The sequence below is a fragment of the Muscardinus avellanarius genome (genome assembly GCF_963383645.1).
Source record: "Muscardinus avellanarius genome assembly, chromosome: 3".
Classification (NCBI taxonomy): domain Eukaryota; kingdom Metazoa; phylum Chordata; class Mammalia; order Rodentia; family Gliridae; genus Muscardinus; species Muscardinus avellanarius.
In genome coordinates this window covers 10,271,200-10,559,557 of record NC_137788.1, presented here as the reverse complement: position 1 = coordinate 10,559,557, position 288,358 = coordinate 10,271,200, and the positions used below count along the sequence as shown (strand labels likewise).

The 288,358-nt window shown below is 46.2% G+C and overlaps 1 protein-coding gene and 1 pseudogene across 2 annotated transcripts; both read right to left on the bottom strand.

Moving 5' to 3' along the window:
• Positions 1-65,057: 65,057 nt before the first annotated feature.
• On the bottom strand, positions 65,058-263,681 carry PRDM2 (PR/SET domain 2; the record flags this gene model as incomplete). The annotated part of the gene is given in 10 exon segments (XM_080691308.1): positions 65,058-65,178; positions 98,998-103,381; positions 108,241-108,351; positions 141,070-141,196; positions 148,184-148,336; positions 154,729-154,832; positions 156,593-156,710; positions 172,917-172,979; positions 172,983-172,999; positions 263,585-263,681. Coding segments are annotated over 10 exon segments (5,295 nt in total).
• On the bottom strand, positions 113,031-114,061 carry LOC308260637 (glyceraldehyde-3-phosphate dehydrogenase-like; annotated as a pseudogene). Its single transcript has one exon. The product of its transcript is annotated as a glyceraldehyde-3-phosphate dehydrogenase-like (transcript).
• Positions 263,682-288,358: the final 24,677 nt, after the last annotated feature.

The window sequence follows — 288,358 nt, the reverse complement described above, 5'->3', positions numbered from 1 at the left end:
CGAAGCCGGCTTCTCCAGGAGAATTAAGTGGCATCCACATGTATTGACGCATCACTCTGGATCTCACTATGATGTGCCTGAAAGGTTCAGGAGAAAGGAGATGGGAGACGGCTCTAGAGCAGACCAGGATTTACAGGGATAGGACCTGCGGAGGGGTGTCTCCAGGAAAGGATGGAGCCTGTATCCACTTACAGCCTAGAAGCTTATGTAGCTTAAGGGGAGATTCTACGGGGCAGGGGGAGCGGTGGTTCGCCATTGCTAGGGGAGCTGTTAAGGGGAGCTAGTTGGGTTGTTAGAGCTGGGTTGAGCAGGACAACGGGACTCTCCCCTAAGCAGAGGGACGCTGAGCAAGGGGCTGGCCAGGCACGTCTGAGGCAAGACATTGGGAACATCTCACCAAGCAGGGGCAGTTGAGTGCATTGGGGTAAGACTCTGGAGTTTCTGGTCGGCAAAGAGGCTTGAAAGATGGCACATCTTCACAAGTTGGGTTGCTTTCATTTGAGACTCTTACAGTAGTAATAAAAATATTAAAATAGGGGAACTATCATAGCCCTTGAGATCAGCGATGACCCCTTTGGCATCAGACAGGAGCAGCTCACCGCTCTGGAGCCAGCCCTGAAGGTCTCTAACCTCTTCTACATATCCCCCTTCTTACTATGGAAAGGCCTAGAAATTGGGTGGGTGATAGGCCCAAAGTTTATTTTATTCATTTATTTTTGTGTGTGTGATACTGGGGATGGAACCCATGGGCATTCGACCTCTAAGCTACACCCCCCCGCACCCTATTTTTTTAATTATTATTATTATTTTGAAACAGGGTCTCACTAAGGTGCAGAGGGCCTAAGTAGCTGAGGCTGCCCATGGACCGCGGTCCTCCGGTCTCAGCCTCCCGAATGCTGGGATCACAAGCGTGCGCCACCACGCCCGGCCAGGCCCAAATTTTAAAGCGGGCAGTCCAAATGTCCGCTTCGGGGGCTAGCATCAGGCCCTCCCTTATCAGCCTTCCCATCCACAGGGATGAGATTGAGGGCTACCACTTGGGTTTAACAAGGGCTCTGAGCACCCCAATATTTGTAGCGTATTCCATGAAGCCAGCCCAGAAAATAGGGGCACGGGGCCCAGAGTACCTTTTGTCTCCTTTCTGCGTTTCCACCCTGCAAACTTCTCCTCACCACTTTTAACTCCGTACAAATCCTCCGTGAAGGCCGACAGAAGTATCCGCCCCCCTTTTTAAATGCTTAATTCGTCCACTTACATTTCAGTCCTTAATCAGAAGAAGCTAAGAAAGACATTTTACCCTAAATAAGCCCAAGGGCTGAGTATTGATTTGTGATTCTCGGTATAGAAACCAGTGGGCAGCTGAGCAGGGTTCAAGGAGACTGGGGCGTGGAGGGGGGACTGACAGAGATAGAGCTGATCCAGACAGAGTCCCTTATTCAGGGCCTCTCCATCCTCCAGGGCTAGACTGGGCTCTCCTCCAACCACGCAGGGAGGAGAAAGCTCTACCAGGCCCCCAGCCCCCAGCCCGCCCAGGCCACTCCCAACCTCCCACCCTAAAAGCAACCCCCCACTGCCTACTATGATGGTTAAATTTTTTGCTGGGTCTTATTGTCAGGCAGAGAGAGAGACAGACAGACAGACAGACAGACAGTCATTATCCCCATGCCGGACGTGGTGGCACATGCTTGTAATCCCAGCACTTGGGAGGCTGAGACAGGAGGTTCGAAGCCAGTCTCAGCTGGTTTAAGAGACCTTGTTTCCAAATAAAATATAAAATAGGTCTGGGAGTATAGCCCGGAAGTACAAGGCCCCTGGGTTCCATTCCCAGTATCTCCAAAAAAAAAAAAAAAAAAGGAGTCATTATCCCCTGATTGAAAACATCCCTGAATTGGCCCATAAGACTGTGGGCACACACTGTATGGTTGCTTAAGAAGCAGAGTGATTAAATAGCACCAGCCAATCCCAGGGTACAAGGCTGGCTATTAGAATTATCAGGATGCCAGCATTAGGACCTTGCGTGTCCATATAAAGTTTTACACCTAAAGGACACATCTGGCGGAAATAGGAGAACATCAATCTGCTTGCCCTGAGTCGTGGACTTCATTTGACTATAGGATGCAGGACAAGCAAGAAGCAGCAAATTGCAAGCTCAACCCTCTTTGCAGAAGAAAGCATCCCAGGGGTGGCCTAGTACTGGCTCTCTGGTCCCCACAACCACCCATCGATTTTCTCCTCCAGCCCCGAGAAGCCCTTTGCAGATCTCTCACAACTGATGCACACACAAGGTATGCAGCTCAGCATCCCAGGCCCTGACACCACTGGGACCCTTCCCAGTGACGCTCGGGCTCCATTGATTCTCGAGTTGCCCAAGGGACCATACGGTAGCAACCCATTATTCTGGCGCCACATGGGACCCATTTATCAGTGATGAGCATTTTATCAAGAAAAGTGGCAAAGGCCCCATGGCCGCCTCCCGGCCTCATCACGGCTCCACAGTTCTATTCCCGAGTGCCAGCGGCCACAAAGGAACTTCTGTTGAAATCGGGGACAACCAGGCTGGTACCACCTGACACTGGATTTTGGATGAACGCTTAGCCCTCAGGGGAGTGAGCTTTTTAGCTGGAGCTTTCTTAGCCAAAGAGTCACCGAGGCCACCGAGCAAACGTCAGCCACAGAAACAAGCTTTGTGCAAGACAGGGCGTGCTTCTCCAAACCCCCTAACTCTCGTGACCTTTGTCATCCCCGGGGGACAATGGCTGGTCCTTCACGCTGGACAGCAAGAGAGCCTTTCTAGGCTACGAGGTGACATGCTGAAGTGGCCTTTCACGGGCAGGCGGCTTTGTGAATCACCCCCTTTAAAGGCTCCCTGATGCGTCTGAAAATAAACTGTATCTTCAGCGAGAGGCAAAGTCCGGGAATTCTGTGGCCAGCCGAAAAAATTGACCTCATGCTCAAACGTGGCTGGAGCTTTCTTTACATTATTAAACTGCGGGCCAGCTGCAAAGAAAAGCTTTCTACTTTGCCTTCTATTTCTTCCACCATGGCCGACCCTGGTTATAAATCCGTGGACTGGTATCACTGTCTCCAGCTCCCCGTGATTGGCACAGGGAATCAACTGCGGCTTAGCATGGGCACATACCTCTTTCTCCATGAAGGACACAATCTTATAACCTTGCCCAGGGCTGGCACTAGAATCACCATCCAAGCCAAAAAAACCAATATCACAGAGAAGCTGTTCCGGAAGCCATGGAGAAACTTCCCACTGGGCGATGGAGCTTTCACCAGCGTGAGGATTTCCAGATTCGTGAAGCTTTGCAGTTACCAAAAACCATTTTGAAATTGGGAAGGAGAGTGAACGTTTGGGTTGTCTGTGGAAGGACTGTTGGGGCAGGAGATAGCACCGATACCTCCAGGGGGTGAGTGGCTGCCTCTAGTGTCTCCTCCTGGACATCCAGGCCTATGAATGACCCTGGCCTAGGTCTGTAAGATGCCCCCACACATATCCCAGGGCATCCCTCAGAGGCCTCACCCCGAGTCCTGACACTCATTCCACCAGTTCTCAACCTGGAGTCCTAGGTAGGGCTCTTGCTCTGCCAGCCACAGCTGGTTTAACGTCCCTGGGAATTCAGGTCCTCTACAGCACACCCCGCCAGGCTCCTGGGGGCCCCAGAAGCCACTGAGCTTCGCTGTGGAGAGACATCCGCCTCTGATCCCTAACACTGCTTGGAGAGACGCCATGCATGTGTCTGGCCTTCCGTGGGACTCTGGGCCTGGAGGGAGGTTCCCTAAGGTCCTAGAAAGTTCCATGTCATGGTGGAGATGACCTGTCAGGGAGCTTCAGCTATTAAAACGCTTACCATCAAGGTTTTAGCCACTAAGGTCAGGAACACCGCATCGAAGGAGGCAGGAACATGCAGGCATGGTGGTGTGTGGCCGTAATCCCAGTACTTGGGAGGCTGAGACGGGAGGATCGCAGGTTTGAGAACAGTCCCAGAAACTTGGCAAGACCCTGTTTCAACATACCAAAGGGGCTGAGAGTATATTTCAGAAGCAGAATGCCTGTGGGTTCAACCCCCCAGGAGAGAGAGAGAGAGAGAGAGAGAGAGAGAGAGAGAGAGAGAGAGAGAGAGAGAAAAAGAAAAAGAAGAAGAAGAAGAAGAAGAAGAAGAAGAGGAGGAGGAGGAGGAGGAGGAGGAGGAGGAGGAGGAGGAGGTGGTGGTGGTGGTGGTGGTGGTGGTGGTGGTGGTGGTGGTGGTGGTGGTGGTGGTGGTGGTGGTGGGAAGGGGGAGAGAGAAAGAGGGAAGAGGAGAGGAGAGAGACACAAAACTCATCCAAATATGGTATTTCCCCCTCTGAGTTGTTAGAGACAAGAAGCCTACATAAACACACACACACACACACACACACACACACACACACACTCACACACACTGCCTGAGGGCCCCAGGTGTTGCACTTTGCAATAGCCTTCACACACACCAGAAGGGCTAAGTTTCCAAAGACCCACATGAAACACGGCATGGTCCCTGGGTCTATGCCTGACTGTCTCCAGGGACAAAGGTCCACAGAGGACAGCACGTAGCTCTCTCCCGTGGCTGCAGGGGACGCTCACTCAACAACCACGGTCAGCGCTGGCCCTGGCCCTGGTCCTGCTCAGGTTCCATGAAGCCCGACTGGCTCCAGTAAGTTTCTGAGAGATTCCCAGGTATCCAGTGTCTGGAGCGAAGGGGACAACACGGAACAGACTCAAGGTCTGTTCCTAGATGTGCAAACAGAAGGTGGGGACAGAAGCCAGGATCAACTGCACACACACAGAAGCCACGAAACAAATCCTGGAATGAGAAGGAGCTAGCAGAGGTGGGGGGCGCTCCACACAGAAGAAGGGATGTGGGACAGAGGTGGTTTGGCCATGAGCCAAGCAATACCAGCAGCCACTAGAAGCTGGAAGAGGTAGGAACAGATCCTCCCTAGAGCCATGCAGGGGCGCAGGGGGAGACAGCCTGCTGCCATTTTGATTTCAGACTTCTGGCCTCTGGAACAGTAAGTGAATATATCTGTTGTCTTAAGCAGCTAATGCCATAAACATTGTTATCCCAGCTACAGGAAAACTACATTCACAAAACAAACGAATGAAAACATTAAAAAATTGAAAGCAAGGGCGATGGCATATGCATACACGTTCGCTCGGAGGCATTTTCTGATCTGGTAAAATGATGCTGGGGTTTCACTGCCCACGCACAGAGGTAACAAGGCCTTCAGTTTGCTGGGACAGAGGAGGTAGGACCACCACATACATACATACACACACACACACACACACACACACACACACACACACACACACACCAGCTATCTTGGAGGGCTTCATCATTAGAGATGGGGGAACTTGAACAGAATCATTCACACAGCAAAAAGCTAGAAGAAAGCTTGGCTGGCTTAGGCTGGAGGATGGGCGTATTGGAGGAGAGATCTCCTTAAATAATTCATCATCCGTAGTCTGCCTTTTAATGAGTTTGGGTTCCAATTTATAACCCCCTGGGAACTAAAGGGGACTCCCAACCCAAGAATTAATATCACCTATAGCAAGGAAGGTATCTCGAGATAAAGTCTCAAAACATGAATTCAAAATTCAAACTTACAAAGCACAAGGAATAATAAGCTATCTTGGATAGGAGTCAAAGAGGGAAAAAAATGGAAGAATTAGACCCAAGAATGCCATAAATCGATTATAAATATTCTTTATCAGATAAATATGGTTTTAAATCATTACATGAATTAAAGATAAAATCAAGAGAAAAAGAGACAAGAGGTTAGTTCAGAATAAAAAGAAGCATACCCGGGAAATTTGAAAGCCAGTCGCAGAGAACTTTTAAAGGTTAAAAAAAAAAGTCATTAAACGAAAAATGGATTGCCCAAGTTTAGCCAAAGATTAGATACAGCCAGAAAGAAAATTAATGAAGCAGAAGATAATGTTTAAGTCATTATACAGAACATAGCTGAGAGACAAAGATGGAAAATATGAAAAAGAGTTTAGACTGAGAAGCCTGACGTAGATCACACAAAGGAATTTCTAAGCGGGAAAAAAAGAATGGCAGAAAATTAGTGTTCAAAGAAATACACAGCTGAGCCGGTTACAGTGGTGCAAGGAGGACCACAGGATCGAGGTCAGCCTCGGCAATTTAGTGAGGCCCTGTTTCAAAATAAACTCAGAGGTAGAGTGCACCTGGGTTTAATCCATACTGCTGCTAAGAATAATAATACTACTAATAATAAATAAAATAAATAATAACAAAGGGAGAGAAAAGAAAAAGCAGCTGAAATGATCAAATGATATTAGGTACATATTTGAATATGCCACAATGAAATCCACTATCTCGTATAATTAATATGCACCAATTAATAGGAGATAAGTACCTGAAGATGTTCTAGGGTGGACATAAATCCTCAGATATGAGAAGTGCAAACCCAGACAGAATAAAATTATTTTAAAATAAAATAATTTACTTTAAATTACTTTTAAATAAGTTGGAATAAATAAAATAGAATTAAATAATCCCTAGATGTGCTGTAGTAAAGCACAGTGCTTCAAGATCAAGAATTTTAAAGCAAATTCATAGAAAAACAGATGGCCCCCAGAACCTCAGGTCAGAAGAGTCCAACGACCTTCATAGAACGCAAGAGGCAGAGGAATATTAGATCCAACATGTTGAGAGAAAATAACTCAGTATAGAAATCAGTATCCATACTTGAGAGGCTGAAACAGGAAGATTGCAGGTTTGCGACCAGCCTCAACTACTTAGTGAGAGCCTCCGCAACTTAATGTGACCCTATTTCAAAATAAAAGAATAAAAACAGGGCTGGGGGTATAGCTCGGAGGTAGAATGCCCGTGTTCAATCCCCCCAAAACAAATCAGTATCCAGCTGATCTCACAAAAACAACAGCCAATAAAAGATGAAAAATACCATAGATCCAGCTGGCCAGTGCTTTCTGAGGCTCGCCCTGGCCTCATGGTCACTTGGTCCCAGCCATCTGTGGTCACCTCAGCTAAGACTATCCTGGTCCTAGAACCCAACTTTTCAAATCTGTGTGTTCTGCTCCAGCATTCCCCATCTTCCTGCATGTCCGCCTTTGTTTCCCTGTCTCCAGAAATGGTGCCTGGCTTCCAGCAACCCGGAACACATGGAAGCTCCAATTCAGCCTCTCCTAAGCCTCTGCTCCTCTGGCCATGCCCCTTCTCCTCCCCCACCCGCCCATCTGATGATGGCTGCCGGGCAAGCCTGGATTGGGTTGTCACCCCTGCCACTCAGAGACTCACAGGGACCCGCCACAAAAATTCCACCTGAGATGCATTTCTCACGGTGGGCTGGAGACTTCTGGCCGTTCCAAGTACCCAGAAGCACTTCCCTCTCAGAGCACCTTAAAATCCCTTTAAGTCTCTCCCAAGAAGTGGGTGTCTGCCACCTGCCACACATCCTGTGTCCCAAAGATCTGGGGGGATGGAAGCAACCTCTGCCTGCCTCCGTGGATGTCTGTCCCTGAGCTGGTCCCCTCTACAAATGTCCTAATTGCCCTTCACCTGCCCCTTCTGGACCAGTAGAATCTCATGTTGAAAACTGGAATGTCTCGGAGCCCCGAGACTATTTGTTTCTGCTCCCCATCCCTATCCTGCCTTCTCCAAGTGCCCATCATAAAGGGAGAAAAACACAATTGGCTAAGTGATGCCCATGTATCACGACCCATCTGCACAGAAGGGCCACCAGCAGGCAGACAGCCTGAGAAGCCGACCTCACAGCCGGAGAGACATGTGAGCTCACGTGTGTGAGAACCCGCGTGTGTGCCAAATGGTGGGGTGTCCCACTCAGGGTGGAGCAAAAGCGAAAAATGGGGACATTGCTGGTGCTAGAACAGTCTGAAAACTGGAACCAGGACATGGCAGTCCAGAGTTTGACCCTCTGAACCAGATGTGGTGGCACACGCTTATAATCCCAGTACTTGAGAGGCGGAGACAGGAGGATCGGAGGTTCTCAGCCAGCCTCTTAGTGAGACCCTCTGCGACTTTAGTGAGACCCTGTTTCCAAATAAAGAATAAAAAATAAGACCGGGGGTATAGCTCAGAAAGAGAATGCCTCTAGGCTCAATCACCAGTACCACACACACAAAAAAAGGGTTTGACCCTCTGGAATTTAAAATATTTTATTTGGTAACGCACATCCCCAAAGTGAGAGGTTTCGTGGGGCTGTGGTTTCGATACGGGATATCCCCCAGAAAAGCTCGTGTGTTGGCCATGAAACAATATTCAGAAGCAAAGTAATTGAATCGGGGCTCTAATCTCACCAGTGGGTAAATCCAGGGTAGATTTACTGGGTGGCAACTATAGGCAGACGGGACACTGCTGGAAGAGCTAGGTCACTGCAGGTATGGCCATGGGGGCCGGATCCATCCCTGCTCTCATCCTTTATCTCTCTGTCTCTGTCTCTGCTTCCCAGCTTCCATGAACTAAGCATCCATCCCCCACCATGCCCTGCCACCATGTCTGCCTTGGAGCCAGCCAACTATGGACTGAGCCTCTGAAACAAGAAGCCAAATAAACCCTTCTTTCTGTAAGCTTGTCGGGTATTTTGACCATAGCTGACTAGCATGCATGGGAAAATCTGCTTTTCTTAGAGATAAAGACGTGGCAACATCAGTAGCCCTCCCTGCACTGCTGAGATACAGCCCCCACTAAGACCTAACATCGCTGAGATACAGCTCCCTCTGTGACCTAACTGGCCCCTTTTTCTCGGCCAAATATTTGCTTCTTCCGTTGACTGCCTTTTTAACCTTAAACCACTTCCTCCTAGATCAGATGCTCCACGTTGAAGCAATATGTGAATTTTATTTATTCAGCTGTCCCTTATTGAAAGTGACCCTGTAATTTAACATGCAAACAAGAACAGGCTTGAGAGCAATCTTAGAATCCACCAATTACACCAGGAAGAGAAACAGAGACTGGGCCTCCCCAGGCCATTGGGGTCCAAAGAGGACCTTTTTTAAACATCCTTTAGTGGCTGGTGGGTGGAAATTTATTTTCATAACCCTGCTGATTCCTGGGGGGAGTCAAGAAAGGAACAAATGTGGAGTTTTACTTTAAAAAAAAAAAAACTGCAATGATTGGCCAAGGGAAAATGGTAATATTTTACTGTTCAGCAAGACATGCCCACAGGGAATGTTTTCATTCCCAGTGTTACCAAACTTTGTCTCACTAAAGAAGACAGAGCAGTAAAGCAGAAGTAGTAATAGTACATCAAATGTTTACGTGTAAACATTCTGTGCTGGGAACCGTCATGAACACTTCACACGTAATAACTCAGTGTCACGTTCGCTGCCACCGGATGAAGGAGGAGACTCTTATCCAAGTGTTATCAATGGATGAGCAAACGGTGGCACAGAGAAGCCTAGGTACCTGGCCAAGGTCACAGAGCTAGTGAATAGCCAGACTGAGACTTGAGCCCAAGCCATGAGCTGATCAGTCCATGCCTCAACCTGTGCCTATCCCTGCCTCTGACAAGCTGGTCCCTGGAGAACTCTACCTACTCCTGATGTGAGGACATGCCAAAAGCCCGCTACTGCGCGGCGTTCACCCCAGCACCTTATGGTGGGGTTATTCAGGCACACTGTCTTGCCGCTATAATCCAAAACAACTGACCACACATTTAAGAGGTGGAATATTTATTTACTCACAGGACATCTAGAGGTTCAGTCCGTGTCAGGCCGGGTCTGCAGAGCTCAGGGATGGTGGCGGGAAGGGGAAAGTGGGAGAGAGCAAGGGCTCTGCTCTCACATCACAGAGGCCGACGCAGAGAGCAAGCAAGGGGAGGAGAGACCTTATTTCACCCTCAGGGCCACACCCCCGGGGGCCCCTCCTTAGCAACCAAGCCCTGCTTCCACCATCACTACCCTTGTTTCCATGAGTAGGGCGATGTTCTCAATCCAGACACACACAAGCACCATTGTTGGGAACTTCTGGAGGTCAGGCTCTGGTCCAATGGGCATCATTGACCTTGTACATCCAAAAGGGAATCCCTGCAAATGGGTAGAGAATTCCCTCTCCTTGGAGTTCAGTGTGGGAGATAGGACACGGAGAAGCCGCTGGAGGTGGCCATTAGACCTAACATGGGCCTCGTTTCCTTTAAGGGCCTGGAGTTAAGAATACTCAATTTGATCAGCCCAAGGGACTATTGAAACAAACTCTTTTCCCCGCTGCCCTCAATCCCTCAAGCTAACTTGAGAGCCGTAAAGAAATAATTGGCCTTGAGAAAAAGTGTGACGGTAACCGCAGCGCACATTGCTGGGTTCCACGCACACCACTCAATCCTGCTAACAGTTCCTCGTAAGGATGGCGCCAACCCAAGGAAGGTCAAGGCCTTTGGTTTAAAACAGAACTGGCAGTTAGGCATGGAGATGTGTGCTTGGAATCTCAGTACTTAGGAGGCTGAGAAGGGAGGACTGCAGGTTCATGGCCAGCCTCAGCTACTTAGTGAGGCCCTTTGCAACTAAGTTAGACCCTGTTTCAAAATAAAGAATAAAAAATAGGGCTGGGGGTATAGCTCAGAGGTAGAATGACCCTGGGTTCCATCCCCAGTACCACAAAAAAATAAAAAATTGTTTAAATAAAAATAAAATAGGGCTGGGGGTGTATCTTAGAGGTAGAATGCCCCTGGGCTCAACCCCCAGTACAACAAAAATAAATTAATTACTTAAAACAGACACAGCCTCACCTTCCTGCAGAGAACTGCTATGTTGCTGACATTGTGTGAGCTTTGGAAGACCCAGAGATGATCGCCACCGCAGGTCTGGACTTCAGGAAGCTCAAAGTCTGATACAAAAGACGTGGAGACAGACAGAAACCACACAGGCGGGGTGCGAAGAGCCACCGAAGACCAGGGACAGTGGACTCCACCTCCGTGCGGCCAATGTGCATCTGCTGGCACAGGTGTCCGGCCAGCACGTCTGGGGCTGAATTTCGGGGGAAGAGTCTGGGAGGAAGGCCGGGAGTTAACAGAGGCCTCATATGCAGACGGCTTCAGCCTGAAGCCTGGTTCAACCACTGACTATTTAAGAGAAATATTACTTTCCATGGGCTTCGGTTTCCTCATCTACAAAATGGGGTGATCTTATCTGCCTTATGGAACACGACAAGGATCAAGGAAGGCGGCAAGGAAGGTGTTTAGTACAGTGGGCACCCCGGAGGGAGCTCTGCCTGGGAGCCATCCGGCAGCCGGCCGCCATGGCTATCCACCTGTGAAGGCGTGCTGCTCCCAGTGCAGAGGCAGCTGAGGATTCGCAGGTTCTATCCCCCACCTCTTGGGGGTCTACGGGGAAGTAAAGCCCAGTGGACGGAGAGACAGAAAATTCTCTTCCTTCTTTTCCCTCTTCATCTGTGTAACATTTGCAAAAACACTCAATGTAACCAGACATGGTGGTGCACACTTATAATCCCAGCATTCGGGAGGCTGAGACGGGAGGATCTCGGTTCACGGCCAGCCTCAGCTACTTAGTGAGGCCCTCTGCAACTCAGTGAGACCCTGTTCCAAAATAAAGGATAAAAAAAATAGGGCTGGGGGTGTAGCTCAGAAGTAGAATGCCCTTGGGTTCCATCCCCAGTACCAATAAAATAAATAAATAAATAAATAAATAAATAGGATTTAGCTGCAGCCTTTAGAAGAAACATGAGAAAGTTTAAAGATGACCAGACCCCGGCCTGAGAGACGAACGAGGCCGACAGTCAGGCAGACGCACGTGTTTGGCTGTGCGCATGTTGTGGGGCAGGAGACCCCTCCCTGACCGGCCGTGCAAATGAGGGACCCAGGACCAGCGCAGAGCCACTGCAGACCAGGCACGACAGGCTGCCACCTTCCCCTTCTCTTCTCTTCCGCCCCCCCCCCCCCGAGCTGGGCCTGGCTCCCTGCGGCGTCAGCAGGACACGCTGGACAGAATGACTTTCGTCTTTCTGGCCAAGCGAGGTAGCCCTGCAGAAATGCTGTCTGTGCAAATCAGCTCACGTGGCACCGGGCCTGGCACGAGAGACCAAGGCCACCCCACCAACAGAATCCCAGGCCAAGGGATGAGTCAGGAGCCCTCGGCACAGAGGCAGCCGGATGCCAAGTCAGGAGGGTGCCAGACGTCCTGGGAGCCATAGAGGAGCTGGACAAAAGGGATGATTCAGCAACATGGTGGCTCAGAGTCCACGGCCTGAGTCTCTGCTGCCCCCTCCCCAGGGCGCTCCTCCCAACAGCCTCACAATGGCGCTGGAAACAGGCAGACACCAGAGTGGGGCCAGAGCATGCGCTGACAGGCGATGCCCAGCCTGGGAGCATGGCCTTTGCCTCCCACCTGACGGAGGCCAGGTGAGAAGGCTGGGGCACGGCAGCCTCCGTGGGCCATGCCTGCATGGCAGGGCTGAGGCCCACCTCCCACTTGCAGCTATGACAGGGGAAAAAATGAGGGTTGGGGGTTAGAAACAGAAGAGGACTTGTGTCGGTGTAGGTGCAGGATGGAATGAAAGCCACAGAGAGAGCCGAGGGGCAACGGCAATGCAGCCACCAAAAGACAGACCTAGAACGCTGCTCCCTCCCCCAGCCCTTGAGCGGAACAGGACGTAGTTTGGGGTAATTTTTGTGTTTAAAGGTATGCGTGTGTGTGTTTATTTATTTTTTTTTTTTGCTACTGAGAGTTGAACCCAGGGGCATTCTGCCTCTGAGCTACACCCCCAGCCTTATTTTATATTTTTATTCTGAAACAGGGTCTCATTAAATTGTAGAGGCTGGCTTCAAACCTGGGATCCTCCTGTCTCAGCCTCCCAAGTACTAGAATGACAGGCATGCACTATTACACCCAGCAGAACACAGTCTTAAAAACCCTTCACTGGATTTTTGCAGTACTAGGGATGGAACCCAGGGGCATTCTACCTCCAAGCTACACCTCCAGTCCTAGTTTTTATTTATTATTTTGAAACAGAGTCTCACTAAGTTGCAGAGGGCCTAAGTAGCTGAGGCTGGCCACAAACCTGCAATCCTCCTGGCTCAGCCTCTCAAGTACTGGGAGTAAAAGTGTGCGCCACCACGCCTGGCTTAAAGCCTTTGACGAGTACAGGCTTTGGGGCTGGGGTGACTAAGGTTTAAATCCCAACTCCGCCAACATCAAAACCTCACCTGTGAGGTAAAAGGTGCTCCTCCACCCTGCTGCAGGCCGTGAAGACGGGGCTAATGTGATCCTGTCTGGCTCGGATGTCGCGGATCTAAGTCTTTTAGAGCCACTTCTTCTGTATATGTGTGAGGTACAGCGGGGTGGCCGGGAGAAAATGAGAAAACCAGAGCACTATGGGACATGGAGGGGAGCATCAGTAGAAGCCAAGTTCTCAGGCCTGAGCCCCGGTCCACTGTCCCACACAGATCCCATCTGCCCCCATCCTGCGCCATGTATGCCATTCTAAGGCAGAGCTGGCAAAGTTTCTAGGCAAAGATTCTGACTATATATTTTTAGCTATATAAGTCACCCGGTCCCCTTTATACCTACCTGATTCTAAGGCTGCAGCACAAAAGCCGCCATGGACAAAGTGAACATGAGCAGGCATGGCCGTGTGCCAATAAAACTTTATTAACAAAAGCAAGTAGAGGGCCAGATACACCCTTCTCCCTGGGACTGTGGTTGAACAAGCTCTGGTCTGGGAATTAAGAGTTTATAAAGTTTAACTGGGCATGGTGTTGTATACTTATAATTTCAGTACTTGGGAGGCTGAGATAAGAGGATCAAAGGTTCAAAAGGTTTAAGGCCAGTGTCAGCAACTTAGTGAGACCCTGCTTAAAACAAACAAAAAAATAAAATAAAATAAAATTGGGCTGGGCATATAATTCAGAAGTTGAATGCCCCTGGGTTCAATTCCCAGACCACAAAAATAAATAGGATTTTTTTTTTTTCCAGTACTGGGGATGGAACCCAGGGGTATTCTACCTCTGAGCTATATACCAGCACTTTTTTTTTTTTTTTTTTTTTTTTTTTTGCGGGTCTGGGGATGGAACTCAGAGGCATTTGACCTCTGAGCTATATCCCCTAGTTTTTTATTCTTTATTTTGAAACAGGGTCTAAGTTGTGGAGGGCCTCACTAAGTAGCTTAGATTGTCCGCAAACCACGATCCTCCAGTCTCAGCCTCCCAAATGCTGGGATTATAAGCGTGTGCCACCATGCCTGGCTCTATTTTTTATTCTTTATTTTGAAACAGGGTCTCACTGAGTTGCAAAGGGCCTCACTAAGTAGCTGAGGCTGTCCATGAACCTCGATTCTCCTGTCTCAGCCACCCAAATGCTGGGATTACAAGCCTGTGCCACCATGTCTGGCTATAAATAAGAATTTATGAGCATGCACAGCCAGCAACGGCTGAACTGAGACTGAATAAGAAAGAATGCCACACTCTTTCCACGGCCCCACCATACCTGCAGGCTCCCGCAACTCGCCTGCGCCTGCGGGGTCAGAGTTCTACACCCAATTTCACTGCTGCCACCAGGAATATCCGCTTGCCTCCTAGACCCTGGGTGCCCTTAAGGTTCCTCCCCACCCGGATAAACATAATTGCAGCTCCATTCTCAAAATTGCTTCCCCTAAGCTGTGTGATGCTTATGGAGAGGAAAAAGTAATTCAGGTCATCACCGGGAGACTGAGCTCCAGAGATTAAAGTCACAGGTCTTAGCATCAGCCCAAGGTTTGCCTTCCTGCGTGGTGTGAAAAGGGACCGTCAGGCAAACCCAGAGCATTTCCTTGGCTGGTGGGAATTTTAAAAATTAGGGCTTTTAACTGGATGTGGTGGTGCACGCCTGTAATCCCAGTCCTTAGGAGGCTGAGACAAGAAGATCACAGGTTTGCCATCAGCTCCAGCAAGTAGTGAGACTCTCATCAACTTAGGGAGATTCTGTTTCAAAAATAAAAATAACCAGCCGGGCGTGGTGGTGCACGCTTGTAATCCCCGCACTTGGGAGGCGGAGACAGGAGGATCGCGCAGGTTCGGAGCCAGCCACGCTGGCTTAAGAGACCCTGTTTCCAAATAAAAAGTATAAAATAGGTCTGGGAGTATAGGAGGTAGAAGGGTTTCCAGGAACCCCAGTACCACCAAAATTTAAAAAATTTAAAAAATTAAAAAATAAAAATTACCAGACATGGTGGTGCATGCTTGTAATCTTAGTACTTGGGAGGCTGAGACAGGTTCGAAGCCAGCCTCGGCTACTTAGTGAGGCTCTTGGCAACTTAGTGAGACTCTGTTACCAAATAAAACATGAAATAGGTCTGGGAGTGTATAGCCCAGAAGTAGAAAGCCCCTGGGTTCCATCCTTAGTACAAAAATAAATAAATAAATAAATAAATAAATAAATAAATAAATAAATCTTAGGCTCTTAGCAACTTAGTGAGACCCTGCTTCCAAATAAAGCATAAAATAGGTCTGAGAGTATAGCCCAGAGGTAGTAAGCCCCTGGGTTCTATCCCCAGTGCCACAAGAAAAAAAATTAGGATTTTTAAATATCACAAGATAGTTTATGTACAACACAGAGGAAGAGTCATTTTAAAAAAAAACCACTGGGCGTGGTAGCACACGCTTGTAATCCCAGTGCTTGGGAGGCGGAGACAGGAGGATCGTGCAGATTCGAAGCCAGCCTCGCTGGCTTAAGAGACCCTGTTTCCAAATAAAAATAGGTCTGGGAGTGTAGCCTGGAGGTAGAAGGGTTTCCAGGAACCCCAGTACCACCAAAAAATAAATAAATAAAAAATAAAATAATAATAATAAAAATTTAAAAAAACCAGCACTGTTAAAATGTCATATTGTGTCTAATTTTCTCGACATGATTTACAGTTGCCACCAACTAGACCACTGTCCCCCTAAGTAGAGGCGTCGCCTACACTGCAGACCAGGCTGTGGCCCCTGACACTCTGCAGAGCAGCCGTGGGGCGCTGTGAATTCTGTCCCCACCAGGGCCCAGACCAGAGGCCAGATGCCGTGAACCCCGCCGACAGCCCCCAGAGTCTGCAAATCATTTGCACACGCTGGCAATCTCACTTCAGTCCTAACCAGACCCTAAGCAGCCGGCTGGAGACAGAGGGGCACCTGCTCTCCGTCCCTGCGCATCCTGGGTGAGCGCACTCCTCTGCCTTGGAGATTAATAATTCCTCCTCGCGTTTCTCCAGGGAGGGTGTTCTCCCCGGAGACCGCCGGTTATTATTACGGTTATTGTTACTGCGTGGCGTGTTGCTCTCGACCTAAAGGATTCCTTTATAAAGAAGGAGATGGAGAATTTCATGGCCTGATTCAGGCCGGGGTACTTCCAAAAGAAAGGAATTAAGCCACAAGGAAGGCATTTTAGCGAGCCAAGCTGCCTTGCATGGTGACCTCAGGGGAGTAGAGGGGCGCAGGGACGCATCCCGGCAAGCCCCGGGGCCCACCTTGCACGTGGGAGTGGATGCACCGCAGCCATTCCAGAGAAAACGTCGTCAGATAAATGGAGTCAGGATTCTCCACCTTCTAGACAAACCAGAATCGAGTTGGGGCTGCAGAGGGAGTGTTCAGCACTTCAATCTCCCATTATAAACACAGACGTGCCCGTCCCTGCAGACCCAGAAACCTCGACTATGGTCCCATGAAGTAATACTCAGCATCTGTATTCTTCAGAGGAGGAAACTGGCACAGAGAGACCAAGTCACTTGCCCGAGGTCACACAGCTTATAACAAGTGAAACTGAGACTTAAACCCTGGCAGGTCAGCTCTGAGCCATCAAACAACCACTCCTTGAGCCGCTGGAGACAGACACCCCAGGAGAAACGGTGGAGCTTGCAGTTTCCGAAGTCATGTAGCCACACTAACTCAGGCCCCCAGACTCCTAATAGAGTGTTGTTCTTACCACCTTCCTAAGACTTAAGGCAAAAAATGCACAATTAACACTTAACACTCAAGACGCCATTGGAGAAACACGTGGTCGTCCTTCCAACGGGACCAAACTCTGAAAGAGCCAGAAAACAGGCGCTTCATTCTTATGCGGCCCCCACAACATCATAAACAAACCCTCCATCATCCGTGGGCTTTGTCAATGACCATTTGTATCACGCCATCCACTCTCACCCCTTTTTTTTTTCTTTTGGTGCTGAGATGGAACCCAGGGGCATTCTACCTCCGAGCTACACCCCAGCCCCATTTTATTTTCTATTTGGGAACAGAGCCTCTAACTAAGTTGCTGACGCTCTCAAGTATATGAGGCTGGTCTCGAACCTGCAATCCTTCTGTCTCAGTCTCCTAAGTACAGGTGTGCGCCACCATGCCTGGCATCGCCCGTTTTCTGTGTGACCAAATGCATACCCTAGAAAGACAGCTGGCATGGGGTGAGGCTGCAGCCCAGCCTAACTTTTCCCTTCTGGATAAAACATGAGACTTCTTGAAGACAGACCCGGGAGCAAAGGCTGGAACCGAGGGATCGCACACACACAGGTCAAGGGCTGCTGCTCAGAGCAAACACCGTCAAGAGCATTTAAGCGACTCCAACTGCAGCCTTGTGCGGGGCAGAAAGGCAAGCTGGCACCCAGATGCCCACTCCCCAAGAGATGGCCACAGACCCCCCAGGGGGCACCCTCCCCTATCCCCCAGCTTGCCAGAGAAAACTGATAACAAAAGTCCAGCGGGGACCCCCATTCGCTTGTGATGCCCAAGTGGCACATTAGCCTCACGGCCAGTCCTAAAAACTTTCTCTTTAAAATGACAAATGAACCGGGCGTGGTGGCACACGCTTGTGATCCCAGCATTCAAGAGGCTGAGACCGGAGGATCGAGGTTCCTGGCCAGCCTCAGCTACTTAGCGAGGCCCTTTCCAAGTCAATGAGAACCTGTTTCAAAAATGAAAAGACTAGGCCGGGCGTGGTGGCACATGCTTGTAATCCCAGCGCTTGGGAGGCTGAGACAGGAGGATCACGCAGGTTCGAAGCCAGCCTCAGCTACTTAGGCTCTCAGCAACTTAGTGAGACCCTGTTTCCAAATAAAGTATAAAATAGGTCTGGGAGTATAGCCAGGAGGTAGAAAAGCCCCTGGGTTCCACCCCCAGTACCACACATACACAAAAAAAAAGACTAAAAAATAGGGCTGGGGGTTGTAGCTGGGAAGTAGAATGTCCCTGGGTTCCATCCCCAGTACCACATATAATAATAATAATAATAATAATAATAATAATAATAATAATAAAGTGACAGGTGCTAGGCAATTGTGTCACTGGCTAGTTAAGTTCCAGATGGCATCAGGAAAGAGACGAGGCTGGTGCACGCGGGCATGCACAGACACAGACCCCTCCAGGGCTGTGAGACTCGCTGGCCCCCCTCTCCTGGCGGATCACTCACAGCCTGTGCCGCCCTTACCTGCTTCCATTAGCTGGCACTGCTGGCCGAAGACGTGGGAGAAGGTGACAGGGCCTGTGGCAGGGCTGGCTGCTGCTGGCGTGGGCTCCATGGCTCTTTGGGGGTCTCTGGTGTTGGTCATGTGGCGGCGTCCAGGCCCTAAGAGTGTCTCCCCATCGCTGGCGTCACTGTAGATCTGAGGCTACTTATCACCTCCAAGAGAAAAACGTCCCCGCCCCCCGAAGTTTCTAAAGCCTCTGCCTCCTCTGTCCACCGCGGCTTGCAGCTTTTTGTCAAACCCCGGGTCAGGTGAGAAATGCAAGCTCATAGGGCTTACACGGCGGATCTAAGTTTCTCCCAACAGGAGGGGCCTGGGGTCGGCCTCCTCGGCCACCGTGGGAGAGGCAGCGCCCGCGGGGAGCCGGCTGCTCCGCCCCGGCCGCCCAGGCTGCGTCCAGCGCCCCTGCAGGCAAGGCTGCGGCTCGGCGGGGCTCCGGGCAGCTGGCCTCGCGGGTGCCTGGGTGCTGGTGGGCGCTGGAGCACTGGGCCCCGAGTCCAGCGCGCCCCGGGGTTGCAGCCGCAGCCGAGAGGGAGCCGGAGGCGCGCGCAGCTCGGACGCTCCGCCGCGGTGTCCGCCCGGGGACCCCAGCGCATCCTTCGCGGCTGCGGCGCCTCTGCCTTCTCGCCACCCCTCCCCGTGGGCAGCCGGAGGAGACAGAGCCCCGCTGCACCTACTGCGGCGGGGCCCCCGGCCCGCACCGCCACCCCTCTTCCATGCTGCAGAAGGGCAGGTGCTTGGAGAGGTCCTGGACGCCCCGGGAAGAGCGCACTCAGCCCAGCAGGCTCCAGGGCTGCTGTGACCTCTTCATGCCCACAGCCGGGAAGTGCCAGGCTCGGGAGCCCAGGCCGCTTGCTGGCCACGAAGCCAAAGCTCAGGAGACGCGGAGAAAAGCGCCGTGCACCCACCCCCGCGGCTCTGCGCGGCGGAACCAAAGCGCAGGTGCTTCGCCTCTGCCATCCCAGCCCGATTCTGCTTGTCGGATCATCAGTCTCCCGCTCTGAACCTGAAAGGGGAAAAGGGGGAGGAGGGGAAATACCTTTCACGGGATTGCCACAGCTGTTTCTATGGGTACTGTCGAGCTATCCCATCTGCTAATCAGTCACACACACACACACACACACACACACACACACACACACACACGACACTGTGAAACCTGGAGACAGTATTTGGGGAGCTTTTCTGAGGATTTCGCTTCAACATTGGCAGGATGCAGCCAATCACCTCATTAGACCGACCCCCGGGTACCCAGAGCGAGGGCACAGAGGGTGGGCACGCAATAAATCAGCACAGCTGTTAAAACCCGAGCCCCGTGTCTGTGTCCTCGGGGGAGTTTGTTTTGAAGCCTATTCTGTATTTAAGAGATGAGAGGTTAAGTTTCAGCTGATTTGTGGGCCAAAGAGGGCTCCCAGGCAGAAACCTTTTCCACCAGAGCCCTTAGCCCACAAAGATACAGCTTCGTGGCATTTGGAGGGTTACCTGAGATGGTTACCCAAGCAAAAGGAAGCCTTAAAATACTTTCAAGAGTTCAGAGGAAGTCTGACCCCACGTTCATGGCTTAAGGGAGCTTAAAAGATTGAGCACAGAAGACTCTCTTCTTCAGGTTATACAATTGGAGAACATCAGAGACCATTCTCTCTGACATCAGGGGTCTAAAATGATCAGGAGCTGAGGTCAGGAGAAGCCCAGGTTCTTGCTGACTGCAGAAGGCCCCGTGCAGGAGGGGAAATAGATCAGTTGTGCAGGGCGGAGTGGCTTTATAAGTTATAATGACCCCCAACCATTGGATGGCTCTTTGTTCAAAAAAATCCAAGATAAACCAGGTATGGTAACCCCCGCTTGTAATCCTAGTACTTGGGAGGCTGAGACAGGAGAATCGCAGGTTGGAGGACAGCATCAGTAACTTAGGCCCTCTACCATTTAGTGAGACTCTTTCATAATTTAGAAAAATAAAGCTGGGGATTTCTCTCAGAGATAGAATGCCCTAGGTTCTATCCCAGTACAAAAAAAAAAAAATTCCAAGGTAAGCCACATGTGGTTTGTACACCTAAACTCACAGCACTTGGGAGGCTGAGGCAGGAGGATCACAGGCTCAAGGACAGTGTGGAGTGACCTAGGATCCTGTTTCAAAATTTAAAATATTAGTCAGGGGGTGTGGTGCACACTTGTAACAGCACTTGGGAGGCTGAGACAGGAGGATCACAGGTTTGTGGCCAGCCTCAGCTACTTAGGCCCTCTGCAAATCAGTGAGACCCTGTTTCAAAATAAAGAATAAAGAGCCGGGCATGGTGCCGCACTCTTGTAATCCCAGAGCTTGGGAGGCTGAGATATGAGGATCACACAGGTTCGAAGCCAGCCTCAGGTACTTAGTGAGGCTCTCGGCAACTTAGTGAGACCCTGTTTCCAAATAAAGTATTTTTAAAAGGTCCGGGAGTGTAGCCTGGAGGTAGAAAAGCCCCTGGGTTCCACCCCAGTACCACCAAAAATAAATAAAAATAAGTAAAAAAAAATAAAGAATAAAAAATAGGACTGTGGGTATCGTTCAGAGATAGAATGCCCCTGGGTTCAACCCCCACTACCAGAAAAATAAAAATTTAAATAGGATAGGGCTGGGGATATATGCAGCTTGGAGGGAGAACACACCTGGGTTCAATCTTCAGTACTGGAAAAGAAAATTCCAAGGTACCCTTTACCTGCTGATCCAGCAGGTGTCCTTTGTTTAGCAAACCATGCTTTTCCTCCCTTCTCTGCGGCCCAGTCCCTTGCAGATCACTGCTCCGCGGTGGATCCCATGTTAAACTTGGTGAAGGTGCTCTGTTTGCTCTCACAGTGCCAGGCACCTGGGTCCCCTCCTGTCCTCTGCTGCTGTACACAGCACAGGGGTGGTGCTACCCGATGCCCAGGGTCACCCAGCTACACGCCATCCACGTCACGACCCTGGGAGAGCAGACAGAGGCACGAGGAATAATTACCCCAGGACAAGTGGAGGGCTGGGTGTGTCCAGCATTCGCCCTGACAGCATGCCCAGGAGCAGAGCTACAGTACTCCAAGACACACACCAAGCGCTTGTTGACCGCTTCCAAGGACAATTCTAAAATGGCTGTGCTAGTGTATTGCCCTGCTACTACTGCCCAGGACACTAGTCTACTAGGACTCGTACTAATACAGCGTGTAATATTACCCCCACATGCTGATGTGGTAGGGTCTTCCAGGACTCCCACGTCCCCGCATCTTTTCCAGGAAGTGTTGTTGGCAAAATTTAGGAAGCTGAGAGGTGAAAGGGGTCATTCAGAATCATCCGATGCTTTGATTTGCCTTTCCTTGATGACTGCTAGGCTAAGCACTTATTGAAAAGCTCATTGGCCACTGAGTCTCCTCTTTGGGAAAGTCTCCGTCCACAGCCTCGGCCCACACTGCCATTCATCTTTCTGTTTACCGGTTTATTAATTTTCAAGAGTTCCTCGATTTCTTTAGATATTAACAACTTACTCTTTTTCTTTTCTTTTTTTTTTTGCTGTTGTTTTTTTTTTTTTTTTTTTTTTTTTTTTTTTGCGGGTCTGGGGATGGAACCCAGGGGCATTTAACCTCCGAGCTACACCCCCTGCCCTATTTTTTATTCTTTATTTTGAAACTGGGTCTCACTGAGTTGCAAAAGGCCTCACTAAATAGCTGAGTCTGTCCGCGAACCGCGATCCTCCAGTCTCAGCCTCCCAAATGCTGGGGTTATAAGCATGCGTCACCACGCCCGGCTTTCTTTTTTTTTTAGTATCAGGGTTTGAACCCAGGGACAGTCTATGTTGCACCTTCGGCCCTATTCTACTTGTTATTTCTCTGTATGTGTGTGTGTGTATCTGTGTCTCTGTGTGTGTGTGTGTGTGTGTGTGTGTGTGTGTGTGTGATGGAACCCAGGGACATTCTATTTCTGGGCTACAACCCTAGCCCTATCTTATATTTTTATTTCTGTGGGGGCAGCATACTCAGGATGGGAACTGAGGATCATTCTACCTCTGAGCTATACCCCTAGCCTTATTTTATTTTGGTGGTACTGGGGTTCCTGGAAGCCCTTCTACCTCCAGGCTACACTCCCAGACCTATTTTATACATTTCTTATTTGGAAACAGGGTCTCTTAAGCCAGCGAGGCTGGCTCCAAACCAGCGCAATCCTCCTGTCTCCGTCTCCCAAGCACAAGGGTTACAAGTGTGCGCCACCACACCCAGCTTTATTTTTTATTTTGAAACAGGGTCTCACTAAGTTGCAAAGGGCCTAAGTAGCTGAGGCTGGCCGTGAACCTGGGGTCCTCCTGTCTCAGCCTCCTGAATACTAAGATTACAAGTGTGTGCCACCATGCCCAGCTTATTATGTTTTATTTTTTGAAAAAGAGTCTCACTGGCCGGGCGTGGTGGCGCACGCTTGTAATCCCCGCGCTTGAGAGGCAGAGACAGGAGGATCGCGCAGGTTCGAAGCCAGATGCGCTGGCGTTAAGAGACCCTGTTTCAAAAATATAAAATAGGTCTGGGAGTGTAGCCCGGAGGTAGGAGGGCTTCCAGGAACCCCAGTACCAGCCAGAAGAAGAAGAAGAAGAAGAAGAAGAAGAAGAAGAAGAAGAAGAAGAAGAAGAAGAAGAAGAAGAAGAAGAAGAAGAGGAGGAGGAGGAGGAGGAGGAGGAGGAGGAGGAGGAGGGGGAGGAGGAGGAAAGTAAAAGGGTCTCACTAAATTGTTGAGGGTCTCACTAAATTGCTCAGACTGGCCTCGAACCTACGGCCCTCCAGTCTCAGCCTACCACGTACTGGGATTGCAGGCATGGGCATTGGCACCCAGCTCCAGAGAGTTCTCATGCTCTTTGTACCATATGAAGACAGAGTGAGAAGCCAGCAACCTGAAACCTGGAAGAAAGACCACTAGAACCAGACCCTGCGGGGGCAATCTCAGGCCTCTCGCTTCCAGAACTACCTTGAGCAACAAAGGACTGTTGTGGAAGCCACCTTGTCCCTGGCCATTTGTCATAGCACCGCACACTGACCAGGACACCCTCCTGACCTTTCCCCGTGGCAGCGCCATTAGCATCTATTCAGTTTTTGTAGATAATGGCTCCATTTCTGAACTCCTCTGTTCTGGTTATGGAATCCTCCCTGCTGTGCTATCCATGTTAATGTTGTAAGGTCAAGGGCCAACATTTTTAAAAGTCTGGATTTTAAAGTTTTCAAGACAGGTCAGATTTGAGAGTACTGAGTCTGCCTGACTCGTGCTACGGTCGGCTGTGGCTGCAGGCCCCTCCCTTCCCCCTGTTAGTGGTACATGCCGTCCATTGCACCCAGCTAGCCTGCTTGCTTTCATTTACCATACAAGCCTAGTCCTCCTACAGGTGTGTTCAGGTACTAGAAACTTGGAGAGCTCTTGTGACATCTGCCCCCAGATCATTTATTAAATATCTATTTGAGCTGGGCCTGGTGGTGAATACCTGTAATCCCAGGACCTGGGAGGCTGAGACAGGGGGATCACAGGTTCAAGGATAGTTTCAGCAATGTAGTGAGACTCAGCAATCTAGCAAGACCCTGTTTCAAAACTAAACATAAAAAGGGCTAGGGGTATCACTCAGAGGTAGAATGCCCCTGGGTTCAATCTTCAGTACCAAAAAATAAAATCTAATGGATACCGAACCCTCTGCTAGCCACAGGTGCATGGATTCAGGAGTAGGGCAGAGAAAGCGATGGAGAGGAGGAATGGGGAGACCAGGGGGACCTAACGCATTACCTGTCCAGCTAGGATAATGATTGCCACAAATGCCTGTGAATCACGGATCAGGAAAGTTCTTGTCATTCCAATATTGTCTTTTTCCACGGGAAGCTTAAAAGCAGGATGTTTTTGAGCTGAGTGTAAGAAGGAAAGTGGGGTTTGCAGCAGTAGACAGAAGAGGGACTCAGGTTGGGAGAGGGGATTTAGGGCCCAAGAAAGTCTGTTGGCCAAGGCTAATGTAAATGCCACGTTAATCCAGGCCTGGTGATACATGCCTATAATCTCAGTACCTGGGAGGCTGAGACAGGAGGGTCACAGGTTCAAGGACAGCTTCAGCAAGTAGTGAGACTCTCATCAACATAGGGAGATCCTGTTTCAAAATAAAAATAGAAAATATGACTAGGGGTATATCTCAGAGGCAGAATGCCCCTGGGTTCAATCCCCAGTAAAACACACACACACACACACACACACACACACACACACACACATAAATAAACAAATAAATAATAAATACATACTTGCAATTTTATACTGAAAGGGTTTTTAAAAGTTTTCTTGGGGCTCTTACACACACACACACAATATATATATATATAAACAAACAAATAATAAATACATACCTGCAATTTTATACTGAAAGGGTTTTTAAAAGTTTTCTTGGGGCTCTGAGACTAGGAAGGCTATAAATGTACTCTGGCTCAAATCAGTGATCACACCCATATTCTGAATATCTCTCCTGGTACTTTTTCTGTTCTATAGACTTTAAACTGACTTGTCCCAAAGAGCTGTCATGACTTGCTCAGGTTTGTATTTCCAGGGGCATAAAGAAGAGATTTCACGGTGGAGTCAGGAGGGGCGCACTGGCTCCCGGGAGGTGCAGAGCCAGCTGCACAGCCAGATGGCGTGGACAGAGGCCAGGGGAAGGGCCACCGGGAAGCAGGACCTGAGCTCAGAGCACCTAGTTTTACCACGCTTTGTTTCCCACAGCAAAAGACTACCATGTGCATCCATGTTCTGTCGCTAACAACACCACACCACAGATCAGGTAAGCTTAAAAAAAAAAAAAGGAGTTTTATTCTGTTTCACAGTCCTAGAGATCCGAGATCAAGGATTCAAGGTCAAGGGGCTGCAGCTCGTGGTGACCTTCTTACCTGCAGAGTCCAAGGTGGCGCAGGGCATCCCATGACAAGAGGCAGGGAACGGGTATCATGGGGCTCCATCTGACCATCTTTTTTTTTTTTTTTTTTTTTTTTTTTTTTTGGTGGTACTAGGGTGGAACCCAGGGGCTTTCTACCTCTGGGCTATATGCTCAAAGCTATTTTATATTTTATTTGGAAACAGGGTCTCACTAAGTTGCTGAGAGCCTCACCAAGTAGCTGAGGCTGGCTTCGAACCCGTGCGATCCTCCTGTCTCAGCCTCCCAAGCGCTGGGATTACGAGCATGAGCCACCGCGCCTGACTCCATCTGACAATCTTATCTAATCCGAATTGCCTCCCCAAGGTCTCCTCCGAACACTGTAGTCAGCTTGAGTTTCCATCTTCTCCACGCCACACAAGGGGGATTAAGCTCCATGATTCTGGGAAACACAAAGCATATTCAAACCATAGCAACCACTAAGCAGAGGCTGCCCTGCGCCAGGCACTGTTGTAAGAACTCCACAGGCATCCTGTTTGTTTTGTTTTGTTTCTGATACTGAGAACTGAACGCAGGGGCATTCTACCTATGAGCTACACCCCAAGCACCACACCCCCACTCTTTTTATTTTATTTTGATACAGGGCCTCTGGAAGTTCCTGAGGGTTTCACTAAGTTGCTGAGGCTGGCCTCACTGTCGGAAGCCTTCTTAATCATTAGCTCTGAAGTCACCTCTGATGAATAGGAAATTGTTTGCACCCAGACAAATCTCTAAGGACCAAATGGGACCCACAAACAAGGACCCTGACAACTTTCTTTTTTTTTTTTTTTTTTTTTTTTTTGGTGGTACTGAGGATGGAAACATTCTACCTCTGAGCTACACTCCCAGAACTATTTATATTTTATTTGGAAACAGGGTCTCTTAAGCCAGCCGAGGCTGGCTTCGAACCTACGCTATCGTCCTGTGAGACTTGCCTCACCGTGGTTAATTTTACGCGTCCGGTGGACAGGGGTGGGGACGCTCAGAGAGTTAGGTATTTTAGGGTACGTCTTGAAGGGGTTTCTGGAAGAGATTAGCCACTGAATCAGTAAACCCAGTAAAGAAGATTTACCTTCACCCAAGTGGGCCGATGTCATCCCACTCTCCGTGAAGGACTGAAGCCCCCACCTCCCATTCTCTGGCCTGGAACTGGGATTTCCAACAGGCCCCCTCTACACACGGTTCTCAGGCCTTTAGGCTCGGGCTCAGCTACCCCTCTGGCTGCCCTGGTCTTCACTCTACAGATAAGTACCGTGGGACCTCTCGGGCTTCCTACTCACGTGACCACCTCCCATGATGCATCTCCTCTTGGTTCCTTTTCTCTGAAGATATCTAATGAAGCTTTGAAAACTGACCGAATTAAGATGTAAGAGGCCCATTAAACTCTAAACAAGATAAATAAAAGGAAAACCACCCAGGGTTATTGCACCGAGAAAGTCTTAAAAGCTGCTGTGGAGGTGGGGGTGAGAGGGACAGGTAACCTTCAGATGACCTTCAGGGGACGTGGAAATCTGACTTGAGCACAATCCAGGGGAAGCAGAAGTTGGTTAGAGATCTTGCAAGTGCTGAAAGAAAGCAATTGTCACCTAGAATTGTATGCTCGTGGAAAATACCCTACAAAAATGAGGGTGAAATCGAGTCATTTTCAGACCAAAGAGATCTAGGGGGGAAAAAAATGAATTGCCAGCAGACCAGGTCAAGAAAACACTGGAGGGTGATTCTTCATAGAGGAGAAAAATGACCTTGGATAGAAGCTCAGAGCCGTAGGAAGAAAGGAAGAGCGGTGAAAACACTGTCGCCAAATCTAAATTAAATTAATATTAATGTACAATGCCATGTGTTGATATTTATATATAATACACACGTAAAGTTATTAACAGTGAACATTATTTTGTGTCAATACGTCAATATTATACCATGGGGTTTAAAGCACATACAGAAACAAAATACAGAGCAAAAATAGCTTAAAAGTTAGAAGAGGGTAAGTGGAACTGAAATGTTTTCAGGTCCTTGCACTGTTTAGGAAAAATAAAAGAGGAGGAGCATTCATTTATATTAGGCCTTGATAAGTCGTGGATGCATATGGTAACCTCTTGTGTAACTACTGAGGTTTGTAAAACAGTGTTTAACGTCGCCAGACTAACAGGGAAAACGAGAATAAAAATTATTCAAAGGCCGCCAGGAAAGGGGAGGAAAAGAAGTTGTAAGGAAAGCTGGTGCCGCTCGCTCTTACCACGGGGCTAAGTAGACAGAAAGATCAAAGGTAGTTCTAAAGTGGTGGCGCACGCTTGGAATCCCAGCATTCGGGAGGCTGAGACCGGAGGATCGCGGTTCACGGACAGCCTCGGCTACTTAGTGAGGCCCTCTGCAACTCGGTGAGACCCGGTTTCAAAATAAAGAATAAAAAATAGGGCAGGGGGAGTAGCTCGGAGGTAGAATGCCCCTGGGTTCCATCCCCAGACCCGCAAAAAAAAAAAAAAAAAGCAGTTCTAGCCCCTCATATTGAGATTTCCGATTCCACAAGCTTCAAAACATGAGACGAAAGACTAATGCTCTACAAAGCGAAAGAAATCCACAGGTGAAAATGCGTAAAATATAGAAATTTTTTTTCAAACTTAATTTTTAAATCTCTTTTATTGATGAGGTTTTATTATATTTGCCAGAGTAAGATTGTTCTTGATTTTGTTGTTGTTGTTGTTGTTTTTTTTTTTTTTTTTTTTTTTTTTTTTTTTTTTGCAGTACCAGGGATGAAACCCAGGGGCATTCTACCTCTGAGCTACTCACCCAGCCCTATTTTTTATTCTTTATTTTGAAGCAGGGTCACACTGAGTTGTCAAGCTACTAAGTGGCTGAGGCTGGCGGCAAACTACGATCCTCCCGTCTCAGCCTCCCAAATGCTGGGATTACAAGCATGCGCCACCACGCCCAGCTTGTTCTTGAGATTTTTTTTTTTAACATTTCATGTAATTCATCGTTAAGCCTTTGCTGTTGGGAAGGAAAATGTTTAACTCCCAAAGAGTTTTATGATAAGGGGGGTATGGGACTTCAAGGCACTTCCTTTTTTTTTTGAAACCGATTTTCTTGTACTTTCTTTTTTTAAATTTTTTTTATTGGTGCATTGTAGTCATACATCTTAATGGAGTACAAGATGGTGGAGGCAGACATCACACATCACCCAGTCAGCACTTACCTAATTCCTGCTCCATTCTCTCCCCCCTCTCCTTCTCACGTTTGACTTAGCGATTTATGACTAAGATATAGAAATATTGAGTATTACTAACATATCAACTAATGGACATAGACAGACCACTTGTGCTCAACAACTATAAACTATGTATTTTTTTTTTAAAAAAATGAAGACCATTGAAGCTGACATGATGGTGCATGCCTGTAATCCTAGTATTTGGGAGGCTGAGACAGGAGGATTGCCGGTTGAGGCCAGCCTCAGCAACTTAGCAAGATCCTGCTTCAAACTAAACAATAACAATAAAGTTAAAAGGGGGTAGGGATGTAGTTTGGAGGAAGAAAGCCCCTGAGTTCAATTTCCAGTACCAGAAAAACAAATCAAAACAAATTTCCCTTAATTCAAGTCTCAAAAAAAAAATCAAAGAAATAAAAAAAAACTTTTCTTAATCTGATAGAGAATTTCTATTAAGAAGCCTCTAATAAATATCAATCATGATAGTAAAATATCCCCCTAAGAGCAAGATAGAGGTAAGAGCGACCACTGTGGTCACTTGTACTCATAATTATGCTACTGAAAGAAAAAAATACGATATGAGGTTTGAAGTAGAAAAATAAAATCATTGCTATCTGAACTTGTCATAATTGCTGTAGAAAATCGAAAAAGTATAGCGATAAATTCTTAGCCTCAAGGCTGCTAGACATATGGTATATAAAAAGATAATTGGATTTCTATACATGAAACATAAAATAACAATTTAAAAGTATCCTAATAGCATCAAATCATATCAAAAACAATAGGAGTAGATCTAATGAAAAACATCCCAACAGCAGCCAGGGATGGCAGCGCGCTCTTGTAATCCCAGTACGTGGGAGGCTGAGACAGGAGGATGGCGGGTCCAAGACCAGCGCACAGCGACTTAGCAAGTGTCGCACGCAGTGACGACTCTTACACGATCTTCCTCAAGCAGTTTTATTACCCCAGGTTCTTATACAGTTACCATTCCTCTTTAATGCTCTCTCAAAGCCCTCTCAGGTAAAAACAACATCAGTCTTCTATCTCCTCCCTCATCACTCCACCAACCCTCCTCTGTGGCACTCTACGTCTCTGCTGCAGCACACACCGGTCACAATGGTGGCTTTGTGAACATGTCCGTCCCAGCTCGGAGCCCGGAGCAGTCCGCCAAGGAACTGCTCTTCCTGTCCACCAACCCTCTTAGCTCCTTCTCCTTTCTCCCGCTAGGGCATGCGCGCTTTTTAACCTTCTCCTGGGCGGGCAGGTGGTAGCACGAGGCGTTGCGTCACTAATTATCCGTAAGGCGCCTGATAGGGCTCACTGCGCAGGCTCAGGGCACCGCCAGCCTCGTGAGCCTCGTGACTTGGCTGCAAGCCCAGGCGCCATCTTGAGTCCACGCTGGCAACAAGCCTGGGTGCCACCTCGGTCCTGCCGAGTGGGCCCCGACATATCTCCCTTTTTGTTTTATTAAAATAAGGCTCGGGATCGTGCCTGTCTTAGGTTGCCGACCCTCAAGGACCATTCTTACCCGTCATTGGGAGAACAATAGCATGATTGTTTCCCTGTCTTAGGTTGAAAGGTCCCTGGGACGATCTTACCCGTCACTGACTACCGATCCAGCATACTGAGCCGTACATGGGGAGATAAGCCAGCTTCAAGGGCTGCCATAGCTTGCACCAATATGCGCTGTTGTTGCAGTGTGCGTTGTCGAGTTCGCCTGATATATCCAACCATGAAACATCATGCTACCACCAGCAAGAATGCCCAGAACGCCATGCCACCCCAGTCTTTTAAAAAACCCAATGTTCCGTGTATTAAGTCCATTCATTGTTGTACTGCGGCGACTTCCACGCGGGTAGAATTAATTGCAGCGATGGATGCTCATAGCTCAATCATGGTGTGTTCAAATTCACGGCTCCAAGTTCCTAGAAGCGTCTTGCTTAATTGACGAAACAAATTGCCTGCATGGGAGAAATTCTGATACTGCACATACGTTATACATATAGTCCAGATAATTGAGCTTGCTGAGCCATGCCAGCAGCCACATGTGAGGATAGAGCATTCATAGTGGCTGCAATAACTGCCACGGCCACAGAGGCCACAATTACAGCAATAAGAGCAGAAATTCCAAAGTCTCCAAGGGTGCATAGAAGCATAGCAGAAAGTCAGAAAACAGGTATCAATAAAACAACCTAAACCATCATTAACCAAGGTAAAGGAAGAGGGAAAGTAGAAATAATTCCCCAAAGATCTTAAAGAAAACAACTCATCTCTACAGTACCAAGCAGCAGTTTACAACTCTTACGTTAGGAACTAATCTTCTGACCTATCCTTTACACATTAGGCGCCTTTTCCAACTAACCTCAGGTGTCTTCCATCTATGGTGGCGGATTAGGAGAGGGAGTCGAATCAGGACCAGCCCGATTCTCTAACTTGCTTACACTAAAAAATATCCTCCTTAATGGAGCCCCCTTTGATCGGGGAAAATATCCTCCTTAATGGAGCCCCCTTTGATCGGGGAAATAACTTGCTTACACTAAAAAATATCCTCCTTAATGGAGCCCCCTTTGATCGGGGAAAATACAGCGCTGTCCCTCGCTTTTCCGCGAGCCTCGCTTATCCGCGAGCCTTATTTACTAAATATCCTCCTTAATGGAGCCCCCTTTGATCGGGGAAAATACCCTCCTTAATGGAGCCCCCTTTGATCGGGGAAAACACTAAAAAATATCCTCCTTAATGGAGCCTCCTCCTCCCTTTTCGGAGTCAAAGGAGTACTTACCAGCCGGCTGCCCGGGACTGCCGAGGTTCTGATCAAAGCGAAGTTCCCCGTACGGGCCACCATTTGTCGTGCGCAGTGACGACTCTTACACGATCTTCCTCAAGCAGTTTTATTACCCCAGGTTCAATGCTCTCCTGGGCGGGCAGGTGGTAGCACGAGGCGTTGCGTCACTAATTATCCGTAAGGCGCCTGATAGGGCTCACTGCGCAGGCTCAGGGCACCGCCAGCCTCGTGAGCCTTGTGACTTGGCTGCAAGCCCAGGCGCCATCTTGAGTCCACGCTGGCAACAAGCCTGGGTGCCACCTCGGTCCTGCCGAGTGGGCCCCGACAAGCAAGACCTTATCTCAAAATTTAAAAATATTAGCAAGACCCTGTTTCAAAGTTTTAAAAAGGGTTGGGGTGTAGCTCAGTAGTAGAGTACTCTTGAGGTCAGTCCCCAATACCACACACACACACACACACAATTAAGAAAGGGAAGGAAGGATGAAAGAGAGGACAGAACACCATTCTGCAGACATCTAAAAAATGAAACAAAATCAACGCAACCTAAACAAATGAAAAAAATGAACCACTGAGACAGGAGCCAATGATTCAGTGTTCTAAATTTTCATTTCTCCCCAAATCGATCAATAGCTTTTAATCTCATCAAAATCTGCAAAGATTGTGAGAATTGACAAAATGATTTTAATTGGGAGAGGCACGGGGCCCAAAGCTCTTAAAGACTGAAAGACATAAGGGTCTGCCCCACTGGGTCGCTCAGCATCCGCAGTCGAGAGTGTGGTAGCCGCCCAAGGACACACAGGTGGATCACAGATGAGAGCCGGGAGTCCAGACTCACTTACGGCATGGTGACAAAGGTGTCACTACACGGCTGTAGAAACACACGGTGGTGCTCGATTGGAAATCCACGTGGGAAAAAGTGACACTCGATCCCCTCCTCTCCCCAGTGACCAAAGTCCACCCCAGCATTAAAGTTGAGTATCCCCTACCACAGGACCTGGCAAGTCCATTCCTAGGTAGGTATGGATGGAATAACAGTCACGTGGTGCACATGCCCTGTGAGTGTTCGCAGGAGCATCCAGTCTTCCGAACAGCCCCAAACTGCAAGCAACCCAGACTCTCACCAACCACAGAACCCAATGGGTGGATCTCTGCCCGCAGAGGAATATACCCGAGACCGAGAGCGAGCAAACTACATTCCACGTGGATGCTTCTCCAGGCCGAGGGAGAGAGTGGACACAAAATATACAATGACCCCTTTCCTTCCAGCTTTGTCTTTTTGGAATTCACGGAATCACTGGCACGGAGGGTCGGACAAGTGGCCACCTTTAATGAACAGCGGATGTAACTGGGAGGATTCCAGAGGGCTTGCTGGGGCTGCCCTTGTGCTCTGGACACGGGTGCTCCTTCTTATATTCTTTGCTTTTGCTCTCATTCTTCTTGCTACTTGTCACTAAAATTTGCTTGGGGAAGGGGCATGGTGGCACTCACTTGTAATCCCAGTACTTGGGAGGCTGCTGAGACAAGAAGATTGAAGGTTCAAGAACAGCCTCAGCAACTTAGTGAGACCCTATTTAAAAAAAAAAAATTAAGATGCCGGGCGTGGTGACGCACACTTGTAATCCCCGCACTTGGGAGGCAGAGATGGGAGGATCACGCTGGTTCGGAGCTAGCCTCGCTGGCTTAAGAGACCCTGTTTCCAAATAAAAAGTATAAAATAGGTCCGGGAGTGTAGCCCGGAGGTAGAAGGGCTTCCAGGAACCCCAGTACCACCAAAAAATAATTAATTAATTAATTAAAAAGGGTTGAAGGTGTAAGTCAGAGGTAGAATGCATCTGAGTTCAATCCCCAGTACCAAAAATAATAATAATAATAAAATAAAATAAAATAGCCAAGTATGGTGACACAAACCTGTAATCCCAGTACCTGGGAGACTGAGACAGGAGGATATCAGGTTTGAGGCTCGCCACAGCAACTTAGTGAGGTCCTATTTCCAAATAAGCAATGAAATAGGGCTAGGGGTGTAACTCGAGAGGGAGAATGCCCCTGGAGTCAATCTCCAGGACCACACACACAAAAATTAATTAAATAATTTTCTTTGGAAGGTCTGAGTAGATACACACCAGCCTTAACAACCCTCGCTCTGAAACAGGAGGACAGCCAAGGGAACTGTGGTTTTTCCTCTAAATTGCACCATTGCAATGTTTTAAATAATTTAACACTGAATTGGGGCGATCTGTTATCCTTCATGGAGGAAACTTCCTATTCCCTGAGCAATGTTCTGGCTTCACGGCTGATCGCACTATTAAGTGGAAGTGAGTGCCCTTTATCTTGTCAATGTCTTCGCTTCCTTTCGTTCTACTTAAGCTTTTTCCTGGGTTCAATTAAAAGCCTAACATCAATGCCGGGCGTGGTGGCGCACGCTTGTAATCCCCGCGCTTGGGAGGCAGAGACAGGAGGATCGCGCAGGTTCGAAGCCAGCCACGCGCGCCGGCTTAGGAGACCCTGTTTCTAAATAAAAATATAAAAATAGGTCTGGGAGTGTAGCCCAGAGGTAGAAGGGCTTCCAGGAACCCCAGTACCACCAAAAAAAAAAAAAAAAAAGCCTAACATCAGCTGGGGGCTTGGTGGCGCACGCTTGTAATCCCAGTATTTGGGAGGCTGAGACAGAAGGACTGAGTTTCTCGGACAGCCTCAGCTTCTTAGTGAGGTCCTTTGCAACTCAGTGAGATCTTGTTTCAAAAAAATAAAGAAAAAAATAAGGCTGGGGGTGTAGCTCAGAGGTAGAATGTCCCTGAGTTCCATCCCCCGTACCACACACACAAACACACACACACACACACACACACACGCGCGCGCGTCTAACATCAGATCCTAGAAAGTCTTTTTGCCTGGTTTTGTAGAGCTGTGCCTGGCATAGAAGGGCCCTCAAACACTAACGGATGGTGATTTTTTTTATTTTTTATTTTCTTTTTTTTCTGAACTAGAGATTGAACCCAGGGGCATTCTACCTCCTAGCTACACCCCCAACCCTATTTCCTATTCTTTATTTGGAAACAGGGTCTCACTCATTGCAGAAGGTCTCACCAAGTAGCTGAGGCTGGCCACAAACCTACGATCCTCCTGTCTCAGCCTCCCAAGTACTGAGTGGATCGCAAGCCTGCGCCGCCATGCCTGGCTACAGAGGAGGGTTTCTTTTGCTAGGGTTGGGTTTCCCTCGGGGGCTGGTGAGGAGCAAGGATGGGTTGGTTCTCTGAGTCCTGTGTCATGAGGGTGACGGCACCATTTATTTGGAAGGCACACACCATTTGTTCTGATAATTATGTGGGTGCACTGGCCATCAGCCAAGACCATTCTAAGCAAACCGAGAGGCAAGGTTGCAAGGTGGCCAGGGACCAGGACCTCGCTCACTGCAGAAACGCCCCCAGATGTCAACAACCCACGACCCTCCAGGATCCGAGCCACGCCGTCAACCGTGTTATTAAAACAGAGTCATTGTGCCTCCTCCTTCCCGGATCGCCACTGACGCCATCAGCTCTGAGATGGAAACCTGTGTAAACGCATCTTGGATGAGAACGCAGCCTTGTGGGCTTTCTGTACCTGACTTGTGGAATACCAAGTCTGGCGGGAGGCGCCTGGGGCATGCTTTGCCCGAGTGGAGGTGGTGAGACCTACGCCGCCTAACCTCCCTCCCGCCGCCTAACCTCTGTCCCACTCGCTTCTCTTTATCTCTTCCCAGCCCATACGTGAGCTGAAATTCCAGGTCATTAAAGGCAGGAGCCCAGGGCACGCTGTAGGAGTGTAATAAATACATGTTAAAGGAATCCGGCTGCACTGGGGTCTTTCCTGGACCCTCCTATTTGCTGAGCCCCCAGGAAAACTGCTAGCTTTTGCACCTGCTAGATCTCTGCCTGGAAGCCCCTCCCACTTCCTCACCAAGTTAACTCCTTCCTGCCCTCAGCTCCCAGCTCTGATAGCATGTCCTCATGGAAGACATCCCTCGTGACCACCCCTCCTGCCCCCCGAGCGTGTCATGTGTCTCTGTCACTACCTAGACTTCCCTGAGAACTCAGGTTTTGAAACCAGTGGCTGCTGTGCCACTGAGCTGCAACTCCAGCCAATTTTTATTTTATTTGGAGACAGAATCTGGCTAAGTTGCCAAAGCCAGCCCTGAACTTGCAATCTCCCTGCCTCAGCTTCTGAGTAGCTGGGATTACAGGATGCTCACTGCACCCAGCCGAGGACTCAGATTTGGATCTGAGATTTGGTGATCTGTATTTCCTAAATACACTTTGGGCATTTGTCTGCCCAAAGTGCAAAAGTGAAGAAGAAGCCAGGCACGGTGGTACATGCCTGTGATCTCGGTACTTGGGAAGATGAGACAAGAGGATCGCAGGATCAAGGATAGCCTCAGCCACTTAGTAGGACCCTGATTCAAAATAAAAAAATAAAACAGGGCTGGGGGTGTACCTCAGAGGTGGAATGCCCCTGGGTTCAATCCCCAGTACCACAAATACAGACATACATACATACACACACAGCAAAGAAAGCACCGGGCGGTGACTGTCCAGCTCAGTCACCGGGACAAGTACCATGTTGACGGAAAAGAGTTTGCAAAGAACGCAATATCAAATTTTAAACAAGCTAGGTATGGTGGCACACAGCTCTAATTCCAGCACTTAGAAAGCTGAGACGGGAGAATCGCAGGTTCGAGGCCAGCCTCGGCAATGTAGTGAGCCCCTGTTCCAAAATTAAAACTTATATACAAAGGGCTGGAAGTATAGCTCGGAGAGAGAATGCCTCTGAGTTCAATCTCTACTACGACACACACTCACACACACACACACACACACACACACACACAAATACATACATACATACATACATACATACATACATACGAAGGCAGGACCCTGTGGTAGGACTTATCTAAGTGTGGGTTGCTAAGCTCCAGCCTGAATTCCCCCTGATTCAGGAGGTCTGGAGCAGGGCCTGAGAATTAGCACAACCAACAGGTTCCCCGGTGATGCTGCTGCCGGTCTGGGACCCCACTTTGAGAACCATTCACCCCACTCTCCACCCAACTCCACGTCAAGATATAGAGAAATACTACCTTTGGGGGGGTGCTAGGGATAGAACCCAGGGGCATTCTACCTCCGAGCTACACCCCCAGCCCTGTTTTTTATACGTTATTTTGAAACAGGGTCTCACCGAGTTGCAAAAGGTGAGTAGCTGAGGCCGGCCTTGAACCCAGATTCTCCAGTCTCAGCCTCCCGAATGCTGGGATTGCAAGCCTGTGCCCCCACGCCTGGCTGAGAAATACTTCTATGCCATCCACTTGTGTGTGTGTGTGTGTGTGTGTGTGTGTGTGTGTGTGTGTTTGTGTGTGTACAGTGCTGGGGATGGAACCCAGGAACATTCTAACTCTGAGCTAAACCCCAACCCAATTTTACTTTTAGTTTGAAACAGGGTCTCGCTAGGCTCCCAAGAGTCTCACTACTTGCCGAGGCTGTCCTTGAACCTGCCATCCTCCTGTCTCGGCCTCTCAAGTAGTGGGATTACAAGTGTGTGCCCCCATGCCCGGCTGTGCCGTCCACTTCTAACAGCCCTTGCACTACACAATAGACAGTCTCATCCCCTGTGGTTAGCAGGCTGAAGACGATCCTCACAGATCCCCAGGTCCCAATTCCCAGAACTCTGTAGACCAAGTTAGGGATTCGGAGATGGGAGATTATCATGGGCCATCCGGTCGAGCCTGATGAGATCACCGGGGTCTCGGTAAGAGTAAAGGTGATGTGCCCACGGAAACAGGGACTGGGGTGATTGCTGGGAAACAGACGAGAGCCGGGCACGGGCCCAGAATCTCAGGACTGGGGAAGCTGAGACTGGAGGCCAGCCTCGGTGATTTAAGAGAAACTCTCAGAACCTTATCAAGACCCTGTTTCTAAGTGAAAGATAAAATTGAGCTGGGGTGTAGCTCAGAGGTAGAATTTTCCCAAGTTCATCCCCAGTACTCTTCCTTTTTTTGTGCCCCCCCCAAAAAAAAGATGGAGGAGGGGGCCACAAGCCAAGGCGCAAGGGCGGCCCCCATACGGTGGAAAAGCTGAGGGTGACGGTGTTATTTCACTTCTGCTGTTTCTTCAGACACCCTGGGCTCTTGCTCAGGCCTCTGCAAGCCGCGGCCCTCAGCGGCAGTGTCTGTGTGGCGATGCGGCTCATGGACCCCCACACACGTCTCCAAGAGCAAGAGGAGGAGATGGTCGGCAGCCTCGTGGGACCTGCTGGTAGGAAGAGACAGCCACGGCGCCAGAAGTTGGAGCAGGCGGCCCTGTTGAGACGTCTGTCTGCAGTTCAGCCAGAGTGAGTACCAAACACCCACTCAGGAGGTCGGCTGTCACAAAACTGGTCCCAAGCTAGGAGTCATGGATTGTACCCCGACCCCCAAATACTAGAGGATGTCAAGTTAGCAGAGCTCACTGGGGAGTTCTTAGGTTTTCTTTTTTTTTTGTTAGTTTTGCTTTTGTTTTTGGTACTGGGGATTGAGCCAGGGGCATTCTACCTCCTAACTACATCCCTAGCCCTAATTCTTTTTTTTTTTTTTTTTTTTTTTAATTTGGAGATAGAGCCTCACTAAGTTGCTGAGGTGGGCCTTCAAACCTGCGATCCTCCTGTCTCAGCCTCTCAAGTACTGAGATTACAGGCATGCACTGCCACACCCGGCCAGGGGGGTGTTAAAACAATATGGCCGAAGTGCTTACTGAGAAGGGAGCTCTGTGGGGACAGAGGCAGATACTGGTGATGCTTCTCCAGGTCCGGGCCTACCAAAGAGTGTCAGAAACCCACCAGCAACCAGGTGAGACGCCTGGAGCAGTCTCCTTCCTTCACACTCCTCAGGAAAATCCAACCCTGCTGGTGCCTACATCCTCAGCCATCAGGCAAACCTATCCGCTGCTTACGCCATTTACATAGTGTCCTTCCTCATGCCTCCCTCAGAGACTGAGGCAGTGGGGCAGCTTCAGTGTCGTCGACGCCATGGCTCAGCGACATGTCTGGGACCCAGGTCTCTTCCAGTCTTCTGGTCTACCGCCTCATGACCTCAGAATGGCCGCTGAGGAACTGCATGAGAAGTTCCAGGAGAGGAAGGGTATCAGTCCCTCATGCATCTCATTAAAGGGAAAGAAGCCCTTTCTAGGAAGTTTCCCCCAGGGAACTTGCCCCGACGACAGGCTAGACCGCATGCTATGGCTAAGCCAGATAACCAGCGACAGTCATGGCTTGACTTCAAAGCAGGGTGGAAGGGCAGCCTCCCCTGCAGAAGGCGGTTTATCCACTGAGCAGAGGAGGCATCCTTGAGAAAAAAGGAAGAGACGCCAGGGTTCTCTGGGCACAGAGAAGGGGCTGGGAGAGGACACAGGGAGAAGGCAGCCATCGACAAGCCAACAAGAGAATCCTCGGGACTTGTGTAATCTCAGTACTTGGGAGGCTGAGACAGGAGCGCTGGTTCGCAGCCAGCCTCAGCTACTTAGCGAGGCTCTCGGCAACTTAGACCCAGTTTCAAAATAAAAATGAAGCCAGGCAAGGTGGCACATGTCTGTAGTCCCAGGACTTGGGAGGCTGAGGCAGAAAGATCTCAGGTTAGAGGCCAGCCTCAGAAAATAATGAGGCCCTTCGCAACTCAGAGAGACCCTGTTTTAAAAATAAAAATGACAGCCGGGCGTGGTGGCGCATGCTTGTAATCCCAGCATTTGGGAGGCTGAGACTAGAGGATCCCGGTTCGCAGACAGCTTCAGCTACTTAGGCCCTTCACAACTCAGTGAGACCCTGTTTCAAAATAAAGAATAAAAAATTGGGCAGGGGGTATAGCTCGGAGGTCAAATGCCCCTGGGTTCCATCCCCAGAGCCACAAATATAAATAAATAAATAAGTAAGTAAGTAAATAAGTAAATAAATAAATAAATATAAAAAAGACTAAAAATAGGAGTGTAGCTCAGAAGTAGAATGCCCCCCTGCCGGGCGTGGTGGCGCACACTTGTAATCCCCGCGCTTGGGAGGTGGAGACAGGAGGATCGCGCAGGTTCAAAGCCAGCCTTGCTGGCTTAAGAGACCCTGTTTCCAAAATATATATGTAAAATAGGTCTGGGAGTGTATCCCAGAGGTAGAAGGGTTTCCAGGAACCCCAGTACCACCAAAAAAAAAAAAAAGTAGAATGCCCTCTGGGTTCCATCCCTAGTACCACAAAATAAATAAATAAATAAAAATTTAAAAATAAAATAAAATCAGGCAGGGGGTGTAGATCAGAGGTAGAATGCTTCTGGGTTGAATCCCCAGCACCATCAAAAAGTAAATAAGCTGGGCGTGGTGGCGCACGCTTGTAATCCCTGCGCTTGGGAGGTGGAGACAGGAGGACCTCACTGGTTCGGAGACAGCCTCGCTGGTTTAAGAGACCCTGTTTCCAAATAAAAATATAAAAACAGGTCTGGGAGAGTAGCCCGGACGTAGAAGGGCTTCCAGGAACCCCAGTACCACCAAAAAAAAAAAAAAAAAAAAAAAAGAGTAAACAATAAATAAAGCAGAGCTGGGCCTCAAATCCCATCCAACCCGGGGCCTGTCTGCTTCCCAGGAGCCGCCGGCATAGGCCCCAGGGGCAGCTTCCTAACCCCCCCCCCCCTCAACTCATAGCGGGGATTGGCTTTTCTCTCTGGATGGCTGCATCTGAATTTGGACTTTAATGAAACCGCTAAGTGCTCTTTAAGAGCAGAGGCGGTCCACGCCTGCACCGGCTCCCACAGTCATTAGCAGGGAGCGCACAGCCTCTCATGACTCTGCCTCGCAGGAGGGGACAAGCTCATCCGCTCCATCAGAGACACGGAGCTTGCAGGAGGAGCCCTAAGCCATCAAAGGCGGCCAGCTCCACCCGGCTCCCCTTTCATTAGCCCCATGATGCAACACAACAGAGACTGAATGAGCCCAAGGGGAGGAGAGCAATAATTCCTCCCTGGGAGCTCCCAGGTGTCTGTGGATTTTCACATGAATCAAAGCCTCAAAGCCAGGGAGTAAGAGTGGGCCTTGCTCTCAAGACCTTCACTGGACGGCGCTGGCTCCCCTTCCCAGCTCCAGCCCTCTCTCTGGTCAGGATGAAATGCAACCAGGGCAGGTTTTTAACAAGGTGGGGGCCTAGCCATCCCAGCTTCCTTTTTCCTGAATAATCGATAATGCGGGATCGGATCGCGGCTGCTATAAATGTCAAGCTGCAATTTGTGTCCCGCACCAGTGCGGATGGGTTCAGGCAGCTCCCGAGACTGGAGGCCCCTCCCCCGCCACCAGAGCAGAGAGAAACGGCACAAACGCTGGGGCCCGCAGTGGCATTTTCCTTCCCATCAGCTCTCCAGGCAGGAGATTCATGATTTTATTTCATCCTGAAGACGCCCTGGGAGACAGGGAGGGAGGTAGGGAGGGAGGGAGTCACAGCCCAGACTTTCAGGTGCTCAGTTGACCTTAAAATATTCAAGGACAGCTGGGCATGGGGATGCACGCTTATAATCCCAACACTTGGGAGGCTGAGACAGGAGGATCACAGGTTCGAGGCCAGCCTCAGCAATTTAGTGAGACCCTATTTCCCAGGTGCTTAGTTGACCTGCACTGCTTAATTTTTTTGATGGTTAAATAGTACCATCTTGCCCCTTGGAAGCCTCTGTGTGTGGGGAGGAGGTATAATGGGGGTTGAACCTGGGATCCGAGCTACACCCCCAGTCCTTTTTATTTTTAATTACTCTGTGTGTGTGTGTGTGTGTGTGTGTGTGTGTGTGTGTGTGTGTTTGGAAACAGGGTCTGGCTAGGTTGCTGAGTCTTGCTAATTTGCTGAGGCTGACCCCAAACCCGCGATCCTCCTGTCTCAGCCTCCCAAGAAGGACATCACCACACCCAGTTTTCAGTTTTCAGATTGCTGTTTCTTCTTCCAGAAGGCTTCTCTGACCTCCCAGGCTGGGCTGGGCTGGACATTTTTCTCTGTTCCCATAGTTCCTAGTGAGATAGGACACCCAGTCAGAGCCTTAGAAATATTGTTAGGAGTTTAAACCTAAGATGGGAAAAAGTAAGAGTTCCCCGACCCCTTCCCCTAGTTTCCCACAAGCAAGCGAACAGACACTTCCAAAAGATAAGGGGGGGCTGTTCCTCAGGCAACCCAGAGTCACGATCCCGGAGCTCTTCCTAAGGTAAACAAGGGGGAGCTAGTTTAAAGACTGGAGAGAGCTGGGGGGGTGGTATGTAACTTAAGCGCCTTGCTAGGTATAATAAATCTCAAGCTTACTCCTTCCCTCTCTAAAGTGAGAGGACGAGAGCAGAAGAATCACGTAAGCCCTTTGTTTGTAAGTTTGTCGACTGAGCCATTTAATGGTAAATTAAGAAAACTGTCTCTGATTTAGTGTTTTTGTTTTTGTTTTTGAGGTACTGGGGATGGAACCCAGGGGCACTCTACCTCCGAGCTACACCGCTAGACCAGTTTTTTATTCTTTATTTGGAAACAGGGTCTCATTGAGCTGCAGAGGGCCTCCCTAAGTATCTAAGGCTGTCCTCTAACCACGATCCCCCGTCTCGGCTTCCCAAATGCTGGCATCACAAGTGTGCACCACCACGCCCAACTTTCTGATTTTGGCCTCTGGAAATCCTATTTCAAGAATCAGGGGGAGCCGGGCGTGGCGGCGCACGCTTGTCATCCCTGCGCTTGGGAGGCGGAGACAGGAGGATCGCGCAGGGTCGAAGCCAGCTGCGCGCGCTGGCTTAGGAGACCCTGTTTCTAAATAAAAATATAAAATAGGTCTGGGAGTGTAGCCTGGAGGTAGAAGGGCTTCCAGGAACCCCAGTACCACCAAAAAAAAAAAAGAAGAAGAAGAAGAATCAGGGGGAAACTGAAAAGGGAGAGACTGAGTCTCCTGAAACACTAGGACCTGCAGACCCTCCCCCCCAGGAGCCCTCACCAGTTTTCTCAAAAGCAGAACTTCTGTGTCTTCGAAGAGTCCCTCTCCCACTGCACACAACATGGGTGAGCTGTCAACCAAGAGGTCTGCTTCAAGCTAAAGCCGGATGCAGGGCTGAACTCAAGTCCTCATGCTGAATGAATTTGTCCTAAAGGCACACAGATTCCAGGAGATTATCTGTATTTCATGCCCATTCCGGTCCTTTTTTTTTTTTTTTTTCTTTTTGGCACTAGGGATCAAACCCAGGGGCATTCTACCTCTGACCTATACCTCCAGCCCTTTTTATTTTTGATTTTGAAACAGGATCTTGCTAAATTCCTAAGAGTCTTCCTAAGTTGCCAAAGCTGGTCTTGAACCTGCCATCCTCCTGTCTCAGCCTCTCAAGTCCTGGGATTACAGGCATGCGCCATGATGCCCGGTTCATCCCTGTCCTTTCTGAGCCCGGCTATTCAGCTTCCTCAATCCTGTGGGCCATTCTCCAGCCTCCCTCTGTAGATGAGAAGTGGCTCCTGTTGCTTACAAGGGAGAATCCTGGGGTCCTCCAGCACTCCACCCCCCATCACTCTACATAGGGCTGACTAGAAACAGTGGCTGTCACCCGTCTAGGCTTGGCCTCTGGCAGGGGACGGCCTCACTGGTCTATTGAGTGGGGAACTCCTTGTGCTGGTCAGTGAGGCTGCCTCGATGTGCTGGAGTCAAGAGCTGTCAAACTGACGAGCACTGGGCACAGACTGCACTGCTTGGGGCTCAGAGTCTTGGGAGATAGATGAGACTCAGCAAAACATGTGGGGCTTCCAGGTAGGAGTGGGCAGGAAACGTGCTAACTCACCAAAGCCCAGAAGACACAGAGGCACGCGCCTGGCTGCAGTCAGCCCACAGGCAGATCTGAATTTGGATGCCAACCCGGAATTCCTTAGCTGTCACTCGAGGGCTGAGGGAGGTTGGGCGTCCTCTGTACCTGGGCACCTGGGCAGGTGGGAGGGCGGGCTGAACTGTGCATCACCTGAAGCCCGATTCTCAGCTTGAGCACTGCAGAACCCTTACAGGAAGATGACAAGGTCATGGCCCGCTCCAGGACGTAAAGGCTCAGGCGAAATACCATGTAAAATAGGTAACGTGGAGTTGGCACCACAGCCAGTGTTCCATGGCTATTAACTCTCCTTCAGTACTCACAGGCCATGTCTAACCTTCTTCTTTTTCCTAAGGCATAGGGTAATAACCTTAGTTTAGAGCTACTCGCCACCCCAGCCCACCTCCTCCAGCTGTCAGCCAGTCTAGAGTCTACAGAGAGGACAGAGTTCTCCCCCCTTCAGTCTCTTAGGTTCTGCAAATTAAACTGACATAAAACTTACAAGCAAGAATAAAACAGAAGTTTAACACGTGCCTTGTGCACATGTGGATGTGGAAGAAATTCAGTGATAAATAGCTCAAAGGAGGAGTGAGAACGGGGGACTTATAAGCCAAGCGTGGTGGCACATGCCTGTCATCCCAGTATCTGGGAGGCTGAGCCAGAAGAGTTGCAGGTTCAAGGCCAGCCCCGGCATCTTAGTGAGACTCTCAACAACTTAACACGATCCTGCTTTAAATATATAAAGATAAAGAGAGGGCTGGTTGGAGAATTTACAGAACCCACGTGAAGACACAGAAACGTGGAATGGAAATCGGCAGGAGGGTAAGCGTGACCCCCTTTTGGGCGAATCCAATTTCCTTTCTCATTCGGGCATTTCCCATCATGTGTCAAACTAGCCTTTAGCTATGGAAGCCAAAGAGAAGGTGGATTAGTTAGTTTTTCCTCACTGTGAACAAAGAGCTGCGAAGAGTAACTTAAGAGGACGGAAGGCCCATGTGGGCTCATGGTGCGGGGGCTCAGTCCATGGTCAGCTGGCTGCAAGGCAGAAACATCATGGCGGCAGATGGTGGAGGAGAGCTGCTCCGCTCATGGTGGTCGGGAAGCAGAGAGAGAGAGAGGGAAAGGAAGGGACCAGGAACACATGCAGACCCAGGGCCACGCTCTCGGTGACCTACCTCCTCTAGCCATGCCCCATCTGCTTGCAGTAACCACCTGGCAAATCCATTCAACATATTAATCCACCAAATGGATTTCTCCACTGCCGAGGCTAGGGTCCTCGTGATTCAATTCTTTGACCTCTGAATATCACTTCTTTGCCAACAGGTGAGACTTTCTGGAGAACAGTCCATGTGTAAACCCTAACAGGGTGCTTCTTCTTCCCCTCCAGCCCACGGCGATTAGGTGAGTATGTGACCCAAGCACGGCAAATCTCACCATTCCTACGTGAGGCTTTGAATCTGGACAGAACAGTGGAGACAAAAAGACACTGAGCGATAACTCCAGGGCAGCCAGAGGGGCAACACGCTTTAGCAGCTGCAGATTTGCTCTGGTAGACGGTTTCCACTAAAATACCATCTCCGTGCCTTCCATTTCATAACCCCTCTATGCCCGTGTTCAAAGTCTGTTCCAATTGCCTCCCACCAACTTCTAGTTTCTGTATCCTTTCAATAAATTTCTTGTTCTTCTTCGAAGCCACGATTGGCATTGCAGCTTGCAACCAAATCTCTAACTGATACAAGACTGTGTTAAGACATCTGCAGAGATCTGAAGCAAGAGCTTTAGAAGCCATGGTGTCTGGTTGGGGAGCAACGCCTGAGATGCGTGACTGTCGACCCCCTTTCCCCTGTGTCCGTCACTCCCTCCCACTTCAGAGTCTCAGACAAGGGATCTTACCACACGGCTTGGGTCCCTGCCCACTCCTGGGATAAACTAGGATGGCAGAGGAGGGACAGGCCCCGTCAGCAACCACAGACAGTGCCAACAACTGGCTTGACTTCGCCTGGCTAAATTATGCACACGGCGGAAGAAGCGATCCCTAAAAACATTAGGATGTCGTTAGGAAGAAGTGGGTGCTGAGCTGAAAAAATAATAAAAAGCTGTGCGGCTCCTCCTCTCCCCACGGTCTCCAAGCCCAGACAGGGGCAATGTGCTCCAGGGGCAATGCGCTAAACCAAAATCTTATCTCAGTAACTACAACACGTGAAACTGACCTGGCGTGAGAACAGGACTCCTAACATCTACGGCAGCCTTTGCCAGAAAAAAGGTTCCCAGGGACCTGGATGGAAAATGGAAAACCTGGACATGGGATTTCATAATCTACATTTATCTTGCCCTTGGTTTCTCCCATATTAGAGTCATTCTTTTTCATTTACTATTTTCTACAATGGAGTGGCACCTTCTGCACAGAGGAAACATATGACTTAGTATCATGTACCAGGCGTCATGCAAAGCTACCCTCCTCCTCCTCCCCTCCTTCTCCTCCCCTCCTCCTTCTCCTCCTCCTCCTCCCCCTCTTCCTCCTTCTTCTTCCTGGGATTTAACCCAGAAGCATTCTACCTCCAAGCTATACCCCCAGTCCTATTTTATTTTATTTTTTATATTTATTTATTTATTTATTTATTTATTTATTTATTTATTTGGTGGTACTGGGGTTCCTGGAAGCCCTTCTATCTCCGGACTACACTCCCAGACTTATTTTTACATTTTTATTTGGAAACAGGGTCTCCTAAGCCAGCACGTGCGGCTGGCTTCGAACCTGCGCGATCCTCCTGTCTGTGCCTCCCAAGCGCGGGGATGACAAGCGTGCGCCACCACGCCCGGCGTCCTATTTTATTTTGAAACAGGGTCTCACTAAGCTACTGAGGGTCTCACTAAGTGCTGAGGTTGGCCTCAACCCTGTGATCCTCCTGTCTCAGTCTTCCAAGTACTGGGATTACAGGTGTGCACCACCATGCCCAGCAAAGCTACCATCCTTAAAAGCCTCATGCCTTCTACTGCAAGAAGTCTTCACCTATAGCCTCAGGTTGGAATTGTAAGGATGAAGTATTTTCTTTTAAAACTAGATCAAACAGGCCAGGCATGATGGTGCACGCCTGTGATCTGTCACTTGGGAGGCTGATACAGGAGGATCGCAGGTTCGACACCAGCCTCAGCAACGTAGCGAGACACCCCCCCCCAGTAACTTAGCAAAATTCTGTTTCAAAATAAAAGCTATAATAGGGCTGAGGGGGTAGTTCAGTGGTAAAATGCCCTTGGGTTCAATCACCCCAGAACCAAAAAAAAAAAAAATGAAGAAAGGACATGGTAAGCAAAATTACGCATATTATTCTAGACTTTCCTTTTCCTCTTGAATTTTCTAAATGATGTCTGATGGTTGAAACAATTTTATAACACCATCCAATTTGGCTTAAGTGTATATGGGGAAATATTTAATGCAGTTAAATTATAAATGGGGGAAGCCTAAAAGAGCATAATGAAGGTAAGATTTCTATGCTTCATTTAAACTGGTGAAATGATGTCACCAGTAGATGCTGAGAGTCGTGTATATATACTCGCAATTGTTAGAGAAACTACTAAAAAGCTTATACAAAGAGACACACTAAAAATCACTACCAGTAGAGCAGTCATGATGGCTCACACCTAAAATCTCAGCTACATAGGGGGCTGAGGCAAGAGAACTGTCGCTTCAAGGCCAACCTAAAAACAAAACAAAACAAAAAAAAAACAGTGAGACCCTGTCTCTAAAACAAAACAGAAACTAACAAAATCTATTAGCGATAAACAAAAATGGAAAAATTTAAAAAGTGTTCCATTAGCCTAAGGAAAAAAAAAACCCATGAAATTTAAAAAACAAAAATAGGTATATAAAAATTTAGGTTTAGAACTACTGTCTGGTTTTTTCCCCTCTCTTTTTTTTTCATATTTATTTTTAATTGGTGCACTGTATTCATACATCATAGTGGGATACATACTTTTGTAGACATACATGCACACATCACCCAGTCAGCCCCCATCTGATCCCCACCCCATTCTCTCCCTATCCCCCCCTCCTATGCTTGGTTTAGTAGTTGACATCTAGTATTATAGCAATTTATCCAAAATTAAAAATGATAATATCACATAACAGTTTCATTTGTCTGATACCAAGCTTTTGATGACTTAAAGATAACATTTCAATATTTCTTTTTGCTTTCTTTCTTACCAGAGAATCTATTTTTTTCTATTTTTTAGGTGAAACGATCATATATTTATATATTTATTTTTCAGAAAAAAAATCTATCCTAATATGGAATATGGACTCTAGGTACCCACAACGATCTTGAAAAAGAACAAAGCTAGAAGATATATATTTTCTGATTTCAAACCATATAAAGCTACAATAATTGAAACAGTGTAGTACTATTCTAAAGGCAGATATATAAACCATTGGAGTTAAATAAAAGCCTAGACCTAAATTCTTCCCTATATTGTCAAGTTATTTTTGACAAGGTTTCCACGAACATTTGGTGGTAGAAATAATAATCTTTTAACTAAATATTGTTGAAAAATAATAATTACATGGAAAAGAATAAAATTGGACCCTTACCTAATCCCATATACAAATATTAACTCAAAATAGATAAAAGACCTAAATATAAATCTTAAGACTATAAACTTTTAGGAGAAAATCTGGGTCATAAAACCTCACAACATTGAAATTGGCAGTGATTTCTTGGTTATGATTTCAATGGCACAGGCAACAGAAGAGTATACAAACTCCCTAAAAAATAAAAAACATATTGTATATCCAAAGACAATGTAAACAGAGTTAACAGTTACTAATAGAATGGAATAAAATATTTCCAAATGCTATATCTGAAGGTATATTAATATTCCAACTAGAAATCCTAAAACTTAACAATAAAGGCAAACAATACCCTTTAGATATAGGTAACAGACTAACATAAATAATGAATCTCCACAGATAACCAATCTTAGTTGTCTGTTGGATGGAAAATCTTGTTTCTCTAGTTCTGATGTGTGTTACCTATTTCTTCTTTGTAGTTAATCTCTTTGAGTATTTTCTCTAGTGCTGGTTTTGAAGACATAAATTCCTTCAGTTTCTGTTTGTCATGGAAGCTTCTTATTTCTCCATCTAATTTGATAGAAAGTTTTGCTGGGTAGGAAATTTTTGGCTGGAAGTTGTTTTCTTTCAAAATTGGGAATATGTTACTCCAAGCCCTTCTGGCTCTCATAACTTGGTTTGGGAAGTCTGGAGTGATTCTAATTGGTTTGCCTCTGAATGTCACTTGGCCCTTTGCTTTTGTTGCCTTTAAGATTCTCTGCTTGGCTTCCACATTGGTCATTTTGACAATTATGTGGCGTGGGGATCCTCTTCTCCGATCCTGTCTAAAGGGAGTTCTATAAATTTCCTGGACCTGCGTATCGACCTCTTGCTCTATGTCTGGAAAATTTTCTGCTATTACTTCCTTGAAGAGATTGTTGATCCCTTTGGTTTCACTTTCTTTTCCCTCCCCTATTCCAATTATTCTTAGGTTAGCTCTCTTAAAATGGGCCCATATTTCTTCAATGTCAGATTCCTGCTGTTGGATATTTTTTCCTAGATTAGAAACTATGTGTTCATTTTTGGAATGATCATCTTCTAAGAGCGAGATTCTGTTCCCCATGTGGTCTAATCGGTTGTTCGTGCTTTGAATTGAGGCCTTTACTTCATTAATTGCATCCTTTATCTCTTTTTGGCTCTCTCTGAGTTCTTTTCGAAGCACCTCTATTATTTCTACAGTTATTTTCCTGATTTGATCTTCTAGAAATCTCTGAATTTCTGTTTTATCGGGTTCTGATGTTGTGGGGTTGTGAGCATTCATTGCTCCAGTATTATTCCTCTTCCCCATGATTTCGGAAGTTTGTGCCTTCTCTGGGTTCTTCCCTTGGGTCACTATGACTTCACTTAAGGTGCTCTGGATCTCGAGTCTGTAGTATCTCAGACCCCACTACTCCTTTACTGGGTTGTATCACAGAGTCTCCGACCCAGAGAGTCGATAGAGGCTGCTTTAGACTGTGGGGGGTGCCAGGTTGCACGTTCTCCCATGGCGTGATATCTCTGCCACCGCCCCTCTCCCACTGGGTCAAGTCCCAGTGAGTACAGTACTGGGATTTCTCCGCTGTGGCCCGCAATTTGACTCACTGTTCTTGAGTACGCAGATGTAGCTGTAGTGAATTCGGTGCTGCTGCCGCCGGTGGCAATATGGCGCCGCTGCTACACCCTCGGCTGTTGGGCTGGCGTTTTTTTTTTTTTCTTGGTTTTGATTTCCACTCTGAATCCCTGCAGCGTGTGCTGAGCTCAGACACTGGGAGCTTTAGATGTCCTCTGCGCCGAGAAATCCCGCCTGGCTGTTCTGCAGCGGCTCCCCTCGGCTTGCTGTGGCCGTCCCGTGAATTCGCCAGTGCCTCCGGCAGTATGGCGCTGCTGCCGCGTCTGCCGCATCCTTGGGCGTGAGGATCTCCTCTGTGGCTCTGTTCTCAGTCCGCTTTCTCTCTGGAGCCTGGTGATTTTTTTTGTTTCTCTGGTGATGTTGTTTTCTGGCTTTGAAAGGCGCTGATTTTGTGGTAATGGAGATTTGTTGTTAGCGGGGCTCTTAAGCCCCGCTTTTCTCGGTCGCCATCTTCCCGGAAGTCCTTCCCCTCTCTTTTAAGTGAAGAGAAGCTCTGCTTAAGGGTTGCATAGTTTTATTGGAGTGTATCTGAATGATCCTGCTCCTTTGGGGGAAAATTAGTACTTACCAGTTTCCAATCGTATTTAGCTTCTGGTTGGAATTTGAAAAAAATAAAAAGGTCTGGGGGTGTAGCTTAGTGGTAGAGCACGCCTGGGTTCAATCCCCACTACCACACACACACACACACACACACACACACACACACACACATTCTTTAGAGTAACCGAGCCTTCCCAGCAGGCAAATTTGCCGCCCTGTGTCTTTCATGCTTTTATTAGTGTAATACAATTATACATCATAATGAAATTCAAAGTAATACAGATGTGTGTGGTGTAGCTGCCCCTGCATTGCCCTCTCCCCCCACTCCCGGCCCCTTCCTGGCGCTCACTAGACTGTCAGTGAACCTCGCACGGATGTGGCCTCATCTGCTCCTTTGTGTTACCGATGCCACAGGTGCCAGCTCTTCTCCAAGGCCACGCACGGAGACCCGCTGTTCCAGTCAGCATGCTCGCCGCCGTGACAAAGCACCTGACCACCGTCATGTAGAGGGAGGGAGATTCAATTGCTCACAGCTGTGGAGCTTTGAGGGTTTCAGTCCACGTCACATCTGTGAGTGCAGGGCGTGGCGGTGGAAACAGAGACCATGGCAGAGGGACTCTGCTCTCAAATCATGAAGGCGGGAAAGTAGGGGGAGAAGGAGAGGAGGCAAGAGGGGAGAGGAGAAGGAGAGAGAGAGAAGTGTCCATGGACATACATATAGTCCCCAAGAACACACTCCAATAACCCACCTCCTTCACTTACACCCTACCTGCCTACCTTATGGGAGAAATGCATTAATCTATTCATGGGTTTATCTACTGATGAGATTAGAACCCACTGATGAGATCCGACCGCCTTGCCTCTAGAATCCCCGTAATCCGATCACTTTGCCTCTAGCATTTTTGCATGAACACATGAGCTTTTCCAGGAGACATTCTATATCCAAACGATAATACCTGTACTGGGAGAAAGCATCTTGAGCATCTGGGGGCAACGAAGGCCTTTGTACCAGCCTGAACATCGCCTCCCTTCCTGCGCACACCGCCTCACACTCCCCCCATTAAAACAGGACTGTTCTTCTATGGAGGACAAGGTCTCCACCTGCCGCGGCTGCTCCCATGAGGACTGGCGCCATCCCCTGGGAACCTCTGGGAGACAGTGTTCACAAGAGAGAGAGTAGGCCTCGTGTCAAGCAGAGGAGCCAGAGCCTTGAGCTGCTGGCACAGCCTGGGGCCCATCTTCTTGGCAGGAAAGATGCTGTGAGGCTCCCAACCACTGGTCCAGCAGGTGCCTGTAGCCCAGAGCACACAGGGTCCAGCTGGCTACTGCATGGAAAAGGTTCTACCAGGGACTGTGAGAGTGTATTGACACATGTGTGTGCATACATGTGCACGCATGTGTGCATGCATGATAGCGCCTTCCTTTCCAGGTAGCCCTGCCTGCCAGGCAGTCTGCACCCCTGTGGCCACCTCCACAGGGACGCTGTGCCTCATGCTTAGCAGACTTTCAGGAGAGCAGGGGCCCCACGAGGAGTGGATGTGCACAGTGCCGGTGGCAGGCAAGCCCTGCAGCTGGAGCGGTCCCTTTTGCCCAAGAATGCTGCTATTTTGCAACGTTCGGCTAGTTGATGCCCAAACCCGTCCTCTTCCGGTCAGTTTTTTGCATCAGATGGGCAAAAGAGAAACTGCTATGTATTTATTTATTCATTAATTGTGGTCCCGGGAAATGAAGCCAGGGGCATTCTACCTCCAAGCTACACTCTCAACCCTATTTTATTTTCTGAAATGGGGTTTCCCTAAGTTGCTGACAGCTTCCCTTGTTGCTGCTGCTGGCTTCGAACAAGGGATCCTCCCGTCTCAGCCTCTCAAGTACTGGGATTATAGACATGTGTCTGACTGAAGGCTGAGGGAGGAAGGAGGGAGAGAGGAAGAGAGGTAAGGAGGGAGGGAGGGAGGGAAGGAAGGAAGGGAGGGAGGGAGGGAGGGAGGGAGGGAGGGATAAAGAAATCTTACACAGCAAGTGAAGGTCAGAGCCAAGATCTCAAAATGTAGTCCGGCATAAGGAGACACTTGAACACTTGAGAGTCCTCAGGACCCCACTTGACACTTGGCGACCTTCCCCTCTAAGGCACAAGCCGCTCTTAAGAGCAGGGGAGCCGCTGGCTGCCGGCAGCGGGCCAGAGCTGGCTGACAGCGCTCACAAAACCCAGCAGGAGCCCTTGTGAGTCAACCCAGGAGCAGTGGAGGGGTTTAGCCCCAACACAGAGCTGCCAGACTGACCAAAGAAAACAGGATGCCCCATTATGTTTGAATTTCAAATACACAACAATTATTTTAGTATAAGTATCCCCCATGCAATATTCGGGACATACTTCTACTTAAAAAATTATTCAGTGGTTATTTGAAATTCAAATGTAGCTGGGTGTCCTGTTTCTTACCTGGCAACCCTACAGAGGAAGCAGTGACATTTGAAATAAAATCCTCCTTATCCTTCCTGCCCCGTCCCAAAGATGGTCACTGAGGCAAGTCCATATTTGAGAACTGGGCAGAGCGTCCCGCCCGGCTTAGAAGCTGCAAAGTGGCCGTCTTCACACAACTGCATTTGATTTCCAACGCACTCCAGGCTCCTCCCAGGTCAAATTCCCCCGGGGAGGCCTCTGACGTATCCCACTGGCAGTAGAATATTGCAGTGAACCGGATGGTTCTGGTCCCCCCACCCTCGCCCAAGCTCTGATGGGCCTGGCGTCCTAGAGAACAGACTAGACTGCCACAGCAGGTAGGAGTGTAAGAATAAGGCACCACGCCCCAGTGGCAGAGGTGCCGTGGACGGTCCTGTGGATGGGTGAATGGAGTGTCAGGGGAGGGTGCTGAGGAGATGTCATGTCAGCTGAGAACCAGGTGGCTGCTGGGAGAGGAATTAGTTCCTGCAAAGGCCCTGTGATAGGAGACAGCTTCTATAGCCCACGAGCAGAGAGGCAGTTGTTATGGCTGGGACCAAGATGGCAATGTGGGCGGGGGGGCTGTGTGTGTGTGTGTGTGTGTGTGTGTGTGTGTGTGTGCACGTGCATGTGTCTACTACAATCTCCACCATTTTTTTTTTGTACTAGGGATGGAACCCAGGGGCATTGTACCTCCAAGCTACATCCCTGGCCCTATTATTTTTAGTCTTTCTATTTTTTGGAAACAGGGTCTCACCGAGTTGCCGAGGGCCTCACTAAGTAGCTGAGGCTGACCGCGAACCGCGATCCTCTGGTCTCAGCCTCCCGAATGCTGGGATTACAAACATGCGCCACCACGCCGGCTGCCCACCACCTTCTCACATGCTCCAGGGACGCGAAAGCACAGAGGTCTAGAGGGCGGAAGGTCCCCCGAAACCTCCTCTTGTTATTTCACTGGAGACAGCGGGCCAGTCCAGCAGCTTCCTGGGGATTGAACCCCAAATAGTGGCAGACAAATCAGGCATTCAGGGTGCAACGTGGGAGACCCTTGGCCTCAGATTCCTGCACGTGCTGACTCTTGGGGACCCCAGCCCCAGCATATAAGACAAGGGACTGCGGTCACTGTATGTGGCCAAGCATGGCCTTCCCCTCCCTCCTTATCTCACCTGCTGCTGCTGGAGCGGGAGAGCCGATCAGGAAGAATGAGACAGAGGCGCGCTCTGTGCTCCGTCCACTGCGGACGAGCTGTTAAGTTCCAGTTCCCACCGGGCTGGGCACTCTTGCCGCAACCTCCTGAGCTCTGTCCTCTCCCCACCGGCCTGTGTCAAAGGGACAGATTCTGGGCCAGGCTTTGCCACAGCAGTTCCGTCTTCTCCACTATGGGTGCCCAGTAAAGCCATTGGGCCTGTTGAGCCCTGCCCCGGGGACCCTGTGTATCAAAGGGCGTTCTATCCCAAGTGGCCCTCTCTGGAGCAGGGAGCGCAGCTGTGCACCCCTGAATGGGAGGCTGGCAAGCATGGGCTCGAGGGGAGGACCCCCATCTGCTGGCAAGAGGCAGCATCACAGCCTCAGGTGAGCGCTCTGTGGTGCCCAACAAACCCACCAGCTTCCAGGGCACAGTCACGACGGTGTCTGTCAGCGCGCAGTGCGCACCGGGGCCTCTGCTGTGCACAAGTCTAGACTCAGCCACTCAGTGTTTTGTTAAACCTCACCAAAGTCCTAGACTCTGCAATCTCCACCGTCTCCTAACTCACCCCAGAGACCGCAAGGCCGTTTTTATCCCGTCCACAGAGGCCTAGGAGGCGCGGGGTCCCCTCGGCGCCCCTTCGGCCACTTCTCTAGAGACAGGTGGTCAGTTCAGGGGGCTCTGCACGTGCGGCACCTCGAAGCGTGTCTCTTAGAGCCTGCCTCCTGCCTCCTAGTGACTGGCCTCATACTCAGAACAAGATGCTGTTGGATGCAAATTCCAGAGCTGCCTGTGGCAACCTCCTGCCTGTGGTCTGGCAGAGGCCTGGAATACTTTTTGATGTTTTTTTGTTTTGTTTTGTTTTCTGTGTGTGTAGTACTGGAGATGGAATCCAGGGGCATTCTACCTCTAAGCCATACACACACACACACACACACACACACACACACACACACTGTCCTTTATATTTTGTGTTTTGAAACAGGGTCTTGCTAGGTTGCTGACAGTCTCACTCCGTTTTGGAGGCTGTTCTCCAAACTGTGATTCTCCTGTCACGACCTCTCAGGCACTGGAATTACAGGAATGCGCCACCATGCCTGGCTGGAACGCTGATTGTTTGTTTGTTTGTTTGTTTGGTGGCACTGTGGTTCCTGGAAACCCTTCTACCTCCGGGCTACACTCCCAGACCTATTTTATATTTTTATTTGGAAACAGATTCTCTTAAGCCAGCGCGGCTGGCTTCAAACCTGCACGATCCTCCTGTCTCCGCCTCCCAAGCGCGGGGATTACAAGCGTGTGCCACCACGCCTGGCCTGGAGTGCTGATTTATAATGGTTGCCACAGCCATAATTCTCAGACTTACTGGGCACCTGCTGGGACACACACAGCTTGCTGACCTATAGGTGGTCCAGACACACACACCCCAATTCAGGTACATGGGTGGGGCCAATAATTGGTTTTAACAATACAACCAGGAGATCCCAAGAACAGAGGAGGTCACTGGCTAACGTCCTCCTAGAACACAGAAACAGATATGACTGTCAGCCCCTTGCATAAACAAGGAACAAAGCGGAGATCCGTGGCCAGCCCAAGGTCACACGGCCAGAAAAGAACAGGGCTGTATGTCTCTGATCAGGTCCAACTGATCGCCACACTGGGCCTTAGATTCCCAGAGGACAAGAGTTTTCTTACTGCAGCGACCAGGCTGGGACTAAAATGAAGATAGGGTCTGTTTATAGACTCCCTGCCAGCTCGGCCAGGTGCTCACACACCATCTGTCTAAGCCCAACAAGTTTGCAGGTGGCAGGGCAGCCCCCACACCTCTCCTGCAGGGATGGAGCTCAGCCAGCAGGTGGCGCAGTGAGGCCACGCCCACTCAGCCTCTGTAGGGCCAGCTGGTCTCTGAGCTCAGAGGCCTCTGTGCCTCTCCCCCAAATCTCCCGACAGCTGGCCCATCCGCGTGGTGTTTGTCTTGTTCTGTGGTACTGGGAGTAAAATTCAAGGGCTTTCTGCCTCCAAGATACACCCCACCCCTATTCATTTATTTATTTTATTGTGATAATGGGGATTGAACTCAGGATTGAACCTCTGAGCTATACCCCCAGCCCTATTCATTTATTTATGTATTTTATTGTGATACTGGGAATTGAATTCAGGGGCATTCTACCTCTGAGATATATCCCCAGCCCCATTTTTTAATTTTTATTTTGAAAAAGGGTCTCTCACTAGGTTGATGTCTCACTACTTGCTGAGGCTGTCTTTGAACCTGTGATCCTCCTTTCTCAGCCTCCCAAGTGATGGGATTACAAGCACGTGCCACCATGCCCCTTTTTTTTTTAATTTTTGAAATAGGGTCTTGCTAGCTTACTGAGAGTCCCACTATATTGCTGAGGCTGGTCTTGAACCCATGATCCTCCTCTCTCAGCCTCCCAAGTACTGTTATTACAGGCATGTGCCACTGTGCCTGGCCAGGGTCTGTCTTGATAGTCACTTCACAGAAGAAAAATCCCAGGTTCAGAGATGCTACACAATAATGAATCTCCTTTGTAGATATGCATATATAAATATACTATTGGTTCTGTTTCTCTGGAGAACCCTGATTAATAGATTATATCTTCTTTTTAGAGAAAGTGTTTAGGTAAAAAGACAGAACTTTGAGCTGTTCTTCCTGCCCATGTGTGATATTTGGACATGAGCCCAGACCATTTGGAGCCTTGTGCTATCTAACCTGATTTTCTTGGGGGGAAGGGTGTCTGCTTGTATGTTTTTATTTTTTGTGTGCGGTACTAGGGATTGAACCCAGTGCTCCTAGGTCTTTTTTTAATTTTATTATTATTATTATTATATTTTGCATTACTGAGGACTGAACCCAGGGGTATTCTACCTCCGAGCTACACCCCCAGCCCTATTTTTTATTTTTGAAACAGGGTCTCACTGAGTTGCAAAGGGCCTTGCTAATTAGCTGAGGCTGTCCGTGAACTATGATCCTCTGGTCTCAGCTTCGGGAATGAATGCTGGGATTACAAGCCTGTGCCACCACGCCCGGCTTTTGTTTTATTTTTCATTTAGAAACGGGGTCTCAGTAAGTTGCCGAAGCTCTCATCAAGTTGCTGAGACTGTCCTCAAAACGGTGATTCCCCCTGTCTCAGCCTCCCAAGTACTGGGATTACAGGAGTGGTGGCCACCACGCCCGGCCACCTATTCTGTTATTGGTCCTGCTCACTTCAGTCACAATTCAACTGTCTTCTTTCCATCCTCTTCAGGAATGGATACCTGACTCCTCTAGGATGCAGGATCAGATGGATGTTTAAGCCCTTCTAAAGAATCTATTTACATTCATGCCCACTAGCATGGCTAAAATTAAAAAAAAAAAAAAGAAAATGACAGGTGCTGACATTTTCTTTGTGAGAAATCATAATCCTCGCATATCACTGTGGAAGGGTGAAACAGTGGTGGCCACTTTGGAAAACAGTTCAAGAGCTCCTCAAAATGTTAAATACAAAGTGACCCCTATGCCCCATCATTTCCCTTCTTGCTATACACCCAAGAAAATCTACGTCTGCACAAAAACCTTCACATGAATGTTCATAGCAGCATTAGCTTTAAGAGTCAAATAGTGAAAACAATCCCCGAATTTATCAACTGAAAAATGCATAGAAACCCAGTACTATTTAGTCAATGGAAACTTTTACTGTAAAATGGAATATCAACTGGAAACAGTGTGCTAAGTAAAAGAAGGCAGATACAAGAGAAGACTGCATGTTATATGGTTCTACGTATGTGAACTGTCTCCAGCACATGGAATCTCTAGGGTCAGAGCGGACCTCTAGCTGGGTGTTTGGGGGAGAAGGTGGAGGGTGACTGCTAACAGGTACGGCGCTTCCTTTGAGGCAACTGATTGCAGGGATGGCTGCACAACTCTGAATATACTAAAAAGCACTGATTTGTACACTTAAGAGAGTGGGTTGTGGCCAGGCCTATAATCCCAGTGCTTAGAAGACCGAGACAGGAGGATCGCGGCTTCGCAACCAGCCTCAGCAACTTAGCAAGGCCTCCTACAACTTAGTGAGACCCTATTTCCAAAGAAAAAGTTAAAAACCAGGCTGGAGGGAGGTGGAGCTCAGAGGTAGAATGCCCTTGAATTCAATCCTCAATACCACAAGAGAGAGAACGAGCGAGTGCTGTGTGACTTGTTATTACATCTCAATGTGTGGCTTGTTATTACATCTCAATAAAGCTATTTAAAGAGAAGGCATTTAAGATCACAGGAGGCCCTTCCTGGTCCTGGCAGAATGGCTGCACTTACTGCCTGGCAGGTGGGCGAGCATCCACGCTCCTCAGGTAGGAGGGCTCTGCAGCAGGCCTCTCCCCACATGCCCTGGTTCCTCGCGTTGCTGGAAGGGAGCCTACCCACTCTGGCCCCGCAGCCCAAATCTCACCAACCCGGAAGCCACACCCGGAAACGGAAATGACCACGCCCACGCTCCTTCCTAGCAATCGCTCTCCACGCTTTTATTAGTTTCCTTCACATGGCAGGTACAGAACCATCTTCTCTCACGATCCAGGCCCACGTTGGAAGACCGCCGCTGGCCAGACACGCCTCTTGGTACAAAACCATCCATGCTCTTTCAAGATGGGAACAACCCCCCCCCCCAACAGTCTGGGCGAGTCCACGGAGACCAGCTCATTTACATATGCAAATCAGGAGGCGCCCCCAGACCCCGGTAACACTATGCAGAGTTCGCTGCTGGGTTCCAGGCTTTGGGTCCCCGAGCTCTCTCCTTGCAGAAAGGGGAGCTCCGGAGCCAGAGGCAGAGGCCCAGCTGTTTGGGGCAAAACTGGTTCATTGGGCTAAAGGAGCAGCCACGATTTTTCATGCTTGTGAGAGCTGATTGTAGGAGGGTGGAGAAGGATTCCGGTTTATGAAAATTAAAAACAAAACAACGGATTTTAGTTCAGCGGGAAGAGGAAAACTGACCTCGGCTAGTGATCAGTGCTTTTTGCTGTCCATGTGAGGATCTCTGGAGGATCCCGCTCCTGGACCATTATCAGACCCCATACCGCAGCCGGTCAACTGGTTAATTAAATAACACGTGTTATAAAACTTTAAAAATGGGCCATTTACAGTCAGGGACATAAATACGTGCTTTTTAAAAACTGTGTACATACATATTTACAGAGTTGCAAGATCAACCATAGTAGCCCTGAAAAAAATCCCTTGATAGCGTGGCAGCTCCCCCAGGTTCCCTTCTGCTTTGGGACTGATTCATCACTACTGGAACGGAGCTGGAGAAAACAGCAAAGTGGCCTCAGGCCTCCTTGTCTGGGGTCTGCCCCAAAGGCACAAAACCCAAGAACCTTGCCGAACGGGGTCCAAACTCCGAGCTCAGGCGCCCATTTTCCCCAAGACAAGGACTGTCTCACATGAGAGGGGTCAGGCCCCACCACTCTCTGGCAGGCAACATGTGGCCCCTGGGCATCTTTTTCCTGTGCTTTTGAATCCTTCCTGATTTTGTTTCTGTTTTCTTGTCTTCTTTCTCTCTTTCTTTCTTTTTGTTTGCTTTCCTTTGCAGCTGTTTTGAGAAGCTCGGAGAGAATACTGAAGGTGGAGACAGTCCCACGGAGGCAAGCAATAAAGGACTCACAGGGGACCCCCTCCTCGCACTCCATCCCCTTTCGCCACTACAAACAGGGATGGGCTCTTCCTCCCGGACACGCCTATTGTAGGAGCTCTCTGGGAACTCAGGAGCAATGGACCAACTGGACTTTCAAGCCTAGAAAAGACTCAGGAGTCAGCAGCTCGGGTTTCTTGGGCAGGAAAGGGGGTTTTCCAAGTGCTGGGGTCAAGGGTTCGGGCCTGACCCTGGTGGGTTTCTGCTGTGGATTCCCAGGGATGCTGGGGGGAGAGGGAGCGGGAGGAACAGGGAGTTTATGGAGGGGAAACTGACCTGCCCGGAAGGCCTTCCTCAGGCAGGCTGAAGCCGACCTCCGGGACAGGCCAAAGTCCCCGCGCTGGCAAGAGACAATATAAGAAGCAAAAGGAGGGTCAAGGAGCTCTTGAAAAATTGCATAGTAAGAGAGGCCCCGGCCCCCCAGGAAAGCTGAGCTGCAGAGTCCGTCTGGGCCGCTGCCTCCGAGGATGGAGGATCATCCCGGAAGACAGGGAGGAGTCGGTGCTGTCCTGCCTCCCGGGGGCCAGGCCCCGCGTTTGAAGACCAAGTGCATCTGCGCACACAGACGTGAACGCACGCACACGCATTTCCTTTCTCTAACAGGAGGCTCTCACTGGGCCAGGTCAGGGCTCCATGCAGGGTGGGCTGCCAGAACCGTTGACTTCAATGATTCAGGGCACTTCAGGTGCTGGGGAGGAAAAGAAAAGAAAAATAACCAGTGGCCACAAATCCACAGCGCATACTGAGGACTGAGCATGCATTACCCCACACAACTGTTTTTATGGTGTGTGTGTGTGTGTGTGTGTGTGTGTGTGTGTGTGTGTGTGTGTGTTACAGAAGATTGAACTCAGGGCCATTCTACCTCTGAGCCACCCTATTTTACTTTTTATTTTGAAACAGAATCTCACTAAGTTGCTAAGGGTCTCACTAAGTTGCTGAGACTGACCTTCAACCTGCGACCCTCCTGTCTCAGCCTCCCAAGTCCTGGGATTGCAGGTGTGCGCCCCCAGGACCCTCTCCCTTCATTTCGCTTGAATGACCGCAGCAGCCCTTGAGCTCGAGGCGTGGACGGGCAGCTCAGAGAGGAGAGAGCTTTTACAAGGTCAGAGCGTCCACGAGGCCTGAGCCCCTGTCAAGCGCACTCCAGCGCCTGGTCTCGCATCTAGAGGACCTGGTCACCATCGCTATTACTAACGATCACTACTGCTATCACTACTGCTAATAATATTACAGCAATTAAATCACAGTAATTGCAGTTCAGGCTTAAAGAAACCAGAACCTTCCTAAGTGCTTTTCCTATATACCCTCAGATTTTATTTTTTTATGGAACCCAGGGTCATTCTACCTCCCAGCGACACCTCCAGCCTTGTATTTTATTCTTTATTTTGAAGTAGGGTCTCACGGAGTTGCAAAGGGCCTCATGAAGTAGCTGAGGCTGTCCTTGAACTGCAATCGTCCTGTATCAGCCTCCCAATGCTGGGATGACAAGGGTGCGCCACCACGCCCGGCTTTACACTCAGATTTTCATATGTACTTTATATATAGATATATTCATATTTATTATATATTATACATGTGAAAACATATATTTTATTTATCTCATATTCATTTATATTTTCATATGCATACACATGGGAGGCATTATGATTCACCCATTTGCAAAATAGTGAGGTACCCACTCCAAGTGCCCAGAAGTGAAATGATCCGCTTCAGCTATGTGGGCTGGAGGAGCTGCCCGTGGTGGAGCAGGTGCCCTCCAGAGGGAGCCTCCTGCCTCCCTCTCGCAGGCTGTGTGCGCAGCAGACTGGCTTGTCTGCTGGCCCTACCTGGAGCAGAGATAGAGGAAAGATTGCAGAGATGGGGAGTGGCCTGCATTCCCTTGGCCTGGGATGGCCCGTGAGCATGGGTTTCCTATGGGCCAGGCATTACCCATAAAAAGAAGCCATCTTGCCAGTCCCCCATCCAAGAGGGCCGCCCTCTGGAGGGACCTCAGCTGCAGCACCTGGGGATGGAGGCTGGCGGTTGGAAAAGGCTGCCCCAGAGGGAGCTCTCGTATCAGCGAGTCAGGCAGCAACTTCTCACCCCGCTCCTGGGAAGAGGGGCAGCAACAAGAAGCTGCCCCATGGAGGGCCCAAGGCTACTGCTGGCCTTAGCGACGGAGCAGCAGCTTGTGACCACGGCCAGACAAGTGAGGGGCGCTGTCCCTTCCTGGCCACCATGAGATGACCGCAGCTCTTCCTCTGCCCCGCCCTGCTGCTGAGCTGATTCTGCCTTGGAGTCAGCCATCCATGGACTGACCCCTGAAACCGTGAGCCCCACATAAATTTTTCCTCCTCTGAGTTGTGCTTATCAGGCATTTTGGTCGCGGTGATGAAAAATCTCACTAAGACAGCTATGCCTGAGACACAGCAAAGGGAGGCAGAGCAGAGGCCACTGGAAGGCAGGGCTGGGGCAGAAATAAACTCTGCCATGCCATGCACACCTCGATGAGATCAGACTGCCCCGTGACCTGGTCTGAGCCTGGCATCTCACATGGCACGGGTCCTTTGAGAACACCCTGTTCTCTCGCAGGCATCAAGGGGCACAGCCCACCTGACGTCCGCCGTCTACTCTAGGAGTCAGAGGAACAGAGTTTTGACACTAGCTCTGCCCCCTTGCACCTTATTTTCCTTTTTTTTTAAATAAAATATGACTATTGGCCTGCACATACATACCTTCCTGTGCTAAAATTCTTTGCAGCATCATTAAAAAAATTTCTGCAACTGTGTCAAACGGTTCTGTGAAGTGGACTGTACCCCTCTAAAATTTGTATGTTGAAGCCAAACCCCCAGTGCAACGGTATCAGGAGATGAGGCGTTGGGCAGTGGTTAGGGCTAGATGGGGTCGGGGGAATCTGGGGTCAGGATGGGATTAGGGCACTTCTGAGCATCACACAAGAGCCCTGCTCTCCGCCTGCCCCTTACCATGTAGAACACCCTACGGCAGACGCCCGCTAGGCAGAAGGAGGGACCTCATCCTGAGCTGATGTAGGCAAACAGCATAAGATATTTTTTTTAAATATTCTAAAATATATAAGTAATTATAAAATATATAAATAATATGTGCTTGCTATAAATACAGGTTTTTTGTTTGGGGAGTTTTTGTTTTATTTTGTATTGTTTTTTGTTTTGCATGGTACTAGGGATTGAACCCAGGGGCATTCTACCTCTGGGCTGCACCCCCAGCCCAATTTTTTTTTTTTATTATTCTTTATTTTGAAACAGGGTCTCATTAAGTCAAAGAGGTTCTCGCTAAGTAGCTGAGGCTGGCCATGAACCTACGATCCTGCTGTCTCAGCCTCCCATGTACTGGGAATGCAAGTATGAGCCACCATGCCGGGCTTTAAGTATAGGTTTTAAAAATAGGAAAAAGTTAGCCAGGCATGGTGACACATACCTGTAATCCTAGTACTTGGGAGGCTGAGACAGGAGTATTACAGGTTCAAAGCCAGCCTCCGCAACTTAGGCCCTTAGCAACTTAGGACCCTGTTTCAGCATAAAAAATAAAACAGGTCTGGGGGTGTAGCTCAGAGGAAGAATGTCTCTTCTTCCTCTGAACCCCAGTAATTAACACACTTCCCTTCAAGCCCCGGTCACACACACACACACACAGACACACACACACACAGACACACACACACACACACACACACACACACACACAATTAAAGTTTCAAGGATCAAGTTTGAAGCACTTGACAAGTGCCGGGCCCTGGCCTGAGAGAGCCTGAGTTCCCAAGGCTTGGCAAATACCATGTTGCCACGGTAGTGAAGCCCGCCGCTGGCTGCAGTAGCCCAGTCTGTCTGCACGCCAGTCCGGCTACACCAGGCTCTCTCTCGGATTGCAAGGGACACGTGCGTCAGGGCAGAAGCCACGCTCCGCTCTGGGTGCCCTCAATGCAGAGGCTCCCGCAGCAGCCACCTGGGGAGAGGGGCTCCTCCCTCACCGGGTACTGCCACCAGCTTCCCAGAAGGCCCTGCGCCCACCTCCCTCTCAGGGCCTCGACCTTTCTGTCTGAAAATGGGAGGAGGAGCGGGTTCACCTCTGGATCCCCACCCACTTAGGCCATTTCGAGTGCATTTCAACTTTGCTCCACAGGACTCCGGTTCAGGGCTGGGTCCCTTTCCAGGGGCATCTTGTGCCAGAGAGACAGGCTCAGTTCTGGGGAAGGGGAATTGTATTTTTATTCCCTCCCTAACCCCCAGAAGAATAAGGCCCAGCCCAGACACCAACTGCTCAGAGCAGAAAGCCACTCTGGGAGAGGAGGGCGGGCCTTTGCCACCGGGTATAACACAGAAGACCCCAGAGTTTCAGAATTGAGCCTGTTTTTCCCTTAAACAGTTATATTCTCATTCCACACGGCCCTGGCTGGCGGTCTAACCCCTGCCTGTGTTAGGCAGCACCTCCAAAATCCAGTGAGACCTGGAACCAGATCCACTTCTGTAAGCCTGGAGTGGGATCCCGCACCTGCATTGATAACTGCACCCCGGTTTAGATACTTGGGGTCCCCTGATTGTGTGCTGGGTGCTGACTTCAAGGACACAATGAATACAGTTGTGCTGTGTCACCAACAGAGAGGTCCAAGCCTGACTGTAGTGCTGGCGAAGCCCAGACACCCTCCCCCAAATCTACCTTCCATATTGTTATCAGAAAACTTATGACTCCAGGTTTTCACCATCAGAAAACCTACAGAAGCTGGGCATGGTGGCGCACGCATGTAATCCCAGTACTTGGGAGGCTGAGACGAGGGTCGCAGGCCAGCCTCAGCTACTTAGTGAGGCCCTCTGCAACTCAATGAGACCCTGTTTCAAAATAAAGAATAAAAAATAGGGCTGGGGTGTAGCTCAGAGGTAGAATGCCTTTGGGTTCCATCTCCAGTACTGTAAGAAATAAAAATAAAATAAGAAAGGAAAAAGCCGGGCGTGGTGGCGTACACTTGTAATCCCCACGCTTGGGAGGCGGAGACAGGAGGATCGTGCTGGTTCGAAGCCAGCCTCGCTGGCATAAGAGACCCTGTTTCCAAAAAAAAAAAAAAAAAAAAAAATAGGTCTGGGAGTATAACCTGGAGGTAGAAGGGCTTCCAGGAACCCCCGTACCACCAAAAAAAAAAAAAAAAAAAAAAAAAGAAAGAAAGAAAAAAAAAGAACACCTACAGGGACTATTTTGGTTCAGTGGCAATCTAAACTTTATATTTTATGAGTTAGGACTATTTTTACTTTCAAATACCATGTGGGACTAGGGACTCCATAATCTTATGTTAAAGCCTCTGAAGGTTTCGGTGGAGTACTAAGTATAAGTACTCAACATCATCGTTATTGTTGTTAATGTCAGGATAGCTCAGACCTAAAAAGTGCTGACTGTGAGCTAAGTGTTCTGTAAAATTTTGACGCTTATAATTCTCAGGATCATCCTCTTGAGTCATTTCTATTGTCGCCCTCGTTTTACAGATGTGGACCCCGAGGCTCGGGGAGAGTAGGTCACTGGTGGTCCTTCTGCCAAGCGTGTGGCTGAGCTGGGGTCTGAACCTGGGTGGTCCAGGGTCGGTGCTCTTGGATGCCGAGCATCGTCCTGGATGCCGGCCTCGCAGGTGCTTGACGAGCATCGTCCTGGATGCCGGCCTCGCAGGTGCTTGACGAGCATCGTCCTGGATGCCGGCCTCGCAGGTGCTTGACGAGCTGTCCCTCCCACGTGACCCTGTCTCTCTCCTTCCCACCCACCCACACCCATGCCCAGACCCTGATTTCTCAGAGCCACCATGATGGTGCCTGGGCCTCTGCCACCTACCTGTCAGGGGGTGGGTGAAGCGTCTACTCTTTGAAGAAGGGTCCTTGGAACTGGGCCGCGGCGGACGCCTTGACCTTCCTGCACTGCCGGGTGATGTACGGGGCCGTGGGAGGGGGGCACCGGGATGCCAGGCGGAGGCTGTAGCTGCAGGGGAAGAGGAACAACGGGCACGGTTACCAGGAGTCCGGCCGGCGGGTGGTGTCCTGAGCGCTCCCACCACCTCCCGGGCCCAAGTAGAACGGTGCTTCCTGGACACCTAGAGGCCAGGGGCCTGGCTTCAGCCCGCGGGACGTGGGTTTGACCTTCGGTGTGCACCTTGCCACGTCTGATTCATCACTCTCTTTCCCCCAGAGAACTGATCACAGAAGCTGGGACAAGAAAAAGTGCCCATCAGCTCAGTTGAGAGGCCACAATGAGATGACAGGTCTTTGCAACCCCGGTGGACATGCAGGTGCGCCGTGAGGAACTCTGGCTGTGTCAAGACGACAGACAGCTTTACTCCTCTCTGACTCAGTTTCCCCCACCCAGGTGTGCGCAAGGAGCTCTTGCTGTGTCAAGATGACAGCTTTACTCCTCTCTGACTCCGTTTCCCCACCTGGCTCCCTCTTCTTCGCTCATGCCGGGCCCAGCACCCTTAAGACAGAAAGTGTCCAAGAGGTCATTGTTGACAAGGTGCGCGGACAGCTGCATGGGGCCAGGAGGGACAGGCCCCGCCACGCCGTGAGCCTGCACACTCAACACCTGTTATCACTGGGATCTGGACAGTCCCCAAAGGCTCATGTGTTGAGGTTTAGTCCCAATGCAGCCATGTTCAGAGGTGGAGTTTGGAGAAGCGATTGGCTGGATCACCACGAAGGCTCTAATCTCATCAGATTAATTCATTCACGGGATTAGTCTTTTTGTCTTTTTTTTCTTTTGGTGGGTGGGTGCTGAGGAATGAACCTAGGGAGGGTAAGCTACCTCTGAGCCATACTCCTGGGTCTTTATTTTTTATTTTGAAACAGAGTCTCTCTAAGTTCCCAAGGATCTCACTAAGCTGCTGAGACCGGCCTTGAGTCAATTATCCTCCCGTCTGAGCCTCCCAAGTACTGGGATTACAGGTGTGTGAATTAACAATTTGAGTTACTTGCAGGTGGTGGAAACTATAGGCAAGCAGGTCAGGGCTAGAGAAAGCAGGTTGCTAGGGGCACAGCTGGGGACCGCATCTGCCCCTGGTCCCTTCCTGTCTCTCTCCCTGAGAGGGCAGGTCTGCTCAAACATGCTCTGCCGCCGTGATGTCTGCCTCCCCGCAGGCCCAGAGCAAGGGGGCCAGGCAACGTGGACCGCGGCCTCTGAAACTGGGTCAGATGAGTCTTTCCTCGTTTACGTTGTTTGTGTCGGGAATTTTGGGCAAAGCAAAGAAAAGCTGACGAGCACGACGTCTGTCTCAGACCTCGTGTGTGCCAAGCACTTCCCTGTTGGGATCTGGAGGGAGGATATGACTTCCCCACAGAGATGTGGACCCAGGACCCTGGAAACATTTTGGCTGCTTTATCTATCTATCTATCTATCTATCTATCTATTTATTTTTGGTGGTCCTGGGGTTCCTGGAAGCCCTTCTACCTCTGGGCTACACTCCCAGACCTATTTTATACTTTTTTATTTGGAAACAGGGTCTCTTAAGCCAGCGCGGCTGACTTCGAACCTGCGCGATCCTCCTGTCTCCGCCTCCCAAGCGCGGGGATGACAAGCGTGCGCCGCCACGCCCGGCTGGCTGCTTTTTATGATAGCCCATTCTGTATGATTTGTCTTTTCAGAAAAGTTTTTAAAACTTTATTTGAAATTTAGATAAGAGCTGGGCATGGTGGCCTATACCTATAATCCCAGTATGTGGGAGGCTACGAAAGGAGGGTCACGGTTCAAAAACAGCCTTAGTAATTTTGTAAGACTTTCAGAAAACCCAAAGACCCTGTTTCCAAATAAAAAATAAAACAGGACTTGGGGTGTAGCTTGGAGGTAGAATGCTCCTGAGTTCAATCCTCAGAACCACATATAATAATAATAAATAATAATAATAATAATAAGGAGAAGAAGAAGAAGAAGAAGAAGAAGAAGAAGAAGAAGAAGAAGAAGAAGAAGAAGAAGAAGAAGAAGAAGCTGGGCGTGGTGGCACACACTTATAATCCCAGCATTTGAGAGGCTGAGACAGGAGGACGGCAATTCATGGCCAGCCTCAGCTATATAGATCCTTTGCAACTCAGTGAGACCCTGTTTCAAATTAAAGAATAAAAAAGAAGGCTGGTGGTGTAGCTCAGAGGTAGAATGCCCCTGGGTTCCATCCCTAGTATCACAAAATAAATTATAATAATAATGACAACCCAGACTCTGTCCCTCCCTCCCCTCCCTTCACGTAGCTAACTCATACACATCTTTTGGGTCCCAGCTATGGCACCCCCTCCTCCAGGAAGCCTTCCTTCTTTAATTCCAGGGAGAGATGCCCCCCTGGAGGATTCCACTGCCCCCTTTTACCTCCTCATCCCGGCCCCTGTTACACTGAATTGCAGTTGCAGAATAAAGCCCCTGCCTTCCCCAGGAGCTCTGAGATCCCAAGGTCAGGGCCTGTGCCTTAGTTGCTGCCATGACCACAGCCTAGCACAGCCCCAAAATTAAGTATTGGTCGAGTCTGGGCACTCACTACGTGCCCAAAACGGTGCTAAGCCTTTCACATGCACCTGCCGTCTTCAGACACCCTCTCCCCGCGGGCACTGTTACTGTCTGTGCCTTCAGATGGGGAAGCGGAGGCATGAGCGGCCCATTTGATGTCACTGTCCGGCTCTCTAGACACAGCGTGGGGGGGAGCAGGGCTCTGGGCCGAGCAGCCAGGTCAGGAGAGGCAAGAGGCCGGGCAAATATCTCCAGGAGCCTCTTCTGCACTAGGTGTTGGCCAGAGCCAGCTCCGCGGCGGGAGCAAGAGATGGGAATGGGGTCAGACCAAAAGAAAGTGCATCTCAGCTGGGGCGACGGCCGACACATTGGGAAGTATTTTTGGTTGTCACCGCGGAGGAGAGGGGTGTTGATTCAGACATAACGTGCGCAGGGCAGGGTTAGGGAAGCTACTAAAAATCCTGCAGTGCCCGAGAGGGACCCCAACAACAGAAAGCCACGCAGCCCAAGGTGCCACTGGGTCGACCTCCCTCAGCCACGGCGGCCATGTTCTGAGCACCCCCACCCCGGGGGGTGTTGCAAGCCCCAGAGAGTTTGGAATTCCACATAAACTATGTTTTTCCTATACAAACGTACTTATGACAAAGTATAATTTATAAGTTAGGTACGGCAAGAGCTTACAATGACAAATAATATGCCTCAATAATTATGACACTCTGCGGTATATTTTTGACAATATATGGTAAAAAAAAAAGTTATGGAAATGTGGTCCCTCTCTTTTTCTAAATATCTTAGGAATCTTTGCGCCTTTCATAGCCTCTTTTCAGATCTGAATTCCCTGCATCACTACTCTTATCCATTAGGGCCATTATTAATAAAATAAAGGTCAGCCGGGCGTGGTGGCACACGCCTGTAATCCCAGTATTCAGGAGGCTGAGACAGGAGGATCGCTGTTTGCAGACAGCCTCGGCTACTTAGGCCCTCCGCGACTGAGTGAGACCCTGTTTCAAAATAAAGAATAAAAAGTAGGGCAGGGGGTGTAGCCCAGAGGTAGAATACCCCTGGGCTCCATCCCCAGCACCACAAAATAAATAAATAAATATAAAATAAAGGTCCCTTGAGCACACGCACTGAGCCGCCATGACAGCTGTCCAGGTGTCATGGGGTAAGTCACTCCAGGCCTCTCGGCCTCCAAACCTGTTTCCTCCTTTGTAAACCGGAGGCGATGGCCCACCCAGAGCAGGGCTGGGAAGGCCTGGGCGCGCTCTGCCTGCTGGGAAGAGTGTACACGTGACAGAGGGTCTGTGTGTGAGGCCATGTGGAGCTTGGTGTTGGGTGCAGGCGCCGAGCCCGGGCCCTGGCTGTTCCACCAGGGCTGAGCATCCAGGGGGCTTCTGAGCTGCAGTGTTGGGTCGGACTTTTGGGCCAAGCCCCATGTGGGGCCCGAGACACACCAGGTCTTCTCAACTTGAACACAGCCGAGCGGCCCAGCGTGGCCCAGCGTCCTCCACCCACCAGCTCACGCGGGATGCCCACTCCACATCTAGCAGATGTCTCCACAAACGTAGTAGTCACGACCAGATCCTAACAGCCTTATCTTTTTGTGTGTGTGTGTGTGTGGTGCTGAGGATGAAGCCCAGGTGCATTCTACCTCCGAGCTACATCCTCAGCCCTATTTTCTATTCTTTATATTTTGAAACAGGGTCTCACTGAGTTGCAAAGGGCCTCACTAAGTAGCTGAGGCTGTCCTCGAACCGTGACCCTCCTAAGGGTCTTTTCTTTGTCTTTGGCGGCTGCTCCATTTCCGGTTTCCAATTGACCGTGTGCTTCGACACCATCTAACTCCAATAGTTTGCACCGTGTATACAGTAGGAGCCACCCCGTGCCTCAGCCCCAGCTAGTCAACCTCAGAGGCCCTGGGCTGTACCTCCAGGCCCATGCACCTCTCTGTCCCCACTGCCACCCGCAGGACCGGGACCTCAGCATCTTCTGCAGGGGCGGGGCAGCAGCAAGTCCAGGGCTCTCCAACTGCCGCTCTCCCCCTCACTCCATCCCCATCAAACAAGAGAGGCTGTCGTGCGCAGTGACGACTCTTACACGATCTTCCTCAAGCAGTTTTATTACCCCAGTTTCAATGCTCTCTCAACGCCCTCTCAGGTAAAAACAACATCAGTCTTCTATCTCCTCCCTCATCACTCCACCAACCCTCCTCCGTGGCACTCTACGTCTCTGCTGCAGCACACACCGGTCACAGTGGTGGCTTTGTGAACATGTCCGTCCCAGCTCGGAGCCCGGAGCAGTCCGCCAAGGAACCGCTCTTCCTGTCCACCAACCCTCTTAGCTCCTTCTCCTCCCTTAGCTCTCCCCCGCTAGGGCATGCGCGCTTTTTAACCTTCTCCTGGGCGGGCAGGTGGTAGCACGAGGCGTTGCGTCGCTAATTATCCGTAAGGCGCCTGATAGGGCTCACTGCGCAGGCTCAGGGCACCGCCAGCCTCGTGAGCCTCGTGACTTGGCTGCAAGCCCAGGCGCCATCTTGAGTCCATGCTGGCAACAAGCCTGGGTGCCACCTCGGTCCTGCCGAGTGGGCCCCAACAAGAGGCCTCACGGAAACCGCCAGGCATGACCCTAGACCCATCACTGCCAGGGCCTCAGCACAGTTAGGACCCAGCGCGCCCTGCCTGTGGCCCTGGGCTCCCTCCTCGCCCTGTGGGCCGTGTCTGCTTCTCAGCCAGGCCCGGCTCCTCACACCTCTGCGCCTTTCCCCACGCGCTTCCTCTAGGTCAGCCTCTGCCTGTCCTCCTTGCGTGGCCTCCCCAACCTGCCTAACCCGGCCACCAGGACACTCTGTGTTTTTTCTTCCTATGTCCCTTCTGGTTTTCTCACTTATAGCAAGCCCCTCACCGGTTGGGCTGTTTATGTCTTCACTGACGGTCTCAAAGACAGGCCTCCCTGAGGGTGGGACTGAGTCCTGCTCGCTGCTGAATCCCGAGCGCCCGGCACAGGGCGGGCAGGACTGGCGGGGTGGATGGCGGCATGCACGGAGGATGAAAGGGATGGGGCGGAGGCCGCCAATGCTGGGGAGCTGGAGAGGATGGAAGAGTGGACGAAAGAAATCACAAGGGGAATTCTAAAATGGGCAGGTGCTGCCATCTCAGTACTTTGGGAGGTTGAGACAGAAGGATCACAGGTTCGAGGCCAGCCTCAACAACTTAGCGAAAACCTGTTTCAAATAAAAAAAAATCAAATAGGGGCCGGGGGTGTGGCTAAGAGGTAGAATGTTTCTGGGATCAATGCCCAGTACCATAAAAAAATAAATAAAATAAAGTGGATAGGTAAGATGCCTCTCCTTGGCACCCCTGAAGGACAATGCTGTTACAGGATCACACACCGTTCCTGGGCCGAGCCCACAACACACACACAGTAGAGTCGGTGTTTTAGGGGCCAGGCCCCTCACAGTGCCCCCAGCATCGCTCCCAGTTAGGCATGCATGATGTCCGCAGCCAGGACAAGCACAGTCATAGGCTGCTTCCCGCAGGTGCCAGTGATGACAGGATTACTGATTTCTAACAAGTCAGCACTCCCTTTCCAATAGCCCCTATGCCTTCCTTCACCATCCCCAGAAGAGCCAGAAAAACTCGCTGGTCTGTGACCGAGGCCCACGGATTCTGCGAAGGCGGTGAGGCTGGCCGCTCACAGGCGCTGGGTGAGCGCGCAGCCACACACAACCCAAGCTCCCTGCCGCTCTGACGTTAGTGGCACCCAATTCAAAAGACTGCGGCCGATGCCTTCCAAGTCCGTGGCCGATTAGAAATAGCAAAATGCACAGAAGAGAAAGAAAAGAGCTGTTGGACCGAATCAGATACCGAGTGTATAGCTGTGACATCACACAGGTCCCCAGAAAGGGAAGGGAAGCCATTTCAAGGGGGAAGAAAGGCCAGGTGCCAGGCCACAGGCGGGCCGCACTCCACCCAAGGTCTTGTGTGCGCCTGGGCTTCGTCCTCAGCAAGAGGGACGGGGAGACAAGCTGCAGAGAGAGGTTCAAGGCTTCCCGCCTCCACCGTCAAAGTTCCTTCTGTCCTTTAAGTCAACCAGTGTTTGGCATTTTGTGCTGGCAGCCCGCGCAGACCAAGACGACCGACCCACCTGAAGTCATGAGATCAGCTCTGCAGGCGGGCTCGGACCCTGGCTGTCAGCTCTCGGCAGGAGGACACTCCCTCCCTAGGCGGGCCACCCGGCCTGGGCTCCCGCCCCGACCCCCAGCACCCGGGCCTGCTCCCCTGCCAGCCTCTGCGCTCGGACCCAGCCACCAGGCACCATTTAATTTACATGCCCACATGAAATTAGCATCTGGAACATCTGCAGAGCCCCTTAAATTCAGATCCCGATCCAGACTTCTGATTGACACATACCCGTGTGCACACACAAGCGCACACACACACACACGTGCGTGCGCACAATGCTCCTTTTCTTGGCCAGTGGCACTCTGTGCCCGAGGCCCCCACTGTCACCTGCTCCGTCTGGTTCCCCCTCCTCCGTCCTCCACCCCTGGGGAGCCGGCCCTCCCTGGCATCCTGCAGGCTCTTTCTTGGCTGGGCCCCATGACTTCCAGGATGGTCCTGGTTCCTTCACGTGTAGGTTGCTGCTCACCTCGGGCCACCTTCTTCTCTGGAGCTTATTTATTACTCCAGCTAACCTGACTGGAGGGACCCTTCTCGGGTCGTCTTCATCGCAAGATTTACCAGAGAGGCCTTGGGCTGCACCAGAGGCCAGGACATCAGAATCTCTGGGGTGTGGGGAGCGCTGGGCGCAGTAGCAGAGACCTATAGTCCCAGTATTTGGGAGGCTGAGACATGAGGATTATGGGCTCGAGGCCAGCCTCAGCAACCTAGCAAGGCCCTGTTTCAAAATAAAATTTAAGCCGGGCGTGGTGGCGCACGCTTGTGATCCCCGCGCTTGGGAGGCTGAGACAGGAGGACCGTGCAGGTTCGAAGCCAGCCTCGGCTACTTAGTGAGGCTCTCGGCAACTTAGTGAGACCCTGTTTCCAAATAAAGTGTAAAAAATAGATCTGGGAGTATAGCCCGGAGGTAGAAAGGCTCTGGGTTCCACCCCCAGCACCACCAAAAAAAAAAAAAAGAATAAAATATAAATAAAATTTTTAAAAAGAGCAGGGGATGTAGCTCAAAAGTTGGATGCCCCTGGGTTCGATCCCCAGTATGATAATAAATAAACAAATAAGCAAACCTCTGGGGTGGGACTGGGCATCCGTGCTTTTAAGCTCCAGCCACTGCTCTGGGAGGACGCCCTGGCCACCCTCCTGAGGCAAGAGCCTGGGTCAGAGTCTTGTAGCATCCGGTCCTTCCCGCGTAGCCTCCTGGTATCTGTGACTGTCGGATGAACGTGGGTCTCCCAGCCAACCATGCGGTCTAGGACGACAGAACTGGGTTGGGTTTAGCTCATCATTGTATCATTTTTTTCTTTCTCTTTTCTTTTCCTTTCTTTCTGTAATGGTGTTTGAACCCAGGGGCTTTCTACCTCCAAGCTACACCTCCAGCCCTCTTTATTTTTCATTTTGAAGTAGGTCTCAAATAAGTTGTTGAGGCTGGCCTCAAACCTGTGATCCTCCTGTCTCAGCCTCCCAAGTACTAGGATTACCGGCACTGTGCCACCAGGCCTTGCTACAGCATTGTATCCTTAGCACCTAACTTGAGTAAATAAACTGTATGCCCACAAAACTTCAATGAATCCGGAAATGTGCGATTCCAGACTCCATCCATGATATTCTTGCTATACGGCTCTCTCAGACACCAAGAAGTCTGCACTCGCTTAGTTTCGGGGGAGAGAAGAGCAATTTACTGGGCTCCCACAGACATCCCTCCATGATGCCTGGTAATACAAATGCACTCAAAATCCTCAACAAATACGCTCAAAATCCTCAACCCAAGGCCTCAAGAATGAGTCCAGCAAGATCAGTAGCAACTGGTTTTAGGAAGTCAGAAGCCTAGCATTACACTGAGATTTTCATACAAACTGGGCATAGTAGTGTACACCTGTAATCCTAGTATTTGGGAGGCTGAGATAGGAGGATTGCAGGTTCGAGGCCAGCCTCAGCAACTTAGTGAGGTCCTCAGCAACCTAGTGAGATTAGTTTCAAAATAAAAAATAATAGTGGCTCATGCTTGTAAAATCCCAGTACTTGGGAGGCTGGAACCGGAGGATTGTCGGTCCACGGCCAGCCTCAGCATCTTAGTGAAGCCCTCTCTAATTCAGTAAAGACCCTATTTCAAAATAAATAAAAATAAAATAGGACTTGGGGGTATAGCTCAGAGGTAGAATGCCCCTGGGTTCAATCTCCAGTACCACCAAAAAAAAAAAAAAAAAAAAAAAAGATTTTCATACAAAGTGGTTGAACTTTTAAAAATGGGAGATGTTAGCGGGGCATCCTGGTGCATTCTTGTAATCCCAGCATTCCGGAGGCTGAGACAGGAGGATCCTGGTTTGCGGACAGCCTCAGTTACTTAGTGAGGCCCTTTGCAACTCAGTGAGACCCTGTTTCAAAATAAAGAATAAAAAACAGGGCTGGGGAGTATAGCTCAGAGGTAGAATGCCCCTGGGTTCCATCCCCAGTACTGAAAAAAAAAAAAAAAAAAAAAAAGCGGGGAGATGTTTGAAGGGGGCCTGCTCTGCAGTCTTGGCTCGGGGTGACATGCCTGCTTGCAGACTGCACGGCTCTGCCTTCCCTGAAGTGGAACCAGAAACCAGAGGCCCACCCGCAATCTGTACCGTGCGGAGGAGAGCGGAGCGCAGGCAGCTCCGGGCGGCTCGGAGCCGTGAGCCGGGCTCCTTGTACCAGGCAGCGTCTGCTCCACCCCGACGTCCACAGGGAGCTTCATTCTTTTCATTTGTTCCCCGAGGCCCCATCCTGCCTCGGGGACTTGGCACAGCGCTTGGATCTGCCAGGAAAGCGCCCTCCCCAGGCGATCACGTGCCCAGACCCGAGCCCACCGCGGGGTGGGAAAGTCTGGGTCCCCGCCCTGGAACGCCCCATCTCCAGTCTCCTTTATTTTCCTGGCCGAGTTTATCACTCTCTGCATACACTGTTTTCTCTGGAGTTTACTGTCTGTCCCTGAGGCTCCAGGCGGGCGCCGCGGAGGCCGTGGGGTGCCCGCTGTGTCCCCGGCTCCTTCCTACGCCACTGACTGCCACGCGGGAGGCCGAGGGAGGCCGAGGTTAAATATTTGCTGGGTGACTGGTGCCTGCTGGGTGCCAGGCGCTTTGCCTGCGGAGGATCGGTGGGTCATAGAGTTCTTTACCCTCGGAGTGGTTTTACTGACCGGGCGGCCTGGAGAGGAAAAGGCTGTTTGAGAGGGAGGCAGAGGCCAGGGGAGGCCAGGACTCCTCGCCTCCCTCTCCCCGGACACCCTGTTCTTCAGCCCCCAGGGGCTTCTGCTCAAGGACAGATCCAGATGCAATAAAATACGCACGAGAAACTGAAACAGAGACAGCCGGCCAGAGTGGGGGGGAAGGAGGAGGAAAAGCCAGGTGCGTGTGGTGGCGCAAGTTTGTAATCAGTGCTTGGGAGGCTGGGGCGGGAGGGTCACGGGTTCGAGGCCAGCTCTAGCTACTTACTGAGACTCTCAGCAGCTTAGGGAGACCCTGGAGGAGAAAAATCAAACAGGGCTGGGGGGGCTCGGAGGGGCAGTGCCCCTGGGGTCCAGCCCCAGGCCCACCAAAAGAGAGAGAGAGAGAATGAAAAGGAGGAGGAGGAGGAGGAGGAGGAGGAGGAGGAAGAGAAGGAGGAGAGGACAACGAGGAGGAGGAGGAGGAGGAGGAGGAGGAGGAGGAAGAGAAGGAGGAGGAGGAGGAGGAGGAGGAGGAAGAGAAGGAGGAGGAGGAGGAGGAGGAGGAAGAGAAGGAGGAGGAGGAGGAGGAGGAGGAGGAGGAGAAGAAAGAGAAGGAGGAGGAGGAGGAAGAGAAGGAGGAGGAGGAGAGGACAACGAGGAGGAGGAGGAGGAGGAGGAGGAAGAGAAGGAGGAGGAGTAGGAGGAGGAGGAGGAGGAGAAGGAGGAGGAGGAGAAGGAGGAGGAGGAGGAGGAGGAGGAGGAGGAGGAGGAGAAGGAGGAGGAGGAGTAGGAGGAGGAGGAGGAGGAGAAGGAGGAGGAGGAGAAGGAGGAGGAGGAGTAGGAGGAGGAGGAGGAGGAGAAGGAGGAGGAGGAGAAGGAGGAGGAGGAGGAGGAGGAGGAGGAGGAGGAGGAGGAGGAAGAGGAAGACGAGGACGAGGACACAAGGACCCAGGGTCACTAAGGTGCGCCTTGCCCGTGAGCCAGCCAGGATGGGTCCTGCCTGCCCGCGGGTTCCCCAGTGCTCAAGCCCAGGGGCTCAGGCTGGGGCACGGGTGACGTCACAGCAGCCCCCCAGCCTCTCTCTCTGGCTGAGACCGAGATGAGCTCAAGGGGAAAAACAACGCAGCACAAAACAAAAGACCAAAGACATACTAATAATACAGAAGCATTCAGCGGGCAAAGGACACCCGGCCACGAAGCGAGTGGCTAACTTCATGCCACAAGGAGAATTTTCGTAGAGAAAGAGAAATGCTGACAGCTCTGAGAAGATGTCTCTCTCTCTCTCAAAGAGCGCCCTGTGAAACCAAACGGGCCTTCCCCGGGTCAGAGCGGGGGCTGCGGGGCTGCTGCGGCTGCAGGACTCCCATGGGGCCCGGCAGGGAGGGTCACGGAGCCCTCTTCCCCCAACTGGGGAGCAGAGCCTCGCCATCAAGCCCCCCCTCTGCGCTTGATACCGGGCAATGCCCGGGCCATTCTACCTCTGAGCTACACCTCCTGTTGCCCCCCCTGGGGGCTGGGCAGGCCTGTCTAGCCCGAGGGGCTGGTGCCTCGTGGTTGGGCGGAGAGGGGGAAAGGCAGGTGGCTCTGGGGGACAGGGGTGAAGGTCTGAAATAACAGCCCGAAGTCGTGGAGTTTCTTTCAAGCCAGGGCAGCTGAGGCCTCTGCATCCCCAGCGACACTGCCCGGGGGCGGGGGTGGTAGAGCTAATATGGTATCTTCATTTACTGCCCCCCTAACCCTGTGAAAGGGTTAGCATGCGTTTGTGTTTGGGGTGGGGTGGGTACCTGGCATTGAACCCAGGGGCATTAATACCTCTGAACCACACCCCCCAGCCCTATTTTATTTTTTATTTTGAAACAGGGTTTCACTAAGTTGCAGAGGGCCTTGCTAAGTAGCCGAGGCTGGCCTCGAACCTGCGGTCCTCCCATCTCAGCCTCCCAAGTACTGGGATTGAAGGTGTGTGCTACCACACCCGGCTTATGGTGCCCTTTTAAAGGCTGTTCCCAGCAGAACAGAGAGACTGACTCATCTGAGGTCACAGCCCACCCCTCAGCAGGCATTCCAAACTCTTCCTTCTCCGCAGCCCCGAGGCTGCGGGGGCCCAGCAGGCTCCTTGGCCTCTCCACACCTGGAATCCCAGCATGTCTCTGCCTTGTGGGCTTCCAGACCAGGCCCTGAGGTCTTCGGAGGCCACGAGTTCCCCAGACCCGTTTGGCCTGAATTCGCAATCCGCAGCATGTGATGAACTCGTCACACCTGACTCAGTTAACAGGAATGCTGGCCCGGCCGCCCGGCCCACGGTGGCATCGGCCACAGCCAGCTGTTGCCAGCGGGGAAACCCTCCAAGGCCACCTCCCCTCCTGCCAGGACCTGAAGGTGCCAGGAGACCTGGCTTCCAGATGAGGAAACCGAGCCCACCCTGGGGTGCAAACACCCCGTGGTTCTGGGGGAAAGGGGAGGGGTCAAGACCGCCTGGTGGCTTATTCGGGGTGGGAGGCAGGGTGGCTGAAGTTCCATGAGACATGGGAAAGGAACTGCAGGAGGTGCGTGGCCTTCTGGGCGCCACCCCCCAGTCGGGGACCTTGGCCCTCTCTAACTGCCCCGCTGGGTGGGGAGCCCCTGGGGGGCAGTCTGAGTCCGTTCACTTCTGGGCTACAGAGCTACCATCACAGCTGGCACAGGGGTGCTGAGGGAATGCCACTGGAGCCCATGAACAGCAAACTGGAACCAGGCTTCTGCTGCAGCTCGACCCCCCAGTGCGCCTGCCCCATCGCTCAAGGGCCGGTCCTCCAAGGAGGTCCTTGGAGGACCCGGCTCCCGCCCACCTTCACCCTTGGCCTCAGTCCCACCCAAGCCACGGGACCTGGTCGGGTCCCCGATGTTTACAATTTTGTGAACCCAGGTCCGCAGCCCTCGGGCCTCGACAGACCCTCCCCACCCCGCTCAGGCAGGGCTTTGAGCCCAGGATGCCGCCCGAGGAAAGCACGCCACGGCCCCTCAGGCGGGCAGAGGGGCAGAGGAGCCCCGGCCGGGCTTCCCGGCCCCCACTCCTGCAGCTACCGGTCCAGCACGCCTCAAATCCCGTCCCTCCTGCCCTGCCGTGGACTCAAAGGAAACTGACTCTAAGAACTGGAGAGGAGAGAAGCCGGGAAAACGCCCAGATACAAGTGTGTCAGGAATGATGGAAGGAGGAAAAGCAGATTCCCAGCTTGGGACAGGCAAGAGACGGATGGTTTTCTAGGACATCTGACAGGAAAGCTCCTGAAATGGCTAAATTCTACAAGGACATGAAGACTAAACTATAACCAGGCTACTTTTTTTTTTTTTTTTCAGTGCTGGGGATCTAGGCAAGCGCTTTACCACTGAGCCCCAGTCCCAGCCCACGGCTCCATCTTTTATTTTATTTATTTATTTATTTATTTATTTATTTATTTATTTATTTATTTTGGTGGTACTGGGGGTGGGACCCAGAGGCTTTCTACCTCCGGGCTATATTCCCAGACCTTTTTTTATATTTTATTTGGAAACAGGGTCTCACTAAGTTGCTGAGAGCCTCACTAAGCAGCTGAGGCTGGCTTCGAACCCGTGCGATCCTCCTGTCTCAGCCTCCAAGCGCGGGGATTACAAGCGTGCGCCACCAGGCCCGGCCGGCTCCATCTTTTAATGACGATCGTGGCCAAGCCTGCCTGGTGGCGCATGCCTGTAATCCCAGTAACTTGGGAGGCAGAGATAGGACCGCTGAGGCTTGAGGCCAACCTCAGCAACTTAGCGAGATCCTATTTCAGAAAAGATAAAAAAGGCTGGGGCGTATGTCAGAGGTCGAATGCACTTGGGTTCCATCCCCAATACCCCCCCACACACACACACACACACAATTGAGGCCAAAGTAAGGTCAACTCCACACACACACACACACACACAAGGCCAAAGAAGTTAAAAGACGTAAGGTCAATTCCACAGACCCAGAAGAGCTGGACCTTCATGGCTTTGAAGTTGCTGGATGGCAGGCAGGGTCTCCGAGGCCTTGAGTGGTACCTGCCCTGGTGCTGGGGTTTCTAGAACGTGGTGTCCCAGGCACCCATAGGTGCAGGCCTATGGATGCTAATGATGCTGCTCTTGGCAGGGCTCTCTGCTCCTCCCCAATGTAGGCCGGTGGGAGCCTCTGCGGGTGGCTCCCCTGCTACCCAAGGCATCCAGCGGCCCATCTCAGGAGGCGGAGCTGCCAGACACAGGGCTGGTACTGCCCTGGGAAGGGCAGGCTTGCTGTGTGTGTGAACAGGCAGTAGGTGACAGGGAGACGCTGCTGCCCAAGGCAAGGGCACCCTGGCTGGCCCCGTAGCATGCATGGGGACTGGAGGCGGAGCCTGCTCAGGTGCCTCCTCCCCAGCCCTCCCGCCATCCTCAGACATGGGATACCTCCACAGATCCTGCCCCCTGTCTGGGAGGTCAACTGCCCATTCAGTGGGCTCAGGCTCCACCCAGGGAGCTCAGGGTTGACAGCCAGGCAGAGCAGGATGCAAACCCTCCTCGTGTCCCCAGCATTTGCAACACTGGTCCCCAGATGCCCGAGTCCCCATGATTATCTGCAGTATAGCAGTTAACACTTCTGCTTATGATATGCCAAGCATTTGACACGATGAGTGTAGTCCTCACGAGACTTTTAGGAGATGCGTACTCCTGTATTTCACAGGAGGAACCAAGCCACAGAGAGGGAAGGCAGCTTGCCTGAGAGGCACAGCTGACGGGAGCCAGGCCTGAAGCCCAAGCCATGTGCCCACAGTTTGTCTTATGACTCTGCAGGGCCCCTAGGCATTTAATATGTGGCCAGGCAGTGTGAACTCCAAAGAGGAGGCGATTTGTCATGTACCCCAAACATATTTCTTTTTTTGTGTGTGTGGTACCGGGGATGGAACCCAGGAGCTTTTCTACCTCCAGGCTACACTCCCAGACCTATTTTATACTTTATTTGGAAACAAGGTCTCACTAAGTGGCTGAGAGCCTCACTAAGTAGCTGAGGCTGGCTTCGAACCTGCGTGATCCTCCTGTCTCAGCCTCCCAAGCGCGGGGATTACAAGCACGCGCCACCACGCCCAGCGTCTCCCATTTATTTGATAACTCACGGCTGCCTAGTCAGTGTAGACACTGTGGATAAGGTGGTGAGCCAGAGAGACAAAAGATGGGTGGGCTTCCCAAGGAGAGGGAACTGCTCAGACAGGCCTATGCTGAGCTGCAGGGGGCGCCCTTTAAGCATCACAAATATTTTTAAATTTCATCTTTTTAGGTGGAAGCTTCCTAAAATGAGCCAGAGGAAGCGACATGTTCTAAATTTAACCTAGTCCTCTCTGAGACTCAGATCTCCAACTCTGCACATGCACCCTGCCATTAAGAAATGATGTCCTGGGGACTCTGAAGGGGAGCAAGCCTTCTCATCCACACAGGAAGAGAACTGAGTTCACATTGTTACTCATCAGCTGAGCACCCGAAAGTCAACCCTCAGCATCCCCGGAGGACTGGCTCCAGGTCATGGGTACCGAAATCTTTGCATGTTCAAGTCTCTTGTATAAAAAGGCACAGAGCCTCGGAGGCCGAGGCAAGAGGATCGCAGGTTCGAGACCAGCTTCAGCAATGCAGAGCGACTCCCAGCAACACAACGAGACCCTGTTTCTAAATTAAAAAAAAAAAAAAAAAATCGTCTGGGAGGATGTATAGACTGTTTGGAGAATAATGACAAGGAAAAAAGCCTGCACATTTCCAGTAAAGATGAAAATTTTTTCCCTGAATATTGTCAACTCGTGGTTGGTTAAATCTGTGTATGTGGGACTTGGAGATACCGAGAGTATACTGTGTGTGTCTGGCTGTGTGTCAGGCTCTAGAGAACACAGCATCCAACGGACCTGGTGCCTGCCCTCATCGGACATATACCATAGCAAAAATATACAATACACAATTAAAAATGGATTCATTCTGAGGAGGAAAAGAGCCTCCGGGGCTCAGAACAAGGAACCTGACAAGTGCCACAAGGGTGAGTGGGTGTGGCGGTGTGCACACGCGCGGGCCTGTGTGCATGGCTTCTGCACGTGCCTGCACTTGGAGTCCGCAGAGCACATGGGCTGTACTTTGAGATATAAATTGTTGTTGCTTCGCTTAACAACACTGTCTTTTAGTTTCCTTCATGGAGGTCGGCAGGGGGCACAGGTCAGTTCACTCAAAGGAAGCCATTTCTAGGCCAGTTTGGCTTCTGAAGGCCATTCTACCCATCTCCTGCCCCTTGGGCTTCAGATTCTAAGCAAGTTTCCCGTGAGATGTGGGAAGTTTACAAATTCAGACAAGACTGGGGCTAAGAATGCAAGTCTCCTCCTTGGGCCTTTTTTTGACTCGTGAATAATAAACCCTAGCTAGACAGGGGCTTTGGCCTTTCTGCAAGCAGCAGGTCTGAGGGTTCTTGTGCAGCTGGGCATAGGCCATGGGCCTTAGATAGGGCCCCGCCTGGCTTGCTGCAGCAATGTCTCTTCTGATGGAAACCCTCCACCCTGGAAATGGCAGGCAAGTCGAGGGTGTCTCTAACAGAGAGGCCTCCCCATACAAGTCTGGGGCCACATGCGCCCACTGTGCGGGCCGGTAAGCATTCCACGACTTGGAAACACCGCAGAGAGAGCCCTGCTCCATCCAGGAGCGCCAGCCTTGCACGCAAAGGCTCCTGCCTGCACCCAACACACACACACACACACACACACACACACACACACGCACGCACACACACACGCACACACACACGCCTCCTCCATCAGATGTCACTTTAGTCCATTGCTCTGTCCTGACTTGGGTCTCTGTCCCACGTCTGGTGCAGTGTCTCCCCCAGCTGAGAGGAGGCCCCAGGACCCCCTGACCTGTCTGGTTGGACTCAGTACTCGTGGGGAGACAAAGAACGTGGGGTGTAGAGTCTGATAGCCTCCACTCCACCCCCAGCGGCCTGAGCAGGTCACCAACCTCTTGGTGCAGTGTCCCTGTTAAACAGGCCTCGGGCCAGCTACGCACACAGCCCGGGAAGCACTGCACCCCGCAGGCTTGGTGCCTGAGCCTTCACAGGAGCTCAAAACAAACAAGGTCTTTCAGGGCCCGGGGGCAGCACACCCTGTGTTTCCAACTGGAAGCACCAGTGGGGCTTCGCTGCTTTGAGGGACCCCTGCTGGGCCACGCTGGCCTTGTTCCTGAAAGACCCTGTGTACCTCCTGGTCCTCACCTGTCTCTTCTGCTCCTGCCTGAGCCCAACTCCTCCCTGCGGGCACCAGGCCCACCAATGCCCACACCACATGCCAGCAAAACCCCATCAACACACACGCATGGTACCAGCGACTCCACATTACACAGACAGGCCCCCCGCCTCTGCTCTCCTCAGCTGAGCTTCTGAAAGGCTCCCCACCCGTGCTCCCCATCCTATCATGTCTGCTGAGCCCTAGTCCAGAGGCAGGGCTTTGCTCGTATGGCTTCCTGGAAGTCACCTCCCCGCGGTGAAATCCTCAGCAATACTCTTCTCTGCAAACACAGCAGCTGCCCTCGGCCTCCGAGGACAGCCTCTCCCCTGCCCCTGCGTTTCCCCCACTTCTTCCTCCAGGCTCTCCACGCTGGACTGCCCCGCCAACAGTTCTGGGCACCTCCTCTTCCTCTACGCTCACCCCCTTGGGGGCACCAGGCTTCAGTCCGTGGAGGACCCCCACAGCTGCACTTCCCGCTGGGTCCTTGCATCTGCACACCGACCTACGCCTCGCACCACTCCACGGAGCGCCTGACAGAGGTTCCGAAGCTCACCGTGGCTTAGGTACTCAGCGCGCCCTGGACATCGGCCTTCTTTAAGCGAATTAACAGAAATATGCAGTGACACATTAGCTCCTTGTATGCATCGACATTTCACCCCAGCACCCCCCGAGGGGTTGGTATCGCTCACTTTGGGAAGCGATAGAAAGGCACCCCAAACTTAACGTGCCCCCAAGTCTCCCCCTAGCCCATGTCCTCTGCAAACTGTTCCAACTACTTACTCTTCACCACCGTACCACTTACAGCAGCTACGCCCAACCACAGGATGCACAGGCGAAACGGCAGGGGCGTCCTCACCTGGGACACAGCCGACTCGTGGCTTGGGCTTCAAAACAGGTCCAAGATCCCACTGCTCCCCCCACCCCACGGCCACACCCAGCCTGGCCGCCGTTTCCCATGGGGACATCACGGCTGGCCTGTGTTCCTACCCTGGCCCCTCTCAGCTTGCTCTCAACAGACCAGGAAGGGGATTCTTTTATATTTATTTATTTCCTTATTTATTTATTTCATGCCTATAATCCCAGTACTTGGGAGATTGAGAAAGGATTGCAGGTTTGAGGTTAGCCTCAACAACTTAGCAAGACCTCTCAACAACTTAGTGAGACTCTGTTTCGAAAATAAAGTGGAATAAAATAAAATAGGGCTAAGGAAGCCTGGCGTGGTGGTGCACGCTTGTGATCTGATACAGGAGGATCTGGGCTCGAGGACAGCCTCAGATATTTAATGAGGCTCTTTGCAACTCAGTGAGACCTTGTTTCCAAATAAAGAATAAAAAATAGGGCTGGGGGTATCACTTGGAGGTAGAATGCCCCTGGGTTCCATCCCTAATACATAAAAAAAAAAAAAAAAATAGGGCTGGGATATAGCTCAGAGGTAAAGTGTTCTTGGCTTCAATCCCCAACACAAAAATAATTTACTTAACTAAACGAGCACCCTCCCATTACTACTCTGGAAATCTCTATTCCCCCTTCCCTACCTTATGGGTAGCATCCGTCATCGGATGCTCCGCATACTTACTTGCACACTGACACTAGACCGTAAGTTCCACAAAAGTAAAGGATTTCTTTGATTTTGCCCGCTGCTGTATCCTCTGGCGTCTAAGACAATGCTGGCGCCGATGGCAAGCCTGGACCTGCATTACTTAGTGAGGGACGGCTGGCTGGCCAGGACCTGCGCTGCCTCTCGTGACTAAGTTACGTCCGCTATGCACCCTCTAGGAGTTCTAGTTTTCAAAGCCGGGTGAAAACCTAAGACACCTGTAAAAAACAACTCAAGTACAGAATCCTCCTAGGGATCTTCAACCTGGATCATTTCTCATCCACCTCTTAACTGGATTGCAATTTTTAAGCCAATTACGAGCCTTTCTAAGCACTAGACTGGTCAAGCTGTTTTTAATAAACAACAGTATGCTTTCATGGTTTGAATAATGCCTGGTTAAATCATACACACACAATCACAACCTGCGGCATGCACGGGTCTGGGAGCAAAATACAACTGACCCTTGACACGCATTTCCAGAGGCTGCTGGGAACGCAAGGGCACAGGCGAGAGCGCTCCCGTGAGCAGCGGTCAGGATTTCTAGACGACGAAGAGCGCTCGTCAGTACAGGTTGGGGTTACACTAAAGGCGACTGGGTTTCAACCATGTCATGTTATCGTTTTGTCTATGGTTTGTGTTCTTACAGAAGAATTTCTGTACCACCCCGCCCCTCCGAGCCCAGTGCCTTGTACAATGTTCTTACGGCAGTTACCCCCTTAGGCAACGGTGCAGGCAGCTGAGGAAGACCAACAACTGTCTCCCTCATCGAGTGCCCAGATCTGTCATCCTTGGGTCTCATCAGCAGGACCACCTGACCCGGCAGCTCTGACGCATGGAGAAACCGCTAAGGGGAACGGTCGTTTGTGGAGCAGCCCAGCTCAACACGGCCCAGGCAAGCGCCCTGCAGCACGGCAGAATCCCATCAGCGTTGGCGCTCTAACAGGAAGGGGATTCATTATTTTGAGGACACATAGGAAGGCATGCCCGGGAAGTTACTTGCTGCCGTGGACTGGGGATGGCCCTCCTAGAGTAGGAGTGGAGGCCAGAAAGAGGGTGACCCTATTTTCAGGTTCAAAAATTGGGGGAAAGAAAAAGATTTAACAGACTAAGGAGTATCTGAACAGTCTGCTCCAAGAGGTTCTGGGTGCTCAGTCACGGGCAGACAGCCTGGGAAGGTTCAGGTCTTTGGTATGTGTGCCAGTATAGACTGGGAAGAGGAGAATTTTTCCAAACTTTGAATTAAAGAGCCATGCTATACTGAACTTCTTTGCAATTTTATGCTGGTCTCTATGGCTTAATGATTACCTGCCCCTTTTTTGTACTGGGAACTGAACCTAGGGGCATTCTATTTCAGTTATACCCCAAGCTCTATTTTAGTTTTTATTTTGTATTGTGTGTGTGTGTGTGGTATTGAGGATGTAACAGAGGGGCATTCTACCTTGGAGCTACACCCCCAGCCCTAGATTTTATTCTTTATTTTGAAACAGGGTCTCGCTGAGTTGCAAAGGGCTTCACTAAGTAGCTGAGGCCCTCTGTGAATCAAGATCCTCCTGTCTCAGCCTCCCGAATGCTGGGATTACAAGCATACGCCACCATGCCTGGCTTATTTTTTATTTTGAAGGAGAGTGTAATTTACCATGTGTGATCTTGAACCTGTGATCCTATCTTAGCCTCCCAAGTACTGGGATTATAGGGGCATTAATATAGATTGCAATTAGCTATCACCAAATGACTGGTCCTTCTCTTTCAATTTGATTTTAATGGGTCACTTATAAAAAGACTGTTGTCTATTCAGTGGTAACTAATGGCCCAAGTTTTGCATTTTAAACTCAAGAGTCATGAGATAGGGTCAAGCAGGTTAGTCATTGGAGTGGTAGCCCAACTCCCTGAAGACTTTTTTTTTTTTTTTAATTCCATTATCCCACAAATACTGAGCAAGTCCCGTGTGCTTGGCATGGCAGCAGATGCAGGGTATGTGATAAACACGCCGTGCCTGGGTAATGACCAAAGTTCACGTCTCCGCCTCAGAAGGACACAAAGGGCGACAAGGGCCTCTCAGTGGATCCTCCATGCCATCTCAGCTAGACACGTGGGAGTGCCCTCAACTTTCAATCTGCCTCGGCCTATCAGTCACTGCATGGTTATAAGAAATCAGGATGGGAGTCTGAGTCTGGAGGATCACCCAGGTCCACCCAGTGGCCATCCTTCCTCAGCAACTTGGTGGGACACTGTTTCTAAGTGAAAAGATAAAAAATAGGACTGGGAGTATAGCTCAGAAGTAGAAGTCCCCTGGGTTCAATCTCCTGTACAAAACAAAAAGGAGGGTGCATATTTGTAATCCAGATACTTGGGAGGCTGAGACAAGAGGGTCACAGGTTTGTGGCCAGTCTCAGTTACTTAGCGAGGCCTTCTGCAACTCTGAGGCACTGTTTCAAAATAAAGAATAAAATAGGGCTGGGGATGTAGCTTGGAGGTAGAGTAACTTTGGGTTCAGCCCTTAGTTCTGCAAAAAAAAAAAAAAAGAAAGAAAAAGAAGGGAATAAGGTGTTCAGAGAATTAAAAAATACTATAAATATATCAAAGCGATTAGAAGTAGGCAAAGGAAAAGAATATAAAAGTTCAAAAAGAAAAAAAAAATTAAAGTGAGTGCTGGGATGCTAGGTGTGGTGGGGCACACCTGTAATCCCAGTGCTTGGTGCTTGGGAGGCTGAGACAGGAGGACTGTGCAGGTTCAAAACCAGCCTCAGCTTCTTAGTAAGGTGCTCAGCAACTCAGTGAGATCTCGTTTCCAAATAAAATATAAAAGAGGTCTGGGAGTGTAGCCCAAGAGGTAGAAAGCCCCTGGGTTCCATTCCCAGTACCACAAAAATATAAATACATACATACATACATACATACATACATACATACATACATAAATAGGGCTGGGGTATGGCTTGGAGATAGAATGCCAGTGGGTTCAACCCCTCGTACCACAAATAAATTAAAAATAAATAAATAATAAATAAATAAATAAATAGTTGAGATCAGTGATGTACCTTACTCATTTCCCCTCTTAAGATGGCAAGAACTCTGAAGTCTGGCTAACACTCATTTGCGACTCTGACAACATTAAGACTTTGAAGTCCCAACCCAGAGATTACGGTTTAGTGGGTCTGAAACCTAATCATCTCAGGGGTTTTGAAGTAGGCGAACGGACATCGGTGAAATAATATACAGTCCCTCACACACCTGGAGCACAGGCAGGACATGGAACCTTCTCTTGCTGAGATTAATAAGACCATTCACACCCGACAGGCAAAATACTCTCTCCTTACCTCATCGTGTGCTGTGTACCACTCAGAATGTCACCTTAATAAAATACCCACTGCTAGCTGGCAGTAATGGGTTCTACTGTCACTTTGAAAAACATTTTAGAGAATATAAACATGTCATTAATTATAGTGACTAATTTACCACAGCATATGCTTCAGCTAGTGTACTGACACCAATTTACCGAGATACACGGAAATGGCTGGCTCCTACACAAAGGGTAAAGTTACCACAGATGTGACTCCACTGAACTCTCTTGTAACCATTCACTGGAAGGAATCTATGGGAGGAGTTCTGAAACACTCGGAAGCAATACTCTAAATCATGCAGAGAAAACAAACCGATCAGCCCCGGTGACAGACCTCAGGCTCCTCCAGGCGCCTGCAGGAACCCGCTGCCTACGGCCCTCACGATCCGGCCTCTTGCCAGCACCGGGCACCACGCAGAATACTTTAACCACAGATGAGACGATGTCAGTGGCAAAGAGAAGAAACTCTTCTGTGTGCAGCTGGCAACAGAACGCCGATGAGGGAGGGAGTCATTACATCTGGCCCCGAACGTCCATTCTCCACAAACCACTTCTTTAGTGCATGCGTTCAGAGCTCAGAAAAAGCAGTCTGTATGTCTGTCCCCCACTAAGCACTCTAGCTAGACCTGCGCAGCAGAATCATTGACTATCAAAGAAATGGGAAGCGAGACCTACACTGAATGGTAAAAAAAAAAATAAAAATAAATAAAAAATAAAAAAACAGGTCAGGACACCCTCTTCTGGAATTCACTCTGCTTCCGGGGGGAGCTCCTGGCGTTCCGGCCTCTTTATTCTCACATGACAGTAACAGGGCAGCCGCCTTGCTTCCCAGCCCGGAGAAGGTCTGAAGGTGGGCAGTCACACCAGCACAGATCAAAGGACTGCCCCCCCCCGCCCTGCTCCACCCCTTGGCAGCTACGACCTCATGCAAACGGATTAACTTCCCCGTGCCTCAGTTTCCCCCGCTATAACATGGGGGGACAGAAAAGTGTTCACTTCATAGAAGGGCTGCTGTGAAGACTACACGGGGTGCCGCGTGCAGCCTTTAACATGGCGGCGGGCAGGAACTTCAGAGCATCGGCCTCACACTGTAACTTTGGTCAACTGAGGTTCTTTTCGCTCAGTCTTCCTTTTACAGAGCTAATGCCATGTTTTCTTCTGAACCGAGGCCTTTTAAAAATTTATATTTGGCTTTCAAGTCCAAAACTAAGACATAAAAAGTTATGCGGAGGCGTGAGAGTAAGAATGAATCACGTTTTCTCTCACTTTGACTAGAAAAATGGCTTCCTGTCTTCACAGCTTGTTTTTCTTTAGTTCTTGGAGGGGGGCAGAGGGACACCTGCCGTGGGAAGGGAGCTACAGGGTTCCCTAAACAAATAGCACCAGCCGGCCCAGCTGCCACTCCTGGTATCATTGCCTATCATTGCCGGCTAAACTAGAGGTCACTGGAGGGCGTTCTCACCGGACACGGGCAAAGAGATAAAAGAACGTTTCCGCGACCATGACCTAGGCCGCCGTGAAATCCTACATACAGCATGTGCATTGAGCACCGAACACATCAAATTCAGACAGATCCAAGGAGACGCCTTTCAGTTACAGCGCCAATGACAGCAGCTCACACGGGGGGCGCGCTCTACGGCAGGCAGCATCCGTGGCCGAGACGTGTATAATTGTGTTCACAGTGATCCTTCTGTGGCCAGAGGGATCGCTCCCACTTTACAGAAAGAAACAGACTTGGAGAAGTAATTGGCAGAGATTAAGGTTCCAGAATGGGCCCAGGATAAAGCCAGGATTCAAATATCTTATCCAACAAGTATTTCCTGAGCAATGACTACCATGCTAGGCAGAGTTCCAGATGCTGGAAATGCTGCCCCGGACAAAGCAAAGACCCTGCCTGGGTAGCATTCTCATTCACAGAGGGAGAGCCAGACAAGAAGCCAAAGGATATGAGTGTTCCTCTAAAACCGAAAAGAACTAGGTGGCTTTTACACTGCAGCTGCACACGGTAGCTTTGGAATCAGCTGGACAGATTGGAGGTTCCCACTTGTACCTATGGGACACAACCCAAGTGATCTCTCCCCTCTCTGACTTCATCTACAAATTGACACCACTATCTCCCTCAGATGGGGGGGGGCTCAAAATGAGTCAAGCCGTGAGATGCATTCAGAAGACCCTGCACCAAGGACAGCCTGCCGCTCTGCACCCGATGCCCTCCATGGGGGTCAGCTGCATCCCAAGGGCCCTAAGTCCCCACACACAGGGTTCTCTGGCCACAGGGCAGAGTCCATCAGATGTACAAACCAACACCCTGATGATCCAAACTGACCGTGCGAAGATGTTTTCTGAATGGCTGACTAAATGAATCACTACAGGAGAATGTGCCCGAATTCACAAATCCAATAAGTGTGGAAATAGAAGCCATCTGCAAATGTTCCTACACCCTAGCCAGGCTGGCAAGGATTGGATGTGATTATAAAAAGCAAGCGAGAAGAGAATGTTACTGCCAGGAAAACTGAACCCACATGAGCTTTAAATAACTCCATTCCAATAAAGAATATTAAAATATTATATTCTGGCAAAAACTGAGCACTAAGAAATCCAATTACTTTAAGCTGGATTTCTGTTTTTAAGTTTCAACTTGAAACTGCCACAACTGTATCCTAAGGCCTAAAAACCCTTTTGTAATTCACTTACCTGTGTAGTGAATTCCAGGTCTTCTAAAAAGGAGTCAAGTTTAAAGTTTACTTTTTTCTTTTTTTGTGATATTGGGGATGGAACCCAGGGGCATTTTCTCTCTTAGCTATACCTCCAGCTCTACTTTTTTTTAAATTTTAAAACAAGGTCTCACTAAGTTGCAGGGGGCCCCACTGAGTAGCTGAGGCTGTCCTTGAACCTGTCTTCCTGTCTCAGTCTCCCAAGTACTGGGATTAAAAGTATGCGCCACCATGCCTGGATTAAAACTCACATTTGTATTTAATGCTAAGGCTTAGTAGCTATCTAAGTAGCTTCTAGATTATACAGGAGGCTCTTGTTGAAATAGTGATATGGAAATATTCTTGGCGAAAATATGCTGCTGTTCAGAACACAAGCCTGTCCTTTAAACATCCTGAGATCCTGTCGTTACCAAAGCAACACTCCGGCTGTCCCTCCGTCATTTACTTGGGTAGCGCTATTCAGGAGCACTCACACACACAGCTTCTCTCCTGGCTTCCTGCTATGGACTGTTAGTTGAACATGGCGCTTTTAGGCACTAATGTCTTGCAAAAAAAAATGTTTATGTTCCCTGCAACATCTGCCCGAGTTTCGTTATCACCTTCCATCAGAGTTTAAAAGAAATCCAGCCGGCATGTGTGAGGCAGAAAACACAAGCACGTACAAAATTCCGTTACTAAAACAGGTCGAGTTAACTCTAATAAAACTATTTCCAGCTCACAATTGGATGTAATTCCTGCAGCAGCAGCAAGTAATTGAATGCAGGGTCATGATGGTTTTTCCAATTCTTATTCTTAATCCAGAAAATAAATGAAGCCTGTCCACCCACCCCAGGCTTTAATCCTGTCATTTAAAAATAATTTTGTACATAAAGTTTGTTTTGCACAGAATGCACTCTTTGCTGCAATGGGGAGGTGCGCCTAGGTTGGCCATTCTGAGGGTCGCTCTCAGCAGTTCAAGGTTCTCCAGTAGCATGAGGAAGCCCCGATGGCTCCCAGGTGCCCACTTTGGCTTTGTTTTTCAAGGCCAAAGGGCGTTATGGTAATGAGGTTGGTTTGTGATCAGTAGATTGTAGCATGAGGCAGATGGCTCCACAAGCCAGAGCGACTAACCTGGTCTGTTTTGGGGGTAGAGGATATCCCACCTTGAAGTGGGAAAGGGGGACCTGGGCCGGTATCCCCAACCCAAAAGACCTCTGCACCCCCGACTGCTCTACAGGTTCAAGACAGCGGGCTATGCTGGAAAAGCCTTGTAACAGAGATGGTATCAAGGTCTGTGTAACCCTACAGATGATCCAGATAGTGGCCTGGAGGCAGTTCAAATCCCAACCTGCACTCATGTGCCCTCTGGACACGTTCTTCTCTCTCTTGCCTGAAAATGACACCAACTTGGCCTCATGGTGAGACAGACACGATTCAAACTTCAAATATGCTTAACACAGTACCTAATACTGGAAAGCCGCACTGAATTCACCCTGAAGCTTCTCAGATTATTTCCAACAACCCTGGGAGAGAAAGAAGGGTGGCCAGTAACCCAAGTGAGGTGAAACAAGCGGTCCTAATGGGGTGCTGGGCCAGGGACGCCGGCTCTAAGGACCAAGAGCAGCCACGCTCCTTCCCGACGTCATATCCACCATAAATCTAACATCCTTTTTTTTCTTGCACCAGACGTTTTAGTCTAGAATCTTAACGGTAACATACATGTCATCTTCCCCAGCAACCTGATTTCATCTCCATTACTTCGCATCCCACAGCGCTGTGTATTCAAGGTCCTGCGTGGAAGGCAGGCCCTGTAGCAAGAACGCTTCAAGCACTGAAGGCGGAGTGCCCAACAGAGGCTGCCTCGGACTCCACAAGCCAGGGTGCAGCGGCACAAGGGCTGCTGTACCTGCTGCCCTCAGGCCTGCCCTCTCTTCTGGCGTTCTAAGCCCAGGCCTCAAGATGGCCCCCCACCTACCAGATCAGCCCCACCGCCTTTGGGCAAGCAGGACTGGATTAACAACAGCGCCTGCCAGGAACATGATCAAGAGCTAGGCGTGGCACGGTGAGGCTGCAAGGAGGATATGCAAGTGCTCTAGCAATAAGAGCTGCACACACTCGTTATTCTCAATATAAAGTCAGAATTTTTAAGTGTGCACTGAAATTACCCAGGGCCTTTAAAGTACAGACGACTTAGCCTCCCCCACGCTCCCCTGATTTAAACAGTCTTTAATTTTAAAAATGGCAACCTTGGAACTTTCCATTTTGGAGATTTTGCTGGGGATTGAACCCAGGATAATTCTACTTCTCAGCTACATCCACAGCACTTTTTTTTTTTTTTAATGTACTGGGGATTTCTAGACCTCTGAGCTATACCCACAGCCCTATTTTATTTAGTTTGAAACAGGATCTCACTAAGTTGCTGAGGCGGGCCTTGAACCTGCAAATCCTCCTCTGTGCACCACCACGCCCAGCTGGAACTGACAGTTTTCACAGGCTCAGAAAGCACTGGGCTGGAGGTCAGTACCTTCTTAAGTCTGAAGGGGCCATCCACACCTTCAGACACACCCTCAAACAAACATTCCAAGACCATTCCTGAAGCAGTAGCGGCAGGCTTGGAGCCTCCAGGGAGAGAGACCGAGTGCTACTGGGCCTGCACAGCCCCAGAGAGATCGAAAGACCGTTTCCTAGTCCTCTTCCTTGGAGCACTCTCAATGAGGCCTCTACGTCCACCTCAACGCTCTTCTCACCTACCTGTGCTTTAATCCATCTTCAAGGTAAATTGCCCTTTATAAACTTCTTCATGGACATGTCAATCTATCCAAAGTAAGCACTGCTACCAAATCAAATCCACAATAAAATATTGAATGCATTAAGTGAGCGATAAACTTATTAATCACTTTTATTTAAGTATTAAAGGTTTGGCTGTCTAGATGACAACCCTCAAAAACGGAGCCTTCTCAGGTCTTCTTGACTGTCTACTTTTGGGGAACTGTGGTGAAGTGAGGAGGGGCCTGAGAATCAAATATTTTAAAGTGGGGAAAATGTAAGCTCAGGTCCGGGTTTTGGTCCACTGAGGTATCCTACGTACCTAGAATATGGCCTGTATATATATCAAATACTCAATAAACTAAGTGGACTCTTGGTAGAAAATATCTGTAATAATGAAGCTAAAACAACCAGCTTGGACAGGGATTTACCACTGGAGACATTGTGAGATGCCCTGAAATAGTGGGCGGGATAGAGCCTTTAGTTATTAGCTTCTTAACTTTTACAAATGTTTAACCCTATAGAGAAAAAGCAACCCAAATGGAGCAGCTCCTTCCGGATGCGATGGGTATTGGGCACTTTGCTAGAGATTACTCCATTCAGTATCCGGCACTAGGGATTACTCCATTCAGTATTCCAGGCACTGCTGTCAAGAGTGGACACCATGGTAAACGAGAAACTCAGCCACTGTCTGCCTAGAGTGGGCACCTGCCAACACCATACCCAGTAAACACTCGAGAACCACAGACAGACTAAGAACTAAGATCCAGCACACAAAGAACCCGCCCACACTTAGCCCAACAAAGCCAGCCACACAGCAGGTGCTTGTGATCTGCCCATTTACAGAGTGCTTCAGGGACAGAGGAATGACAGAAGGGCTAGGACGGAAACCCAGACCAGCCTCCCAGAGGACCGCTTTCTCTCCTAGGATGTTCAGCTCCACGCTGCTCAGCGGAGTGCAATAGTTAAGAGTATTAGCATCCAGCCTGGCATGGGGCGCACTCCTGTAATCTTGGTACTTGAGCATCTGAGACAGGATTATTACAGGTTTGAGGACAGCCTCAGCAATGTAGTGAGATTCTCAGCAAGCTAGCAAGACCTTAAAAAAAAAAATTAAAACGGGCTAGGGGTGTAGCTCAGAGTTAGAATGCCCCTGGGTTCAATCCCAGTACCACACACAAAAAGAAAGACTAACCGTGAAGGCCATGTCCTAACTCCCATCAACCTCTCTCTTCCTCCCTGGGTTAAGGTAGGAGCCTCAGAAACATGAACATTTAAAGACCAGGGGAAACTGGTCGTGCCTGTGCCACCTTCCCCAAAGAAAGAACGACAGATAAACAGTGTTAGGACAAAATGTGCTATGTGCTGAACTATAGGAAACTGCTTATATGTGACCACTTTTAATCTTTAAAAATAGCAGTTTAAAAGAACTTTAACACAAATGTTATGATTTCTTTGGTTCATTCTCAGCAGAGACCCATAAAAATAAAACCAACCCACATACTAAACTGTAAGCAAGCCCAGAGAAAACCGAGACCCAATGCATGAAGTTCTTTATTTCACTCTTACCAAAATAAGTTCACAATGTACTTCTCGACACCATTGTCCAACTATGCATCTATCCTCTAGATAGGATATAGGAACTGGAATTAGCAAATGTTAATGCCAAACATTTATGCCAAACAGAAACAGGTGAAAAGAAATCCCTTGGATGACTACAAGCCACAGTTAAACAACTGTCTTCTCTTACTTTCTTTACCCTGTGTTCCAAATTATGTACAAAATGCAGTCCTTTCACAAGTGTTTAGAAAGTTTTTATTGGTTACAATTATATAAAATGTATCATTCAAATTCTCCCCTATTTATTGTTTGCAGTAACAGCATAAAAAATCTTTTTTTATACATCTGACAAGCTGACTTATTTCATGCTAGAAGGGAGAAGGTAGCAAACACCACTCTTGTCTATAATTAACTCCTTTCTCTCTCTCTCTCTCTCTCTCTCAAGGCTACAATGGTTAAAATCAAAGAACAATCCCTTTTGTATCAAGTTGTAAATTTTAATGTTTTCATTAGAATAGTCTTTTATAGCACTCTCCATCAAGAAGCAATAAAATAACTAACAGCAAACTTCAATATAAGAACACTCTCCAGATTAACAATGCAAACAAAAATGGAAAATGTAAATCACATAAAATACAATTGAAGCGTCCAAAACAATTTAAATAATTTTAAATATTTTATTTTTTTAAACTGCTACAAAAGCTTTATACAATATTTCAACATAAAGTCCCCATAACAGAAATGTAACAAAATGGGAATGATAGTGAAAGGTTAAAGTGGCACAAATTCACTAAAGTATTAAGCTACAAATTTTAAGAGGTAGATTAACTTTTAAAGTTGAGAACAAAAACAGCATGAATAAAATCTAATCATTTTCCACCAACTCAATCATTAACTTGGGAGAAGGCATAAAAACAAATGGAGAAATGATACTCATACGCTTCGGAAAAAGCCAATTTGTTTTTCATCTCTATTAGAGCCTGAAATGTAAAACCTGGGTGTAAATTCATTGATACTTTCATGTAGACAAACATCTGTACAGACTTAGGGTGCAGCCTGTAATAGATATATTGCTACATAGTCTCTCATAATATAACAGCTATAAATTAGTGCCAGGTAACAATCTGAGAGGATAATGTCCATTTGGATATATAAACATGACACTAGAAGAGGCATAAAAAGGAGTTCATATCCAATCCGGTTTCCTCTCTGCTATGCTGGCAATCTGCTTGTAATTAAAAAAAAAAAAAAAAATAGGGCAGGAGATCAGCTAAATGCCTCTCTCTGTCTATAATTTATTTTAAAAGAAAGGCATCAAGAGCTGGTGTGTGAGGAAAAGTTTTAAAATGAGTGCATCCGATCTGTCATCCCTGAAATCTACAATAAACTACTGATAAAAAGACAACTTGCTTTGCAAGGTTCAGTTCAAATCATTCCCTTCTCTGCTATGTACCAAAAACCAGGGCCACGCTCGGATCTGAGGTGCCGTCCCGTGATGAGGAGCCAATTCATCTAGCCCGTCTTACGGCGCCCTTCTTTTTGGATCCCAAACACCCTGGAGCCCAGCGTACATATTGGCACCACTGAAGGAGCAGATGCCTGACTCTACCCAGGGCAGCAAGAAGCTTGCCGGCAATCAGTTGTGTTACGAGTTTTGAGTCAGCTTCAACTGGTCTTGCAAGCTTGGTAGATTTCGTATCCTTTGCCGTAGTGCTTATCCTAAGTTGAGCATGCAATATCTTTTAGTCAATTAAGATTTGTTTTGTTTTGGGGGCTTTTCTACAGGAAGTTCCTAGAAAATAAGAAAACTGAAGATAAATGACAACATAACATAATCTTGTATGAATTGACCATGTTAAAGAAAAAGGTGAGGAGACCATAAGACAAATGTTATCAAGACAGCAACGCATCAATGATTCTGAAGGTATTCAGGAACCCGGGTGTCCTACTCCAAGACATGCCAGCAGGACTGCCGGCAGAACCATTTCTGGCCAGTGCAGGAGAGGTAGAGACAAGGGAAACTGGTGCTTGCCGATTCATTCACGGTAAGTGGGAAAGCCTGGTCTAGCATTTCATTTTGCTTCTCTATTTTTAACATTTTCTGGACTGACAACAATGGCCCTCAGTACAAATAGAAAAACGTTGCTCTCCAAGGAGCACTAAAAAGATGTAAAAACTCCTTGGGATTTACACGGATGAAAGGGTAAGAGTCAGTGGTAACGGCGTCTTCCAGAAGCCATGGAAATGAGCCCTCTGCATCCGCTCTAAATTCAGCGCCACCAAGAAGCCTCAGGTGGGTTGTGACTGCTAACTCAGGGTGGGTCAGGCATTAAAGTAAGAGCTGGCCAGAAGCTGAGCAACGACCACACGCCTGCTCTCCTCTGCTGCTTGTCCTAGGGAAAGGACCGAAGCGCGTGGCTTCTGTATACTCTCAAGGGCACAAAGGCTGGTGCTTCAGAAAGTGACCAACTAACAAACTCTGCTGAGCCCTCAGTACAGAAAACTCCAACAACATTCACGTGCCTGATGACAAGTACACTTGAGGAACTGTGGAACCCCAAACTGGCTTTCCCACGCAAACCACGTTGACTACTGAGACCAGCCCATAATCAAAGCTGGCTATAAAGACCACAGAAAAGGGATCTGCCAAAATCCCGAGTATGCAACAGGGTGAAGAAGCAAAAACCACTGAAATAGAGTGAAAACAATTTCCTCAATACTTCATAGAGGTCTTGCAGCATGAAATAATCTCTAAACAAAATTTAGAAGTAGAAATACACTGTAACAGGAAGACAACTGTAAGTAAAACAGCTATCAAAGTAATTCAACAAATATGTACCAAAGATGAGAACACTAGAAGAGCCCTAGGTGAGACATTAATGAAAGCTGTCATACATTTGCCCCAGGTCTGAATCAAGGCTTGCCAGTTTTGTACTAAGTTTGCTATGAAATACCAAAAAGACCAAAATAAACTCTTTGAAGATCTTGCATCCAGAGAGTAAAAATAAACTGGAGCAAAGAGGAGACACTCATTTAGAGGTTTTTTTTAGCCCTGTGCAGCTTTAAATACTGGGTAAGCAAGAAGCTAAGTAAATAGACTTAAATGCATACAGTACTTAAGATTTGTTTCCTTAGGTTTTACTCCTCAACTGTACAAATGGAATTCAGTATAAAACTGATTCATTTAGGTAATACTGGAGACAAAAAGGATGCAGTACATTCTAAAGCTCCAAACACTGGGAGGTGTTCTTCAGTACAATCTGTGGAAATGCACATTCTGGTCAGAGCACAGCAATCTGAAAAGCACTCTGCTATTCAATAATGTCCTGTTGGCGTGGAACCTCCAGGCCACAGGCAGAGCACTGCAGGCGCACCGTGAAGTTGCTAGAGAGGTAGCGCTGATGGCTGACAGTGGGTATTCTCCCAGGGCTAACCTCCACGATGCTACCTACGCACATGCCTGGGCCAAAGACCACATGTTATCAGATCTTAGCAACTGAATTTTTAGTACATTTTTAAGTAGCTACTGAAACATCTGACCCTTCAAGCCTACAGTGAATCAGTCAAATCAGCCTTGGCTGATGATCTACTTCACATCTTTCTTAAAGCTATGGTTTAAGACACACTAGCACCAAAAAATATCAAGAACACAGTGACAATGGCACCTTTGTGTCCTTACGACCTCGCCAAAACAGCAGTTGTTCTACAATTATCCCTAATTCTATTTGCTTAAAACACCAAAGAACTCCTAGACACCAAAAATTACAACCATGAAAACGTAGAGTCAAGGTCAGGCTACACACTCTGAAAAGACAAGATTTAAAAGTACTTGTAGAAACACCATCTGATGACAAATAATCAATCTCACATGAGAATGAGCTGTAGGTATAAATTGTGAAACAGCAGGAACTCCAAGAAAGAACATCACTCTGGGTAAGCAACTCAGAAAGCCTGAGATGTCAATGTAACAAATTAACTATAGCGGTTTCCATCAGTCACCTAAAACTGGGCTTAACATAGAGAGAGCATGGAATAAGCAGAAAAGCCACAGCAAATCTAAGAGGAACCTCCCCTCATTACTAGGACGGAAGGCTGACAAATGAAGCTGGCCTGCCCTGGTGCCACACTTGCCTCTGAGAGTCTCATGTACTCTCTCCTGTCCCTCTTCCCCTGTGGGGCCTGGCTTGTTTATCACCTATGGCTGGAAGGCGGAGGGGAACATCTGGTATCTTTAAGAAATAAACCGTTTTGTTCTGACCAATGTTGTAAGTTTTTAAATTTTAAATGCTGGTAATGAAAGCATGGATAATAAGAGTAGCCCTAGTTATTAATAACTATGCCCAAGTCACAGAAATATTAAACAAGATTGCAAGGTGGTCTGCTAATGAACTCAAGATACAACTTAACCTAAGAAGTGATCTATGATTGGGAATAATAAAAGTGACACTGAGATATTACCCAAGATATGAAGGAAGTTTGAGAGAGCTTCATCTTTTCACATAGGAAACTTTTGAGAGCTTCTCCGTGGTTTCAAATTCAATTCATACCTGGCCCTAGTAAAGAAATGGTACCACTTTGTGAGTCTGAAATAAAAGCTATTTATTCGTCTCTGTAGAGGCCAAAGCAATGACCCTTTACCCACTTAAAACGTATGCAATAGCCATTTTTATCTTTTAAATGCTCAGGTCAAAATTTTACAAGAAAAACAGAACACTCGAGAGCAAACCTACTGTTTTCTTCAGTTCTTACCTCCCCAAGCCCTGAGCTTACCTGAAGTCCTTCAACTCCTGCCTGGCACTGCTGTCCTCTCTCCTGTTTTCACTCAGGTCCGCGGAGGCCAGCTGAAGGCTTCGGGTGATTGGCCCCCCACTTCGTTCTCTAGATTTTACATTGAACCGGTCTGTTCTTTTCTTACTCGCCAAAGTGGACTTGCTTTGTAAAACAGCTTTGCTTTTTTGTGCCCTCACGTGCAGGCTCCGGGATGTCTTGTTTGAGAGCTGCGCAGAATGGTTCTTGGCAACCGCTTTGGGTTTTTTCCCCTCACTGTGAGTTATTCTGGCCATTCTAACAGGGCTGGAGTTCCGTAAAGAGGAGGAGCTTGGTTTTTTGGACTTGACGGAAGCTGCAAATTTGACATTCTGCTTGGACCTGAAGGACGAGGAGGGTAGTGGGACGTGTGTGGGGCCCGAGCTGCGAGCTCGGGTCTTGCCCAAAGGCGTCTGCGTGCTCTGCATCTTAATCTCGGCATCTGCCGTCCTCCTGCGGTGGTTGCTGTTCGTGTTTCTGTCACTACTTGCAGTAGATGAGTGTCCACCTTTCTTGGACGAGTGAGAAACTTTTTTTTTGGGAGGAGAGAGGGGTTTTTTGGGACAGCTGAAAGCGGCATGTTTATTCAGGCTCCCAATGTAGGTGAACTCTCTGTTGCAGTAAGGACAGATGTGAGAGGACGACTCAGAAGCATTTTTCAAGTCGGCCTTCTGCTTGGCAGATCTGTTTTTCTGAAGAATTGCTTTCTGTACAAGCTGATTTTTTTTCTTCAGTGCATTTAACTTGAGCTTATTTGGTGACATTTTGCTGAGCTCAACACTAAAGTTCAGTCTTTTGGGCTGTCCCATTCGTCGAAAGGCATTTTTCCCAGAGTTGTCTAAAACCACCACACCATTTTTGGGTTGCACAGTTTGTTTCAACGGTACTGGATTCTTCTTAGGCGTATACCTCTTCTTGTCGCTCGCAGAAGCACAGGCCAGAATATGTTTGTGTAACTCGGGCATGTTGTCAACACCTTTTCCACATTTTGTGCAGCGAATGGCAGTAGTAAAGGTCTGTGGAATATTGTGGGTAGTGAAATTTGTAGCTGTCACACCAATGCCCATGGGGTTTCGGTGATGGTACTGAAAGGGAGGTGGCTTAAAGCTGGGGTAATGCTGATTGAGACCCAATCGAACATCTGGATCTTTCGTCTTTATTCCAGAAGCCATTATTTTTATGGTTGTGTACAGCTCTTCAGAGGAATCATTTAATTCCTCCTCTTCTTTAGAAGTTTCCAAAGGTTCCTCTGGCAAGCTCTGCATATGCTCTGTGTGGGCCTTACTGGGATCAGTGAAGTTCTGGGGCCTCAGTGTCCCACTTTCAAATTCATGGTGTGTGCACACCTCGTCTGGGTGGAGATCTCGCTGGTGCTGCTGTAAATTGCACAAGAAAGCAAATTCTTTTTTACAAACAGAACACACAAAAATATTCCCAACTCCATGAAGCAGAAAGCGATGCTCTGACAAATCAGTTTTATCCTTAAAAAGCTGCACACAAAATTCACATTTGAAGGGCCATTCTTCAGCATGAATAGATAAATGTTTGGTTAGATCTTTAATGGAAAGAAAAGGTGATTCACAGACATTGCAAACAAAGTTTTTGCTGAACGTTTCCTGAACAATGTCCTGTTCCACTGCTGCCTGGGTTTCTTCCCTGGGTTTAAGACCTTCATTCTCTAATTCCTCCTGTTTGAAAGTTATTGGAGGGAGAGAAGCCTCCAGATTATCACCAGAGGACACAACAGATGACACTGCTGAGAGAGGGGGTGGTGAAGGGGATGAGGAGGAAGACGAGGAAGAGAATGAAGAGGAAGAAGAGGAGGAGGAGGAAGAGGAAGAAAGTGTTGGAGGCCCAGGGGAGGCGGCGGACATGAGCGGGTCCACAGGAGGAATAGGAGAGGGTGCAGGAGACACAGTTGGGGAAAGAATAGGAAGTGGAGACTGGGCTGTGGCATTCGAGAGTGGAGAGGGACATGGGTGAGGAGATGCACTGGAAGAGGGGGCAGGAAGAGGGACAGTTGGAAGAAGAGGAGGCGGCGGAGTGGCAACAGTTAACACAGGAGGACCGGGAGGAGGGGAAGAGGGATCTGTGGGGATTAAGAGAGGAGGCAGTTGACCAGAAGTCAGGGAAGCTGTCTGTAGGGTGGGTGATGACGGACAAACTTCAGGGGGGGACTCCACAGCAGGAGTGGAGAAACAAGAGTCAGGACGAAGGTCAGGATCTGGCTGGACATCTAAGGATTTACAAGGACTCGGGCTCCTGGTCACATCAGGAGTATTTTCTACAGGTAAGTTGATGCCATTATATTCATTGAGAAGAACCTTCTGTAGCATGCAGGTGGTTGGCTTCTTTTTCTTTACAGCACTACAGGTTAGCTGTGCCGAATGATTTTCTTTAAATTCCTTGCCTTCTGAGTCATTACAAGGCTTTTTATGTACACTGAGATCTAATACAGATTCCCATTGGACTGGAGTCTTGCCTGTACCCTCAGCCTTCTGTTTGACACCACTGGACAAATCCAGTGGCTGCTGGTTGCACACATTGCTAAAAGTGGAACTGGCTGGCCACTCTTTTGACATTTTATATTCATCAAAGCCAGGAGGGCTCCCAGTTTCTCTCTCCTCTCTCCCAGACAAGCTCCATGCTGGCGAGTCACTACGACTTTCCAACTTAGGTTTCTTGGCAGTCAGAACTGCATCTATCCAGGCTGCTTTCCCATCACTGGGCTTCCCAAAGTCTCGGAGGGCAGGACTGTGCTGTGGAGAACTGGGTGGAGAGCTGGTTCGCCTCTTAAACCTACTGGAGGTCACAGGTAACATGGACGCAGGAGCAGACACACATACAGGACCCAACTTAGGGATTTCGGCTGCTGACATCCCTGCAGGAGCTGTTAGCTTCTCCTGGGTTTGAAGAAGCTGTTTAAGCTTTGATGACAAATAAACACTCTTCTCTTTGTGGAAGGATACCACCTCTGTCGTTGATATGCTGAGAGGGAGACTTAAGGAACATGAGGGTGCTGTAGTGTCAGAATCCGTTTCAGCTTTAATTTTGGGGAGCACAGGGGGACTAGCAGTCCTCCGTTTCTTAGACTCACAGTTTGTACTGCTGGAAGGCTCTTTAGAAAGATCATCTGTTAGAGGGACTTGTGTGGTCTTTATACTCTGAGTAATTTCCACTGTCACTGGAGTGAGCAAACAATTTATGCCATATAGATCGGCTGAATTAGATTCCATCTCGATCACATCACAGTTACTGGTGCTGCTGTTGGTCTGAATTTTACCATCAATGTAGTAGTTCAAGTTTTCAGAGATATTGCTAGAAATGTCCATGATGTACACATCATCTGCCTCGCCTTCCTCCTCGGGCTCTGTGCTTGGCACGTAGGCGTGGGCGGGCTGGGCCGGCTCTGCTGGGGGCTGTGGCTCTCCCGGGAGGCCTCCTTTTCGCCGCACACCTTTGGGAATCAGGTGGCGCTCATGAACTCTGCGTTGATGCCGTCTCATATTAGTATGAGTCCCAAAAACCTTTTTACAATATTTGCATGGATGAAGTTCTTTAACTTCTCCATTCTCTTCTACAACAGAAGGATTTAATGTTTCTTGGGAAGTTTTCTCTGAGTTCAAGATCAGACAGTCTTGTCCAAGATGGGGAGGATTCAATTCATCTTTAGGAGCAACATTTTCTCCGGAAACATGGCCATCAGCAAGGTCTTCTGACGGCTGCAATGTCAGGCTGGGCTTTCGCTTTAACCCAGCTTCATGGCGACGCTCGTGCCGCCTCCTATTGATCTGCGTGCCGAATGCCTTCCCACAGTACTTGCACTTGAAAGCATGATTGACGGTAGACATGTGGATATGCATGTGACGTTCAAGGCCCTGCTTGGTGGTGAACTTCCTTTCACAATGCTGACATGGAAACATAAATGATTCAAATGCCTCGGCATTGGCTTCCTCTTTCGCCTTGGGGACTGTGATAACAGGTGTCATTTCTGGAGAGTCTTCAGGAGTTTCTACTGAAATGTTTTTTGGCTCTTCTAGTAAGTCCTCCAGCTTCTCGTCGCACCGTATTTCTGGCTCTTTCACTGAGCTTTCATTTGGCATGTCAGCTTCTTCTTCCCCCTCTTCCTCCAATTCGTCGTCCTCTTCTTCCTCCTCGTCGTCATCTTCCTCCTCCAGGTCATTCACCTCACAACCTGTGGCTTCTTGTTTCCCGCCTGGCTCTGGCTGTGGCTCGTGGGCAGGGGGAGGGATTGGCAGCTCCGGCAATGTGTCCTGGCTGACCACCTCCTGGAGAAGGGCTGGCTGCCCAGGGGATGTGGGGGAAGGCTGCTCTTCTTCTTTAGGACCTGGAAAGTATGTAGAGAAGAAGCCCAGTGGTGAGAGAAAAACTAGCCACTCTGTGATCAGTGTCTAGGATTCTAGTTATGTCTCTTAATACCTAACAGGCATAAAGGAAAGTATGATTAACATTTATAAAGCTGAATTCAATACTAACATTCTAGGCACCCAACAGACAAGAATGCCACAGTGCTTAGGTTCTCTTCTGGGTTTAGTGACACATATCAACATCTCTGCTTACCAGAATTGTATTGCTTACAATGTGTTGAAAGATCTGACATTAAATTTGAAGAGACAAGATGTAAATTTTAATTTCTCATGATTTCAATCTAAAACAGGAAATTGCTAAACATATCACCAAGTTAAATTCTCAATCATGTATCTTGAGTGGATGACCCCTTCACAACTGAAACTATGAATTTAGAGACTAGAATACTTTTCAGAACTATATCAGAAGTTTTTCAAGCCCAAAAAACCTTTAGAGATCACCTCCTCTACACTTAATCAAATTATTAGGAACTCAAGAGTACCTCAATGAGGGAAACAAAAATCCTAAGTCACTCGAGTCTATGTCCAGCTCAACTTGGGGTATAACAGACAGTTGTCCCAGAGAGGACTCACCAGTGAGGTGACCAGAGACCTAAAGAAAATGTCATGCGGATATCTAGTGGGCAGAGAAAAACAGCAAATATGTAAGCTCAGCGTCAAGACCATGCTAGATGTGTTCAAGGAAATCAGTAAGGCAGCAGGGGAGGATTGAGAAGAAGCGGGAAAAGGGCAGATGGACTAGAGAGGTAACCAGAAACCTCCTAATGCAAGACTTCAAAAAGCATTGCAGGCTTTTGTTTTGAGTCAACAGGTACCAGAGGTTCTAACAGAGAAATGCTTAAATTTTTACATATCCAAGAGAATGCCAGTTGCTATGAGGAAGACAAAAAGTGCTACGTAGTTGGGAGAGGGGAGGCAGATCGTCTATTGCATGCTTCCAGGACACAGAGAGGGTGGGGCAGGGCCGGTAGTAGGAAGTGGTCAGATTCTGGATATATATTTGGGAAATGAAGCTAACAAAATGTGTTTGTTGACTGGCTGTCATGACACAAAGAGGAGCCAAGGAAGACTGCACAGAAATAGTAAAAATCCAGTTTACTAAACAGGAGAAGACTGCAGAAGAAGCAGTTTTGATCTGTACGAGTGGATCAAGAGTTTACGTAAGATATGCTAAAGTCTAAGGTTCTAACACAGATGCCTCAGTGAGGTATTAAGTACACAGTTTCATATGAATCTCCAGTTCAATAAAGAGGCTGCATCTAGGAAATTCCAAGTCCTCAAGTAGAAAAAGAAGTTAAGAGTAGTGGATTGGGTAAGGCCTGGAGAGTAGGTGCAGACAGCATCTCCCAAGACTCCCATACGAGAGAGGGTATGGAATGGCCTGCGAGGCACTGGGAGAACCAGGAATGTGGCTCTAAGACCAGGCAGCATGTTTCAAGGAGGGGATGATCAGCTGAGTTAGAACCACTAATGGGCTGGGTAAGCTGAGGACTAAGAAGAGGATACTCCACTTGCCAAGCTGGAGGTCTGGTGATCAGGACAATAGCTGTGGAGGAGTGCTGAGAATAAATGCTTAACACAGCTCATGGGAGAAGGGACAGCATCTATAAGCAACTCTCTCATGATTTTCTATAAAAAAAAAAAAAGAAAAAGAAAAAAGAAAAAAGCAACAACCAGAGATTTTTCAAAATTGGAGCTGCAACAGCAGTTGAATACTGGTGGGGATGGTCCATGATGCCAACAGTACCGCCTATTATACCTGCAGACTACTTAAGAGTTAAGAAAACTCTGTAGTGGAAGCAGAGCTACATGACTTCTGCAGGCTAAAGGAACTCACTACTAAAATAACCTGACAGATATTGAGTTCACGACGCTACATGCAGTGTGAGGTAAACAATACTGTCATGATCCTTATTTACCCTTAACCTTAACACAAATATATTAAAGTGGATAAATAGTAAGCATACAGCAAAGTAAAAAATTTCACTTTGAAAGAAGCTACAGAGCCGGGCCTGGTGGTGCACGCTTGTAATCCCAGTACTTGGGAGGCTGAGACAGGAGGCTCACAGTTTCGCAGCCAGCATCCGCTACCATGTGGGGCCCTCTACAACTTAACGAGACCCTGTTTCAAAACAAAGGATAAAAAAAAAAGCCTAGGAGTACAGTTTGGAAGTAGAATCCCCCTGTGTTTCATTCTCAATACAACAAAAATAAATAAACACACAAAAATAAATAAAGCAAGCAAGCAAGCTACAGCTGAGCATGGTGGTGCACAAAAATAATCCTAATATTTGGGAGGCTGAGATAGGAGGAGTGCACGTTTGAGGCCAGCCTCAACACCTTAGATAGACTTCTGTTTCAAAATTTAAAAATAAGGTTAGGGGTGTGGCTCAGGTAGAATGCCTCTGGGTTCAATCCCCAGTGAAGAAGAAGGGGAATGTAAAGGAGAAGGGGAAGAAAAAGAAGACGATAACAAAGAAGCAACAGCAACTGCTACACATGGCCAGGCATAGTGATACACAGCTGTAATCCCAGTACTTGGGAGGCTGAGATAGAAGGGTTCAAGCCAGCCTTGGCATTAGTGAGAACTTGTCTCAAATAGAAAATTAAAAGGACTGAGGATGCTGGGCAGGCGTGGTGGCACACACTTGTAAGCCCAGTACTTGGGAGGCTGAGAGGAAGATCGCATAGGTTTGAAGCCAGCCTCAGCTACTTAGTGGGGCTCTCAGCAACTTACTGAGACCCTATTTCCAAATAAAATCTAAAGCAGGTCTGGAAACATAGCCCAGAGGTAGAAGGCCTCTGGGTTCCATTCCCAGTAAAAAACACACACACACACACACACACACACACACACACACACACACACACACGGACTGAGATGTAGCTCAGTGGTAGAATACTCCTGTGTTCAATGCCTGGCACCGTAAATCATAAATAAATTAATTAAAAGGAGCTACACACAAGAAACAGGCAAGTGAAATACACTAATGGCCATGACACAAAGCACAGAGGAACATCTAATTCAATTGAGCTGGTAAGAGAAGTTTCTTACAGAAAGTACTATGCAGGATGAACCTGAAAGGTAGAAAAATCAAAAGACAGAAAAGAAAAAGAAGGAAAAAAGCCAAAATGACGGAGGTATTATAAATGAGTGATTGTAAATGAGTGTGGACTGACCTGGAAGATCTGGCTGTAGGGTGGATTAAAGAATTGAGAGAAGAGCACTGCTGAGACCCAAAATAATAACAGTTGGTTCTGGGCTCGAGATAACAGCTGCCTGGGCTAAGAGAGGTGAGGCAGAAGACAGCGGCCTGTCACTGGGCACAGTGGCGCACACTTGTAATCCTAGTACTTGGGAGGCTGAGAGGAGGATCACAGGCTCAAGGTCAATGTCAGCAACTTAGCAAAACCTTGTTTCAAAGCAAAAAATAAAAAAGGGTTGAGGTATAGCTCAGAGATACAATGCCCTGGGGTTCCATCCCCAGTACAAAACCAAAAACAAAGAGTGGCCCAACTGTCAAGATATAAGAGGCTGTTGGCAGATGTGAGAATCACCTGGATACAAGGGAGAATAGAGTCAGAAAGGCTACCGCAAACTAACTGCAAGGTCAACTTTCTGGTCCTAACCTTCTCACTATATCCTGGAAACAAGGGACCTGGGAAATTATTTCAAGGGAAATGATGGTTTATCAGGGGAAAAAAAATGTCTTCAAGTATGGAAGGGAGGAGATTGTTTGATTTAAAAAAAAAATGCCACCAAGGTTAAGAAAGTCCTTCAGTAATATCTGTGTTGTTCAAATGTTTTCTGCTCTCACAAGGCAGAACTCAGTTTAATAAAGCTCTGGGAAATGAAGTAGGTATTTCTCACTGAAGTAAAACACAACAGAAGGTTCTAGAATAGAGGGGGAAAACTCTCTGCTCCCTCTAATTGATTCTTTTCGACATTCTCCCGCCTGGCTCCCTCCCGGCCATCCTCGGGTCATCTGCACTTTAGTCCTAATGAACTCATCTATTTTTGACTTCAGAAAAGGACAGAAAATTACAACTCTATATGAACATCACCATCCCAAACTTTGCTAATAAAATGGCGATTAAAGGCAACTAAAATGTTTTATTAGATTCTTTCTCTACAAATGTTGAGTCACAAACCTAAATGATGAAATTTGCCTGTTTGCACCACTATGAATAACTCTTGAGCAATTTGTTCTCTGCATAAATTTGTCCATAGCAATTTCAGACACACCTCCCTCCCAATGCAGTGACTCAACTGTGTGAGCTTAGGCAAGCTGTCTTCATGATTAACTGCAACCTCTGCCTCTTGAGTCCTACATCTCGAAAGGCTGAGGAAATTAATCAAATTATATTAACTGAAGTGTAAAACATACATTAAAGTGGATAAATCAAAGTACATGGCAAGATACAATTCTTATGAATTTTTATGCCTGTAACCACTGTGTAGATCAACAGTGGACCGCTTAGTATCCCAGAAGCCTCAGAGGGCCCTGCCAGTCTGGCTTCTATCACAAATTTTTCTGATGGCTTTGAACTTTAAATTCCTTATAAATGCAATCATATGTTTCATTTTATTTTAACAATAGTTTCATATTTTAACAAAGACACTCTACTAATTTTTTTAAGGGAAAGGTTTAGTTTGCCATATTAAATTCAGGCAGGTTTTTTTTTTTTTTTTTTTTTTTGCTATTTAAGTCCTTTATAGTTGTTGGATAATTCTCAGAAGAACAAGACAAGAAGACACAAGTTTGAATTAACTGGTAATACATACCCAAATCAGACCAATCCACTGTCTCAAGCTTACCTTCCACAGAATCTCTCATATCTGCGGATGTGGAATCTGGCTCACTTGTCTTCAATAATATGCCTTGCGTCTTGTTTCCTTTATTTTTATTTTCTTGAGATTTTTTCTTCCCTGCAACACAATATGTATTTACTCATTCATCACCATCTGAGTTCTTGAATAAGAATTATTAACCTAATCACAGCAAGTTGTGTATCTCTAGGCAATTATCACTTTGAACTAACCAAAGAAATAGATGAATATAAATACATTTCCCTAAAGAAAAGAATGGATGATGAATATATTTTTAAATAATGTCACAGAAAAAAGGAAACCCAATTAATTTTGTAGTTTTTAGACTCTTGGGCACTTTCCTTCATAAGTATAATAGCTATCAAATTAATAGTCTCATTTCAAAAAGTTAATGATACTGATTTCAAAGAAAGATCAGTAATAGAGCCAGGTGTGGTGGCACATGCTTGTAATCTCAGCATTTGGGAGACCGAGACCAGAGGATGCAGTTCGCAGACAATCTCAGCTACTTAGTGAGACCATCTGCAACTCAGTGAAATCTTGTTTCAAAATAAATACAAAATAGGGCTGGGGGATGTAGCTCAGAGGTGAAATACCCCTGGGTTCCATCCCTAATACCATAAAAAGAAGAAAGATTGGTAATAACACTGAGCTTCGATACCACAAATAATCGGGAGTGGCAATTATTTACAAACACTTATAGAGAAAAACAATATGGTATAAGTTTCGGTCTTCTGGGTGAGGTGTGATTATTCATAATTGTTAAAGCAAAAGCCGGGCATGGTGGTGCACGCTTGTAATCCCAGCATTTGGGAAGCTGAGACTGGAGGATCACGATTCGAGGACAGCCTCAGCTACTACTTAGTGAGGGCCTTTGCAACTCAGTGAGACCCTGTTTCCGTATGAAGAATAAAAAATATAGGGGTTAGGATGTAGCTCAGAGGAAGAATGCCCTAGGTTCCATCCCAAGTACGTGGAAAAAAAAAGTTAAAGCAAAACAGAAGCCGAGATTCCACTCAATTACAAGGGATACACACACATAATGGTCCAAATATCAAATAGAGTAATTATAAATAATTCACTGTCAGCCAAGAGTGACCCTAAAGTCCAGCACAGTTTATAGTTCATTTAAGATGCAAACTATAAAATTCAGGAGAATTCCAAGCGAGCCCATACTTCAGAAAGTAAGATGAAAATGAAATATCTCTCTGAGAAGCTGGAACAATCAACTGAAGTCCTGAAGGTACTCAATAGGCGTTTACGATTCCAAACAAGTACTAGGTAGGCTGCAAATTCAGAAGCTTGGTTGCTAGGATTGAGCCAAACTGGTAAACACCCTTTTTTCCAGGTTTTTTTTTTTTTTTTGGTGATACTGGAGGTGGAACCCAGAGGTTTTTCTACCTCCGGGCTACACTCCCAGACCTATTTTATACTTTATTTGGAAATAGGGTCTCACTAAGTTGCTGAGAGCCTCACTAAGCAGCTGAGCCTGGCTTTGATCCTGTGTGATCCTCCTGTCTCAGCCTCCCAAGCACGGGGATTACAATTGTGTGCCACCACGCCTGGCTTTCCAGTTTTTAATTTCCAAATTTCTTTTTCCTAGTAACCGGTGTCTCTCAGTCTTCACATCCAGACAAGCTCCCAGTCCTTCTCCCCGAACACTTCCTTCCTTCTCTTTCTGCAATGTTCTCCCCAAACCAGACCCAAATAGCTCCCAGAACTGTTGCCTCTTGCCACCTTTATCTCCCAATTAGCAAAATGAGAAATGAGAAAGTACTCATAGCTTCTGGAAGACATGGAAAATTATATTTTCCATAACAGTAGGATAAAGCTAAATTGTAGACAGCAGATGAAAATGAGGTCAGAGACACAAAAGGGTATCACTTGAAATATCATTATAAAAGTGGAGAAAATTAATTTTAATACAAAGTACTAAATCCTAAAAATTTGGTAAAAATTTAAGAGACGTAAAAAAGAAAATCAGTCATTCAGCTCATTACTCATCAGTCTTAAGCAGATTCTTAAATAATATTTTAAGGACCAAATTCTTCAGTTGAAAAGAAAACAAACTTTTTTTTTGGGGGGGGGGCAACTACAGTATGTAATGGTTCCCACTCAAGTGAATTCCTGATAGCATGCCTGTATGGGGACACAGCAGCTGCTTCCTTGGAGGACATTCTGATGGAAGTGGAAGATGAGGGTCTGCATGCAGACGGCAGATTCGTGTCTCCACCCGATGAAGTAAGCAATCCCCTCAGCAAGGACACAGCCGCTTTCCAAATGGGTGACCTCTTAAGATTCTCTGTCCCTTTGTCAACCTTACCACACTTAGCCTAAATCTGATGATCACAAAGACTCTTGCAAGATCCAGCTGGGAATTTGGATTCTCTCCTTTCTTGTCTCCAGTAATGACATGCCCTTCTTGTGTGTGATGCTCAATATGTAATTAAATTACTGACACTGAATAAAACACATGTCGCCCACCCACACACAACATGCAAATATGAATGACTCTGCCTAGTTGTATGGCCTAACTGCTCTAATGCTACAACTCAAGTCTGAGGAAATCCACAGTTTCCTCATTACCAGGGTCCCTGGCACAATCCTCAGAGGTTCCATTCAAAAGATACATTTAGAGATGTGTTCTCTTAACTCAAAACCACAGAATTTTTTAAGACATTAGTACCACCTCAGGACCCAGGCAGGCCAATAATGTGATCTTTCTTACCACTGTCTACTTTGTATGAGGTTTTGAAATACATTAAAATAGAGAGATGTAATCTAAACGTGGCCTCCTTTCATAAACTTTACATACATTTTTAAGTCACACTGTATAAATTAAAACAGGTGTCAATGTATTTTAGTGCAACCCCTTGTAGGATCAATTTAAAAAATTTTTGTTTTTGCAGTACTGGGGATGGAACCCAGTCTACCTCTGAGCTACACTCCCAGCCCTATTTTTCATTCTTTATTTTGAAACAGGCTCTCACTGAGTTGCAAACAGCCTCTCTAAATAGCTAAGGCTGTCTGAGAATCACGATCCTCCTGTCTCAGCCTCCCAAATGCTGGGATTATAAGCATGCATCATTATGCCCAGCTAAAATTTTCTAACATCTCAAGTGCTGTACAAACTCACCAGTGATATGAAAAGGCAAAGAACACTGGCCTAAATAAAATTTCTAGACTTTATTATAATAAAACAAAGTATAATTTTGACAATACTATTTACTAAGATGTACTCAAATTTTTATTGCATAACTACCTAAAAGGTAAAGTGCTATTTTATTTTTATTTTTTTTAATTTTTTATTGGTGCATTGTATTCATACATCATATTGGGGTAAAAATTTTGTGTGTGCATACATGTACATATCACTGATTTAACCCCTACCCAATTTCCACCCCATTCCCTCCCTGTCCCTCCTTCCCTTCCTTGGCTTAGTGGTTGACTTTGATATGGTTTTTTTTTTTTTTTTTTTTTTTTTTTTTGGTGGTGGTACTGGGGTTCCTGGAAGCCCTTCTACCTCCGGGCTACACTCCCAGACCTATTTTTACATTTTTATTTGGAAACAGGGTCTCCTAAGCCAGCGCGCGTGGCTGGCTTTGAACCTGCGCGATCCTCCTGTCTCTGCCTCCCAAGCGCGGGGATTACAAGCGTGCGCCACCACGCCCAGCACGACTTCGATATGTTTAAGAAGATTGTGTGTTTTAGAGATTTTCCTCTTCCCCCATCCTTTCTCCTCCTTTAGGTTGCCTTGTTTGCTCCTCTATAGGATTTCCTTTTTCATCAACAGTTCCTCCTATGACCCATTTCTCCCTAACTCTTACATATTAGGGAAAGCATTTGATTTCTTATTTTTTGTGACTGACTAATCTCACTTAGCATAATGTCCTCCAGTTCCATCCATTTCCCTGAGAATGATGTAATTGAGTTTTTTTAATGGCTGAGTAAAATTCCATTGTGTACATATCCCACAGTTTTGTAAACCATTCATCTGTTGATGGACATCTTGGCTGGTTCCATAGTTTGGCTATGGTGAATTGTGCAGCTATGAACATAGATACACATGCATTAGTTTGGTAGTTTGGTTTCCTATCTTTTGGGTAGATACCTAGAAGTGGTATTGCTGGATGAAATGGTAGATTTATTCCCATTCTTCTGAGGATTCTCCATACTGTTTTCCAAAGTGGTTGCACTAATTTGCAATCCCATCAACAATGTTTAGAGTTCCCACTTCTCCACATACTCGCCAGCATCTGTTGTTGTTTGTGTTTTGAATGATTGCCATTCTAGTTGGAGTTAGGTGAAATCTCAGGGTAGTTTTGATTTGCATCTCTCTGACTGCCAGTAATGTTGAACATTTTCTCATGCATTTATTGGCCATTTGAATTTCTTCTTTTGTGAAGTGTCTATTTAGTTTGTTTGCCCATTTTGTTATTGGATGCTTTGTTTGCTTTCTTAGTGTTGAGTTTCTTGAGTTCTCTGTATATTCTAGATATTAGTCCTCTATCGGTGGTGTAGGTGGTAAAAATTTTCTCCCATTCTGTTGGCTCTCAATTTAAGTTTTTTTTTTTGGCTGGGTGCAGTGGATTTTATTGATGGTACATTTGACACTAGGGCTCCCTAGGCCCCTCCCCTTTTTCAGGGGGTCTGGGATGGAAACTGGGAGGGGAGATTCTCAGTGTGATGGGGACTGAGTTGGGGTGGGGGCTCCCCAGCAGCTGAGGGCCTCGCTCTCTTCCTCTCGCGTTCTTGCTGGGGCCAGCGGTTCAGGGCTCTTACTCCTTGGAGGCCATGTGGACCATGAGGTCCACCACCCTGTTGCTGTAGCCGAGTTCATTGTCATACCAGGAAATGAGCTTGACAAAGTGGTCTTTGAGGGCAATGCCAGCCCCAGTGTTGAAGGTGGAAGAGTGGGAGTCACTGTTAAAGTCGCAGGAGACCACCTGGTCCTCAGTATAGCCCACGATGCCCTTGAGGGGGCCTTCGGACGCCTGCTTCACCACCTTCTTGATGTCATCATACTTGGCAGCTTTCTCCAGGTGGCAGGTGAGGTCCACAACGGACACGTTGGGGGTGGGCACACAGAAGGCCATGCTGGTGAGCTTCCCGTTCAGCTCGGGGATGACTTAGCCCACGGCCTTGGCGGCGCCGGTGGACGCAGGTATTATGTTCGGGGCGGCCGCACGGCCGTCACGCCACAGCTTCCCAGAGGGGCCGTCCACGGTCTTCTGAGTGGCAGTGATCGCGTGGACTGTGGTCATGAGTCCCTCCACGATGCCAAAGTTGTCATGGATGACCTTGGCCAGGGGGGCCAAGCAGTTGGTGGTGCAGGAGGCATTACTGACAATCTTGAGGGAGTTGTCGTACTTCTCATGGTTCACACCCATCACAAACATGGGGGCATCAGCAGAGGGGGCCGAGATGATGACCCTCTTGGCGCCGCCCTTCAAATGAGCCCCGGCCTTCTCCATGGTGGTGAAGATACCAGTGGACTCCACAACGTATTCGGCACCAGCCTCGCCCCACTTGATGTTGGCGGGATCTCGCTCCTGGAAGATGGAGATGGGCTTTCCATTGATGAAAAGCTTCCCGTTCTCGGCCTTGACGGTGCCCTTGAACTTGCCATGGGTGGAGTTGTACTGGAACATGTAGACCATGTAGTTGAGGTCAATGAAGGGGTCATTGATGGTGACAATATCCACTTTGCCAGAGTTGAAAGCAGCCCTGCAGACCAGGCACCCGATACGGCCAAATCCGTTCACTCCGACCTTCACCTGGTGTCTCCAGGACGCGGCTGGCACTGCACGGGGAGCGGCGCTGTCCGTCGGCAGGAGGAGCAGAGGGCCTCAATTTAGGTTCTTAATAGTTTCCTTTGCTGAACAGAAGCTCTTCAGTTTCATGCAATCCCACATATTGATTCACCTTTTAATTTGTTGTGCCTTTGGGGTCTTGTTGAGAAAGTGTTTATCTGTGCCTATGTGTTGCAGTGTTGGACCTATGCCCTCTTCAAGGAGCTTCAAGGTCTCTGGTTTGATTTCCAAGTCTTTGATCCATCTTGAATTGACTTTTGTACAGGGTGAGAAGTGGGCTTAATTTCCAATTTTCTGCATATGGTTAACCAGTTTTGCCAACACTATTTGTTGAACAGGCTATCTTTTCTCCAGTGTATGTTTTTGGCCCCTTTGTCAAAAATCAATTGGCTGAAAGTGTGTGGGCTTGTTTCTGGGTCTTCTATTCTGCTCCATTGGTCTATATATCTGTTTTTTTGCCAGTACCATGCTGTTTTTATTACAATGGCTTTGTAGTATAGTTTAAAGTCAGGTATTGTGATTCCTCCTGCGTGGCTTTTGTTGCTGAGAACTACCTTGGCTATTCTGGGATTTTTGCTTTCCAGATAAATTTAAGGACTGATTTTTCTATGTCTGTGAGGATAATCTTGGTAGTTTAATGGGCATTGCGTTAAATCTGTAGATCACTTTTGGAAGGATAGCCATTTTAATGATATTTATTCTGCCAATCCTTGAACATGGAAGATCCTTCCAATTTCTAAGATCTTCTTTGATTTCTTTTCTCAGTGTTTTATAATTTTCTTTGTGGAGATCTTTTACCACATTGGCCAAGTTTATTCCTAAGTATCTTATATTTTTGTGGGAGATCCTGAGTGGAAGCGTTTTCTGAATTTCTTTTTCAGTGGATTTACGGTTGGTGTCCAGGAAAGCTTCTGATTTTTTAAGACTGATTTTGTATCCAGAGACTTTTGCTGAATTTATTGATCAGTTCTATAAGCCTTTTGGTTGAGTTTGTTAGGTTTTCTAAATATAGTATCATGTCATCTGCAAATAGTGAAAGTTTGAGTACTTCTTTTCCTAGTTGTACTCCTCTGATTTTCTTTTCTTGCCTTATTGCTCTGGCTAGAGTCTCTAGTACTATATTGAAGAGAAGTTGTGATAAGGGACATCCTTTACTCGTTCCTATTCTTAGGGGGAATTCTTGAAGTTTTTCCCCATTTAATATGATGTTGGCGGTGGGCTTGTTGTACACTGCCTTAATAATGTTGAGATATGTTCCTTCGATTTCAATTTTCTGTAATGTTTTTATCATAAATGGATGTTGAATTTTATCAAATGCTTTTTCAGTATCTATTGAAATGATCATGTGATTTTTGTCCTTGATTCTGTTTATATGGTGAATTACATGGATTGATTTTCGTATGTTGAGCCAGCCTTGCATCCCTAGGATGAACCCTACCTGGTCATGGTGTATGATCTTGATGTGGTTTTGAATGCGTGTTGCTAGTATTTTAGTAGTTTTGCATCCAAGTTCATCAGAGATATAGGCCTGTAGTTTTCCTTCCTTGAACTGTCTTTATTTAGTTTGGGTATTAGTGTGATGTTGGCTTCATAGAATGTATTTGGGAGAGTCCCGGTTTTTTTATTTCATGAAATAGTTTGAGGAGTATTGGGGTTAGCTCTTCTATAAAGGTTTTATAGAATTCACTTGGGAAACCATCTGGTCCTGGGCTTTTCTTTGATTGGTAAGCTCTTTATTGCTGTTTCAATCTCTTTGATTGTTATTGGTTGGTTTAAGTGTTCTATATCTTCTTGACTCAGTTTAGGAAGGTTGTATTTATCTAGGAAGTTGTCGATTTCCTCCAGATTTTCCATTTTGTTGGAGTATAATTTCTCAAAGTAGTTTCTGATAATCCTCTGAATTTCTACACTGTCAGTAGTAACTTTTCCCTTTTCATCCCTTATCTTCATAGTTTGGGTTGATTCTCTTTTTTTTTAGTTAGGTTGGCTAGTAGTGGCTTATCTACCTTGTTAATTTTTTCAAGAAACTAGCTTTTGGTTTTGTTGATTTTCTGTATTGTTTTTTATTCTCTATTTCGTTAATTTCTGCTCTAATTTTAATAATTTCCTGTCTTCTACTGGCTTTGGGGTTCAATTGTTCCTTCTTTTCAAGACTTAAGATTTTCTGTTTTTCTTAAGTGGGCACTCAGTGCTATAAAATTTCCTCTTAATACTGCCTTCAAAGTGTCCCAGAGGTTTTGATATGTTGTATCTTTATTTTCATTTGTTTCTAGAAATTTCTTGGTTTCACCTCTTACGTCTTCTATGACCCATTCTTCATTCAGAAGTGTGGTGTTCAGTCTCCACATGTTTATGTTGTTTCTCTGGGTCTTCTTATAGTTGATTTCTAGTTTCATTCCATTATGGTCTGAAATGACACAGGGAAGTATGCAACACCTTTTAAATTTGCTAGTGCTCATTTTGTGTCCCAGGATGTGATTTTGGAGAAGGTTCTGTGAGCAGCTGAGAAAAATGTAAACTCCGCTATAGTTGGGAAATATTCTATATGTGTCTAACAGGTCCATTTGGCTAATGGTGGTCTTTAGTTCTGAGGCATCTTTACTGAGCCTTTGCCTGGAAGATCGATTTAGTGTTGTGAGAGGTGTGTTGAAGTCTCCCAGTATTATTGTATTGGGATTTATGTGTGACTTCATGTCACAAAGAGTTTGATTTATGAAAGTAGCTGCACCAAGTTTGGGGCATAGATGTTGATTATTGTTATTTCCTCTTGCTAGATTATTCCTTTTACCAGTAAAATATGACCTTCGTCTCTTCTAATAAGTATGGGTTTGAAGTCTAATTTGTCTGATATCATAGTTGCTACTCCTGCTTGTCTTCGAGTTCCATTAATATGGATTACCTTGTTCCAGCCCTTTACCTTGAGTTGGTTTCTATCTTTACTTGTAAGGTGTGTTACTTGTAAGCAGCAGATGGATGGATTCTGTTTTTTAATCCATTTTGCCATTTTATGTCTTTTTATTGGGGAGTTGAGGCCGTTTACATTCAGTGTGATAATAGAGAGATAATTTTTAATTCCTAACATGTTAAGATTTTATTTCTGTTTGAGATACTGTTTATTCTTCTTTGCTTAGTTGTCTGCTGGATGGGAAATCTTGTTTCTTTGGTTCTGGCATGTATTACCCATTTCTTCTTTGCAGTTAATCTCCTTGAGTATTTTCTCTAGCACTGGTTTTGAAGACATAAATTCCTTCAGTTTCTGTTTGTCATGGAAGCATCTTATTTTCCCATCTAATTTGATAAGATAGTTTTGCTGGGTAGGAAATTTTTGGCTGGAAGTTATTTTCTTTCAGAGTTTGGAATATGTTAATCCATGCCCTTCTAGCTTTTTTGACTTGGTTTGGGAAGTATGGAGTGATTCTAATTGGTTTGCTTCTGAATGTCACTTGGCCTTTTATTTTTGTTGCCTTTAAGATTCTCTCCTTAGCTTCCACATTAGTCATTTTGACAATTATGTGGCATGGGGATCCTCTTCTCCGATCCTGTCTAAAGGGAGTTCTATAAGTTTCCTGGACCTGTGTATCAACCTCTTGCTCTATGTTTGGAAAATTTTCTGCTATTACTTCCTTGAAGAGATTATTGATCCCTTTGGTTTCACCTTCTTTTCCCTCCTCTATTCCAATTATTCTTAGGTTAGCTCTCTTACAATGGGCCCATATTTCTTCAATGTCAGATTCCTGTTGCCGGATTTTTTTTTTTTTCCTAGAGACTATGTGTTCATTTTTGGAGTGATCATCTTCTAGGAGCGAGATTCTATTCTCCATGTGGTCTAATCGGTTGTTTATACTTTGAATTGAGGCCTTTACTTCAATGATTGCATCCTTTATCTCTTTCAGACTCTCTCTGAATTCTTTTCAAAAGTCCTCTATTATTTCTACAGTTATTTTCCTGATTTGATCTTCTAGATCTCTGAATTTCTTTGTTATCAGGTTCTGATGTTGTGGGCATTCACTGCTCCACTGTTATTTCTCTTTCCCATGATTTCAGAAGTTTGTGCCTTCTTTGGGTTCTTCCCTGGGTCACTACGACTTCACTTAACGTGCTCTGGATCTCGAGTCTATGGTATCTGTCACCACTACTCCTTTACTGGGTTGTATCACAAAGTCTCAGACCCAGGGAGTCAATTGAGGCTGCTTTAGACCATGGGGGTGGGGTGCCAGGCTGGGCATTCTCCCACGGGGAGCTGAGACTATGGTGTGATAGCTCTGCCACCGCCGCTCCCCCACTGGGTTGGACTGCAAATATCTCCGACCCAGGGAGACTATATGCGCAAGTCCTTGGGAGTGCAGTACTGGGATTTCTCCTCTAGGGGCCGCAATTTGACTCACGGTTGTTGAGTGCACTGATGGAGCTGTAGTGGACTCAGTGAACTCGCTGCTGCCGCCGCTGCTACACCCTTAGCCGTGAGGCTGGCCTATTTCTTCTCTGGTTTTGAGCTCCACTCTGAGTCCAAGCAGGGTGTGCTGAGCCTGGCCCCTGGGAGCTTTAGCCGCTCCTTACGCCGAAAAAACTGCTGAATTTTGCCCGGCTGTTCTACAGCTGCTCACCTCAGCTCACTGTCTACCCCTCCTTTCTGGAGTCTGGTGGCTTGTTGAGTGCGCTGATCTGGAGCCGTCCGCGGAACTCACTGCTGCCGCCGGAGTATCTCCTCTCTAGTTTTGAGCTCAGTTCTGAGTCCCCCTCCTCTCTGGAGCCTGGTGCTGCGAGGGAAGATGGCACCGGTGTGGCTCCATGCCGCAGCCGCGGCACTGCAGGCTGGTTTCTTTTCTGGTGTCTGGTTGTTCTTCCAGCCCTCTTTTTCTCTGTCCCTTGTATTTACAGTTTTTATTTCTCTGTTGATGGTATTTTGTGGCAATGAAAAGCGCTGATTTTGTGGTAATAGAGATTGATTGTTAGCGGGACTCGTAAACGCCGCTTTTCTCTCTCGCCATCTTCCTGGAAGTCCCAAGACCCTGTTTCATAAAGTGCTATTTTAAATTTTATTCCCGGCCTAAAATAATTTTAGAACACCTAGCTAGTATGAACTGTCAAATGTCCATTTTGGTACTCCCCAATCCTAATCAGTGTGAATTCTCCACCCCTAGTGTCCACTCTAAAAGCCATGACCGCAGAAAACATAACCAACTGAACAGAGAAGCCACTTGCAGTATGAGTATTTTCTGTGCCCTGTATTCAGAAGACTAACAAATACCCTGCCAGATGACTAGAGGGTACCCTACCCAAGTATCTTCAACTACTACGGGAATGGCATTGGGATCAAATAAGTCTCTTGTTGTAGGGTGGTGTCAATGCACTGGAGGACCTTCTAAAACACTCATGGCCTCTACCCACCATATACCAAGAGAATCCCCTTCCAGTTGTGATGACAGCAAGGCTCAAGGCATGGCCAAATGTTCCGTAGGAAAAAAAAATCTCCGCAGTTTAAGAGCCAATGGGCTACACCGATGTGCTGTATTTTAGGGTCACTAAAGACATATGTGACTCTGTATATATTAAAAATTACAGTAAGTTCTTAAATAACACTAATAAACCAGTACTAAAAATGAAGAAATGGAACAAATAACAGTAAATAAAATGATAAATAATAACAGACTGAGTATATATGGATAGATGTCTAGCAGGACTCTACCATTCACAGAATTTAGATACCTGACACATGAAACAATTTTCTAAATCTTAATTACAACTACCAAGATACTTCCCATTAGTGTCTCAGACTAGAGATGATAAGTCTAATAAAGCCACCTATTCTATTGAATAGGGAAAAACTGAAGGCTGTACTAGAGAGGCAAGAATCCATCTATGCCAGAGGAGAATTTAGAACCAAGGATCCTGCTCACACTCCACATGTTGCTGCATCAACAAGACAAACTCAAAACCCAGGTGGAGGAACTGGCAAAATTCCATTAATTCAGTCAAGTTCTCTCCTGATTTCCACAGTATGAGTAACCAAATTAAAGATAAAAACATCCAGGTTTGGTGATGCATGCCTGTAATCCCTGTGCTTGGTAGGATGACACAGAAGAATCTCAGGTTACAGGCCAGTTTCTAAAACTTAGTGAGATCCTATTTCAAAAAAAAAAAAAAAAATAGCTGGGTGTGGTGGTGCATGCTTGTAATCCCAGTACTTGGAAGGCTGAGACAAGAGGATTGCAGGTTCGCAGCCAGCCTCTGCTACTTAGTGGGGCTTCAATTTAATGAGACCCCGTTTCAAAATAAAGAATCAAAAACAGGGCTAGATTTATAGCTCAGAGGGAGAATGCCTCCTGGGTTCAATCCTAAGTACTACAAATTTTAATTAATTTAATTAAACAGGCTAAGGTTTTATCTCAGAAACAGAAGGTCCCTGGATTTAATCCCCAGTAAAACACACACACACACACACACACACACACACACACACACACACACCCCTATCAGGACTTTCACAAAGGGGAAGAGTCTCATCAGCTTCTGTCTGTAATGCAATAGGCGCTGCTGGGCACCTGGCAAGTACACGAGTGCACTTACCATGGGTTCCTGCAAGGTCCTACATGATGCAACTGCCAGCTGGCTGTTCCACTTGGTCTAGACAAGAAAGATACAGAATGAAACACAAGGAAAGTGAAATGGAAATGGCCACAAAGAATAGCATGAATGACAGGATAAAACTTTATGTATAGGAAAAAAAATGCACACATTAAAGATGAAGAAATGTGAAATAGAAGGAAAACAGCTGTTATCTACTGCATCAAGATCCTTACATACCAAGAACATTTCTAAGTGTGGACTCAGTTACTGAGGCTAAGACCAATATAGTACACATAGTCTCACACATATACCACACCTGTGTTGTAACATGACCCCTAAGTCCCAATCCATGCCTCTCATTTTACCAAAGGACCAGAGGCACAGTCACATGACTCTAAAAACACTTTCTTCTACAGTTCTCTCCCTCCCCCCTCTCTGTTTCTTTTTCTTTCTTTCCTTCCTTCCTTCCTTCCTTCCTTCCTTCCTTCCTTCCTTCTTTCCTTTCTTTTGGTGGTACTAGGGTTCCTGGAAACCCTTCCACTTCTGGGCTACATTCCTAGACCTATTTTATACTTTTTTAAAATTTGGAAACAGGGTCTCTTAAGCCAGCACGCCTGGCTTCCAACCTGCGCGATCCTCTTTATCTGCCTCCCAAGCGTGGGGAATACAAGTGTGCAACACCACGCCCGCCTCCTACAGTTATTTCTTAAGCCCAATAATGGCTTAAGAAGCACATCTTATTCTTCATAGAACACTTTACACACCCTTAATTTCACTTGGCAAATAATGTTAAGTTTGTATACAAACACTTCTACTGCACTTATAAAAACTAGCTAATTTGAATGTACAGTTTTTTTCATTTCAGTCATTTTATGCTAGAAACAAGTATCAGTCAACAGCATAGAAACCCAACCTGAATATGATTCGCCACTAAATAATATCAATGAAACAGGATTTTCTAGTGAAACAGCTACCACAGAGACACTAGGCAGCCATAATGACTTTCTTAGACAATAGACAGCATTATGCTGCTGGTGCCTGGGGTGCAAGTTGCAAAATCAAAATTGCCTGAAGCAGCACACGAATAATTTAAGCTAGGTCTGCACTATATTCTATTCCAACAAACTGGACAAACACCAAGAAATTATAGAGAATAGTGTTTCACTTAAGAATATTTAGGCAGCAAGGAGAATCCAAAACTCTACAATGTTTACTCAAGCTACAATAAAAATGCAACAGTGAAGACTTGTGCATTTGGTGATTTAAGTGAATTAAATTTAGAACTCTATGGAACTCTCTGTGTGCTGCCTCTGTACTGGGAGCTCTCTAAATATGAAGTAAAAAAAAAATCAGAATTAAATATCAGAGGACAGAAGCCAGGTTCATCTGATCTTTGTTTGGGGAAATATAGTTGATTTCAAATCAGGAGACTGCCTGACAAAGTTCTGTAACGGTACAGTACAGGTCCCCAGGACACAGGCTCCCCTGAACAGGATCAACCTTAGCTCCTTAGCAGGTTGTGTGTGCTGCCCCCATTTCTGTACCACTTGGCCAGCCCAGCTTCGCTACAACTGAGCTCCTGTCCTCCACTCCAATGGAGCTCTACTTCCCTTGGTTACCTCTGGGCTCATCGTTACAACTCCAGTGTTTTCCTGCTTCACTTGCTTAAGGCTTCTCCTTCATATGTGAGAGTGTGGTAGAGACTTCATTCATACGACTCTTCTCCCCAGCCTTAACCTTCTCCTTTTACACACTGTTCCTGCCCCTAAATGACAGGGCCACTCATAACAATCTAAAAGCTAGAATGATGCTTTCATATTAGGCTGAAGAAAGGCTTCAACATTGCATACAGCTAAGATGTGGGCATAGGCACTCAGGAAAAAGACACATGTGAGATGAGATGAAACAGCTAAATTAAAAGGTGAGAGACAGAGACACACAGATTATATATATATGGAGAGAGAGAGAGAGAGTGCGTGCATACACAAACAAGAACACACCAGAAGACTGGAGCAGGAAGAACCCTGAAGATCATCCTAGGCGGTTTCCAGAACCTCATAATCATACCTCTGAGCTTCATTTCATTATATAAATGTCTCAAATCTCACACCAACTCAGCAGCAAAATTGGGGCTTCAATTCCTACCCAATCCACTCTATCCCTTGTGTTCTAGCAGGCCTGTTAGTAACACTTTCTGGGTTTTAATTTCTCTCTTAAAAAGAGATGAAACAATGTTATCTGTATTTCAGGTTAAGTATAAGAAATTAATTTAAGTATATAAATTTATCAGGGCATGATGGCACAAGTCTGTAATCCCAGAACTCAAGAGGCTGAGACAAAAGGATCACAGGTTCAAGACCAGCCTCTACAACATAGCAAGACTCTCAGCAACCTTGCAAGGCCCCGTTTCAAAACAAAGGTCTGGGGATATACCTCAGAGGTAGAATATCAGAGTTCAATATCCAGTACCACCACAAAGTCTTTTTTTCTTTTTTCTTTTTCTTTTTTTTTTTTTTGGTGGTACTGGGGGTAGAACCCAAAGGCTTTCTACCTCCAGGCTATACTCCCAGACCTATTTTCTATTTTATTTAGAAACAGGGTCTCACTAAGTAGCTGAGGCTGGCTTCAAACCTGTGTGATCCTCCTGTCTCAGCCTCCCAAGCACGGGATTACAAGCATGTGCCACCACGCCGGGCTCCACCATAAAGTCTTTTTAAAAAAGTAAAAGTTAAAAGGGGTAAGGGTGTAGCTCAGAGGTAGAACATCCCTGAGTTCAATGTCCAGTACCAAAAAATTACACAAGTTCATCACACATCTTTTCAATTTTTTTCAGCACTAGAGGTTGAACCCAGAGGCATTCTACTTCTGAGCTACACCCCAAATCTTTTTTTGCTTTGAAACAAGGTCTCACTACTTTGCTGAAACCTTCATTAAATGGCTGAGGCTAGCCTGAACCTGCAATCCTCCTGTTTCAGCCTCCCAAGTACTGGGATTACAGGCGCACATCAACATGCCAGGTTTTCTTTTCACTTTTCTTTAACCAAAGGTGCCTTTTTCGTGACAATAGCCGACCGGTTATGGACTGTTATCTGCACTCCGGACATCTGGCCTAGAGACAAGTATTGGGTTCCCAAAGCAAGATAAAAAGGCTTATCTGAGAGAAAAGCATGAAGTGCAGGTTAAATGACTCCTTTATTTTTTAAGAAAGCTAAAATCTTTAATAAAGCATATTAGTAAAAAAAGGGAAATCAATGGAGAATAGCAAAGTTGTCACCTGAAAATATGACCAATGATGCTATGTGTGAGATAGTTATGATTGGTGAGTGGAGAGGTAGACCTCAGCACTGTTTTATAACAGGCGGTGGTTTGGCGTTCTGCAGTTGGTACAATAGTAGAGGAAGACAAAAGCTGGGGTTGATATAGAACTAAGTTTCCCACATGGGATTAACAGTCCATTTCAATATCCATGTGTATGCTTTACACTGGGTATTCGGAAAGCCTCCAAAAGTCACTTCCAGGAGAATAATTAAGCCCTAGGCAGCAGGCCTGGTGGAGACCAGTGCTGCCTCAGATGCTGTAAACACAGGGGCTTCCATACAGGTCCACAGCATCACACTCAAGGATCTGGTAAGAGGGTCAGAAGTGGCTTTTACAAATGGCCACGGTAAGATCAGCAGAAAAACAAGCCACTCAGGGCCGGGCCCCATGAGTTCATGGGGCTTAAAGCTGAAAAATGCTATGACAGTTGGTTTGCAACTCAGTGAGACCCTGTTTCAAAAAAAAGAATTAAAAAAAAAAAGGGCAAGGGTTAGAGCTCAGAGGTAGAATGTGCCTGGGCCCCATCCCCATTACCAGGAAAAAAAAAAAAAAAGGAATAATGCATTTTCCATAGTGTACATGCATGTGCGCATGTGTGTGTGTGTTACTAGGGATGGATCTCAGAGCCTTCTAGCTCTGGGCTACATCCCCAGACCTACTTTATTTTTTATTTGGAAATAGGGTCTCACTAAGTTGCTGATACAGGCCTCGCACAATCCTCCTGTTTCAGCCTCCGAAGTACCAGGAGTACAGGGCACGCACCACCACACCTGCCTCTTACAGACTTTAAAATTTAAAAATTTTAAAAATAATTTTAAAATTTACCTGCTAGTAAAAAATTCCGCTAAGCAACTTTGGCATAGTAAAAAATATTTTTCTGTAATTAAATTCACCAAGAGGTATCTGTAACCCTGGAGGTAAATTAAAAAAATAAAACTGGCCAGGCGTGGTGGTGCACGCTTGTAATCCCCGCGCTTGGGAGGCTGAGACAGGAGGATCACACAGGTTCTAAGCCAGCCTCAGCTACTTAGTGAAGCTTTCAGCAACTTAGTGAGACCCTGTTTCCAAATAAAATATAAAAAAAGCCTCTGGGTTCCACCCCCAGTACCACCAAAAAAAAAAAAAAAATTCTGGTCTTAAGTTGCTCATGGTATGTATGTATGTATGTATGTATGTATGTATGTATGTATGTATGTATGTATTGGTGATACTGGGGATGGAACCCTTCTACCTCTGGGCCACACTCCCAGGCCTATTTTATATCTTTATTTGGAAATAGGGTCTTTTAAGCCAGCAAGGCTGGCTTCGAACCTGTGGATCCTCCTGTCTCCGCCTCCCAAGCGCGAGGATTACAAGCGTGCCCACCACGCCCGGCTGCTCATGACATTTAAACAGGACTCTAGGCTTTGCTTCCAACAGAAACAGTGGCAAGTCCTGGCTTCTGCAGTGCCGTAAATCACAGCATATGTTCCTAAAATGCTTACTAGCCACCTTGATGGGCACAAGTTGGGGTGCAAAGCCTTTCCTGCAGTCAGGCTGATGGGAGACAGCAACAATTACATCTGAAGAGTCATGTTTTTAATTTTTCTAAAAGAGGCTTTTATAGTGGCTTTGACTGAGTAATCCCAAATTCTGTAAGGGCTCCCCAATCTTTAGCAAATTAGAATTTATTAAGTTTCTTTATATTCTTTGGAACCTCAAAAAGTCTTATGGCATAAACAAAATTACTTCAGAGATTAATTAAATATCTCTGAAACTTAAAGCAAGCTGTTTAGTCTGCTCTATTTTTTTTTTTTTTTTCTTTTTGCGGGTCTGGGGATGGAACCCAGAAGCATCTGACCTCCGAGCTACACCCCCTGACCCATTTTTTATTCTTTATTTTGAAACAGGGTCTCACTGAGTCGCAGAGGGGCTAAGTAGCTGAGGCTGTCCGCGAATCGCGATCCTCCAGGTCTCAGCCTCCCAAATGCTGGGATTACAAGCGTGCGCCACCACGCCCGACTAGTCTGCTCTATTTTGTAATTTTATTTCTAGTTTTCTTCTCAAGGTTTTTCAGTAACCTTCATTTTGCGGAGAAGGGGGGTATGTAGAGGTGGGAATTAAATTCAAAAACATTGCAAATTAAAAGGGAAGCGGAAACTAGGAAGTGAAGGGCTTAACTCCAGTCCAAGTCTCAGTCCCCTGCACCAAACAAACAGAACTGGAACTTGTGTGTGTTACAAGTGCCTGACAACCATAAAAAGAGGGGACTGCCACACCCTTGAGAGTTGGTTATTCTAAGATTTAAAAAAAAAAAGCCCACCCCAACAGCTGATGATACATTTTACAATGCTATAGTCTAATGAACTATAAAATTTGGGTAAAGAGCAATTTCAGAAACAAAAATTTAAGATATAAATCTGAGTCAAAATAAAAAAAACAAGTGATATTCATTCTTTACATTTGCTTACAAAAATGCCTACAGAAGCAATGGTCATATCACTAATTAATAACATCAGGCTACAATGGGTCCATAGATGGAAACTTAAAGTGAACAAAGAGGCTATACATTAAGACATTAGCAGGTAGCTGGGCATGGTGGTGCACACTTGTAATCCCAGCACTTGGGAAGCTAAGACATAAGGGTCACAAATTTATGGTCAGCCTCAGCAACCTAACGGAGACCATAACTTGATGATACCTTGATTCAAAATAAAAAATAAGGTTTGGGGTACAGCTCAGAGGTAGACAGCCCATGGATTCAATCTTCAGTACCATCAAAAGAAAAAGATGATGATGATGCCGGGCATGGTGGCGCAGGCTTGTAATCCCTGCACTTGGGAGGTGGAGACAGGAGGATAGCACAGGTATGAAGGCAGTCTTGCTGGTTTAAGAGACTCTGTTTCCAAATAAAAATATAAAATAGGTCTGGGAGTGTAGCCCAGAGGTAGAAGGGTTCCATTCCCAGTACCACCCGAAAGGAAGGAAGGTAGGAAGGAGAAAAAAGAAAAAGATGATGGTAAATAAGTGCCCAATGTAGTGGTGCACACCTGTAATCCCAAGTACTTGGGAAACTGAGACAGAAGGATTATAAATTTGAGGCCAGTAAGCTTCAGCAATTTAGCAAAACCCTGTTCCAAAATAAAAAATAAAAAGGGCTAAGGATATAGCTCAGAGGTAGAACAATCATGAGTTCAATCTCCAGTTAAAAAAGAAAAAAATACAGATAGGGTAAAATATTCCCTTGTCAATCATCACATCATTAGAAGCCATTAACCAACAACATCTTTTTTTTTCTTTTTGTACTAGGAATTAAACCCAGGAGCATTCTACCTCTGAGCTATACTCCCTAAACTATTTATTGTTTTAAAACAGGATCTTGCTACACAGTACGGAGAGTCTCGCTGTGTTGCTGAGGCTAACTTGGAACCTGAGATCCTGTTTCCCAAATACTGAGATTACAGACATGTGCCACCACACCTGGCCCCATCTGTATTTTTTGAGATGAACATTTGGTTATTATGCAGAAAACCAATGAATAAGTGATTTTTCAAAAAATAAGTGCCCATGAATGCAAAATTATCAAGATGTTTGAGAAAACTTCTATTGGTTGAGATTAACATACATAATCTTAGGAAAGTACAATTCAGAACAAGCCTTTAACCTTCCATTTACTGTATGGCAAGAAACACTGCAGAAGTGTTTCTCTGTTCTCCATCTCTCACCTATCCCCAGAAACATCAAATTCACCACACACACAGTTATAAAGATTTAAAAAGAACTAAAAATATAAGATACTCAACAGTCAAAACTGCTAACACATTTAAACTGCCACTGTTAACCTTCTGGTGTATGTCCTTCAACATTTTTCCCCTATGTATTACCATGACTTTGAACAAAAAATTAATGTGTGCCTCTCCTCCTTTTAAACGACTTCATATTCTTTTCCTTGCTTCAAAGCACTTGGTTATTACACCTGTCATTATTTAAATCAAATATCTAATTTATACCATCATGTTGAATGCCTATCTGTATTAACTTGAGGGTCAAGGTCTTGGCAGTCAATTGTGATAACCGCCAGAGTATTGTTTGCCAGCTTTTTTTTTGGGGGGGGGGCTTCTCCTAAAAATGCAAGATTTCAACATTTTTGGTGCAGCACTTGTAATATAGGAACCATTTACAGAAGCACTTAGCTATCTAAACCACTTGGCTCTACCATGAAGTGAAGCACTCTTCTTCCAGTGTAACTGCAACACGTGGCACCGCTATTGCTATTCCACTGGACCCCATCTCTGTGGCAGCTCTAACTGCCATGCAGCCCCTTCCACGCCTGCAGCTGTGCCCCTATCGGAACTAGGGATGACAACCCACTCCAGCAGAAAAGACCTTAGATCTCTAGATACTTCCAAGTGTATTCCAAGGCTAACACATACTCATCTACTCTAACTCAATACTGCTAAGACTCAGATTCAAGAAGCAAAAAGGAGCAAAAACATATTCCATAGTAATTTTTAAATTACAAATTACATTTAAATACAATTCCATTTTCCACCTAGGATTCCAATAACCTAATTCAACATGTAGCTCGTTCTCAGATGTACTAGTTTATTTCAGAATACTACTTCAATTTAGCCCAAGCTCCTTATTAAAAGAGTAATAATTCAAGATTATAATTTTTCTCTAATACTTCAAAAAGGATCTAGAATAATAGCATACAAGTTTTTTTTGTTGTTTTTGTGTGGTACTGGGGACTGAACACAGGGGCATTTTACCTCTGAGATATACCCTCAGCCCTATTATTAGTCTTCATTTTGAAAAGGGCCTATGTTGTGGGGCCTCACCAAGTTGCCGAGGCTGGCTGCCAACCTGTGATCCTCCTGTCTTGGCCTCCCAAGTACTAGGATTACAAGTGTGCACCACCACTCTTAGCTATGTCTATTTAACTCTATAAAATGAAAAAAAAAAGCATGCTCTCATCAAAACAAAACCCTAAGTGCCAACAAGAAGCAAAGAGCAAGTTCTGAGTGGAAAAGATATTCCAGAGAATATATACCTCGTTAAAAATTAAAAAGAAAGGCTGGCTGGAGGAAGAGAAACAGTGACAGGAACCATGCAGCCAGGCAAAGCAAGGATGCTCCCTCAGTAACACTGGGCCCCCAGTGTTCCTAAGAGGCTCCAAAGAGAATGGAGCCTTTTAGAAACACTGCACCTTACTTAGCGCTGGTCTCCAAGGATCATCTCCTATCAGCCTCTAGTTGGTGCCCTTTCTATCTTTTGCCAATACGGGGGGGGGGGGGAGTAGGGGGTGTGGTGGTGGTGTAAATGCCCACAGGCCGAAAAAACCTGGGATGAAGGCTCGCCAGGACTTGGCTTTGAAGCTCTGGCACTCCCTCGGCCATGACTAGGACTGGGAGAAAGGCCTCACTCTTAGTCCAGTCACTCATTTCACTTGCTCCCAGGAGGTCCCAGGTGTACCCAAGACCACAAATCCTCCCTGCAAGAGCTACTCTCCTTAAAGTCAGGCAGGAGGCTGGCCCCTTTCTCTGATGATACTCAAGTAAGTGGGTCCTCAACAACAGAAACCTGCAAAAACTGACATGAACCTATCGTGCAGCCCTTGGGCCATGATTTGACGAATGAAGAATAATCAAGTTCGAGGCGGCCGGTAATCAACTACAATGCATCCCAGCAACAAGGACCTGGCACTGTAGCTGAGGAGTAGGTGCCCAGTTGAAGACTCAACCCAGAGACACCGTCATGAGGAGGATCCACAGTGGATCTACTCAACAAATCACAGGATCCCCAGGCCTACAAGTCTGAATTGCCAGCATATGCTCCTTTTATAAAAACAATGACATTCTACGTCTGTAACAAATCCTAACCAGCCATTTCCTCATTTGTTCTCTATCAAATTGCAGTGTCCCACCCAGAAATCATTACGGATGTGTGTATGTCCACTGAGGACAGGAGGAGAGGAGAGAATTCTGTCATTCATTCACCAATGTCACTACCAGTGTGTACTGATGCTTTAACAGTTTAAGTTGCCAATGTACCGCATATTTTAAGTCTATAACCTTCAGATTTTCTCTAGCAAACCGTTTACATTTAATTTTATAGTTAAATATATTGAGGTCCACATTAGTATTTATTAATTTTTGGTAAGGAGACACTGGGACCCCTCTGAGAATCAGGTAACACCCATAAATCCTCTCCCCAGTCAGTCATCAAAGAACATAAATACACTCGGGAGACAAAGGGAACACAAGGGCTTCCTGTGATCGGCCAGACTATATGTCTGTGCAAATGCTATGTGTCCACAGGAGCACACCCGTGTGACTGCTCCCTGAAAGAAGATGCCACATGAATAATCACTGACAGCAGCTCCCCGTTTTGGTACTCTGAACTTAATTAGTAACTTCTAAGAAAAATGGTTCTTTCAACACTTTTGTTTTTTTTACTGATTTCACAAGAAAAACTGCAAAGAAATCTATACTAAACATCCTTGCAACTGTTCCCTTTAAAGTTACTTTCAAGGATATTTGATAATATCTTTGGACGGGTGACAAGGAAATAAAGATATATACTCACTTCAGATCAGGCACATGCAACAAATCAAATTCCAAGAGTTATCCTAGTTTGGGGAACAAGTGAAAGACAGCTTTGAAGAGAGAAGCAGATCTCTGCATAGGAGGAATTCTCTAGTTCTATAAGGTGTATCTAGATACAGGTCTAAAGAAACTTTACAGCCAGGCGGTGGTGCATGCCTATAATCTCGTGTTTGGGAGGGTGAGAAAGGACGACTGCGGGTGCAAGGTCAGCCTCGACAGCCTAGTGAGACCCTGCTACCAAGAAACAAACAAAATGGCTGGAGGTATAGCTCAGAGGTACAGTATTCCTGGGTTCAACCCCCAGTAGCAAAAAATAAAAAATAAAAACTACTTCACTGCACATCATCAAAGCAAAATATAAACTTTAAATGAGCATGTTAGAAAATGCTGGGCTTAAAATGTGTGTGCTGATAAGGTAAAGGGCAGGTAGAGTTACCACACAGTGAATTTTGCAGATGCCTCTTCATTACAATGGGATGAAATAAAGGTTGGTACACCAGAATTGTACCTGTGAGGTTCTAGGTGCTCACAGCAACCCCGCAGGGTAAGTCTAATTCCAGTTACTGAAAGGGAAACCAAAGACCAAACCATGAAGAGTCCAAAGTCACACTAACTGGAGGAACAAGTATTTGAATCTGGCCCCTTCATTTCTAGGCTAAATTCTAAAGTACCATGATAAATTCTATATTTTCTATATCTCCAAATATTCAAGGTATAGCTGAACTGCAATTTCTCCTTTCTCTTTCACACAACATACATTCACATTCCAGGATCATTTTAAACAAGTTAGCCTCTGAAACATATTGATCAACTATATTCAATATAGAACCAGCAGTGAAGCCCAGCAGTATATTTCTAACCAGCAAAAAAAATTAAGTAATCTTAATGTGATTTAGCATAGATTATGAAAGAAGGGCAATTAAATGTATTTTCTGAAAATTGCCCATTTATTGAACCCTGTCTCTCTAAAATTTAGGGTTAGAAATAAAGTTAAGCAATCCCAATACTTAGAAGGCTGAGAAATGATCATCATAGGCTTGAGGCCAGCCAGCCTCAGCAACTTAGTGAGACCATTTTAAAATTCTTAAAAATTAATTTTAAAAGGCTGTAGATGAGCCAGGCACAGTGACACACACTTGTAGTCCCAGCATTTGGAGGCTGAAACAGGAGGATCATGGTTCACAGACAGCCTCAGCTACCTAGTGAGGCCCTTTGCAACTCAGTGAAACCCTGTTTCAAAATATAGAATAAGCCAGGCGTGGTGGCTCACCCTTGTAATCCCCGCGCTTGGGAGGCAGAGACAGGAGGATCAAGCAGGTTTGAAGCCAGCCTTGCTGGCTTAAGAGACCCTGTCCCCCCCCCCCAAAAAAAAAAAATATATATATATATATAAATAAAATGGGTCTGGAGTGTAGCCCAGAGGTAGAAGGGTTTCCAGGAACCCCAGTACCACCAAAAACAAAAACACAGCTAACTTAACCAGAAAAGCCTACTCTACACCTCAAATTGGCAAGAAAATGAAAACGGAACCCGAGAGGCTACTGTAAAAAGAGTAACAGACGCCCAGAAACTGCACTGTTGTCCATTCTAAACTGTACTGCAACTTCAAACACTGCACACAATTCTATTTTGAAGATCTAAACACAGGTGAACAAACCAGTTTGCCTTCATTTTTGTAGCATGTAGTGTCTCATAAAACCTACAAAAGACTGCATCAAGAGGCAAGATTATAAACACAGGAAGAAAAGATTGTTTATCACTACAGCTTAAATAAGAGGAGGGAGACTTGAGCCTAAGCAGTTTTATTGCTCTTCTTTTTGTTGTTTTTGTTTTCTGCGGTACTGGGGGCAAAAGCCAGGGCATTCTACCTCTGAGCTATACCCCCACGCCCTATTATTTTTTATACCAAACACGTAAAATATCATTATTTGACCATTTGAATAAATCTTTTGCCTCTAAAACTATTCAAATATTCTCTGAATATTAAAAACAAATGTGTGTTTTTAATATTTAACATTTAAGATAACTATACAATGACTAGTTGATGTTTATATTTTGAAATTGGGGATCATGAGCATAAGGAACAGTTACAATTGATGCTTCTGAGCCCTGAGAACTTTCTAGTTCCCTTCACAATCCCTCAGGCTTTTTTCTTAATATATACACCAAATTTTAGTTAACCAAAGCATTTAAGTGTTTTGAGAAAAATTACCTTTTAATTTTTAGAGTAAAGGGTAAAACAGAAAGAAAAATGGTTAAGAAATTTAAAAAATGGAAGCCTAGGTTTTTGCCCTGCCTACCATACATGTCTGGGGCATAGAGTACAGTGTTAATTACGTACTGAATCTTTAATTAAGGAAATAAATATTTTCAGTAAAAAGTTTCACGCAGAAAGAATCCTATTACATTTTATTACAAATTTAAGTTTTAAATTTTTCATACACACACACACACACACACACACACACACACACACTTTTTTGTGGTACTAGGAGTGGAACCCAGGGGCTTTCTCCCAGACCTATTTTATACTTTATTTGGAAACAAGGTCTCACTAGTTGCTGAGAGCCTCACTAAATAGCTGAGGCTGGTTTCAAACCTGTGCAATCCTCCTGCCTCAGCCTCCCAAGCACGGGGATTACAAGCGTGCCCCACCACGCCCGGCCACATAAATATTCTAAAGAATATTATGATATATACACAGTGAAGACATAAACCCTGGCCAGCCCTTAGAAAATTTTAAGAGTGCAAGAGGTCAGGGCAACCCTTCTACTTCCTAGACTCCTTTCACTCTTTCCTGTAGAATGAGCCACAGAAGGTAACAGCTTAATCAACAAGTAAGACTTCTTAATTTGAGCTTCAAATAGCTCAAATGTGCTCCTCTTAAAGGATAAAGCAAAATATGAAAAGCTATTTTCTATAAATAAACATTTCGGTAAAACAAATTTTAAAAACCTCAAATTCCAATCTTTGTGTCACATCCTAAAACAGTGAAAGAAACTTAAAAGCATGATCTAAACCGGCTATATCAGCAAGTTTACTTAGCATCAGCGTTCAGATTTATTTTTATTTATTTATTTATATATTTATTTATTTATTTATTTGCGGTACTGGGGCATTCTATCTCCAGGCTACACCCCCGGTCCTATTTTTTTTTTTAATTTATTTTGAACCAGGGTCCCACTAAGTTGCAGAGGACCTAAGTAGCTGAGGCTGGCTGCAAAACTATGGTCCTCCTGTCTCAGCCTCTAAAGTACTAGGATTATACGCGTGCGCCACTACAGCTGGCTGGGTTTAATTTTTATATATTAATTAAAGTATGTTCACAATCCTTCACACTTAGTTAAGAAAACTTTAAAATTTCTAATTTTTCAATGGAACAGCCAGTCACTCTCAACAAAGGAACAGTGCCGCAGAGAAAACTAATTATCACTGCTCCTTGAACCCATTAATAAGACAAAACAAAAAGAGCCCTTCAGTCCTAGACTCCATCCCGTCATCTGCACTGTACATGTCTTTAAATAACCTGACAGATAACAGATACAAAGAGTAAAAGTAATGTTTTAAAAAATTATTTTATCTGAGGTGCTCAAAGGCATACAATTTATCCATTCAATCCATAAAACCAAAAATAACTATTAGACATCAATTCGCATCATAACTCAGCTTTTCTTATACCAAACTTCACTGCCTTTGGATTTAGGACTGAAGTGGGCAACTCTACAGTAGGCACTGAAAATTTATCTTGGCTAATGGTTAAAGCCAATAAAACACTGCTATTTATATTATATAACTGTTCTACCCAGAAGCATGAATAAAAACTGGATTTAGGCAAGGCTGAGTACCTGATGAACTTAGGCAAAGCACATAACCGTTCTGAGCAAATTTGCTCAAATGAGCCCTAATTTGCAGAGCTATTGAGAGGACTAGTGATGACCTGTACGGAGTATTTAACACAGCTAGAAAACAAACAGTAACTGCCATCGCCGCCACCATCTGTAGAAAGTAGTGGTTAATTACAAAATGACTCAATATGCAAGAAAGCATAAAATCAAGAGATATGTACATATAAAAATAGACCTAACAGGAATTCAGCCAACAACTGTTGCAATGTACAAAAACTGGTTAATCTGAGTGATAAGAAAAACAACTACTTTTGGTATTTATCTTTTCACTTAGAGAAACCTGCGACAAGTGTTTTCAAATGACTCATTTCTCCATGTCATTCAGTTCCGCTAAACTATTAAAATTAATAAAATCAAGCTTCAAGAATTTTCCTTGGCAGTGTGAAAGGCAAGCAGGTGACATTGGTGCCACCAGCACGCCAGGCCAGGCTATCTGAAACCACGACTTCCAGGTCTCTCTACTCCTGAAGAGCCAGTTAACGTTTAATCTCCAAAATGGTGTTCGGCACTTACCCCCTTCATTCTTTCGCGGCAACTCTGAATATAAAACTACACCTTGCTCTCTGTATTGCTCCTAGATAACACTACGTCTGCGCACTCAACATGAACAGCGGGACTACCTAAGAAAAGGAAACATCACAGGAGTCTTAAAACCAACTGAAAAATTAGTAATTCAGGAAAAGAGCCTGGTGTTCATATTTAAGAAAAGAACAAATGGGTTTTTTTTTAACTTTCAAATTATAAGTGGAATTTTTAAAAACTAAACTATTTTGAACTCATTTTTTTGGTTGTTTTTGTGGCACTGGGGGTGGAACTCCGGAACTTTTCTACCTCTGGGTTATACTCCCAGATCTATCTTTTTTATTTTATTTTATTTGGAAAAACAGGGTCTCACTAAGTTGCTGAGAGCCTCACTAAGTTGCTGAGGCTGACTTCGAACCTATGCAATCATCCTGTCTCAGCCTCCCAAGCACTGGGATTACAAGCGTGCACCACGACCCCGGCTGAACTCATTATTATGAAGACCTTAATATTTTTTTTTACCTTTTAGAAAATGTAGTCATAAGAAAAAATTTTTTTCTGTATTAAGCCAGTTTCACCTTTCAATTTACAATAGACAAGAGAGCCAGGATAACCACCCAAGATGAGACAGAGCACAGCATAGTTCCTGATACTCTCAATTAGGATTTTTTTTTTTTTTTTTTTTGGTGGTACTGGGGATGAAACCCAGGGGCCTTCTACCTCCAGGCTACACTCTCAGGCTTATTTTATATTTTATTTGGAAACAGGGTCTCTTAAACCAGCCGATGCTGGCTTCGAACCCGTGCAATCCTCCTGTCTCAACCTCCCAAACGGGAATTACAAATGTGAGCCACCACACCCAGTTAATTAGGATGTTTAAAAATAGGTTTTCGTTATAGCATAAAACAAGACTTTGTAAATTCATACATTAAAATATAGATAAAAAATCAGCAAAATGCTTTGGAAATTTTTAGTTATTTTACATAATTTCCCTGTGATCAAGATTACATATAATTAAGACTCAAAACCACAAAATAAAAAATACATACCTTTTTCATCTAAATCTGGAGCAACTCAGTAACAAAAGTAGAATTGGAAATCAAAACACTCCTTAACTCCTACTGTTTGAAAAAATTAATTAAAACTGTACTGAACTTTTAAAACAGCCTGGCAGCAGCAGAGAAATCAACTTGACAGATACAGATGGCCCACACAGGTCCAAGTGAAATAAGAAATAAAATCGGGCTGGGGGGAGGGTGGCTCAGAGGTAGAATGCCCCCGGGTTCAATCTCCAGTGCCACCAAAGGGGAAAAAAAGAAAAAAAAAGATTTAAAAAATGCTGAGCGCCAGTGGCGGCGCACACTTGTAATCCCAGTACTTGGGAAACTGAGACAGGAAGATCGAGGTTTGCAGACAGCCTCAGCACTAAGTGAAGTCCTTACAGAACTGGGCTTCATAACTGAAAAATACTCATGTGGATTTCTGTATGAGTAAAGATGCTACTAGAACACCAACCTGGCCCCCTTCCTACAACCCTGAACCCCCTAGAACTGCTGGTGTGATTATAGCTTTAAAAAGATCCCCTGAACACTCATCAATAGTCACACACCTTACCACTTATCCCCACCCCCTGCTGACATTACAAGGTGTCTTGCTCATCTGTGGTGTTTGGTTCCCTCACTCTAGAAAGCCATTCTACAAGAGCAGGAGCCTCTCATTTCAGTTCTCTGCTATGAATACAGAGCCCAGAACAGTATCTGACACAGTCTTGAGGATTACTTGTTAAAGAAATGGGGGTGGGGGCTTCTGACAATTCCCTTGACCTGCCCACAGCCACCAGGCTCCTCTGAACATCCCCATCCTGCCACCCTTTCCAGCGAGGCCTCCCTGGCCAGCCCAGTTCCTAGTGCCTTTTTCTTCCTCTAAACTCCACCAATCCTTACTGACTATGCCACTAGGCTTAGCACTTTCTTTTTAGGCTGCTTAAGACAGGGTTCTCTTTGCATATGAAGCTTTTTGTGTGTGTGTGTGGTACTGGGTTGGAACCCAGGGACTTTATACCTTCAGGCTACACTCCCAAACCTATTTTCTATTTTATTTGGAAACAGGGTCTCACTAAGTTGCTGAGAGCCTCACTAAATAGCTGAGGCTGGCTTCCAACCTGCGTGGTCCTCCTGTCTGGGCCTCCCAAGTGCGGATTACAAGTGTGCGACACCACGCCCAGCTATATATATATGAAGCTTTTACCTCCCTAAACTATTATAGTCTCTACAAGCTTCAACTACTCAGCTCCTTTAAAAGACATCAAATAGATCTGATTTCAAAACACAAAAATGACTCACAGTACCAAGGTTTTTTGTTTGGACAATTCTGATTATGGAGCCAGATTAAATATTTCCTTTTTAAGCTGGTCATAATTTAAGTCTTCTATAGTCACTAAAATTCATCTACACACTTACAAACTAGTTGATATTCTCAGGCACCATGTAAATTGTTTTTATAAAGAATTACATAACACTATTAAGTGATTTAAGAATCTATACTCTATAATCCTGTAATTGTTATAAACTTTTTCTGCATCACTGATCAGCTATAAAACCTTTTGCTACTATAAATATCTTTTCTCTCCCAATTTGTTAGGAACAGTGAGGTGAGTAGGTTAGAACCAGGTCTCCAGTACGGGTGAGCTGGCAGCATGAGGCTTAGGCTCCAGTGCGGGAAGGATGGTGGACTAGAGTCCTGATGCTTATGTGGAGCTTCTGTAGGTGTCCTTAAGTACCCACTGTTAAAGGAGTCCAAAACTCAGCAGTTTCTCAGTAAGAAAGATGCCGCATGCCTGAGATGTGGTACTTACAGTTACCAAGAAACCTGTAGTTTCACAAAGCTTGTTCCTTTCAATTTTCTCAATGGCTCTTGGCTAAAACCACATGAGGCTAGAAGCACTAGTATCATCTCTATTTTTTTCTTTTCTTTTGGTGGTACTGGGGTTCCTGGAAACCCTTCTACCTCCGGGTGACACTCCCAGACCTATTTTATACTTTTTATTTGGAAACAGGGTCTCTTAAGCCAGCACAACTGGCTTCGAACCTGCGCTCTCCTGCGCTCCCCGCCTCCCAAACTCGGGGGATTACAAGCGTGCGCCACCATGCCTGGCTAACATCTCTATTTAAAGACTCCCATTTTTAAACCAAGGGGACTTAAAATTGCTCTGCACCTCAGGCTGACTCAATTTCCTACACCTGGTAGAATTCCAGGCATCCACATTTCTTTCTTTCCAGCAGCACCGTTTGTGTAAACCACTATTGTTTCTTCAGATTAAGGGTCTCAGCCAGGGGAGAGCAGGGCAGCACACAATGCCACTGCAGTCTGCATTAAAGAAGTACGCGCACCAACAGTAGCTTACTGAGGACAAGCAAAATCAACCTCTCACTTCCCAGAGTCACAAACAGGGGCGAGGGAGGGGGCAGATCAAGAAGATGACAAAATTCCTATATGTGACCTTTGCTCTGCCCCTTGATGGATTGCAATCTTCCCTGACACAAATCTCACCCCTTCCTCTCTACCTGAAAAGTTTAATCTATACCACCCAAGGAACTTCTCACATTAAACCTCTTAGGGGCTGCTCAGACATGAGAAAAGCAGAAATGCAAACCTGAGAATCCAAAGTAAATTCAAGTTAAAAATGCCTGGTGTATGTACATCTTTAGCCCATGGCAAAACTGCATGCTCCTTGGTCAGAGACAATAGGAACTGTGTTCTCCAGCGCTGTGTTCTTTCCTTCTCTCATGCTGTGTGAGTCTCTGTTGCAAATCAATGAGTATTTATTGAGGGTCTACTACCTGCCAACCAACCACCTAATCAGAGATCGGGGACTTACTGATACACTCCTGTTACCCCCACCAGCTTAGAGTGCAGATACCAAGGGAGAATTACTGCTGCCTTTTTGATCACTAGAGTGCTGTACAATGTAGCAGAGGGCCTGGCACATGGCAGGGGCATATCAGACATTAGCTGACTGAATATGAGTGAGGAAAGAGAAGTTTGTTGTAGGTAAAAGAATTAGGGTTTTCACTGCCCAAACAGGCCTTATAATCCCCCAGCGAGTGACCTGATAAATTCTGAAAGGCCCCACACGTAATACACAGCTGGAGAAATAGCAGCTGTCATGAAAGAGAGTCAAGAGGTCCATAACCAGGAAGAATTCAGTCCTTTGTTTCTCCGTGCTTTTCTCATAACCAAAATGAGGTTAGGCCCAATGTCAATCTGTCAAGCTGTATGTCTTCAACATCTGGCTTTTAGAAATACTAAGTTAACAACTGCCACTGAGTGAAATTTGTGTTGATTCACTTGCTGACATCACAGACTGAAAAGATATTTAAATGAGGTCACACAAGATCTAAATAGAACTGAATCAATATGAAAAGTTCTCTATTTCAGGTCTTTGCAAAGTATAAATTAGATTTCACAGAGCAATTAGCTTAAAGAGTTTGACTCATTAAGCTGCTCAAACTTTAAGTCACAGAGAGCAAACAGTAAGTAATCTGTTCAAATAAGACGGTATGTTCCAAGCATGAGCTTCATGCAAGTCTTTCAATTAACACCAAGAATCCAATGGGCTCTATGCTGTTCAGAGTAGTTTTAAAAATAATCGAATAGTAAAACATATTGAATATTTAGCTTAATATAAAAACCAGCAACATAGACATGGAATGTTTAAGCTCATATACACTAATAAAAGTTTATTTTCAAGGTTTTTTTCCACATTCAAATGAGTAGAATAAGCAATGAATAAGAGTAATACAGTAAGTTCTAAACATGCACACTGAAATATGTCAAACAGAGAAAAAATTCTTAAAGTGAGGTTGCTATTAAGTACAAATGTTTAAATAAATGAATTAGTTATGTTTATTGGTACACTAAAGAGCCCCCAGTCTCCAATGCTTACAAGTCACAACTTACCTGGAACAGCTGGTAACATTAATTATAAACAAAATGCATATTAAAGAAAGAAACAAGTCAAATTATGTAAAGAGTTTGCAAACAACTAGGTAGTAACAATATCAAGAAAATCCCAATACACTGTTAAAACAGATGAAAAGGCCTAGAGTTTTCTAGACTCTGATCATCTGATTCACAAAGCATTTAATGACCTGCAGGGCAGCAACTAAATCACCTTCAGTAAATAGAGATCTTGTAGTCAGAATGAGGTCTCCAACTGTTCCTTGGGTGAGTTTGCTATATTTCCATTATGTTATGAAATACAATGAATACATAAATAATACATAATAGGAAAGTCAGAATTATTTTGGTTTTAGTTTTTTTCCAAAATCAAGTTCATTTTGTTTACTGCCTGACTTCCACAGCATACTGTGCAATGCTCTGGGCAAAGACGGGTTTCATTTGTTGAGAGAATTACAGAAAGTTACTTATGACCTAGGTCAGACAAAATAGAAAAAAAAAAAGTGTAGTAATAAAAAAACCTTACCGTGCCTTGGCATATAGTCAAACTAGGCTCTGTAAGATTCCCAAAATTCACATTAAATTTCTTCATAAAAAAATTCCAACAACGTATCAGCATGCCAGCTGGAAATATGATACAGCCAACCAAACTATTTTCCTACCCAGAAATTTAACCTCCCTTTGTAAGTGTCAGTACACTTTACCTTTTGTTGAAAAACATCGTAAATCATAAAACTGAGCACCGAGTCAAAACAAAGCGGCAGCCCCTGAACTTCCGCGTCGCCGGCATCCCGGGCGCCCGCCCCGCCCGGCCCGGCCCGGCGGCCCGGCGCGGCTCCGCTCCGTCCCGGGCGGGCGGCTGTCAGCGGCGCCGGCGAGGCCGCCGTCGGGCCGGGCGGGCGGGCGGGCGGGGAGCGGCCGGCGGCCACGGGCGGGACGCGGCCCGAGCCGGCCACGCCGCGCGACTCCGCTCAAGTTCGCGCAGCCGAGCGCGGGGCCGCCGTGATTCAGCAGCGGGCCGGGCGGACCGGGCCGGCGGCCGAGTCCGGAAAAGGTCACCGCGGCGTCGCGGGCCCGCGCCCGGCCCGAGAGCGCCCGGAGGCGGCGGCGGCGCGGGCCGGGCCGGGCGGGGGCCGACGCGCCTACCTTTGCGGCTCTTCGGGGAGCTCCTCTTGCTCCGGGCGCTGGCTCGCTCTTCCTCAATCGCAGCTGCTATCTCGGGGTTGTCTTCCCCATTGTACCAGACCAGGAGCTCCTCGCCCGGCGCGATTGGCTGCGGGAAGAGAAGCGACAAGCGCCGGGCCAATCAGAGCGGCGATTGTTGGCAGGGGCGGGGCGACGCCGCGGCGGGCGGGAGCCGCACGCCGATGGCAAACAGCTGTCGGGCGGGCGCGGCGCGGGGCGGGCGCGCGCGGGAGGTGCCGGCGGGAGGTGCCGCCGGGAGGCGCGCACGGGCGCGCGCCGGGAGGGGGAGCTCGCGGCCGCGCGGGGGCGGGGGCGGGCCAAGCCCACGCCCGCGGGGGGGGAGGGGGCCCCGACGGGGCGGCTCGGGGCCGCGGCCGCGCGCAGGGCTCTCTCGTGGAGGAGCCCACGGCCGCGCGCGGGCCTCGGACGGGCTCCCGCAGGGGAGGCCTGACAGGAGGAGGAGCTCGCGGCGGCGCGCGGGCCTCGGACGGAGGAGGAGCTGACAGAGCAGATGCTCAGGCTCAACCCCCACTCGCTTCCACCTCTCTCCGTTCCCAGCCGCAGGCGACCCACGCGGAAGAGAAAATGTACAGAACCGTTTTCCCCACGAAATGGGAATGGATGAGACATTGAAAGCACAGGTAAAAAGAAGGGAGCGGCTGGGGAAAAGTGGCAAGTGCACGTGTTTTATTCCAAGAGTTAAGTGTATGATCGGCATGACAATACACTGCCCGTTTGTTTATCCATGCATCGCTATTCATGTCGCAGAAATAAAGCAGCGCAGCACCTCAAACCTGCTCAGACCCATAAAGACACCAAGATTTTATGTCACAACCTTTAAACACAGAAGGAAATGTCTAAAAATACTCCCCATGTGTTATGCTCCTAAAACATTAAATTCTTAGCAATCCTGTGTGAGTGGAAGAGGCAAAGACACACTATCGTGCTGATTACGTCTACAAGATCGTGGAGAAAATAATGCCGAGTGGAAAGATGAGCCTCTAAAACAGAATTGGGGGAAACAGCTGACTGGTTTCTCTCTCAGGGACTTATCCCTTAACGTTCCGGAAGTACCAATGCAAGTAAATGTCCATCCAAAACCCACTGAATAAAATCGCATCCAAGTCCACAGTGACATAAACGAATGAATAAGTAATAAGGGAAGCTCTTCCTTAAAGTGGATCCCAAGCAATCAGTGAAAAAGAAATGAGGGAATCAGAAAATTGTCACTCATCCCCGTAACAGCAAGACTCGCTAATGGAGGATAAAGCCAACAAGCAAAAGCCTGAGGAGTGAAAGAATATTTGCATAGTCTCAAAATATCTCCCCACAAGGTACTTATTAATTACACGGAGAAAATAAACAAATGAATATCAGATGGCTCACAATAAGGATAAACAGAGAACATGGCATCACACTTTAGATTTCTGCCCAAAAGGCATAAATGGAATTTAATCATGATGAAACATAGAAGCCCAATCTGTGAGGTATTCTATAAAACTGCTAGCCCGTTCTCAAACCTGAGAGTTTATCAAAGACTAAGGTACTGTCCAAGCTTAGAAAACAGATGAGACAAGACAACTGAATGCAACAGTATTCCTTTCTAAGAAGGAAAAGGATTATAACAATTGGCAAAGTATAATTAAGGTATACAAATTTGTTAATTCTGTCTCACTGCAAACTTCCTGGTTTCAGTTACTGCAATATGGTTATATAAGATAATGATCCTGTTTTTTTGTTTTGAAGGAAAATTCCATCTAAGATGTCAGTTTAAGAGCAAAATAGTTCTTCACATACATACCTTCCAGTGTAGATAAAGCCCTTGAAAGTAAACTTTCCTTTGTTTCATTCTCTACAAAACTCTAATTGTTTATATAGTTCGAATTTCCAAATACTCTAAATTCCTTAAAGAACCAGACACTGATTCCTTTGCTCCCTCAAGAATGATTTAAAAAGTGTCATTTTCTTATCACTGAGGCAATGCATTTTCTTTCTTAAGCTAGTTAAAACCTAAACAAAAATTTTAAATAAAATATTAGTGAGTTAAAAAAGCCACTGCAAATGCATTTTGGCACTCCGGTGAGTTATTCTGTTTTGTTTACTTTTCAAAAGTAAACTATTCCTAGAGTATATAAATTCCAAACATAGTTCATTATCTTTGTTATGTCACATATATTTATCAGATAATATTAAAAGTGGCTAGGGTTCAAGGAAATATGTAGTCGTAAATAAAACCAAAGTAAAAAGGGAAACGGGTAGGAGCAAGGGCAAATGTGTTAACATATTCCTCATCCAAACTGTGCAGCCAGACACTGGCTGGAAGCCACCGCCAGTCACTTTAAGGAGAAGGGCAAAAGTGAGAGCACCTGCTTCCATGTTTACTCCAAGGCGTTCAGTGAGTAAACTATCAGTACAAGCTCTTTACATAGAAGGCGCTCATATACCCAATTACTCTCTTGTTGCAAAACACACACTCAAAATGCACCAGAATCTGTTTGTAAGCCGGGCATGGTGGCGCATGCTTGTAATTCCAGTACTTGGAAGGCTGAGACAGGAGGAGCGAAGGTTCTCAGCAACTTAGTGAGGCTGTCAATAACTTAGTGAGACTTCTGTTTCTAAATTCTAAATAATAAAATAGAAAGGGCTCAGAGTGCAGCTTGGAGGTAGAATGACGAGTTCAATCCTCAGCACAACACACACATACACACACACACACACACACACACACACACACACATCTGTAAAATAAATCTAATACAAAATTTTTATCCATTTATTCATTTAGTGGTATTAGGGATTGAATCCAGGGGCATTCTACCTCCCAGCTACAGCTACACCTCCAGCCCCTTTTTAATTTTTATTTTGAAACAGGGTTGATGAGAGTCTCATTACTTGCTAAGGCTGTTCTCAAACCTGTAATACTTTTGTCTCAGCCTTCCCAAATACTAGGATTACAGGCATGTGCCACCAATGCCCAGTTCGAAAATTTTAAAAGGCAACTGAAAAGTTGTACTATGGAGCTGTATACTTCACAATTTTATATTAAAACAGCTACACAGGTTTTATTTCTATATGAGGAGGAAAATAATTTTTTAATCAAAGATTATTTTCTTCTGTAGTACAACACTTTTTTATTACTACACTCCTTAATGTTTTCAAGATTTCTTAAACTTTGGAAGAAAAGAAGAGTAGTGTTTTAAAGTACAAATTCATATTTTATAGAATAAAGTCAACTGGACGTGGTGGTGCATGCTTGTAATCCCAGTACTGGGGAGGGCTGAGACAGGAGAATCACAAGTTCATGGCCAGCCTCAGCTACTTAGTGAGGCCCCCCACAACTTAGTGAGACCCTGTTTCAAAATAAAGAATAACAAATAGGGCTCAGAGTATAGCTGAGGTAGAATACCCCTAGGTTAAATCTCTAGTATGGCAAAAAAAAAAAAAAAATAAATTAAAGTCAAAAGCCCAAACAATAGTTCTATTTTGCTTAAGGATGAGAAACATTCTAAGAAATGCATCATTAAGCAATTCTGTCAAACCAAGACACTATGAGGTAACTGGTCGATATAATCTTATGGAACCACTATCATATGGTGGTGCATGACAATGCTGAATTGTGATGTTAAAAAAAAATGAAAAGACTTCAGAGTCTGTTCTTACCCACCCACAAGCCACTTCCTAGTGTGATCTTTCAGAAGTCATAGGGCAGATCTCAGCCTCACATCTTGAATGGGTGAACTAAACTCATACTCCTCTCCCTTTGAAAGTTACTAGGCTCTATCTAACCTGGCTCCTGCCCACCTCGCCTCTCATAATTCCTCTTTTCCTCTAATCAGACTGGCCTTTGTTCTATTCCTTTTAAAACAAAAACAAAACAACAACATAAATATGTTCACCCCTTCTTTGAGGCTCTTGTCCCTACTGGCCTCTCTTCCTGGATTGCTCCCTCAGAGCTTTGCACAGCGCTGCCTTCCTATCCAGGGTGAAATTCAAATGTCTTTTCTCAGAAAGGCCTTTCCTGACCACCTAAAGTAAAACAGCCTTCTCCCTCCCTAGTCACGCTCCATGTGTGACATTTTATTGTCTTCAAAGCACTTACTACTATCTGGAATTCTCTTGTTCACCTACTTACTTGTTTATTATCTGCCTCCTTCCTCACATACTGGAAGTTCCATGAGACCTTGTCTGTCCTCTCAGCTATTATAGAATACCTGGTATGCAGACACTCAAATATTTGTCAAACTAATGAACAGATGAATGAGTGGTTGACAGACTTAAGAGTTAACCTCTGGGAATTGAAAATAGCTTTTAATCATAGTACAAACAAAACTATTGTTGAGATTTCCCAATTATCTTGGTAGAATAAGCTAAGAAGATGGTACAAAGCCCAGAAAACATTATATGTAATTCATTTACAAAAGCTATCCCACAAACTGTTTAATCTAGACGAATACAGTTAGATGATCATGGTAAGGAATGTGGAAGGCCTCATACATACTTGAGCAAATATCAAAGGCCAGGATGGGGGAAAATCAGCCAAGATCAGAAATGTGTTATTTTGGACAAAGACAAGTAGAAATAATAGTAGTGTAGCTAGTTATTCCACACTTTGAGTACTTATATTGGACTAAGCTACTACATATCAGCTTGTTTAATCTTTACAACTCTTGAATTAGTTATGCAGGGTAAGTATCCCTAATGCAAAAGTCCAAAACTTGAAAGGCGCCAAAACAGGAAACTTTTTGAGCACTGAAATAACACAGAAGTGGAGAATTCCACACCTGATCTCATGTGACAGGTCACAATCAAAAAACAAGCACACTAAGAATACTGTATAGAATTACTTCCTGTCTGTGATATGATATATAAGACAGGAGGTCCTACATATATAAAACACACATGAATTCCATGTAAGAATTGGGTCGCATCCTCAAAAGGCCCCATCTGTATATACAGACATTCCAAAATTCAAAAGAATTTGAAATCTGGAACACTTCTTGTCTAAATTATTTTGGATAAGAAATATTCAACCTACACTCCATCTCTGCAGTTGAGAAAATCAAGACAGAGAGACAGAGGAACTTCATATGCCACGTACCTAGAAGCCAACATTTCCTTACCAGGCATTCTGCTCCAGAGTACCCACTCCTGATCACAACATGTCATATCAACAGAAATGACAGCTGTCGTTTATCAGCACTTTACCAGGTGCTACAACTCTGGCCATATTAACCCATGTGCTCAACACAACCCCGCAAAGGTGGTACTACAATGACCTATTTCTTACCACAAGCAAGCGGAGGCACAGGGACAGGACCTGATGAAGGCACAGAGTTAGAGGAGGCACCTGACTTGCTATGGGACACATGGCGGGCCAGAGGGTGATCCAGGCAGTGTGCCCTCGGAGTTTATTCTCCCAGCTACCATTCTGTCTGGCTTCTCCACATTCCCACAGATCAGCTGTTGGAGAGAAGCATCTTTTAACTTAAAGCCTACAGAAGAAACTGTAGTGTCCCTTATCACCCAGGCCTCATGCTGCTTCAAAACCTTGTTTCTACCTGGTCATGGTGGCATATGCACACTTGTAATCCCAGTACTTGGGAGGCTGGGACGGGAGGATCGCAAGTCTATGACTAGCCTGAACTACTTAGTGAGGCCTTCTGCAACTTAGTGAGAACCTGTTCAAAATAAAGAATAAAAGCAGAACTTGGGGAGGGGAGGGTGTGGCTCAGAGGAGGAGGTAAAATGACCCTGGGTTCAATCCCCAGTATCTCTCTCTCTCTCTCTCTCTCTCTCTCTCTCTCTCTCTCTCTCTCTCACACACACACACACACACACACACACACACACACACACACAAAGAACCTTGTTTCTACTACCTTGACTCTCACATGCAGGCCCTGCCAGGAATTCCATCTCCACCAGGATTCTACCTCACTGATTCAACCAGATGTCTTTCTCACTTTAAATAATTCAGTGTAATAAAATTGCATAGTAATACCTATCAAAAAAGCATACTACTACAACTCAACAGAGAGAAAATAACAAGTTTTCAGAAGTCATAAATAAGAAAGTAGTGTGAAAAATATTCGCTACAAGGACTAGAACCAAGGATATGAATATGTGAGGTAACAGGGCATCTAACTGGATGACAACATCAGAAAAAACGCAGCAGAGAAACATCAAACAGCCACCTGTGAACCACACTCCTGGAAGGCCTAGTGCTATCACACTGACAAAGCTGAGCACCCTGCAAAGCTGGCCACCATCCTCCATGCTTGCTCATCGAGCATTAACCCCATCAAGACAATTTTTTCAAATGGAAGCAAGACAAACGTGCTTTATAGCAATTGTGATTTTTTATCACAAAAAATAACAACCATCTATCTTTTCAGCTTCAAGATTCCACATTTGCATGCACAATGTGCAGATCTGTCTTCCACGAAAACACGGCCAGTGAAAACAGGGGAGGGAGACGTGGCAGAAAGGCAGCAACACTCAGAGCTTCCAAGTAGCAACATTCCTAAATATGTTCAGTATCCTCACCACCAGCCCTCAACATGACTTTCTTCTTCTTTTCATCTGCGCAATTTATGTCTCCAAATAAAAATGTGGCAGAAGGAATATATATGTTGTTTCATTTCTATTCTGAATAAAACTGAAGGAAAGAGAAGCTAATCCAAGGTGTCATTTACACTGAAGACTACGCACGTGTCTTCAGTTAACACAGCACCACCCTAGCTGCTGATAGTTTCTTACAGAGGGATAAATATGCCAGTCAGCCAGTTCCCAAGGCATCTGCATCTTAGGGAGAGAGAACAGCTGCCACATGCCTAATCAGCAGTATCTAGAAAGAAGTGGTATGTGATTACTCACTACCATCTTCATGTTCTAGTTCCCGACATACACGAAGCAGTGGCAACCATATATTTAAACTGAACCTTGAGTGTGGGGATGAATCACTTCAAATATAATCCCTTCAAGGTCTGCAAAGAAGCAGTCAGTCACAACCAATGACTGTGTTTAGAAAATGCATGCAGAGTAACTAGCAGCAGACTAACTCCAATTCTGTTACCTTTAAAGTTTTATAGTAAATGGCTCTGTTGATTTCTAGTGGAAATAAATTCTGCTCTTCTCCTGAGCAAGCCCAGTTCACATATCGCAGCCAGTTCCCCTTCTCTGGATCAGTGGCATCAATGCACATCCAGCCCAAATTTGGGTAATATACCTTGAGAGTGAGAGGAGAAAAAAAAAGCTCTTGTTAAGATAGGATTATGTAACAATACCTTCATTTTCAGCTTTTAAAAGAAGTCTTTCTCATTATATACAATTACTCTATAAAACATTTCAGAAAAACACAATAAATGATAGAAACGGAAAATTTAAATGAAAACTCAAACTCAAAACTGTGTAATTCCTATTATTTTTCCATCTGGACTTATTTCCCCCTAAACATAGAGATCTGTATAGTTGATAAGTCTGATGACCTCCAAATGCTTTGCAAGTATGTGCATAATGACAAGTGACAAGCCAGGCACAGTCACACACGCTTGGGAGAACTTGGGAGGCTGAGAACACCTGTCAGGACTGAGGTGTGAAGCATTCTGGGAGGTATCAGTGGCCTTCAAATAAAGACCAAAACGCCAACCCTCTCCCAGGAGTCACATCAAGAAAGATCACCTACTTTGCAATGACTTTTAACTTTAATTTTTACATACACACAAATATACATAAACACGTCTTATTCCCCAAAATTAGAATGTGAAATACCCAAGTAGGCATTGAAACAGAACCACAGAAAAACATGTTGACCAAAAGTAATGAGCTTTTCACTTTCTTTTTGAGGAAAGGATCTAGATACTTCCATGTCTTCCTCCACACAATCAGTACTCCATCATTTGCTCTTCCCCTCTTCTCCCTACATTAACCACCTTGAATTACTCCACCCTTCCTTCCCAAACAAAGCTTCTGCCCCCACCCGCAGCTGACGGGGAGGTGCGGCTGACAGTGAGGTGCTGCCTGCCTGGGTACACCTGGTTCTTGACCCTAGGCTGCAGGGGCAACACCCGCCCTCCTCTCTATGGAAGCACAATGCTCCATGCTTCAAACACAACCCCCCGCAATCCTATGAAGCATGTTTACTATGATTCTCATTTCAATATGTGGAAATAAGTCTCAAAAGTTAAAGACCTTCTCTTTTAAAGTGGCTTACTTAATTGTAATAAAGATGAGCTTAAACCCAGGTCTGTGTAATCTCTATCAGAGTCTTCCTTTCCTGACCACCCTACATAAAACTACAAACCCTTCTCTTCCCATCAGCACCTCCAAACCCTCCCTACTCTACCTCTACTTTTTTTTTTTTTTTGATAGAACTCAGGGGCTTTCTACCTCCAGGCTACACTCCCAACGCTATTTTATACTTTATGTGGAAACAGGGTCTCACTAAGTTGCTGAGAGCCTCACTCAGTAGCTGAGGCTGGCTTCGAACCTGTGTGATCCTCCTGTCTCAGCCTTCCAGGCACAGGGATTCCAAGCGCGCGCCACCACGCCCAACTTCTACCTTCACAGCACATCTGCCTATCTAATGCAAGTACTGTGGGCTTATTTAGTTTAGTGACTATCTCCTCCTCACCACGGAGACATTCTGCCTTCTCACTGCAATGCCTGAGCCTGGCATACAGTAGCAAACAGAAATAAGCAGAACAGCAGTGACAGAGCGCGTTACATCATCTCATGAGCGACCTCTGAGAACGGAGACCACGACAGAAGGCACTGTGCAGTTATCTGCACCAAAGTGAGTATTTTCATTATCATGTAAGTACTCCCATGAGTCTGTTCAAAACTGATTGTTCCTTAAACACTCATCTGCACCACTCTACAGAGGTAACCCATGTTACAGACTCCTCTACACCTCACATTTAGTGCGCGCGCGCGCGCGCACACACACGCGCGCACACACACACACACACACACACACACACACACCTCTTCCCCCTCTAAAGTACAATAACTCCCCAATGGTACATTATGAAGAAACAGTATTACAATATAAAACTTGGACTTAACGCACTAAAATAGCAAAAGCTTCTTTAATATGTTTAAAAAATATTTTTGTCATGCCAGCATAGCAAAATAAGAAAAATTTAGTAGATGGGCCTTGAACACTGCCAATTTGTACACACTGCTTTTTACTAACTTACATAGTTATTATTCCCTTCGCCCCTAATATAAAATGCCCCTGGTATAGGGGTAAATTTTGGTTTTGATGTATCCAAGAGGACGTCAGGGTCCCACTTAATCCCCACCTGCCTTCTGGCACAGAGAGAAATCAATGGGACTGCGGAGACAAACACAGACAGCTGCCGGGAAAACCCACAGAGTGGAAGAAGGCAGCTCACCATCCACCGAGAACATAGGCTCTGCCAGAACTTCCGGGATCTCAGGTCAATACAGACTGCTGCAGAAAGCAGTATGTTTCAACGAGTGAATTTTTTATTTAGGTATTCTCTGTGTGCTTCAAAGGAGACTAAGGCATCTTCTAAGTCACACTGAACTGGTATGCAAAAAGAAAATACTTTGCCTTACTGAAGAAGATGAGCATTTCAATTTTTTAAGATAAGCAAAAAAAATTCACAAGGAAAAGCTAAATTTTTGAAATTTCAAATTAAAAGATTTCACCCATTAAGTTGGTGAAAAAAAATATTGGCAAAAGTGTGTGAAAATAGTCTCCCAAGCACTGATGATCAGAGAACAAATTGGCATAATTTTTTGGATGAAATTTAGCAGTGTCTGAAAAAAAATTTAATATACATACACTTTAACCAGCAATCTACTTGTAGAAATTTATTCGAATGAGATTAATTGGGCAATTGCACCAAGATGTCTGTATGTTCACAGCAGTGTGGTTTGCTACTAATTGTTCTCAATTCATGGATAAATAAAAACTAATATGGAATAGCTCAATAAATTATAGTCCATCCGTAGTAACTGCATAACAAGACACTACAAAGTTGTGTAAATGAATAATTGGATTATTTCCTGCTAAATATTTCCATATTCCAAGAATTTCTTCAACACATTATTTTGTAATAAACAGAGAATAAAGATAAGCAGATATTCTGAAAATCCATCACCATAAAAGATATTCACGCCGGGTGTGATGGCGCTCACTTGTAATCCCTGTGCTTGGGAGGCGAAGAAAGGAGGATCTCGCTGGTTCGAAGCCAGCCGTGCTGGCTTAAAGAGACCCTGTTTCCAAATAAAAAAATATAAAATAGGTCTTGGAGTGTAGCCCGGAGGTAGAAGGGTTTCCAGGAACCCCAGTACCACCAAAAAAAAAAAAAAAAAAAAAAAAAAAAATAGGGCTGGGTGTAGCTCGGAGGTAGAAAACCTCTGGGTTCCATCTCTAGTACAGCAAATAAATAAATAAATAAATAAATAAATAAATATTTTAAAAAATAAAATAAAAAGATATTCACAAGGCCAATACAGTGTCACATACTTGTAATCGAAGAACTTGGAAAGCCAACACAGGAGGATTGTGGGTTCACAGCCAGTCTCAGCTACTTAGTGAGGCCCTCTGCAACTTAGTAAGAGCCAATTTTAAAATAATGAATAAAAAATAGGGCTGGGAGTATAGCTAGCAGGTAGAATGTCCCTGGGCTCAATTCCCAGTTCTGGAAAAAAAAAGATATTCACAATACATTGATGTCTGAAAAAAAAATTAAGAAAAATGAATTTCATGGTACCCTTTTTGTCTAAAATATATGGATAAATTAAAAGAAAAAATCTTAAAAGCTAAACATATGAAAATGCCAATGGTTTTCTCCAAAAAGTAGGATAATTTATAGTTTTATTATTTTTCCAAACTTTCTTCTACTGATTTGCTATAATCTATATACCAAAAAAAAAAAAAAAATGGTGATGGGTGGAAAAAACAAAATAAAAACCCAAGTTTGAATGAAAGTAACCAAGGTCTGCTGAATGTTATAAAACCTCTTCCTCCTCATCATCATGCACAATGATTGATTAATTTACTTAATTTTTGTGGTACAGGGGATTGAACCTAAGGGCACTGTATCTCTGAGCTACACCCCACACTGTAACTTTTACTCTGAAATAGGGTCTTGATAAGTTGTTGCTGAGACTGGCCTCAAAACTGCAATATTCCTGGTCTTGGCCTCCTCCAAATGCTGGGATTACAGCAGTGAGTCACCACATCTGACTTTACAGACTTCAAAAATATATAAGAAGGAATCAAGCCAGCATGCTGATACACACTTGTAATCCCAGGACTCGGGAGGCTGAGCCCGGAGGACACATGTTCACAGCCAGCCTCAGCTCCTTAGTGAGTTCCTCCTCAACTTAGTGAGACTCTATTTCAAAATAAAGAATACAAAATTGGACTAGGGGTATAGCTTGGAGGTAGAATGCCCCTGGGTTCAATCCCAGCTCCACACACACACACAAAGGAAAAGTTATCTGATTGTGTACTATTGTAAAACAATTTTGACAAGTTATCTTAACTTTCTAATCACAACTCCCTATTTGGAGAGAACTGAAGAAAGAGAAATGCCAGCTATACTAACCACTGGACTTGGTGCTATATGTGTTATTTTGTTTAACGTTTAAAACAACCTATAAAATTATCTATGAAATAGTAAGCCCCTTTTATAAGTGAGGAAACTTTTAGCAAACTGGCAACTTTAGTAAATGATGAAATCGCTAAAAGTCAGAGCCAGGATTTAAACTTGTCTCCCTCCTTTCTTCCTACACCAAAATAAAACAGGTATGCAGACAGGGAATTGGGAAGGGAAGGTCATACTTTTGTCCCATTGAGGGAAGTTCACAAACTACCTATTTTCCCTCCTTCCAAACCCCACTTGCCCTCCCTAACCTACCCTAAGTTATCTAGGCCCTACCTGCTTCTATCACTAATGAGAGACTCTGTCAGGCTGAGTCTAATTTTCATACCAACCAACTTCTGTTCAATTTAATATGCTCATTTGGAAAGTAAGAAAATAATCTTAAATTCAAAATTTAGTCCACATGCCAATTTAAATACACAGTCAAATCCTATCTTCAGACCACTTACAGAAAGATTTGCAAAGAACAAACTAACTTATAGCCTTGTCATTTATTTACTGCTGTTAGATATATTAACTGACTCTATAAATTAAAAAAAATTGTTGCTGAATTTATGCAAGTATACCATTATCCTATTATCTGTGCTAATCTGGTGGACATGTTTGTTAGCTTCCCTTGGGTAACTTTTAAAATTAAAAAGTTTACTTTGGAACAATTTTGTGTTTAAGACATTCTTAATCACACCAGTATTGTCTTTAGTAACTAAGACGTTTCTGTGGGGAGTTTTCTTACAATTACAGAGTTCTTTCACCTCAAACATGATGAAGGTAAAAAAGTGCAATGCTGCTCATTATACATTCTCACTTCCTAAAGTCTCCTGGTACACTATAAAAGAGTCCCAAGAAACCAATTCAGAGCGCCTGGGAGAAACTGTCACATCAAGTTAAGAACACTGCTGTGGCCTCAAGGAAAACAGATACACCTCCCTCCTGCCCACACAGTTCCTATCATATTTTCCTTTCATTCTGGGTTTTTATATGGTAACATATGAGAAGCAGATGTGACTCAATTTAAAACAATCTGATAGGAATGCTTTTCTTATCAACTAAAAATTTAATTTACTTTAAATAAAATGTCACACTATTCCTTTCCAAGACCCAAGGTCTTCCCCAGTGCATGAGCCTGAACTATACCCAACTTAAGTGCACAATTTTCATGCAATACAAAGGAACAACACCAACAAATTTTGTCTTCAACACTACCCTACTGTGATATTTTTCTGTACCTCCACCTTTGAAATTGGGGATTGTACAACTTAAGGCACAAAACTAGAAGCAGTGGCCAAACTGAGATGGGTTTCCAATTCTCACTGCCAGTGTGAGCCTGACTGAGCCAATGGGTTCTGGCCCTCTGTTCATCTCCAGCCTGGGCCCTGCAGGCAAGGGCAGCTCCTCTTGTTCCCACAGCTCGCTCCTCCTCCACAAGGCACAGTACTCCCCTGCTCTGTCCTCCAGGATTCTTGTGAGATCACCAAATTAACAAAACAAAAAAGCTTTGAAAAATTAAAAGCTCCAACTAAGTACGCCATGTGCTAAATATTTCCAACTCTGAATATTCCAGAGACATAGAAACTACTTTCTAGAATACAAAGAGAAAACTAACAGTGATTTATTTGCAGCTACCTCCAATTATCTCTTATAGTAGGTATCTAGTGTCACCTGTAAAGAGACAGACCCATCACACAAGAAGTCAAGGTCTTAGCTGTAAAGCAAAATACCCGAGATAGGCAATATAAAAAATAGATTTGACATGTATTGTTGAGGACAGCCAAGCAGTTTCAAAATACAAAAGCATGTATAAATGGCAGTCTGTATCCAAGGAAACAATTTTTCTCTTTAATAAAAATATTACTGATTTTAAACAATATATTAAAATGATTGTTTCAACTTCAAAATACCAAACCTGAGAACAAGATAATGATTTCTTTAAAAATGTACAGACTCTTATAGACATAGAATCAGAATTCTTTCTTACCTCCCACATGTATACATTATTCTTAACCTGAGATCTCTTTTTCTTATCACCAACAAATGGCCCAAACTTTTTTCCTTTTAAAATTGGTTTAGTGGCCCAGACACCTAGAAAATAAAACCAAAATTTTTATACTCTATTGTGGTTATTTTAAAAGGTTGAAAACATTAAAATCAGTTTGGTTTCACAAAAGAGAAGGCTACATTGCCTAAAAACAAACAAACAAAAAAAAAGTTAAATCAACTGAGATCAAGTTAAATCAAATCTTCAGTAGGGATTTTTCTTCTTTATACTCTTCAAAATTTTCTAAGTAGTCTAGTAAAGAACCTATATTGTTTTATAACTAAAAGAAGTTTCATATTTAATATTACATTAAAACTGCTATACGATATGATCACAAATACTTGAAGAATCACAATTGAAGAGAAAAAACATTAGAATGTAGTAAAACTACAAATAATTTATACTTTTTATTCTGCTTTTATCTAGATTTCAAATTGCCTCTACTGAACATGACATTTCTGCAATTAGAATTTTGAAGTTCATTTGATTAAAGTAGAAAACCCTCTGCTCTCTAGTCAGACTTCCTAAAAATGTAGCTACTGAGACAATTGGCTTTTCAGAGTTTAAAAGAGCCAAAACATCAGCTCATCCACAGTGTCCTTCGGACTGTTCTCTATGCACTGACCATAAGCAAATAATGAGAAGCAGCAGCCATTGTAAACTGGCAGGAGCCCAGTGTGGGGATCAAGGGAATTTTTGGCCCCGACCATTTCATTTGGCCTCAGTTTCCATTCACAGAATGGGGTAGAAGCTGGGCCAGTCCCGGCCAGCTGGGATGTATAAATTCCACTTTTCTGTAAGTTTGCTATGAACTGCATTCGATGACACTGATAACAATCAAGTATCTGAGCAATAAAAGCAACCACTTTCATGTGTACAAAATAATATAAATAGTCCAACTGCTTGTCAAATAAATTCTCAATGAGAACTGGGAAAAGTGTTTACTGAAAATCTATTCACATACATATAAATATCAACTGGAATATCAAAAGTACATCTAAGCCGGGTGTGGTGGCGCACGCTTGCAATCCCCGCGCTCAGGAGGCGGAGACAGGAGGATCGCGCAGGTTCGAAGCCAGCCGTGCTGGCTTAAGAGACCCTGTTTCCAAATAAAATAAAAAGTAGGTCTGGGAGTGTAGCCTGGAGGTAAAAGGGCTTGCAGGAACCCCATTACCACCAAAAAAAAAAAAAAGTACATCTAAAACAAAAAAAGATATAAATGTGTTATATTACAAGACTATTTTGACTAGATTTTTAAAATTCACTTCTATTAGCCTTCCATATAAAGATCAGGCCACAAAAACACAGCCAAACACAAACAAGCTTGGTTTGTATTCAACGAGAAATCCCTGCCAACGCATCTGAACACACTTGGGTTGTGTCATTCAAATATCTACTGGGAGTCCATACAGCGTCTGGTACTAAAGACATAACAACGTGTAAGAAATGAAGGCACTTACAATGAATGACAGAAACAGATGTGAAAACAATCACAAAATAATGAAAGACGTAAAAACATAAACATACTCAAGTCACAATGAAATCTGAGAAGGGAACAACAAATTCTGTGAGGAGAGACCCGCGGAACACTTGAAGAGCCACCAAGGACGGTGTGCATGTGAGAGCGTGTGTGCCTAGTGTTATAATCTGTATCCACCGTGTATGCATAACTGGAGAACACATCAACAGCATGTCATCTCTAAGTCCAGGATAAATTGGTTGCTCTCGTGGTGCGCCGCCCTCCTCACACGCTCCCATAGCAAGCTGCCTGCCCTTCCTGCCCTCCCTCTACCAGAGCACTCACCAATCCGTGTCTTGTCCACAGCAGACGGGGAAAGCCTCACTTCCTCCGGAAGTCCTCGCAGCACATGTTGAGGCACCTGGGCCAAGGTCTCGGTGGCTGCCACAGGCTCCGCAGGGCTCTGCAAATCAAGAAACAGAAAGCTCACAACAGGGGAAGAAAACCCAAGTACTCTGGTTTTTTTTTCTTTCTGACCCAGTAGGAAACCACCGGAACCTCCGTGTATGTCTGTATTGATCTATCTTGGCCTGGCAACGGTAGCTGTTTTCAAATTACCTCAAATCTCTAGCACCATCCTGCTTTTTTAAGCTCTAACAGAATCTCAAACAAAATACAGCCTAACAGTAACTTTCTCAACAAAACCTCCAAAGCTCAGGAAATTAAAGCAAGAATCAACAAGTGGGATAGCATCAAACTAAAAAGCTTCAAAGGAAAACATCAAGAACCTAAAGAGGAAGCCTACAGAATGGGAGAAGATCTTTACCAGTCACCACTCTGATAGGGGGCTAATATCCAGAATATACAAAGAGCTCAAAAGACTCTGCACTAGCAAAACAAACAACCCAATCAAGAAATGGGCAATCGAATTGAATAGACTTTACAAAAGAAGAGATACAAAGGGCCAATAGATTCATGAAAAGATGTTCTTCATCATTAGCCATCAGGGAGATGCAAATCAAAATTATGCTGAGATTCCATCTAACCCCAGTCAGATTGGCAAGCATAAAGAAATCAAACAACAACTAATGCTGGCGAGAATGTGGGGAAAGAGGAACTCTTTTACATTGTTGGTGGGAGTGCAGAGTAGTTCAGCCACTATGGAGATCTGTGTGGAGATTCCTTAGAAAACTGGGAATAGATCCACCATATGATCCAGCTTTACCACTCCTGGGTATTTTTTCAAAGGGATTGAAAACAGAGAACTACAGCAACATATGCATGCCTATGTTCATAACAGCACAATTTGTAATAGCCAAAATATGGAAACAACCTAGGTCCCCATCAACAAATGAATGGATTGCAAAGTTATGGGAAATACACACAATGGAATTCTATTCAGCTATAAAGAAGAACAAAATCATGTCATTTGGAAGAAGATGGAAAGTGCTGGAAAGCATTATGTTAAATGAGATCGGCCAAACACAGAAAGAGAAGGGACATATGTTTCCTCTAATATGCCCAAATGAGTGAGCATTGGAGATACCAGAGGGACTCCAGATAATGGAAGGGAAATCTCAGCAAAGTTTGAATGGGAAGCTAAGAGAGGAAGGAGGCTGAACTTGATTGGTGAAGGGCTACTTCCAAATATGCGTAAAAGTATGAATATAACAAGGTTAGCCTGGGTATTCATTGTTGGGAGGGGGGAGGGAAAGCGAGGGGGGGTAGAGGGGACCAAATACAGATTAAATGTATAACATTTACTTTCAATAAAAATATAAATAAATAAATAATTAATTAAAAAATACAGCCTAAACTTACTTTTAAATCAGAGGCTATCATTAGCATATTAGCACATTTAAAAAATAAAAACTGATGCCACCCTCCACTTACAAGTATAACTTTAACACATGCTGTAAGGACTATCCTGACCAACCTGAAGGTGCCCCACACAGCATCCCTCCAGCAACCACACCAACCAAACCAGGGCCTGCGTGTTCCACCTAAGAACACCAAAGATGGCGGCCCCTCACTGGAAACAAGGCTTTCCAGGAAACAGGAATGACCAGTATATGCCAAGCCACTAAATAGCATAGTTGACGCAATACCCCAGTGGCTGAGGAACAGAATTACATACAACTACTTATCAAAGTTTAAAGATGAAATTCACCACAGTCTTAGGAAATCAGATGCAAGCCAGGTGTGGTGGCACATGCCTGTAATCCCAGAACTCAGGCTGAGGCAGCAAGATCACAGGTTTGAGGACAGCCTCAGCAACGTAGCAAGAGTCTCAGGAACCTAGTGAGAGCCTGTTTCAAAAGGAAAAAGTAAAAAAGCTTTAGGGGTGTGGGATGGAGGCAGAACTCCATTCTGGGTTCAATCCTTAGTAACATAAAAAATGAAATAAGACTGCTATTAGATATGTACGGAAAGAAGGAAGAGATGTGAACCAAATGGCAGATCATCAGTGTTACTTTAAGAATAACTTTCAAGCCAGGCATGGTGGTACACACTTGTAATCCCCATCTTGGAAGGTTTAGACAGGAGGATCGCAGGTTCACAGCCAGCCTCATAACTTATCAAGGCCCTCCACAACTTAGTGAGACCCTATTTCAAAATAAGAAATTAACAGGGCTGGGGGTTAGCTAGGAGGTACAATGCCCTAGGTTCAATCCCTAGTACTCCCCCCAAAAAAGAATAACTTTCAAATCAATGGAAAAACAAGTGTATATTACCTGGTTCCACACAACCTGAAGAACCGCTATGTTTATTATAACACCACTAAGAATGATGGGTTTTATAGTGTCCGTGTGTTTTATTTCACTGCGACTTTCAAAGGAGCCAATGTAGGCAAAAAGCAAAATTCAAGTTAAAAAGATTAATTTTACCCACAAATGAAGCTCTTGTAATTTTTAAAAACATTATATGCAAATTTGCAAATTTCTAGCATTTGAACTTTATTGAGATACAAACAGACAGACTTACCAACTGACTGACAGAAGGACCTATCAGACATCACTAAGGTCAGCTCTCTAGCCTGCTAACAGGAAAGCCAACCCGGGTGTGGTGGCGCACGCTTGTCATCCCAGCATGCAGGAGGCTGAGACAGAAAGATGGCAGTTCTCAGCCAACTCCAGCTACTTAGTGAGGCCCTTTGCAACTCAGTGAGACCCCGTTTCAAAATAAAGAATAAGAAATAGGGCTGGGGGTGTAACTCAGAGGAAGAATGCCCCTGGGTTCCATCCCCAGCACCGAAAAAAAAAAAAAAAAAAAAAAAAAAAAAAGAAAGGAAAGCCCAGGAGGGCATGTAGAGACAGGTCGTCTTTGGGCAGGCCCGGCCAGCAGTGTGTTCGTGCTAGAAGTAAATAAGTAAATGCTCAGCTCTGTCTGAGCCACATCCGTGTCTCAACAGGACTCCCAGCTTGCCTTCCAGAACATGGGAGCATCAAGTTGCCCCAGAAAGTTGCCCTACGGTACTATTTTTTTTTTTTCCAGTACTGGGGATGGAACCCAGGGGCATTCTACTTCTGAGTTACACCCCCAGCCCTATTTCTTATTCTTTATTTTGAAACAGGGTCTAACTGAGTTGCAAAGGGCCTCAGCTGGAGCTGTCGGTGACCCGCGATCCTCCAGTCTCAGCCTCCCAAGTGCTGGGATTACACACGTGTGCCACCACTGCACTACGTATGGTACTTCTAAGTAGCTAAATTGTGAGTAAATGTGAAACTCACATTTTTATTAATTCTTCCTTCCAATCTGGAGTAAGCTTTATTTTTGGAGATGGCTCAATTCTACAGAAGAAGTGTGTGGAATGCCCCAGTTTTGCTCTTCTTCCTGCTCACCCCTTTGGTGATCTCCCCACCCCATCAAGGTCCCGCACCAGTGTAGCACTTTGTTACGACTGATAAACTGACACTGACACCCTCACCTGTGGCCACAGCTGCACTAGGCTCACGCTTAGGTTGTTCCACAGCTTTGGACAAGTGTAGGACTCACATTTCTCACTTTTATTTTTATTTATTTATTTATTTATTTTGGGTGGTACTGGGGTCCCTGGAAGCCCTTCAACCTCCGGGCTACATTCCCAGAGCTATTTTATATTTTTATTTGGAAACAGGGTCTCCTAAGCCAGCGCGCGCGGCTGGCTTCGAACCTGCGTGATCCTCCTGTCTCTGCCTCCCAAGCGCGGGGATGACAAGCGTACGCCACCACACCCGGCTCATTTCTCACTTTTAAATATAGTGTACCTGTTTAGACTACTTTTAAACTATAAACTGCCGGGCGTGGTGGCGCACGCTTGTAATCCCCGCGCTTGGGAGGCAGAGACAGGAGGATCGCGCAGGTTCGAAGCCAGCCGTGCGCGCTGGCTTAGGAGACCCTGTTTCCAAATAAAAATGTAAAAATAGGTCTGGGAGTGTAGCCCGGAGGTAGAAGGGCTTCCAGGAACCCCAGTACCACCAAAAAAAAAAAAAAATAAAAAAAAAAAATAAATAAACTATAAACTGGATCTGTGGAGGTGTGAATAAAATTTTTCCAGTAAAGGAAAACATATTAAATTGGTAGTTCATATCCTGGAGTACATAATGATTATTTCATAACACTGATAAATTGATCAATAGTAACAAACACTAGCCAGAGTTATGAGTCCTAGGAACACTGAAAGTTAGTACAATGAGACTGAATTTTCTTCCCCTTTCTTTGTTATGACCCTGGGAGAAATTCAGTACCTTTCATCCTCCCCAGGAGCACTGCTCTGGAAAAGACAGGGTGTCTGCTAACATAAACTGATGCTTCCAGGCCGGGCTACAAGGATCAGTCCTAGGTGAAAAGCACTGTGCTAATCCCTAACCCTAACCCCAAACAGCCTAAGAGGCAGCTGCCTATCAGCAACTTGCCCCCCATACACACACACACAACACACACACACACACACACACACACACACACACGAATCCGAGGTGTAGAGAAATGGCCTAAGTGGCCCCAAGGTTTGCATTTCAACCTGTCTGACACTGGCCCCAACTCATAACTACTGTGGCATTTCCACTTAAGACTCTGGAATATAATCTCAGAACCTCTGCCCTACAAATTCCAGACTGCCATAGAAATGTCAGCCAGGAGATGGCGCCTAGGCTATTCCCATAGGAAATATGTAACTTGAGTACAAGATGAAAACCACATGCACCACAATCTTTTTTTTTTTGGGGGGGGGGGGTGAGACTAGAGATTAAATGCAAGCTCCACCCCAGAACATTTTCATGTAAGAGTCTCACTAAGTTGCTGAGGCTGGCCTCAAACCTGTGATCCTCCTGTCTCAACTCTCGAGCACTGTGTCACAGGTATGTGCCACCAGGGCAAGCCATACACCCAAATTTCTGCAATACCTGTGCATACAAAGGACTTCCACAGAGCTGCTAGGAAAGAACAACACAGGAGACATCTCTATGTTTCTGCCTACCTGTTTCAGATCAACCCATGATTCTTTGTGTGGGCTCATTTTCTTAGTAGAGGATAGTCTTTTTCTGCTTATTACAGTATCCTTTCAAACTACAGTAAAACACAACTAAAACAGGGGCCTCAGCTCACAGCAGCCCATTCCAAGCACTGGTGGTCTTGGGCCTCTTCTCCAACTTCCCCAACCATTAAGTCTCCACTGCAGCAGCTCTGGCTGAAAACTGTAGGGAATATTCTGAGAAAATCAATGATTTAGAAAATCAATGATGGGGAATGCCTGTAATCCCAGGACTTGGGAGGCTAAGACAGGACAATCACAGGTTTGAGGCCAGCCTCAGCAACTTAGGAACGCCCTCAGCAATCTAGTGAGACCTTGCGTTAAAAAAAAAAAAAAAAATAGGGTTGGGGGTATAGCTCAAAGTTAGAATGTCCTTTAGTTCCATCCTCAGAAGCAAAAAGGGGGGGGAAATCAATGATTCAAGAAAAAGATGGTTTCGTGGGATGGCCTGACTAAAGAGCCGCCCTCTCGCTTTCCACATTTTCCTTTCATAGTTCTTACACTTTTTAATAATTATTTGTATCATGTGTTTAACAAGTGTGCCTTCCCTGCAACACTGTGGTGAGGACACATGGTGTTGCTCCGGGTTGTGTTCCCAGTGCTTAGTAGTTAGTCTTCAAATGTTTGTTGTAGACTTATTTGAATGACTTGGGTAAGTACATTATTCTTTGTAAGCTAATTTAAATCTTTTTTTTTTAAAGGAGGACTAGATATAAATAAAATAGCAAAATCTTCTATCAGAAAGTCTTTTCTTCACATGTACCTGAATTTCTTACATGTAAGGTAGGTATTCTTTGGGTCAATACGGCTGCAAGACCCCGGCATCAAGACCAAATTCCACAGATGCTCAAGGCCCTTACATAATGATACATTACTTGCATATAACTTAGAAACAGACTTCAAATTATCTCTAGATTACTTATAATGACCAATACAATGTAAACACTGTGTAAACAGATGTTATACTTGGTTGTTTAGGGAATAATAACAAGAAAAAAATATGTGAATGTTCAGTACACAGGCAATTTTTTTCAAATATTTTCAATGTGAGATCAGCTGAATCCACTGGCACAGAACCCGCAGATGTGGAGGGCTAATTATATAAAAATCATTTTTAAAAATATGCTCTCAAAACTCACAATAGCAAAGTTATGGAACCAACCTAGGTATCCATCAACAGATGAATGGATTACAAAATTATGGGATATCCACATAACGGAATGATACTCAGCAATCAAGGAAAACAAAATTATGTCATTTACAGGAAAATGGATAAACCTGGAGAACATTGTGCTAAGTGAGATTAGCCACGGGTATAGCCTCTCTCAGACTCAGAAGCTAGGGCGGAATGGGGCTTCAGATAATAGAGGAGAAACCAATGGAGTCAGAAAGATGATTTAGGGGAAGGGGAAGGGGACGGGGAAGGGAAGGGGAAGGGGAGGGGAAGGGAAAGGGGAAGGGAAGGAGAGGGGAAGGGAAAGGGGAAGGGGAAGGGAAAGGGAAAGGGAAGGGGAGGGGAAGGGAAAGGGGAAGGGAAAGGGAAAGGGGAAGGGGAGGGGAGGGGAAGGGAAAGGGAAAGGGAAGGGGAGGGGAGGGGAGGGGAAAGGGAAAGGGAAGGGGAGGGGAGGGGAGGGGAAGGGAAAGGGAAGGGGAGGGGAGGGGAAGGGAAGGGGAGGGGAAGGGAAAGGGAAAGGGAAGGGGAGGGGAGGGGAAGGGAAGGGAAAGGGAACGGGAGGGGAAAGGGAAAGGGAAAGGGAAAGGGAAAGGGAAAGGGAAGGAAGGGGAAGGGGAAGGGAAGGGGAGGGGAAGGGAAAGGGGAAGGGAAAGGGAAGGAAAGGGAAGGGGAAGGGGAAGGGAAGGGGAGGGGAAGAGAAAGGGGAAGGGGAAGGGAAAGGGAACGGGAGGGGAAAGGGAAAGGGAAGGAAAGGGAAGGGGAAGGGGACGGGAAGGGGAAGGGGAAGGGGAAAGGGACAGGAGGATCAATGAAGGAATCACTTTCATCGACAGTATGTACATATGTGAGAACACCAATGCCAATCTCAACACCCCGCATGGAGCAGGGAGGATGGGGAGCCCACCGAGTGTGTCACCATCACTATGAACGGCATTATGATGTGAGGCTATAATGTACCATAAAGTATTAAAAATGCTCTCAATTCTAAACAAGCAAATAAGTGGTAAATCTTTGGAACAAAAGAATGTTAAAATTCCCTCTCCTACATACTCATAAGCTAGGCTCTCATCTCTGAGACGCTACCATATCATAATAGTATTAGATGTATTACTATATTTGGAACAGTTATCTTCTTACACTAAAGAATCACAATTTGATACTGTAATTACTTCCCAAATCAATTTTATCTAAAAGAAACCGCAACACCCACTCAATTTTAAATATTAATATATTTCTGAGTTCCTGCTGGTACCAGACAAGATTCTAGGTGTCTCATTTGCCCAACAATGCATCGCTCTGGTGAGGAAGACAGACAAAATTTCACACACACATACAATGGCTGATGCTCAGAAGAGTCAAGCACAAAAAGGGACGCAGTGACTGAGCAGGTGCAGGGGTGCCCCTTCAGAGCGCTCACATGATGGCACGGGGACGTCCGCCAGGAAAAGGCAACAGTAGGGACACATCCCAAGCAAGGATGCTGGCGCGCTCCAAGCAGCCGGGCAGAAAGACCGCTGTATCCCAAGCAGAGGAAATGAGAGAAGACGCTGGAGCTGAGGCAGCGGAGACAGGAAAAGATGGATAGGAACTGCATCACCATTTGCTTATATCAAGGAATGAGAGACAGACTATGGCCTAAAGCAGGGCGTGGTGGCGCACATGTAATGCCAGTACTTGGGAGACCGCAACAGGAGCATCACTGGTTCACAGCCACCTCAGCAACCTAGTGAGGCCCTCCACAACTTAGTAAGACTCTGCTTCAAAATCAACAATGAAAAGCCGGGCATGGTGGCGCACGCTTGTAATCCCTGCGCTTGGGAGGCAGAGACAGGAGGATCATGCAGGTTCGAAGCCAGCTGCGCTGGCTTAAGAGACCCTGTTTCCAAAAATAAAATAGGTCTAAGAGTATAGCCCAGAGGTAGAAGGGCTTCCAGGAACCCCAGTACCACCAAAACAAACAAACAAAACAAAAAACAAAATAAAGGTTGGGAGTATATATCAGAGGTAGAATGCTCCTGGATTCAATCCCCAGTAACCCCCCCCCCAACACACACCCCACCACCACCACTCAAAGAAGGCAGGCTCGGCAAGGACCTGCCAGTGCTCATTCCAGAGGCCGGGAGGCTGCCTCCTCCTGTGGGGGTCCAGTCTCTTGGCATTCTGTCCTTGCAGCCCCTGAATAGAGGAACATTGCTGTCTTAGGGATTATCACTGTTCACTATGATTAGGTATAAAAAGTTAAAGGATTTCTCTGCTTTCTTAAACTGTAGACCTCAAAGAGAACTTGTTCTTTCACTGTTTATAGCCCCCAAACACATATCAATGCCTGGATCTGCAACAGGAAGTTTTATTTTATTTTATTTATTTATTTTTTTTTTTTGCAGGTCTGGGGATGGAACCCAGGAGCATTCAACCTTCAAGCTACACTCCCTGCCCTATTTTTTATTCTTTCTTTTGAAAAAGTGTCTCACTAAGTTACGGAAGGCCTCACTAAGTAGCTGAGGCTGCCTGCAAACAGTGATGCCCCGGTCTCAGCCTCCTGAATGCTGGAATTACAAATGTGCGTCACCACTCCTGGCACAGAAAACATTAAATTTAATGTGTTAAATTTAAGTTAAATATTGTGTTTATTTGGTGGTACTAGGGAATTGAACCCAAGGGCTTTCTACCACTAAGCTAAACTCCCAGCCCTTTTTATTTATTTTTTGAAACAGGATCTCGCTAAGTCATTGTACACTGGCATGGAACCTACAATCCTCCTGTCTCCGCCTCAAGTACTGGGATTATAGGCATACGCCACCATGCAAAGCTAAGTTAATAAATTACTTAGTTATTAACTATTCATTGATCTCCTTAATATGACGTTTCCAACTTCCTACTAACTCAAGCTCAAAGAAAGCAAATATTCCCTCCCCAACGAATGGCTCCAAGGCCCTCTCCTTCACCAGTCATTAACAAAGGCTTGCTGAATGCCTGCCTGCTCTGGGAGGTGCTGGCTGGGAGGTGAAGGTACAGGAGACCTTGAGCTCACTGAGCCACCTGCCAGGACTAAGATGGGAGCCTGAAAGATTTGGGTCCCCCAGGTCTGCCCTCGCTGGGAGCCTTTGAAAGAAAGGGCCTTCTATGCCCCCCCACCCCACTGCTGGACAAGTGGGGAGCTCCGGAGCTAACATCCACTGCCTCCTCTGGGCCAAGATCTGTGCATGTGACCCTCACTTAGTGAGCAAGCCAGGAATCCCACGAGCACTGGTGGTGTGTCCGGGGCACTTCAGGCAGTGTCCCAGGCCTCTTGGGTTGCCTCATGATCATCACATCACCACATGCACGGGTTCTTTTGTGATTCCTACTTTACAGAGGAAAAGGAGACCTACCCATAGGCATAGCTAGTAAATTAGTAAATGGCCAAGCTAGATAATTCCAACCTGGCCGTTGGGCTTCAAAGTCTGGCCTCAAGTACCAGGTTGCAGAGCAGCCCCAAAGAGTAACTCTCCCAAGCTATGCAGCTTTAAAATACTGGAGCCAGATAAAATCCAGACAATTCAACTCCAGAGTTCATGTTTTACCACCAACCCAGCGGGGCTCTCCTAGTGCACCCAGGGACCTTGCAAAGACTCTGGGGTTTATAAGGAGATAGCTACCTAGGTGCTGCCTGCCCTTTGCACGCTTAGGTGTAGAGCGGCATTTTCTGGGGGCTATGACATACAGTGACATCGTTCTGAAACGATGGCATTGCCTGCCTGTGCACCGCAGCGTTTCTGACTTGTGCGTAAGGCCTGCAGCCTAACATTATACCCAATCTCCTTCCTGGTTTTGATTCTGCACTACAGCTGTGTCACGCTACCACTGGAGAAGGCTAAGTGAAGCGCAGAGGACTCTGCAGGACCCAGGGCTCCACCTTCACTGGGAATCTCTAAAGGAGAACAACCAGAGCCGATCAGAATAAACTGGATAAACTGCAGTGGCTTCAGAGAATGACTGCGACAACTTACCACTCAAGTCCCAAACTCAGCTCCTCCAATGAATGGAGAGAAGGGAGGGAAGGGGTTGTAGCCTCTGCTCTTAGCCCTAGGGGAGCTGAGACCGAGGCGCAGGCTTGTAATCCCAGCATTCGGGAGGTGGAGACCGGAGGCTCACGGTTGGCAGACAACCTCAACTACTTATCGAGGCTCTTCACAATTCAGTAAGAGCCTGTTTCACAAAAAAAGACTAAAAAAATAGGGCTGGGGGTATAGCTCGGAGGTAGAATGCCCCTGGGTTCCATCCCTGGTACCACAAAAAAAAAAAAAAAAAAAAAAAAAAAAAAGAGGGAAAGCCAGGCATAGTGGCACATACCTAAAATTCCAGTACTTAGGAGTCTGAGACAGAAGGATTGTAAGTTCAAAGCCAGCTTCAGCAATGCAGTATGACCCTCAGCAACCTAGAGGGACCTTGTTTCAAACACAAAAAGTAATAAACCGGGCACAGTAGTGCATGTCTGTAATCCCGTAAAACTTGGGAGGCTGAGACAGAAGAATCGAAGGTTTGATGACAGCCTTCCCAATTAGTGATTCTCTCATCTACCTAAGCGAGATCCTGTTTCAAAAAAAAATTAAAAGGACTGGAGGTACCGTTCAAAGGTAGAATGCCCCTGGGCTCAACTCCCAGAACTACACACACACACAAAACAACAACAACAACAACAACAACAACAACAACAACAACGATACAGTGCTGGGGGGGGGCGTAGCTCAGAGGTAGAATGCCCCTGGGTTCCATCCCCAGTACACAAAATTTTTTTAAAAAAACAAGAATAAAAAAATTTAAAAGGCTGGGGGTACAGCTCAGAGGTAGAAGGCCCCTAGGTTCCATCCCAGTACCGCAAAGGAAGGGAAGGAGGGGAGGAAGGGCGAGAGAAAATAATGGAAGGGAGGGAGATAACCAAAGGATAGCAAGCCATCTCAGCATTCACCGACCCTTAGAATTAGGTCTATGAATGCTGATCTAGATGTTCTCCCAAAACCCCTCTTCCAGAAGGAATGAACTACTAATACGCGCAGCAACGCAAAAGAATCTAGCAAACAGTAAATGGACCAAGAGAAGGCAAACACAAAAAAGTACCAGATGACTGGATTTCCATCCAACTCCGGCACAGGAAAAGCCAATCTATAGGAGCAGAAAGCTAATCCGTAGTGTGCCTAGGGTGGGCGGAGAACGAAAAGGCGAGAGCTCTTTGGGGTAACAAAATGAACTGTAACTTGACATTGGTTGTAGTTACATGAGTATCGTCAATTTGTCAAACACACTTCACACTTAAAGTGGGTATACTACTGCATACACATCATACCTCATGGTTGATTTTAAAGTCAAATAACTAAAAATAAATCAATTCCCACATGCTCACCTTTAAATTATGTTAAAATAAACTTTAGAGGGTTGAGGGCACAGCTCAGTGGTAGACTTGCCTCGCATGTGCGAACCCCGGATTGGATCTAGGTTGACAATCCTAAATGAAAACTTTAGTGCACCAAGAAAATAGTTTAAAGACAAAAGTATCAATGCAGTGAAAATTAATTTTTAATTAAATATTTCGTTTTTAACCCAACTCAAACATTCTGCTACCCAATGCCTTCCAAAAGTTCCCCATCTCCCAGGCAAAATCTACACTGGCCTTGCGAGGCCCCGGAGCTGCTGACCCTGCAGCTCTGCCTCCTCTCACCCTTGGCTCCTAGCTCTGCTCCAAGCAATGCGTCCTTAGACCCAGTCTCCTTCCTCCCTAAGCATAACCCCCGCGGAAGAAAGCCCACCCTGTGTACAGCACCACGCGGGAGTCCACTGTTGAAAAGTAAGGCTGTGCCACTGCCCGCTCTTAAATGAGCGGCACATACAAACGCTTTTAGCTTTCAACATATAAGAGTAGAGCCGGCGGGTGTGGGAGCACATGCTTGTAATCCCAGTAGCTGGAAGTAGTTGGAAGGAGGATCGCAGGTTTGAGGACAGTCTCAGCCAATAGTGAGACTCTAATCAACCGAGGGAGACCCTATTTCCAAACAAGAAAGATCAGGCTGGGGTTGTAGCTAGAAGGTAGAATGCCTCTGGGTTCAATCCCCAGTGCCACGCACACACAAAAACAGATAGATAAATAAATAAATAAGCAAGCAAATTTCCTGGCATTCCATTTAAATTTATAAAAATCAGTAACTCCTTTTACACAACTCCCCAGATAGTGACCAGAAATTATTTTATCAGTTTTAATCTATTCAATTAAGACACCTAGCTTCTTACAGACTGATTTTATCAAAACTTAACTCTGGAAGATAAAAACAGTGGGTGGTGAAGAAATTCAATAATGCTTAATATTAAGAACACCTCGTAATACCTACGTGCCACAACAGGCTAGTAAAAATCACCACAGTAATTGTACAAGCAGAAGACAGCCAAGAATCATAGGGCACTAAAATACTCTAAAATTATGGGGATAGCTCTTCTTTGTTTAAGCTTACAAATAAGACTCCAAGTTACTATTCTGGGACAAACAATATGAAAATATAAAAACAGCCCTAATTTACTGAAATAGCACTAAGTTGAATGTGGTTTAGGAGGATGACTGCAGTAACAATAAACAGATGGACACAGCAAATTAGTTCTAAAAGACAAAGAAGTACCCTCTTTCCAAACGCTGGCAGGTCCATTAAGTTATCCAAATAGTAAAAGTATCCTGAAATATATGTTAACCTCAATAATGAGCAAGCATATTACCACATTCTTGCCGGGTACAACCCAGACTCCATGGAACAGGAAAAGTGATACTCTAAAAATGGAAATCAGGTTGTATCACTGTCCAGATCTTCCCAGCTGCAATTATAATAAATACGAATGCTTTCCCAGGGCCCCACCTCTCACACCAATGTCATCCTGTCCCAGAGGCCTTGGTGGGGCCAAGCTCCAGCCCCTGGCTGGCCCCCTATTCCCTCAACTAAGCTCATTTCCACCTCAGGACCACTGCACTTACTGTGTGTTGCCTCTGCCTGGAACCTTTCCAGGGTCGTATGTCTAGCCATCACCCAAGTGTTGATTCTACTAGTTACCTCCTCAGAACAAGCCTTCTTGATGCATGATCCAGGGAACTGCCCTTCACCTGCACCTCCCGTTCTTCAGCACAGGACCCTGCCTCTTTGTGGCCACAGCCCTCTGCACTGTCTGCAATCACCTTGCCTCCCTCTAGGCAGAGCGCTTGCCTATGGGGTTCACTGCAGTCCCCACAACCAGCTGATCCCGATGCAGTCTGCACAGGGGGGTGTGGGAATGAATGGACACTCAAGAGAGCCGACACATGGACGAGGATGGCGCAGCACAGTGCTCAGGGCTGGATCTGCAGCACCAGGCAAGAAAGAGCTTCTCTCTCTTTCACTAGTCTTCAAAACAGACCTGGAAGGCTAAATTGCTTTTCTACTGGATAATCACCGCAACACAGAAAACTGACTGGGATGTGGAGATACTGTAATCACTGAACCACTACACTGACAGAAAACTGCAAATATTAATAACAATTTGAGTTATGCAAAGACTTTAAAAACCCTAAGTGTGACTCAATAAATTCGTATTCAAGGCAGTTGTAGAAATCATCAATGGTTGTCCTCAAATATCAGTTTTTTCCCTTACCAGGTACCTGAAAGGAGTGCACTGCTCCCTGACCAAATCAAGTTGGATGTGCCAGCATGACGGGCAATTGTTGAGAACTGAAGGGTCCTGTACAGAAGCAAAGCCTCCATCGCCCCTGGGTCTCAAATGACAACAGCAGCACAGCTCAGTAGCAGTCCACACAGAAGATGTAGCAAGAGCAAAAAGTATTGCTGTGTTAAGCCCCTGAGATGTATGTAAGTTGCTTGTTACCTCCGCATACCACAGCTTATCCTGACTGCCAGAGCAGTAAGCATGGTAACCAAGAACCTGGGCTTTGGAAGCTGACAGGCTCAGTGTGTTTGATGCCAGAGGATTTTTACTTATTGGCGTGAACATGGGCAAACTACAGCCACCCCTCTGGTCCCTAATGTCTTTATCCACAAAACAAAAATCGCAATACCAAAGTTTCAACTAAATGGTTACAAAGACCAAATTCCTAAGAGTGGTATATACTATGCTCAACAGAGTGACTAGCATGTTTGTTAAGCACTCATGGAGAGCAAGTGATACTAAAATCCTGTAAATCTGCTCTAAGTTGCTATGAACCCATTTGCATTATGTCACCAAGGAAGTCTAAGAAAATAGTACAACATCTCAAGAGGTAAATATAGATGACTCCCAACATATGAGGGTTCTGCTTATCATTTTCAACTTTATGATGGTTTTACCAGGATGTCACCCCCCAGTGAATTGAGAAGCAACCGTACCAGGGTGCGTGGGGAATGTAAATTTGGAATAAAGGATATCTATGATCTGAAAATGGAAAAAAAGGAAAATGGAGGGGGGCAACACAATGATTGCTCCTTCCACCTGCCAGCCCTCCACAGCTTCAGAGAAGGAATATGGGCCCATGTGCAGAGCAAGCTGGCCTCCACACGATAATGAGCAAGATGAAGAAACAGGTGAGTACAGAGACACAAAGAGCAAAGACAAACAATATGTGCTCTGGGGCTTTGCATTTATGGATCCCTGGAGCTAGACTCAGGAGGGAAAGCTACCTCTCCAGCAAAGATTTGGGGACATAGCTACACTACACAGTGTGACAGCTCAGAACGCCACTGCAGCAGTCAGTGCTGACTGCCAGGTGCTTTCCTCTGTTACTTCTAAAGAATCACTTGTAAGCAATACGGTGTTCCCGTGCCCCGGATCCTTCAGTCCCTAAACCTCAACTGCAGGTACACGTGAAAGAAATGATTCTGCACTATTTTCTTAGAGACCACGTCCATTGTTAGCTATGACAGTTAAAATTCACCACCCAAGTAATGCCGATTCATTCCTAGAAAAAATATTCCAACCTTAAAATACCACCAGTATTTTGATTAAAAGTTAATCTTTAGCCGGGCGTGGTGGTGCACGCTTGTAATCCCAGCATTTGGGAGGCGGAGACAGGAGGATTGAGGTTCACAGATAGCCTCAGCTACTTAGTGAGGCCCTTTGTGACTCAATGAAACCCTGTTTCAAAAAATATTAAGACTAAAAATTAGGGCTGGGGGTATAGCTTGGAGGTACAATGCCCCTGGGTTCCATCCCCAGTACCACAGAAATAAATAAATCAATAAATAAATGAATGACTGTTAATCTTGCCAGGTGTGTCGGCACACAGCTGTTATCCCAGTACTTGGAAGCTGAGACAGAAGGATCTCAACAGGCTCAAGACCAATAAGCAGTATCTTAGTGAGAACGTGGTCAAATAAGAAATAACGCCGGGTGTGGTGGGCACACTCGTCATCCCAGCATTCGGGAGGCTGAGACAGGAGGATCGCGGTTTGCAGACAGCCTCAGCTACTTAGTGAGGCCCTTTCCAACTAATTGAGACCCTATTTCAAAATAAAGAATAAAAAATAGGGCTAGGGGGTGTAGCTCAGAAGTAGAATGCCCCTGGATTCTATCCCCAGAACCAGAATAAATAAATAAATAAATAAATAAATAAATAATAAAAAGGGCTGAGTGTAGCTCAATGGTAGGATGAATCTGGGTTCAATACCTAGCTTCACACAAAAAAGTCAATCTTATTCAAGGTCAAAGTTTATTTATACCTAAAATGTTTTTGTGTGTGAAGAGTTAAAGTAAAATTTAATTTTCACAGGCTGAAAATGCTTAATTTTTAAAACCTACAGTGATAATTGTTGAAAAACAAATACTTTATGCCATGACATAATAATTAGTTCTAAATAGCATGTAACTAATAATATCTTTCCAATGATTAAATATAACTAAAAATGCTAAAAATTTTAGTCATAAAAAGTGGACAATTTTTATAGTCCAATAAAACTTTCATTACTACCAGACCATTTAAATTATGCCCAAATCAGAAATGTGATAACCATTAAAAACATAAGAGGACACTTTTCTACTGATATTTGGCATTTACCATCAAAGGCAGCCCTCTACAGATCTGGTATTAAAACTTGTCGAAAGCAAAATGAAACTTTAAGAGCCAAAGAAGGAAATGGTTATTGCTACAATTCTTTTGAACAGCGGGCAGGCTTTTTTTAAACACAAGTTTGTTTGATATATATGAAACAATAAAGCAAAAGTATAAGGTGTCAAAAGAAAACAACAAAACAGTCCAAACATACTAGAAATACGACTGGCCTGAAAGGGTCTAAGAATTAGGTATAACAAAGCCTGAGGTTGATGTTGTGGTACCTTAAATCAATGACCACTGAACATGAATGAAGCAAGAACGGAGTCAATATTCAAATTCCACTTTGGAAGCAACGAAGACCATTCTACCCCAGAACTGAGACTCCCTCTAACAACAGTCCTAAAGTGCAGAAAAGCAAGCTCCTTCAGGTGAACAGGTCCACATTAAGAAGAGAAAAACAAATGAAATCTATGACATATATGCATGTCACTGATAGACAATGACTGTGAAACCCATTGCGTTTTCTCTCTCCCCAGGCCCTTACCATTTCAAAAACAATTTGCCTTCAAAAGCATGTCAGTAAATCTCCAAGTTTTAAAATAATAGAAACCATGTGCCCCATGTGCTCGCCAGATTCATTTTTTATGATATATAGTCCTCTGCATTAAAATAAACATATTTTGATAAAGAAAGTAATGAAAAAAGTCAAAAGAACACATTCCAAAAATTTCACATCTATCAATACAAAAGAGGGACGGATTTATTAAACTTTGCCACATAATGAAATTAGACTTGTGATCTATGGTTAGCGGCACCTGTAAATGATAAAAAAAAAAAAAGGTGTTTAAAGTCTCAATTGATGAGACAAAATATTTTCAAGTCAGAATTTTAAGCTAAGGGCTAAAAAAATTACATCCTTTACATTTTTTAGGTTTTTTTTAAATGTGTATATGACAACTTAAGAGAAAGTGTTTAACACAAATATATTTCTATATAACCACAAATGAAATGATATTGAGACCAGAAAACAAGAATACTATTCTAGAATATATTAAATCCATATAACTATTCTACTCATCAGAAGGTACTTGGGACTACAGAAATATCCACAGCAAAATATTTTACTCTCCAGATAATCCCATACTTTCCTGTAAGGAGAAACCACACTTTGCATTTCAGTATTGCCTTCTTTATTCTATGAAAAGGCTACTCAAGGACAAAATATTTAAAATTTGTGTTTGATTAGTTGCAGGCTCTAAAAATAATCTTCACATTTCTCTCACTCAATAAAAATTACAAAATAAGAAGTATTAAAAATGAAAGTTTAATAAGCTTTCAAACAAAGACAAAACCTCACACTAGAGTGTAGCAGGAGAGGTCAAAAACTGCCTCAACTAAAATCCCCAAGAATGAGCCCTTCACTCGGGGCCCAGGAATGCCAGCCAGGCCCAAACGATGCACATCCACTCCACAAACACATGCACTGCAAGAGCAACACGCTGACAATGGTGATGAGAAACGATGATGAACTCTGGAAGGAAGGAGTGCGTGTGCTGCTATCGTTTAAAATCAAGAACTGGCCTAACAACTAGGTCATGTATTTGTACAAATTTTTATTTTTAAACTCACCTGATTCATTTTCAATTCCTGTTGTGTTCTGTAAAGATACACACAACAAAGAAACTTCTTTGATTACATGAGCCCTAAAAAGAAAAACAGACAATTGTAATATGTACCTGCCTACAAATTTACAGTGATTTAAAACCACATACACAACTGCAGTTTGCTCAAAGGACTATTCATAAAGTCAGTCCATGCCAGATCAACTCCAGTCTATACTGACAGCTTACCGCTCAGATTGATTATCTCCAATAAAATAGGTTTCTTACTAATCCTTACTAGAACTTCATTGTACTCTACAATCAAAAGCAGACTCAGTAGAATGACATCAAAGTCTTTGCACTGGAATTGCATCATTCCTGAGAAGAAATAAGTTAGCTTTGTTAATAGAAACGCAAAGCACTGCGGAGTAACTCGTTAAGCACCACGAGTGTCCTTCTGCTTTCAATACTGTGCTGCATAGGAACAATCAGACCCCATCACATTACTGTTTTCCAAGATCCCGAAGTAAAAAGTATTTACTAACATTGGCCATGGGAAATTTTCTTTGAGGAAAAGTGCAGTAAAATGCAAATATTTATAAAAGCGGTCTGGAAAGAACTGTAATTGTTCCTTTAAATTTCTGCATTCCATATATTCATAGTATAATAAAGAACAGGACAACTCTTTTCTTATAAAGCACATATGTACCACACAGCACATTTCAGTCAGTGGTAGCCTGCATATACAAGGGTGGTCCCACAAGATTCGCTGCCCTGTGATTTCAAAACTGCCTTAGCCACTCGCCTAAGTGCATTTATGATGTTTGCACAGCTACAAAACTGCCTAATGGCCCATTTCTCAGACTGGATCCTGTCCTTGGTGACTGTATTCCTACACAATAACCTACTCAGATGGCCCCTTCTACAAGACACATCTTAAGAGCCACTTGATGGCATTCGTAATATATGAAAACCATGCCACTTCAAGAAGAACTTCCACTGTGATATTGCAAATGTTTCCAGCATGTATACATATATACCATTGCGTGTCATTTTCCATTTCTTCATCACTTATTTATAACAACTTATCTTTCCTTCCCCTTGAACCACAAGACTCTGCTTATGTTGTAATTTTCTTTTCTAATTGTTGATAACTCAAGAAATAAGTAATTCTTAACACAATGGTATAATTCATACAATGGTGTTCTTCATACTAGAAGAATATACTGACCCACTACCATAAAGGATAGTGATGACATTGCATCCCAGTTCTATATGAGAATACCTAATTTTTTTCTTTGATCAGCTCATCTGATCAACTTAAACAAATGCACTATGTTTAAATTAGGGATTTTTACTTGTAACTGGCAGAGGGAATGTATTTTTCACTTGTAACTGGCAGAGAATGTATTCCATAATGCTGCATCTTGTTAGAGGTCAGTGCCAGCCAAACCAATACAATCTCAACGGATGAAATGTGAGATAACTAAGTGGTTACCCATAAAGCCCATTCCTTTGAAGTTGAATACTGAGCATCTTTCCCCGCATACACTAAATACGCCTTTCTCTAGTATATATCATACATTGAACATAAGTGATTTTTTTGAGACTTGTGATTGTTATCAAGTTAAAATGTATATTTGAAGCTGGGCATGTTGACACATGCCTGTAATCCCAGTACTCAGAAGGCTGAGACAAGAGGATTGTAGGTTTGAGGACAGACTCAGCAAGCAGTGAGATTCTCATCAACCTAGTGAGACACTTTCAAAATAAAAAATTAAGCCCGGTGTGGTGGTGCACACTTGTAATCCCAGCATTTGGGAGGCTGAGACAGGAGGATCTCAGTTCTCAGACAGCCTCAGTTACTTAGTGAGGCCCTTTGCAATTCAGTGAAATCCTGTTTCAAAATAGAGAATAAAAAATAGGGCTGGAAGTATAGCTCGGAGGTAAAATGCCCCTGGGTTCCATACCCAGTACCGCAAAAATAAATAAATAAATAATTAAATAATTAAATAAATAGGGCTGGGGATCTAGCTTGGAGGTAGACTGTCCCCAGGCTCAATCCCCAGTACTACACGCACACAAAAATGTGTATCTGGGTAGCAGGGCGTGGTAGTGCATGCTTGTAATTTCACGGTTGGAAGGCGGAGACAGGAGGATCGCACAGGTTCGAAGCCAGCCTCGCTGGCTTAAGAGATCCTGTTTCCAAATAAAAATATAAAATAGGTCTGGGAGTGTAGCCCGGAGGTAGGATTTCCAGGAACCCCAGTACCACCGAAAAAGAAAAAAAATGTATATCTGGATATAAAATAGTGATAAGTTTGTGGTTCCTCAGATGCGCACACCTGACCCCTTGGCCATAAATGCCCACCAATTACCATCAGTTCCACTGGGCAGTCCTGTATGAAAAGGGTGAATGAAAGGATGGGGTTTCACCAGTCCCTCGTTAAGCATTTATAGGTAGGTTTATTAACTTTGATCAAGGGGAGCTCTCTTTGAGGAGGGAAAAAGGGTGCAGTAAAAGGCAAATTTGCAATGAGATGTCTGTCTGGGAAGAGCACAGAGCTGTTCCGCTGCCCTGGGTCTGTCCTTGCTTCTCAGGACCATCCGTGTCATCATCATCACAGGGCACAGAGCTTCTGCAGCACCCGCAGGCACCCGCCACCTTCACAGGGCCAGCTCAGTGATTCTCCCCAAGCTGAGAGCCAGCAGCGCCCTGAGCCACCACAGCACAGATCAAGCAAGTTATGATAAAGCTGGCCAAAGTCCCATAGTTCTGGTTTCTGCCATCACTTCTTAGCCATATTTAATGGTTACCTGGTGGTGGGGTGTTTTTTTTTTTTTTGTATGTGTGCATGTATGTACATTTTAAGATTTTTATTCAGATATTCAAATATCATACAACTGACTCGTTTTAAATGCACAGTTTTAGATTTACTATATTCACAGAGTTTTGTAACCACCACTACAATCACTTTTAGGACATTTTCATCAGCATAAAAAGAAATGTGCTCATCGTACCCATCAGTAGCAACTCCCTATTCTTCTACTCCTGCTCCCCAGTCTTAGGCACTACTTAACCTACTGACAGTTTCTGTAGATTTGCCAATCCTGGGCATTTTGTATTGCCAAAGAACAAAATGACAAGGTAAAGATTTTTTAAATGGCTTTACCTGCTATTCTGAAGTGAGGTGGCACATTCAGTAAAAGAGCAAAGGTCCCCTCACCTACCTGCTCCTCCTGCCTCCCCTCTGCACCCACGCGCCAAGCACCGGGGCTGAGGCATGAACAAAGACCCTACTCTCCAGGGAAGGAGACCCGGGTGAGCCAAGGTGAAAACTATGTAGTACGCCAGGTTCTCTTTACATGGTACCGAGGATGGAACCCAGGCCTTCTACCTCCGAACTGCACTCCTAGACCTATTTTATTTTCATTTGGAAACAGGGTCTCACTAAGTTACTCAGGCTGTGAACCTAGATCCTACTGTCTCAGCCTCCCATGTACGAGGAGTACAGGCATGCGTCACTACTCCTGGCTCATGTGCCAGATTTTCTTGAAAAGCACTGTAGAGAATTACAATCTCTACGTCCACACCTGCAAATCTAACAATCTTGTCTGAGAAGGAGACATCTCATGAAAGCCAGGAAGGGGAGGTGATCACTACGGCCTGGGAGAAGCATCGGGGGAGTGGAAATGTGATGGAGACACTCTGTTGGCAGAGAACGGGCTGCGGGCGGAGGACTCTGGCTAGTGCAAGGGGGTGAGAGCACCATGTGGCGGTAATGGAGGCCACCCCTCGTCCATGCAGGGGATGATGCTGGCCTGCCCCGCTGGTAGGAGACACGAGAAGTGACTAGATCCTGGCCAGATTGGTAAAATCGAGTTTTGTGGCTGAAGTCTTTTCTCACTTTTTGTAGTTACTAGTTCACTAGTACAGTTCAAACTGAGATATCCTGACATTTGATATAGAATAACTCAGAGTACAGTACTTAAAACTAATTATTTGGCTTATTATCTCAATAAATGGCAACTTTTTCTATGTTAATTATGACATGATTAAGCATATTCTACAGTCAAGTGTGATGGTATATGCCTGTCATCCCAGACAATCAGGAAGCGGAGGCAGGAGGATTCCAAGTTTGAGGCCAGCCTTGGCAACTATGTAAGACCCTGCCTCATATTTTTAAAAAGTAAAAATGGGCTGGGAGTAAAGTTCAGTGATAGAGCACCCCTGAGTTCAATCTCCAGTACTCCAAACACAATAAAATTCTTCTCTCGTAACTGTCTCCTCTATGTCCAAATAGGAATGCACTCTTCTTTTTATAGAAAAGAAGGATCCTATACCTTTTTCCAAGTATTCCCTATATACTGTGCACAGAGGAAGTCCCAGCTACTTAGGAGGGAGGGTCACTGGAGCCCAGGAGTTCCAAGCCCAGCTTGGGCAACACAGGCAGATCTGACTCGCCACCCCACCTGAACGCAAGAAACTGAGACTTTGGGCAGTCTCTCCACAGGACACTGTATCCAAACAGCTCCTCCTGCTTCCATTGCTGGGCAATCAACAGATAATGCCTCCAATCACTTTCACACAAGAAATATCTACACACACGCCCAAACACACCCCAAACTAAGAGCCTAGGAGAGGTAGTGGTCACGTGACAGCTGCATCCTGAAATGGGCTCATGTATTTTAAAGCAACTACGGACTCCAAATGCTGTCTGAGAGCAACCTCAAGCTCCCTCCGGCGCTGCTCAAAGCCCCAGGCAGCACCATGGCAACCCTTCATGACCTTCAGTGCCAGGGCTGACTCCAGCATACCGCTTTCACATGCCACTTAAGTAGTGTGCGCTCTCTCAAGGTCAGAGCTTTCCAATGAGATAAAGTCTGTGACCAATACTAGCAGAGGAGAGGTAGAGAGGAATTTTTACATCCATACTGCTGAAACCATAGCCACTCTATCAAAAGCTTTTTTTTTTTTTTTTTTTTTGGTATTAGGCATTGAACCCAGGGGTATTCTACCTCAGAGCTACACCCTCAGCTCTTTTTTGTTTTTATTTTGAAACAGGAACTCACTAGGTTGTTGAGATATGTGTGTGTGTGTGTGTGTGTGTGTGTGTGTGTGTGTGTGTGGTACTGGGGGTGGAACCCAGGGGCTCTACCTCCGGCTATACTCCCTGACCTATTTTATATTTTATTTGGAAACAGGGTCTCACTAAGTTGCTGAGAGCCTCACTGAGTAGCTGAGGCTGGCTTCAAACCTGTGTGATCTTCCTGTCTCAGCCTCCCAAGCTCTGGGATTACAAGCCTGCGACACCATGTCTGGCTGGTTGATGAGATTTTTCACTACTTGCTGAGACAGACTGTGCTCAAACCACCATGCCCAGCTTTTTGTTTGTTTTAACTAAGCACAGGGCTAGGGATGTAGCTCAGTGATAAGAGGGTTTGCTTAGCATGTACGAGACCCTGGTTCCATCCCTAGCACCACAAACCAACAACCAAAAAGTATCTCTGGCTTTCTAATGTTAGATGCTGAGAATCTTAAAAACTCCAGGACTCCTTTAACGATGGCTGTCTTGGTTTCTCTTCTGGAATTCCATACCTAAGACAACATCCCTATTTCTACAGCATCCCTGACTATGTCTAAGTAGCCCTCCTCTCCTACCTTGTTATTGGTCAGTACTAGAAAGAACAGGAAAAGTACTTGCACAGACACACAAGTTTAGTTTTTATTTCAACTACACTTTACTAATAGCACACACTCTTAGACAAATAAAAGCTTTACCGAATTAAGGCTTTAATAAGATGCCAGGCATGGTGGTGCACTCCTAGGGAGGCTGAGACGGGACTATCACAGGTTTGAGGCCCTCCAAATAAAAAACAAAATAATTCTGGCGGTGCAGCTCAGAGGTAAAATTCCTCTGGGTTCAATCCCTAGTACCACACAACAATAATAATAATTGTAATAATGATAATTCTAATAATGAGGAGGAGGACAACAACAACAACAAAAAGCAGCAGCGGCAGCAGAGATCTAACTTTTCAAGAAACTGCTTTTAAGTTACAGAACAAATCATGCTTAGCAATACTTAACACCATAAAGATTTGACTATAAATGATCAGGGTCAATACAGCAATAGTAAAAATAATTAGTGTCTTTATTCAAATGCCGGCCCCTTCGAGCACCAAGGCAATCTGAAGGGTTGTTCAAGTCCTATCATCTGACACGGAGGCCCAGGGTTTAGAAAATCTCGAGGTAAGTGGAACACCCTGGTCTGGGGTCTGACCAGCCCTAGAGTCTGAGCCCTCGCTACCTCTCCAGACCTCGGAAATAAAGCAAATTAATCTCAAGCAGGCACGAACTAGCACCACTGTAACACAGGTAAGATGGGGTAAACTTCATCCATCTTTGCAAATCTGCATAATACACAAAGCTCTGGGAAAGGCACAGGAAGAGAAATAGCAGTTTCTTTAACACCTGTTTAAGTTTGGGGGCAAGGAAAGAATTAGGAAAATAATATTTGATTTGATTTACATATAAGTCACTGATTTTACAATTATTTTTTAGGATAAGTTTAGAGTATCTGCGGCCTTTTGGAAAATATTCTAACTTTACAAAAGTCACGTAAAATAAACAGAAAGTTGTTTTTTGTTTTGTTTTGTTTTTGCAGTACTGGAGATTGAACCCAGGGCTATACCTCCAGCCCTATTTTTTACTCTTTATTTTGAAACAGGGTCTTACTAAGTTGCGGAGGGCCTGAGTCGCTGAGGCTAGCCCTGAACCTGCAATTCTCCTGTCTCGGTCTCCCAAATATTGGGATTACAATCATGTGCCAACACACTGAGCTTTGATATCAACTTTTTTTTTTTTTTTTTTTTGGTGGTACTGGGGTTCCCGGAAGCCCTTCTACCTCCGGGCTACACTCCCAGACCTGTTTTATATTTTTGAAACAGGGTCTCTTAAACCAGCGTGGCTGGCTATGAACCTGTGCGATCCCCCTGTCTCTGCCTCCCAAGCGCGGGGATTACAAGCATGCGCCACCACGCCCGGCTTGATACCAACTTTTAAAAAATATTTTCTTGAGTACTTAGGAAGCTCATGAGAAAGTGGGAAAGAGAAATGAGGAAACTACTTATTTATGGCCATAGTGAATTTGAGAGACCCAAAATGCAGTGAGAATGCATACACACTTAAATACATGAAAAAGATCTTAAGGTGACATTTTTTAAGTTTATGATAAACACAAGAAAAAAATTCTAGAACGAATCACTACATAAAGTAGATCTCATGGCAAATAAATCCCATAACGAACAGGGGGATGAAGAAGCTTCTAGCAGAGCAGATGTACAGGGTCCAGCCCTGACAGTCACGTGCCCTGACCAGAAGATTCCGGTGCTCCAGAAACTTCAAAAAAGTAAAAACATCTGTGCCATGCTTCCTGCTCAGTTTTTACTGATTCAAAAACACAATTACTGTACTCATTGTCACAAAAAGCTTCCACTCACAATTCCTACCAACAGGGTAGAATCACCAAACTACAATCTGTGAACTTTACTAATCAGTATAAAAATATGTAGTGTCCTCTTGTTAGGTTAAGTAAAAGCACAAATACTGAATGCCAAGAATTTTGCTAAATGAAAAATCGTTCATTTTCCATTTCCAAAATAATTTCACAAGAGTAATCGTCTAATTTCACACTAAGAAACAAAGCCCTGCTTGACTATGAAAATACAAATTCTATTACCAAACTAAAAAAAAGCGAGAAATCAAACCTAAACTGTTTATCATTTTAAGAACAGGAGCACCATGTGTGTGGAGGAGGAGGAGCCTGAGAAGACAGCAAAGATGGGAAGCTGAGCCAGAGGGCGTGGGTGCTGCCTGAACCCGCTCCGCTCCTCTCCTCCCTGAAGTGGCTCCCAGCCACGACAAAAATAGTGGCAACGCAGAGCAGGCCAGAGGGCACAGCTGTTCAGCCTGCGAAAGGACCTGAAGAGCCAGGCGTGGTGGTGCACACCTGTGATTCCAGCTACTCAGGAGGCTGAGGCAGGAGGATCACAAGTCTGAAGCCAGCCTCAGCAATTTGACAAGACCCTGTCTTGAAATAAAAAATAAAAAGGGCTGGAGATTTAGCTCAGTAGTAGAGAGCCCTGGGTAAAAAAAAAAAAAGTATATGGAGAGATACAAGGAATGGGATGTTCACCAATCAGTAACTTCTCCCATTTCAGTAAACTGTTTCCCTCAATGAGGTCCAGAACACACAAGATCCCCCCAGAGGCTGATTTCCTGAGTGTGGCACCAAACTAAACGAGGTGAAGCTCAGCAGTGTCACTGCGGGCGAGAGAATCTGACACTGACAACAGTTTTCCACGCAACAGACTGAAAAGAACCGGACCGGGGCCTGCTGTTCTCAGGGGCTTCAGAGCCCCAGGACTCAATGAGAAAACAGGACTGACTCCAGCTCTGTTTAAAATATGTAGGTTATGAACCTCGGAAGTCAGCAGCCCTCTGACTCCAAATGGCCTTGAACAATTAAACACCACCATATAAAAATGTCAAGTAAGAGGCCAGCATATATGCTAGCACAGTACTACAACCCACGTGTAGACTGTGGTACTCAGGGTTCTTTCCCACCACAATCTCTCTTCCTTTATTTGGGGAAAAAAGAATTAAAGGAAAATTTTTTCAACACTGCTTCTGGGATAGGGTGTAGCTGGGTGATAGAATGCTTGCCTAGCATGCTTAAGGCCCTGGGTTAAATCCCCAACACAGCAAAATATAAAAGAGAATAAAATAAAATACTGCTCCTCGCATCCAATAATAAAAAGCTAAATGGCCAGGCACAGGCCTGTAAACCCAGTACTTGGGAGGGTGAGACAGGAGGATCTAAGCTTAAGGCCAGCCTTAGCAACTTAGTGATATCATTTCAGAATAACAAGGGCTGGGGCTATGGCTCAGAGGTAAAACGTTCCAGGATCAATCCACAGCACACACACAAAATATTATTTTAATTAAATAAAAAGCTAAGCTTTACAAATAGAGGCAAATGCTGATTCCTTATCATTTACCTGATTAATGTTACTACAAACAGCTATTAACATGTGCTCTCCTACGGCCTTAATATGTACACCTATAGCATACTGCATTAGCATGGAATTCATTATATCACAGACCTCAGGCTTTGTCTAGGGCTCCTACGATATCCTAACTCCCTAATTAAAAATACCTGTTTTCAGCCGGGCGTGGTGGCACACGCTTGTCATCCCAGCATTCGGGAGGCTGAGACCGGTGGATCGCAGTTTGCAGACAGCCTCAGCTACTTAGTGAGGCCCTCCACAACTTAGTGAGACCCTGTTTCAAATTAAAGACTAAAAACTAGGGCAGGGGGTGTAGCTCAGAGGTCAAATGCCCCCAGGTTCCATCCCCAGGCCCCCCCAAAAAAACAACTGTCTTCTCAAAAGAAATTAAAATATATTGCCTTGCCTCTCACTGTAACAGTAGGATATTCCTGCCAAGACACAGAGAATAAAAGAATCATTGTCAATTTTCTTGAAATAACCCCCCCATCAAAGCACCTTTCCTTATTTCCAAGACTAATTGTCAAGAACTATAGATATAAACATCAACAGAAGGTTAGATTACAAGGAATACAAGATCTTTCTGATCAGTCCCCACACTCTGATAAGAACTACACTGCAGACTCGAAGTTATTACAACTCCCATCACCTCCAGCAAGAGCACACTACAACCATTAACTAAGTCTGTATGACAGTACTCAAAGAAGTGTCAATTAAAACACATTTTCCGACATTTTCCCGATGCTAGATGTACAAGAACTGTTGTTTGTTTGTTTTTTGTTGTTTTAAGAAAAATTAAGTCAATTCTTTACTAACACTTGAATGCCAAACTAAAAGAAAATTTCCAAAGCAAGGTTGCCATGTGATAGCTCATCCCACAATTCCTACCACAAAATGAACGCTCAGCTGACCCCTGCTTTTCCACCAGTGTTGCCAATGCTGGTACTATTTAGAGAATTAAACCTTGAAAATTGAGAGATTTTTCAGGGCCCCTGCAAAAGACTTGTGATTTTCCTAAAGAGCAGAAGAAACACAGGTCATCTCACCCAAGGACTCATTTCTCACCCACGGACTCAAGAACTCCTCTGGTCATCCTGAGGCAAGCTCTGGGAGCTCCTGGGTTCTGAGTTCTCCCTACACAACATGGAACACAGGAGCACTTGCATCACTAAGAGTCTCCCAAGATTCTACAAAGGCATTCTTACTGACTTCGGAAAGGAGCAATTCTTATACTTTAAATAACCTGAGATTTGAGGTTTATCCTCTAAAGCTGTTACTACTTCTGTTTTCCAGAACTTTAAAAATAAAAGCAAAAGTGAGACACGGTGGCACACCCTTGTAATCCCAGTATTTGGAAGGCTGAGACAGGAGGATGGCAGGTTCATGGCCAGGCTCAGCTACTTAGTGAGGCCCTCACAACTTAGTGAGACTGTGATTCAAAATAAAGAACAAAATAGGGTTCACAAGTAGAATGCCCCTGGGTTCAATCCCCAGCACCACACACACACACAAACACACACACACACACACACACACACACACACACACAAAGCAAAGCCCAGCGTTTGCAGAAAAATGTATTACTGCATGTTTTAAGAAGCCTCTGAACATACATGGGCTATTTTTAAAAAGAAAATACAATTTCATGAAATTGTCATTCTTGTTTCGAGGTAAAAATAAATCCCTAGCCATTTGTAACTAAAAACAACAAAAGACTATTTCTTGACACATGTCTGCTGTGGTCAGAAAACCTGAATCTCAAGTGAGGATCTGTACAGACCAAGAATAATAGTCAGGAACCATTCCCAGTAGCTTTCAATTCCAGGGTAAATCTCAACTTGACCTCGTGGTCAAGGCTCCCCAGATATTGTGTGAGTTGTTATCCCTTTCCCAAAACCCTGTAGGTCTACAGTGAAAGGCAAAATTACTGAAAATAGAGTTTTTGATACCTGCAGGAGAGCCTGGTCAAGACAGCCAGGCAAGAAGGCAGCTTCGGCAACTGGGATGGGCAACTCAGAGTTTCTCACTGCGGAAGTGCCACACCCAAAACGCAGTTTAATATTTAAGGAAGATTAAGTTGATAGAATGAAAGCAGGTGAGATGTGAGCAACCAAAAAGACTGAGGCCAGACAGGCCAGTCAAGAATCCAAACTAAGCCGGGCTTGGGGGTGCACGTCTGTAATCCCAGCACTTGGGAGGCTGAGACAGGAGGATCACAGTTTCAAGGACAGTCTCAGTAGTAGACTGAGTAGTATTTCAACAACTTAAGGAGACCTTGTTTCAAAATAAAAATAAAAGAGGCTTGGGTGGTATTGCTGAGAAGTAGAATACTCTAGCTGGGTTCAGTTCCCAGTGCCCCCCCACACACACACACACAAAAGAATTCAAGCTAATGAGCAATTAGGGTTTGAACCACAAATGAAGGGCAGAAACAGATAATGATAAACACCACAGAGAAAGAATATGTTGGATAACTAAATGGGAAGTAAAGAGATGGTGAGAATAAGTCTGAAATGGGAGTGTGGCTGGAAGAATGATTGTGAATACAATTTAAAGACAGAACACAGCAAGGAGTGGTGATATACCTATAAAACCAGTGCTTGGAAGGCTGAAACTGGAGGAGCTGGCTGAAACAGGAAAATCTCAGGTTGAAGGTCAGCCTCAGCAATTTAGTAAGACCCTGTTTCAAAATAAAACACAGGAAGCGGGATGTGGTGGTGCATGCTTGTAATCCCAGCACTTGGGAGGCAGAGATAGGAGGATCACAGACAGCCTCAGCTACTTAGTGAGGTCCTCTGCAACTCAGTGAGACTCTGTTTCAAAAAATAAAGAATAAAAAAAGGGCTGGGAGTGTCGCTCAGAGGTTTAACACCCCTGGGTTCCATCCCCAGTACCTCAAAAAATTAAAAATTAAATAAAAATAAAAAACAGTGCTAGGGTTTAGTTTGAAGGTAAAATGAATGCCTGTGGGTTAAATCCCCAGTACAAAAAAAAAAAAAACAAAGACCCTTCAAGTCTCTTAAATTATTTGCATAGTCTTTACCTATTAATTTCAAAACATCCCAGGGAAAGAAAGAATAGTTGTCCCAACTTTACAAGTAGAAAGAGGTGAGAGCAAGAGAACTTCACAATTAAAAATCTGAATTTATCACAAGACCCCACTTTTTGAAAAATCCTATGTGCAAGTATACCTTAAAACTTGAAGTTTCAGAATTACAGCAAAGTCCCCAAAATATGCTTGAAAGTAAGAAACACTGTCATTTTATGCTGCTACTCCAAAATAATCTCGATTTATAGTCTTAACAGGGTTGTGAAAAATGTACAAGATTCATAGAGAAATCTATATGGGTTTAGTGAATCTCAGGATTCTTTTCAAATTTTGATAGCATCATTTGAATTATATTAAAATACCACAGAATTTTCCGACCAGAGTATAACAGAGTTGTAGAAAAATGACATATAAGTGCTTACAAAATTTGTGGGTTTTAGCAATTTCCAGACTGGCTGCCCACTATAATCAAAATAACAGCTGCACTGAGCATTACATACTTCAGACAAGCAGTGCCAAAAATTCCGCTCTTTCAAAGCAAAAACTAATATAATTTATTGTAAGAGATACAAAATATGCTTTTCACCAAAATGGCTGGAAAATATATGAGTACTGAGTGAAAACTTGATTGCATGCTCTAAAAGACTAATAAATGAAAAGACAGTACAGGTATAACATGAACCAAGACTCAGAGAAGAAACAGCATACAGCACAGAGGAAAACATCATAAACATACTTCACTCCACTCCAAGTGAAACCGTTACTAAACACAGTATCTGTGCTTCATGGAGGTGGGAGACTGGAAGGAAATATTCTATCTCTTTATGAAAGAATATTTAAATGACACACGTATTCATTCCAGTGAAATCATGCAGATATTCTATAATTCATAAAACATCCCATTACTAAATGTGGTTCCTATGGCAGAATCTCTTTTTGTATATTTTATTTATCAGAGCATTCTGATCAAAGATTATTTATTCCACACAAAATTATGCATACTTAAAATATTATAAATAAAGATTTGACAGCTTATATTTTTCTCCCCCAGCAAAAGGTACATTAATGCCATGCTTTCCATGAAGATCAATTAGCTACCTTTAACTTTTAATGTATTAACTTAAAGTTTGGAAAGCACTTCAAAAGTAAACCTTCTTTCCCAGGGCAAATTCATTTCTATGCATAAACCCAACTGGTTGTTAAAAAAAAAAAAAAAAAAGATTACAGAAAAGCAAGAGCTTGGCTTCTACCATCAATCTTCAAGGGGTTGTTTCAGCAAGTCTCCTTTTCTAGGAAGAAAAGAGTTATTTCTGTGCTATTCAGCATAATGGACCATGAGCTTAAATTATTCACCATGCATCAACTCTATGCAAATTTATTTAAATTTCATAATAATTGAATCTACATTCTGAGAATACTGATCCCATGTCATGCAAACTCCTTCGGTGTAAGGATACCTCACACTGCTTTATCTCTTGCCAAAACAAGATGCCAAGGCAAAACTGCTGAAAGTGACCACCCCCCCCCCCCACGGAACGGGGAATTGAATCTAGGGGCTTTCTACCTCCCAGCTATACCCCAGCCCTATTTTTATTCTCTATTTTGAAACCGGGTATCACGAAGTTGTGGAGGGCCTCACTAAGTTGCTGGGGCTGGCCCCTCTGGGATCCTCCTGTCTCATCCTCCAGTCTCACCTCCCACCTGGTGAAGTGACCATCTTAGAAAGTCACAGAAGCAAAAGCTGAAAGGAATTTGGACAGAACAGAAAGCTCAGGTTCAAGGTATAAACCATTCTGTTTATTCTTACAGTTCTTTGAGATTTGATAAACTGCTTCACTGATTCAACCATCCAATGAGATGAGCCTTCCTTTAATGCAGTGGCTGAGAATCATGCAATTTCATCCCTCCTAAGGGATACCTGGCCATGTCTGGAGACTTTATTACTTGTCACAATTCGGGGGAGGTGCCGCTGGCATCTCATGGGTAGGCAAGTGGCAAAATATCGTACAAAGTACAAGAGAGCCTCCCACCGCGCAGACCATCCAGCCCAAATGTCAGCAGCGCAGAGGTAGCAGCGCCTGTGGTAACAGCACCCGAGCATCGCTTTTGGTACTAAGGGAGTCCACAGCTTCCAGCCGCTCTACAAGATGTTTTTTACAGCTCTACTTGGAAACTTCTAGCTTCAAAATGAGAGCTAGGATGCTAGCCCAGGTCCCTAAGCAAACACTGTAGTGGGTGATGGTACTGCTCAAGAGCAGCACACAAACCAAAGAGCACTGGACACATGGCAGCAGGAGAACACAGCCAGCAGTAGGTAATGTCCCCAACCACCCAGAAACTCCCGGAGCCCTTGCCGTGCAGGGGTGACAACCTCCTCCCTCAATGTCCACCTGCTTCTCTTTCACTCACTTCACTCTGTGGAGTTTTCTAGAAGCCCACAGCTTGCTGTTTTGATGTCTTTCCTCCCACTTCTGCATAAATATCAAAAAAACATGAGAAGCTAGTCGGAAGATACGAAAACAGTCAAAATTCTAAGGTGCTTTTCATCCTCTGGAAACTATGATTTAACAAGGCCTAAAGGTTTGTAAATCAGTTCCAGAACTTAAAAAGAGATTGGCAAGCCGGGCATGGTGGTGCATGCCTGTAATCCCCACGCTTGGGAGGCTGAGACAGAAGGATCACACGGGTTCAAAGCCAGCCTCAGCTACTTAGTGAGGCTCTCAGCAACTTAGTGAGACCCTGTTTCCAAATAAAATATAAAAAAGGTCTGGGAGTATAGCCCGGAGGTAGAAAGCCTCTGGGTTCCACCCCCAGTACCACCAAAAAAAAAAAAATAAAAGAGAGAGAGAGAGATTGGCAGCTTAAAGAAAAGTCCCATGAATAAATAAACATCTCACGTAAAATTATCATCAAAAGAATGTGTGCAGATATATATACACTCATGTTACTGCACAGATCCAGCTGAGAAGAGAAGACAGGAGACCAAAATTGACCGTTATTTCTTACAACTTTATCTGCAAGAAAAATGCATATACAGAGGCTAAAAACATAATTTTCACGTACCTAACATACAGCACTTTAAAAAAATTCACAATGGAAAAAACTTTCAAACAAATTTAATTCTAAACTTCAGGGTTTAGAAAGACTGATATGAAATTGATTTGATAAATTATACCCCATCTACATAAATACTAAACATCCCATTGAAGAATAGCTAGTGGCATGGACACATGCTCACAATATCCTCAGAGAAGACAGATTATGGTCAATACACACAATATGATATCAACCCTGGATAAAGTAAAAATAGAGAGAAGTGAATAAATTATATAAACACATACATATAAGTAAAGCAATAGATACAACGCAGACCAACAGAGACCAAAAGGTGAAGATCTGCCAAAACGTTAACAATGGTTCTCTCCACAGGGAAGAGATTATAACTAATTTCTATTCCTTCTTTTTTTTTTTGTGCCCTTCTCTTTTTTTCCCCCGATGGTTATGCAGTGTGAATATTTTATTAGGTTTTACATTTGCAAAACTAATATATTATTTACAAACTTAAACTGCATTATTTCAGACACTGTCTGCAGAGTAGGAAAAAAACAAACCTAAATGAATGTACCAGCTTTTCAGTGAAAGAAACCACCTTCAGGGTCAACAAATGTGAACATTTTGAGTATCATTATTATTACATTCCTGGCACTTTTCTAAATACTTTTAATGTATTAACTTATGTAAATAAAACAAAAAAAATGTTTCAGGAAAAAACAAGCCCTGAAATAACAGCAAATGCAAATGAGTGTTTGTTCACACTGTGAATTTCCATCTTTCTTTTCATAATTCAAAATGCAAGTATACAATAATGTTTTAGGCACACATGAATATATCACTAAGAATCTCACTGCCACAGAAAATTACAACACGCCGATTCAAACAAAGAAATACGGGGGTTTCATAAGATAGTATTTACATCTCCTCATGGCATAGGTAAAACTTATGTGGGCAAGATTTTGGACAACTGCTTCTAATGCCTTCAAAATAAAAGACGTAGTTGCACCTCATCTCAAAAAAAAAAAAAAAAAAAAAAAAACCCACCAGAATCCCACTAAAGAAAATAACTTGATTGTGTCTCAGTATACACATTTCCTACCATGTAAAAATTTAAAAAAAGAAGGGGGCCTACACAAGTGATCAAATGGAAATGAAATCCACGCTATTGTAGGTAAGAGAATCACTTAAAGGTTTCGTTTGTTGTGAAACGATGCTGCCACTTTTAACATTAAACCTGAAATAAACATTAAGATACATTTTAGTCATCTTCTGGGACCCATAATCACTCCAGACACAATTATTTCGGTGTCTGATTAAAGGACTCTAAAGACAAGTTACTAGGATTCAGCAAAAGGCCTTCCATGAATCAAACACATCCCAAACCTCAAGATAAATTCAAAGTCAGGGGCCAGCGGGAATCACCCATCTGCGCGGGAGGATTCCAGCTGCAGAGTTAGAGAAAATGGGGTTTCCGGGTTAACGGGGGGGGGGGGGCATTTCCCAACGGGGGGCATTTCCCCAACGATCACAGCCTGTCACTGGGTTGACACGCCTGGATTGGGGACAATCACCGACGTCTGGGGAGCGACACTGAGCCGAGAGGTCTACTTCGCATCTCACCTGCCACCACCAGAAAAGGATTCACGGAGAGTTTTGGAAACAGAATTAATAACAACATCTACAGAGGTGCACGTCTTACACACACGCGCAGACACGCACGCACGCACGCAGACACCGGTGGGTCTCTGGAGACACCGAGGTTGGCAATTTCCAGCTTTCGAAACCACACAGAAACTAGTTCAGAAAACACAAAGACGCGAGATACAAAACAAAACTGGGAATGCAAATGCGCAGGGCACAATCTGAACACAAAAGAGGGAGAAGGGGGAGGGGGTAAAAAAGGCACAGCGGCCTGACAGTCGGGACGGCCCCAGAGCCCGCGCGGGGTCCCCGGGGGCCCTGCGCCCAGCCCGCCACACCGCCGCAAAGCGAACCCCAAACTCGGCCGCGGGGACGCAGCCCGGGCCGCCCGGGGCCCCGGAGGGGCGCGTCCGCCCGCCCGCCCGCCCAGCGGGGACCGGCCAGCGTCCCGGCGCCGCCCCCGACGCCGCTTACCCGCGCCCGGCTCCTCAGCGCGCCCACAGCCGCCGCTCCGCCCGCCCGCCCCGGCGCCCGCGCCGCGCAGCCGCCATCTTGGCCCCGACCGGAAGTGACGTCGGCGCGACCCCGCTCTGACCCCGCGCCGCGCGCCACGCGCCGCGCACGCGCCCTGCGCCTCGACGACGCCGAGCTGCGATCCGGCGGGCTGAAGAGGGACCAGGCTCCAGCTCCGTGGGCACCCAGACCCCGGGCGTCGCCGAGCCCGAGGGCCCCGCGTGGCCTCGCCCAGGGCCTCCGAGGGCCAAACGCGAGGGCCATTGGTTGATCTTTACGATGAGTGTTTGCAGGCTGCCAGCCTGGAGCCTGGCAACGCATGGCCCGAGGCGCCGCGGCTCCAGGAGGGCATGGCGGCGTTGGCCTTGGCTGGTGGGGTTTACTGTTTACAGTGAGCAAACAGACGGCCTGGGCGACCATGCGCAGTGCCCCGTGGAGATGAACGGGGCTGAGCTGGAGGCGGCTTCAAGACCTGCGAGAGGAGTCGTCCTGCAGGCCATAGCTGATGGCCTAGGCCTAAGCGAAGAAATGGCGAAGCCGGGCATGATGGCTCAGTGCCTATAATCCTACCACTTGGAAGGCCAAGACAAGAGATCGCAGGTTTTAAGCAACTTAGCAAGACCCTCAGGAACCTAGTGAGGCCCAGTTTCAAACCCAAAACGGTCTAGAGTGTAGCTTAGAGATAGAATGCCCGTGTGTTCAATCCTCAGTACCACCGAAAAAGAAAAAAATGGCGATAACTTCATCAAAGTAAATGTTGAGTCTTCAAACAAGTGACTCCGTCTTGGCCAGAAACTCCCAAAGTCGTGCTCAGTACACCCTTCCCCCAGCTTCCTGAAATGTCTGAGATTTGCAGGTAAGCCCCTTACTTATCAGACCCCTCTGCTTATAGGAAGTCCCCATTATTCTGCTTAACTCTGGTACAACAAGCCCCCTTGGCAATAGTTAACCATCGCTGCCCCCACCCTGTAGAGTCTCCCCTCAACAATCCCCCTTGGCAATAGCTAACTCCCACTCCCCCTCCGTGTACAATCTCTCCTTAACGTATATAAACTTCTAGTCTGTAAATGAACATGGGTTCCAACCTTTCCGGGAAACCCCCTCTGCAGGCTTTATCCCAGTAAACCTATTGAGCTGTCTCCCGTCTTCCCAAACCTCTCAAAAAGGAAATCAGACCTCAAAAGTGTATTTCTCTCACTGTTCAAGGAAGAGATTGTAGAATCTGGGAGCTACATGCACGCGGGTTCTTAAAGTACTTTGTTGTGATGTCTCCTCAGCCGGGTAGTCATTAGAGGCTTGTACCACTTGCCTAGATTAATGCTTTTCCATGCTTTTCCATGCATTAATCTAGGCAAGTGGGGAGAAAGGGAGACCCCACATTTCATCCATCATCAAAATACGCACAAATCAACATTTTATTTTTGTGGTTGTGGGGATTGAACCCAGGACCTTGTGTATTCTAGGCAAGTGGTCTACCACTGAACCACATCCCCAGCCCCCAAATCAACTTTTTTTTTCTCCTTTTTTTTTTTTTTTATGGCAGTACTAGGGATTGAACCTAAGGGCATTTTAATTGCCAGCTACACCCCCTGCCCTATTTTTTGTGTGTGTGTTTGTGTGTGTGTGTGTGTGTGTGTGTGTGTGTGTGTATCTGGGGATGGAACCCAGGGGCATTCTACCTCCAAGCAACACCCCCTGCCCTATTTTTTATTCTTTTTATTTTGAAACCGGGTCTCAGTGAGTTGTAGAGAACCTCACTTAAGTAGCTGAGGCTGTCTGCGAACTGCGATCCTCCAGTCTCAGCCTCCCGAATGCTGCGATTAGAAGCATGCACCACCACGCCAGGCTCTTTATTCTTTATTTTTAAAAAGGGTCTCACTAAGTTGCTGAGGGCTTCACTAAGTAGCTGAGGCTGGCTGCAAACCTGTGATCCTCCTGTCTCAGCCTCCCAAGTATTGGGATTTCAAGTGTGTACCACCATGTCCACCTTCAAATCACATTTGAAAAGAAAAAATACATTTGATTTTTTTTCTCGCATTCAATAGAATAGAATGCAAAAGGAAAATAAACATCAAATTAGAAGTGATGTGGTGAACCAGCACCCTGTAGAGAGAGAGGTGGACAGAGACAGAGGGATCAGTGGTTGTGCTTTCTGATATTAATCTAAAATGAATGAGTCCATTAGGTTATAGCAATTTGATCCTTTAACACAATAGAAATGTGTTGATCTCTTAGTCATGAAGGTTCGAAGTCTAAAATCAATAGTCAGGGTGTCGGGAGGGCCCTGCTCCCTCAGGAGGAGCTAAAGATTCATTCCTTCGTTCCTCTGGCATCTAGTCACTTCAGGCTTCAAGGCCAGCATCTTCAGATCTCCTTACTCCATCTTCAGATCACCATCTCTGTAGTGAAATTTTCCTGTGTCCTCTATGTCCTATATGTGCCGGGCGTGGTGGCGCACACCTGTAATCCCTGCGCTTGGGAGGCTGAGACAGGAGGATCACATGGGTTCGAAGCCAGCCTCAGCTACTTAGGCTCTCAGCAATGTAGTGAGACACTGTTTCCAAATAAAAATATAAAATAGGTCTGGGAGTGTAGCCTGGAGGTAGAAAGCCCCCGAGTTCTGCCCCCAGCACCACCAAAAAAAAAAAAAAAAGAATATATGTGGTTGCATTTAGGACCCTCCCAGGTAATCCAGTATAATCTTCTCGTCACTAAATCACATCCTCAGAAATGTCCCATGAGGTAACATTTGAAATTCAGGAGCTTGGGATGTGATCATATGTTTGGGGACCATTATTTAGCCTACCATATGAGTATATCCTCAGCACTCCTAAACCCAACCCCCACCTTAATCAGCCATTGTGTATTTTTTATTTTTAAAGCAGGGTCTCTCTAGGTTGCTGAGAATCTCACTACTTGCTGAGGCTGTCCTCAAACCTGCGATCCTCCTATCTTGCCTCTCAAGTCCTGGGATTATAAGCATGTGCCACAGTGCCTGATTTTTATCTACATCTACAACATAAATAGCAGTCCACTCTCTAGGGGTACACCTAGCACAGGTCCTGGTCCGTCCTGTGCCGTAGCCTGGCAGTGCTGTTACAGAGAACGTGATCACCATGTGCTGCAGCATCCCAAGGCCCAGAACAGTGTCTGGTGTATAGTAAACAGTGAATGGACTTTTTTATGGGGAAAAGAAATCTCCCTGGCTCTCATTGCATGTGGATTAAAGTAAATATGTAGTGAACCGAACATTGTGTACTTAAAAGACAGCATATGGTTATAATTGAAACCACAGAGGTCCTGCCCGGCAGAGCAGCCAGATGTCTACAGCATTTGCTCCTAAAGAGATTAAAGATTTTACAACTGAGATTAAAGACTACGTTGCCAGTAAGAATGTAAGTGGACTTAAAACTCCCCAAACGATAACACAGTGTTTATTCTCTGCTGGGTTCTGTCTAGATATTTACATGTAGTACCTCATTCTTGTAACAGCCCTGTGTCCAAGGCGCCATCTTCATGTACAGCAGAAGAAACTGAGGCCAGGAAGGGTGAGCGAACTTGCCCCATTAAGTAATAGAACCAGGTTTTGAATCTAGACAGCTTAGCTCGCTAGCAAGCAGCCTCCTCAGCCCTGGTTTTCTCTCTCTCACACACGTACACCCGAGGGCTGGACCAGGAGCAGAACGAGAAAATACATGCTCCCAGCTAACCATCGCTCCCCGAGATACTTGGTGCCTGGGGTAGATATTGGGAAGTGGGAAGTACTTTTTTTTTTTTTTTTTTTTTTGCAGTACTGGGGATGAAACCCAGGGGCATTCTACCTTTGAGCTACACCCCCAGTCCTATTTTTTATTCTTTTTACATCAAATGAACACCCCCCCCAGTCCTAATTTTTATTCTTTTTACATCAGCTGCACCAAATGGACTCACCTTTTATTTATATAACACATCCCTTATCTTTGGTAAAACTGAGTTCCATGTGTGTGTGTGTGTGTGTGTGTGTGTGTGTGTGTGCGCGCGCGCAGATCGTTTTCCATGAGGTTCAGCATCTCCTGTAGGTTTCTTCCCCTGCCATCCCACTGCCACATCATTGACCCCAGCAAGGAAAGACATCCCAGCACTCATGCCAGCAGGAATTTGCACTGTGGGTCCTGTCTAGAGGAGAAGGAAGTTCAGAGATAGAAACTCTAGGATGCACCTCTCAAGTAATAGACACTTTGGGCTGCTCAGTTTCATGAGAAAACACCTGCAAACGCAAAGGTAGATGGTTCTCGGCATTGGTGAGATTTAATGCCAAGAACGGGAGAGAGGAGGTAGAGATTACTGGGCAGCCAGTCTGCCCCTTAACCCTGAGGTCCTCTTAACCCTCCCAATGGCAACGGTCGCTCCAGATTACAGTTGAAGCTGAGAGTCAGCATTGAGGGGCACAGCGTCACCCAGAGGCAGGGCCAGGGATGCGACTTGTCCAGGCCCCAAGTCCACAATGTGTCCACTTGTGTGCACTGCTTCCAGCCATACAGGTGCTGCCCCGCCCAGGGGACGACACACTACCCTGAGCTGGGCGTGGTGGCGCACACTTGTAATCCCAGTACTTGGGAGGCTGAGACAGGAGCATGACAGGTTCTCAGCCAGCCTCAGCTACTTAGGCCCTCTGCAACTTGTTTCAAAATAAAGAATGAAAAATAGGGTTTAGGGTGTGGCTTGGAGATACAGTGCCCCTGGATTCAATCCTCAGTACCAAAAGAAGCAATAAAATAGATTTACAAAACAGGGCTGGGAGTGTCTCGGAGGCAGAATGCCTCTGGGTTCCATCCCCAGTAACACACGCACACACACGACACTGCCCTGCCCTGCCCTGCAAAAACAGGGTCTGAGGAAGAGAGCAGGTTTGCAAAAGCAGCCTGGGGCGTTTAGACTAGAGCTGCACCCTCGTGCTCCCAGGCACCACGAAGGCTTGCTCCCCACACACTCAGTCGTGTTTTTATCTCTACTTATCTTTTGCAGAGCTAGGAATCAAATGCAGGGCCTCATGCATGCTAGGCAAGCGCTCTATCACTGAACTGCCCCACCCAACACCTTCTGTAGTACTTTTTTTTTTTTTTTGGCACTGGGGATTGAACCCAGGGCCACTCTACCTCCGAGCTGCCTACACCCTAGCCCTATTTAATTTTCCGTCTGAAACAAGGTCTCGCTGGTTTGTTGAGGCTGGTCTCAAACCTGCGATCCTCCTGTCTCAGCATCCCAGATACTAGGATTATAGGCATGCTCCACATACCCTGCTCTAAAGTACCTTTCAAAAGAGAAACTGAGAGGGCAGCGGCGCAAGCCTGTAGTGCCAGTATGTGGGAGGCGGGGACAGGGCTACGATTTCAGGTTCAAGGCCAGGATGCAATAACCAAACAACTCTGTTTCAAACTTAAAAATAGAATAGACCTCCCTCAGCTCTATTCTGTTCTTCCTCTCAGCTCAGAGGAAGAATGCCTCAGGGTGCATTCCTTAGTACCACGAGAAAGAGAGACAGAGACAGAGAAAGATGACTGATTTTAAGATTTTAAAGTTTCTAAGCAATTCCAAGTCATGGCCCCAAAGATGATTTTATTCTATTATATAAGAAAATCCAAGCCAGACATGGTGGCTCACACCTGTAATCTCAGTACTTGGGAGGCTGAGACAGGTGGATCATGGGGGTTTTGTTGGTTTGGTTTGGTACTAGGGGTTGAACCCAGGAGCATTTTACCTCTGAGTTAAATCCACAGCTCTTTTTAGTTTTTATTTTGAAACAGTATCTCACTATGTTGCTGGGTCTGGCCTCCCAAATACTAGGATTACAGGTATGTGTCCACCACACCAGGCAAGATTGCAAGTTTTGAGACCAGCCCCAGCAATTTAGTGAGACTGTTAGCAATCTAGCATGACCCTGTATCAAAGCAAACAGCAAAAAGAATGTGGGGGTGGGGAGTACATAGCTCAGAGGCAGAATTCTACTGGGCTCAATCCCCAAAACCAAAAAAATAAAAAGAAAAAATCCAGAGTACTGATTCTAGAATTTTTTCATTGCACTTCTTATGCCACATATTTAGAACCAAATGTGTTAATAAACCAGTTGAAGCTGGGCTTGCTGGTGCACACTTGTAATCCCAGTACTTGGGAGACTGAGACAGGAGGATCGCAGATTCAGAACCAGCCTCAGGAACTTAGACCCTGTTTCAAAATAAAGAATAAGAAGTAGGGCTGGGTGTAATTTGGAGGAAGAATGCTCCGGGTTCAATCCCCAGTTTGTGAAAGGAAGGAAGGAAGGAAGGAAAACAAAGGAAAAAGAAAGAGAAAGGAAGGAGAGAGAGGGAGGGAAAGAAAAGGAAGAAACCAGTTGAAGCTGGGCATGGTGGTGCACGCTTGTAATCCCTGTGCTTGGGAGGCTGAGACAGGAGGATCGCACAGGTTCAAAGCCAGCCTCAGCTGGCTTAAGAGACCCTGTTTCAAAAATATATATATATATATAAAATAGGTCAGGGAGTGTAGCCTGGAGGTAGAAGGAACCTGGGTTCCATCCCCAGTACCACCAAAAAAAAAAAAAAAGTTTAAATAAAAAATAAATAAATAAAACAAGCCAGTTGAAGGGTTCGGCTTTTTCCACACAGATGTCCTGGGTAGCAGAGCCCACTCGTGCCTCAGAGCATCAGTGGAACAAACTCCCAGGCTGGTAGTGTTTGTTGCCGAGCATACAGAGGCAAGTCTCCGTCTCCATCTTCCTCGAAGGCAGAATTAATTCAGTAATACACCAGCACGAGAGCATGAATAAAACATACAGGTTGGCAACAAAGACATAAAATGGAAGTATATTCAGCAACAACGGCAGCAGCGTCAGAAGGCACAGAAGATAAATCAGGTAGAAATATGCAAGCCGCAGAGAAGCCATATAGCACCAGAGCTCAGCTGGCGCCCTCCAGTTAGGAACTGCAGCAGGTCACTGTAGAGCGGACCCGGGGCGGGTGACCAGTCCTAGTCACCTGGCCATCGCCCACTCATCACTGTGCAAAGCCGTCTCCTCCACAGGGCTCCGCTTCTGCAAAGACAGTCTCCAGCGCCCCACATTTTGAAAATGCCTGGCTGCCTTACTTTGTGTTTACAATTCACTGATCACCTCTTCTCTCCTGCGTCCAGATTTTGCCCTTTTTTTCTCCTTTGGTGCTGGGGATTTAACCCAATGGTGGTCTACCTGTGAGCTATTCCTCCAGCTCTATATATTTTCCTTTTGAAGCGGGGTCTCGGTAGGCTGCTGAGAGGCTCACTGCTTGCTAAGGCCGTCATCGAACCTGTGATCCTCCTGTCTCAGCTTCCCAAATCCCGAGATTGTATTACAAGTGTACACCACCACGCCCGGCCCCAATCTTGCCTTCCTTTAGAAGCCAGCATTTGGAAGGAATGTTTCTTAATTGTATTACTTTCTTGGGGCTATTATCACAAAATACAGTATCACAAACTCCGTAGTTTAAAACAACAGGAGGAAGGTAGGTGTGGCGGTGCACACTTGTAATCCCGGGACTTGTGCAGTTGAGACAGGAGGATTGCAGATTCCTGGCCAGCCTCACCTACTTAGTGAGGTCCTCTGCAACTTAGTAAAACTCAGTTTCAAAACAAAGAATAAAAAATAGCTCTGGGGATATAGCCTGGAAGTTGAATGCTCCTGGGTTCAATCTCTAGTACTAAAAATTAAAACATTAGGAGGCCAGGCATGTTGACGCACACTTGTAATAATTCCAGAACTTTGGAGGCTGAGGCCGGAGGATCGCAGGTTCAAAGATGGCCTCCCCAACTTAGCAAGGCTCTCAACAACCTAGTGAGACCCTGTTTCCAAATAAGAAATAAAATTGGGCTGTGGATGTAGCTTGGAGATAGAATGCCTCTGGGTTCAAGCTCCAGTACCCCCTCTAAAATAAAAAATTAAAAATAAACCCAGCAGGAATGTATTTCCTCACAGGTCTGCCAGCGTGGGCAGGGCAGGCGACTTCCACAGACCCAGGGAGAACCTGCTGCGTACCTCTCTCCTGGCTTCGGTGTTTGCCTTGGCATTCAGAGGCTTGCAGATGCATCATGTCAACTCCCTCTGTCCTCACATGTCCTCTTATAAGAATGCTACTCATGGCGAGGCGTGGTGGCACACACCTGTGGTCCCAGTACTTGGGGAGGCTGAGACAGGAGGATAGAAGTTTCAAGGCTAGCCCCAGCAACTTAAGGAAAACTTGCTTCAAAACAAAAAGAATTGAGGGTGTAGCTCAGAAGTAGAATGCCCCTGGGTTTAGTCCCTAGTACCAAAAAAAAAAAAAAAAAAGATTGCTATAGTTTTTGGATTTAAGGCTCACCCCATAGCCTTGACTAGTTACATCTGCACTTTTTCCAAGTGAGCGCACATTCTTTTTTGTATTTTTTTTTTTTTTGGATTTTTGGCACTAAGGATTGAGCCCGGAGGCATTCTACCTCTAAGCTATACTCCCAGCCCTATTTTATTTTTTATTTAGAAACAGGGTCTCACTAAGCCGTTGACAGCCTCAAGTTGTTGAGGCTGGCTTTGAACCTGCAATCCTCCCGTCTCAGTGCCCCAAGTACTGGGATTCTAGGCGTGCACCACCATGCCTGGCTCATCATTTCCTCTCTATGAATTCCAAGATAACCCCATCAGCAGTCATCCATATGCTCAAATGCACTGCTGCAATCTAATTCCTGAGTATTTTTGTCTCAAGCCCCAGACATATTCTGAGCCCCTTGAAAGTGAAAATAGTCATATAACATCTCCATTATCAAATCAATGATAGGCACACGTCCTCCTTCAATCAATACTGTCTTTAATAAAGACTAGTGCACAGCTTAGTGATGCAGATATGACCTCTGAAATAGAAGTGTGTTAGTCATGGCTAAGCAAGAACTCAGGGCCTGTACATGCAATTCACTTTCTCCCAATTTCACTCTTTTCCTCCCAAAGGAGCGTGTGTGTGTGTGTGTGTGTGTGTGTGTGTGTGTGTGTGTGGTACTGAGGATAGAACCTAGGGGCATTCTATCTCCAGGCTACACCCCCAGCCCTATTTTATTTTTTTGTTTGAAACAGGGTCTCACTAAGAGAGCTGAGGCTGGCCACAAACCTGCGATCCTCCTGTCTCAGTCTCCCAAGTACTGGGATTACAAGCATGTGGCAGTACGTCCAGCTCCTCCCAAAGAATTTAAACTTAGTGGTCATCAATAAGATTATTGAGCTAGCAGCAGAAATAGTAATTCCTAGATGGACACAACAGCACATGCCTCTAATTCCAGCACTTAGGAGGCTGAGACAGGAAGACTACAGGTTCAAGGCCAGTGCATGGTCATTCAATGAGACCTCATTTTGAAATAAAAGATACCATAGAAAAGCCTAGCATGGTGGTGCACACTTGTAGTCCCAGTGCTGGGGAGTCCGAGACAGAAGGATCACAGGTTTGAGGCCAGCTTCAGTAACTTAGCAAGACTCTAAATCAAAAATAAAATAGGGTTTGGAATTTGGGGATATAGCTGAGAGGTAGGACGCCTCTAGGTTCAATCCCCAGAACAACAACAACAACAATAATAATAATATAGGACAGGGGATGTAGCTTAGAGGTAGAATGCTGCTAGGTTTAATTCACACACACTAATAATAATAATGAGAATTTATTTTCAAACCTTCACAGCAGGGTCAGAGGCATGGTGTTTCTTTGTCACAACAGTCATAGGTTTGTTTGTTTGTTTGTTTGTTTGTTTGTTTGTTTTGCGGCACTTGGGATGGAACCCAGGGGCATTCTACCTCTGAGCACATTCCCAGCCCAATTTTTTATTCTTTAGTTGGAAATAAGGTCTCACTGAGTTGCTGAGAGCCTCGGTAAGTAGCCAAAGCTGGCTTCGAACCTATGCAATCCTCCTGTCTCAGCCTCCCAAGTACTGGGATTACAAGCATGCGCCACCACACCCAGCAGCACTCGTAGTTTTGTTTCTTTGTGGGGTTTTTTTTTTTTTTTTTTTTTTGTGTGTGTGTGTGTGTGTGTGTGTGTGTGTGTGTGTGTGGTACTGGGGGTGGAACCCAGTCTTTCTACCTCTTGGCTATACTCCCAGACCTATTTTATAATTTATTTGGAAACAGGGTCTCACTAAGTTGCCGAGAGCCTCACTAAGTTGAGGCTGGCTTCGAACCTGTGTGATCCTCCTGTCTCAGCCTTTCAAACGCGGGGATTACAAGCGTGCGCCACCACGCCCGGCATCTGTCATTGTTTTAACAACATACGGCAGCCAGAGCGATGTCACAGCCAAGGAACAGCTGCCAAAACCTGCCAGCTTCATGCTCATCATAACCACCCTGCACGGGCCTCTGTGCGAAATCTGCCAGCGCCCAACGTATGATGGACTTTTATTAATTGGACAGCAATGGTGCTCGCCCAGGGTGAGTTTTTGCCCATAGGGAGCGTTTTGCAGTAGTTGAGGACATTTCGCGTTGTCACTGCTGGGCAGAGGGCATGACGACCCTTCAGCGAGCCAAGGCCAGAGAGGCCGCTAATCATTCTGCTGTGGGTAGGACAACCCCCTTCCACAAAAAAGGATCATTTATCTCTCATGTGCCAGAAGCAGTCCGTGAGCTCTACTGTTGATTATTCTGCACTTCATTCTCCAGCCTCACCTTTGTTCTTTATTTTCTGGTACTGGAGATTGAACTTAAAGGCATTCTACCTCTGAGTTACACTCCCAGCACTATTTTATTTTAGTTTGAAACAGGGTCTCACTAGGTTCATGAGAGTCTTGCTAGTTGCTGAGGCTGTCCTTGAACCTGCGATCCTGCCGTCTCAGCCTCCCAGGTTCTGGGATTACAGGTGTGCCACCAACCCGGGCTCAGTCTCACCTTTAGACTTTTTTCTGCTCAGTTGGAATATGGAGCACACACTCATCCAGGAGAAAAAAATTTCCCTTTTTCCATTATCTTCCCCCCCAACAGAGTGTTTTCCTTTTTTTCCTTCTTGTTCCCCCCACCATGAAATTTTTTTGGGGTACTGGGGATTGACCCCAAGGATGTCTTGCCTCTGAGTTACTCCCTCAGCCCTTTTTATTTTTTTATTTCCAAGCAGGGTCTCTGTAAGTTGTTGAGGCTGGCCTCAAACCCGTAATCCTCCTGTTTTTAGCCTCTCCTCCCATGAGATTTTAATATCATAAATATATTGTATGTGTATGTACTGAACTATACACTGTACTAAACTATGTACTGCAGTGAAATGCTAAGGATATAGTACTGGAGAATAAACAAATATCTGTAAAATTTGTAAGTTTGTAAAGTTTATAAGAGTTTTATATTTTTAGCTTTTATGTTTAGGTTTTGTTTGTCCTGGTCCTGGGATTGAACCTCTGGATTACACCCCAGCCCTATTTTATTTTTTTATTTTGAAACAGAGTCTCACTAAGTGGCTAAGGACTTGGTAAATTACCGAGGCTGGCCTCAAACCTGAGATCTTCCTACCTCTGCCTTCCAAGTACTGGAATTACAGGCATGTACCTCTAAAACTGGCTTATTTTTTTTTTTTTATTCAAGCAAGGCATGATGGTCTAAGCTTGTAATCCCAGTACTTGAGAGGCTGAGACAGGAAGATTGCAGGTTTGCAGCCAGCCTCAGCTACTTAGTGAGGACCTCCGCAACTTAGTGAGACCTTGTTTCAAAAATAAAGAATAAAAAATTAGGACTGGGTATGCAGCTAAAAGGTTCAATCCCCAGGACCAGGACAAACAAAACCTAAACCCCAGGGCTCAATCCCCTGTACCACATACACAAAGATCAAAACAGTCCCAGCCAAGCATGGCTGTGCATGCAGTACTTGGGCAGCTGAGACAGGAGGATCATAGGTGTGGGCCCAGCCTTAGCAACTTAGACCCTGTCTCAAAACAACAACAATAACAACAACAAAACAACAATAACAATAAACAACCCATTAGTAATAGTGGGTATAAATGATAGAAGATCCCTGGGTTCAGCCTTCAATACCAAAAAAGGGGGAGAAAGAAAAGATATCCAGGATCTCCCTAAATCTCTGAGACTGGACTCAATCCTCGGATCCTCCTATCTCAGCCTTCCAAGTACTACAGTACTGGTATTACAGGTGTGCACCTCTGCACCCATTATTTTCAGATTCTCTGATCCTTTTTGAGTTAATTTTTGTACATGGAGTATTGTGAGAATGCAACTTTGTTTGCAGGTGGATATTCAGTTTTCCAAACCATTCCCAAGCATGTATGTATGCATTTACTTGTTTATTTATTTGTCTATTTTTTATCTTGCAGGACTAGGGATTGTACCCAGGGGTATTCTACCTCTGAGCTATACCCCCAGCCCTTTCTTTATGTTTTGTTTTGAAAGAGGGTCTCACTATGTTGTTTGAGTCTTGCTAAATTGCTGAGGCTGGCCTCAAACCAGAGATCCTTCTATCGAGGCCTCCCAATTACTAGGATTACAGGGGTGTGTCACCATGCCCAGCTTCCCAGTTGTTTTTATTTTTTATTTATTTATTGTACTGAGGATTGAATCCAGGAGAGTTTTACCTCTGAGCCCCAGCCCCAGCCCTACTTAATTTTTGAGTTTGAAACAGAGTCTCACTAGGTTGCTAAGAGTCTCGCTGCTTGCTGAGGCTGTCCTGGAACCTGATCCTCTGTCTCAGCCTCCCAGTTACTGGGATTACAAGCGTGCGCCTCCATGCCTGGCCCCGGTCATTTTTAGTACTGCGCATTATTCGTGTGAGATGGTGAAATGGTGGACTGTTCTCAGCAGAGCCAAATAGACATCATGCCAAACCACCAACCAAAACCTAACCAGGAGCAGAGCCTTCGCTTCCTCCAGCTGTGCCAGCCAGACCTAAGAACATCCACCCACTCAGGCTGCATTTGGGCCGCGGAGGGACTTTGCCCCCTCTAGGAGTGTTTGAGGCTGCGGCGTACACTGTGGCACTGTGAGGAGCGGCTTTTGTTTGTTTTGTTTTGTACTGTAGACTAGATCCAGGGGCATTCTACTTGCAAGCTACGCTCCCAACCCTATTTTTTTAATTTTTTATTTGGAAACAGTCTTTCTAAGTTGCTGAGGGTGGCTTTGAACCTGTGATTCTCCTGTCTCCACCTCCCAAGTACTAGGATTACAGGCATGTGCCACCACACCCTGCCCGCTCCAGCCTGTATGTGTGTATAAATTTATATTTTTCATATACATATATGTATATGTGTGTATATGTATGTATGTATGTATGTATGTATTTGTATTTCTTCAGTACTGGGGATTGAACCCAGGGGCATCCCACCTCTTGAGTTACACCCCTAGATCTATTTTACTTTTATTCTGAAACCAGGTTTCACTAGGTGGCAGAGGACCTTTTTAATTTGCTGAGACTGGCCATGAACCTGAAACCTCCTATCTCAGTGTTCCAGGTATTAGAATTACAGGTACAGGCATGCACCAACATGCCCAGTGGAGAAGCTCTTTTTATAATTCTACCCCAAGAGCAAACATAAAAAAAAAAACCACCAGCAAGACCCAAGCATCGTTTATGCCAGTCAGAATGATGTCTTCTTTTTTTTATTATTATTGTTGTATTGTAGTCATACATCTTAATGGGATACAAGCTGATGGAGGCATACGTGCACACATCACTCATTTAGCCCTTCCCCAGTCCCCTCCCCCCCCTCCTCATGTTTGGCTTAGAGATCGACTGGCTACTTTCCAAACCCAAGAAGAGGGAGCGGCTGCCATGGGCAGTGGTTTCTAAGCTTCCTTTCTGGCATTATAGCAACCAGCAATAGGCCTCCCTGGGATTGATTTCTCTTCGCCACGTGGCTTCACAAATCACAGGACCTCCACCACCTTTGATAGTTAACTATGACAAAATATTATGACTCTAGTTTCAGGGAAGCAAACAAATATTTTGGCAGGAAATAAACTCATCTTTTATGTAATATTACAAGTGGTGCGCAAATGTAAAAGTGACTCCTGTGTCTCTTTTTAAAATAATTGTTTCAGCCTTGGAAAACTTTTGGTATTTTGTGTTCGGGCTGCAGGTGTACTTCAGACGTAAAATGCCCCCGGGTTCTATCCCCAGTGACACACACACACACACACACACACAGAGGGAGGGAAGGAAGGAGGGAGGGGGCCAACCTTGTAGTTTAAGGATTTGTATGACCTTCTTTATGATGCCTGACATCTCTGCGTCTGATTATATCTGTAAAAGTAAGGAGCTAGACTAGTCCCTTCTAATTCTAAGTCCTATTATTCTGGTTATATTTATATAAATCAATCCAGGAAAATTTCATAGTTGAAAACTAAATCTAGCAATATTTGATGAGAGGTATTTTGAAATATAGATGCTTAGAATATCTCTGGTGTTATAAGAAATGCTCTAAAATAGATTTTATAAACAATCTTTTTGAAACATTGATTTTTTTGTGTGGTACTGGGGTTCCTGGAAACCCTTCTACCTCCAGGCTACACTCCCAAACCCATTTTTATATTTTTATTTGGAAACAGGGTCTCTTAAGCCAGCGCGGCTGGCTTCGAACCTGAGGGGTTCCTCCTGTCTCCGCCTCCCAAGTGCGGGGATTACAAGCGTGTGCCACCACACCCGGAATAACATTGATTTTTAACAACCATTGATTTTATATGCAATTCACCTCTTATTACAGGTGACATATGAGAAAAAATGCAAAACAAAGAAAACCACAATATTATATGAAACTTGTATCTTCTTGCAATGTCACTATGGAATTTAGACGTTTGTAGTTTAAAAGGGGTGTTCTTTCAATGATAAGAACCACAACATATTACTTTACTTTTTTTTTAAATTTTTTTGTGGTCTGGCTGCCTTATTACTTTTATAATTTGTGTATGGGAATATATTTCTGAATATGTGTATGAATATATAATAAACAGTATTATAAGGATATAAATATGTAAAGTCTAGCATAAAATAGGAAAATAATTTTTATTATAAAATGTATATACATAAAAGTCACTATTTGTGTGTGTTTGTGTTGTGTGGTGCTGAGAATTGAATGCAGGAAGAATATATATATGTATATGTATATGTATATTGTGTGTGTGGTACTGGGAATTGAACCTGAGGGCATTCTACCTCTGAGCTACACCCCACCTCTACTTTTTTTTTTGAAACGGGGTCTCAGTACATTGCAGAAGGCCTCACTAAGCAGCTGAGGCTGGCTGCAAACCTGAGATCATCCTGTCTCAGCCTCCCAAGCACTGGGGTTACAAGCATCTGCCACTATGCCCGGCTTTTAACACATTTTTATTTCAAAACAGTATTACATATCATTTCTCTGATCTGGAAGATTACTAAGTAACAGAAACAGAATTGACTTGCAAATGGGAGTCACAGTTCTCCTCCGGCTCTCCAGTGCACTCTTAGCCGCAGCTGCAATTCTGAAGGTGTGAGCATAATCGTAGAATGGTCTGCATGAGGCTAGTCGACACTGTAATCGTGATCTAGGCCTTTCCAGCTCCGCAGACTCCTTGCTGCTCACGTGTACGAGCTGAGTGTACAAAGGAAGCGTCGGTGGTGCACTCACTTGTTTTTCTATTTCACTTAATCCCTAAAATCATAATGAATGGCTGCCGCACTTACGCACACCAGTCTTTTCTCCAAAGTCTTCTATAGGAAGAGAATCTGATATTTTATTTTCATCTCCCTCCCTCTTCTCCTTCGCTCTTTTCCTTCTTTCTTCCCCACCCCCATAATACTAGGGGTTGAACCCAGGTCCATTCTACCTCTGAGCTACACCCAGAGACTTATTTTATTTTAGGTACTAGGGATTGAACCCAGGGGTAATCCACCTTCAAGCTATACCCCCAGCACCAATATTTTATCCTTTATTTTTGAAGCAGGGTCTCACTAAGCTGTGGAGGGCTGTACTAAGTAGCTGAGGCTGGCCTCGAACCTATGATCCTCCTGTCTCAGCCTCCCAAGAACTAGGATTACAAGTATGTACCAGCACACTGGGCTACGCAGACCTTTTTTATTTTTATCTTTTTGGTATTGGGGATTGAACCCGGGGCATTCTGTCTCTGAGCTACAACCCCAGCCCTGTTTTATTTTTTGTTTTTAAGTTTCTGGGGCTGGCCTGGAACCTGTGATCCTATCTTAGTCTCCCAAGTACTAAGATTACAGATGTGCCCCACCCTGCCTGGCTCAAGAGGGATTTTAGGTAATTGAGGAGATGCCCTAGTGGTGTGAGGGAGGTGGTCTAAGGGACATGGGGAAGGGGAGACACACTCCATCAACACTGTGTACATAAGTGGGATTACCGAAGTCCATCTCCATGAGGGAGTGGGGAGGAGCCGGGGAGGTCCGCCAAGTGCTGTGTGCCTGTGTGTCAGTGCCACGGTGAACTGCATTACCCTGTAAAACTATAATGCACCAATTGCAAGTATGAAAAAGCTGGGCGTGGGGTGCAGGCCTCTAATCCCAGTACTTGGGAGGCTGAGACAGGAGGGTCACAGCTTGGAAGACAGCCTTAGCATGTAGTGCGTCATCAACCTAGCGAGACCCTGCTTCAAAATATAAAATAAAAAGGGCTGGGGGTTGTACTTCAGAGGTAGAATCCCCCCCCCGGGTTCATTACAGTACCATAAATAAATAAATAACGTTCTTACATTAAAAAATAGGGCCAGAGGTTTAGCTCAGAGGTAAAATGACCCTCAGTTTAATTCCCAGTAAAACACACACACACACACACACACACACACACACACACACACCAAAAAATAGCATAGCACAGGTCTATCGACCCCCACAGCAGGGCGTGGGCATCCCTCTCCTCCCAGAAGAGGTGATGAATGCAAGATTGGGCTTTCTGATCACATCTGTGTGATTTTCCTGGGGAGAAATACACAGATTCCCAAGGATGCTTTGTGGAAAATCAAATTCCGTGACAATCTTTTGCTATTTGGGGCTTTGAATGTTTCTTGTTGGTCAAGCAGCCAAGCCATAAATCAGTTGTGTGAGCTTTGAATTAGACTTTACTTAAACTGAGTATGTTTTTGTTTGAGTTGACCTGGTGCACACATACTCTAAGGTGTTATTCATCTAACTAAAGAGACAAGCATGGCTGGTCACGCTTGCAGAGCCAGGTCTCCCTTAACCAAGCGTCGTCTCACTTTCTCTCCCCCTAAGGATGATTAATCATCATTGTGTCCATTATTTTTCTTCAATGACTTTAAGTCTCACGTATTACATGTTAGTATAAGGTTTTAATTTTAGCTTTTAATTGCAGCTGTTAAAATTAGTTTTAGAGTATTCTACCAGTTTTAGTAATCAGTTCCAATTTGATGCATGGCATTTAAAAGTTATTTCTATCATAATTCAACTCTACCAAAAAACTCTGCAGTCATCAACATGCTATATTAGTAGCTTCAAGATGTGTAGAGACTGAGGAGCTGGGAGTGGAGCTCAGTGAAAGAGAGCTTACCTAGCCACGCGTGGTGGCACATGTCTGTAATCCTACTACTTGGGGGGGCTGAGAAAAGAGGATCACAAGTCTCAGGACAGCCTCAGCAACCTAGCGAGACCCCACTTCAAAATAAAAAATAAGGGTGGGGATGTAGCTTGGAGGTAGAACACCCCTGGGTTCAATCCTCAGTACCACAAAAAAAGAAAGAGAGAGAGAGATTACTTAGCATGCATGAAACTCTTGGTTTGATTTTTAACACAGAAAGAGAAAGAGACAGATTGTCTCAGAGACTGGTTTATCATAGTCCTGTTTTCAAGCAGTTTATTACTCTACATAATATAGTGTATAATTCAGTTTATTACTCTGTATATAATAGTAAGTCTCAGTAAACATACATGTATTTAAGACATCAGTAATAGTTGCAATGATAGCATCAAGAGCACTAATAATTGGTAATGCTTTTGAGCATTTATTATGACTTATATATAAACATTATCTTATTTAATGCCCATGGCTGAGAATGAGGGAGGAAAAAATTCCTGAAACAAAGACAGGTTAACCTTGGAGAAAACAAGTGGAGAGAGATAGTAAAGAAGCCAACCGCAAAAGGATTTCTGTGGTAGTCACAGCTCATATTTGATTTTATAAGACTCCTTTCAACCAATAACTTAGAGAGTATATTTCTCCTACTTTTTTTTGTGATACTGGGATTTGAACTCAAGGGCATTTTACCCTTAAGTCACACCCCAATCCAGCACAATTTTATTTTTATTTTGAGATGAGATATTTCTAAATTGCCGAGACTATCTTCAAACCTCTCAAGTACTGGGATTGCAGGTGTGCACCACCACGCCAGGCAGACCCATATTTTTTTTGGTGGTACTGGGGTGGAACCCAGAGGCCTCCTACCTCCGGGCTATACTCCCAGACCTATTTTCTATTTTATTTGGAAACAGGGTCTCACTAAGTTGCTGAGAGCCTCACTAAGTAGCTGAGGCTGGCTTCGAACCTGTGCGATCCTCCTGTCTCAGCCTCCCAAGCGCGGGGATTACAAGCCCATACTTTTTGACTGCAGAAAATATCCATTGGTAGATGACTAGATCAAAACAAAGCAAAACTGAAGCATGCCTAGAGAATGGAATAGCATTTGATCTTAGAAAAGGCGATAGCTGGGTGAGAAGGTGCACACTTGTAATTCTAGTGTGTGGGAGGCTGAGACAGGCGGATGGCAGGTTTGGAGGCCAGCATACGGTAACTTGGTGAGAACCTGTTTCAAAATAAAATAGGGGTGGAAGTTTAGTGCCCCTGGTTCAATCCCCAGAACCACAAAAGAAAAAAGAAAAAGGAAGATTGAGGAGTGAATCACCATGACCTTGGATAGGTAATGGTCTTTCAGATGTGGTAATAAATACTTTTAAAAGTTGCTAAGCAAAAAGTCAGAAGTTTAAATTTCATCAAAATTATTATTTTTCTTTGTGTGTATGGGACTGGGATGGAACCCAGGGGCAGTCTACCTCTGAGTTGCACCCCCAGCCCCAGTTTATTCCTTATTTTTATTTTTTTCTTTTGGTGGTACTGGGGTTCCTGGAAGCCCTTCTACCTCCAGGCTACACTCCCAGACCTATTTTTATACTTTTTTATTTGGAAACAGGGTCTCTTAAGCCAGTGCGGCTGGCTTCGAACATGCGCGATCCTCCTGTCTCCGCCTCCCAGGTGCGGGGATTACAAGCGTGCGCCACCACGCCCGGCTATTCCTTATTTTAAAACAGGGCTTCATTATGTTGCTGAGGGATCTGGTCTCCAGTCTAGTCAGGCAGGCCGAAAGTGAATGGCGGAGACTTGCTGGGTCTTCTTATGCAGGCTCCTGTGCTGTGCTCCTATTGGTGGAGCCTTAGCCACACAGTTTTCACACCATTGGCAGATGGAGTTGCCAGGGGAGGGGTTGGCACTTACAGTTTTCAGGAAGTGATATCTTTACTATAACTATCTATATATGTACACACAATAAGGTTACACATGGCAGTTTTACAAAATGGAGCTTAAGTCAAGCTAATCCTTGGATAGAAAACATACAATTATATTCTCACACTCCCCAAGTGACTTTGCACATTTTTTTTTTTTTGTGTGGTACTGAAGATGGAATCCAGAGCATTCTACCTCCGAGCCACACCCCTAGCCCTATTTTTTATTCTTTATTTTGGAATAGGGCCTCACTGAGTAGTAGCTGAGGCTGTCCTCAAATGGTGGGCAATCCTCCTGTTTCGGTCTCCCAAATGCTGGAATTACAAGCGTGCACCACCACGCCCAACTGACTTTGTACAATATTGACTCCCTTCTGACCACGGAAAGCCCAGGTCACTGGTATTTGAGTTGATCCCAACAGGTGGGAACCGACTGCCTGTGCCCCCTCCTGCCTGGCCGCCTCCACCTGCTGTGTCCAGGCTCCCAGGGATGATCTCCATCCATGGAGACTGCCTCCTCCCTGTGCTGCCTCTCGCCAAGGGTTCAGTCATAAATAAGCATGTCTGCTGCTGGTTTCCAGACCCCAGTCATTATCAAGCCATGAGTAATCACAGCAAAAACACACAGGAATTAAGAGGTGTGGTTGGGAGCCAGGCATCACACACACGCCTGTAATCCCAGAATTTGGGAGGTTGAAATAGGACCGTGGGCTCCAGGCCAGAGTGCGGTAATTAATGGAGACCTTCAGTAACTTTAGTGAGATCCTGCTGCACTGGGGTGGAAGTCCAGAGGTAGAACACTCCTCGGTTCCATCCTCAGTACAAAAAAAAAAAAGGAAGGAAGGAAGAGAAGTGTGGTTGGAGATTTTAACACACCTTCATAGAAACTGTTAAAACAAGGGAGATTAAAACTATCCAAGCTGGGCATGGTGGCGCATGCTTGTAATCCCAGCATTCAGGAGATGGAAACTGGAGGGTTGCTGTTTGTGGACAGCCTCAGCTACTTAGCAAGGCCATTTGCAGTTCAGTGAGATCCTGTTTCAAAAATTACAAAACAATGGGGCCTCCGAGGCCAGGATTGGAGCCTGCCAAGGGGTTAGGCCAGTGCCGGGACCAGTGAGGCCGGGATCAGAGCCTGCTGTGAGGCAAGGCCGGTGCTGGGGCTTCCAAGGCTGGGATCTGAGCCTGCCGAGGGGTTAGGCCAGTGCCAGGGCCAGCGAGGCTGGCATCGGAGCCTGCCATGAGGCAAGGCCGCTACTGAGGCCTCCGAGGCTGGAATCGGAGCCTGCTGATAGGTTAGGACAGTGCCGGGGCCAGTGAGGCCGGGATTGTTGCCTGCCATGAGGCAAGGCTGGTGCTGGGGCCTCTGAGGCCGGTATTGGAGCCTGCCGAGGTGTTAGGCCGGTGCCGGGGCCAGCGAGGCCGGAATTGGAGCCTGCCATGAGGCAAAGCCACTACTGAGGCCTCTGAGGCCGGGATCGGGGCCTGCTGAGGGGTTAGGTTGGTGCCAGGGTCCGAAGGCCAGGATCAGAGCTTGCCGTGAGGCAAGGCCAGTGCTGGGGCCTCCGAGGCCAGGATGGGAGCCAGCTGAGGAGTTAGGCTGGTGCGGGTGCCAACAAGGCCAGAATCGGGGCCTCCCATGAGGCAAGGCAGGTGCTAGAGCAAGCAAGGTCCGGATCAGAGTCCTCCGGGTGGCCAGGCCACTACTGGGGCTATCAAGAGTGGGATCAGAACTTGCAATGCGGCATGCACAGAGAAATATCACAGAAAATGAAAACCAGATGCTTCCCCTAGTTAACAAAAACTAGGAGGAAAGGGGTAACAGGAGGAGGTCGAGTTGTAGAAAGGGCCCTATAGCGAAGCAGTTAAGGTGACCAATCAGAGGGGATGGGATGGGGGAGGATGGAACCTCTTTAAAACTCAGGAGGTACGTTAAACAAATGTATCAAAGATAATCACCAATCAAGCATGGGATTGAGGGAGGGGGATGGAATGGGATGGGGACTGGATGAGGGCTAATTGGATGATGTGTGCCTGTATATCCTCTCAAGTCTTGTATTCCAATGTGATGTATGATTACAATGCACCAATAAAAATATAAATAAATAAGTTAATTAAAAATTTAAAAAATTAAAAAACAAAGACTAAATAAATAGGGCTAGAGTTATAGCTCAAAGGTATAATGCCTCTGGGTTCCATCCCCAGTACTGCAAAAAAAAAGAATCGGGCATGATGGGACACACATGTAATCCCAGCATTCAGGAGGCTGAGATAGGAGGATCGCAGTTAATGGACAACCTCAGCCACTTAGGCCCTTTGCAACTCAGTGAGATCCTGTTTCAAAATAAAGAATAAAAAAAAAAATAGGCTGAGGGTGTACTTAGAAGGTAGACTGCCCATCCCCAATAACAACATCTCTCTCTCTCTCTCTCTCTCTCTCTCTCTCTCTCTCTCTCTCTCACACACACACACACACACACACACACACACACACACACAAACATACACACAAATATAGCAAGCTGGGCATGGTGACACATGTGTGTAATCTCAGTACTTGGGAGGCTGAGAGGGCTCAGGTATAACTTGGAGGTAGAATGCCCATGAGGTTAAATCCCCAATAACATACACACACAGAAAGCGAAGATCAGCAAAGTACAATTCATAAACTCAAGCTATCTAAATATATGTATATAACCTGGGCATGGTGGCACATGCTTGTAATCCTCGCTCTTGGGAGGCTGAGACAGGAGGATCGCACAGGTTCGAGCCAGCCTCAGCTACTTAGTGAGGCTCTCAGCAACTTAGTGAGACCCTGCTTCCATATAAAATATAAAAAAATAGGTCTGGGAGTATAGCCCAAAGGTAGAAAGCCTCTGGGTTCCACCCCCAGTACCACAAAAGAAATATGTATATAAACATATATAGACATATTAAATGATATAGATCTTTATTATATATTTGTATGTTTATGTAAATAGTGATGGAGAAAAACTATATATACCAAAACCAGAATACATTATTTTTTCTGCACATTTTTTGGTATACTTAAAAAAAATTTTTTTAAATAAAAGCTGGGTGTGAAGGACTTCCGGGAAGATGGCGACTGAGAAAAGCGGGGCTTAAGAGCCCCGCTAGCAACCAATCTCCATTACCACAAAATCAGCGCCTTTCATAGCCAGAAAACACCAACAGCAGAGAAACAAAAAAATCACCAGGCTCCAGAGAGAAAGCGGACTGAGAACAGAGCTCAGAGCCACAGAGGAGATACACCAGCCTCACGCCTGAGGACGCGGCAGCAGCGCCATACTGCCAGCGGCAGCGGTGAGTTCATCGGACGGCTACAGCAAGCCGAGGTGAGCCGCTGTGGAACAGCCAGGCTGGATCTTTCGGCGCAGGGAGCATCTAAAGCTCCCAGTGGCTGAGCTCAGCACACGCTGCAGGGACTCAGAGTGGAAATCAAAACCAGAGAAGAAAAATTACGCCAGCCTCACGGCCGAGGGCGTGGCAGCAGCGCCATATTGCCACCGGCAGCAGCAGCAGTGAATTCACCGAGTCCAGTACAGCTACATCTGCGAACTCAAGAACAGTGAGTCAAATTGCGGGCCACAGAGGAGAAATCCCAGTACTGTACTCCCTGGGACTTGACCCAGTGGGGGAGTGGCGGTGGCAGAGATATCACACCATAGGAGAACGTGCAACCTGGCACCCCCCATAGATTAAAGCAGCCTCTATCGACTCCCTGGGTCGGAGACTCTGTGATACAACCCAGTAAAGGAGTAGTGGGGTCTGAGATACTACAGACTCGAGATCCAGAGCACCTTAAGCGAAGTCATAGTGACCCAAGGGAAGAACCCAGAGAAGGCACAAACTTCCTAAATCATGGGAAAGAGGAATAACACTGGAGCAATGAATGCCCACAACCCCACAACATCAGAACCCGATAAAACAGAAAATCAGAGATTTCTAGAAGATCAAATCAGGAAAATAACTGTAGAAATAATAGAGGTGCTTCGAAGAGAATTCAGAGAGAGCCAAAAAGAGATAAAGGATGCAATTAATGAAGTAAAGGCCTCAATTCAAAGCACAAACAACCGATTAGACCACATGGAAAACAGACTCTCGCTCTTAGAAGATGACCATTCCAAAAATGAACGCATAGTTTCTAATCTAGAAAAAAATATCCGACAGCAGGAATCTGATATTGAAGAAATATGGGCCCATTTTATGAGAGCTAACCTAAGAATAATTGGTGTTACCGACGAGCTCAGTCCTTGTGGGGGGGCAAGTTCACTCGCGGCCGGGAGCCTCAGAAAGATGGGGCAAAAGGCAGGTGATGTCCTGCAGAAACTTATCTGCAGCGATTCTTTCCCCTCTATGAATTCCCTAAGTTTTTAGGTACGACGTTTGGGAAAGAATCTGAGGCGGACAAAGGCTTCTTGAGCCAATGACACTTTATTACAAAAAACTCCAAAATTTATACCCTTCACCAGTAAAGTTAATAATAAGAGAAAAGGGAGGTGGGTGTAATCATTGTGAAATAATAATGAATGACATGTAAACAAAGGTAATAAAACTAGTCCTTCAACTGGCTGTTGGCCTTCGAGAGATTGACTCCGGATTCTTTTCCAAGGTCTTTGCAGATAAGCAGTCCCAGGGGGCCACTTCCCAAAATAAATAAGCATGGCCAAGGCTTGGGGGTTTCTCGGGGAATCTTCTTTGGCTTTCTTGGAACTTTCCATCTTTTGGGCTCAGTTCATATAGCAAGTGTGGGGAGATGTGGTGATTCAGGTGGATGTGATAGAGTTTCTCCAGGTGTTGGCATTTTACCTTCTAAATCTGAAAGCTTAAGCAAACTCACAACACAGTTTGGCAGGCAAAATACCACAAACAACACCACAAGGTTCTTGGTTTTAATTGTCAGATGTATTTCCTTAACTGCTGAACACTCTTCTTTAGACAACAAGCCTATTAAAGGTCTATCCATCTTTAATAATCCATTTCCCTGTCACAAACCCTCTGCAACCTGCTTTTAACCTTCTAATTCCTTCCTTTCCCAGTTGGGACTTTCTTATGATAAGCTCTTCTTCATGCAAAAATGCTTTTCTTACTCTTACGGTATTTCCTTTCCTTCATACATATATACTTAAAACATCTGTCCTTTATTTTGTCATATTCATTTCTAACCATGCGGTCAGCCTCTCTGTCTTCAGGAATATTTACACTGGGCGTAAAAGTCACCAATCTTTTTCCTTGAGTCTATTGTATTTGGGCAACTAAGTTGTTTATCAACTAAATTGCTTTAAGGTCACACACAAGGTTTTTATCTTTTCTGTCTCTAGGCAGGATCTCAAGGGTAAACAAAGTTACCTTAAACTGAGCTACCTTACCGTAGTTAATAGCTTAACCTAAGTTAGTGATAGTGAGGGTCGGAGACCCTTTGTGATTGCTGCAGCTGGAATGCTTATCACAGCATCTGAATTCTGGCCAGTTTTTATTATTATTGAGCAGAGCCAAGGACGTTTAGGCAAATTATTAGAGATTTTATTTCCACGGACTCAATTTCATCATAGTCCTGATTTCACATCATTGGAGCAATTCGTGTAGAGAGTTAAAAGAATAATAGTAAAAGTGGGGGGTACTTTGGCCAGAGACGACACCTCCTTCTCGGGGCTTTTTGCCGAATTAACTATGTGGAGTGGGGTCTCAACACATAGATGCCGAGGCAGCAGGATGTCTTGGCAAATTGGAATAGAGGAGGGAAAAGAAAGTGAAACCAAAGGGATCAACAATCTCTTCAAGGAAGTAATAGCAGAAAATTTTCCAAACATAGAGCAAGAGGTTGATATACAGATCCAGGAAACTTATAGAACTCCCTTTAGACAGGATCGGAGAAGAGGATCCCCACGCCACATAATTGTCAAAATGACCAATGTGGAAGCCAAGCAGAGAATCTTAAAGGCAACAAAAACAAAGGGCCAAGTGACATTCAGAGGCAAACCAATTAGAATCACTCCAGACTTCCCAAACCAAGTCATGAGAGCCAGAAGGGCTTGGAGTAACATATTCCAAACTCTGAAAGAAAACAACTTCGAGCCCAAAATTTCCTACCCAGCAAAACTTTCTATCAAATTAGATGGGGAAATAAGAAGCTTCCATGACAAACAGAAACTGAAGGAATTTATGTCTTCAAATCCAGCGCTAGAGAAAATTCTCAGAGATTAACTACAAAGAAGAATTAGGTAACACACACCAGAACCAGAGAAACAAGATTTTCCATCCAACGGACAACTAAGATTGGTTATCTTTGGAGATTCATTATTTATGTTAGTCTTTTACCTATCTCTAAATTGTATTGTTTGCCTTTATTGTTGTTAATTTTTAGGATTTCTAGTTGGAATATTAATATACCTTCAGATATAGCATTTGGAAATATTTTATCCAATTCTATTAGTAACTTTTAACTCTGTTTACGTTGTCTTTGGATATACAATATTTTCTTTTATTTTTTTAGGGAGTTTGTATACTCTTCTGTTGCCTGTGCCATTGAAATCATATCCAAGAAATCACTGCCAATTTCAATGTTGCGAGGGTTTATGACACAGATTTTCTTCTAAAAGTTTATAGTCTTAAGATTTGTATTTAGGTCTTTTATCTATTTTAATACTTGTATATGGGATTAGGTAAGGGTCCAATTTTATTCTTTTCCATGTAATTATTATTTTTCAACAATATTTAGTTAAAAGATTATTATTTTCACCATCAATGTTCGTGGAAACCTTGTCAAAAATAACTTGACAATATAGGAAGAATTTAGCTCTAGGCTTGTATTTAAATCCAATGGTTTATATATCTGCCTTTAGAACAGTACTACACTGTTTCAATTATTGTAGCTTTATATGGTTTGAAATCAGAAAATATTTGTCTTCTAGCTTTGTTCTTTTTCAAGATCGTTTTGGGTATCTAGAATCCATATTCCATATTAGGATAGAGTTTTTCTGAAAAATAAATATATAAATATATGATAGTTTCACCTAAAAAATAGAAAAAAAAATATTCTCTGGTAAGAAAGAAAGCAAAAAGAAATATTGAAATGTTATCTTTAAGTCATCAAAAGCTTGGTATCAGACAAATGAAACTGTTCTGTGAGATTATCATTTTTAATTTTGGGTAAATTGCTATAATACTAGATGTCAACCACTAAGCCAAGCATGGGAAGGAGGGATGGGGAGAGAATGGGGTGGGGATCGGGTGGGGGCTGACTGGGTGATGTGTGCATGTATGTCTACAAAAGTTTGTATCCCACTATGATGTATGAATACAGTGCACCAATAAAAAAAAGGAAAAAAAATTCTAGTAAAACACCAAAATAAAAAAATTTAAAAAAAAAGCTGGGTGTGGTAGTGCACGCTTGTAATCTTAGTACATGGGAAACTGAGACTGGAGGACCACAGGTTCAAGGACAGCCTCAACAATTTACTGAGGCTCTCCACAACCTAGTAAGACCCTGCTTCCAAATAAGAAATAAAATCGGGGATGTAGTTTGAAAGTAGAATGCCTCTGGGTTCAATTCCCAGTACCACAAAAAAAAAATCATAAAAAATAGACCATGAATTAAGCCACAAAAGAACCCTCAATAAATTCCACAGGAACAGGATCATATATACTATATTAATCATGTCCTTCAGCTCAAATGCAATAAAATTAGAATTTAATAATAAAGGATGACCACAAAAAGACCATATGTCTGGCAAACCAATATTAAGAAACAGCCCATAGGTTGTAGAGGAAATAAAAAGGGATATTTAAAAAATTCTTAGGACTGAATGATAATGAGAACATTTTTCTGAGGTGCTGATAATCCAATGAGAGCCGTTTCCAGCATAATTGCTGTGGGTGCCTGCATGGCAGTTTGCACTTGACTTGACCCTATTGCTCGAGGGATGAAATTGCATGGTATTTAATTAACATTGAAGATATAAGGGACTCAGAGTTATTTTATTTTATTGCAGTACTGGAGATTGAATTCAGGATCATGCACAAGCCAGGAAAGTATTCTACCACATGGTCCAATGATTTAGAGGGGGTTTTTTTCCATTAAAAATCAGTAATTTGGCTGGGTGTGGTGGCGCATGCTTGTAATCCCAGCATTCGGGAGGCAGAGATCGGAGGATCTCAGTTTGTGGACAGCCTCAGCTACATAGGCCATTCGCAACTCTGAGACCCTGTTTTAAAAAGTATAAAGAAGCCGGGCGTGGTGGCGCACGCTTGTAATCCCCGCGCTGGGGAGGCTGAGACAGGAGGATGGCACAGGTTCGAAGCCAGCCTCAGCTACTTAGTGAGGCTCTCAGCAACTTAGTGAGACCCTGTTCCCAAATAAAGTATAAAATAGGTCTGAGAGTGTAGCCCGGAGGTAGAAAAGCCCCTGGGTCCCATCCTCAGTACCACAAAAATAAATAAATAAGTAAATACTAAAAAATAGGACTGGAGGGGTGTAGCTCAGAGGTAGAATGCCCCTGGGTTCCATCCCCTGGACTGCAAAAAAAAAGAAAAGAAAGAAAAAACAGTAATTTTAGGTGGGTGTGGTGATGCATGCTTGCAGTCCCAGTACTTAGGAGGCTGAGACAGAAGGATTGTGGATTCACGGCCAGCCTCTACTATTTACTGAGGCCCTCCACAACTTAGTGAGACCTTGTTTTGAAATAAGGGATAAAAAATAGGGCTGGGGGTACAGTTTGGAGGTAAAATGCCCTTGGATTCAATCATCAGTACTGAAAAAAAAATCAGTAGTTTTATTTGGATGTGGTGTCACAGCCTGTAATCCCAGTACTTAGGAAGCTGAAAAAGGAGGATCACAGGTTTGAGGTGAGCCTCAGCAATTTAGTGAGATCCTGTTTTTAGCTCTGTTAAAAAAAATAGAAAAAATAAAAAATAGAGCTGGGGCTGTAGTTCAGAGGTAGAACATCTCTGGGTTCCATTCCCAAAATTAATCAATCAATCAATCCCTCTCTCTCTCTCTCTCCTCTCTCTCTCTCTCTCTCTCTCTCTCTCTCTCTCTCTCTCTCTCACACACACACACACACACACACACACACTCACTCACTCACTCACACACGCACACACATGCTTTTCTGTACTTGTTGAAGAAGTAGCAAAGTATGATTGGAAATAACCTTAGTACCACAGCCCAGTGCTTAGCACAAGAAGGAATGCTCTCTGAACCAATGGTAACTGAAGAGGAGAGAGGAATTCAGAGCGGGGGGGGGGGGGGCCTCCACACCCAGCGGACACAGAATCCTCACTCCCGGTGGGCACGTTGGCGCGCTTAGCCTGGGCTGGGGCTCTGGGAGACTCCACCCCGAGAGGCCCCTGGTGGATTGCAGTTCTTGCTCTGGCTGCGCCTTCAGAGCCATCCCAGAGAGCCGCCAAGTGTTTGACACCCGAGTGTTCGCCAACAAGTTGTGAATTAGGTCTCTTTTTTTTTCAGTACTGGGGATTGAACCTAGAGGCATTCTACCTCCAAGCTACACCCCTGCCCCATAGTTTTTATTTTGAAACAGGGTCCCGCTAAATTACTGAGGCTGTTGTTGAACCTTTGATCCTCCTATCTCTCAGCCTCCCAAGTACTGAGATTCCAAGTGTGCACCACCAGGCCTGGCTGTGAATTTGGAATTTCTAGGTTAGTATTTGAAATGGACATACATTGCTTTTATATGCCAGACAATTTGCCTCCCTTTTTTTAGTGAGTGTTCCTGATGGAACCCAGGGGCATCAGACCTCCGAGCTACACCCTCTGCCCTCTTTTTTATTCTTTATTTTGAAGCAGGGTCTCACTGAGTTGCAGAGGGCCTCACTAAGTAGCTGAGGCTGGCTGCGAACCCAGACCCTCCTGCCTTTGCCTCCCAAGTACTGGGATTACGAGCGTGCGCCACCACGCCTGGCTTTGCCTCCCTTTTCTGATAGCAGCACCCCATTTAGGGGGGACTGCCCTTCTTTGCTTCCAAGCTGCTGTTCCATGTGGACACCCCCTAAGCTTGAGGGCAGGTTACAAATAAAGGCCTGTCCAGTGGGTGGAGCATTTGCGGGACACGGTGATTGGTTCAGATCTGGGAAGATGGACTGGTGACTAATCTGCTTTTTGGGAGATTCTTGCACGGGTTTTTGTGTGTGTATGCATATGCGCATGTATATGAGTGCAGATGTGCGTGCATGTGTATGTGTGTGTGCCTGCACGTGTGGGCATGTATGTATGCATGCACCTGTATGTATGTGTATATGCATGCATGTGTGTGTGCGTGGGTATGTATGTGAGAAATAATCTTTTGAGAATACGTGTAAGTATGCAGCAGCAGCTTGGGTTCATCTTTGCTACTATAGAGACAGACAGGAAGGCCTAGAACAAAGACAACTCAGTAAAAGCAAAGACAAGCACTAATTTCCGTGTATGTGTGCTACTGGAGATGGAACCCAGGGGCATTCCCCCGGCCTTTTTTATTTTACAAATTGGGTCTTGCTAAATTGCTGAGACTGGCCTTGAACTTGGGATCCTCCTGTCTCAGCCTCCCAAGTACTGAGATTATAGGTATGCACCACCATGCCCAGCTCAAACAAATGAAGTTTTTAAAACATAGGGAATAAAGAGACAAAAAGAGCAAGTTCTTGATGACATCATTTGGGTACCTAGATCTAGCCATGCCTTAAGTTAGATGTACCCCCCAAACTCTGTGATTATGGAAGTCAATTACCCCCCCCCCCCACACACACACACACACTCTCCTTTTTCTTGGTGCTAGGGATTGAACTCAGGGCCTCATGCTTTACCCACTGAGCTGCATACGCAGACCAATAAATTTACTTTTAAAAAATTAAGCTGATTTAAGCTTTATCATTTGCAGTAGAAAAAGTTCTGGTCAATATAGCAACTAATAAAAAAATAAATAAACCCAATTGGATTTGGACTAGACTTCTGTCCCAATTATCCATCAGCAATAAAATATGAGTTCCTCCTCCTCTTCCTCTTCCTCCTCCTCCTTTTTTTTTTTAAACTGGTAATTAAACCCAGAGGCATTCTACTTCTGAGCTGTACCACAGCCTTCTTTTATTTTGAAACAGTCTCACTAAGTTGCTGAGGGCCTTACTAAATACTGAGGCTGGCTTCGAACCTCCTGTCTAGCTTCCCAAGTAGCAGGATAGGTGTGTGCTATCATGGATACCTTCTTGAAAGAGGAGGGATGTATTTTCCTGTTCACCCATATAAATAACTATTACTCCTATCTAGGTGTGATGGTGCATTCTTGTAATCCCAGTACTTGGAGGCTGAGACCGGAGGATCCTATGTTTGCGGCCAGCCTCAGCTACTTAGTGAGGCCCTCTGCAACTTTGTGAGAACTTGTTTCAAAATAAAGAAAAAATAGTGCTGAGGGTATAGCTCAGAGGTAAAATGTCCCTGGGTTCAACCCCTAGTTCTGCAAAAACAAAATAAAAAACTATTAACTTTAAAATACATTCAGCTGGGCATGGTGGCACACATCTATAATCTCAATACTTGAGAGGCTGAGACAGGAGGTCTACAGGTTCAAAGCCAGCCTCAGCAACTTGCAGAGACTGTTTCCAAATAAAAGAAAAAATGGGCTGGAGGTGTAGGTTGGAGGTAGAGTACCCCTGGGTTTGATCCCCAGCACTGCCACACACAAATAAAACCCTATATTTTGTTTAAATAACAAAGAACTATAATGAATTTTTTTTTTGTGGTACTGGAGATTGAACCCAGGGGCATTATACCTCTGAGCTACACCCCCACCCATATTTTTTATTCTTTATTTTGAAACAGCTTCACTAAGTAGCTGAGGCTGTCTGCGAACCACGATCCTCCTGTCTCAGCCTCCTGAATGCTGGGATTACAGGCGTGCTCCACCGCACCTTGCTTCCTATAATGAATTTTAAGATATGTAGACCTAAATTTGCAGAGCTGCCTGTACCCTAAAGCCTCACCAGATGTCCACAGGTGCAGCTAGTTTAGACACACTGGTGGAGGTCTGGCCCTCCCCCTCCCCTTCTTCCTTGACCACAGGACTTAAGGCATCCCCGCTCCATGTGGAAGGATCTGTCCTGAATGAACGCCCAGCTCCTTCGTCCTTAGGCCAAATGAAAGAAAACCAGAACTGGACAGGCGGACGGCGAGGTCTTCACTGCTAAGACCACCCTGGCACCCTGCCGGCTTGGAGGCGAGGGTTTGGGGGCTCGTCTAGGCTCGTCTGGACCCTGGCTGAAGCGTGAGCTCTCTGCGCCGCTGGGAAAGGCGTTCTGAAGAAGAGAACACGGGACCGAGGGAAGGAACGTAAAGGGTAAACTCTGGGCACATCCATATGCTTTCGACAGGGCAAAGCCAGAGTGCATGTCAGTATTTATATTAGAAAAGCAAAACTGCCGTCCAGCTCAAGGAGAATTTTTAAGCCTTTTCATGCTATCACTGTCGTTTGCCCTTGAAAGAGCTGTCAGAGGTTTGTTATTTCGTTTCATTTCATTTTAGTTTCTTGGTTACTGAAGAGATGTTTCTTTTTTACTTTATTTACTTATACTTTTCTGAGTCTATTATAGTCTCATACACAATGTAGTTCACAGCAAAGAGATGATTTTTAACATTTTTATTTATTTATTTTTGCTACTGGGATTGAACCCATGAGTTTTCTTCCTGTGAGCTACACCCCCAATCCTTTTTATTTTATTTTTTTGTTGTTGTTTTGTTTTGAAACAAGATCTCTCTAAGTTGCTGAGGGCCTCACTAAGTTACTGAGGCTGGCCTCAAGCCTGTGCTCCTCCTGTCTCAGCCTCCCAAGTACTGGCATCCCAGGCGTGTGCCGCCACATCTGGCTGAGATGATTCCTTTGGAAGGGAATGTTTTTTTTTTCTGTTTTTAGTCTACAATACACTTCCCATCTTCTTGAAATCATATGGGCATCAGTTTGCAAGCTTTAAATTAGGGGGATGTAGCCTTGGATAAAAATATATCTCCAGGCAAAGGAGCAGCTGCAGCAGAGAGATGTTCCTGTGTTCATTTGGTGACAGCCAAGCAAGTTAGGGCCAATGCAGTGATCTAATGCATAGTTTGAAAACCATCATTGTCTAGGATAAGATGAGGAGAGGCTGCCTCCTGACAGCTCAGCAGTCCCTCAAGCTGTGATTGCCAATGTAGCAGAGACTGGGGGAAAATCAATTCTGTGTCATACAATTGCTGAGGGTTTTCTTTTAGAAAGGAAGAAGTAGCCAGGCATGGTGGTGCACACCTGTAATCCCAGTACTTGGGAGGCTGAAACGGGAGGATCACGTGCTCCAGACCGGCCTGCTGTTTGTTGGCATCCACTGTGAAAGGATGCTCTTATCTCCCTGTTCTCCTTTGGGTGCTGTTGGTTCCAATCCGTTTTCCCTGTCCCTCGCCCCAGTCGGAGCCCAGGGAACAGTCTGTACCTCTCCCGTTGTTTCACGGTTCTTTAAAATTACTTGTTGCTGCGTTCGGTGGAAAGATCGTGGTCTTTGATGTTCAAACTAATTTTGTGACTTAACTATTTGCCCATGTTCCCACTTTTCAAGGTCATTATGAGACCAGAAATAAAGGACACGAGGCTCCTGGACCCAGGTGGCAGGCGCCCAGAATAGAGGGTCGATGTCATAAACACTGTTTTTCTTGTTGTTGTTGCTGGAGGATTTTTGGTTTTGATGATGATGATTACTTTTTTGCAGTACTGGATGGAACCCAGGAGCATTCTACCTCTGACCTATACCCCAGCTCTATTTTTTACTCTTTCTTTCTTTCCTTCCTTCTTTCTTTCTTTCTTTATTTATTTTTGTGGGTCTGTGGATGGAACCCAGGGGCATTTGACCTCCGAGCTACACCTCCTGCCCTATTTTTTATTCTTTATTTTGAAACCGGGTCTCACCGAGTTGCAGAGGGCCTCACTAAGTAGCTGAGGCTGCCCGCGAACCGTGATCCTCCAGGTCTCAGCTTCCCGAATGCTGGGATGACAAGCGTGCGCCACCACGCCTGGCTATTCTTTATTTTGAAACAAGGTCTCCTTAAGTTGCAGAGGGCCTCACTAAGTAGCTGAGGATGGCTGGGAACCTATGGTCCTTCTGGCTCAGCCTCCTAAGTACTGGGACTACAAGCATGTGCCACTACACCTGGTTTGTTTTTACTTTTTAATTAATTGATTAATTTTTTTGTATGTGGTACTGAGAATTGAACCCAGGGGCATTCTACTTCTGAGCTACAGCCCTAGCCCTGTTTTATTCTTTATTTCGAAACAGAGTCTTACTAAGTTGTGGAAGGTCTCTCTTGTTTGTGGAAGCCACATTGCCTGGCTTTTTCTTTTCTTTTCTTTTCTTTTCTTTTTTTTTTTTTTTTTTTTGGTGGTACTGGGGTTCCTGGAAGCCCTTCTTCCTCCGGGCTACACTCCCAGACCTATTTTATATTTATATTTTTGAAACAGGGTCTCTTACGCCAGCGCGGCTGGCTTCGAACCTGCGCCATCCTCCTGTCTCCGCCTCCCAAGCGCGGGGATGACAAGCGTGCCCACCACGCCCGGCTTTTTTCTTTGTTCTTAAAGGACACAGTGACATTGACTTAGCCACCTTGTTATCCCTCTGGTCCGAGCCCTTTTAATTTGCTTGTTCCCCACCGGATGTGGTGGCGCACACTTGTAATCCTAGTACTTGGGAGGCTAAGACAGGAGGATCACAGATTCATGGTCAGCCTCAGCTACTTAGTGAGACCCTATTTCAAAATAAAGAATGAAAAAGGGGTAGGCGTGTCTCTTGGAGGTAGAATGCCCCTGGGTTCAATTACAAGTACCACATACAAACAAAATTTTAAACATTTAAAAAAAAATTCCTTGTTCCCACCTACTAATCAGGACTGTTTTTTCTTTATAGAAAGTGCTGTATATGTGGGAGAAGGAGCCCCCTTGTGGCCATTTTGGGGAACTGCAGTTAATTCAGTTTGTTTTGTAACACTGGAGATTGAACCCAGAGGCATTTGGTCTCTGAGCTATGCCCCCAAGCCTTTTTTATTTTTACTTTGAAACCGGGTCTCGCGAGGTTGATGAGTTTCACTGCTTGCTGAGGCTGCCCTCCAACCTGCGATCCTCCTGATTCAGCCTCCCAAGTACTGGGATTACAGTTGTGAGTCACCACGCCTGGCTCTAATTGACTTGTTTAAAGATGCAAAATCACTTTCTGGCCTAGATGCTCTGAAGTGTGTTAGGAGAGAGTTGGAATGAGTTGGAACCGGGCATGGTGGCGCGCGCCTGTAATCTCAGTACTTGGGAGGCTGATGCTGGAGGATCACCGGTTCGAACCCAGCCTTAGAAATGTAGTGAGACTCTTAGAAACCTAGTGAGACACTGTTTCAAGACAAAAAATAAAAACAAAAACGGGCTGGATGTACATGGAAGCTGCCTCCAAGGAATTAAAGTATCCACAGTCCTGGTCTGCTGGAAGGCGGTGCGCTTGCTGGGGACCTCAACTTTCAGTGTTTAAATCCTGGTGTGTCCTGGACATCAGGGATGGGTTGGTCCCTCAGGGTTTATCCTATTCACTTGGCTGCTGCACTGACGCCAGGCCAAGGGTGAAACACAGGGCTGACAGTTTATTTTTTTTATTGCTACTGGGGATTGAACCCAGGGTCATTCTACCTCTGAGCTACATCCCCAGCCCTTTTTATTTTGAAACAGGGTCCTGCTAAGTTGCTGCGGATCTTGTTAAGTTGCTGAGGCTGGCCTGGAATCTGGGGTCTTCCTGTTCTACCTCCCAAGTATTGGGGTTCCAGGCATGTGCCGCTGAGCCCAGCTTGCTTGCTTGCTTGCTTTCTCATCCATCCTTCCTTCCTTTCTTCTTGGGATTGAACCCAGGGGTGTACTACCTCTGAGCTACACCCCTAGCCTTTTTATTAAAAAAGTTTTTTTGAAATAGGGCCATGATAGGTTGCTGAGTCTCACTACTTGCTGAATCTGTCCTCATACCTGAGATCTTCCTGTCTCGGCCTCCCAAATACTGGGTTTGCAGATAAGCACCACCACACCCAGCTAACAATGTAACTTTTTTTGTGTGGTACTATGGATTGAACCCATGGGTATTCTACTTCCAAGCTACACCCTCAGCCCAATTTTATTCTTTTATTTTGAAACAAGGTCTCACTAAGTTGTAGAGGGCCCCGCTAAGTTGCCGAGGCTGAGGCTGTCCTTCCTTAAACCTGCGATCCTCCTGTTCCAGCCTCCCAAGTACTGACATTACAGGTGTGCTCTTAAGTACTGGGATTACACACCCAGCTAACAAGGCAATTCTTATTCCTGGGATGGGTCCTAAAGAAACTTTCCCAAGATACCAAGGCTGCATTTTCCAATCCTTTTCTGTACAGCCATGAGAGAGAACTGTTGCTTCCAGTCTAACCCTGCCTCATAATCACCAGTAATTAATGCTCTGTGGGCTTGTGTGGACTCGTGCTCTCTTGGGTGTGTGGACTCATTAGCTCTCATTAGCTGTGTTGATAACGGCAGAGTGGCTGAGCCACCAATGTCAAATTCAACCGGGAAGCCCTAATCCTCCATTGGTCTGTGTAGACCCAGCGCGAGGTTGTCAGAGCCGGCTTAGAGGCCTTGATTGGTGTCTCTGAAATTCCAGACTCCCCACCACACTGCTGGACGTGGTGAAGGAGCTGGGCTCTGGTGGGTAATAACTGCAGCCCAGCAGCCAGGGTCTCCTTCAGGCTGAATTAGGGGGAAATACCCAGAAAAGCCGCTGTGTGCTCTCAAGCTCCGTGACATCTGTGTGCAGGAAAGTGCAGGTTTTATTATTTTCCAACTAAAAATATTTTCACTTCCTTACCCACCCCCTCCCCAACCCTCCTTCAAGGATTCCGACAACCGTGTCATGGGAGGTACGAGGAAGGATGCCGGTCTTTCTTAGTCAAGAGGGTGAAGATGGAGTGTGAGGGGACGTTCCTAAAAGGGGGTTGAGAAATTGAGATACAAGATTCTCTTATGACAAGCATACTCTCTCTCTCTCTCTCCTGACAAATAATGTCTTCATGACTTCTTGCCACTAGCTGGTGCTAGGCTATCACTCCAGGATACTGAGCCTGCAGTCGGCACCGGGAGTCGCCCTTGGGTCATTCCTCTTCGTATCTTGTGACGCCCTTACATCATTTCTACTGTCTGCTTTATCAGGACAGAGGAGGCAGACGGCATCCCTCTGCCCAGGGAGTTTGCCACCCCGCAGCTGCACTGAGAGCATATGCGAGGCGATCTTCAGAATCGCTTTCAGCACTAGAACTTCCTGATGTGATTACACATCCACCTCTACTCCTCTTGTTCTTTTCTTTTCTTTTTTTTTTTTTTTTTTGTGGTACTGGGGATGGAATGCAGGGGGCTTTTTACCTCTGGGCTATACCCCCAGACCTATTTTATACTTTATATTTTATTTGGAAACAGAGTCTTATTAAGTTGCTGAGAGCCTCACTAAGTAGCTGAGGCTGGCTTGGAACCCGCACTCCTTCCTGTCTCAGCCTCCCAAGTACTGGGATTACAAGCGTGCACCACAAGCGTGCACCACGACCGGCCTTTTTTTTTTTTTTTTTTTTTTTTTTTTTTTTTTTTTTTTAGTGGGGATTTAACTCAGGGGCATATTCTACCTCTTAGCCATACCATCAGCCCTATTTATTTATTTCAGTATTTATTTATGTTACCTTGAAACAGGTTCTTGCAAACTTGCTGAAGGCCTTGCTAAGTTGCGGAGCCCAGCTGTGAACCTATGATGCTCCTGGGATCACAGCTGTGTCTCACCATGCCCGATTTAGCACATCCACTCTAACACGTAAATTTATCTTTAGTTTTCTTGACTCTTACAAGTGGTGCATTTTTTTTCTTTTTTGGTACTGGGAATCAAACCCAGGGGCAGTTTACCTCTGAGTTACAGCCCAGTCCTTCCCCTCTTTCTTTAAAAGAGGGTCTCATTAAGTTGCTGAGGCTGATCTTGAACCTGTGATCTTCCTGCCTCAGCCTCCCAGGTACTGGTATTACAGGCACATGCCCATATTAATAGCGCATATTTTGGGTGAAGATTTTTTTTTATTGGCATTATTGGGATTGAGCCCAGAAGCATTCTACCTCTGAGCTACATGCCCAGCCCTATTTTTATTGTTATTATTATTTTTTTTTGGTGGTACTGGGGGTGGAACCCAGAGGCTTTCTACCTCCAGGCTATACTCCCAGACCTAATTTTTTATATTTTATTTGGAAACAGGGTCTTACTAAGGTGCTGAGAGCCTCACTAAGTAGCTGAGGCTGGCTTCGAACCCGTGCCATCCTCCTGTCTCAGCCTCCCAAGCGCGGGGATTACAAGCGTGCACCAACACGCCCGGCTCAATATATTGTTATTTTTTTTTAACAGAGTTCCTCTAGGTTGATAAGAGTCTCACTGCTTGCTGGGGCTGGCCTCGAACCTGCGATCCTCCTCTATTGGCCTCCCAAGCACTGGGATTGCAGGTGTGTGCCATCATGCTCTGCTTAGGCAAAGATTTTAAAGATGAAGATATCCAAATAAAAATATTATTCCCCCAAATTTGTGTTAGTAAATATTGGGAGCATTGTTAGTCATCCACTTTGAGGTCACCTTGGTCTGACTTGGGAGGGGCACAAACTGCTCACCCAAGTGAGAATGGGACCAAAAACCGGAAACCTGACTCATAAGCAAAGACCCTGACAGTCTCCTTGCTCACCCTCTCCTTCCCTGATTCATCTGTGACCACCTTGGTGTTATTCCCTGACTCACCCCGCGATTGCTCTGCTATAGCCTGTGATTAACAATTCCTTATAATGTTTTGGTTCTAACCCTCAATAAAAGCAAAATGCTGGTGGCAGGATGGCAGGAATGGAGACATCTCTCTCCTCCACGGCCTCCCCAGCTGCCACGTTGACTCCGTTGTCAGTCATGTGAGAGACGACTTCTCATCAATCAATCAACATCAACGCCATCCGCTACAAATGAAGTCCTACCAGCCAGGCATGGTGGTGCATGCCTGAGCCCCAATACTTGAGAGGCTAAGACAGGAGGATTGCGAGTTTAGGGCCAGCCTTGGCAATTTAGCAAGACTCTGCAATCTAGTAAGACCTTGCTTCAGAAACAAACAAACAAACAAACCAGGTGTGGTGGTGCATACTTGTAATCTCAATTCCAGGGAGGTTGACACAAAAGGATTCCAGGTTCAAGGCCAGCCTCAGTACTTTAGCAAGACCCTCCACAACATAGCGAATCCTGTTTCCAGATAAAAAATAGAAAAGGGCTTAGGGTAGAACTCAGAAGTAGACAGTCCCTTGGTTCAATCCTCAGTATTAAAAATAAAAGATAATAAAGTCCTCCATACATAAACAGGATAGCTAGCTAACCATGACTTTCATTTTATTTTACTATTTACTATTTTATATACGATGTGATTTTTAATTTCTTTTCTTTTTATGTGGATCATATTGAAAATGGCATACATTCACACAGTGCTTGGTGCCCTCCCCACTTCCTCTTTCTCCTCCCTAAAATGAGTGTCCACATTGACCATGCTACATTCACACTTACACACATACTCGAATGTAGCTCCTCCATTAGTCAACCTCAGCCTTCTTCTTCTCCTGTCCTTCCATTCCAGCTTTGCTGAGGTTTCCCCTCCACGATCTGGAGTCCCTCTGCGATCCCTAATACTCCCTAGTTTGGGCCTATTAGAGAAAACATTTGTCCCTTCTCTTTCTGTGCTTGGCTGATCTCACTTAACATAGTGTTCTCCAGGTCTTTCCACCTTGTGAATGACATGATTTTGTTATTATTTATTGCTGAGTAGAATTCCATTGTGTGTATTTCCCATAATTTTGCAATCCATTCATCTGTCAATGGAGACCTAGGTTGGTTCCATACTTTGGCTATTACGAATTGTGCTGCTATGAACGTGGGTAGGTGTATGTTACTGTAGTTCTCTGATTTCAGCCCCTTTGAAAAGATACCCAGGAGTGGTATAACCAGATCATATGGTAGATCCATTCCCAGTTTTCTAAGGAATCTCCACATTAGTCTCCATAATGAATGAATTAGTTTGCACTCCCACCAACAGTGTAAAAGAGTTCGTCTTTTTCCACATCCTCACCAGCATTTGTTGTTATTTGACTTCTTTATGCTTGCCACTCTGGTTGGGGTTAGGTGGAATCTCAGCGTAGTTTTGATTTGCATCTCCCTGATGGCTAATGATGTTGAACAACTTTTCATGTATCTACTGGCCATTTGTATCTCTTTTTTTTTGTGAAGTGTCTATTCAATTCAGTTGCCCATTTCTTTTTTTCTTTTTTTTAAATTTTTTATTGGTGCATTATATTCATACATCATATTGGGGTAAAAAAATTGTGTGTACATACATGTGCACATCACTAATTTAACCCCTACCCAATTCTCACCCCATTCCCTCCCCGTCCCTCCTTCCCATGCTTGGCTTAGTGATTGACTTCGATATGTTTAAGTACATTGTGTGTTTTAGAGATTTTCCTCTTTCCCCCTCCTTTCTCCTCTTTAGGTTGCCTTGTTTGCTCCTCTATAGGATTTCCTTCTTCATCTAGAGTTCCTCCTATGACCCATTTCTCCATAACTCTCATAAATTAGGGAAAGCATCTGATTTCTTATTTTTTGTGACTGACTAATCTCACTTAGCATAATGTCCTCCAGTTCCATCCATTTCCCTGAAAATGGTGTAATTGAGTTTTTTTTTGATGGCTGAGTAAAATTCCATTGTGTACATATCCCACAGTTTTGTAATCCATTCCTCTGTTGATGGACATCTTGGCTGGTTCCATAGTTTGGCTATGGTGAATTGTGCAGCTATGAACATAGATACACATGCATTAGTTTGGTAGTTTGGCTTCCTATCTTTTGGGTAGATACCCAGAAGTGGTATTGCTGGATCAAATGGTAGATTTGTTCCCATTCTTCTGAGGATTCTCCATACTGTTTTCCAAAGTGGTTGCACTTATTTTCAATCCCACCAAAAATGTCTTAGAGTTCCCACTTCTCCACATCCTTGCCAGCATCTGTTGTTGTTTGTGTTTTGAATGATTGCCATTCTAGTTGGAGTTAGGTGAAATCTCAGGGTGGTTTTTTTGTTGGTTTTTTTTTTTGTGTGTGTGGTACTGGGGTTCCTGGAAGCCCTTCTACTTCCGGGCTACACTCCCAGACCTATTTTATATTTTGAAACAGGGTCTCGTAAGCCAGCACGACTGGCTCCAAACCTGCGCGATCCTCCTGTCTCCGCCTCCCAAGCGCTGGGATTACAAGCGTGCGCCACCACGCCCGGCATAATCTCAGGGTAGTTTTGATTTGCATCTCTCTGATTGCCAGTGATGTTGAGCATTTTTTCATGCACTTATTGGCCATTTGAATTTCTTCTTTTGTGAAGTGTCTATTTAGTTCGTTTGCCCATTTTGTTATTGGATGCTTTGTTTTCTTAGTGTTGAGTTTCTTGAGTTCTCTGTATATTCTAGATATTAGTCCTCTATCAGTGGTGTAGGTTCAGTTGCCAGTTTCTTTTTTTTTTTTTGAAATTTTCAAGTTTTTATGTTATTTAATCACAGAAAAGACATGAATATACTATTTATGTATATATACACATACATATATTAAAAACATGGTTAATCAGTTTATTTTATTTTATTTTAAATAATTAAAGTTTTTATTTTATTTTTTTGAAAATTTATTTATTTTAATTCAAATTTTTTATTGAACATAAATGGTATACATTTATGTTCAATCAGTTCAATCAGAGAGGGCACCAAGTATAGTTTAAATGTATACCATTTATGTTCAATCAGTTTATTTTAAAAACAAACTTTTTTTGCTATAATTATGTGTCAGATTATTATTTTTTTCTGTTAGCCTGCTTTATTGGTTTTATACTACTGTACTTGCCCTAACCCTTTTATGCTTTTTTTGTTTGTTTGTTTGTTTTTGTTTTTTTTATTGGTGCATTATATTCATACAACTTATTGGGGTAAAAAACTTGTGTGTATAAACATGTACTCATCGCTGATTTAACCCCTACCCAAATACCACCCCATTCCCTCCCCGTCCCTCCCTTCCTTGCTTGGCTTAGTGATTGACTTCGATATGTTTAAGTACATTGTGTGCTTTAGAGATTTTTCTCTTCCCCCTCCTTTCTCTTTCTTTAGGTTATCTTGTTTGCTCCTCTTTTCTCCCTAACTCTCACATATTAGGGAAAGCATCTGATTTCTTATTTTTTGTGACTGACTAATCTCACTTAGCATAATGTCCTCCAGTTCCATCCATTTCCCTGGAAATGACGTAATTGAGTTTTTTTTGATGGCTGAGTAAAATTCCATTGTGTACATATCCCACAGTTTTGTAATCCATTCATCTGTTGATGGACATCTTGGCTGGTTCCATAGTTTGGCTATGGTGAATTGTGCAGCTATGAACATAGATACACATGCATTAGTTTGGTAGTTTGGTTTCTTTTCTTTTGGGTAGATACCCAACAGTGGTATTGCTGGATCAAATGGTAGGTGTGTTCCCAATCTTCTGAGGATTCTCCATACTGTTTTCCAAAGTGGTTGCACTAATTTGCAATCCCACCAACAATGTCTTAGAGTTCCCACTTCTCCACATCCTCGCCAGCATCTGTTGTTGTTTGTGTTTTGAATGATGCCATTCTGGTTGGAGTTAGGTGAAATCTCAGGGTAGTTTTGATTTGCATCTCTCTGATTGCCAGTGATGTTGAGCATTTTTTCATGCATTTATTGGCCATTTGAATTTCTTCTTTTGTGAAGTGTCTATTTAGTTTGTTTGCCCATTTTGTTATTGGATGCTTTGTTTTCTTAGTGTTGAGTTTCTTGAGTTCTCTGTATATTCTAGATATCAGTCCTCTTTCAGTGGTGTAGGTTCAGTTGCCAGTTTCTTGATTGGGTTATTTGTTTTGCTAGTGTAGATTTTTGAGCTCTTTGTATATTCTGGATTTAGCCCTCTATCAGAGTGGTGGCTGGTAACGACCTCTCATTCTGTAGGCTTTTCTATTTAGGTCCTTGATGCTTTCCTTTGATGAGAAGAAACTTTAGTTTGATGGCAATCCCACTTGTTAATTCTTGCTTTAATTACCTGCACTTTGGAGGTCTTGTTGAGGAAGTTACTGCCTGTGCCTGTATGCTGGAGTGCTGAGCCTGTGCCCTCCTCTAATAGCTTCACAGTCTTTGGTCTAATTTCCAAGTCTTTGATCCATCTCGAGTTGATTCATGTGCAAGGTGAGAGGTAAGGATTTAGTTCCATCTTTCTACAAATGGATAGCCAGTCCTCCCAGCACCATTTGTTGAAAATGCTGTCTTTTCTCCAGCAAAATGAGTTTCACCCCTCTGTCAAAGATCAATTAACTATAAGTGTGTGGATTTGTTTCTCTATCTTCTGTTCCATTGGTCTATATGCCTGTTGTGCCAATTCCATGCTAGTGTGTGTGTGTGTGTGTGTGTGTGTGTGTGTGTTACTGAGGGTGGAACCCAGGGCCTTTTCTACCTCCGGGATATACTCACAGACCTATTTTATACTTCATATGGAAACAGGGTCTCACTAAGTAGCTGAGGTTGGCTTCGAACATGTGCAAAATCCTCCTATCTCAGCCTCCCAAGTGCGGGGATTGTAAGTGTGCACCACCACGCCCAGCTTCCATGCTGTTTTACTACTATTGCTCTGTAGTATAATTTGAAGTCAGGCATTGTGATGCCTCCTGCATGATTCTTATTGCTGAGAATTGCTTTGACTATTCTGGGTCTTTTCTTTCTCCATATAAAATTTATGACTGATTTTCTAGGTCTATGAAGAATTTCAGTGATATTTTGGTAGAAATTACATTGAACCTGTAGATCACTTTTGGCAGAATGGCCATTTTGGTGATATTTATTCTGCCTATTCATGAACAATAGAGATCTTTCCATCTTCCAATATTTTCTTCAATTTCTATTTTAATGTCTTATAGTTTTCATTGTAGAGGTCTTTTATGTCTTCGATTAGGTTTATTTCTAGGTATTTTATTGGTTTTGCAGTTATTGTGAATGGTATTGTTTTATTGCTCTCATTGTTGATTTATTGTCGGCATAAAGAAAAGCAGCTGATTTCTTTAGGCTGATTTTGTATCCTGCAACTATGCTGAATTGGTTAATCAGCCCCAGTAGTCTTTTGGTTGAGTTCTTTGGGTCTTCTAGATAAAGGATTGTGTCATCTGCAAACAACGATAATTTTAATTCCTCTTTTCCTGTTTGAATTCCTTTGAAATCCTTCTCTTATCTTATAAACATTCCTCTTAACACTGCCTCCAAAGTGTCCCATAGATTTGGGTATGTCGTGTCTCTATTTTCATTTAATTCCCAGAATCTCTTTATTTCTCCTCTTATTTCTGAACTTGCCCACTCATCATTCAGTAGTGTATCATTCAATCTCCATGTATTTAAATAATTTCTTTTAGTCTTCTTGTTGTTGATTTCTACTTTCATTCCATTGTGTTCTGAAAAGATGCAGGGAATTATATTACATCTTTTGAATTTGCTGGTGCTTGCTTTATGGCCCAGGATATAATCTATTTTGGAGAAGGTTCCATGGGCTGCTGAGAAGAATGTGTATTCTGCTGTTCCTAGTTGAAATATTCTGTAAATGTCTACTAAGTCCATTTGGTTTATAGTTTTCTTTAGTTCTGAAAAGTCTTTACTCATCTTTTGCCTTGAAGATCAATATAGTGGCATCAGTGGTGTGTTGAAGTCTCCCAATATTATTGTAATTGGGTCGATTTGAGATCTGATGTCCTGAGGGTTTGCTTTACAAATGTGGGTGCACCTACATTTGGAGCATAAACTATTACTATCATTATATCTTATTGGTAAATTGTGCCTTTTAATAAAAAGAAGTGCCCTGCTTTGTCTCTTCTGATGTGTTTTAGCTTAAAGTCTGTTTTGTTGGGTATCAGCGTTGCTACTCCTACCCATTTTTGGTCTCCATTAGCATGACATATCTTTTTCCATCCTTTCATTTTCAGCCTATGAATGTCTTTGGCTCTAAGGTGAGTTTCTTGCAAGCAGCATATATGGGGATTATGTTTTTTAATTCACATTGCCAGTCTGTCTTTTAATTGGTGAGTTAAGTTCTTTGACATTCAGGGTTATTATTGAAATATGATTTTTTCCCTGCCATTTTGTGCTCTGTCTTCTGTTTGATATAATGTTATTTCTTCTTTGCTTAGTTGCCCCGCTGATCAACTTTATCTCTGGTCCTGAGATTTGCTTCTTTTATCTTCTCAATGGTTTATTTCTTTAAGCATTTTCTCTAGTGTTGGCTTTGTATTCATGAATTTTTGGAGATTCTGTTTATCTTGAAGCACTTTTGTTTCTCCATAAATTTTGAATAATAACCTTGCTGGATATAGAGTTTTGGTTGGAAGTTGTTTTCTTCCAGGGTCTGAATTACACTATACAGTCTCCCCTTTCATTCATGACTTGGGTTATAAAGTCTGGGGTGATTTTTATTGATTTGCCCTCTATGTTACCCGTTCTTTTGTTCTCACTGCTTTTAAGATTCTTTCCTTAGCCTCTGTGTTGGTCATTTTGATTATTACATGGCGTGGGGAGGTCCTTCTCTGATCTTGTCTTAACGGTGTTCTGTATGTCTCCTGTACATGGATGTCCAAGTCTCTTTCCATGTTTTGAAAATTCTCTGAAATTATTTCTCTGAAGAGATTACAAACGCCCTTGGTCTGTGCCTCTGCCCTTCTCCAGTGCTTTTTATCCGTAAGTTATGATGCTTCGTGTTGTCCCGTAGTTGTTGGATGTTGAGGTTCTGTTGCTGAAATGACTTCTGTATGCTGCTGACTGTGCTTTGGGTTTTTAATAAACTGTCTTCTTTTTTTTTTTTTTTTTTTTTTTTTTTTGGTGGTGCTGGGGTTCCTGGAAGCCCTTCTACCTCAGGGCTACACTCCCAGACCTATTTTATTTTTTGGAGACAGGGTCTCCTAAGCCAGCGCACGCAGCTGGCTTTGAACCTGCGCGATCCTCCTGTCTCCGCCTCCCAAGCGCGGGGATTACAAGCGTGCGCCACCACGCCCGGCATAAACTGTCTTCTAACAGTGATATTCTATTTTCCATTTCATCTAATCTTTCAGAATTTCTTTTTATTGCTGTCATTATTTCATTTATTGACTATTTCATTTCATTATAGGCTTCTTTCTGATTCTTTCTTTAATATCTTCACTTTCTCCATCATTTCCTGTATACTTGCTGTGAGGCCTTTCATCATACTGAAGATCAGTATTTGGAATTCTCCTTCTTGCATTTCTTGTAGGTCAGTATTCATTATTTCCCTTATTTCCTCACTGTTCCTAGTTCTCATATCTTCAGGATTCTCAGGCTTTTTTTTCTGATGTCTTGGCATCTTCTTTTTTGGGTGTGATTATGTGGGTAATCTGTCTGGTCCAGTCCTAGCAGTAGGAATTTAGAGATTACCATCATATGCCAGGTTTGTGCATGGGTAAGCAGTGTTTCAATTGTGAAGGTTGGGCAAGGGGGGGGAAGCTGGGGTTATGGGTACAGGATATGATTAAGTTGAGTAAGAATTTAAGTATAATAAGGTAGTATCTGGTTGAGAATGAGAGATGGTTAGATAGTAGGGTTCTTTTTTTTGGGGGGGGGGGTCTGGGAATGGAACCCAGGGGCATTTGACCTCCAAGCTACACCCCTGCCCTATTTTTTATTCTTTATTTTGAGACAGGATCTCACTAAGTTGTGGAAGGCCTAAGTAGCTGAGGCTATCCACTAACCATGATCCTCCAGTCTCAGCCTCCCAAAGGCTGGGATTACAAGCATGCACCATCATGCCCAGCTCAGATAGTAGGATTCTTATTCATATAGTTTAGAGATAGAATGCCTCTCTGTCAATCCTCAGTACCAAAACAAAATAAAACAAAAAAAAAGTATTAACAACTCAATAGCAGTGAGCCTACTATTCCCTACTAAATTAAACCGATTGTGTGTGTGTGTGTGTGTGTGTGTGTGTGTGTGTGTGTGTGTGATACCAGGGATTGAATTCAGGGATGTTTCACCTCTGAGCTACACCCCCAGCCCTATTTTATTTTTTATTTTGAAGCAGGGTCTTTCTAGGTTGCTGAGTCTCACTATGTTGTTGAGGCTGTCCTTGAACTTGCTATCCTCCTGTCTTAGCCTCTCAAGTACTAGGATTACAGGCGTGCACCACCATACCAGACCCTCTTCCCCTTTGGGCGGCTGGGCTTGGTGCTTTAATGCCTGCCTGCTGGTGCTGTCAGAGCCCTTTTCCTACAACTCTGACTTTCTAATGACTTTGGCTGGTTGTATGAATCTGTAGCTGTTGACTCTACCACAAGAAGGACTGCAGTATTTTTCTAGAGCTAGGGTTCCTTTGAAGAAATAGTCATGTTTTTCCCATCTCCTGAATACACATGCAGAGGTAAGAAACCTGTGTTTGCTTTGATGGAAAAAAAAAAATAGCATCAACCACAGGTTATGTGAAAAGTCACCCAACCAATTTAGGAAGGGTGGTGTATGCAAATATTTGTTCGGGGCTCAGGGCTGCATGCAAGGCTGGAGATACTATGCTTTATTCTAAGAGAGGCTCTTTGGCATAAGGATAGGCGGGCTGGATTCTGCCCAAAGCTCAGGCCCAGAGCCATGCAGACTGGCCACAGACTGCTTGTCCTGGGCTGCTCACAGCTTTATTTCTGGAGGAGCTGTGTGTGGTGTGGGGAGCTCAGAGCACATGCCAATCTGTAACCAAAGGCAAGCGGGCATCCTCCAGGCACCGGTCTCTGTCTTCATCCAGCAACCACCCGCTCATTTTAGGACTTGGCTAATGTTCCTGGTACATGGTTACTTTGTTAGAAAAAGCACACAAAAACAAACCAGGTCCAGTGGCAGAGAAGTCTGATTGGTGTTAGCAGACTTCAGTGCCAGAAGCAGGACCACTCGGCTGGCCTGGGATGAAGATTCAAGCCCTTACATGCCCTGAAGCTGGGCAGGCGGGGCCCGCTCGCTAGTCCAGGCTCCCTCCTGCTTCTCTCTGCAGTTTTTGTACCCCAACTATGTGGGCATTCCTTGGCTCTTTTCTGCCCGACTTTCTAATGGGGTGCTCCTCTCTCTGAATCTGCCAGATAAACACCTACTGGTCCTCAGACCCATTATAGATATCACTTCTTCAGGAAGGCCTTTGTAATCCCCCTCCCCACACATAGGTCCACTAAACTAGCTTTCATGTCCCTATCTGCTGTGGTTTGAAGGAATGTACCCCTCCAAAATTCATATGTTAGAGCTTAAGCCCCAAGGAGGTAGTCTTCAACGATGGGGCTTTCGGGGGAGTGATCAACTCATGAAGGCTCTACCCTCCTTAAAAACGAAGTCTTAGACCCCTGGAGAAACCGGACCCAGTAAGACGCTGGGTTCTGGGCGGGGGTCGCGGGCTGGGCACGCCAGATGGGGCCCGGGTCGCGGGACTCTGGGCCCCTGCCGAACTGCGCGTAGCACGCCAGACCCCTGGAGAAACCAGACCCAGTAAGACGCTGGGTTCTGGGCAGGGGTCGCGGGCTGGGCACGCCAGATGGGGCCCGGGTCGCGGGACTCTGGGCCCCAGGCCGAACTGCGAGTAGCACGCCAGACCCCTGGAGAAACAAGGCCCAGTAAGACGCTGGGTTCTGGGCGGGGGTCTAGCACAGGGCACGCCAGCTGGGGCCCGGATCGCGGGACTCTGGGTCCCGGCCGAACTGCGAGTAGCACGCCAGACCCCTGGAGAAACCAGGCCCAGAACAGAAAAAGATAAAGAAAAATATCGGAGAGGTGGTAAGAAAGCCGTTATGGATGCCAGGACACTGGAGATGCAGACAAAACTTATCTAAATGCACTGGAACTTATGGAAAAATTCGCCGTGAAAGAGGACTGCTATTTCTCTATATTGTTAAGAATCTCAGACATCACATATAAGGAGAGAGTTTAGCGGAGACCAAGGAGAAATGCGGTGTTGAAAGAGTTCTTCGCAATGGTGGTAGAGACTTGTATTCAGGAGAAGCAGAAACCGGATCTTACCAACTTTATTTTTTTGGAGAAATTACACCAAATGTCGAATGCTACCATCACGCATGCTTAGGAACACTGGACAACATTCAGAGTGGAAAAAGAGCCTGGGAAGGATTTGAAACGGTGGAGGCAGTGGCAATGCCAGTGGCCAATATTCGGGGGAGGCAGAGATCTGATACATTACAACTGGAACCTTTGAAATACTAACCACAGAGACAGTGATCGGAACCTGCTGAGGGGTTAGGCGGGCGCCGGGGCCAGTGGCCGACATCGGAGCTTGCTGTGAGGCAGGGCCACTACTGAGGCCTCCGTGGCGGGATTGTAACCTGCAGAGGGGTTAGACCGATGCTGGGGCCAGCGAGGCCGGCATTGGAGCCTGCCATGATGCAAGGCTTGTGCTAGGGCCTCCGAGGTCGGGTCCGGAACATGCTGAGGGGTTAGGCCGATGCTGGGGTCAGCGAGGCCGGCATCGGAGCCTGCCGTGAGGCAAGGCCAGTGTTGGGGCCCCCGAGGATGGGACCAGAGCCTGCTGAGGGGTTAGGCCGGTGCTGGGGCCAGCGAGGCTGGCATCAGAGCCTGCCATGAGGCAAGGCCGGTACTTGGGCCTCCGAGGCCAGGATAAGAGCCTGCCGAGGGGTTAGGCCGGTGCTGGGGCCTCCGAGGCCAGGATAAGAGCCTGCCAAGGGGTTAGGCCGGTGCTGGGGCCAGCGAGGCCGGCATCGGAGCCTGCCTTGAGGCATGACCAGTGCTGGGGCCTCCGAGGCCGGGATCGGAGCCTGCCGAGGGGTTAGGCCGCTGCTGGGGCCAGCGAGGCCGGCATCGGAGCCTGCCTTGAGGCAAGGCCGGTACTGGGGCCTCTGAGGCCGGGATCGGAGCCTGCCGAGGGGTTAGGCCGCTGCTGGGGCCAGTGAGGCCGGCATCGGAGCCTGCCGTGAGGCAAGGCCGGTACTGGGGCCTCCGAGGCCAGGATAAGAGCCTGCTGAGGGGTTAGGCCGGTGCTGGGGCCAGCGAGGCCGGCATCGGAGCCTGCCTTGAGGCAAGGCCGGTACTGGGGCCTCGAGGCCAGGATAAGAGCCTGCCGAGGGGTTAGGCCGGTGCTGGGGCCAGCGAGGCCGGCATCGGAGCCTGCCGTGAGGCACGGCCGGTACTGGGGCCTCCGAGGCCAGGATAAGAGCTTGCCGAGGGGTTAGGCCGGTGCTGGGGCCAACGAGGCCGGCAGCAGAGCCTGCCGTGAGGCATGACCAGTGCTGGGGCCTCCGAGGCCGGGATCGGAGCATGCCGAGGGGTTAGGCCGGTGCTGGGGCCAGCGAGGCCGGCATCGGAGCCTGCCGTGAGGCAAGGCCGGTACTGGGGCCTCCGAGGCCAGGATAAGAGCCTGCCAAGGGGCTAGGCCGGTGCTGGGGCCAGCGAGGCCGGCATCGGAGCCTGCCTTGAGGCATGACCAGTGCTGGGGCCTCCGAGGCTGGGATCGGAGCCTGCCGAGGGGTTAGGCCGCTGCTGGGGCCAGCGAGGCCGGCATCGGAGCCTGCCGTGAGGCAAGGCCGGTACTGGGGCCTCCGAGGCCTGGATAAGAGCCTGCCGAGGGGTTAGGCCAGTGCTGGGGCCAGTGAGGCCGGCATCGGAGCCTGCCTTGAGGCAAGGCCGGTACTGGGGCCTCTAGGCCAGGATAAGAGCCTGCTGAGGGGTTAGGCCGGTGCTGGGGCCAGCGAGGCCGGCATCGGAGCCTGCCGTGAGGCAAGGCCGGTACTGGGGCCTCCGAGGCCAGGATAAGAACTTGCCAAGGGGTTAGGCCGGTGCTGGGGCCAACGAGGCCGGCAGCGGAGCCTGCCGTGAGGCATGACCAGTGCTGGGGCCTCCGAGGCCGGGATCGGAGCATGCCGAGGGGTTAGGCCGGTGCTGGGGCCAGCGAGGCCGGCATCGGAGCCTGCCGTGAGGCAAGGCCGGTACTGGGGCCTCCGAGGCCAGGATAAGAGCCTGCCAAGGGGCTAGGCCGGTTCTGGGGCCAGCGAGGCCGGCATCGGAGCCTGCCTTGAGGCATGACCAGTGCTGGGGCATCCGAGGCTGGGATCGGAGCCTGCCGAGGGGTTAGGCCGCTGCTGGGGCCAGCGAGGCCGGCATCGAAGCCTGCCGTGAGGCAAGGCCGGTACTGGGGCCTCCGAGGCCTGGATAAGAGCCTGCCGAGGGGTTAGGCCAGTGCTGGGGCCAGTGAGGCCGGCATCGGAGCCTGCCTTGAGGCAAGGCCGGTACTGGGGCCTCTAGGCCAGGATAAGAGCCTGCTGAGGGGTTAGGCCGGTGCTGGGGCCAGCGAGGCCGGCATCGGAGCCTGCCGTGAGGCAAGGCCGGTACTGGGGCCTCCGAGGCCAGGATAAGAGCTTGCCGAGGGGTTAGGCCGGTGCTGGGGCCAACGAGGCCGGCAGTGGAGCCTGCCGTGAGGCATGACCAGTGCTGGGGCCTCCGAGGCCAGGATCGGAGCATGCCGAGGGGTTAGGCCGGTGCTGGGGCCAGCGAGGCCGGCATCGGAGCCTGCCGTGAGGCAAGGCCAGTACTGGGGCCTCCGAGGCCAGGATAAGAGCCTGCCAAGGGGTTAGGCCGGTGCTGGGGCCAGCGAGGCCGGCATCGGAGCCTGCCTTGAGGCATGACCAGTGCTGGGGCCTCCGAGGCCGGGATCGGAGCCTGCCGAGGGGTTAGGCCGCTGCTGGGGCCAGCGAGGCCGGCATCGGAGCCTGCCGTGAGGCAAGGCCGGTACTGGGGCCTCCGAGGCCAGGACAAGAGCCTGCCGAGGGGTTAGGCCGGTGCTGGGGCCAGCGAGGCCGGCATCGGAGCCTGCCGTGAGGCAAGGCCAGTACTGGGGCCTCCGAGGCCAGGATAAGAGCTTGCCGAGGGGTTAGGCCGGTGCTGGGGCCAACGAGGCCGGCATCGGAGCCTGCCGTGAGGCATGACCAGTGCTGGGGCCTCCGAGGCCGGGATCGGAGCAATCCGAGGGGTTAGGCCAGTGCTGGGGCCAGCAAGGCCGGCATCGGAGCCTGCCGTGAGGCAAGGCCGGTACTGTGGCCTCCGAGGCCAGGATAAGAGCCTGCCAAGGGGTTAGGCCGGTGCTGGGGCCAGCGAGGCTGGCATCGGAGCCTGCCTTGAGGCAAGGCCGGTACTGGGGCCTCGAGGCCAGGATAAGAGCCTGCCGAGGGGTTAGGTCGGTGCTGGGGCCAGCGAGGCCGGCATCGGAGCCTGCCGTGAGGCAAGGCCGGTACTGGGGCCTCCGAGGCCAGGATAAGAGCTTGCCGAGGGGTTAGGCCGGTGCTGGGGCCAACGAGGCCGGCAGCGGAGCCTGCCGTGAGGCATGACCAGTGCTGGGGCCTCCGAGGCCGGGATCGGAGCATGCCGAGGGGTTAGGCCGGTGCTGGGCCAGCGAGGCCGGCATCGGAGCCTGCCGTGAGGCAAGGCCGGTACTGGGGCCTCCGAGGCCAGGATAAGAGCCTGCCAAGGGGCTAGGCCGGTGCTGGGGCCAGCGAGGCTGGCATCGGAGCCTGCCGTGAGGCAAGGCCAGTACTGGGGCCTCCGAGGCCAGGATAAGAGCCTGCCAAGGGGTTAGGCCGGTGCTGGGGCCAGCGAGGCCGGCATCGGAGCCTTCCTTGAGGCATGACCAGTGCTGGGGCCTCCGAGGCCGGGATCGGAGCCTGCCGAGGGGTTAGGCCGCTGCTGGGGCCAGCGAGGCCGGCATCGGAGCCTGCCTTGAGGCAAGGCCGGTACTGGGGCCTCCGAGGCCAGGACAAGAGCCTGCCGAGGGGTTAGGCCGGTGCTGGGGCCAGCGAGGCCGGCATCGGAGCCTGCCGTGAGGCAAGGCCAGTACTGGGGCCTCCGAGGCCAGGATAAGAGCCTGCCAAGGGGTTAGGCCGGTGCTGGTGCCAGCGAGGCCGGCATCGGAGCCTTCCTTGAGGCATGACCAGTGCTGGGGCCTCCGAGGCCGGGATCGGAGCCTGCCGAGGGGTTAGGCCGCTGCTGGGGCCAGCGAGGCCGGCATCGGAGCCTGCCTTGAGGCAAGGCCGGTACTGGGGCCTCCGAGGCCAGGATAAGAGCTTGCCGAGGGGTTAGGCCGGTGCTGGGGCCAACGAGGCCGGCATCGGAGCCTGCCGTGAGGCATGACCAGTGCTGGGGCCTCCGAGGCCGGGATCGGAGCATGCCGAGGGGTTAGGCCGGTGCTGGGGCCAGCGAGGCCGGCATCGGAGCCTGCCGTGAGGCAAGGCCAGTACTGGGGCCTCCGAGGCCAGGATAAGAGCCTGCCAAGGGGTTAGGCCGGTGCTGGGGCCAGCGAGGCCGGCATCGGAGCCTGCCTTGAGGCATGACCAGTGCTGGGGCCTCCGAGGCTGGGATCGGAGCCTGCCGAGGGGTTAGGCCGCTGCTGGGGCCAGCGAGGCCGGCATCGGAGCCTGCCGTGAGGCAAGGCCGGTACTGGGGCCTCTGAGGCCAGTTTAAGAGCCTGTCAAGGGGTTAGGCCGGTGCTGGGGCCAGTGAGGCCGGCATCGGAGCCTGCCGTGAGGCATTACCAGTGTTGGGGCCTCCGAGGCCGGGATTGGAATCCTGCCAAGGGGTTAGACCGGTGCAGGGGCCAATGGCCAGCATCGGAGCCTGGCGTGAGGCAAGTTCACTCCTGCGGCCTCCAAGGTTGGGACCAAAGCCAGCTTAGGGGTTTGACCGGTTCAGGGGCCAGCGAGACCAGAACTGGGTCCTCCCATGAGGCAAGGCCGCTGCGTGAGCCAGCGAGGTCTGGATCAGTCCACTGAGTAGCCAGGCCACTACTGGGACCATCAAGAGTGGGATTGGTACTTGCAACGCAGCATGCACAGAGAAATATCGCAGAAAATATAAATCAGACGCTTCTCTTAATCAGCAATAACTAGGAGGAAAAGGGCAACAGGAAGAGGTTGAGCTATAGAAAGGGCCCTATAGTGAAGCAACTAATGTGATCAATCAGAGGGTATGTAATACTGGAGGACGGAGCCTCTTTAAAATGCAGGAGGTACATAAACAAATATATAAAAGTAAATCACCAAAGAAGTGTGGGATGGAGGGAGGGGGAGGGAATGGGACGGTGGCTGGAGGAGGGCTAATTGGATGATGTGTGCTTGTATATCCTCTCAAGTCTTGTACTCCAATGTGATTGATATATGACTACAATGCACCAATTTAAAAAATAAATTAATTTAAAAAAAAAAAAAAAAAAAACGAAGTCTTAGCCTGGCGTGGTGGCACACGCTCGTAATCCCAGCACTTGGCAGGCTGAGACAGGAGGATCACACAGGTTGGAAGCCAGCCTCAGCTACTGAGAAAAGATCTCAGCAACTTTGTGAGACCCTGTTTCCAAATAAAGTATAAAAAAATAGCTCTGGAAGTATAGCCCGGAGGTAGAAAAGCCCCTGGGTTCCACCCCAGTACCCCCCCCACACACACACACAAAGAAGTCTTCAAGCCTGGTGTGGTAGTGCATGCCTGTAATCCCAGTACTTGGGAGACTGAGACAGAAGGATTGCAAGTTTGAGGACAGCCTCAGCAACTTAGTGAAACCCTGTTTCAAATATATATATATATATATATATATATATATATATATATATATATATATATATAGGCTGAGGTGGAGCTCAGAGGTAGAACACCCTTGGGTTCGATTCCCAATATATAAAAGAAAAAGTCTTCAGAGAGCCCAGGTCCCTTCCGTCTCTTCCGCCACATGAGGACAACACAGTGTCTGTCCTTTTGCCATTCTGCCCTCGGCCACGCAAGGACCTGGCAATGGAGGACCACCCTGGAAGCAGTGAGCGGGCTTTCTCTAGATAGTGGGTCTGCCCACTATCTATCTATCTGTATCTCTATCTATCTATCTATCTATATCTCTTATCTATCACTTGTTTTGTTGTAGTACTAGGAATTGAACCCAGAAGCATTCTATCTCTGAGTTATACTTCCAGCCCTATTTATTTATTTATTATTTATTTATTTTAAAATAGTGTCTGGCTAGGTTGCTGAGAATCTTGCTACACTATTGCTGAGACTGGCCTTGAACCTGTGGTCTTTCTGTCTCAGCCTCTCAAGTACTGGGATTACACGTGTGCACTCCCATGCCTGGCTGTGTGTGTGTGTGCGTGTACAGTAGGGTTAAACTGAGGGGGCATTCTAGCTCTGTGTTTATTCCCGGCCCTATTTTATTTTTATTTTGAAAAGAGATCTAACTTTCTGAGGTTGGTTTCCAACTGGTGCTCTTTCTGACAGTCTCCCAAGTATTGGGATAACAAGTGTATTCTACCATGCCTGGCTCATAAATATTTTTTGAATGTATAAATAGGTTCTGCCTAATAGTGGTGCCTTCCTTCAGAAAGACTGTTGCCTTTTCAGAGATGCTGATAGTGGGAAACTGGTTTTTGCCGAGCTGTCCTGAGTATTTTCAAGTGACAGCCAGCAGACGTGTTCTCTTCCGCCTCCCTAAACAGACCTTTCATCCTGCTTTCTGTACTCTCATAACAAAGGTTGAGCTCGACACCCCTTTCCAAACACTTACTCTTTTTCTTCCCTTCGTGTACTAAAAATCTTCCCTTTTGGATCCCCTTATGCCCCAAGTGCAAAAGCAGACTAGAATTCAAGATTATAAAACTGTTCCTTGTATTGGTTATCTGTGACTTCATGAAAGTTTAACATCTTTGATTTTTTTTTTTTGTACTGGGGATTAAACCCAGGGGCATTCTACCTCTGAAATACACCTTCATCTCTTTTATTTTGAAGCAGTGAGTTGCAGAAGGTCTCTTGTTGCTAAGGCTGGCCTCGGGTCTGCAATCCTCCTATCTCAGCCTCTGCAATACTGGGATTACAGGCATGGTCCTCCATGCCCGGCTAGCATCTTTACAGAACAGTGAGCAGCAGGGCATCGTGGTGCTCTGATTCTTCATCACACCACAGGCTGCTTGAGCATCCTCACAACATGGCGGCTGACTCAGCTCCAGCAAGTGACCCAAGAGTGAGAAGTGTGCCAGTACTGGAAAATTGCTTTGGAATTGATTTCCAATAAAAAAAATGTAAATGGCAGTTAGAGCCTGGAGGCTACACAGGCTCTCAGGCAGGGAAAAATGTAGCTTTGCCCATTATACTTCAGAACTCCCCCTCCCCTCTCCCCTGCCTTGATGTTAACCCATCCTAAGAATGTAGAGGCAACTAAAGCCTTCAGTCCTAAAAAATATAGGAGCAATGAACATTTCTAAGATCGCAGTGACTTGGCCTGGCACATTTTAAAGCCATAAAAGTATCAAGAGCCTCATGAATTGCCTATAGAGATTACACACAGCTACACTGGCTGCAGTTAGTGCCTCTGATGCCCTCCTCTTCCCTGTGACTGGCTTTGGTGTGTGGAATATAAACTTGAAAGCACCTGTAAGTGATAGCCAATTGATACCGCCCAATACAACAGAGGAAACAAAAAGATAAATTACTGGCCCCCGCATTTAGTAATCCATTGATGGAAGACAAGAAGGTACCACCTGCCTAAGAAATAAGTTACTAGTCTGTTGTCTTGGCAGCACTGATAAGAACATACCAAGGTCCGAGAGGGGGACAGTGTTCTATCTTTGGGCTCTCCAGGGCGTCTTCCAGGCACACAGCTCTTCTTCTCTTCCCTTTGTATTTCCTACTGACTTTTTAATAAAGATTTGTTTAATCTGCAACCAAACTATGATTTTTACTTTCTCAATTCAACATGTCTATTTGAATCGAGGAGAAGAGCCCACGGCTCCCTTACAACCGTAACAAGAAGGACACCACAATATGTCTTATGGACTAGCCTTCAGTCATAATCTTCAGAGCTTGGTGGCACATGCTGGAAGTCCAGTACTTGGGAGGGTGAGACAGAAGGACCGCAGGTTTTGAGGCCAGCCTCAGCAGCTCAGTGAGACCCTATTCCAAAATAAAAAGGGCTGGGGGTGTAGCGCAGAGGTAGAACACCCAACCCTGGATTCAATCGCCAATGCCCAAATAAAGAAATAAATAAATTCCATATTCTTTACTTTTACAATTGCTGTTGGTTACAGGGGTCGGACCTATTTAATATTCAAGGGGGCTGTGTTTGGTCGTGAATATCACAAAGAAGTGATACTGGGGCCATTCCCACTGACTTACTCAGCTTTACCTGGACCCAGTCTCATTCACTCTTGTCAAACTCCTGCTCCAAGTCCTCCATAGCTTCCTGTAATTCACAGAACAGAACCTAAGGCCCTTACTAAACTTCCCCAAGGCCCAGTGCAGTCCAGCTCTTCCCTTCTCTCCCTTTCTTGTCTTCCAACCTCCCTGCCCCCCCACCCCATCTCTTCGCTCCAGCCACAATGGCCTTTTTCTTTTCTCTGGAACACACAAACTTTCCCCTCTGGGACCTTTGCATCTGCTGCCTCCTCAGTCTGGAAACTCCTCCCAGACCACCACGTGGCTCCCTCACTTCATTTCATAACAGGGTGGGAAAGGGCCACCTCGGAAGTGCCTGCCATTCTAGCCCATTATTTAAGATGGTGCCTGGTACGTGCTAGGCACTCAGCTGCTATTTGCTGAATAAATGAATGGTCGAGTGGATAAATCTGTAAAAAATAAAAGGTTGAACAAGCTTGGTTTGTAGACTGGTGCTTTGCTGAGAGCTGTTTGCTACTGGTTTGTGAACAGATGGAGAGCAAACATTGAGTTTTTTGGTTTTTTTTTTTTTTTTCCCAGTACTGGGGATTGAACCCAGGGGCTACGGCCATACCCAGCTTGAGAAACTTTTTCGGCAACTCGGCATTGCTGCAACATACAGGCTATGACCAGTGACTAATTGTATTGAAACAGGTAAAAGGTCTCCGCCATGGACCAGTGGGGATGTTGTTGAGTTGCTATGGTAAATCCCAAGTGACTAAAGGTGTAAACTAGTCATTTGCAGGCAGACCACTTAAAAATGGATGGTGTTGCCAGGCACGGTGGTGGACACCTATAACCCACTACCTGGGAGGCTGAGACAGGAGGATTACAGGTAATCCTGTAAAATAAATGAATAATGGATATTTAAAATAAGTGAATATTCTAGAAAGTCCCTAGGTTCAGCCCCTATTACCATAAATAAAAATTAAAAAATTAAATGGATGGTATTTTAATTTGTCAGCTCTGATCTAAGAGTATGACATTTAGAAATTATTTAAGCTGGGTGTGGTGGCACACGCTTATAATCTCAGTACTTGGGAGGCTGAGACAGGAGGATCACAGGTGTGCAGCCAGCCTCAGCTACTTAGTAAGGCTTTCTGAAGCTTACTGAGACCCTGTTTCAAAATAAAGAATAAAAAAGCCGGGCGTGGTGGCGCACGCTTGTAATCCCTGCACTTGGGAGGCTGAGACAGGAGGATCGCACAGGTTTAAAGCCAGCCTCAGCTACTTAGTGAGGCTTTCAGCAACTTAGTGAGACCCTGTTTCCAAATAAAGTATAAAATAGGTCTGGGAGTATAGCCCGGAGGTAGAAAAGTCCCTGGGTTCCACCCCCAGTACCACAAAAAAATATATTAAAAATAAAAAATAGGGCTTGGGGTATAGCTTGGAGGTATACCCCTGGCTCCAGTCCCCAGCACCGTAAAACATTTATTTAAATATAATTATAGCTTTTTATGATAAATGGTGAGTGATGAAGATTAAAGATAAACGCTGAAACTATAGTGTCTCACTTGCTCCATTATAAATAAAATGAGCTAGCCGGGCATGGTGGTGCACACTTGTAATCCCAGTACTTGGGAAGCTGAGACAAGAGAATCACAGGTTTGAGGACAGCCTCAGCAAGTAGTAAGACACTCTCTCATCAACTTAGTGAGACTCTGATTCAAAATAAAAATAAAAAATAGGAATGGGAGTGTAGCTTGGAGGTAGAATGCCCCTGGGTTAGATCTCCAGTAACACACACACACACACACACACACACACACACACACTCACAACTAAATAAATAAATGAAATGAGCTTGTATCTCCTGTCCTTGACTTGCAAGGTTCAGATTTGGACTTTACTTCTCTTCTGCCATAACGAGGTGATACAACTCCCTTGAAAAGTATTAGCCAGAGAGCCCAGAATTCTATCCCCGAGTTTCAGTGTTGTGCCATAACAGATTATGTGCCAACAAAAGAGATCCAGAGACCACAATGTCTGGATACAAAGTTGTGTTTTCTCAAGTTACCACTTGAAATAAAAGTCCACCTGATGTTTGCAATGTTTAGCATAACTTGGAGCCCTTTTGAAGCTTCCAACGAGCCCCCATCTCTCCTCTGGTTGTTGGCTCTACTGACCTCCTTCCGTATGTAAGTCTGAACTGGAGGCTGTCTCGCTCATGTGAAACGACTTGTCCGTTTGGCGGCTCATGCCTCGAGTTCACGAAGCCCTGAACAGGCTCCTCATTCATCCTGCCGCCACCACCTTTCCCTGTGGGTGCGACTTCTCCACGGCTTCTGGCCTCTAAGTCCCTGTGGCCAAAGCCTCAAGAAACACAGCCCTGTCTGACTCACGTCCTGGGCCGGACAAGTCTTCACAGAGAACTTCCCAGCAAACAAGGCTCATTCAAGCTTCAAAGAAGAAAGCTGATTAGCCTGGAGGGGTCTGCTGGAGGGATCTGGGACTGAGGAAGAGACAAGAGCCCTGGTGTGCATTGAAGGGTGGGGCGTAGCTGAGAGAGAAGAGTGGAGCTGGAGACGAGTGAAGAAAATAAACAGCCCTGTATGAAGGAATTCTCCCCACCCCACACCCCTTCGGTACTAGGGATTGAACCCAGGGCCATTCTACCTACCCCTATTTCATTTATTATTTATTTATTTATTTATCTGTTTATTTTTGTGGTACTGGGGATTGAACCTAGGGGCATTCCACCTCCTAGCTACACAACCAGCCCTATTTTGTTTTATTTTTTTTTTATTTTTTATTTTTTGGTGGTACTGGGGTTCCTCGAAACCCTTCTACCTCCGGGCTACACTCCCAGACCTATTTTATACTTTTTTATTTTTGGAAACAGGGTCTCCTAAGCCAGCACTGCTGGCTTTGAACCTGCGCAATTCTCCTGTCTCTGCCTCCCAAGCGCGGGGATTACAAGCGTGCGCCACCACGCCCAGCTTATTTTTTATTTTGACACAAGGTTTCGCTAGGTTGATGAGAATCTCACGACTGCCAAGGCTGTTCTCAAACCTGTGATCCTCCTGTCTCAACCTCCCAAGTACTTAGGTTATAAATGTGGGCCACCATGCCAGGCTCCTTCAACCCTTTTTATTTTTTATTTTGAAACAGGGTCTTCTTGTGGGCACTGTGAGGTCTGGTCATGACCTCACAGTGTTCTGTTCCTGGTCACGCCAGAGGAGGACCAGGAACAAAGGAAGAAAGAGAAACTCCCCTTGACCACTGCCCTGCCCCACGATGACCTGGCCACTACTACTATACCCCAACTTTTTTGCCCCATTAAAAAGTGCCTAGCCTGTATGTTGGTGGGCTCCTGACGCTCTCAGAGGCTCTCTCCTGGTCTGATGCCTCCTTCTAGGGTTATTCCTAAATAAAGTCTGTTCCCTGCTGTCCAGCTGTGTTTTTCTATGCCCCATATAACACAGCACTCCCACAGTCACATAGAGTCTTGCTAAACTGCTAAGGGTGGCCTTGAACCTGTGATCCTTCTGTTTCAGCCTCCCTAGTACACCACTGCACCCAGTGCAGCTCTTTCTAAAGGAATTCTATATAATTGATTGGGCTTAGGGCTTTGTGGTGTACTCCTGCCATCCCAGGAGTTGAGAGGCTGAGACAGGAAGACCACAGGTTCAAGGTCAGCTTTATCAACTTAGTGAGCCCCTCAGCAGCTTAGTGGGCCCCTGTTCCAAAGTGAAAAATGAAAAGGGCTGGGAGTATAGCTCAGAGGTAGAACACTCCTGGGTTTAATTCCCAGTACTAAACCGACCACCAAACAAGAATCTAAGCAAGCTCCATTCCTGTGATGTTGGCCAACGAGCCTGGGACATCAGCAGTCTGAATGGCTCTTTCTCCTAGGATCTTTTATCTTCACAAATACACACTGTCTGAGGAGGTTCGGCCAAAAGGGAGTCCTGGGTCAGAGTTTAGCACATAGAATTAACGACAGGAGACCCAGCCACTGGGGACGATGATCATGGTATCAAAGGGGCAGACCAGGAGAGTTCCAGCTAAGCTGTGAGCCTACCTGTTAAGGCTTGAATATGTCCCTCAAATGCCATGTGTGGGAAACATGGTCTCCACCGAAGTGTTGAGAAGTGGGACCTTGGGTGTTACGGTTAAGACTGTGACTGTTACCGTTTGGGGGAACGGTAGCCCCATCCAAACAATTCCCCTCAACCAAAACACAAAAACCACAGGTTCTTGTCCTGAGCTAAGGATAGATATGCAATAACCCGAACTCTTGCTGAAGATTCAAAGGATTTTATTAAAAAGATAGAAATACAGAAGACAGTTACAGCCCCATGCCATTCAGGAGTGGCATGGGGGAGGTGGTTCGAATGAACTCACCACCGAAGATTCCTGAACCTGAATCTCTCTTTATACTGCCCCAACCAGATCTGCGGCAGGTTGTTTGATATGTAAATATCTTGCCCTGTCTCCAGCCAGATCGCCCCCTCTGGGGTGCAGTGTGGGGCAGCTCTGTCTCTGGCACAGACCCCCACACCTTTTGTTACACTCCAAAATGTGTTAAGTTGCTTATCCAGAATCTGGGATTTCCTCACATCCTTGAGGAAGTTTGCCTCTCTTTAGAAATGTAAAAAGGCCCTTTTCCCTGAAGCTCCTGGCTTTCTTTACTACCAAAGATATATTTTAAAATTGGAAATCTTTCCCAATACTGGTGCATTCATACATTTTGAAACCTCTTCCCAATATTGGTACACTGGGGAGGCGGCTGGGTCACCAGGATCCTGCTCTTCTGAGTGCAGGTGGATCAGTGGGTGACTTATCACTGGAATGGCTTTGTTATAAAGGCAGAATCTCTCTGGATAGCCTGCTCTGCCTCACCAGGTCATCACCCAGCAGGCATACCATGCACATGGACATCTAATCCCCCAGGACTCTGAGCTAAGGAAACCTCAAAGGCTGGGACTTACATCCTGTCACTGTTCCACTCCGTCAGTCTCTCCCCACACCAGCTAGTATGCCCTCCCCTATCTTGTTGCTCACCGAGATTGTCTTTCCTAACTCACAAATCAGTTTCTCCATGGTCAGCTACGGTTGGCAGGAGCCGATTCCGGCTCTCAGGTCACCAAGGACAGCCTGAGCTCACACGAGTCACCTCTAAAGAGTCATGCCCTGCCTACGGAGAGAGACCACACCTACAGTCAGAGGCTCAGAGGGTAGAATAAAAAATAAAGCTTTAGGTAGAAAGACACATTGGGAAGGAAAAGAAAATATGGTTTTAAAATCTGAAATCTTCAGTTCTGTTTAACAGAGCTTGGTTGTTCTTAAAAAAAAAAAAAAAAAAAAAAGCCAGGCCCATACTTTTAAATCGTAGTGAGCTGGCTCTGGAAATTCCTGAGGCAAGTAAACCTGAGAGAGCTTCTTCCTTTGTCAAAGTTTTGTTCACCTCCAGGAAGATCCTTTGAAAAGCCACACCTTTTGTTAAAGAGCCCTGAACCCGCAGCCAGCCCCTACTTCCTGTCGCCACTCCTGAGGAGTCTTATCCCAAAAGGAATTCCTACCTTTTGTGAACTAGAGGGCTTCAAAGAGAAGGGGCCACCGTCCATTTTCCCCTGTACCCCTTAGCCAGCCCCTTTCTAGATTGCTATAAAGAGGGATCGTAGAAGATCCTTGGGGGCCACTCTCATGTTCTTTGAGGTGGCCCGAACATGTATCTCTACTTTACTTGAATTAAAACCTCATTCACCACAGAAGCCGAGACCTCACAGAAGTTATCGTGCTGAAACAGGACACTAAGATGGTGTCATTTTGTGGCACCTCTGCAGGACTGTTTGGGGGCCACCCTAGATGGATTGTTCCCCCTGAATTTCTAGGTTCCGGCAGCCAAGGCCAAGGATCCCCGCACAAGCTCTGGCGGGCATTTGCCTGGTGAACTGGTTTTGCCTGACTGCTGTCACAAGGTATCATGACCTAGGTGGCCCTAAACGACAGAAATCTAGTTGTCTCAGGACTGCCCTGCCTCGGGAGGCACCAGAGGCAAATGCGGTCCTCGGCTGCCCCAGCTGCTGGTGGCTGCTGGCTCTCCTTGGCTTGTGGCTGCATCCCCCTCACCCAGCCCTGCCTCTGTAGTCACCTTGTCATGCCATCTACTGTGTCTTCTCCTCTCCTGTCTTTTCTAAAGACACTTGACTTTGGATTTATAGCTCAGTTGGGCAATCCAGAATGATCTCTTCTCAAGATCTTTATTTATACCTACAAAGACCCTATTTCAGCCGGGCGTGGTGGCACACACTTGCCATCTCAGTAACCGTGAGGCTGAGACACAAGAATCACAGGTTCACAGTCAGCCTCAGCTACTTAGTGAGGCCCTCTGCAACTTAGTGAGACCGTGTTTCAAAATAAAGAATAAAAAAAGAGGGCTTAGGGTATAGCTCAGAGGTAGAATGCCCCTGGGTTCAACTCCCAGGACCCCAAAAGACCAAAAAAAAAAAAAAAAAAACACCCCTATTTCCAAATAAGGTCATATTCACAGGTTCCAGGGACTGATATGGACACATCTTTGGAGGGCCACCACTGAACACATCACACCTGGACACAGGTTCCCCTCCCAATGTCTGGACTGCGGACAAGGGTGTTAGAGGTAGTGTTGTGGGGGAAACAAATCCAGTGGCTGTGAATCATCGGGCATCCTAGAAGAGGGTGAAAGTTCTTATTGAACTAAAGGAGAAGGCTCGGTCCTGGCCATATTTATGTCGGTGGGTGCCTCCACCCCTCAGTCATACCCCTGGGATTTGGTTTTTCTGTCTTTCCCAGGAAGCCTTCCCAGGGGTCTCAGCAACTTCACCCCCTCCACAGGTGCCGTGCAAATGTCCCTCCCATGTCAGAATATACATGGCCCTTCATTTATAGCTATGTTCTGCAGAATAGGGATGAAACCTAGGGCCTTTCTTTCTCTGGGCTATTCTTCTAGACCTAATTTGTATTTTATTTGGAAACAGGATATCACTAAGTTGCCGAGAGTCTAAATAGCTGAGGCTGGCTTCGAACCTGCAAGATCCTCCTGTCTTAGCCTCCCAAGTCCTGGGATTACAAGCGTGCACCCTCTGCTAAACTTCTGATGCCGTCCTTGAATCTGCAGTCATCCTGCCTCAGCTTCCCAAGTACTGTGATTGCAGGGTGTGCCACTGCACCTGGCGGCTTCAGGCTTGCTTTATTTATTTATTTATTTATTTATTTATTTATTTATTTATTGCAGTACTGAGGTTGGAACCCAGGGGCATTCTACCTCTGAGCTATACCCCCAGCCCTATTTTTTATGCATTTTGAGACATGGTCTCACTGAGTTGCAAAGGGCCTCACTAAGTAGTAGCTGGAGCTGTCTGCAAACCGCGATCCTCATGTCTCAGCCTCCCAAGTGTGTGCCACCATACCGGGCTTGTATCCAAGTGTGATTACAAGTGTGCGCCACCATACCGGGCTTGCTTCAGGCTTTATGAAACCCTTCTAAAAGCACTGCTTACTGGCCGGATGCAGTCTCTGGAGCGGGGTTGGACTGTGATATTACTTTTTATTTTATAGATGTGCTGTACATGAACTATAGGCCAGCTCTGCTAACGTGTGACATCATGCTTGTCCCCCCTGGGCGGGGGTTCTGTTGGCATCCTGCGTAGGGCAAGATCTAGGCAATGGGGCAGAGCCAAGGAGCCTGGGGACAGGAGCAAACAAGGGAAGGTGGGAAGGAAGGAAGGCCTCTTTAATTTTGCCAGAGCTATCCTTGTATGGCTGTGTGTTCCTCTGCCAGACGGCAATCTGTAAACACCACTGCTCTGGGAAGCTGGTCCTGCCGGAGCTCAATGGATAAATGAGCCCAAGCCCAGCCTGTTTTAGCCAGAGACCTAAATGACTTTTTGCTGGTATCATTGGCATGCTTTTTTGATGTGTTTTGTTTTGTTTTTGGTACTGGAGACTGAATCCAAGTGTACTCTACCTCCAAGCTACACCTCCAGTTCTTTTTATTTCTTTTGTTGTTGTTGTTGTTGTTACTGGGGATGGAACCCCCTCCAAGCTACACTCCCAATGCTATTTTTTATTCTTTTTTTTAATTTTGAAACTAAGTCTCACTAAGTTGGGAAGGCGGCATTAAGTAGCTGAGGCTCGCTGTGAACCTGTGATCCTCCGGTCTCAGCCTCCCAAATGCTGGGATTACAAGCATGCGCCACCACGCCTGGCTATTCATCTTTAATCTTGGAACAGGATCTCTCTAAATTGCTGAGAGTTACTAAGGTCCCCAAGCTAGCCTGGAACCTTCAATCCTCCTGTCTCAGCCTCCCAAGTGCTGAGATTACAGGCGCGAGCCACCATGCCTGGCTTTATTGGCACACTTTATGAATTCTTTAGAATAATTCCACCTCGTTGTTAGCGTGTGGGATGGGATGCCTGCCTCTTAGGAGGCACTCAGGAGGACCTGGGGCCTGCTCTCTGGTGGACGCTGGGACTATATTTTCATTAGCACATTCCTGCTACCCAAGGAGAGCGCTGTGTGAGGAAGGCATTAGTCACCACGCAGGGTGAGAGGTGTGCCCGGTTCCGTCCGCCTCTGGGTTCCACTCGTCAGCCAGGGCTGGCGCAGCCTGTTGTTCCCCTCGTATTTCCTTCACCACTGAGTCCTCCGACTGAGTGATAGATGAATGGGAATGACGGTGCAGGAAGGCCTGGTACCATCTGCCTGCCCCTCAGGAAGCGCGTGGCTGCCCGCCCATTGTTTGGAAGGCTCGGGGAATGGCTGGAGGCTGGGGTCAGGGAATGGCTGGAGGCAGGGGTCGGAGGGCTCAGTGCTGTTCCAGCTGGGGTGGGCCGGGTAGGAGGTGGGACCTGTCCTCAGAGCTGCCTCACTCGGGGGCGTAGTCATTTCCCAGAGCAGCTGTGACAAATGGCTACACATCAGGTGGCTCAAAACCATGGGAACCGATCCTCTCACTGCCTGGGGGCCACAGGTCTGAAACCAAGGTGCAGGCAGGGCCGCCTTCCTCTGCAGGCCCGCGGGGCCTCCCGGCTTCCCCAGCTTTTGGTGGCTGCAGGCAATCCCTGGATTGTGACAATATTTCTCTTCCTTTCCTTCCTTCCTTCTTTCTCTGTTTCTTTGTGGTTTTTTTTCTTTCTTTCTTTCTCTTTCTTCCTTTCTTTGTCTGTGCATGTGTGCTATTGGGGATTGAACCCAGGGCATTCTACCTCCTAGCTACACCCCAGCCCAACATTTTATTCTTTCTTTCTTTATTTTATTTTTACTTTTTTGCGGTACTGGGTGTGGAACCCAGGGGCTTTCTCCCTCCGGGCTATACTCCCAGACCTATTCTTTTAATATTTTGTTTGGAAACAGGGTCTCACTAAGTTGCTGAGAGCCTCACTAAGTAGCTGAGGCTGGCTTCGAACGCGTGCGATCCTCCTGTTTCAGCCTCCCAAATACTGGGATTACAAGCGTGTGCCACCACGCCTGGCTTCAATTTTTTATTTTGAAACAGGGTCGCATGAAGTCCCAGAGGGCCTTGCTAAGTTGCTGAAGGTGGCTTTGAACCTGGGATCCTCCTGTCTCAGCCTCCCAAGCATAGGGTTACAAGCATGCGCTGCCACGCCCAGCCTTATCACTCCCATTTCTGTTTCTCTTCACATGGCCTTCTCTGCATTACTCTTCTCCTGTACCTACCTCTCTCTCTCTCCCTCTCTCTCTCTCTCTCTCTCTCTCTCTCTCTCTCTCTTTCTCTCTCTCTCTCTCTCTTTTTTCTTTCTTTCGTTTTTGAGTATGATGGTGCTATTATTATTTATTTTTAAAATTTTTTAAAGTTTTGTGTGGATCATATTGAAAATGGCATAAATTCTTTTTTTCTTCTTATAAAAAATTTTGGTTTTGGATTTTGGATCCAACCAGAGAATACAAGCTGATCTCATCCTGAGAGCCTTAGTTTAATTATATCTTCAAAAAACTCTTATTCCTAATAAGATTATCCTCACCGGGAGCAGGGGTAAGGGCCTGGACATATCTTTGGGGGCCACTGTTAAAATAGCAGAAGTGGCCTTGGCACAAGTTTGCTTTCTGAGAGTGATGCCGGATAAGTCAATGTCTGTAGAAATTCCAAAGGGGGCATCATGTCTGGTGTGGTAATCCCAGGACTTGAGAGGCTGAGACAGGTTTGAGGCCAGTCTCAGCAACCTAGTGAGACCCTGTTTAAAAAATGACCACAAAACTCCAAACAAAAAACAAAGTTCAAATCATGAGCAAAAGCCGGGTGTGGTGGCATACATTTGTAATCCCAGTACTTGGGAGGCTGAGATGGGAGGATTGCAGGTTTGAGGACGGCCTCAGCAAATAGCGAGACTCTGATCAGCCTAGCAAAACCCTATTTCAAAATTAAAAACTGAAGCCAGGCATGGCAGCCCATGCCTGTAATCTTAGTACTTGGGAGGCTGAAACAGAAGGATCACAGGTTTGAATCAGCTTAGCAATTTAATGAGGCTCTCAGCAACTATTTTTTTTTTTCATGATTAAAAACTGGGCATTTTCCACTGGCTGAAGAAAGTAGGTCTTCAAAATGTACCACCATTAGCTGGGCATGGTGGCACACACCTGAATTCCCAGTACTTGGGAGGCTGAGACAGAAGGATCACAGGTTTAAGGCCAGCCTCGGTACTGAGACCCTTGCCAACCTAGCAAGACCCTGTTTCAAAATAAAGAAGGACAAAGGCCTGGGGGCGTAGCTGAGAGTTACAGCGCCCTTGGGTTCCGTCTCTGCTCATATGTACAAATGCACCACGTGGGCTGACGGGAAGTCCATTGACTTTAAAGATGATGCTCCTGGGACACGACACCTGCATTCCGGGGTGCTCCGAGCATTGCACAACTCTGTAGTTTTGGCAACTGTTTGAACCTCAGTTTCTTCATCTGAAAAAGGGGGATAATTTCTGCCTGGCTCACTTCCCAGGGATGTTGTGAGAGTCCGTGGCTCTCTAGTGGCAAGTGAAAAGGACCGTTGGCGTAATTGCCGCTAATTATGGAGTAGCTGCTGTAACCGCAGGTTGGCCATTAAGCACTCATTATTTCCTTCCAGACCAAGAACAACTTTGATGTAGGTATCTTTTCCACATTCCCCCCACCCAGGGTTTTCTTCCTTCTACAGCCACCTCCTGCCAACGATGAGCAGGTGAGGACTTGGAGGGTAGCTGGGTAGCCCTGGCCCGCCACAACAAGCTCTGACCGACTAAGACAGTCATGAGTTACCAGGCGGATCCTCGGATGTCAGAAATCTTGGAAATACAGAGAGAATCAGTCAGCTGGGATAAGGCTGAGATAATACACAAAGAGAGGCCACAGAGGCACAGCAGGGGCATTACTGACGTATGGGCATTTAAGTTGTGAGTTAGTGGATGTCATAAAGAGACAGAAGCCAGTCGGATGCTGTGGCACCTGCCTGTGATCCCCAAACTTGGGAGGCTGAGACAGGAGGATCGCAGGTTGGAGGTCAGCCTTAAGCCTCAGCCACTTTGCAAAATAATGTTTTGAAATTAAAAAAGAAAAAAGAAAAGGGCTAGGGGTGTAGTGCAGAGGTACTGGATCCAATCCTCAGTAAGTTAATAAAAAGAAGCCAGGAAGGAGAGAATAAGTTGTTGGTTAGCCGTGAGAGGAACCACGGGAAGCAAACGAGGAGTTAAATCACCCTGATATTAGGCGCCCATGTGGTTGGAGTCAGGTCCCGGCAGGATGCACACAGCACCCACAAGGCTGATGGCCAAACCAGCTCTGGATGAAGGAACCTGTTGCTAGGGCAACAGCGAGTTAAGGAAACCAGAAAGGGCTGCGGAAGCACCAGAGGGTTAGTGACCACGGGACGCTCTTAACACCCAAAGACCCGAAGGAGCAAGAGGAGGGATTAGTTCCTGGACCTGGGGAGGCCTCTGGGTGTCAGAAAGGGCCGTGCAATAGGAGCTGGGGCTTTGGGTAGAGAAATGCAGCCACAGGCCGCATGTAGGTTGCAGGAAAGGATGCCAGAATCGATAACCCAGCCTGTCTCTCTTGGTGCCGTTGGACCAACACTCAGGGCCTCCACGGGACAAACCCAACCAGAACCTCAATAGCAGGGGACCTCGGTCCGACCCACCCATGGCTAGTTTCCTGGGCCATAGAGTCAGGTGAGGGAGGGGAGAGCATGGACACAGAGGGACAATGACAACCGTCCAGGTCAGTGATGGGGTGTCCAGGGCATCCAGAGCCTACACTGGTTAGAGAACTCTTGGTTCCTTGAGCATGCGCTCTGCCATGGCTTGGAAGTCCGGGTGGGAAATGTCTCCTTGTTTTCCCATGTATCCATGCAATCCATAGCCCTGCATAAGGATACTCTCCCTCTGAGTCCCTGCCTTTGGTACCAAAGCCTGGTATCCGCCCCAATAGCTGAATCAAATCATTGGGACCAGCCTTTGGGGAAAAGGATAAAGAAATATATTAATTTGCTAGCAAATCTGAGAAACCAATGAACTTTAGCGTTTAGGAACAAGCCCTGGGTTCCCTCTGAACAAAGAAATCACGTCCCCTTTGAGAGTGAGCACTGCAGGGTCTTGCTGGTGTCTTAGGAGAAGGGACGCAGTTCATGTCTACATCTCGAGTCAGTTCTTATTCAGATCCACAGGTGCCGGGTTCCCCTTCCATCAGTAAATGGATAAAAACATGTTACTAACGGAGGTGAAGGAAAGGGGGAAGACAAAGGGAGATAAAACGCCAGCTTTGAAGCAGGCCACCAGGGCAGAAGCAGCCCCCGTGACACTGCTTCCAGTAGAAAGAATCCGATGACATAAACTCATTAGGTCATTTCTTCCACACAGGAAATGAGAACCAAAGTTACAACGATCTGGTCTAGAAACGTCCTCCCACTCTGTAATAACGACGTGCACCTGTGGGACAGGTCCCTGCTAACGTGTAAAAGCTCCTGACCATCATGCTCTTTGGTAGGAGACATGGTGGTTTTTAGAATACACTGGTGACGTGTACGCAAGATGTTTTAGGAACACACGGTGCTTTGCTGACGTCATCCCAGAGAGCAGAAAGGTGCTGAGAAACTGCCCGGGGAAAGCAGGCTGGCACTTTACCTGTGCCAGGTAGACTTGCGTAAATGGGGCCATGGCCCCCAAACCTCAAATCCTTTGTACCAGTGGGACAAGCTTCAATTTTCTCCAAGATTTTAAATCCAGTCCACATTGTTGACCAGAGTCACATCATATATATTTATTGAATTTAAAAACTGAAGATCTACTGGGCGTGGTGGTACATGCCTGTCATCCCAGTACTTGGGAGACAGGAGGATGGCAGGTTGAGGCCAGCCTCAGCAAGTAGCGAGACCCTCGGCAACGTAGGGAGACTCTGTTTCTAAATTTAAAAACGTAAGAATAAAAGGGCACAGAGGTAGACTACTCCTGAGATCAATCTCTAGTGGTACCAAAAATACCACACACATAACATAAAAATTTTACGTTCTAACCTGATGTAAGCTTCAGGAAGGACAGAGAGACCTGCAATGTGTCAGAGGACAAATCCTTCAACATCCTCTATTTCTAGCGAGATGTGGACGTCCAGCTACATTTCAGGAAAATTCTCCCCCCGAGACACACACATCCACTGGGTGCTTAACGAGCAAAAAACAAAAACCTTTCACATCAGGATGTGCCTCACTTCCCATTGAAGCCTTTGTCACAAGCAGCCCGTGCCTTGCACGGCAGATAAATATGGATTAAAAGTAAGATGGCGTCAGCCAGGGATTTGGTCCCCCGCTCTTTCTCTGACCATTGGAGCCAATCCTTAGAGGTGGCCCGCGAAGCAGAACTCAGCCTGGTTTTCAATTGATTCTCTCGGGTTGAAAGGAAAGAATAGGAGTTGCAAACAAGGACTGAATAGAGGGCAAACACCTGGCTTCAGGCCTGCCTGCGGTCCAGATGTGCTGGAGAAAGGAATGGAGAGAATCGTTTCCTTGAACTCGCAGCGCCCGCGACAGCTCCACTTCCCAGCCGTTTCCTGGGGCGGTGTGTCACAGAATGGAAATCTGCACTTGGCGTACGGGAGGGCCTGTTCTCTGCTTTCTTTCCATCCGCCGAAGTAGGCAGTTGTGCTTAGTTGGCTGTTAAAAAAAAGAGAGGCCCTCTGAGCCTGTAATCTCATTACTTGGGAGGCTGAAACAGGAGGATCGCAGGTTTGAGGCTAGCCTCAGCGACTCAAGCGAGACCCTCTGTATCTTAGTGAGACCCTGTTTCAAAATAACAAATAAAAAGGACTGAGGTATGGCTTGGAGGTAGAAGGTCCCTGAGTTCAATACCTAGTACCAAGAAAAGAAAAAAAAAAAAAAGGAAGGTTTTTGAACAATTGCATGGAAGTTCTTAACACGAAGCTCAGTGACCTTTCTGATGGGGAAGGGTCACAGCTATGAAGGAGCTGGTGGGCTCACTGTCTCTTCTAGGGTAACACAACCAGGATTTGTGGTATCCCGATTTAACGAAAACTGAGTATAGATTGGGCATCCCTAGTCCCCAAATCTGAAATCTAAAATGCTACGGTGCTGGGACGCGTGTCACACACCCAAAATCTTAGTACTTGGGAGTCTGGGAGTCAGACTGATAAGTCTCAGCAACTTAGCAAGACCTTGTTTCCAAATAACAAATAAAATAAGACCGGGGTGTAGCTTGGAGATAGAATGCCCCTGGGCTCAATCCCCAGTCCCAGAAAACAAACAAACAGTGCTTCAGTATTCAATTTGGGTGGGGGGGGGAGCCAACCTGTTTTTAGATCTGGGCGTATTCTGAAATTCAGATTTCCGGGGTAAGAGATGCTGGCAAACGCTATGCAAACGTTCCAAAGTCTGGGCGGCAGTGTGAACTGCCCACCTCGGGCATCCCGCTGAGGGATGGTCAGCCCGCACCTGCCTCTGCCCGGGGACCGGGGACCTGGCAGCGGATGGAGAAGCGGACTGTGGCCGCCTCCTGCAGGGCCAAGAGGAGCCAGGCGGGGCGAGACATTGCAGCGACAGGGCGTCAGGCCAGGCTGCTGCTCGCCAGGCTGTGGGTGCTTGGACAGGCTGTGGGTGCTTGGAGCCCCCCCGTCCCCATCCTCGGGCGACCGAACCCTACACACCTGAGGTTGGCTTCCTGGGACCACTCATAGTTTTTTCCCCATCAGGTCAACAAGCGGGTGGTCCCGAGTGCCAGGAGACATGTTCCGAGCCCAGACTCCACCGAGATTCCCACCCACAGGTCTGACCTGTTCTTGTAACACCTTCATGCTGTATTTGAAGAGGTGTCTACACTGCATTGAGCAACAACACAGGTGTGATGTAAAAACCCGCAGCCCCGTCCCAGCAGGCGTGGGGTCCAGTGTGTGACCCGGGCTGGGCTGTCACTTTCCACAGTGGGGGAAGAAAGGGGAGGAAAGAATAAATGGGCAGCATTCCTGATACCTGTTCAGAAACCCAAGAGATGACACTAAAAGCTATTTATTTTCTTTTTTTCTTATTTTTACTTTTTGTTTATGTATTAATAGAGCTGGAGATTGAGCCCAGGGGTGTTCTACCTCTGAACTACAGCCTCAGCCCTATTTTATTCTGAAACAGGGTCTCACTAGGTTGCTGAGAATCTCACTACTTGCTGAGGCTGTCCTCGAACCTGTGATCCTCCTGTCTCAGCCTCCCAAATGCTGGGATTACAAGTGTGCACCACCAGGTCCGGCTCTTTAAAAGCAATTTAAATGCACACGATTCCTCTCCAGCTCCCTTCCCTCAGCTGGCTGATGTCTGAGTGTGGAGTCTGACGGACCAGCTGGGCACAGAGGACACACAAGACACACTGTTTAAAATAATACCCACACAGGACTGCACAAAACAAATCAAAACAAAACAAAAACCAAGCAGAATGGGCCACGCTTCCGCCGGACCGTTTACTTTTTCCCGTTTCGTGAACTCTTCTGAGTTTACATTGCACATCCTAATCCCATCAGGATTGTGCAACCAGGATCCTCGGCAGCGCGTCTGTCCGCTCAGTAACAGAACTTGTTGTGGAGGAAATAAGAGCCTCCTGTGTCCACGGGAGGAGAAGCGGAGGTGCTGGGACAGAACGGCCTCTCAGGTATCTCTGTTTTAATACTTTCCATAGGACCCCAAAGATATGGCACGTCAAGAAAGACTGGGGACGTCCCATCTTTAAATTCAGCTTTTTTTTTTTTTTCTAATCAGTATTGTACGAGATTTTTTGATCTCCCTGTCTTTCTTCGGAGGCAGAAAAGCAAATGTTAAAAAAACAGGGAAGTTTGACTTCCTGCATTGGGTTTCTTTCTGCTTGGGGACCAAGCCCGATTCTTGGTTTTGGGGGATAATCGAGTCCAAGCACCACAGGCAACTGGCAGCTTCCTCAAAACTGGGGGAATGCACCCCAGAACAAAGCATCCAATCTGAAGGTTTAGGACAGAGATGAGAGAAGGCTGCCCCTTAGCTCTGCCCCCCTATCACCCCAGGGAAGTGGACGGGGCAGGTGTGACCAAGTCTGGAGGTCGTCATCGTGCTGGCCTGTCTATGACCGCAAATGGATGCCCTGGACACAACTTAGCTGAACCCTCAAAGGCAGCCACTGTATCACATTTTACCTACGTTTAGATTTCCTGCAGGACTATTTGAACCCAATCGGGCTTAAAAAAAAATAAAGACCAAACTAGACTGGAATGTGTACATTTCAACAAATCTGACATTGCAAAATGTCTTTGATACGGACTGACGTAGTACTAGATCCGAGGACTCCGCGGATATAAACGTTTTTAGATTCCTTTGCATTTGTGTGTGTGTGTGTGTGTGTGTGTGTGTGTGTGTGTGGTACTGGGAGTGGAACCCAGGGGCTTTCTACCTCCGGGCTATACTCCCAGACCTTTTTTATGTTTTATTTGGAAACAGGGTCTCACTAAGTTGCTGAGAGCCTCACTAAGTAGCTGAGGCTGGCTTCGAACCTGCGCGATCCTCCTGTCTCAGCCTCCCAAGCGCGGGGATTACAAGCGTGCGCCACCACGCCCAGCCTTCTTTTGCATTTTTAACAATAACATAATAAACAGAATGAAGATGTACATACAGTCTCTAACATCAATACATTGATGATATCTTGGTTATGAATCATGATTCTTTTATCTTTCTTTTTTTTTTTTTAAGCTGGGAATCGAACCCAGGGGAAATTTGCCTCTGAGCTATGCTCCCAGCCTATTTTATTTTGTATATGTTGAAACAGGGTCTCTGCGGCGGCTGCAAACCTGCCCTCCTCTTGTCTCAGCCTTCCAGGTACTGGGATTACAGGCGTGCACAACCACGGCCGGCAGGTTTCAACGTCGATAGTAACTTGGTTACAAATCAGTTTTATCTCATTTTCTATACATTTTGTCTCTTAAACCATCTTTTATAAAATTTACATTTCTTTTTCTCAAAAGGTAAACGCTTAGAGGAGCCAGGTCGTGTGAAATATCTTTCTTGCGGATCCTTTCTGCACGCGGAGGGATCGCCGAGGATTCTGCCTGAGTTAGGCAAGCATTCCATGGGTCATCTCCCAGGAGCTTGGGGACAGGGCGTAAGGGAAGCCAGAGACCCTTTGGAAACACGCTGGCAGAAAGGCAGGAACCTCCAGCTCTTTAGGGCCTGTGAAAGCAAAGAAAGAGGATTGGGACTTCTTTTACCAGCGTGGGAATAGTAAGGGCATTGGTGTTTTCTCCCCGTCTTCCGTGTTGGGAAGCCTTCTCCGCTCTCTCATTCCTCCTCCTACCTAAGCCTCACTTAGCCGGTTGGATTCCCAGGCATTTCTTAGCCTCAACTGCAGCTGTCAGTTCAACAGGGGCCCTCGGTTGCTGCCCCGCCCTGCCCTATAGCACCTCCCCAACAGAAATAAGAAGAGGCTGTCCTCAGCCGCACGTGGTGGTGCACGCTTCTAACCCCAGTACTTGGGAGGCTGAGACAGGAGGATCAGGTTCGAGGACAGCCTCGGCAAGTAGTGAGACTCTCATCAACCTAGCGAGACCCTGTTTCAAAATAAAAGATAAAATAGGGCTGGGAGTATAACTCAGAGGGTAGAATGTCCTTGGGTTCAGTCCTTCATACCCCCCCCCACACACACACACAAAAGAAAAAAGAAGGGGAAAATAAGGTTGCCCTCTGGCCATGAATTTGAATATTCTGAATTTTCCCACCCCCCTACCCTATTTTTTATTCTTTATTTGGGAACAGGGGCTCTAAGTTGCAGAGGGCTTCACTAAGTAGCTGAGGCTGGCTGCGAACCTGCGATCCTCCTGTCTCAGCTACCCAAGTACTGGGATTGACAAGCGTGCGCCACCATACCTGCCCCTGAATTTTTTTTATTTTTTTATTTTTTGGTGGTACTGGGGTTCCTGGAAGCCCTTCTACCTCAGTGCTACACTCCCAGACCTATTTTATACTTTTTTTTTTTCTTTTTTCTGGAAACAGGGTCTCTTAAACCAGCGTGGCTGGCTTCGAACCTGTGTGATCGTCCTGTCTCCGCCTCCCTAGCGCAGGGATTACAAGCGTGCTTCACCACACCCGGCTTCCCCTGATTTTTTTTTTTTATGAATTTTTTGTTTGTCTTGTGGTACTAGAGATTGAACCCAGAGGCATTCTGCCTCCGAGCTACACCACCACACAGCCCTTTTTTATATTTTTTGTTTTGGAACAGGGCCTCTCTAAGTGGCTAAGTTGCCAAGGCTGGCCCTTCTGTTTCTGTTTCTGTCAGGTGGAAGCTTGAGTCCTGAAAGCGACCGTCTTCATCCCCTCTCACGGGGCCGTAGTACTTACGCGTACCCTCCTGACATTTTCCGCACGACCACAGTGATGATCCCAGCGAGGAAGCCGATGGCTAACAAGACTCCGACTATGATTCCCACCAACGTCACTGTTGCCAATCCATCTGGATGGGGGAGGGAGAGCAGGAGGACCCCTTGAGAAACACACTCGTGATACAGCGTGCCACATGTACCCGCTGGCGCCCACCCACCGTCCCTCGGCTTCTCCAGCAGCTGTGGAAGGTGAGCCAGTGGTGATGCTGGGGCTATTTTTCTTTTCTGATGCCAGGAATCCAGCCCAGGGCCTCACACATACTGCACAGGTGCTTTACCACTGAGCTACACCCCAGATCTCCTCTGATCCCGTGTGTGTGTGTGTGTGTGTGTGTGTGTGTGTGTGTTACTGGGGATTGAACCCAGGGACATTTTACCTCTTAGCTACACCCCCAGCCCAATTTTATTTTTATTTAGAAACAGGGTCTCCCTAGGAAATCCCCTTTTCTTACTCTTAGAAAAAAAGTGTGAAATCTGTTCTTTGTGTATGTGGGGGAACTAGGGCTTGAAACTCGGGGCATTATAACTTCGATCTACACCTCTAGCCCCTTTTATTATTTTTTTTTTCTTATTATGTTTTTTGTGGTACTGGGAATTGAACCCAGAGGCTATTCTACAACTGAGCAACACCCTCAAACCGATTTTATTTCTTATTTGGAAAGAGTCTCACTAGGTTGCTGAGAGCCTCACTAAATTGCTGAGGCTGTCCTTAAACCCGAAGTCCTCCTGACTCAGCCTCCCAAGTACTAGGATTGCAAGTGTGTGCCACCACGGCTAGCTTAGTTCCGTTTTGGAATAGGGTCTCCTAAGGGTCTTGTTGAGTTGCCGTGGCTGCCCTCAAACCCGTGATCCTCGTGTCTCAGCCTCCCAAGTACTGGGATAACAGGCATGCACCACTGTGCCTGGCTATGACCTTTTTTTTCTCATTCGGTTTAAAAAGACACTGAACCACAGAGATATGAAATAAATAAATGGTCAAAAAGTCTCAAGGATTCCAGTGCCAAAAGAATTCAGAGCTGTGGACATTCCATCCAGCACTGAGATCATAGAAAACCTCCAGAATATGCCGAGGTCCACTCCCCGTTTGAAGCGTAACACTCAAATTTGGGAAGAGTGCCCTGCGCTGGGATTCCTCTCCTGTGATATATTCCCTGCTTTTTGCTAGCCAAATTCAGATTTCACAGGGCAGTAGGATGCCCAGCTAAGCTGAGTGGGAGAATATTGATTGATAAAGAAGAGCGGCGGGTCCTTCCGGGCGCACACAGACACACGCGGGATTCCGATATAGATGCCACAAGCCTTTTTCATCCAGAGGGTCAGCCGTCTGCGTGTCTCTCTCGGGGCGGGGGGGACCCATTTTAGGAGGAGTCGGTCCCCCCACCCGTGGGAAACACGGAACTCTCGCGAGGTAAGGAGGCGGGTCCTTGCTGCCTCCTGGGCTTCCGGCCCCGCCCCCTGCACTGGCAGGGGGCTCAGACCTTGCAAATATATCCTTGGTGTTTCTGCCACAATTACTTTAGGATATCTATCTGCAGCCAAGCCTCTAAGAGTTACAGTACGAATATCCCCCATCGTGAGCTTCCTTGAGCTCCTTCCATACATTTCCTAACCGAAAACTAGGGAGCTTTGCTTGCTTCTCCATTAGCCTCCTCGTATTCTGAGTCCTTGACACATTTTTAAGTGCTGGCCAGATTCCTAGTTTGCAGCTGGAGAAATCGAGATGACCCGATCTAACGCGGAAAACAGAATAATCGGTCTCTTCCTGAGAATCTCGGTTGGTAGCTTGCAAAATCCGCTGCAATCCAAGAGCTTTCCTAGCTGTGATTTCATGAGGTTTGTATTTGGGTGTCGGGCCACAGTTCCTGGCTTGTAACGCCCCCCTCAAGGCAGGCTGCAGAAAACAGAACTTATCTCCCCTCAGTGGGTCATAAAAACTCGAATCTGCCTTGGCTCTCGTGTTTCGGAGCCATAGGGAAATCCTCTGACCTGTTGGCATCCCAGGGGAGGTCATAAGACCCTCCTCACACCCCGGAGGGAGGAATGCTACGTAGATAATCCAGGAGGGCTGCGGAGGCTCCTCAGTCAGTCTGCTGGCAGTAGATTTTTATACCCTTCTGTTCAAGCACACTCCAACACAGTCGTCCATGCCCCGCGTGTGCCTGTGCATCCAAGTCTCTATAGAAGCCCACAGGGCAGGGTTTGAAGAGCTCCTGGGGAGCTGGACACATGGAGGTTCCCGAAGGCTGGGGGTTCACGGCACCATGGAAGCTCTGCGCCCCTTCTCCTACACCTGGTCCTGTGCATCTCATCTGAATCCTTTGGAATATTACTTATAATAAACTGGTGAGTGTGGTTCCCTGCGCTATATGAGCTGCCTGGGCACACTGGTCTGAGACTTGAACCCAGGAGCTACATCTATCTTGGGGCTGCATTTCTGGCCCTTTTTATTTTGAGAAATAGGGTCTCGCTAAGTTGCTGAACATGTTCTTGAACCTGAACCTTCCTGCATTTTTCTTCTTTCTTTTTTTTTCTCCCTTTCTCCCTCCCTCCCTCCCTCCCTCCCTCCCTCCCTTCCTTCCTCTCTTTTTTATTGCAGTACTGAGGATTGAGCCCAGGGACACTCTACCACTGAGCTATACTCACAGCTCTTTTCATTTTATTTTTTTGAGAAGGGGTCTTGTTAAATTACTCTGTGCTGGCCTCCACCCTGTGATCCTTCTGTTTCAACATCCCAAGTACTAGGATTACAGGTGTGTGCCATCACACCTAGCTTTTACAGACATGAACTTAATATAAGATGGTAAATATTAGAATTTATTAAAATGTAGTCAGCATGCTGGTACATGCCTATAATCCCAGTTTCTCAGGAGCCAGAGGCAATCTGGTTGCAAGTTCAAGGCCAACCCTGTCTCATAATAAAAAAATAAAAAGGAAGCCGGGCGTGGTGGCCCACACTTGTAATCCCAGCATTCGGGAGGCTGAGACTGGAGGATCGCGGTTCATGGACAGCCTCAGCTACTTAGTGAGGCCCTCTGCAACTCAGTGAGACCCTATTCCAAAATAAAGAATTAAAAAATTGGGCAGGGGGTGTAGCTCGGAGGTCAAATGTCTCTGGGTTCTATCCCCAAACCCTCAAAATAAATAAATAAATAAATAAATAAATAAATAAATAAATAAAAATAAAAAATAAAAAGGGCTGGGAGTGAAGGTCAGAAGTAGAATGCCCCTGGGTGCAATTCCCAGTACAAAAGAAAGAAAGAAAGAAAGAAAGAAAGAAAGAAAGAAAGAAAGAAAGAAAGAAAGAAAACAAGATAAAATAATATATTAAGATTTACAGAGTTCTTAATGTAGAGCCAATGGCACAACACCAGGAGTTACTTCTAGTTATCATTCTAGCAACCCAACACATTGAACTTGATTTAGCAACTCATAAATGGAATTCGTGTGTGTGTGTGTGTGTGTGTGTGTGTGTGTGTGTGTGTTGCTGGGATTGAACCCAGGGGCATTTAACCTCCAAGCTATACCCTCAGCCCTATTTTATTCTTTATTTTGAAACAGGATCTATGTTGCAGAGGCCTCCCAAGTTGCTGAGGCTGGCTGCCAACCTGTGATCCTCCTGTCTCAGCCTCCCAAGTACTGGGATTATATGTGTGCACCACCACATCCAGCTTATAAATTGAATTCTGAACACACCACATAAAGCTTGGTTTGAGGGCTGGAGATTTAGCTCAGTAGTAAAGTACTTTTCTGGCAGTGAGCTCCTGGGTTCTATCCCCAGAAACACATTAAAAAGAAAAAAGTTGGTCCAGAATTCACTCTTGTATTCCAGTGCGTTCCCTACTGACTTACTGTAATTTTTCTGTGGACTTCTGGAATGCCTGGATTATGTGAAAGTAGATGGACCCTCTCGGGGTGTCAGGTGTCCTTACCTAGAGAAGGCGCGTTTGCGGGTGTGGTCCTCTGGGTTTCCCCCTGGTCCGAGCTGCCTGGGGTCGGCTGGTCCTCGCTGTAAATGTACGTGGTCCTCTCTGCTCTTGTTGACATCTGGTAGGCATGGGAATGAGGCAAAGTAGAAAATAAAGCTGAATGTTGGCAACTGTTCACAACAGGAAAGGATTTCAAGTGGTCTAACTAGATACACCAAGTCATGATGGCACATATTCAAAGTGGAAAAAAAAAAAAAAAGAAACCCTGTGGCGGGGCAGGAATAAAACCAGCTCTACTCCAGAAATGAATTCCAAATGCTCAGCATGCCGACTTCTGGGCATCCGATTCTCCCCAAACATGGCACCGCTAGGCTTTAATTCTTTCTCTCCTCTGAACTTGAATAGCACTTTCCCCTACAACATGTATTTAGTACATGCTATTATTATTCTGTTTTTTTAATGTGTGGTGCTGGGAGTTGAACCCAGGGGCATTCTACCTTCAGGCTACACTCCCAACCCTATTTTTATTTTTTGTTTTGAAACAGTGTCTCGCTGAGACAGGAGGATCATGGTTTCAAGGCCAGCCTCAGCTCTCAGCAACCTATTGAGATCCTGTTTCCAAATAAGAAATAAAATCAAGGTGAGGGTGTAGCCCGGAGGTAGAATGCCTCTGGGTTCAATCCCCCATGCCCCCCACACAATATAAAACAAAACAAAATGAACAAACAAAAAACCAAAAAGGGCTGGGGATAGCAGGGCGTGGGGGTCCACACGTGTAATCCCAGTACTTGGGAGGCTGGGACAGGAAGATCAGAGGTTTGCAGACAGCCTCAGCTACTTAGTGAGGTCTTCTACAACTCAGTGAGACCCTGTTTCAAAATAAAGGAAAAAAAATAGGGGTGGGAGTGTAGCTCAGTGGTAGAATAACCCTGGGTTCCATCCCCAGTACCGCAAAAAGTGGGGCTGTGGTTGTAGCTCAGTGGTTAAGCACCCCTGGGCCAATCTTTAGTACTTAGAAAAAATAAGTACTGGCTGGGCGTGGTGGCGCAGTTTGTAATCCCCACACTTGGGAGGCGGAGACAGGAGGATCGCGCAGGTTCGAAGCCAGCCGCGCTGGCTGAAGATTCAGACCCTGTTTCCAAATTTTAAAAAGTATAAAAATAGGTCTGGGAGTGTACCCCAGAGGTAGAAGGGTTTCCAGGAACCCCAGTACCACCCCCAAAAAATAATAATAAATACTTTTTAATTGTATTATAAATCTGTGCTATGACAGATTAGATATTTTTAAATTTTTTAATTTACTTTGTGTGTGTGTGTGTGTGTGTGTGTGTGTGTGTGTGGTACTGAGGATTGAACCTAGGGGCATTCTACCTCTGAGCTACACCCCCAGCCCTATTTTAAAAACTTATTTGGAAACAAAGTCTCATCAGGTTGATGAGGGTCTCACTACTTGCTGAGGCTGTCCTTGAACGTAACAACCCTCCTGTCTCAGCATCTCAAGTACTGGGATTGCAGGCGCGCACCACACAGCTGGCTCCAGATTAGACAGTTTAAAACCCCTGGTGGCTGGCCGGGTGTGGTGGCGCACGCTTGTAATCCCCGCGCTTGGGAGGCGGAGACAGGAGGATCGCGCAGGTTCAAAGCCAGCCGCGCTGGCTTAAGAGACCCTGTTTCCAAATAAAAAATATATAAAAAAAATAGGTCTGGGAGTGTAGCCCGGAGGTAGAAGGGCTTCCAGAAACCCCAGTACCACCACCAAAAAAATAAAATTAAAATAAATAAATAAAACCCCTGGTGCATAATTCTCAAGTCCCCTGCACAGCATCAACCTCTCTCTAGATGAAACTGCCAAGGAGTTTTTGTTGGGAGCCACAAACTAGCCCCTTGTATGGTGGCGCATGCCGGTTTTATACACAATATATATGCCATATTCTTGAGTGTGCTCGCACGCCCAGGGGGCAGATTCCTCTCTTCCATCCATACTCACCAGACCTGTGGAGCTAGGTGACTCCTGGGCACCTGTAGTCACGACGTCATCTTCTAAGCCCCCCGTCGCCACGACATCTTCTGTACCTACAGTCACAGCGTCCTCGTCTAGCCGGACGGTGATGGGAGAAGAATAAAGAGAACGTCAGGGCTTAAGGTAGAAAGCATGGAAGCCGACTTCGCTGGCAGCTACCACCAGATTCTTTTCTTTCCCATCTCTTTTGGGGATTTTCTTTAATTTTGGTCCTTTTTCTGGCTTATTACTGTGTCAGGAACCAAGCCATCCTCCTTGCAGCGCTGATAACCTGGTTGTCTACAGCAAAGCAAGGAAAAATGGAATAGGAAGGTCCACTGAGAAGCCGGGCGTGGTGGCGCACGCTTGTAATCCCGGCGCTAGGGAGGCGGAGACAGGAGGATCGCGCTGGTTCGAAGCCAGCCGCGCTGGCTTAAGAGACCCTGTTTCCAAATAAAAATATAAAATAGGTCTGGGAGTGTAGCCTGGAGGTAGAAGGGCTTCCAGGAACCCCAGTACCACCAAAAAAAAAAAAAAAAAAAGGAATAAAAAAGAAAGGTCCACTGAGATGGGGTAGATACAAACAGGTACCTTTCCCTTTCAATAAGGAACTCCTGGTACTTGGGAGGCTGAGACAGGCAGTCAAAGGTTTGCAGCCAGCCACAAGAAATTTAGTGAGACCGTCTACAACTTGGTGAGACTGTTTTAAAATAAAGAATAAAATATAGGGCTGGGGGTATAGCTTGGAGGCTGAATGCCCCTGGGTTTGATTCCTACTACCACAAGAAACAAATAAAAATAGGGCCGAGGGTCTCGCCCAGAGGTAGGATGCCCCCGTGTTCAGTCCTCAGTACCACAGAAAACGAACAAACAGAAACTATATTCTGGCCAAGTGAAACGGGCCACCACTGTAATCCCAGAGATTTCGGAAGCTGAGGCAGGAGGATCACGGGTTCAAGGCCAGCCTAGGCAAATTAGAGAGACTCTGTCTCAAAATAAAAAGAAGGGGCTGGTGAGGTAGCTCTGTGGTGGACCGTCCCTGGGTTCAGTCCCCCATTCAGGGGTGGTGGTGGTGGGGATCAGATTCTTTTGGGGACTATTTTATATGATGAATTAATGCATTCAGGTTAATAGAATCACATTTAGACCCGAACAAATTCTTAATAGAATCACCTAGAAAGATCTCTAAACATTCCTATTTCTAGGCTCCAAGTAAACCTACTGGATTACAATGTCCAGAAATAGGGTCTCCGTCTTTTTTTTTTTTTTTTTTTGGTCTGGTACTCCCTCCAAGCTACACTCCCAGCCCTATCTTTTTTTATTTTTGTTTTTGTTTTGGTGGTACTGGGGGTGGAACCCAGAGGCTTTCTACCTCCGGGCTACACTCCCAGACCCATTCATATTTTATTTTGGAAACAGGGTCTCACTAAGTCACTGAGAGCCTCACTAAGCAGCTGAGGCTGGCTTCGAACCCGTGCGATCCTCCTGTCTCAGCCTCCCAAGCGCGGGGATTACAAGTGTGTGCCACCACGCCCGGCTTTTATTTTTAATTTTGGAATAGGGTCTTGCTAAGTTGCTGAGGTTAGCTTTGAACCTGTGATCCTCCTATCTCAGCCTCTCAAGTACTGGGGGTTTCAGGCATGCACCACCACGCCCAGCACCTCTATCTTTTTAAAATCAATCTCTGGGGTGCTGGGCATGTAGCTCAGTGATAAAGTACACAACTCGCACTCACAAAGCTCGGAGTTCTATCCCCAGCACCAAAGTCTTAAATAATTAAAAATGACATCACAGACCTTAACTGATGTGTGCGTGTGTGTGTGTGTGTGTGTGTGTGTGTGTGTGTGTGTTGGAAATTGAACCTACGGGCCTTCTTCCTCTGAAATACACTCTCCAGCCCTATTTTATTTGGAAACAGGATCTCGTTAAATTGCAAAGTCTGGCTTTGACCTCCGATCCTCCTGTCTCGACTTCCCAGTACTGGGATTACAGGCCTGAGCCACCATGGCCGGCTGCAATAGAACTCTTAATCCCAAAAAAGTAAACTGCCACCACTGCCCTGGCGCTGGCTTTTCTGTAGTAACTTTTGGAGGAAGGACAAACAGACTCCAGTGCAACCGGCTGCCTGTGGAGAAGGGGTTGGTGGAGATGAGTAGCAGGTTGCTTTCCACAATGCGGGTGCTATGGGTTGCATGCATACTGCTCCCTCCTAGACTTCCTGTCATGGAATCCTAATTCCTAAATTCGTAGGTTGATGATATACGAAGCTGGGGCCTCTGGGAGGTAATTGGTCATCAGGGTGGGGCCCCTATGATGGGATCCGTGGCTCAGTAAGAAGGGCTAGAAAGAGCGGAACGCACGCACTAGCTGGGTCTCACTGTGGAATGCCCTCTGCCATGTTACCCAGCAAGAAGGCCCACCCCAGATGCCAGCACCAGCTCTGGGACTTCCCAGCCTGCAGAACCATAAATCAAATAAATGTTTTATTTATTTATTTATTTATTTATTTATTTATTTATTTATTTGGTGGTACTGGGGTTCCTGGAAACTCTTCTACCTCCGGGCTACACTCCCAGACCTATTTTATATTTTTATTTGGAAACAGGGTCTCTTAAGCCAGCACGGCTGGCTTTGAACCTGTGCGATCCTCCTGTCTCCGCCTCCCAAGTGCAGGGATTAGAAGCGTGCGCCACCACGCCCGGCTAAATGTCTATTCTTAATAAACTTGCAAGGCTCCGGTGTTTTGTCATAGCAACAGCAAACAGACTCCTACAAGGAGAGAGCAGAGACCGGCAGCATGCTCCTTTACCCTGTTGCAATGCTCCGGAACTAGTTGTGACGGTGCCCGAGCCGCATCTCATAACTCACCACACAACCCCTTACACCAGCTGGAAATCTGACTCATTGGCCCTGCGCTTCCTCCGCAAACTTGAGTGGAAATTCCACAACTAGATACAGTTGCAAAATAAGCAAGCATTGGCATCCCAGGAGGAGGAGGAGAAGTGCCCAGAGACCTCTTTATGTAATTACAGAGCAGATGTTCGTCTGTATTTAGGCAGGGCTCAAATGAGCAATCTATTCCTTGCTTGCTAAGCCGCCTTACTTTTCTTCTGTTTAGACAGCCCAGCCAGAGGCACGACTAATAAATGTATGATCACAACCTCTCTGCTGACTCCAGAGAAAACGTCCCCCTTCCTGCGCTTCCTCTTTACATCCTGAGTGCTAATGTGATCACGCATCGATCGTGGCTTTGGATGGGCTACATAAAGCAAATGCGTATCTCCTCCCTCTCTCTCTCTCTCTCACTCTCTCTCTCTCTCTCCCTCCCTCCCTCCCTCCCTCTCCCTCCCTCCCTCCCTCCCTCTCCCTCTCCCTCTCTCTCTCTCATGAAAACAAGACTTAAAACTGAGTAAGTCAGGCATGCAGATGGTCTGCCTCCCAGCGGGCCTTTTGCTGGGATGAGGATGAAGACAGGGTTTACGATGCTATGGAACAAACAACTGTTTCATGAACTACTGAGCTCAAATGGAAATGTCCTTTTGCCAGGCAAGTGGTTGTTTCTAAAACTCTAAGCATCCCGTTTTCTTTTCTTCCTTTCTGGTTTGAACTTGGTTAAGAAACCGCCAGTTTGAGGAGCCATTCAGAAAAAAACCACTTACTATATGTCATCTCTAACTCAAAACAATCCTTGCTTAAAAAAAAGTACTGAATGAACTTGGTGTGAATTCTTTCATCAAAAGCTCAGTTCACTGGGAGAGTCATTTGATAAAAATTCCTTCTGGTTCTTTTCTACCCTGGGCCCCCAGAGCCGAGCACTAAATTCTCTCTGAATGGACAAAGGGTGTTTTATGAATGACAGTCAGGACGAAGACGTGTGTCTTTTGTCTCCACAGCCCGGCATTCCTTTCGCTCCCTGGGAAAGCTGCTTTTTAACAAGAGATCCTCCATTGTCTCTCTGGCTATTTTGGTAGAAGGCGCTTTCCTGTGAAGAGGCCCGCTGCAGCATCTCCAGCCAATGTCTAACGGTCTATTCCCTTTCCTCGCGAAATTCGAATCGTGTGTCCATGTCACTTAGCTCATGTGTCCTCCCGAGATAGCACACGCATGCACACCAGTGCACACACGTGTGCTCACACACAACCACTTACGGAGGTGCGAACTGAGGAACCCACTGTCACAACCTATGATGCCTGGCACCTCTCAAGTGTTCTGGAGCCCGGGGCGCTCCCAGTCCCCTGAATTCTAGTCCTGGCCACACCAGCCCTCCCCAGGAATCTGTGAAAGTTTCCAAATACACCAGGGACCCACCCATTTACTTTGAAACTTTTTTGTTGTTATTTTTTAAAAAGTTAGGCCCAGCAAGGCATAAGGATGCATGCGTGTAAACCTTGTACTTGGGAGTCCTGAAACAGGAAGATTGCAGGTTCGATGACAGTCTCAGCAGTTTAACGAGACTCTCTTTCAAAATAAGAAACAGAGCCGGGCATGGTGGCGCAGGCTTGTACTCCCCGCACTTAGGAGACGGAGACAGAAGAATCGCGCAGTTTCGAAGCCAGCTGTGCTGGTTTAAGAGACCCTGTTTCCAAATTAAAAAAAAAAAAAAGTATAATATGGGTCTGGGAGGGTAGGCCAGAGGTAGAAGGGTTTCCAGGAACCTCAGTACCACCAAAACAAACAAACAAAACAAAACAAAAAAACAGAGCAGGGCATGGTGGCACATGCTTGTAATCCCAGTACTTGGGAGGCTGAGACAGGAGGATTCCAGGTTCCTGGCCAGCCTCAGCTACTTAGTGAGGCCCTCCACAGCTTAGTGAGACCCTGGGGTATAGTTCAGAGGTAGAAGGGCTCCATACCCAGTACTACACACACACACACACACACACACACACACACACACACACACACACACAGGCTAGGGTGCAGCTTGGAGGTTGAGGGCTTCTGGGCTCATTCCTCTAGTACCATGAATAAATAAATAAAGCTGGGTCAAAGTTTATACTACCTAGGAGAAGATTTTTTTTTTTTTTTTGTGGTGGTACTGGGGGTGAAACCCTTCTACCTCCAGGCTACACTCCCAAACCTATTTTATATTTTATTTGGAAACAGGATCTCCTAAGCCAGTGAGGCTGGCTTCGAACCTGCGCAGTCCTCCTGTCTCCGCCTCCCAAGCGCGGGGATTACAAGTGTGCGCCACCACGACCGGCAAGAGAAGATAATTTGATAAATAAAATTGTGTATGTTTGTGTGATGCTGGGGAGTGAGCCGCCTCTAGCCCACCCCCCTCCACTGCCACTTTTTTTTTTTTTAATTTTGAAACAGGGTCTTCAAGTAGCCAAGTCTCAACCTGCCAAATACCTGAGAAATCAATCTTACCTTAAGGCTCTTACTTTTGAAAACAAAGAACATAAGCAATGCTTATTTACATCAAAGCTCATTATAAATGACTTTAATCTTTGCCTTAAAGCCTAACATTGGTAAAGAAATTACTTAAGTAGACACATATTTCATTTACGGAATAGGAGTTTTCTTTTTTTCTTTTTGAACCGGGTCTCTTTAAGTTTCTGAGGGTCTCACTAATTTGCTGAGGCTGTCCTCAAACTCATGAACCTCCTGTTTCAGCCTCCCCCATATTGGGATACAACCAATGCCACCATGCCCTTCTGGAATAGCATTTCCTAAAAGGAAAATATTTTGGAATTCAGGCGCAACATTAAACCAGGATATAATTGCAGTTACAATGTAATCGTCCCAAATTCTGAACAAGAATATTGAATAGCTGCCTCCGCTGTCGGTGCCCTGAGCATTCTTTGGTTTGTGGTGATGGGTAGTCCCACCTCAGTCATGGCTGTTGGAAATGTCTTCTTTTGTGACCTATTTTCTTTTATGCTGTTTTTTTTTTCCCCAGTGTTTTCCAAGAGTCTTCATACATTAGGAATATATTCTTTGGACTGGATGCTGTAGACTGCTTTTTCAGTAGTTGGCGCTTGCTGTTAACCTAATAAAGTCTCTTCTTTCCCCTCTTGCCTCAAGAGCGGCTCTCACCGGGACAGAATTCTTTGCAAAGCGCAGGCTCAGTCAGTGAATCAGCACGCTCACCCTGCGACTTCTCACCCTCCAACACACGCGCACATCCTCCAGGTTCCGCAAATACTCTCCCAGGTTTTTCCCGTGGCGGTGTTCTTTTTTTTTTTTTTTTTTTTTTTTTGGTGGTGGTACTGGGGTTCCTGGAAGCCCTTCTACCTCGGGGCTACACTCCCAGACCTATTTTTACATTTTTTTTTTTTTTTTTTTTTTTGGAAACAGGGTCTCCTAAGCCAGCGCGCACGGCTGGCTTCGAACCTGCGCGATCCTCCTGTCTCTGCCTCCCAAGCGCGGGGATTACAAGCGTGCGCCACCACGCCTGGCGGGCGTGGCGGTGTTCTTACACCGAATACTTCTATGCCTTATGCTTATTTTGAAGTACGATGTCAAGGAGGAACACACATTCCTGTGCCTCACAGTGACGGCGCAGTCGCTGACAAGCGTGGAACTGTAAGACTATCGTGGAGCTGAAAACTTCTTATCAGTGTCACCGCGCCACACCTTCCTTACGAGTTTGTGCTGGAGGGTTCTGGATGGGAAGCCACTGTGCTGCCCAGTTAGATAAAAGCATAGCACAGCTGGGCGTGGTAGTGTAAGTCCGTAATCCCTGTATTTGAGAGGCTGATTCAGGAGGATCGCAGGTTCACGGGCAGCGCAGCAACCTGGTGAGAGACCCTTCAGGTTCTTGGACAGCCTCAGCTACTCAGGCCCTCTGCAACTTAGTGAGACCTTGTTTCAAAGTAAAGAATAAAAAATAGAGCTGAGAGTATAGCTTGGAGGTAGAATGCCCCTGGGTTCCATCCCTAGTACTGCAAAAAAAAAAAAAGTGCAAAAAATAAAAATAAAAATAAAATAGGGCTAGGGTGTGGCATGAACCTTCTGGGTTCATGAGAGGGTCCCTTCATTGCCAAGGCTGTCCTCAAACCTGTAATCCTCCTGCCTCAGCCTCCCAGGTACTGGGTACCGCTGCACCCAGCATAATGTTTTCTTTAACGTAAGTCATAAGTAATTTCACAAGCTAGTCTGGGGCCAGAGTGATCACGGCAAAGTCTCTGGTCTCACGGACTTGAGAACTCCTGGGTGGGGTGAGACGGGCTTACAGTGAGCAAAGGAAGATATGGAATTTAGTCAGCTTTTCTATTGCCGTGTCCAGAGTAAAATAAAAGAACAGCTCAGAGGAGGAAAGGTTTATTTGGCTCTTGGTTTCTGAGGTTCGATCCATAGTTGGCCGGCTCTAAGGCATAAACATCGTGAAAGCAGCAGGAAGAGTGTGGAGAGCTGCTCAGCTCACAGCAGCTGGGGAGCAGAGAGAGAGAGAGAGAGAGAGAGAGAGAGAGAGAGAGAGAAAGAGAGAGAGAGAGAGAGAGAGAGAGAGAGAGGGGGGGGGGGCACACATGGAGAAAGGGACTAGGCACTGGGGACCATGGCTTCAAAACATGAGTTTTCGGGGGCATTTCATGTCAAACTATAACCGTGCTTATTTGTCCCCTCTGATCCCTGCTCACAGGATGCTTTCTCAGGGAGACTCCCCACTCGGACCCCACTTCCACTCACACGCCTGGATGCTTAGCACCCACCACACTGGATATCCCATTCTTGCCTAATCCACTAGAACAGAAGCTCAATAAAGGCTACGTTATCTCCATGTCCCATTACCCAAAACACCTGGCACACGGCGGGCACCGGGTGAGTGGCTGGCGAATGCCCGGGGAAGTCCAGGTCGGTGAGGCGCTGGAGCTCACTCACCCTGAAGCTCAGCGTGAGCCTGGGCTCTGCACCCTGGGGAAACAGAGGGTGCTGGGTGGGGCACAGCGCAGTGGGCAAGGAGGATGCCAGGAGGAGACTGGCATTCAGGAAGGTGTGGAGGACCACTTGCTAGAACGGAGTTTTGACTTTATTGGAGAAAGGGGTTTTGACTTGACTTGGGGACTGAAGGAAGCCAGGAGCTACTCAGTAGGGATTGCCGTCATTTGAGTGCCAGAAAGTGAGGGGCTCTGGGTGCCACGTAAGCTGATTGAGGATTGCATATTGGGAAGGTTTCAAGATTGGACAGAGGCTGCAAGACTGCCTAGACTTCTGCTGCTGCCCGGAGGAGAGTGGGTGGTGTTCCCACCAGGACAGAAGCTGCGGGGAGGAAAAGAACCGGCAGGTGGCAATGGGGAAGGACTGGAATTTAGCTCCTACCGGTGATCTGAACTAAATGCACACCTTTGGGGCTGAGAATTCATTTTACCATCAGGTACAAGTATGTAGACAGATCTACCAAGCAACGCAGCCTGCCCCTCCGTGGCGCGGAGCTCCTTACTGACCAGGGTTTCCTCTTGTTCCATCAGGAGACTTGGAAAGGCCACAGCCCCTGCCCGGGCTTCCGCCTCCCCGGGTGGGGGTCCTCGCTCTCCACTGAGCTCTGCTGACCCGCAGCTGTGGAATTTGACAGATGGAGAAGCAGTTTCCACTGTGTATTTTATCTCAAGATGGTAGAGTTGATTTTAAAACTAAAGAAGTCCAAAGCCTTTGAAGACCCTTGGGGTCTTCGAAGAAAACCTGCGGCGCCAGTCAACAGGGCGAGGTCATCTTTCAGGTTTCTGGGTGTCTTTTAGCATCCTCGGCTGCTCCTGTGTCTCATTGCACAAATATGCCCAGGAAGAGAGGTGACTAAATGGCTTTGGAACAATTTGTGAGAAATGTGGAATGCCTTTTTTTTTTTTCTTTTGAGCTACATCTCATGGCTATTTTATTCTGAAATAAGGTCTCACCAGGTTGATGCAAGTCTCACTCTTTGAACCTGTGATCTTTCTGTCTCAGCCTCCCACGTACTGGGGTGACAGGTGTGAACCACTGTGTCCTTCTAGAATGCCTTGAAAAGAATGACATCCTAGAAAGCTTTGGTTTTCCCCTTACAGGAGAAACGAGAATAACTAGTACCATAGCCCACCGCCCCAATTCACTTTCCTTTGTTTTGTCTGATCCCAGAGGCATTCGACCTCCAAGATGTACCCCAGCCCTTCTTATGGTTCTGAAACAGGGCCTCACTAGGTAGCCGAGGGTCTTGATAAGTTGCTGAGGCTGGCTTTGAACCGGCGATCCTCCTATCTCAGCCTCCCAAGTTGTGGGATTACAGGTGCACGGCACCATGCCAGGTGCTTGTTTTGTTTTCTTTTTTTTTTTTTTTCTTTCTTGTTGGGTGGTATTGGGGTTCCTCGAAGCCCTTCTACCTCCAGGCTACACTCCCAGACCTATTTTATACTTTTTATTTGGAAACAGCGTCTCTTAAGCCAGCACAGCTGGCTTCGAACCTGCGCGATCCTCCTGTCTCGGCCTCCCAAAGGTGGTTGTTTTGTTTTGTGATAAAGTAATGCTTTTAGATGGTCAAAATGTCTCTTTGGAAAAGAAAATCATCTACTTCTGTTCCTTTGCTCAGACACGGGCTTTTTTATTTTTATATTTTGGCACTAGAGATTGAACCCAGGGGCATTCTACCTCTGACCTACACCTCCAGCCCTATTTTATTTTTTATTTTCAACAAGGTCTTACAGAGTTGCCGAGGGCCTCATTAAGTCTCAAACCTGTGATTCTCCTGTCTCGGCCTCCCAAGTACTGGCTCAGATATGAGCTTTTGAATCTTATTTTCCCACCATGTCTTCAACTGTGGCCAGAGCCTGAAGATAAACACACCCCAAACTGGAGAGAGGTACCCGCTGGCAACCTCTTCTACCCCTGCTGACCACCCACCGTGGTCATGGAAGAACTCCAATCTCTGGGCAGGCTTTCATCTCAGTTCAAAAGTGCCCCAAACCTAGCTGTTGGCTGGTCCTTTCCCGAGCGACCAGGAGGTGGGTTTCTGCAAACAGGAGGAGGGTGTTAGAACTCTGTCTCCATCGACCACATCTTTGGAGTCCCCGGCGCCCTCCAGGCTGGCCCAGCCCTGCGCCTTGTGTAGAAGCCTTTCTTAGGAACACTGAGGCAGCCAGTAACCTTTGAAGTCACAGAGTTCCTTTGCACAACGAAAGCCATTTCCAACCCAGAGCCTGCACCTCAACTTTCAGGTAAACTCCATCCTGGTAACTGCTCCCTGGATCAAAAATCTGACCCTGGAAAATCTAAGCAACTCTTGATTAATTCAGATAACACCTGAAAGGCTTGGTCCTGCAACCCTGGGCATCCACAGAAAGGCACCCTCTTAATAGTGTGTGTGTGTGTGTGTGTGTGTGTGTGTGTGTGTGTGTGTGTGTGTTTGTGTGTTACTAAGGATTGAACCAGGGCATTCTCCCTCTGAGCTACAGCCCAGCCCTTTCTATTTTTTATTTTGAAACAGGGTCTATGTTGCTGAGAGTCTTGTAAGTTACCGCGACTGGCCTTGAACTTACAATCCTCCTGTCTCAGCCTCCTAAGTACTGGGATTACAGGTGTGCGTCACCTCACCCAGCTTTTTAATATTCTTTCAGGAATGCATAGTGCCACCGAGAACCCACGCTGACCCATACTGCTAGTGTCTGGCAGGCACCAGGGTAGGTATTTAGCGGACATTTGTCAAGCAACTAAGTGCATTTTATCAGCCAAAATGGAGATTTCTGTGAATTAGTCCTTAGATGACAATACTCCTGGCACTGTTCGCTGCTTGTCCCCTAGAGCTGGCAGGCACTTTCCCCAATGAAAGGGACAGCAGGGCCGAGGGCGAAATGATTCGTCAGAGAGGATGAGCTTCCTGGCCTTGACGCGTGATCTCTCGTGAGCACTAACCCGGCGGCTCACTAGGACAGGCGCTGTCAGCCCGGCAGGCTGAGTTCAGTGACGAGATGGGACCTGACCGCCCGGCTGGCATTTGGGATGCAAGGAGATCGGACAGGCTCCACGCGCTCCTCTGAAGAAATCAGAAGAAATCCTGTGCCCTAAGGTTGGAGCAGCCTCGCCTTGGCTTGAGAGGGGGGACAGCTACGCAGAATGTTCCACGGTGCCTTTTGGGCTCTGGGCGGCCCCTCTCGGTCACCTCCCAAAGTTGGGGAAGGCATTTTGAAAGTTGTTTTTATTTTTTAATTTAATTTTATTATTTTTTTTTAACTGGGGATTGAGCCCAGGGGCACTCTACCTCCAAATCACACCCCCAGATTTTTTTTTTTAACCTGGAAACAGGGTCTCCCTAAGTGGCCGAGGCTGTCCTCCAACCGGCGATCCTCCTGCCTCGCCCTCCCAAGTACTGGGATTACAGATATCCATCAACACACCTGGCTGTCTTTCTTAAAGAAGGGGCTAGAGGAGACGGAGGCTGCTTCGAGATGGCTTCTGCAGGAGTCCAAGGCTGGGCTGTGATGGGCACCCGAGGTTCATCTTTGAATATCCTCACCGTTCATGCAAACCTCAGCCGGCCTGCACGCTCCTGGCCTGATCCCCTTCCCCAGAGCCTCCCACGGAGCCAGGAAGGCGTGTCCTCCAGTCTTCCACTGCACCCGAACACTTGGTCACTGGCTGCTTTCTCTCTACCGGCACCTGCTCTGCTGGTAGTTCGGGGCCCGGCCACTGCAAAGCCTCTGCTGGCTGGTGGGATAAACCAGTGAGTGATATTTATACTTTTCAGGGCTCAAGGGAGTGAGTCAAGTAACTACTCACTCTCCTGCCCCCCAGCACAAACAAGGCACCCCAGGCCTCAGCTGTCTAAGGGAGGCCGCCGATTCCAACCTCAAGCAAGATTACTCAGCTCGGGGACGGGATTCGCTCTTGACCAAGAGCAGAATGTTCTGGTAAAAGAGGAAATGAGTTCACAGTTGTTGGGGTTTTTTTTTTGGGGGGGGGCACTGGGCATTGTACCTCTGAGCTACACCCCTAGTCCTATTTTTAATTTTTGAAACAGGGTCTCACTAAGTTACAGAGGGCCTCACTAAGCAGCTGAGGCTGGGCCTTGAACCTGCAATCCTCCTGTTTCAGCCACCTAAGTACTTGGGATTACAAGTGTGTGCCACCACGCCTGGTCAAGTTCTCTTTCTCTCTGTCTCTCTCTGTCTGTCTGTCTGTCTGTCTGTCTGTCTGTCTGTCTCTCTCTCTCTCTTTCATTCATTCTTTCATTCTTTCTTCCTTTCCAGTACGGGTGGAACCCAGGGGCATTCTACCTCCGCGCAACATCCCAGCCCTATTTTTTAATTTTTTTCAAGCAGGGTCTCATTGAGTTGCAAAGAGCCTCACTAAGTAGCTGAGGCCATGAACCACAATCCTCCTTTCTCAGCTCCCAGATGCTAGGATTGTAAGTGTGCACCACCATACCCGGCCACAGGTTTTTAGACGGGAATTACACCATAATAACTTTTCTGGAACCCATCTGGGGGCAGGGCTGGAATCCTGAAGGCAAGACCAGCTTCTAGGGAGGATGGCTCAGTGCTTGAATCATCCGATGACAGCGAGCGTCCGGTGAGCCAGGAAGGATGCACCTCCATCTGCTCAGAAACAGAGAGGGAATCTGAGCTTCTGATTCACTCGGACAGTCAGCTGCGCAGCCCTGCTTTCGCAAGAGTGTAAGAGAAGCTGGGCGTGGGGTGCACACACCACCTGTAATCCCAGTACTTGGGAGGTGGACACGGGAGGGTTGCAGGTGCAAGATCAACCTCGGTATTTAGTGAGCTCTTCAGCAACTTAGCAAAATCCTGTTTTTAAATAAATAAAATAAAAAAGGCTGGGGGTGTGTCTTGGAGGTAAAATGCCCCTGGGTCCCATCCCCAGTGGCAAAAAAAAAAAAAAAAAAAAAGGAGAAAAGCAAGGTCTCCAGGATCCCCCTCGCTCTCCACCCCAAGCTCACTCTGATGGCCGCCGAGGCCGGAGGTCTAAGAGGATGACGAGGTGTGCAGGAATGTGCAGAATGTGGCCGGTCCACCAGCTGTCCTGGGCCTTGATCCTGAGCAGGTCTGGGAGCTTGAAGTGCTTGGTAGATTTTTTTTAAAATATCACTGCTATTGGCTTGGAGGATCTCCTCTGACCCTCCCTTGCCATCTCTCTCCCTATGCACGGGGAACTCAGGCATCACACCTCATCCCCGGGGCTCACCCCGGATGCCCTAGGGGACTGTCCCCCAGGAGACAGGACCAATGGCGCATCCTCCTATGACCCCAGATGTGCAGCGCATCAGTGCCTGCCGTCTCCCAGGTTGGTTCTAAGCTCTCGCCCTACCTGAATCTTATACATAATTTTTATAATCTTATACATAATTAAAATCGGCTAAGCCGGGCGTGGTGGCGCACGCTTGTAATCCCCGCGCTTAGGAGGCAGAGACCGGAGGATCGCGCAGGTTCAAAGCCAGCCGCGCGCGCTGGCTTAGGAGACCCTGTTTCCAAATAAAAAAGTATAAAAAATAGGTCTGGGAGTGTAGCCCGGAGGTAGAAGGGCTTCCAGGAACCCCAGTACCACCAAAAAAAAAAAAAATCGGCTATTATGTTTGCGACTTCTTCCTGCCAAATGTCTACTATAGTCCTAACAGGTGATTTGTTTTGTTGTTTGTGTCTTTTTTGGTGGGGCTAGGAATCCACCCTGGGCATCCACGTGCTCGCCCAGCGCTCTGCTACAGAGCTACACCCGCATGCCCCCGGGACTCTTTTAAGCATTCTCCTAAGAGAGGTACACACGGATAATTAAAATACAAATGATAAGAATAGTTAAAGCAATCTTGATAGAGAACCAAACAAAAGGTTTCATCCTTCCTGATTTCAAAACTTACTACAAAAAAAAAAAAAAACTTACTACAAAACTGCAGCGATCAAGACTGGGTGTAGACTGCAGTCCCAGCTACTGCAGCGGCCGAAGCAGGAGAATCCCTTGAGCATAGGAGTTTAACATTGAGATATCCAGTATAAAAATAAATAAGTGAAATAAAAATAGGCCAGGGGTTCAGCTCAGAGGGACAACACTCCTGGTTTTAATCACTATCTGTGGCATGCATGTACACACACACACACGCGCGCACGCGCGCGCGCACACACACACACACACACACACACACACACACACACACAGAGTCAGAAAATACCAAACTTTAAGTCTTCTTTCATTCAACCCTCACAACAAATCTATAACGTAGGAAACATTTTTATTTTATTGTACCGGGAATTGAACCCAGCAGAGTTTTTTTTCACCTCTGAAACTATAACCCCAACCGTACTTCATTTTGAAACAAGGCCTCAGTAAGTCACTAAATTGCTGAGGCTGGCGTCCAACCTGCTATCCTCCTGTCTCAGCCTCCCAAGAATAGGATTCTAGGTGTGCACCACCATGCCCAGCTATTTCTCGTTTTTAATTAAGCTGTTTGGCTTCCCGGCCTCTTGTGAGTTCGGCTAAGGTGAAATGGTTGCATCTGAGCCGGATCACTCCAAAATAACATTAAACGTGAGTCTGTAAAGCCCAGGGAACTCCATTCTGAATAGAAGGTATTGGTAGAATTAACTATATTAGAACAGCTGACATTAACTAAGGGCTTAGGGCCCTCACTCCCCCTAATCCGATCCAGCCCCTGCTCTCCAGTCCCCACACGCTGTCTCTTACTTACAGGTGCCACAAACTAGAGCCCATCTCTCTCAGACACAGATGCAGGCAGCCCCCGATTTCTTTCCACGCCTCAACTCAACACCCCAACATCACCAGCCTCCCCTCTCTCCCCATCCTCACACCTCTTACCCTTTCCCACATAGAGCCCCAGGCCGGTCTGATTTTCTTCCCACATTTTGTGTTCAGCGGTTTCTCCTGCCTGCGTAGCCTGCCCTGCTACTAAGTCCATCCCATCTCACTATTTTATATTAATTAATTTTTTTGTGGTACTGGGAATTGAACCAGGGGCATTCTACCTCTGAGCTAT